The sequence below is a fragment of the Patagioenas fasciata genome, chromosome 1, assembly GCF_037038585.1.
Source record: "Patagioenas fasciata isolate bPatFas1 chromosome 1, bPatFas1.hap1, whole genome shotgun sequence".
NCBI lineage: Eukaryota > Metazoa > Chordata > Aves > Columbiformes > Columbidae > Patagioenas > Patagioenas fasciata.
In genome coordinates, this window is record NC_092520.1 from 198,745,380 (window position 1) to 199,033,737 (window position 288,358).

Here is a 288,358-nt window from a genome sequence, read left to right on the forward strand (position 1 = left end):
TCAGTATCAGGCACACTTCCACTTCCCAATATTTTTGTACAAGGACTCAATTTAGGAGCAGGGCAAGGGTGAGGACTCCTTGGAAATTAGGCACCACAGTATTACTTAAATCTCCCACATATCTTTTATACACAGCTGAGTACCTGCACACCTCCACTTCTCATTCTAAATTCAAAACGGAAGTCTTCTTAGCTAGATCTGAAGATCTGAGCACTAGTAATAGCAGCATCTGTTGGTTGTATTGTTATCCATCTTCATAAAAGATCTTTTGCCTGTCCCTGAAGGCAGTTTAACAGTGAAGCCCTCAGTGTTATTTTAGCACTGAGAATAATGTCCTCTCCCTATCTTAGTTAAGTAGCGTTCCTACACTTGTTGGATGAGGACCAACCCAGAAGAGGTAGCAGCAATATCAGACAGTCTTCTCAGTCCCCCAGAGCCAGCCAGGTATAAGGTTTGACTGAGTATTATAAAATATTTATCTAAAGACATGTGGTTGAGCTGGCATCTCTGGTCACTTGTGGGATTTCATGGCACAGCACATGTCAGGTTGCATTTCTCTGTGCAGGGCTGCTCTTCTCCCATACTGGCATCTCCCTGGCTCTGTCACTGAGCACTCACAGTCCAGATTTAAGATGTGGATGTGTTTTGTCTAAACCACACCAAGTATTATATCCTGTGTTTTTGCTGGATGCCTGGTCATTGTGCTCAATAAGCTCCAGTATGAGATCCTACTTAGATTCTCAGGTTATAATTAAGTGAGATTTCACTAAGAATTGAACTTATTTTTAGCAAGGTGAAAAAGGTCCTTTTTTCATCTTCTGAGACTCGGTTCTCTCCTTCAAGCCAGCTGGCTAAGACACCTCCACCAGGATGCTGAGTCACAAAATCTAAGATGGTAGCACCTTGTCCTTACAGAAAGGGGTGTGATGTCATCTGGGTTTTGAACCCTGAGCTGAAATGGGTCCCGTGCTGTCCTGACAAGCTGAGTCAGTGAGACAGCCACAGGGAGGCTGGTATAGCAAATACGTTCACCTGCCATCCAGCCCAAAGCCCTGATCCTGAAGGACAACACACACACAGCTCCTTCCAGCAGCTCCTGTGTGAGCTGGCTTCAACCTGCTGCTGACAGGTATTTTCGTTCTTGTAGATAAAGATAAGCTGTGGATACGGCAGAGCAATATTTGGTATAAGTCGGTTCATTGAAACTCAGCCAACTTGTGTCAGGGCTGAAATAAAACTGACAAGAATAAGTCATCCATCCCAATTATTTTATTTTTATTTCAGCAGTGCTGAAATAAATTCAAATGGAAGCAGGTCTCGACAGCACAGAAAACAGCTTCTGTGCCAGAGAGGCTTCTCCCCGGCACAGGGACAGGCTGGCAGGAGGGCAGGGGCACAGTGAGGAGCAGCACACCCACCAAGGGACCCTGCCCGGCACTGGGGGAGCAGAGGCCCTATCCCAGGCTCTGCTGACCTGCCCGGAGATTTATACCTGATGCTTTGGTCTGCTAGGCATAGAAAATAGTTGTTTTCTAGGCAAAACTAGTGTTCTCTTTTACACGTTTCCACTTGATGTAGAAAATCCAAGGTTTCATCAGCTGAAACGGAGAGGAAAATGGCAAACTGGAAGCTCATCCGACTGCCCCAGCTCAAGAGCAAACTTGCTGCAGAAAGTCTGGAGGAATTAGGCTGGATAACGTTTGGAGTCTTAGTGAAGAAGGTCACTCCTCAAAGTGCAAATAATGTAAGGAACTTGAGTGTACCCCTTACTTAATCCCAGTGAAATGCTGGTCATCTTTCCTGAGAAACTAATCAGGTTTTCAACTTAATCAGTTAACTCCATGTAGTTAATAAAAAGCTGCAGTATTGCAGATCTCAGCTCACCTGGTTTCATGCAATAACACTGCGTTTAGTTCTCAGAATAAGTCTGTAGCTTATCTAGTGCAATTGTACCAGACACTGTTTGAAGAAATTTTGAGTCACCATCCCTGGAGGTGTTTAAAAGACTTGTAGATGCGGCGTGTAGGGACATGGTTTAGTTGTGGAGTTGGTGGTGTTAGGTTAATGGTCTGACTTGATGATCTTAAAGGTCTTTTCCAATCTAAATGATTCTCTGATTCTATAGGGTGTTGTCCATGACCCCTACTCCCATGTTTCATGGTGTGCTATAGCAGCAGGCTGTAGGCAGGACCCAGCAGGCAGGGGGTGGTGGCTGCTTCAGTTCACCACTAAAGTCGGAGGGATCACGGGGCTAAACCTGGCCACCTCTAGCTTAGACTTTATGGATGCTCCTCTCTGATTTAGCACTGACAATCTCAGCATCTTGAGGAAGTTTTCAGTGAGGGCCCCAGTGACTTCCTCCGTGTTGTTGTTTGCAAGTCTCTGGTTGTTTCTGGACACATGCATGGTGTCCCTTGCTGCAGCCTGCTCAGTCAACATGAAACCACAGTGCCAATGCCTGTTTGTATCCTAGCTTGTCCCTCACAGCTTTCCAGCTTCTCCAGCCAAGTGTTGGCCTCATCAGGTCTCTGTCAAGCTTGAAGTTGTTCCTGCAAAGTTTCCTCAAGCCTTTCCCACTTTCTTCTGCTCCTCCTCACAGGCAGCTTTGGCCAGCTCTTCCCTAACAGGCAAAGAGGTACCATTTCTTTGTCTCTCCGAGCTCTTGTCTCCAAAAGTAGAGTAAACTTGAAGCAATTAGGTTTTTCTCTGTCTCAAAGCCCCTCACCACAAAGCACAGGTGAAAAGGCCTCAAAGGGTTGCTCATCATGCCACTGCGAGGGAGGAGGCTGAGCACGTATGGTGCAGTTGAAAGGGGAATTGCAGTCCCCAGACTCACTGGCAGCTGCAAAAACCCAGCACTGATGAAGCCACTTTGCTTTGCTTTACTCCGCTCTGCCTGGATGACTAGTGCAGGTGCTGGTATATCTCGTCACTGGAGCGAAGAGCAATTTCCGTGCTATAAGCCAGCTGACCTGTGCTAGGACGAAGTGACCTACACTCCAGGCATGCACATTTCTCTCATTTTGCAATAGAGGGAGTCTGAAAACCTTCCTTGAAGACCAACATCTGAAATTAGTGAGTTTGTTATTGGAAGGATATGGCAGAGGGGGAGCAGAGACCCACCCATCCAGCCCTTTGCATCCTTGAGGATGTCACATCTCTGACCCTCCCACCAGTATGTAGGCTGTTAACTGTTGACCACATCAGGCTGCTGTGTTGGGAGATGCTGAACTGTGTCTGGTCCAGCTCAGCATGCTGGAGGCTGCCACAGACGTGTCCTCTGCACAGAGCTGATGCTTGCCAAAGCTGGGGACACACCGCAGCCAAAAGCCCTTCCAGAGCTACAGCCCTTCTGGGCTTCCCTTCATTTTCTTTGTGTATTTTAAGGCAGAGACTCTGCCTGAGCCACCTCTCAGCAGGGTTTATATGGAAGCAGCATGCCCAGAACTCGGCCTGTGCCCTCTTGAGCAGCAGAGAGCCCCTTGAGAAGATTGTGCCTGTGGCTCTGCTCTTCGTTGACCACTCAACTGGCAGGGCTGCCTTGCCTTCCCTGCAGGAAACCTTTTTGCTGAAGGGAAAACCTCAGCACTTGTTTCTGAATCCCACAGAGCAAGATAAATCCACCTGTGGGAAAAAAAAAAAAAAAAGAAACAGAGTGTAGGTTTTGCAGGCAGCTTTCACAGACACCTGACATCAGCCATGCATCTCTGTCCTGCCTGCAGCGCTGCCACTACAGAAGTTTTTTGCCTTTCCCAAATCTGTCCTGGAAGAGGTTGTCTCTCTGCTGCTTGGAGATGGTGAGTACAGCCTACAAACAGCCTTGGAGTTCAGGAGCTTCGGCTGTACCTGCCTGTGTCATAGGGCTGACATCCTAAGGCACCTAACTGTGCTTCTCCTGCACTGAGCCATGGCAGGAGCAGCACCAAGCTGGGCAAATTCAACCAACAGCTTCTCAGGGACTTGGTTCATGCCCAGGACCAGTGGTCAAGGAGTGACCCATGCACCCCCTTTCATCTTCTGGTTAGAAATAAAATAGGAAAATCATCCCTCCTCTCACTCTGCCTCCTGTAGGAATGGGATAAGGAAAGCACAGATCCCTGAAGCTTATGGAAGGCAGCTAAATATCACCACAGACTGAACGTCGTATTCAGCTGTCCTCACTCTCCCTCCAGTGTTTCTTCTGCCTGACAGCACTGGTCAAACCCACAGTGCTAATGTGGGCGTACTCCCACGGGCATATTCTGCAGCAGAGTTTTTATTCTGTTGCGTGGTGGGTGTTAGCTTCATCCAGCATCATCATTCTGAAGGTGAAAGTGGAGGTTGTCTCCTCTACCAGTGTCTTGGAGATGCCCTGAGGCAGACGAAACTGTGCAGTTGAACAGGGGGAGGATTAGGGACAGTTATCTGAAGTCTGTGTCACTTCTCCCGGTGCTGAAGGGCTTATTCCCATTGCATTAGCGTGGCAGGGGCAGAATATGGCTCCATTTGAGTCTGTCTTCTCTGAGCATAGCGCTTTCCTCAGGCAGCAACACAGGCTGTGTTCCTTCTTCTGTGTTTGGACCCCAGAGATCTGAGTTCCTTTGATTCTTCTTGCAAGTTGTATTCCATACTCCGCAACTTAGGTATTTGTGGGAGCAGAATCCGACATGCTGCATCTTTCCCTAAAACTAACATGATCCTACTACACTGGGAGTTTGGGGGATTAGTAGCACTTAATTACACAGTTCTTTGAGTAGTATGAATCTTCCTCATACGCAGGTTGGAACAGTCACAAGCTAATGACAAATATTTGTTCTCTTCAATTATGTGTAGCAAGGGAGGACAACCCAGCTCCCTCCAGCTTTCCTCCTCCATCACTCTGACAGCTTCAGCACCACCTGCTCTTAGAGCAAAGCAAACACAGAAAAAAAATCCACACTGATTTTTGTACTGGGCATCACAAGCTTGTAATGTGAGAGCATGCACTTTATTTACAAGCACCAGTAAGGAACTTCGGCAAACCTGACACATCGCTGACCTTCCTGATCTTAGAATCATTTAGATTAGAAATTACCTTTAAGATCAAGTCCAGTTGTAAACCTAGCACTGCAAGTCCACCACTAAACCCTGTCCCTAAGTGCCATGTCTACATATCTTTTAAACACCTCCAGGGATGGTGACTCCATTACTTTCCTGGGCAGTCTGTTCCTACCTGACAGCCCTTTCAGTGAAGAAATTTTTCCTAATATCCAAGCTAAACCTTCCCTGGTGCAATTCAAGGCCATTTCCTCTTGTCCTATCACTTGCTGCTTGGGAGAAGAGACCAACCCCCTCCATGCTACACCCTCCTTTCAGGTAGCTGTAGACAGCGATAAGGTCTCCCCTCAGCCTCCTGTTCTCCAGGCTGAAAAGCCCCAGTTTCCTCAACCACTCCTCATCACACTTGTGCTCCAGGCCCGTCATCCACTTCGTCACCCTTCTCTGAACTCTCTCCAGCACCTCAGTGTCTTTCTTGTCCTGAGGGGCCCAATACTGAACACAGGATTCCAGGTGCAGCCTCACCAGCACTGAGTACAGGGGGACAATCACTTCTCTAGTCCTGCTGGCCACACTATTCCTGATACCAGCCAGGATGCTGTTGGCCTTTTTGGCCACCTGGGCACACTGCTGGCTCATGTTCAGCTGCTGTCAATCAACAGCTCCAGGTCCTTTTCCCCCAGGCACTTTCCAGCCACTGTTCCCTGAGCCTGTAGCGCTGCCTGGGGTTGTTGTGACCCACGTGCAGGACCTAGCACTTGACCTTGTTAAACCTCATACAACTGGGCTCAGCCCAATGATCCAGCTCGTCCAGATCCCACTGTATGGCCTTCCTACCCTCCAGCAGATCCACACTTCCACCCAACTTGATGTTGTCTGCAGTCTTACTAAGGGTGCACTTGATCCTCTCACCCAGATCACTGATAAAGAGATTAAACAGAACTGGTCCCAATACTGAGCCCCGGAGAACACTACTCGTGACCGGCCACCAACTGGATGTAACTTCGTTCACCACAACTCTTTGGACTTGGACATCCAGCCATTTTTTTACCTAGTGAAGTAACCTTTCTTCTTACCTTCCTTTGCCTTTTAGGAGGTCTGCCCCTAGCAAATCATTCAGGTGAAACAGGGAAGTAATGTGTTTTTTCTGGGCACCAAAGGATTTCTAGATGTTGTGAAGATCAGATGCATCACTGCGATTTTTCCAAAGTCAGACAGAAAGGAAGGGAGCAGGGCTGTACCTACCCACTGTCAGTTGGGAAACACTCCGTGAGCTGAAGGCAAAACCATACTTGACAGCTGTAGAATAATGACCTGGTCCATCTGTGTGGCCCACTTCTAGGTGGATATCAGCCACTTTTTTGAAGATGGATGGTTTGTTGTCAGCTACATGTCCACTCAGCACAGAAACCTTATCTGAGCAGTGCAATGGCACTTCCCCATCACTGAAGTCTTGGAGATCAGGTTGGACAGGATTTTGAGCAACCTGATCTAGTAATATATGTTCTTGTCTCTGACAGGGAGGTTGAACTACATGATCTTTGAAGGTCCTTTCCATCCAAACCATTCTGTCATTCTAAGGGAGTGAATGCAACTGTCACCAGCATCTCCATGCCACTGACCTGGCAGCTGCCAGCAGAGGATCCTCAGGGGCTTAGAAAATAGGGTTTTGACATGACACTGCATAGCTGGGACTTACCTAGCCTGGCCCCAGGCCCATTCTGGGCCTTCCCCCACAGAGGGTACCACAGCTGGCACTTCGTGTCACAGCTCCCATTTTGGGACGTGTCCACTTCAGACAGCAAATCCCCAGACTGATCAGGTCCTTTCCTGAGGCTCAGTTAATCTCGTCAGTCCAGAAAAAAACAAAACCAAAATCAAACCAAAAACAAACAAACAAACAAAACAAGCAAAAGCATACACACAAAAAGAAGCCAAAACAAAAAAGACAAACAAACAAAACCAAAAACAAACAATACAAAACAAAAAACAAATCCTCTTGGTCTTCCCTCTGGGCTGCCTTTCCTATACCTCGCTGTTATTCTTCTACTGCCCTTCCTCCAGGCACCCCATCCCTCACAAACCTCACAGCTGGAAGTCCCCAGGACACCAGAATCAACCTTGCAGGCTCCCACCCTGCTCCTTGTCTGTCAAGGACCTCTGGAGTACTCAGCCCTGCCTCCCAAGCCCTCCCAAAAATGGTTCCTGCTCCCCAGCAGCTCTTCTTGTCTTTGTCCTCCTCATCATCACCATGTGATCACCCCTCTCCTTCATCTGGGAAGACAGATTAAGCCTCTCTCTGGTTTGATCAAAGCTGAAAAGTGCTGGATCATCCTGCTACTGAATCCACTTTTCAGACTCATCAAATTTCAGCCGTAAGTGGTAAATCACATTATCTCATCTCTGATTTTATCAGCCAAAGTATCTCATAGCCATGTCCTTGGAAAAATAGAGCTTCCTATTCATGTCAGGAGAAGAAAGTGCTGATGAGTCCTCTCACATTTTAAGAAGGAAGAGACTTCCTCTGAGATGTAATGAAACTTGTACAGAAGATGATAGCTCAAAAATTTATACAGTCACATCACTCCAGGACCTGGGGCTCCAGGTACTGATCTTCACCCAAGTCTTGGCCTGCGCCACTATGCTACGTCTGAAGCAGCATCCTCATCCTGGGGATATTATTAGATGCAGGCTCATATTTTTGCATTACTAAATATTCAAGGAAAGCTAAAATTAAAGAACCGTACTCTTCAGAGCTGGGTGGACAGGCCAAGGTACTGCCAGCTCTACCTCTTGTGCTGACTGACACTTGACCTCTTCCCCACGGTCCTCTTGCTCTGCCTGGTATCGCTGGTTCGCTGCTGGCTCACAGGGCCCTTCTCTCATTCATTCCGCTTAAGTTTCCACTCTTCCTGTGTAGCACTCACATGGTGAAAAGATAGATTCAATGCATTAAATTACTGTTGTAAACACACTGCAGTGAGGAGACTTGTAGGCTGGTCTCACCCTGCAAGGGATGGTCAGGTTTCATGGTGATTACCAGCAAATGGAATAAAATGCAATTAAAGGCCCAGTCCTGGTGTTTGGGACTGAAGCACCACACTGCACTGCGGAGAGGTGGGGGCACCTCAGTAAACACCAGAACCCAGGCTTTCAGGGATCTATGGTGGCAGGAGGATGGATTGAAAAGAAACTCAGAGGCTGCCCTTTGATAGGAGTGCCAGCCTGCTGAGTGCCACCAGCCTGCTGAGGGCCACCAGCCTGCTGAGTGCCATCAGCCTGTTGAGTGCCACCAGCCTGCTGAGTGCCTGTCGAGGTTATGATTGTGGGGTGACAATCAAACCCTGGCAGATGTATTGTTAACCCCCTCTCCCCCCACTTTTCCCCTTCAGCCCCTTCCCCTCCCCCCTTCCCACTAAGGACAGGCAATTGGGAGGGAAAGAAGGACAGAGAGAAGAGAGTTGGAAAAATTAAAAATGTTTTACTAATGCTACCAACAAAAATAGAGAAAACAATACAAAATATACAAAACCAATCTTGAAAGTCCCAGCAACTGCTCCTGCAGATGAAGGGCTGCCACCTGAAGTCCTGGACTGGACTCTGCAGCCAACCAGAGCTGGATTCAGTCTGTCACTGGGCCTCAGTTTGCAGGGACGACTAGCAAAGTCCTCTCCTAATGTCGGCCATAAGGAAAAGGGACGAGATCCTCGTAATCTCTCACTTTTATATGAAGTATTCACGTGAATGGGATGTTATCCTCTGTTGGTCAGTTTCTGGTCACCTGTTTCTCGTTGCCCCTCTTGCAAGATGTACATCCATACATCCTTATCAATAACCTCGCATTCCATTGCTATGTTTACCAAAACATGTATCTGGTTTCCCAGGAAAATGCAGCTAATATGGAAGCTTTAGCTGGCAGGCAAATTCACTAAAAGAGAAACTCGTTTTTAACAAAACCAGGACAGTGCCACCAGCCCGCTGGGTGCCACCCGTGTGCTGCCGAGCCCTGTGTCTCCCAGTGCTGCCTGCCGTGCTTGGATGGCAGAGACAGCATCATGCGGTCGTGCTGAGACCCCCTGCAGTGACACCTTGCTGGCATAGTCACATCTCCATGACCCAAGTCCCCATCCCTGGGGTGTCCTGCAGCACCGTCCAGACGTGGGACTGGGCTCAACATTTACCCCCTCTGCTCTGTGGTGCTGAGAGATGACATTTTCAGGTAAAAGCCTTCCAACTGATGACTCTTCTTTCTGGACTGCTTATGAGAAAAGGAAGGAGTGACCCAAAGAGTGCCTAGGCCTTGAATTCTGGGTTGCTAGGAGAAGTTTCCCAGCATCTATAGCCGAAAGCCATCCTGATGTACTCGGGTGCCTTTTGAGTTGTTTTTGTGGAAAAAACAGCAAATACTTCAGGTAAGATTAAATCTTTACAATAAAGCACTGTCAGCAACAAGAAATCCAACACCTCCCGCACCATCAGCAGCTGGCTCAGTGATGTCCTGCCCTCCTGAGCCCCAGCGAAATTCGCCTCCTCAGTGCCAGGGGACATTGAGAAGTGAGTACCACTGTTCCCCCTTGCCAGCGCTCTCTGCCCAGGGCCTTTGAGACTACCCAAAACATGTAATCTTGTATTACTCATTTATAAGAAAATTCCAGTCATTTGTGTTCAGTCATATTAATATAAAAGTCATAGTTGGAGGCATTTTGCATGGATGAAATTCTTCTCTTCTGATGGATTTTAGGAAACCAGCAAGTGTATCACTTCGTTCTTCTTCATACAGTACTCCCGTGCTCAAAATCCTAAGACATCTGAAAGAAACTTAAAATATCTGTTGGTGCCACCACAAGAAATATTGATGTTCCTTAACCACAATTTTTATACACTTAAAAGGGTTTTGGTTTTTTTTGTGGTTTGTGGGGGTTTTGTTTGTTTGGTTGGTTGATTGGTTGGTTGGTTGGTTTCTGTGTGTGGTTTTGGGGGATTTGTTTGTTTATCTGGGGGGTTTGTTTGTTTTGTTTTGGGTCTTTGTTTTACTGGTGAATGAGCAGTTCTGTGTAATGGAACTATGCGGGGGGAGCTGAACATCTGCAACTGTGCTCCTCCAAAACAGACATGGGCTGTGAGCAGTATCATGCAAGCTTATACATGCATAGTCTGCAGTGTAAAGGGGTCCTGATCCACATCAGGGGCTCCACTGAGCTACTGCAATGCAAATAATAATAGGCACATCTGGTGTATAAGGTCAAGAAAAGATTTGTCTTTAAAAGATCAGGATTGATGCTGTTCCTGTACAGAGAATAAATGATGCATGAAAATTTTGTCCTTGGTAGCCCTAAAACTTACATTTGATTACATTTCTCCTCCTTACAAGTAACCCCTGAAAACTCATGAAAACACCATGAATATAATATAGTTGCTGTTGTGTGTATTTAGTATTTAATACCTTTGAGGTTTGGTGCTTTTCATAAGGCCAGGTTTGAAAAGACTGTGATTTAGAACAGTGTTAATAGGCAAATTATGAAGTTTTCCTATGAAAAAAGAAAAGACTCCTTCTGAAGAACATCACTGGATGCTCATCGAGAAAGCTAACACTTACTCCACCGTTATTACCATTGTCTTAAAAGGCAGAGCAACTCTATCATGATGAATTTTTCATGCATTGGGTAGGAAAGACTAATTAGAGTGTGCTTCATACCTATTGTCTGCAACTGCTTTCTAATTAACTAATTGACTACAGAGCTAATGAGACGCAAAATTAGCTTTTATATTTGAATTTGACCAGACCTATTTTAAGAACCTTGCAGACAGATTGGCCAGAAGCTTTCATTTGCTGTCACTCAGATTGGTATTTTGGAAATGCTGTTATATTATCGCCTGAGCAGCTGCTTTGCAATGGCTTTTGCCTCTACCTGGTGGCTGGAAGTCGAACTGCATGATTCCCAGTTTTCCTTTGGTGGGAGGCAGACAGTCTTTTGGGATAGGAATATACACAGAAATACAAAAAACACTCGAAGTTATCACTATCTGGGGACTAATTTATTTTCCCATTCCACAGTTGGGTAAAGAAACTATTGGAAGGGATTGACAGTGCGGATATGTGAATAAATACAATATATTCATCACAGTTAGCGTCAGCAGTCGTGACTCACGTATCTGTAAGAGTTCTTCGAAAGCATCGACAAGCAAGTGTCAACAGACAAGCAAAACCCAACAGATACAGTCAGCTCAGGGGAAATCCTTCAACAACAGCTTGTAAAGTAGCTGCTGTGGAGTAAGAGGGAGTGTCTGCATGTGAGCAAGCATTTACCAAAACCCAGGAACACACAGGCAATATTCACAGGGAAGGGGAGTCCCAGCTGGAGTCCTACACTGACATGTGCCGAGGCTGCTCTGAACAACCAGTTTCTAACAAATCAGCAGAGGAAAGTGAATAACAGACCTTCAGCGATAATGGGAAAAATCAGTCAACTGTACACAGCTGTCCAAAGTAATAACGATAAAAGTTACTTGCAAAAGGGTTTTAGAATACCCAGAAACTGGACAGTAAAATAGCAGATGAAATTTTTCAGGTAAGAGGTAGATAAGTTTAAGTGAAACTCCTTAGCAAACCCAATTCAGACTTCCATTATGCAGAGATACAAACTGGATGAGCCATTGCAAATCAAAACATGATGCTCACTTCTAGCCCCCATTTCAAAGGCAAATATAATAGGGGAAACAAACAAACAACAATCACAACACCAAAACAAACAAACAAAAAACAGTTAAAGACGAAAATACAGCCATATACCCTGAAAATAAATAACTGAGGGGGACTCTAATGGCTTCCCATGAAGTCCTGAGCAGCATGAAGAAAAGGAGCAGAAGGCCCGTCTGAGGGTGTCTGAGACCTCGAGCAGGTGGCAGATGCTATAGGGAAGGAAGAGGAGGGTTTCTCATGCAACGTGTGCTGAAGCTTCACAACTGCCACAACTGTGGGAGGATGCCAAAGTTTACATGGTTCTGAAAGCAATCAGCCAAATTTGTGGAAGAAAAGTCCATTTGGCACTATTAAAAATGAAGGCATCATTGCTGGTCAGGAAGTCTTTGGACCACAAATGGTTGCAGTCTGAAAGCACTTTTTGGGAAGCACCAATACCTGCTTGTCCTCTCCTTACACTTTGCCTGCAAGACCTGCTATTGCTCACCGTCAGAGACAGGGTAACAAGCCAGGCAGCCCTTTACTCTGCTTATTCTTGACTTTGATGTATCACCCACATCCAGTGCCTTCCACATTTGAGAAAGACCCCAAAGGCTACTAAGCATTTACTGGAGCACATATCCCACTATATTCAATTTCAAACCTCAGCAGGAGCTGTTTATCTAAAGAGTCCATTATAGGAATGGAGAAAAATAGCCAGAAAAGCCTCAAATAAATGTGAAAGAGGACTAAAATCTTGTCCATTATTAAGTCCATAGTGTACAACAAGTGCTACCCTGAGAAACTGCAACTTACTCCCATAACGTGCAGTTAAGGTGGCTATCTAGCATGCATAAGTCATGTTAATTCAGGCATACCTTAACTCTTGAGAGTTTGTCTTTGCATAGGCAGTAATGTTCATTTAATTTGGTCTGCGTGTGTATTTTTATGTGACTAATTAATATGAACCATTTATAAAATCAGCAACTATTTACATTTGTACTCAGTTTGAGATGACTTTCCTCTATGAGACCCGATGTGGCCCAAGCTGCCTGCTCTGCTCTGCAGGTGCAGGCAAAGCCCATGCAGCACATGGACACTGACCCGTTGGGGGGTCCTGTCTGCCTGCAGCCTTCAGTCAGACCATGTCTCAGGGCAGTCAGTGCTCCCACTGACCCTGAATGTGGTCCATGGTGGTCACTGGTGCTCAATGGACCTGGGAGATGCTGAGAACCTGCTGCCATGGCCACCCCACCTGCAGGCATGGTCCTCACTGCATGGCCAGCCCCTGGCAGCACCAAGAGCAAGAGGACAGTTCTGTGTGGCTTTTGGATACACTGATGGGTGCCAGATGAACTGTTGCAATGACAGTGCTAATAACAGTCATACAGTGGCAATCCAGCCCAAGCAAGTAAACTGGGTGCAGACCTGCCAGCAGACATGTCAACTATGATTATCACATCCCAGCGTTTTCCACTTAGCAAAACTGTCAATTAATAACTCAGCAATCTAAATTAACACCACCGATGAGGCCTGCCAGGGAGGTCCACCCAGCACGGTGTGTGTTTGATGTGCCAGCTGCTTCTGATTGAGTTCTGCAGTGCTGCAAGATCGTGCCCTGAAGCAGTTCCCATTGCCAGGGTTCAGATAGGGAAAACTAGAGAAAACTCTTAATTAGGAGCCACATCTTTTGCATCACCCCTCCGTCACCTCTGCACATCCACAGGAAACCTCCATGTCCGTACCCAGGGGACGAAGTGCTGGAAAGGGGAAGATACTGGGCAGCTCCTCTGACACTTTCAGGTTTCACTGTCTCAGTATCACCGAAGAACGGGCTCGCTTGGCACAGACTGACTACAAATCACTGACAACCATCCCAAGAAGCTCAGCACCAGGTAGGAACCCTACAAAGCTGTGATATTATTGCCATTTTCCAGTTTGCAGACACTTTCTTCTGCAGCATTATATCTCAATAAGTCCTAGGAGAAAATGGTCTCAGACGGGCCAGAAAAAAGGGAAAGCTAACTGGTGATCCATCCTAGAAGTCTTCTCCTTCTCCTCTGTCCTGCCTTGGTAATTCATCCAGCTCTCTCTGCTTTTCCTCATAGCGGGGATGCTCCAGCCCCTTCATCATCCTCATGGCCCTTTGTTGGATTCTCTCCAGTGTGTCGATGTCTCTCTTGTACTTGGTAGCCCATAGCTGGACCCAGCACTCCAGCTGTGGCCTCCCCAGTCCTGACCACAGGGGAAGGATCACCTCCCTCAACCTGATGGCAACACTTTGCCCAATGCAGCCCAGGACACTGGTGGCTTGCTTTGTGGTGAGGGCACATCACTCTCGGGAGTCCTGGCCCCAACCCAGGCCCTGTGCCCTTTTGGCCAAATTCTGCTTTCAGCTATTCCCATGATTTAAGAGGATTTTTTTGAATCAGGCTGATTTGGTGCCGTTAGCTAGGTCAGTATAACAGGACAGACAGATAGAGAAGCAGAGATTTCACAGTGAGCTCGTTCATGGCAGACACATTCAGTATTGTATTTTGGCTGAAAAGACTTGCACAACCTCATCAAAACAAAAATGTTGTTCACCAGAAGTAGCAAGTAAAATGAGGCATGAAAAAAATTAACTCATTTTCAGTCAAACCAGCACAAGGATGTACTCTAATAGCCACTCACTTCCTACGTAATGGATTAGCAAGGCTGACCACTTCTGTATTTTTTAAAAAATGATGTCTTAGAGGTGAACAAACCAGCTGATCAAGAGTTACAGTGTATGAGGAAAGCAAAGCATTTCCAAGAGAGCCATATGGCCATAGATCAGATGGGGATCAAGAATTAGGACAGGGAGTAGTCTAGGTTGTATTAGCTAAGACACAGGTACAGGGCAATCTGCCTTTGCCAGCCCTACTATTTGCAGATACTCTGGCATCTGCGGGGTATATGCAACAGGAAGTTGCGTGTGAAAGCAAAGGAAGAACAGGAAAATTCCCCTCTTCCAAACAAAAAGACCGAAGGCTTCCTTCACTCCCTTTCCCAAGAAGCAACCACTCGTGCCCAGCAATCTCCACCCTTGAGAAATGCAGCATCCCAGCCCAGTGTCCTGTGAATAAGCCAGTACCCTTCTCTGCCCCTGCCTGTGCTGAAAGCAGGGTTTGCTTGTTAAAAATTTCAAAATAAGCCAGTTTTGACAACCTTTTTCATCAGTGACAGTGGCAGCTGCAAGTATATTTTTAGTTCCAAGTCTCTCAGCCTCCTCATCGTTCAGAAAATATTTAATTCTTTGCCCTGTGGGTAGAAATGGAGATTAGCACTTCCTAATGTTACAGTGATGCTCCCCAGCTGAGTAGCAGAGATGATGGTGGGAGTCCCAGTGCTTTATCCATGGTCTGCAAAACCCAAGGGCACCTTTGCATTTTTCTAACCTGATAGGGTAGAAGGTGCAACTAAGTGAAGAGACAACAGCTAGGGGTGATGCTGCACACCCCAGTAGGAACGTCTAGAAATATTTCCAGAGGATTTTTTCCACCTGAAGATGCATTTTGAGACATTGAGGACAAAGAAATTATCAAGATGGTGTTTATAGCTGTAGGTCAGGTCTGCAGAAGCAGGGAGGGTGCATATGGTGCCACTTGGGCTCTGCAGAGCTCTGTGCTGTTTGTCCAGGAACTGCTGCTGTGGCAAGAGTGGTGGTGCGATTTGAAATGAAATCCACTCCATGAGAAACCATCTTGTGTGACTCTGGTTTCCCTGAGGACTGTGGGACCAGTGTTGGTATAGGGAAAAACATCTTGGCAGCAGCGGTAGGGATGGAGTACAAGCCTGACAGATTAATGACCTTCCAACTCCCCAGCCGGTATAACCAGTGATCATTTTTGTCCTTTCTCCTGACTGCAGCTTCCAAGCTAGAATATCTGAAGATAAGGGTGTTTTGGAGAATGCCAGACAGAATAAGAAATGACCCCTGGCTTTACCTGAGCAAGAAAACGGGTCCTCTTGTTCCTACCTGGCACATCCTCCCACCGGAGCCGTGGGGTGGGGCTGCCGGTGAGACTGCTGCCTGCACAGTGGCTCCAGTAGCTGCAAATGGGCTTGACCAATCTTACTTAAAAGCAGAATTTGGAATGTTTCCCAGATTGTAATTACCTATATATAAATATAATGATAATTACACTACCTAACCAAGATCTCAGAGCACAAAGTTGACAAGTGATGACAACTAAATTCATTAGGAGTGTATATGTTCTTCCTCTCTTTATGAAACAATATTGAGTGATCCCTAAAGAAATCCAGCAATCAGGGTGTGATCTGCTAATAAGTGCTGAGCCCGGTGAAGGCTGGTGGGGAGGCAGGGCAACCAGTCCCCCCTGGAAGAGCCTTGGTGCTACATAGCTAGTAGAGGAGCAGAAAAGTGAACAGTTAAAGCACTGGACTTTGAAAATATGCTTCATCCATATGAAGTGACACTTTTCACTTTATTTATACTGGGAAATAAGTCAGGGCAGGGGCTGTTCTTTGGTACAGAGGCCAAATGGTACAGCATTGCTTGCACCCAGAGAAAAGCCCCTTTGCTTTTCCTGACATACACAGGGTAACCACGTCCAGATTTCTCACTGGGCGTGGTCCCAGGGCAAAGCTCAGCCTGAGAGTGTGGCAGTGGTGCAGCACACCTGTCGTGCACCAGCACTTGGGCCTGACCCCTCTGCGGGGTCTACAGGGGGACATGGTACCTCTGCATACTCATGCAAGCACCAGAGACAGGTGTGCTGGCTTTTCAAACGTTTTCTGGTTTTTTTCACATTCAGAGGTGCCGAGCCCCAGGGATGATGACAAATCATCAGAAGTATGTGACAAAATGCATCTACAAGAAAAAAAGATTACTCTTCCTAGGCCTCTTGGATGAAAAGTGATGGTGGGTGATGCACGGTGTGCTTCCATATCAGGACTGGGAACCAAGACAATATCTTACCATCAAACTCTAGGTATGAAATAACACTAAGAAGAGGAAATAGTGATATCCATAATACCCAATTTATCTGCAATAAATACAGGGATTAAGAGAGATGCTGAACACTTACATCACCTTCTTGGTCTTTATACTGAGACAGTCACAAAGCCTCAAATCCCACTGTTATCTGAGCAACCTGTTGCTCTGACTTCATATGCCCACATTAAGTATTTCACTCAACGTTTCAGTTTTTTCAGCAGATCAACTAATCCCCTGCCTGCAAGTGTTTAATTACAGATGTGTGCTTCCTCCCCAGAGTCTGAAATACCTTGTCTTTGAATGTAATTGGACTTCTGGAAAAGGAACAGTTTAGACCAAAGTCACGGTGTCCTTGCTTTCACTCCGCCTTCATGCCCATCCAGCAGCAGCTCTTTGAATAGACCTTTACAAGCAGTTGAAAGGATTTCCCTCTCTGGTTTTCCTCTGCAAAGGTTGCTGTGTCTGAGGAGCCCACAGCAAGCTCGTGGAAAACAGGCTGCAAAGCCCCACTGCTAGGAAAGAGCTGAACAGAAAAGTGACTGAGTGTGTAGATGTTACAAAAATAGCCAGGATGGTTGAATCTGATGACACCAAATCTAATGAATGTCACAGTGCTGAGCAAGGGGGCGATATAATGGCAGATGATACTCAGTGCTGATGAGCACAAAGTGACAGAGACTGGACGAAAAAAACTAATCTTGTCTCTGTGTAAACCGTAAGAAGTTCAGAAAGTATTAGTTCACTCTGGAAAAAAAGAATGGAGACAATAAAATCACTGGAAAATGATGTTTCATTACTAAATGTGTGTCAAAAGGGAGAGCTTAAGGAATTACTAGGGGGAAAACTGTAGCAGGCTGGAGTCTAACACCAGGTTACAAACATGCAGGTGTAGACACCAAGCAGCAGTTACTAACGGTGATACAAGAACGTTATCCCCATACTCCCGTGTAGATGTAGAGCATGCTTAACCCCTGAGCATGCTGTGCAGTCCTGCAAAAAGCTGTTTCACAGCCAGAAATCTCTCTATCTGTACTTGAACCCTGCTACTCAGGCTACTCATGTGTCATCTCCTTGTTCCTCATGTTCTTGTATCTCCATCAGTAACTGCTCCTTGGTGACTACGCGTGGATGTTTGCAATGTTTTGTTAGACTCCAGCCCACCCTGGTCCCTAACCTCTTAGCCAAGCTAGATGTGCCTACCTTTTGTACTCCTTTCTTATTAATTAGTCCCCTCCTCCTCTGATTAAATAACAGAAGCTGGCAAAGTGAGGAAACCTGTCCTGCTGCACCCTTATTGTGATGGACTGGCAAAAAACTTGCAGCAAATTCACCTAAACCTTTTGGGCAAAGCCACAAGAGCTGATTTTTTAATCTGTTTGTATAATGTAGGGTGAGACCCCATGAGAGAGAAAGGGCAAGTCCTGCAAAACGATCGCTACAGGTAATTTCCAAGGGTTTGTTTTTCACTCACTACCTCTCCTGATGTATAGGAGAGATCTGAAATGAAAACTACACGGATCTATAGACCTGGGTTTTCTACTGTGCTTACTTGAACTGGAGCATTAGTTTCAGTTTTCATATACTAGTTACAGAATTTGTTACAAAGCTTGTTAGTTTATAGGACTACACTTCCAATTCATTAGTCTCTGCACCAGTTTTCCCATATTCAGCTTTTATTTGCTCTTCGCCACCACACATTTTTTTGGGGCAGGAAATTTGCTCTTCTATTGGTTTATTTGTCTATTTGCATGTTGTAACTAGTGAAGCATTTAGCTAATGTGAGGAGGGCAAAAAAGTACCCAAACTAATTTAAAGTGAGGAAATTCATAGGCAGTGTTTGAGAAGGGTGGAGCTGAGCTCCTTAGGGTGAATTATACATGGATGGTATTAAGTCTAAGGAAACAAACAAGTTCCAACACCAATCGCTGCTGTCTGCGCAGAGGATTTTAAAACAAGCAACAGTACGATTGGTTACAAGAAACCCTCTAAGAGCTCTAAATTGTTTCGTCTCTTACTACAAAAGATTAGCTACCTACAGCCAAGAAGCCTCAAACATCATTCCTGCAATAAGGATCCCAGCACTTTGGAATTCATTCTTGGCTTTAAGAATAATGAATGTTAGCAATAAAAGTCTTCTGAAACATTTCCAAACCCGTGTGGTTCCTGCAATAGGTGAAGGTTCAAGTTTCACCTTGTGGAGCTCAGACTAATTCTTCTGTTGCTAAAATAAACTCAGATGAAACGTGAAAAACAGCTACGGCTGTTGCTCATTTGGGCTTTTTTGGGTTAGAAGTGGAGCAGATTCATATGGATATTAGAAGTCCAAATGCCTGTTCACAGAGCAACTTGCTATTGTGCTTCTTTCCCGTGACAGGGGAAATTGTCTGAAATCCTGGGTTTATCTGATTTAAGTTCACTAGATTGACACAGGGACTTGGCTCCTGTTCTTGGACCATTTTGCATTCTGCACTGGGGCTAGGGAGCCAGAGCGGCGGGGGGGCAGCTGGAGGCAGCCCAGGGCCCCCACCTGCTCCTGCTGCCAGCGGGGGAACATCAGGCCAGGGCTCATCTTCCCCACTGAGGAATCCCTCTTAGCTCTCCCCTCCTTTTTTATTAGACTGTCTGGGACCACAGAAGACTGATCTCTGCTGATGCGAGGTCCCAGAAAACGTAGAGACCCAAACCTCAAGGGTAGGATGTACCAGCAACCAGCACAGGCAGCTGGAAGACTAGCAAGTTATTTGTTATTTGTGCCTTTTTTCATGTCTAATTTGTTGTTAGTTTATTTGAAATGATGTATAATAAATAACATTTCCGTCCAGCACCTACTTCTGTTCTAATGTGTGGCACAAAACTTCTAGTTTCTTTCCAAGTGCTGGAAAATTGGAAGGCTGAAGAACAAAATGTGGTTAAAGGCTGCTTTATTGCTGCCTGTTGTGGTTTCTCAGATTATCTTCTCAAAGTGTTGCTTTAGCGAGAATAGATCATTGGTGCATTTGTGAAGTAAATAAATGTAGTTATGAACACGGGTTACATGCATCAATTTGTGTTTAACACTACGTATGCAGAGATCTAGTACGAGGTGTATTTTGTGTTGCATGGACACCTAAATTCGAGGATCATTTTTCTTCTTGTGTCTAATGTCACCCGCAGCAAGAGTTTAGGGTGGGGGACACATTCCATATCCACTCTTTGCAATACACTTCACAAATTCCATGACAAAATGTTTTCCACCAGTCTTATTCTTAAAAAAAAAAAAAAAGTGAGCTATTTGTAACACAGTGTTACTGAATGTGAATATTTAAGCCTTTTCTCAATGTATGGATAGGCTGAGATGCGGAAGGCTTTGGCCGCTTCCAGAGAACCATCTCCTCTGCAGGGATGGATGCTACACCAAACCACTTCTTTCCCAGCCTTAAAAGTGTCATCAGATCTGGATGCAGACAACTGCAGCTCTGCATGGATGGAGGATTTTGTGTAATTATGCACATAATTGGTGTCATACAGATGCTTTTACAATATATTCCCTTTTCAGACTCACGGATGGTGCCTCTTATTGCAATAAAATGGGGAGGAAAAAACTTTAAACTGTATTTTCTTGCAGATCTATTTTATCTAATAAAAACTGTGGAAACATACTTGGATCTTTTAAAAAGCCATTGAAAAGGATTATTTTGTAACAAAAGCTTATTTTTCAAAATATGGGCACTAAGCATTGCAGCAAGAAAATGCGAAGTAAGAAAAGTATGGACTTCAACTACAGTTTTCATATGCAGACCCCAAGTCAATGTGATTTAAACCAGTTACAGAATGAGTTGCTTCACTTCTGCAGTATAAAACAGGTCACCATGTACACTTGAACTTGATAAAGGGGAGGTTATATTTAATTTTTTTTAACCTATTTCTTCCTCTTCCTTTTCATGAACTATGATTTTTGTCAGAGGATCAGAAGCCAACTAAGCTTCTAAATTCCATTTTAAAACAAAATAAAACAACCCAACTAATTGAGTCAGGCTGAATCAGCTACATCTTCCAAAACTGCAATTTATAAAGCTTCCCCACCCCTTGCAATAATGCAGTTCTGGGGATGATAGGAGTTGAAAGAATCGGTTGGGGGTTTTTTTGGTTGGTTGGTTTGTGGTTTTTGTTTGTTTTTCACAGGCTCCCTGTAAGTGCTGAAGAGCCTGAAGTGACAGTAACAGACTGCTCTGGAAGTTGGCTTCCAGCTCATCCAGGGCACGGCGTTTTGCGAAATCCCGGTTACAACCTGTGGCGGCTCAGCGCTCGCCCCCCAGCTCTTCGCGGTACGTGAAGCTCTCGTTGGCAAGGTCCCTGTGCGGTCAGCGCGGTGTTGTCCCGGGGGTGCGATGTGCCCAGCGGCGGGTCCCCACGGCGGGTTTTGCAGCCGGGCTGCTCCCGGCCCTTCCCGCCGCCCCCAGCAGAGGTCACTGCAGCCGCAGGGATGGAGGCTCAGCCCGGGCGCACCGCTGCAGCGCCAACGTTACTCACAGAAAAAGTAAAACGACAGAAACTCTTTAGCATAAATTCATAGAATTGACAATATAATCACCACTGTAACATTTACATGCGGGGTTTGGCTTTGCTTCTTCCCACAAACTACCTAAGTTTGCATCTCGTATATAATTATTTGCAATTGCTCCAAAGAAATCTCTAGTTCAAGGCTCCAGATCCTACCTGCTGTTCGGCATAGTTCAGAGCAAAGAGCCTGTCAGCAAAATCTACCACCGGGGTACGCGGCAGTCCCTAAGTCAGGCAGATGATGTCGATTCTGCCCTGAAAAAGTAATTTTACTTCCCCTCCCCCTTTCCTAGGGAGAATAAAAATAAATAAATTCAAATTCCGTTTAACTGAGTTTTGAACGACAGACCCGAGACGACAGGTGGCTACGTCGTGGGGAAGCGCCTGCAGCCGCAGCGCAGCCCCTTCCCGCCGCCCTTCGGAGCGCCAGTTCTGGCGGGGGTAGCGGGGCTGTCCCGGCAGTTCCCGCTCCGCCAGTCGGCCGTGCGGCCCCAGCCAGCGCAGCCCCCGCCGGGGCGGCCCGCTCAGCCGGCCGCCGGGCCGCGGGGCCAGGACCGGCCGCCGAGAGGCGCCGGGCGATGGGGTGGAAGCGCCCAGGGGCCGGACCCGGCCCGGCCCCGCCGCCGCCGCCGCCCAGGAGGGGCCGGGCGGGGCCGGCAGGAAACCCCGCCCCGGGCAGCGCCCGCCGCGCAGCCTGCGCTGCTCAGCCCGTGCGGAACGAAGCGGAGCGGAGCGGAGCGGGACGGCAGGAACGGGATAGGAAAGGACTGGACGGGACGGGGTGCGTCCGCCGGGTCGCGCAGCCACGCGGGACCGCGCTGCCCGTGGGTCAGCCCCGTCGCAGGGGGACTTCGGTATTTAATTCCTCCCCCCCCCCTTTTTTTTTTTTTTTTTTTTTTTTTTAAGGAGACGAGCAGCAGGTTTATGCTAATCGCCCTCTCGGGAGCGGCAGTGGGAGGAGGAGGAGAGGAGCCATTTTGAACTCACTTCAAAGTTTAAGGTGGAAAAGTTGGAGCTCTACAGCCCGCTGCCCGGGAACGGGGCGCTGGGCTCTGGGCCGGCAGCGCCCGGGCGGCGAGGGCGGCGGGGGGGGCCGAGCCGGCGGCTGATGGATGAGGGCGGGCGGGCAGCCCGGCGGGTGGATGGATTGTGCGGCAGCCCTCTGCCCGGCATCGCTGCCCGCTGAGCCCCGGAGATGCTGCGGCTGTCCGCCGCCGCCTGCTTGTCCTGGGCCGCGCTGCTCTGCGCCCTGGCGCCGGCGGGCGGCGGCGAGCTGCGGCCGCCCCGCGCCGCCCCGCTCCTCCACCTGCCCCCGGGGGCCGTGGGGCGCCGCGCTGCCGCCAACGAGCCGCCGGCTGTGCCGCCCGCGGGGCGCCTGAGGGCGGCGGGAGCCGCGCTTCGCCGCGCTGCGCCCGCCGGGCCCCGCGGTGCGGGTCCCTGCCCGCGGCGCGCCCGGCAGCGGGCGGCCCCTGAGCCCCGCGGAGCCGCCGCCGGCTGCGCCCCGCCGCCGGGGGAAGAGCGCGGCGGGCGGCGCGGAGCGCGGCGGGCGCGGAGCCTCAACAGCCCCCCGCAGTTCCAGCTGCCCAGCTACCAGGTCTCCATCCCCGAGAACGAGCCGGCCGGCACGGCGGTCATCGTGCTGCGCGCCCAGGACCCCGACGAGGGGGAGGCCGGCCGGCTGGCATACTCCATGGAGGCGCTCTTTGACGAGCGCTCCAACGACTACTTCTCTATCGATGCTGAGACAGGCAGCGTGGTCACCGCTCGCAGCCTTGACCGGGAGACGAAAGACACCCACGTGCTAAAGGTGACAGCCTCCGACCACGGCTCCCCACGCCGCCGCTCAGCCACCACCTATCTGACGGTGACCGTGAGTGACACCAACGACCATGAGCCGGTGTTTGAGCAGCCCGAGTACCGGGAGAGCATCCGGGAGAACCTGGAGGTGGGTTACGAGGTGCTGACCATTCGCGCCACCGACGGCGATGCCCCAGCCAATGCCAACATGCTTTACCGCCTGCTGGAGCCGGGAGCTGGTGATGGGGTTTTTGAGATCGACCCGCGTTCTGGGGTTGTGAGGACCCGAGCCCCAGTGGACCGCGAGGAGGTCTCTGAGTATCACCTGGTGGTGGAAGCCAATGACCAGGGCAAGGATCCAGGCCCACGGAGTGCCACGGCTATGGTGCACATCACTGTAGAAGACGAGAATGACAACTACCCTCAGTTCAGTGAGAAACGCTACCTGGTCCAGGTGCCAGAGGATGCCCCGGTGAACAGCCAGATAATGCAAGTGCAGGCCACAGATCGGGACCGGGGCAGCAATGCCCAGGTGCACTACAGCATTGTGAGTGGCAACCTGAAAGGCCAGTTCTATATCCACTCTTTCTCTGGTGCCATCGACCTGATCAACCCTCTGGATTATGAGACTATTCGGGAGTACACGCTCCGGATCAAAGCCCAGGATGGGGGCAGGCCACCCTTGATCAACTCCAGTGGCATGGTGTCGGTGCAGGTCGTGGACGTGAATGATAATGCCCCCATCTTTGTGAGCACTCCCTTCCAGGCCACGGTGCTGGAGAACGTTCCTCTGGGCTACTCGGTGCTGCACATCCAGGCTGTGGACGCTGACTCTGGGGAGAACGCCCGACTGGAGTACAAACTCATAGAGATGGCGCCTTCTGCTGGAGGTGCCCTGGTTGCTGGTGACTCTGGGTTCCCTTTTCAGATCAACAACAGCACAGGGTGGATTACAGTGGCTGCAGAACTGGACCGAGAGACTGTGGAGAACTATCACTTTGGAGTGGAGGCCAGGGACCATGGCGTGCCAGTCATGACCTCCTCAGCCAGCGTATCCATCACTGTCCTGGATGTGAATGACAACAACCCCACCTTCACAGAGAAGGTGTATCACCTCAGACTGAATGAGGATGCGACTGTGGGCAGCAGTGTCCTCACCCTGACAGCAGTGGACAGGGACGTTAACAGCATTGTGACTTACCAGATCACCAGTGGCAACACCAGGAACCGTTTTGCCATCACCAGTCAGAGCGGAGGGGGACTGATCACACTGGCCTTGCCCCTGGACTACAAACAGGAAAGGCAGTATGTGCTCACAGTCACTGCCTCTGACGGCACTCGCTTTGACACCGTCCAGGTCTTCATCAACATCACGGATGCCAACACACATCGCCCAGTCTTCCAAAGCTCTCACTACACAGTGAGTGTCAGTGAGGACAAGCCCATCGGCACCTCTATCGTCACTATCAGTGCCACTGATGAAGACACAGGGGAGAACGCGAGAATCACTTACATTTTGGACGATAACATCCCCCAGTTCCGCATTGACCCAGACACAGGCACCATCACCACCCTGATGGAGCTGGACTACGAGGACCAGGCCTCCTACACATTGGCCATTACAGCCCACGACAACGGCATCCCTCAGAAATCAGACACCACATACGTTGAGATCCTCATCCTGGATGCCAATGACAACGCACCCCGCTTCCTACGCGACCGCTACCAGGGCTCAGTGTTTGAGGATGTGCCGCTGTCCACCAGCGTCCTGCAGCTGTCTGCCACCGACCGCGACTCAGGGCTCAATGGCCGTCTCCTCTACACGTTCCAAGGCGGTGATGATGGAGATGGAGACTTCTATATTGAACCCACGTCTGGAGTGATACGCACACTGCGCAAGCTGGACCGCGAGAACGTGGCTGTCTACAGCCTGCGGGCCTTTGCTGTGGACAGGGGAAGCCCACCACTGAAAGCCTCTGTGGATATCCAAGTGACTGTACTGGACATCAATGACAACCCTCCTGTCTTTGAGAAGGATGAATTTGACATCTTTGTGGAGGAGAACAGCCCTGTGGGCTCTATCGTGGCTCGGATCAGTGCAGCTGACCCTGATGAAGGAACCAATGCACAGATCATGTACCAGATCGTAGAAGGGAACATCCCTGAGGTCTTCCAGCTAGACTTACTTAATGGAGACCTCACGGCCTTGATGGACCTGGATTATGAGAGCCGGACAGAGTATGTGATCGTGGTGCAGGCCACTTCTGCCCCTCTGGTGAGCCGGGCAACGGTGCACATCCGCCTCCTGGATCAGAACGATAACCCGCCTGTGCTGCAGGACTTCCAGATCCTCTTCAACAACTATGTGACCAACAAGTCTAACAGCTTCCCCTCTGGCGTGATTGGGAAGATCCCAGCTCATGATCCTGATGTATCTGACAGCCTGGCCTACACTTTTGTGCAAGGCAATGAATTAAACTTGCTCCTTTTGGACTCTGCCACTGGGGAACTCAAACTCAGTCGTGATCTGGACAACAACAGACCTCTGGAAGCCCTCATGAAAGTGTCAGTCTCAGGTAAGCAAGCGTTTGAGGCTCGTGAAGCGCTTAGTTCTGCTTGTCAGACCAGCACGGGGGCATGGGCAGAAATAACCCCCTTGCATTTTAGTTTGCAGCTTTATGTTTCCTGAGGCATCAGTTTACCTGTGAAATTTTTGGAGAGCAACCACAAAAATGTATCAATCCCACGTGCTGTGGATTGAAGTGGTGCATTTAAGTTGATAAGTAAACATGGATCACAAGGATAAATAAATACGAGTGTGCGTGGAAGGGTACATCCTCCCTCAGCTGAGGTGGTCACTTGGCTGAAGCTTTTTTGAGGTGGTTGCATAAAGGTAATAAATGATGTTAACTTGCAAAGCTGTAGGGAACATAAGTGTATCTGTAGGGCTATCTCCCCTCCCTTTTTTTTTTTGTCCTCTTTAAAAAAAAAAAAAAAAGTTGAGATTTGCTATCTCTACTTTTTTAGTACATGTTTATTGCCTTCTGCATACTGGGAGATTTGGCTGGTAGATCCTTAGACCTCAGGCCAGTTCTCCACTGGTGGGGCCTGGGTGGATGTGATGCTGGTGGAGTTGCGCTGGTTTGCATTGCTGGTGTGTGTTCCTGTGGGAAATGGTAACTCTGATAGCAACAAGTTACGGCTGCGTAACAGCTGCGTAACAGGCTAGTTGCAGTGAGGTTGTTTTTGGAGAGCTAGGGGCAGATACTGGCCAAATACAGCCCCAAAATCAGCGCTGTTTGGGGGACAGAGGAGTACTGTACTACTCACTTGTGGGAATTTGAGTGTGTCTGTGTGGAAGCTATTTGATATTGTCTAATATATTTTTTAATAGAAGCACATACATGCTCTTAGGATGTTATTCCTTTTCTGCTTGGTTTCTTGTTTATCATGGAATTAGTTTTTATGCCTCTAATTGTGGCATCAATCATGCAATGAGTAATTTCCTCTGCAGGTGCCACTCTATAAAGTTTGCTGTGGACCTGATCCCATACTTCTGTTGACTTTCAGAGGTTTAACCAGATACATTCCTCACTGCCTCTCTCTGCACCCTAAAGCTAATATTTATATTCTTTCTGAAAAAAAGTAGGTGAAAGTACATAAAATGACACTTTGGGAGATGCTTCATTTTGGATTATTGTATTAAAGAAACTCATCAAACTGTGGCATAATTCTGGCAGCATGTGCTTTACTGTAACTAGTCATGGCGTGCAGTCATGAGGGGGACTCCGGGGATCGAGTGGTGCTCTCCTTTGTGTGTGCAGGCTTGAGGTCCTTTTTACTTCAGGAAAATTATAGTGATATATTTTTAACTGAACTGATTGAATTTACTGTGGTGCATCACTTCACAAGCCACTCCTCTTTCTTCCAAAATGCTGGGGGGCAGCTAATGTGGTAAGTTAGCTCATAAATGCCGTTTCCATGTCCTGTGAGAACTTGCAGAAAAAACAGGCAGTTGGCTTGTGACCTTAAAGAAAAACATTTGGATTAAGGTGCAGGTGATTGCGTGGTCATTGTCTGTCTGAACCAGTAGCTCTTTATCTAGTAGCAGAAGATAAGAGCTCAACTTGGAGCAAGAGGCTTGGAAAAGATGTTTTGTTAGACTAGAAGAGTGTGTTTGGGTCAGAAAAAAATAGATTATGTGATCTATTCCTTTCTTAGTCTAATGATTTACAGTTTAAGTGGATGAAATCTCAAGTAGGAATGAAGATCTCTGTTTTGTTAAGTAATAGGAGCTTGGTCATTCTTGCATCCTTTTCATGTTTGGTGAAGGTGTGAACTTTGAAACTCTGTTGTGATGTTGATCAAAACTGGCTGTCTGCTGCCTGTCTTGCGATGTTTGAAAGATTAAAGCTTTTTATGGATAGGATTTTAAAATACCTTTGACAAGCACCGAACTCCATTTGACATTAATTTGGAGGAGTTTGCTGATTGGAAACTGAAAGGGCAGCGTTTGGCAATGTGTGATTTTGTCCAGGAAACTCTCACCTGCCTGCTTTCTCTGGTTTATCTGATGCAGCCTTTGAAAAAAAAAAAAAGAGAAGGTGGTCTGACAGAAGTACTTCACAGGGTTATCTCGAAGTGTTACAAAATACCTGCAAATCATCTGCTAAAATGACCTGCCAGCTAACTGAAAAACTGTCTATGGAGTAGCCATTAACCTCTCAACCCAGACAAGCACAAAGTCCTGTCCTACTCGCAGCTGCTCTTCAGGCCAGGGAAGGGTTGGAGCTATATATGAACTTGGGGAATTTGATCTATATACGAGTCGGAAGCAACACTGCTGCTATAAAAATCTTGATTCCACCTAGTGCTGTGTTGTGCTGTTGAAGCACGTGTGTGCGAGGCTGATGAGAAGCCGCGCTACTCAATCATATTACTTTGATACTTGGCTAAAACCAGCATTCTTTCATTTGAATTGGGAATTATTCCAATGAACATGGTAATTTTGGCCTGCTGCGTATAAGCAGAACTTTAGGAATCATGAAAACCAAGCAAACGGAGATAATTGATTTCATAAATCCTGAGAATGGCACGCTTGACATTTAAAAGTTACTCTAACAGTGTAAACATAATGGGAATCTACGTGGGATGGTGGGCAGCCCTGGGCAGGCTCTGGCTTGGCCCTGGCGCTGCGGGACCTGCTGGGCTGTGCCCCCGCAGCCCGTCAGGAACCCCCCCCCAGCCCAGGAAGGAGGAGGTGGGTGCTGTGGGTGTTAGCATTTTGCTTTGGGTGGGGAGCAAGCTTTTGAAGTTAATCTCTTTTGAAGTGAATCGTCCTGGGTGCCCCTCTGCCTGTGCCTGTCATGTAGAGCCCTCTGAGTGAACAAATTGGATCCCCTTTGGATGAAACTAATCCAGATGTGCTCCAGGGGTGTCCCTTAAAAAGACAGTCTCCTTTTTCTGTTGTACCTTGAGGTACAAAGAAGGGCAGAGCTTGGCCTTACCTTCCCATGCTTGCACATTGCATTGTTAGGTTTGTATTGTTTTAACAACTGGGGTGAAATCTGGACCCTGCTGAAATCCTGCCCTTGCTTTGCAAGGGGGGCAGGATTTTACACCGGGCTTCAGAAACAGGTGGCCGAGAGTTTCCAGCAGTCCATCAGTCTGTGATTTCTTCTTATTAGTTTTAAAATATGACTTAAATTGACAGGGTCTTTAAAAACGATTACTATTAGTCCACAGTGACATTCACAATAACATCAATTTATCTGGTCAAAAATGGGTTAAGCATTGCTTAAGTCACCCTGCATTCACCCGTGTTAAACATTAGACAGTGGTCCAGCGGGTGCTGGGGAGGGGGGCTGGTGCTAGCCTCAGCTTTGCGCAAACGTTGCACAAGTTTGCCCGGGTATCGCATTGCAAATGCTGCTGGCACCTGCTTGGCTGTGCTGCCACAAGTAGTCCCACTTATCAACAAGTACAGCTCGCTGGGGTACAATAGATGTGTGTGTACACACACTCCTCTGGGAACCCAGCCTAATTCACCAGTGCAGGCAAAACCCAGCCTGACTGTGTTCTACAGCTTTTGAATGGTCCAGGTAAATGTAAACTATCATGGTATAACAGACTATTTTGGGAAGGTAGTGCTCCTCGTGAAGTGCAAGATAGACACCCAAGCATTTTTGAGGGTATGCAAGCTCAAGTATCGCCTTTTACATTTCTTTGGCTTTTAATCTCCAGTGGCATTTAGTGAGGTTATTGACTATCAGGAAATACAAATTAAGATAGAGCTCATTTGTGCTGCAATAAACTTTCAGGATTCTGACTCGAGGCTCGTTAAAGGCTCTTCATTATTATTGTAATTTAAAAGTCATTATGCTAATGATCCTGGGTCTCCAGCTCTGTGCCTTCTCCATACAAATGTAACAGAAGATGCAATGCTTTGGTTTAGCCCTTCCAATGAAGGTAAGGCCACAGCTGTGCCTGAAGTGCAAGGCATTGGGAGGTTGTGTGTCTGAAGAAGATTTGGGATTAAAAGTAAGAAACTGGAGGGAATGGCATCTCTGTGAGCTCAGGGGCACCTTTGGGACGCAGAGGGCAAGCATGGGGTGACTGCTCGGGATGTGGGCCGCGCACCTTGGCATCATTGGGGTGCACCCTGGCTTTGTGCTCCCACTTTTGGGGAGCAGGGTGGAGGGGGCTGCTGTGGTCTTGTGAGTTTTTGAGGGGCCTGATCTGCAGAGCACCTGGTTCTCTTGGGGGTGATATTTCATCCTGCCTGTGAGGCTGTGGTGGGCTCACTGCGGGTTGTACAATCAGCAGATGATGGAAAAGGATGGGCAGAGGCTCCTCTCTCCCCTCTCTGGGCGGGAGCAGGTGTGTTGCTGTTCACCTGAGGTGCTGGTACATCCCACACTAAGGTGAGGGGGGGAAAGCGTCTCAAAGGCTGGGGAGTTACTTGGTGTATTCAGTGGCGCTGAAGTGAAGGCTGACCCATAATGGTTAGCAGCGGTGATTTTGAACACTTACGTTTGTTTTCCTAAAATAGCAAACCAAGAGCAGTGCCCATCAGTTTAAAGCTACGGTAGCTCCTGGATCTGCTGTGGCTACCTAAATCCTTTGTTGTGTTCATGTAGGTTCTATATTCTGTAGGTGAGATGCGTTTTAGGTGTGCGTCCCTCCAGCCTGCAGGAATGTGATTTTCCCCTCTTCAGCTCTATGTTCTGTTCCAGCTGATAAAAAGCTGTGGCTGCCTTGTTGCTTTTGTATGTGCTTCCATTTCATCCATGGGTTTTGTAGGAGTGGTGTATTTTTGTTTCAAAGGACAGGAAAACGTCTGTGCCTATGAGAGGAAAATATTTAGTGGAAGGCTGACTGACAAAATAACTTTTTGCTGAGATAAAAGCTATCTTTTGCATGGAAATAAATAAAATAGGGAGTTATCTGCAGCTCAAGCTACTGTAAATAAGCAATTTCTTTGCTAAAATGGTTATTCCCAGCAATAAAAGAAGAAATGTTTAACACAGCACACTTTAGAAAGTAAATGAGATGTTTTATCTCAAATAAAAGTTATTTTGTCAGCTTATTTTAGAAAATGCTATTGTGCAATGTAGCTATCACTAAAAATGTTTATTTCTCCCTGTTTGTTGCAGTACAGACTGTATATTCCTTGTTTTTGTTAGATAGTTTTTAACAAGATATTTCCACCTTAGTATGTCTTGGTGGCTGAAGCATACAGAGATGGCACTTCTTATCCCACAAAGTGAAACTTTTAACCATAAATACTAGAGGTCACAATTGGTTCCTGGAGAAAAAAAAAACCCAAACTCAGCAGCACTGTTTAAAAACCCGAGAGCAATGTTCATATTTGCAGCATCTTCTTATTAAGATTTCCATACAAGCCATTTGGTTGCCTTGATTGAGAGGGTATGAGAAATGGCTTATTGAGGTTGCAGGCGTTTTTGGCTGGTTTTGTAGATGCTTTGGTTGGCCTACCAATGATTTTTTTTTTTTTGCCTGACTGTTGATGTTTTTTTAAGTGATTTTCTAGGAAAGAGAGAGACTTTAGGATAACAAGGAAGAGGTAGAAGAAGAATGAGACTGAAGATATGAGCAGGAGAAAAATCCACTAGGCTTTACCTGATATTCAGGTCCCAAGGGATATAAATTAAATTTAGAGAAGTATAATGGCGGAATTGCCTGGAAATATTTTTCCCCTATTTTCAAATTATTTGCAAATGGGCAGATAGTTGTAATAACCATTTTTAATTGGATTAGTAATTGTTTTATATTTTCTGATTACCTTTTAAGCTTTGGAGGGTATTAATGACTTTGTTTCCGTGATATATTTCCCTTGTTGTGATTTGCTTCCCTCTTAGAAGCCACTGAAGTGCTCTTACTTCTGACTTGCCCTTGCAGGTTGGGAAGAATCCTCTTTTGTTCTGTTGTTCTGGTCACACGTTTCCCTGCAGTGCAGAATTGGTTTAGGCTGGGCTTGCGGAGCCTACTGCAAACTGCCAAATACAGAGTAAACATTGAATTGTTGTCAAGGGTGATGACAAAAGAACTCTTTGTTTAGAGTATAGGAGCAGTTTTCTAGGTTTGGATGATAGTAAACCTGCAGTAGAATTAGCGGTGGGGAAAGTAGCTGATGTGAAGCAGTGGGATTTTACATTTCATTATCTTCAACATCCCAAGCACTACCTGCGGAAGTGGCTGGCTGCTGATGAAGGGTATAATTTTACATTTGCTCATTGAATGGTCTGTTTTCCTTCAGCATATGTACTTAATATCTTCAAACTCCCTTTTCTTGTGGACTCTGATCTGAATGGATTTTCTCAGACATGTCATGACTGAGGAAAGTAATGCTGGTTTTAAAGGATGACATTAGGTGAAGATAAGTAGTGTGCTCACCAGTCTTGTGGTAGGGCAGTTGCTGGTGAGACCCTTAGCAGACACTTGGAGGGGAACCCATGTGTTCTCACGTTTCCACCACTCTGGTCAGAGCGTGGCCCTGCTGTCTCCCAGCATCTTCAAGGGAGAGTTGGGGAGACTCATCCCTGGTCTCCTGCCTCCTCGTTGGGGTGTGCTGCAGGTCTGCCAGACACCCCTGCAGCTGATGGGCTGTCTCTGGTGTTTTGGCTGTCTGGGTGCTCAGGATTCATGGGTTCAGGGACATGTGGTATCATGCAACACCCATGATGGTGTTTACAGTTCCGCCAGATGCGTAGCTGCTGCATACGTTGGCACAGCTGAGCTTGCTTTCATCTGGTTATTTTGGGTACAGACAGTGATGACTGCACCATAGCAGGGCCTTGCCTTGCGGTGTCACGGGGCCCCTCGATTCCCTTATGGGTCAGGTGAGACTGTGTGAACATGACCACTCTACAGTTTGGGAGCAGAAGTACTTTCTGGGCAGGAAACAACAAACATGAAGCAGAAACCTCTTCTAAACCTATGTGCTACAAACACCTTTTCAATATTTAGTAGTGTAGGCAACTTTACCTGCAACTCTCATGCATGGAAGATGAGGAGAGGATCAGATGTCAGACAAGATCCATGCTCTCCATCCCTTCTCCCTCTTTTGTAAGTCCTCAGGATTTTGAGAGCCAGTTGTTGGGGTCAGACTTGCTACCTTTGGGTGCTTGAGATAACAAACCTCAGTGTTGCCTAATTTACAGGATTTGGACAGCTGTCTCTCTTGGCTTCCTTTGGCATATACTGATTTGTATTTCCAAGAGTATCTATGGAGAATCTCTAGGAAATGTAGGAAGGTTAGAAGAGCTAAAGGTGTTCAAATCAGGTCTAATGACTCTTTTTGGCAATCTTCTATGTTGTAGTCTTTCTGTCCTGGTTTCTATGGGAATTATGATATTTCTAGGTGAAACAGTACTCCAGCTACTCTGATATCAACTTTGCCTTTTAAGAACCAAGTATGACAGTGCTGTCTTTTATGGAACGATTTGGGGTTTTTTTGTAATCTGCTTGGTTTGTTGAGACTGACCAAAAGATTGCATAGATCAGAATACAGAACAAATTGACAAGGGGCTCAGTTCTTCAAAGCCTTGTACACAGTGGTTGTCCACTTGAAAGATGGAACATCTGAGACCTGATAAAATTCAGTTTTGCCGCTTTGTGTTTTGGTGACAATTTTGTTATTTTTCCTCCCATGCAGCTCTTTTTTCCAGTGTGGAAAAACACTGAACTATTTATAGATGTGCGCAACACAAGTTTCCAAAAAGGGCAGGATGTAATCTTCATGGAAGATTTTGAAATTTGCCATTGAGCTACCTCTTGTTTGTTTGGCGAGGATATGGCTAACACCTTTTTTTGTAAGACCTGGGCTCATACACTTGGGTTGAGTTTTCCTTGCAATGTGTTGATTTTGTTGGATTGAAACACCACAATCAAAGGTACAGGTAGGGTCTTACGGTCAAATTTGTATCACCTACCATGATCTGGCCAATAAATCAGGTATCTCTTCAAAGATGGTCATGTAGGTCACAGCCATGATTGGTTGATAGGCAGGAGGGCTTCTGACTGGAGATGCCCATCTCACCCCACTGATTAAAGAGGGAACATCGGTGTCTGACTTGGGCTAATTGCCTTGTTGTTCAGTGGGATGAACCCACCCTGAATGTGTGTGCCAGCACGGAAGGGTTTGTTTTCTTTTGTAGCGATGATTGTACTTATTTCTGTTACAGCAAACTACCTGTAGTAACAGGCTCAGCAGACTAGATGGAAAGGATGGGGGAGGCTAGAATTTGCAAACAGGAAAATGTTTTGCCATGAATAATGTTAGGAGAGACTTTAAATATTGTCAAGGGTTTGAGTGAATGAAGGGGGGACATATGCCTTTATGGGGATTTCGCATTCAACAGATAAATGAAATTTTAAAATACCTCAGAAAGATGATCTTTTCCCTTGAAAAAATAAAGTGATTGGACAGAAAGGTAAGATTTGCTGGAGAGAAAGGAAAACTTTCAGACTGTGTTTCAACAAGTCCTTAATGCTGCTAAGCTGTAACTGCCTTTGTATTTATTCCAGTATTTACACTTGACAAGCACAAAAAAAGCAAATAAATGAAATGGTAAACCTGTAATAAATCCTCAGGGGACCACATAATAAACATAGACGTGTTACGCTTATCAAATACAAAGGAAAGTAATCTGTTTTCAACACCATTGCCGAATGCGTGATGGGTGCTGCATTCCGTCAGGTCTCTAGCACTTTTGGAAATGACACATCTGGTCAAAATATTTCAGCGCTTTCTGAAGGAGGGAGAGAAGGAGAGGCCATTGTTAACAACCACTGTCAACACGACATCTCCTGCGTACTTGGAGCCTGTGGGCTAGATCCAGTTTCAGGGAGAAGCAAAAGCACGTAGATCCTACCAAAAAGGGGCAAAGGCAGGGACTATACTGTCAGATTTGAGGTATGGTGGCCAGCACCTAGCAGTCTGTCTTTGCTGTTAAATCCCAAGAGGCTGTTAGGTTTGGAAGCAAATGCACTCAGGGTGGGTCTGTAGCTGCCATGCCACCAGGGCATGCACCACGGGTACAAAATGCTGCTGGATTGGTTCAGTTTGCTCCTCCCCTTCACTAACTCCTGATCAGGCTCCTTGACCCTATTCAAAACTGATGTTAGCAAGTCATTGAGTTTATTGGATTTAATTTCTGGCATAGCACTTTTGGACGTGCCAGGAACCAGCTCAGCCCCTCATTTATTTGTGTGCTTGCACTGATGTTCATGCTGGGTCTGATACTAAAGGAAGCCCATTAGCATCCAAGCTGTGATTTTTATTTTTTAAATTTATTTATTTATTTGGGTGTCTGAATTTAATTTAGATCATGTAAAAGCTGTCCCACACTAGTGCATTGCTTGTTTTGGCAGTGGGGGAGTGCCACCCTCCAGACATCACAGGCACAGCTCGGCATGGCCAGGAAGAGGCGTTTGGCACCTTTCAGAGCTTGGGTCCAGTAGAGGACTTTTATCTAACCATCAAATGTCTTAAGGCCTCATTTTTGTGTTCCTGTTCCCTGCAGCGGTATCCCATTTTAGACAGTTAAGTGTCCTATAAAGTGGGCGTACTTGGAATGCCATCCCGCTACAGCTCGGCTCTTCATTCAGCACAGCAATCAGGACACTTAGCGAGGGCAGAGATGGGCTGGGCTCCAGCCCTTGATCTCGAAGCTCTTACTGTGTTATACATTAAAGAGGAGCCAAATAAGGTACAGAAGCAGTTGTGGGACTCGTGTTTCCCATCTCTTAGGTAAGTGCCATAAGCTACAGGGCCATGCTCATGCTTGCAGGGTGCTGGAGAGGAGGTTTTGTCTCACATTCATGTTTGTGGGCACCTCTATTTCAGCTGAGGCGCGGTGTGGGCAGCCTGGCTCTGACCCTCAGCTGATGGATTTTGTTCAGACCATGGTAAAAGCTGGATCATGAACCGTTCAGGAGTAGGTCAGTTCTGGCTGTAGCCAGTGACTCAGCTCTTCCCAGATGGGAACTCAAGAGTAAAATAAAGAAGAAGCCCGGGGCTTTCCAGGGAGAACTTTCCTATTGATCAGGGCTGATTTGTTTGTCTTCTGCCTTTAACTATTTGTAAATGTATTTTGCTTTTATGTAGTGAGACACCCCCGATGGGCTAAATGTTCAGTTATGGCAGGACTCATGGGCTCAGACTTAAATTACATTGCTAAATATCCAGAGTTCAACCCATCTTCGTCTACTCTTTAATCCTCTTTCGCACTGCAGTTTGCTGTGATGATAGACTTGCTCGTAATTATCAACATGTTGCCGCTCGTTGCTTGGATCCTGTGGCTTTTCCCGCAATGTGCTCGCTGACGCTACAGCTAGCCGACGCTGTCCTGACACATACAGTGAAGGTCTCTTGGCAGCAATAACTGGGTTGAACTATCCCGTTGGTTGACTCAGTTTCTCTTCTCACGGGGTGTATTTCTGATATTTGCCTCCTTTTATTGACACAGTGTAATTTAGCAATGTGTGCTCTGCATGATGAGCTCTCCATCTGGCAGATAATTGCCTGCTAGTTTAAATCTCGTCTTAACTTCGGTTTCTGGAGATCACAAAACCTGCCGGTGCCTTCCGGTTGCTTTTGCAGGCTGTTTGCAAAAGGATTCGTTACGAGCTAAAGCGATGCAGGAAAATTTCTCTGAGTTTTTTGCAATGTTAGGTAACACAGGTTAACTTTTAGGTCCTGCTTACTGAGCTACCTGATACCATTCTGCATTGAGCTTGGCAATCTAACACTTGGGTTTGTTGACCAAGCTGCTGACAGCAGCCGCTGGTTGTTTGCTCTGCCTGTGCAAAGTGGGAGCCCTGGGTACATTTTAGGGCTTGGTGGATGCTGAGAGCTTGTTACACAAAACATGCTGGTGTTCCTCTTTCTTCTTGCTAATCTTCTTCTCCCCTCTCCCTTTGCATTTGTTGGATCTGTTTGCCGTGTGCTGTTCTACAGCGAGGAGCTGCATCTGCGGAGTTTGCCTGCTGCAAGTTTGCGCAGGGCCGTGCACAGTGGAGACCTGGCGGGGGCTGCTTTTGTAATACCTGCTGTAAACAGTTAGGATACCCAGCAGACACAGTCAGATAGCCAGAGACGGATGGCGTCGCTGGGGACCGCCCCGGGCCCAACTGATGGTGTGTCTGGGAGCCGGCAGGCTGATGTGCGGCAACATCTTTCCTCACTGCCTTCCCTCATGCTTTTGGGAAGGCAGGGCAGGTTTCTCATCCATCCTTCACCCTCTTCTGACCACCGTGCTCTGACTTGCTATTAGGTGGTGCATTGTCCCAAGGTGAGGGGCAGGGTGTGTCCCTTCCAGGGATGCCCCATGAGATGCTCCCGGTGACCTGGTGACAGCCATCACATCGCCGGTGCAGCCCTCGCACTCCCAGTGGCTGTTTTTGAGTCTGGGACCTCAGTGGTGCTGGCTGCCAGGTGCAGCTTCCAGAGGTTTTGTAGCCACCATCCTTTAACCCTCTCCTTGCACAGGGTCTCAGGGCTCATGGCCTGAGGTGGTGATGGTACCACAGATGTTTTGCAGCCTGACCTGGGCAGTAGCAGGATGGCTGTGACCAGCCTCAGGTCACGCGTCACCCTGCACACTGAGTGCTGGTGCTCGTCACCTTTGCAGTCTGTGGGAACAACAGCTGCACCCAGGAACTGAGAATCTGGCTCAGTTTGGGTACAAATGGTGACTGTATTTTTTTTCCTATCCCTTGTGACAAGTCACAGTCGCCTTTAATGGCTGGTTTCTTTGTGCCTCAGCTCCCTTCTGGCTCAGCTACGAGCAGTGTCTGGGACTTTATTCAGCTTTAAGAGGCTTTAAACTAAGAAATTCCTGTTTACTACCAACAGCATTGATGGATATGACCAATTAATGGCAATAAACTCAGGTAAGAACTGAGAGGCAAGAACATTTTTTCTATTATAGGCAGTGAACTTCTTTGTTTTCTATGAATGAGTTTTACAAACTTTTGCATTATCTGCTTTTAAAATATGTCCCTTGCCAAATGGTTGGGAATTTCTTAAGCTGAGATGACTGATTCACTCCTTGGCTCAGCCATCGTGCATCAGGCTGCGCTGAAGCTGAGAGGCTGAGATGATCAGATAAAATTCTTCACTGGTGGCAGTTGTGCATCCATCCTTTTTTTTATCTGTTTTTTCCTGGGGGAAAGTCCTCCAGGAGAGGCCGTTTCCTGCTCTGAGGTAGTGTCAGTGACTCTCCCTGGGTTTTTGCTCTGAGTCTCCTTGATCAGATTTCAGCTGTCAAAAGATCCCATTGCTCTTTTCAAGGCCTAAAGAGAAAGTGAAGTGACGACTTTGATGGCCAATTTGAAAGCTTTCTCAGACTGGAAGGTGTCCCATGGGGTAAACAACTTTACTCACACTTGGCACATCTCATACTGATGGTATAGGATGGCATTTTACTGGCTTAGTGCTGTGTAAAGTTGGGATGTTGTGCACTTTAAGGTATTTAAGTGAATTTATCTAAATGACTAATGATAAGGAAAAACTCATTAAATTTTATTCCTGCGCTGAAATTTAATTTTAAAGAAATCAGTGTGAGATTTCAGCAGTTGTGAAATTCACTGTGTTGTTCTTTGCACTGTAGAGTCTTTGTGCTTACTGCTGTAGTCATATTACACGACATTGCCTAATAGCCGGCAAGGCGTATTCTTGGCTCATTCAGCAGGTAAGGCTCCCGCAGGGTCACTGAATCGCTCCATGTACTCAGCAGAGAGCTCAGCCTGATGATTTTACAGCCACACGTCTGCGTTTGCATATCCAATGCTTTTTCCTTTTTGCAGTATTTTCCCCTTTTATGATACGGTGATTATTAAAAGCAGGGCTCTGGCTAGTTTTGTGACCAGTGTCACCCCTCCCTGCTTCCCAGTCCTGGCAGTCAGTGGCTGATTTGCTGATGGTCCATCCTGGGATGGGGTTTTCGCTCCATCCTCGTGGTGCAGTGGGAGAGGCCGATGGGCGCAGGCACCTTGCAGAGATGCTCAAGTCATGGGGCAGGGGCTCAGGCTCACGGCTGAGAGCTGGTCCTCTAGCAAATGAGATGCTGATCCATTAGTGCTTCAGGGTAATTTAATCACTTGTGGAAAGCACAATAGCTAATAATCCCACACTAAGAAACCACCACTGCTTCTGTTCCTTATTAGATAATTTATTTTCCGTTTCTGTTCTAAGGCATTTCGTAGCATTTAATTTTCTCTACAATAATTTATGAGTCACAAAATCTCTTGGAACAGGTTCATCTCCAAGTGATGGTGTTTCAGCACCTCTTGCATTTCCTTCGGTTGGATCGTGTGTTGCTGATTGTTAAGAGGCAACGCTGCCACTTCCCCGAGGAAAGCAGTATATTGTTACCTGGGTGCCATGTGCCAGGACCACACTGCCCTCTCTTTGAAGACAGGCCCTCTACCTGCTTAGGTGGTATTTAAAGTGCTTATCAAATACTAGGATGGAAAATTATTCGATTTTCTGAAATTACAGTATTTGGATGACTTATGTTTCTTGTCCAACCACTGTGTGTGTGAGTTGGTTCAGAAAAACGGAAGCAAGAGACCAGCTGAAAAATGCATTAGTGCGTGCGGCATCCACCACAGGTGTTTGTGAAGTGGGATGGGTTTATTAAAGAAAGTGAGGTATTACATGCTGTTGTACAAGGCACTGTGAATATCTCATTTCTGTAGTATTCTAATAGTTCCTAGTCAAGAAAAGTTAATTTATATCGTAAAGAGAACAAGTTGGGGAACAGAGAATTTGTTTCACTGGGGGTATAATTTATGGTAGAAGATTTCATCTTTCATATTGCAAAATGAAAGCCAAAGAGGACTATGATTGCTGCCTACCTCTCTGAAGTACTTAAGGAAAACAAAGTTAAGAGCAGGGCAGTTTAAAGGAAAAACATCTCTAAGTGAACTGACTCAATAAATTTAGGTGGGATGTTAGAAGGCAGTTGGAAACCTTTAGGGAAGCAAATTTCTGGAACAACCTCTCTGTGAAGGGATCTGAAGAAACCCAGCTACACAGCTGGGTTTAAGATGAAGCTTGATGAATTAATGAATGCTTGATAATTTATAAATAGCATTATGTATATACAACACACTTCCTTGAGAAGCTTCTTTGAATAGAAAATCGAACTTGGTAGGAAAATGATTTCCTGTTCTCTTTTTCTGCAGAAATCACACACATACTAATAAATTGTAAATGCATTAGCCTTTTGAACTGCCTGAGCTTAAGTTGCTGTGTGTTGATAACAGTATTGCTATCTTCTCCTAAACTTGGTATCAAAAGAAGATAAAGAATCCACAAGGCAGTGTGGTTCAGCAGATAGATGAATGGGGCTGGGAGTTATTCACAAATGTCACAGGCTGCAAGTTGCAGCAAATCTGAGCCAATCTTGCTTCTGGCTGTTACAGTCCTTCCCAGTTACCTGTATGACCTTGTGCTGGGCTGTTTCTATGCACCAAGTTGCTAAAAAGCCGATCTGCCATTAAAAAAAAACAAACAAACTTCCAACTTAGCATGAAGAAACAGCTCAGTCCGTCAAGTATCACAGACAGTGCAAGGGAGCATGAAAGTTGATAAAAAAAGCCAAACTACCAAAAAAAAAAAAAAAAAAAACCAAACAACCAAAAATCCCAAACCAGCCAACCAAAAAAACCAACAAAAACAACCCACAAAAACAAACAAACAAACAAAAATCTTCTGACTTGGTATTAAGGAAGAATTCAGTGCAGTGTGAGTGCCAGTGCAGAGGAGGGGGACTGTGCAGCCAGCCCTCAGATCAGCTTAGGGCTGCTGTGCATTTGCAACCAAAGCCTGAAGAAAAAGATTCACTTCTGGTTGGGTTCTTTTGAGTAGGATTTTTATTACCTTGTGCTGGAACAGTTAAGCACATGGTTAGACAGGTAGCAGGGGTGGTGTAAAAGAGGAGATGGTAATTAGGTGGGTATAGGCTCTGCTCTCGGCTTGGTGGGTTCTTTGCTGCATCTTCTTGGAGAAGATTATATATGTTTGCCCATGCTTGTGTTTTGTCCCATCTGGAAGGCAGAAATTCTCTAGAAAATCCTTTTAACACAAGAGAAGGTTGTGCTGTCCCTCCCTTAGGCCTGCGCGAGAACATTGACTCAAACTAAAGGGAGAATTTGTTCCAGTGCTCTGTGTGCAATACTTAGCACCTAACCCACGTGGGCAAGTGTGTCAGCACTCAACGCTCTGTCTGTGGGTACCAAACTCCTGGTGTTCATTTGTGTGAAGTTCTGCCACCCCTGCAGCTTGAACTGACCACAGATTTTGTGATGCAAAATACAGCTGTATTGCAAACATCAAAACCATAGGAGATTCAGTAAACACATTTAAAAGCACCTCTGTTAGAAACACACAGAGCTCAAGGAAATATTGCAATGAGTGAATGAAAAAATAAACAACTGTATAATTTTAGTTCTCCATTTCTTGTAGATTGCTGCCTTTCTAGGTTCCTTAATTAAAAAAATAACAAACTTTAGTTAATAATGGTAAGAAATTCTCTGGTAATAAGGATTTTGCATTGAGAAAGTGTATGTATTTATGAGTTCTGGCTCAGTCCTTTGAATTATCTAGGCACTACTGTAACTGATAAGTGAATGCTGATAACCCTGTTAATATTTCAAGGGCTCTTTGCAACTATAGGGGAGCAGTCAGTAACTATCACATTCCTTTGCATTGCAGGACAGGTTTTTTTATTTGCGATCTTAATGGTCTTATATACATAAAGTTTTTTTCAAGCTCTGTTCACCTTGTCTCACAGCAGCTCCTTGGCAAGCCTTTAAGATGCTTCTTACTCACAGCAGCTGGGCTCATTCCTTGCCCTGGCGTGGCTGGGATTTGGATTGCAAATTCCTTATCTGAACAAAGAGGGGGAATAGAAAAGGCTGGTCTCTGGCCTCTCTCAACTTTAGGAAACCTTACTGGCTTCAGAGGATTGTGCTCAGAACTCTGGCTACACTTAAAAGAAAAAACAAACAAACAAAAAACAAACCAAACTTGCATCTTTGCAAAGACAGGTGCAGCCCCACCAGTAGGCATGTTGCTAGAAGGAAGAGAAAGGTGGTTCCAGAGAGGCTACTGGGATTTCAGGCATCTTATCTAAAGCTACTTTGAGCTTTGTCCATGCTTGTTCCCTTTTTCTCCCTACTTTGTCTCATTGGAACGCCGGGGCTGGAAATCAGGGCTTTTAGAAAAGACAGAGGGTGGGAAGAAAACTGTATGGAGACAACCCGTGTGTGCAGGATGAGTCCATGTGTTCTCTTGCCGGCTCGTCGCTGCACCCAGAGGCCTCACAGTCTGAGAAGCAGCTTGCTGTAATTGCTTTCAGGAGACAGTATCCACTGGGTAGGATTTGGCCTGTACTGGCTTGTGTTTGGTGAGGAGCAGAGGAGATGAGTCAAACTCAACAGGGTGACTCATCAGAATCGGACTCAGGCGATGGTTTGTCTGTATAAAAACGCTCGGAGTTGGGAAATGGACTGTCATGGTCGTGAAATCATTATCTCCCTTTGGTTTGCCGCTCTTCAGAGGCATTAGAGAAGACCTGTAAAGTCTGCGTCAGCCATAGTCAGAGCAAAAGGTGCTTGTGCTTGGCTCTGATCTAATTGCCTGGAGCCCGGGGCAAGGTCACTGACGTTACTGTGAGGCAGCTGCCAAGACTAAGCCCATGTCCTTGCATCCGGGGTTCCCTTTTTGCTGTCTCCGTCTTCGAAGGTGACCAGAAAAGCTCAAACAACTAATTTGTGTGGAAAGCTGTCTGGAGGACTTTGCACAATAGGTAGGGCTGGGCTAAGCAGCCTGTAATTATTCATCGGTTTGGTTTAAAAAGTGTGGCAATTGCTTCCCTGAAGCCAGGCTTGTGCAGTGTGAGGAGAAAAGTTGCTTTCATGTCTCCTGAGTTGTGTTTTGATTTGAAACCATTCTCCCTCTTACGCTTCTCTTGGGCATCCTTATGTTAAAGATATTCACCGCACACTGAGATCTCCACCTCTCTTGTGGCATAAAGTCACAGGTCTTCATTTTAGTGGACTCAGGGGAGCCAGGTGGAGGCAGAGATCATGGCCAGATGGACACCAGGATTACCCTGCCCGCCTCTGCAGGATCAGTCAGGAATGCTTTTCTCTTGCATGAGAAACACTCCTGGAGAGATGAAGTGGAAGACAGACCGAGCTGTGAAGCCCTGGAAGAGAACCTGGTCTGATGACAGGTCTCATGGACGCAGAGCTGGTGTGCCAGGGGCTGAGCTTGGCGGGAAGGAGCCCCAGGGCTCCCTCACAACCACCCTCAGCAGGCAGGAACAGTTTCTCATAAAGTGTTTTCTTGAATATAATATGCACAAAACCAGCCTCTGGGAAAAGCTGGTGCTTGCCGGAGAAGTTTTTTGGGTGTATCCTGCCCTGTGAGTGAATGTCGTTTTCTGTGAGGTACAACACACCCTTTTTGGATGTGTTTGTTAGTCAAAAAGTACACTGACTTCCTTCTGTTTCAGAAGTGAGTCTGAAGGAGAGGCAGGTAAACAGTGAGAGAGGATCTCCTGGTGCGGCTCATTTTGGGGCTAGGAGGCCACACAGGAATGGGATTTAGCTGGGCTGCCTGATTCAGAGCCATGTGTGGGTCGTTAAGGTGCACCCTCCAATTAGCCTAAGTGGCCCTTTTATTGATGTGTGAGAGCAATGAGACCAACTGCTATACAGGTAGCAGAAAATAGTCTGGATGGTTTTAACCACTGTTTTGCATATTTAAGTAATTTAAAGTTAGAGAAGACCTGCCCTGCTAATGTTTACAGAAACTCATTAAGCAAGACAGAGATGCTTGCCTGCCCCACAGGCTAAATGGCAGAGCCTGGCTAGGCCAGCATGGCTCCCTGGGCTTGGTCCCATCCCGGTGGGCGCAGGATTCATCCCTGCAAGCCAGCCAGCATGGCAGGGCACCCCTGCACCGGCCAAAAACCGCACCAAGTCCAGCGCTGAGCTGGTGATCATATGTGGCGCCTGGTTTTATTTACTACTGGAAGCATCACCTCTCAGACCTGCTAAATTATATGAGACAAAAGGGATGTCTAAGGTAATATCCCCACTCTGGCTCTGCATACTAACAAACATTAAGGAAAGAGCATGAGAAGCAGGACAAGTACAGACTGGTCCTTCGCCTCTTGCACTGTCCCAGCAGGCAGATGTTTAAGAGCTTTTGGGGCTACAGGCTTTCTCTGGATCATGCTGTTGACTTGCAGTGGGGTGATGGGGATATTTAATCCCTCTCTGAGATTTCTGCTTTCCCTAAAGCCTGATCACAGTCCACACCTTACAGATGGATATACCTGCAGAAAGTGTTTTCTTTGTTTTTGTTGAAAGGTGTTGTCTGATTCTTTCACTGAGTGATCTCTAGTTTTTATATTGTTAAGAAATGGATTAATAGTTCTTTGGTCGACTTCTCGTCGTGATTTTATATTTCCTTGTCATGTGTCCCCTTAGCCATCTGTCTTCCGATCCTACAAGGAGCACACCTAGTCTTGTAACATACTATGAAGATGACTTTTCCAGATGTGCCTGACTTGCTCAGGAGGGTGTAAATTAAAGCATCCTGAAGTAAATGAATGGATTATGCCCAATCATTTCCAGGGAAGGGGCAAATCACAAAGAGTGATTTTCTGCATGGTTCATGAATGCTTTGAGCTTAATTTTAATTTTTTTTTTTCTGTAAAAATTTTACTGTTTACATCATTCTTTGAAACCCCTTTGCAAAACTTGCAAAACTTTGGCCGTAGAAACACCTGTCCCTGGATGGCTGGTGGTGGTGGTTGTTTACTGTCTGAAAAACAGCAGGGTGCCCCATCTTTTGTTATTCTCTTTGCTCATCCCTCTAACTGGGTTGTTTTGGATACAGCTAATACCCATTTCAATATACAAATAGTAGCTATATTGCCTCCTCACTCATGTTAGAGCAAAGCTTAGTCATATATTTCAGAGAAGAATAAAGAACCAGGTGCAGCAAATATATTTTTACATTTTTATTTGTATTTGTTGGCAGCCTTTAACCTGCAGATTGCCAACACCAACGCACACAGGAGAGCTTTGCCAAGCAGGGTTTGCTCTCTGCCCCGCACTACAGGTGATACGGGGAAGCCAGGAGCTGGGCTTGGTTTCTTGTCAAAATTAAGATGTTTGTCCCCATTTGACTTTTGATTCAGTTTGGGCCACAACTTCAGAGTCTCTGCTCACCATAGGCCCACATGTGTGGGTCACACCAGCTGAGCTGACCCTGTGCTGGCAGCTGTGCTGAGCCCACGGACCATCGCGGCTCTCTCATCCCTAGGGGCAGAGCTCCACTCAAGCTAAACATTGCCCCCCATCTTCCCGGTTTATTTATTTGTTTATATATCTGGACACTTGGTATTATAACCACGTTAATTGTGTGTGCATCTGAACCTGAAACTTTAATTGTGATATGAATTGCCTTTGAATCACTAAGGAAAATCCCTGTATTTTCCTTTTACAACAACGTTGCCTTCCTGGTTGGGATTTTGCTTTGAGGTAAGACAGGTACAGCAGCCTGTTTTCTTAGACCCCTTCCTGAGCCCTTTGTGATAGAAAGACCAGGGTTTGTCCCCAGGACCAGATTTTTTTACAAGAGCTCTTTCCACTAAAATCAGAACATGCTGAATTTCTTTACTAAGCCAAAATCAGTTCAGGAAAGAAGCACCCTTGTGGTGCTGGGGGAGAGGCTCTTGATGGGGGCCCTATCACCAGCCTCTTGGAGAACAGCCTTACCCAAAACGGGAGCTCGGAGCTTGCTGCAAGGCTAACAACATTGAATGTATATTATTTTTAGGTGTTAGGTTTAAATTTGTCTTTATTTGGTGGTTTAAAAAAAGACAAAAAATGAAAACCAGAAAATCTAAAGCAACATTGTTCAAAGGACATCAAAAGGAAAGTGTTTGCTGTTTTTCTTGTGTTTATGTTCATAGAGCATAGGGTCTTGGTCTTGGTCCCACTTTGTATCATAAATCGCTATAATAAAATTTAAAAAGCCAGCAACTCTGCTTTGTCTTGCACACAAATATGATGGAGCATTTGTTTTATTTAATTTTTTAAAGTTTTCCATATGTGTTTTTGACTCCCCTTCTACTAGGTAAGACTTAACTGAAATCTTACTGATGGTGTCTCGGTCACAGATGATTGAGCAGGGAATTATTAACCCAGCATAAGAGCTAACATGAGGATTACTAGAAAGTTCCTGCCTGTGTCAGCTTTAAGTGAACTGTGTTGCTGCAAAAGCTATGGAAAGTTCAAATTGCTTGAGATTGTGCCAAAGGAGTGCCAGTGATCTTTTGTTAGATGCTGACCACCTCAGGCAGGGCTCACAAAGAGAGCCTATTTTGTTTAAACTGAGCAGCGCTCCGGAGTTACAGCCTAGCTACCTTCTCCTGCATCACTGTCTGGGATATTAAAACCGATTATCAGTGTCTTTCCAAAAGCCTCCAGGAGGGAACCTGGAGTGATGTGACTCAGGTCTTCCCAGCTTTAATGGGAGCTTATTGCAAAGTTCCTGTAGTCTTGTGGACTACCTCCGTCTTTACCTGAATCACAAAGCTTGGTTTTGACCAAATACTGCTGACTGATCCCTCCATATAGCTGTCACCTGGGTCATCAGGGCTGAGCTGGACATCTCTGCTGACACTGAGCCCTGCCAGATTGATGTATCATTGCAATAGAGCAAGACTCTGGACAGTCCAAATGAGGTTCAGTGTCTTTTCTTGAGCAACACAAAGCTGTGATGGAGACATCTGCAAGGCCCCTTGTGTGATTGAGGTCTGGGAAACAGGTCTCCATGGTCAGCAGTTCCCTCCTCACTGTTGCTGAGAGTTGCCCTCTCCATTGCACATTCTGTACAGCCCACGTTGCTCTGGGGGATCTTGGACATTGCACCGCTGTTGTTCTTGTAGAGCAGAAAAGCCCAAACTGTCATCAGTTGCGTTGAGGAACAGGGTCTTTGGTGCATTGTGGCCAAACTTTTCTTATCAAATCAAACTGGAGCTGGGAGGCTCGACATCCCCTGTTTCTCATACTGTCATTTAAAACACCCTCCACTGTAGAAATGATGTCCCGTCTCTCCAACATCTAGTTTTGAGATCATTTCAGGAGGAGCTTGTCTAGGTTGCCAAAGCCCTGGAGACAGGTAAGATGGTGATACCAGCAAAACCAGGAGCTGTTATTTGCTGTAAGCTCCTGGAGAGGTCGAGATCACCCTCTGAAGTGGAGGAGGCTGAAACTTGTTGAACTGTAGTACCTTGTGATGGGAAACATCTAAGTGGCGCCTGCAAGAGGCTGGTTACAGGGGACTGGAAGGGTTTCTGTCGGTTCCTCAACTGCGCACATTGACCAGAGCCACACATTGCCAGCAGCCCCCATGAGTATGTGACCACAGCTTTCCCACATGTCCTGGAGGACACCAAGAGGACCAGCTGGAGAGCTGCACACCCTTGTTGCCAATGTAGCTTGGTGCTCTGTGGGTAGAGTATCCTGACACAAGTCTCCAAACGTGAACACACTCTGTTGAAATAACCTGGTTGGTGGCACTGTGCCAGCAAATTCATGACTTTGGGCTTCTCTTGCCTTTTCACGTCTTTTCTAGATTGATTGACCTGCATCTTCAGCTTAAGCTTGGGAGGTGTTGCCTTCTGGGCTGCTTTTCTTCTATCATCGTCAGTGGACCGGTGGGGCTGTGCCTGACTTTCTGCACCTGTGCCTCCGTTGACTTTGATGGATGCATGAGTTTGTCACTGTTGAGCTGCTCCCAGCTTGGCCAGCATCCGTCCTGGAGGACAAGGACCAGTTAGCCTTAGCTGAGAGACAATGTCATCTCTGTACAGAAGCTATAGATAGCCCAGGGCTAGATGAATACTCACATAACTCTGCTGCCCTCGGAGCAAGAGGCTGCATTTTGGGAAAGGAATTTGTCACTCAGCAGCATCAGCGCCAGTCCTGCCGCTCCCTGAGGTCCTCGCTAAAGGGCCTTTCTGCTCAGTCTGGGGGGCTGTGGACATACAGCCTCAACCAGGGGTCGTGTCTGTAAGGGGGCTCTGGCTGCAGGTCCTTTTACTGAGGTAATTTTGCTGACAGAGCCTATTTACTTAGGCCAAATGTATAAGCATTCATAAATGTGGTGTAGCAAGATTTGTCACATCCCTTGGCTGAACACTTCAGAGCTTAGTTTGTTTAATTTCTTAGTTTCTTTTTCTCTGATGGCAGAGACACAGGTATTACCAGTTACTAGCTAGTTTATATACTCTGAGAGATCTATAAAGATCCTTATATTACTACATTTTTCATGTTCGCTCTGTGTCTTTACGCGACCATATCCCAGTGTATCACTGAAACAATTTTTAAGGTCAAAATATTGAGACATCCATTGTTCTTCCAATATTTTAAACCATAAATAGTGATGGTAGCACGAGACAAGATCTTGTATTAGTTTGGCCTGGTCCATGGCTTTCTGAAGCAACAGATCCTAGTGAGAGTCACAGGCACAGATATGCAGGTTTATGTCAATTCTTCCAGAACCAAATGTGTTTCCCCAACCCCTTTGTTTGTTGCATTTTTCATCGTAACATCTCTTTATCTTATAACATGTGCTGCTTCTGGAGGAGAATGCTCAGTACAGTAGCTGTACTCTTAGCAAGTAGAGGCTACCCTGCAGGAGTATATTCTGCTTAGGCACATCTTACATAAAATTACCTCCTTTCTTTTAACTACTGTATATTGTATAACATTGTATTGTTATTGTATAACATTGAACCCTCTTTCTTTTTGTGTGCATACCCACACGCGTGAAGAACAGTGCTGTGGTAAAAGTGAACAATTCTTGCAACATGTTTTTACAGCCGCAGTGCAGGCGGTTGTTTGAGTGTGTGTATAGCCTTTCCGTCCCTCTGATTCAATAGCAACAGCTGCTGGGGCTTTTGTGCTGGCTACGATTGCAAACCCCTCCTCTGCCTGTTTCTTCCCGTGCTGATCCACCACCCCTGCAGCAGCCCTGGGTAGCGAAACCGTTTGTACAGGGTGAGGCTCCGAAATCCTCATCTTGCACTCCAGCATCTGCCACTGATTTACTGCGAGCTGTTCAGCTTGCCGTGTAACCTGTGTTAATTTATTTCCCTGTGAAAGTACTAACAGGTCAGAAATCAGAGTAGAAAGTGAGCTCGCTGGAGCCCGAGTGGGTGGAAAACCTCCCTGAATGGGAGAACCGGGCGGCCACATGGCTGCAAACTGTCCTGCGGGAATGCAGAGCCTGAGCGGGGCTGTGCTAATGTGGGCCAAATTGACACCGGGTCGGGACTGTGCTCTGAATAGTGAAGAGTCTCTTTTATCGTATTCCACATGAGGTAGTTCTTACAGAATAACTTCAAATCACTGCTAAAAGGGAAACCCCTTATTTGCTTATTCTATAGAGAGATGGCAATATAGTACAAGAAATTATCTGTAAATATGAGTCGTGAGAATCGTTTGCGTTTGATTTTGTTGACAGAGATGTAGCAGAGTCAAAGCAGATAAAAACTTTATTGTGGACTGAAGGAAAATGCAGATTAGAAGAAGATACCTCATATTTTCCTTATCGGTCCCTGTACAATGCATCTTTATAGGTTTGCAGACTCCTCAGATGCCAGAACCCTTGGACCCCAGAATGTCCATGTTTTACGCAAATGATGCTTATGGCAGATTGTTTGATTGTGGGTATTTTTTGTCATTTTTTGGGTTTGTGTTTGTTTTTTCCTATTTTTTCTGTATTTTTTTTTCGCTTTACAGCAGCAATCTGTTGGCCAGCAATAATGCAAAATTCCCAGTTCTTTTCGAAAGCTGAAGTTTGCCAAAACAGTAACCTCATAGATTATCTTCTTGTCAGTAAGGCTTTTAACCACAATTTTGGCAGAGCCTTGTAACATGCCCTTTCTCAGGAAAGAGTTGTCTGGGCTAGAAAAGCATTGGCATTAAAAAGAGGTTGTCATAGTGATTGAAACCTTCTCATAGACATTCCTCAGGAAAAGTAGGCTGCAAGATGCACCTTTGTAGTCCTTTTTTTAAGTAAGGGACCCTTTAAATTGAAGAGCCTATTTCATTGTCTAAATGCAGATTTCTGTCACTTGTAAAACAATAGGACCCTGGAGTGCTGTTTGTGTATCAATGCTTATTTTAATTACTTTCTACAAGAAATGACTCAATGGGAATTAAGTTCCAATTTCTTGCTATTGCGTGGCTCCAGGTTTTTTAGGTCTAAAGCAGGATCACAGCTTGGTTCCCTAGATTAATAGGAAAAGACTGAAGGAAGACACTCAAACTGAGCCTTGAATGACCAAGCAGGCTTGAAAAGCACAGCCTGGGAAATCTGTCCTTGTAGGTATTTAGTCTTTTGGCTGAAAAGACCTAAAAAAAGTCAGGACTTCACCATTATCTCCTCAGCAGGCACATCCACATATCTGACCAGTGTGTTTGGATCTGGACAGAACTTTGTGTGGATATAAGAAAAAGGGAGAATTTGGAACATAAACACTTATTTTTTACACTACATCTAGAAATATAGCATTTAATCAGTATGTTTTTATATAGCAGAAATTTCTAGGATAGGGCCTTCACTATAAGGTGAAGCAAAATATATGCTGGATAATCTGGGAGAAGTTCGGAAGGGAATTGAGTTAGCAATAAAATATGTGCAGGGACTGGGGTGAGATAGTAGAAGCCTCCTGGCGATTATATCTTTTAGTGCTTGGAGTCTCTGGATGTGCCTATTCCATACACCTACTTTCAATTCTTTCTTAACACATGCACGCGCAAGGAATATTAATTAGGTGAGAACTAAACTGGTGGCTAGCGCAGAGCCATCTGTTAGAAACCCACTTTTTTTACCTGGCTGCCCAACAAGAAAGGTCTAATCCTGAGACATCTGGAGACAGTGGCAGAATGAGAGGTGTGGATGTGAGCTGCACTGGATTTCAATGCCTACTCCTGCAAGAAAATTAACCTCAAATTCCAATCCTGTTGGGATTAAAGGAAGAGACAAAGAAAGAGACCTTTGGGAAGATCTTGTTATTTCTGGAAGTACCCAAAGCCCCGCTGGGAACGGGGCCTAATGAGAACCTATTATTGTTCTTATTGTTCTCTCTGAAGTCAAAGGGACTTCTGCAAGTGACTTGAAAGGAGCAGGACCTGGGAGCCATTTATTTTACTTTCATGACCTGCGTGAGGGTTCATCAGTTCCAACATAGTGACTTAGGGGTTTGTGGGCATGGGAAAATCCATCTGAGCGAGAAACGGGCTAGTTTTTTATATTGCATCAGGGTGTCCAGGCAATTGGGCAAAGCTGTGGTGTAGTTTAAATCTGGCTCACAGTGAGTGCATCTATTTCAGTTCAGATCTCAGCCTGGAAGGGAATACGTGCTCGACCCTGAGTTTCCCGGTTGCCCGTCATTGCGTGGGTGTCAGTTGTTGCCTGGAGTGAGTCCACAGGGTTTCATCGGGTGAGGAAAATCCACAGGAGGGTCAGTGAGCTCACGAGACCTTTGACAGCAGGAGACCGGCTTTGCCATTTTGGCACAGAGCCCTGCTCGCCCAGCATCTGCCTCCTCTTGCTCCTGGGACGCTGCAGCAGCCGCTGGATTACAGCTTTCATACAAAAGCTTTTCTTTCACGTAAGCAGCTGATTTGAAATACCTAAGAAATATTCCTGGGATAATTGAAATATGTTTGGTAATAGATTTTTAAAGCAGCACAACATGGTTGGACTTGGAAGTTACACTTGGCAACGCGGTTGCTACAGGTGAGCTGCTGTTGAAATAATGTTATGAACAACTTTTTGTCTGCCTTCTCTTCTTGAAAGCCCCAAAGTTAAGGAGGACCAAAAACTGGATCCAATTCAGAGTTTCGTGGCTGAAGTTCCTATTACACTTTATTCTCCACATGAGAAATTGCTATAAATGCTGATTCAAAGAGTCCTTTAGGAAGAATAATAAAGGCATTTGGAGAAATTTGCTTTAATATTCCCTTTATGGCAACTCCCACCAGCTACAGGTGTCTCTCCAGCTGCAGTTTCAGCTTGGCGACTTTCCTGGTCCTCCTTCCCTGGGGTTGTTTCATGCCTTTCATCCCTCATTCCCGGCCGGGCCAGCGTTAGGGACCTGGTGGGAGCGCTGGGCGCCGCCTTTGTCCCCGAGTTACTCATCAACCGGAGGGGCCATCGGGGCTCGGGGGGCACCCGGTTACTGTGGTTACCGGCGGCATCGCACTCCGCTTGTAAATGCGATCTTTGACCGCAGCCACCACTCCGGAGGAATTTTCACAGCTCCCAGAGAAGACAAAACTCCGGGAGTCAGGATGTAAAAGGTTATCTGATACAAGGCGGATGAAGTGGAGGCTTGTTCTGCAGGAAAGAGAATCCCTCTGCCTCGCAATGAGGGAAACATCGGAAGGTTTTTAAGTTTCACGCGTATTCCCGTGCAGCTATGGTCTTGTTAAATTTGTTTTCTCTAGCTCTGGTACAAGGGTTGTGCACAGCAGTGGGGGTTTGGTTGTTGGCTGTCGGCAGAGGTATTAAGGTCACTCAAAATTGTTCTTGTGCTTCTGTGTTCACAGCAAGAAAATTTTAATGAGTCTTTCATCGACAGTAGCCAGATCGTATCTGCTCCAGGGTATCACTCATCTGGCCCCAGCAGAATTAACATGTTGAATGCCCTGAACTGGGCTGAGCTTACAGAAAAGGAGCTCAAGACTTTGTCCGCGTTGTCAGAGCAACAAAACCGCAGCTGAACTACAAGTTTCTCCAGGATCTCACAATAAATGTGTTTTAGCCTGAAAGGTTGTGGTCATCTGCCTGTGGGAAGGCATTCTCAGGACATTTTTTACTTTGTTCCTATCTGCTGCAAAAAGATATGTCACTGGATAACAGAAATCAGGGCCAGAGGACCGGAGGCACAATAGTATTGCTTCATTTACCATGGTACCTTGTCTCACATTCACTGTTACATTACTTTAATGACTTTATTTTTTAGAGGAGTTTGTACCTGGACACTGCCTGTATTTGTTCTGTATTACATCCTTATTTACTTGAATTGCTTAAAACATTGAGATCCAGGCGTGGGTTTAACAGAGGAGAAGGCGTGTGGTCCTGAGCACTGCCCCAGCTGAAGGGGAAGCACAAGGGGTGTAAGAGCTGGGATTGCCCCCATTCTGGGACTCTGGCCCCTCCTCCCCAACTCAGACACCTACTCCGAGCTCTGCTTAGGATTTTGGGAGCAGTCCTTGCTTCTTATCACTCCTAGTATGTCCCTGGAGTTCAGGTCTTCACTGCCTTTATTCTTTTAATGCTTACACAGAAAATATGCTGGCACCTGTGCAGTTAATGAAAACACCCAAGGAATTACTACCTGAGTTTAAAATCTGGGTGACGTCTCCGAGCAGCTCCTCAGCTGACGGACAGCAGAGCTCCTGCCCCGGGTCAGACAAGAAGGGTGACAGTGGAGCTCTGTGGTGGCTCCTGGTCCCGGGGAGGGGTCAACAGCCTGTCCCTTTTGGATGGTGTCAGGAACAAAACCAATGGAATTAATGCACTTAAACCTGTATTTTTTTTTTTTTTTTTTTTTTTAAATCAGTTCCCTGTTTACTTCTGTGGGAATCTCCCGAACTGGGTATGATTCAGTGGGGCACAACAGTGTGGGTTTTCAAAGGTGCTCTCTGTGTGCCCATCGGGAGGAGTGCTACCGGGAGGGTGTCCCCAGGCGCTCGGGGTGGTGGGGCAGGCAGGGGCTGCTGCTGTGGGATTACAGCCCTAAACGGAGATGATAGGGTAGATACGGTTTCACTGGGACTTGTTCCGTGGCATAAAGGCTTCTTTTTAGTGCAGCCAAGAATGCCATTAGCCTTTTCTTTTCCTGAACAACCTGTCTCCTATCCATTGGCAGCGCATTTTGGTTACCTAGCATCATATAGTGTGTCTTATGTGGTTTAGCTATAAAATGCATCTCTTTACGTTCACTCACGTTACAGGGAAGTCCGTTGCCTCACTACAGCCAGCTCCCACGAACCTCAGTCACACAGGGTGTCCTGCCTGGCTCCACGGGTCTGTTCCCAGCGGGAAGGGGAGCGGGATTTGGCTGCCGGTGTGACCACAGCCTGCCCAGCACCATCTGCATTGCTTCAGGCGTTAAATGTATTGAAGAGATTCGAGTGGTCTGGGGTGTGAAGCCTTAGAGTCTGCAGAACTGCAGTGCTGTGATGACATTTTTGTGAAGTGCTGCGCTTTACAGGAAATATTTTTCTCCGTTCTTGTAATTTTTTAACATCTATACTGTTCATAAAGATAGAAATCCCCCACCGCTTCCCCTTGAATACACTGAGAAAGCAACTCCTTTCTTGTGTCATAAATATTCTAATATCATCTGTGTGTACCCTCTAGTTCCTATAATGTCACATCAGTCTGGACTAGGAGTTTGAGAGTAATCATTCATTACTTCAGTAGAAAGAGCACGCAAAGTATAAAAGTTTTATATCATCAAAATTAAAGTAGTACATATCAGGCAACATCACTCTTACGTTAGTAGCTTTGTCCGCATTAGAGAAAATCTGTCCTCTGAAAAACCTTTAATCTGTGTGTAAAAGTATCTTAAAACTGTTTATAATCTTACTGAATTACATTTGAGTGGTCCTTCTGCTGCGAGAGGTAAATACTAATTTGATTTCACTTTTTTGATGGAGCTCTTTTAGTGCCCGTGTAGATACCAAGGGCTTATAACTTGTGCCATCACACATCACCGCAGGAAGTGGACTCTCCAATGCCGACTCTCAGAATAAATTACTTCAAGAAACTGTCAGCAAATAGACTGTTGCAATTGGACTGTTGCAATTTAGAACAGTGCTAATGAGAATAAATTTGCAGGGATATTTGGCATGATTCAACGTTGATGGCCTCTGCTGTTTCTGCCTAAAATACTAGAATATGTGTAATTTGGTTGCAAGAAATGAAACAGTTTTCAGGTGTAAACAGGTCAATTCACGATAGGGCATAGGGACAGAGAAGCTTATTATAGTAATTTTCTGTGTGTCCCTCATAAATATCTCTCCAGGCACCGACACTGCAAATTCTTCTTTAGCTGAGGTGTCTTCTCTTCCTTGAGCAATTTCCTTCACTTTACTCCAACTACCTGAGTAAAAAGAGTTTTGCAAGACCAAATCAACAGTTAGACTTCCTTTCACACAGAATGCTAGATTTTATTATAACAAACCAATTTTCCCATTTTTTATTAATTTTAAGAGGACAGATTATTTTTGGTAAATGGTCTAGACCCTCTTGTTTGTCTTCTTTTCATACGGATTTTGCCTGCATGGGTATTTTGCAATGTTCTTCCTCTGTTGAGATCTATTCTTATTAGAATTATTACTTTGGTAAAAGCCGTACGCTTGCAGCGATTTGCGTACCTAAAATGCTGAGGTCGCTCATACAGTTGTACCATTATGTCTCCGTGTCTCGTGTATTTGTCTCCCTGTCGGATTAACCATTCTTGCTTCACCACCAGAACATCTGTTAATCTTTTCTGCTCTGTCTGGCAGCTTCATTAAGGATCTCAAACCCATGTAAACACCTTGGGGCTGGGGCTGTCTCCGGCTTTTCTCGTGGCCAATGCAGTGCATTTGGCCAGTGCTTAACCAGCTACAGTTCTGAGTAATAACAACACAGATACTATGTGAATATTCATAAAAAGCAGAAAATTCATTGCCTCATTTTGAAGGGTTTGGGAACCAGACTCTCCCACAAAGGTCATTGGGGCAGGGAGAACTCAGACTTCTCCGTGTCAAGCTTTTAATTTCCAGAATGTCCTTTTTACATAAAAAAGGCCAAATTATCCCGCTGGCTGTTGTTATTGCAGGATGTTCCCAGGTTCTGTTCTGCCCTGTGGTTTACTGGTGGAAAGGTATTTGAGGTCCTGGTAATTTTGTTTATTTAGGTGGGGTTTTCTTGTGTGATTGCTTGAGGGAATCAATGAGTTCTTTTGGTTTTTTTTCATTTCATTTTATACCTGCATCACAGGTGGTTGGACGGATCACAGGTGCAGTTTGCTCTTGGTACCTCACTCCAAGTGACATTTCCTATAGCAGCCATATAAACGAGTGTAGTAAATGCAATCCTTCCTTAGGGTACAATTACTTCTTAAAAGGAGCATTGATGGAGTATGCCTGCTCATCAGCAGATACATTCAGGAGAGGGTGAGCCCTTCACGGCCAGGGTAGGAAAGCAGCTGCCCTGAAATCTGAGGTCTCCTTTCACTGTTGGGGTGGACTTGTGTCTTTTTCTGGAATGCAACTTGTGTTGGACATAATTCAAATAATCTGTGATTGATTGCTGTTGTTAGTGCTGTTCTTCTCAGATATAGCTCAGGGAGGATGTGAAGAGAGGGCAACCAAGAGCCAGATCTGCCCTGTCTAGGGTGAGTCTTTTCCGTCTATATGTGACACCTGTGCTTCGGAAATGACGCAAAGAATTTTTTAGTGGATGAGTTCTGCAATGTGCAATGTCAGGCCTAGGTTCTCTGCCTTAAATACCTACTTGTTGGGGTTGTCTTTACCACTGTTGTGTTTTCTGACGTGGCTCAAACAATTAACTTCAGTTACCCAAGGCACAGGATCCAGAAGATGTGGGACTTCTATAATCCTCTCACAAGTTTTCTGAGTTCAGTAGTTTTCCTGCCTGAGCCCCATGAGCTGACCTTACAGAAAATATGGGTGCCTTATCTTGACCGTGATTTCCCTCGGGGTAGGTGACATGCAGTAGTTAACTGCAGTTAAAATAAAACAAGAACCTCCCGCCCCTGAATTCAGATCCCAGATACTCTCCTAAACATCCTTCCTGTGCCTCTGCTGACGTTTCCAGTGCTAATGCAGCTCTTGCAAACTGGGTTCCCGGTACACCCTCGTGGAACTTCTGTCTTTCCCATTGGATGTGGATGGTGATCTAGGAGGAGGATCCTTATGTGCACCCAAATAGAGAAAACAGAGGACTGTAGCTGTAGCTGACAGGAGAGTTTATTTTGTTATTTCGCTGTAGCTTTAGGTCAGTCTGCTTTCCATGGCATGCAGTTGGCCCAGTTCTAAATAGTGTACAGGCTTGCATTTCCTCTGTGTATTTTTCCCTATAAATTATCTCTGTGTATATATTTGTGAATGCATCAATACCTACATATGTTTCTCTTACAAAAAGTTTAAAATTCCATAGAGCTTTTTAAGGCAATGACATAAACTATGGTGTCATAAAAACATATGAGCATGTTGCCTTGTTCTTATATTTCGCCCAAATTACGGTGAGCAGAGAATAATTTAATAGGGCTTTAAGGATGTAATGAGTGCATTAACAGTCTTAAAAAATCAGTTCATGAATCAAATCCTGCTGACGCATAAGAACATTTGACTTGCTGAGTTGGTCTGTTGAATTTCATAGAGCCAGCACATTTATGAAATATATGAATTATTGGCCGTTCAGCAATTCCCTTTTCCTTTTTTTAATATGTCAAAATTGCTAATAGTTAAAAAATTGTTTTCATTCTAAGTATGGACATTTCATATTATAAAACCATTTTGCCAACTGCAGACTCCTACTTAGCATGCTCTTGTCCTTTCTTGGTAAAATCGGTGCTCAGGTTTCAACGAGATTTGCATTGGCACAAATCACGATCCAGCCTCAAAGGGCCACAAGTGCCTCCCGCACACAGCCTGTGCACATCCTGCTCCCTCTGAGCCGCTCCTCCCTCCTCAGCAGCCACGACACGCTCAGGATGGACCAACAGGTTCCTTAGCTGGAGGACAGTACTGGAGACAGCATTACCAGGGGGTTTTTTTGGCATGAAAGTCTCACAAGCAATCACACTTAGTGATTTTCTTAATGCCCTGACAGCCGGAGCTCTACTATTTCACAAGAATCTGTTTCCCATTTTAAGAAATCTGGTTTTCTAGAGAGGCTTCAGGAACCCCTGGTCCCCAGTGTCATTTGGTGGCTTAATTTTATAGCACAAATTGTAAGATACCGATATTTGTTTTTATTTGGATAAACCTCCTTGTTCTTTTTGCGGCTTAGCTCCTGATATTTGAATACACAGTCTTAGAAAAGAAAGCATAAACATTCAAATACTTTTGTAAATGAATTCTCTTGGGCTGCAAGCAAGAAGAGCTAATATTCTCACATTAGCATGGGAGTGCCTTAGGCCTTTCTTCTTTCTCCTTTATTGATACCATCTGAAGCATCTTTAGAGCCAGTTCTAGATTCATTAAGTCTGAATTTATATGGGAGAGACATTGCTAATTAGCCGTCACAGTCCATGTACCCCAGTCCAGCTGACACCTCTCTTAACAGAAATCTATAGGATTAGGTGATTTGCGAGGGTATCGCTACAAGTGTGCATCCCCTTACAGCAGGCACTGTTTAGCGGGGTCAGCAGACTTTACCAGGCTTGAGCATGACAGGTTGGTGGCAACCAGCAGCTTTGATGGTTGCCGGAGCATGGCCGTGGTTTACTGCAGAGCCTCCTCTCCACGTGCAGTGTGAGTTGGGTTAACCCTGGTGGTAAAGCTTCCCTGACCATTTGAAGTACTCCTGTTGTAGCTAATGGGACTTGTGCATCCTAATCCTTTAGATCACTTTGAGCATCTTAGATTAAATTAAAAAAAAAAAAGGGGGGGGGTAGGGGGGGAGAAAAAAACAGTGTTAAGCTAATGTTAAGGGCCTAACTTAAACTCTCAAAAAACAAGAGGATTTGGCATCATTATCTCTGTCTCTTGTGCCTGTATATTACTGCTACTGTGATCCCTTATAAGAAAGACTCTGACTTGCGTGAGATTGAAAGCTCAAGTGAAAAAAATAAGCCACTTTAATGAGCAAATATTTAATAACTTTCATACAAGATTTCCCAACCTGCTGCAATTTAATTTTAAAATCACGTGTTATTATGAAAAAAACATACTCTGACAGTTGTGATGTATTTTAATAGAGTCCTAGGGCCTAATTCTGCCATGTTTCCATTAAGTAAGACTTTGTTCCAGGAGCAGTCATATGGCAATTACCAGGAGGAGGTTACTGCACACCATGAGTAAGCGTGATATAATTACTAGCGTAAAAAGAAATATCGACCTTTCCAAAGTCTAATAACTGAAATTTAGCAAAACTAGATAAAGCTGCTTTCTATCTAAAAGCCAAGAGCATTCATTGAGCATTGGGAACTCCTTGTAAAAATGTGATTGAAAAGTTGGCTGCTGCTCTGGAAGAAGCGTGGTACGGGCTGGAGCCTGCACCGTTCCCAGGGATGGGAATTTTTCCTTTGACTTGGCGGAGAGCACGATAAAGATCGGTTTGCTGAGCTCCAAGGGACCAGTTAAACAACTCTGGTGTTGGTCGTATTCTCATGGTAAGCCTAGGGACTAGATGTGCAACTACTTCAACAAGTAAATGCCTCTCAGTTAACACTGATAAATTAACTAGCCTAATCCTTTAGTGTAAATAATGTTTGTTGTGTGCCATATTTCAGCATTTGGGGATCTGAAGAGATTTGTAACAGAACAGCAGAGTACGCACCCCAATGTGGAAGAGCAATAGTCTGTAAGCATGCCGTGCTTTTGGGGACCTTAACTGGGCATTAATCAGTATATGCTTTATTAGAAAAAATTCTCCTCTCAAGTCTATTTACATACAACACACTAATCGCCTTTCATCAGATTTTCCTTCGTAGGAGTGACAAGGGTCTCGGATGACAAAACTCTGTGCGTTGTGTTGTGTCATCAGATAGCTTGAAGGAGGGAGTTACATACTGTAGAGTTTGTTCCCATCAGACAGGCATAAAGATAAATCCAGTCATAGCTCATGGGTTCTTCATTGAGTGTTTTGGTAGTTTTGTTTGAAAGGTGTTTTGCTGCCCTGTAGGTTTCTCACTATTAATCTGTCAAGCTAAGATCTCTTCTGACTCTGGAGGTACATTTTGAAGTTGGAAACCAGGGGAGCAGAAGGCCTTGGTGTGTGCTCACACAGAGCTAGACTGGCTCTGGCCAGGACTGCTGCTGGTGCAGCTGTGGTGTGGCAGTTACCTTGACCTTAGGTCAGGAGAGCCACAAAAGCAAACCCGGGAGAGATGAGATGAATGAGGATTATAGGGTGGAGGTTTTGGCCTGGGAGGTAAGAGTGCTCTCTCCGAAAAAAGAAGAAATAAAGAAGTGTGGTTTGCTTCTGTAAATGGAACTCGTTTGGTGTACTGAAAAGATTTGAGCAGTAGTGTTAGCCAACAGCATTTAACAATTTATCTGCTAACAGTTAAAGAGTAGGTTTCATGGAGTGAGGAATCAGGATCTGCCTCCTCTCTTCACTGAGTCCTTTCTGGTTTGCAGACAAGATGAGTTGCCTGTCTTGACTTCTCCACTTTGACTGTATTTTAGCTAGCATTGTAGCACATGCCATGGTGAAGAAAGGGTGTATGGAAATGTTACAGCAGGACCTGAGTGCATGAAGAGCAGGAATGGCCATTAGCTGTCCCACATTAGAGTTGCAGTTGCTTCCCAAATCACACATCCTGAGGGTTGAATAATGTGTCCCTTTGTTCATTGTCCTTGTGCAACTAGGGATGTGCATAATCTACTGTCTATTTATTCATAAATACCAGCCCGTTAGTTTAGTTTAACTTCTCTGGCTTTATCTTGGAAAATAGTTACCTGCAATAGCATAAACCATAAATGCCTATAGATGCTTTGTGGTTTTGGATAGCACTTTTATTGGGCACTTACCTTGGCCTTCAGAGAAATGCAGAGAGAAAGCGTACTCGTAATTAACCATACAACATCTGCTCAGATGACTTACTGCCTGACTTGCAGATGTGGTTGGATTTGTGTACGGTGTTGGTATGTTTGCTTTGCAGTATATATGACCAAATTTGTGTGTAAGGTTGCTGGAATCCATTAGACACGAAGTCTACTGTATCTTCCGCATAGTGCAACTGTCATGCAGAAGATTCATTTCTGGTGCTGCACAAATATCACGGGTGGTTCTCATTCCCACACAAGGGAAACAGATTTCTTATTTAATTATTTTTTGCGCTATACGAAATACTGAGCGAGGACTCTGTGCCAGGCAGCGTTGAAATGTTGAAAAGTAGAAGATAATGGAAGGACAAAAATATGTTCTCCTTCACAGGAGGAATCCCTCTCTACTAAAGTAAACAGAGAAAGAATTAATCTATAGATTCCCTTTTAAAACTTCCATCTATTAAAGTAGGATTATTTGAACAACATAATACAGGATGTTATGTAAAGATTTTAATGATGTGCCATGGAGAGCTGTCAATTTTTAATAGAGATCTCTTTCATTGATTGTATTTTGCTGTTTTGATGAGTAAGTGTTTTCATGCGAAGCTGACGAGTGAAAACTATGCCAGTTTTGGCGGAGCGCGTTGCTCAGGAGGATGGATGGCCCTGAGCCTGCTCGGGGCGGCTCCTCAAGTAGGTGTCCCTGCTCCTGATGTGCTGGTAGGAGCTGCCAGGAGCGAAAGCACGGCTTGACTTCTCATCCTGATGGCAGACATGCTGCTTTGATGAATACTGCAGTAAAAACTGGGTTTATGCTGCTTTGAGTAAGAGCTTGGTCATACAAGCTTGGTCTTACTTCACCGTATTTGCCTTCTTAGACCAAGACCAGAGGTCACTGCAGAGCGTTCCTCTGAGAAGTAACTCTTATGAAGGTGGACCTGAGTTGACTCCTCTGGCATGGGCCATAGTGTCTCGCAGCTTCAGCCTTGCAGCGAGAGTCCTCAGAGGTGTGAAGGTTCCTACAATTAAAAGAGTAGATTAACAGAGAAGTGTTTAATACAGAGATTTATGGACTTTCTGTATTGCATGCGGAGATATATATACAAGTACTCAAGCGACCATAAACAACATGTGTTATACAGTTAGAGCCACGTATCAACCTCCCAGCTGTGGCACACGGGGCGATGTAAGTGTCCCCTTTGGTCACTGCTCATTGTCTTCAACTCAAAATGTTAGTCCTCTCTTTTTTCTTCTTGTGCTGCCTTTATAAACCTTTGGGCAGGAGTGCATTCTTGGCATTGTTGGGTGGTTTTGGGGAAAGCAATTCCACACATTCTTAGCTTTGGGAAGTGATCAGGCAGAAAGGCGAGAGCTAACGTCGAATGATTTATCATTGTTCCACCAGAAAAGGGACACAAGACGTTAAACAACTACTGACTCTGTAAGCCCAGAAAGTTGTTTTACACAGGGTTGTTTAAGCCCGAAATAGGAGTAGTGACTGCCTTACATACTGGAGAGGTGCACTCCAGTTTGTTTAAAACCAAGGGCATTATATACTTCCACGTTAATTTTGTTAATGCAGGAATGGGAAAAAAATGTAAAAAGGAGAGATTTGCTTTCAGGAAAAATATTAAGACCGTGAAGGCTTAATATGTCAAAATGTTGGGTACTTTGTTCAGCCCGGGAGGTCTTTGTTCTTGTGTTCCTAACAATGGTCTTCTCCAACCCAGGATTTAAGCTCATTTACGTGCTGTCTCGGTGAATGAAGAACTCTCTTTCTGTGATGCTGAGAGAAAGAAAACAGCCTGCTTTACTAAGATTCCCTTCTTATTAAATCCCAAATCAATTACTGGACATCTGATCTGATGTTCCTGAGTGATTCATAACAGAGACCTTGCATTTAAGCCTCTTTTTTATTCTACTGCATATACTGTGTAGTAGAAATTGGCTAATTTAAATACAATAGTTGTAAAGGGAGTATGTCAAGTGCTGTCTCAACTTCACTCTTTCAGAAAGCACTAGCAAATAAGATAGGCAGTGAATTGTTTTAATTTGCTTATGAATTCAGTAAGAATTATCTACAAAACCATCACACTTCTGGAATTTCTTGGACAAGTCTGCTTTCCCTTCCAAGCAGTTTTGTCCAGGCAGTAAAAAAAGGGCTTCACCTGTTTTGAAGAGCGTATGTCAGGCCCTTAGATATGTACTTCAGCTGTGTGAAAATTTTACCTAAGGAGGCATTTGATAATAAGGCTAATTAAAAGCAAACACTAGAACAGATTCGGTAAAGATATTTGTGTAAGTTGTTTCTCTGTATAAACAGGAATAAATAAGAACAAGAAAAAAATACAGAAGTAATTTTAAAGGATGAACCTTGCTGTAATGTACAGCTCTTGGATTGGGATTTTCCTCTTGCTTTAAGCAGTCACTGGACATTTCCACACAACAGTGATGCAAAATGACCCACCTTCCAATTTGCTTGACTGTCATGTCAGAAGAAGAGCTGCTTAAAAGGATGAAGACTTTATTTTGTGTCCTTCAGGCCTGAACCAGAACAGTAACCAGCATGGCTGCTACTTTCGCTCTAGAGATAACACTACTGTGAAGACTTGTCTGGTTTTAGGTACACAGTTTTCTGGGTGATAGTCTTTTGAAGTTTGTGATGGACTACTTTGTACAAACACATGCATGAACTGTTTCCAGCCCAGGGTCATGATAAAGCCTCTTTAAAAGAAATTGAGTCGTGTATTTTGTTCTGGTTCACAAAAGTGGGATTGAATAACATAGTAAAAACCTGTGCTGCTTAGTGAACTGGGAGAGAAACAACAGTGTGGGCCAGCTGGGAAGAGTCATGATACACAGAGCCTTGAGAAGGTGAGGTCCCAGGGCCCTTGGGTTTATATTCCTTAAATAAATAAAGTCCATTTTCTTTTAGACACAGGTCAGTCTACTGCTGACTTCCTTCAAACAGTAACCACAGGCAGAGTCAGGAGCTGGCAATGAAGCAGAGCAGCCCCCCAGGGTGGGAAGCGGGAGGGGAAGGAAGAGGCTGTGGAAGCTGCTGGTGTTGGACATGCTTACTTAATCCTGAAGGTTTTCCTTTCCTGACTGCCAGGAGTTCCCCCCAGCCCTCCTGGGTGGGAAATACCGGGTACCCTGGACCTGGCGAAGCATCCATCTCTGAAGGCTTGGACATTCCTGTTCACAGCTTTATTGAGAGAGGGAACAGTGGAAGGGGAGAGTGGGAGGGGAGGGATTCGTGACGGGTCTTGGGGAAATTCTGATGTTTCCCAGCAGGCGAAGGACACAGAACAACTCACTGCTTGGAAGGTATGACTGTCAGTGTATGTGTTTGTCCTCAGTCCATACATATATATGTGTCTCTGTGTGTGTCTGTCTACGTAATATCCAGTTGTATATTAGGATTTTCTATGGCAATGCAACTTCCAGCTCTGTAAAGAGAATGTTGAGTGAGAAATTTCCCATATTACTATAGAATTGCTTAGTAGCATTTGGACTAGTTGGAAAATAGTGAACAAACACATTTATTTGAGGGAAAGCAAACAAAACTCACACAAACAAACACCACCACCCCCTGCCGATAAATAGAAACAAAGCAAACCAAAACAAAAATCAAAGAAACACAGAACATTCCTATAAATGAAAAATTATCATATTTAGCATCTGTAGCTGGAAATGGTTCACCTTCAAACCTGAAAGTGAAAACTCCTCAAAATGAAGGAGCTGGGAAAAAAATAAACCCAGAAATGCACATTTGATTTTAGAAGTTTGAGCTTTAATGCTCTGAGAAAGGTGAAAGCATTTGTCTTTTTGCAGTATACATACATGTGCGCCTGTTTTCAGTTGCAGTAATACAAACCTCAGCAGAACCGCTGGGATTACTTCATGTTGGCATCTGTGAATGTGAGAATAATAATTGGCTTGTGATCTTCATGTTTTAACTCCTCCTCAGAACTCAAATCCACAGGTTAAAAGAAAAAAAAGTGTGAATTCACAAGGCAAAAAAAACCCCCGAATGTGTGAAATGGTATTGCTGAAGCTGAAATCTAAAGAAAAGTTGAGCAAAGTTGTGAAATGCAGATACTTAAGCTCAGATCTACTTCTGTTATAGCTAATGCCAAAATTCCTTTTGTTTTCACTGGGAGCTGGATTAAGACTTTTATTGATATCATGCCAGTTTGAATTCCTTCTTTTATTCTTGATCTTGATCTTGACAATCACTTTTTCCATTACAGTTCCATTAGAAATTTAAAACACGGTATGATAAAACTCAGTGAAAAAATAACTTAATGCACCTAAATTATTATGCAAATGGTACAAATTTAAACTCATTCACATCATTGCAGTTCTTTCTTTACACCAAACAATAAAATCCAAACTTTATTCTTTTCACTTGCTAATCAATTTTTAGTTCACTGTCTTTTTTTTTTTCAGGGGTTTTCTGGAGTTTCAAAATAATTGAAAATAATTGGTCAAGGGCAATTAAAACTGAAACAGATTACGCATGTTGTATTTTAATAAAACAATTAATTATTATTCAGTGACCTCTGTGGAGTTTGTCTGGCAGCGCTCAGCCCCAAACCCATGGAGCCCAGTCCAGATCCCAGAACTGGCCTGTGTATTTTGGCAGCAACTGAAATCGCTATTATTGAGTCTCCACAAGGAAGCAAAAATAAAAAGACTGAACTATCCTTTTATTTCCCCAGAAAAAGTTGTTGCAGCAGAGGTTTGAGAGCAGGGGCAGCCCCAGAGGCTGCAGGGGTCGGGGGTGCTGGGGCAGCTACTTCTCTTTGTCATTCGCTTTGGCAGTTTTTCAAAGACTGAAGTAGAGGTGCCTATTTTGGGACCACATGTAGATCTAAATAGTCGTTAGTCTATATTGATGTTGTAAACTCAGTCACAGGTGACCTCAATATTATGGCAATCTTTCATATGATGTATTTACATAATTCTGTAAATCCATAAACTTTATTTTAAAGAGTATCATCTCAGAATTTGCCCATAGAAATAAACAGGTATTAGCTGGAACTGGTGTTGGCTTTCAGTGTACAACTTCACTGTCATTCAGACTGATCATGTTTTAGTTTTGTTTATATGGTTTTGATATGAATTTGAAGATATGATACAAAGATATGGTTTGAAGAAAATTGATATACTGCATCTAAAATGTTTGCTGTGGAGAACCAAGGTGTTTTCTCCTATTTTGGTTGTGAGTCTCCCATGACATGAGTTCATTTGCCTCCAGCTTTTGCACAGGACAGCTGCAGGAGCATTGCTGTGCTGTTTCACCACTTCATGTGGCAAATATTACATATCATTAAGGGTTTGAAAAATGGCTGTATTTTTCAGGTTTGAAAGAGCTTTTGTGACTAGACCAGGCTCTTGGGCTCAGTCAATAAGCAGTACAGCTTTCATATCACACCATGTAACAGGGCCTGACACAGGCAAGGGAAGCTCTGTAAGTGCCAACTGCCAGCGAGCTGCCAGGAGCTGAATCTGTTTTGGGACATTTCCACCAGTTATCTGTAATATCAGGGTTTTCAGGTACTGTAGACAGACACTGAGTAAATAGTGATATGGTGACAGGCATCGTTCCCTCTTCTGTACATCAGGACACATTCTGTACGTTAGATGCAGTATCTGAAGTCAGTCCCAGCAGCCTGGTGCTCTATGTGAAGAACATACTGTGATTAATGAAGCAGACATGGGAAACGTTTTGCTGTCCCTATGACAGGGCAGGATTTTTAACAGGAATAACATGAAGCCGGGCAGCCTGTCACGTTCACCCAGTGCTGCTCTGTGGTTGCTGTTAGGGAGCGTAAGTGTCTTCATGCATTTTACCTTTGTGGTTGGACCAGAAAAAGAAGAATAGATGAGATAAAACCCGTTAATGGAAATATTAGTGACAGACAATACCTAGGTTTTTCCCCTTCTTTTCATACATTTTTCTTCTACATACATTTCAAGGAGAGTGAGAATTGCCAAAAGGAACGAGTTCCATGTGGGGATGATGAAACCTGCCTTCAGCAGCCCGCAGACTCCTGGGGGTGCAGCCTTTGGGGGCCACCAGACCGGGTAGGCTGGCACACATGCAAATCCCCATCTGAACTCTACAAGGAATTCTGGGGTGGGTCTTGCTGGGATGGATTTTCCAGATCATTCCCATATTCCCAGGGCATGTGTATTACTGTTTCAGCACTGGGTTGCGACTCACAGATCCAAGTTAGCTTCAGTGTTGAAACTGGTGATGCCAAGTTCTCTCTTCAGTAACCATCATATAAAGCCCAATCAAAATAGATGGACTTTGGCTGTGAGGACAGTGGTGTTTTAACTTCTTGCCAGACTTAAAATATACAAATACAAAGGAGCTGGTTTCTGTTGCCTCGTTACAAACCAACCATATCTGAAGCTTTTCTCCAACCAGATTTGAGTGGGTATTGGTGGCTCAGGTATTCCATTCATTGTGCAATGAAGTGTGGTGCAAAGCTACTCTGCTCGAGCTCTCGTGCTCCCTTGCTTTTCAACAGCTCTGTTCACATGCTCACAGGTGGGCAGGTTTGCCTGGAAATGTGTGTCAAACCGATGTGCTTTCATTCTTTAGGTGTCTTCTAACACTTCACCCAAAAGCTGCTGATAAAATTGTCCCTTCCCTGAAGGTTTAGAAAGATCTCTAAAGGCATGTGGTGATAAATCTTAGGTGTTGCGCAGTGCTGGAGTGACTTGTGCACCTGTGGCTGGAGAGGCAGCTCCTGCGTGATACCACTTTATGGCAGCAAAGAGAACTGGCCGAGCACCATCTACCCAGCCCCAAATAGTGTTACTGAGTTTCTCTAACAGATTTTCAGTATTTTTTTCTATTGTTATACACACGCATGTACAAAAACCAGTGTCTTCTGCGATATGTGTAGGTTTACATGCCATGTGAAGTGATTCCACTAAAGGATGCTGGGGGAAAGGTGTGATCCAGGCTGGTGCTGCTGCAAGGACATCTCCAGAGCCATTGCCAGGGGCTTTCTGCTTTCAAAGGAGAGGGAGGGAGGGAGATACTTTCTCTGGCCAGTGTGGAGTGTTACCTGCCCCCTCCCCCCCAAAGTATGTTGTCCCTTATGCTCTTTGTGAGGCGTCTCAGGTGGGTGAACACCAGCTTGAGTAGAACAGAACAGCTCAAGTAGTCACCAGGTGGTTGTTTGGATAGTAATATTTTTTTTTATCCTTTTCTTCACAAAAGGCTTCCTCAAGGTGTGGGTTACTTGTTAACAGCTGAAGTCAAGTAGTGATGGGCGAATTGTTTCTCTGTGTTTACACAACACAATGCAAGAAGTTGTGGTTTTGAAATACACTGTGTAAGGACTGTAAGAAAAACGTCCCCACCTTTCACATACAAAGGCTTTACTGGAAAGGCCATCTGCCATGTGTAGAGCAGAGAGGAATTAAAAATAGGGTAAAAATCCCCTGTGCCAGATGGAAATGAGAATCCTGGCCATTCTTCTCTCCCTGTGTTTGCGAACACATCTCTGGTGACTCCATGAGCTCTGCAGGGCTGAGCACGAAGGCAGGAGGGAAAAGCTTTGGGGGAACAGTCTGCTCGTCAACCATCTCCCACACATTTCTGAAACAGGTTTGAGAAGAGGCTAATGCTGTTTGGCTCCTCTTCGAGCTCCTCAGCATACATTGCTAATGGGAGACTTAGTTTCTGAAGGCTGATACTTGCTACTCCTGAAGGCTGATGCTCAGCTGTACCTCACTCCTGCCCTGAAGATACCTGTTCTTGTGCTAGTTGGTCACCAGTCTTAATGTTTTGTATGCGTTAGCTACTGCTTCCCAAGCAACCAGAGAGACACCACAAACAGGTTGCAACAAACCCTTTAAAGTGCTGAAAGGTTAGAATGCAGCAACTGGGATTTTAGGCATATTTAAAAGAGAAAATCTTGTAAACCTTTCATCCCCGAAGTTTTAATGGACATTTTTTGTGTGTGTGGCTCTTTCTAGGAAAAAAAAAAAATGTTGTAGGAGACCTAGAAGTATAAATTAAACTGTAAATTGAATTGAGAAGAACATGAGACTCCCCTCCAGCATTTTTGAAATGGTGAAGTAGGGTACTTTTATTTTCTTCAATACGGCTAGCTTTCTGTCTGCCTCTTATTCTTCAAAATGAGGCTTGGTATGAATTGGGAGGTATGTCAGATCTTAGCAAATAGGGGATCTGAGCTCTACACCAACTGCAGTTGCAGGTCTCCCCTACACCAAACAAAAACCCCAGAAAGGAGCATTTTTCTCTCCATGTCCATGCAGATCAGAGGAACACTTGGTTGCCTTCTCCTTCCTTGCCCTTAAAAATATCTGCAGTAGAAGCTTCATTTGCAGAACACAAGGCTGTTTGTGATCTCACAGGCTCCTGTTTCTGAAATAGCGCGCTGCAAAACATCACAGAGGGACCCTTTGGTGCTTTTGAAAACTGCATAGTATTTTCAATTTAACGTTTCCTGTTAAGGTTGTGTTTTAGTTCTTGAAGAAGTTGGGGGGCACAAAAAGCACAGATATTACCTCTGCAAGTCTCGTCTAGAGGGAGGTTTGAAAGGTGTGAGCCGAGGTGGTGCTCAGCAGCCCACAGCGTGCCAGAAGAGGTACGGGGGCAGTGTTTGAGTGACATGGCACGGGGCAGGTGATGGGGAGCCAAGTGGCGGCACCGCTGCGGTGTCCCCATCTCTGCCCAGGGACACTTGTACGTGGGACGTTTCAGCCAGGTTCAGTGCTGGAGTGGAAAGGAGCTGAGCAGGCTAAGCTGGGAGCATTAGAGGCAAGGAGTGAAGGGCAGTTTAGGAGCGTACTGCGCCTTGTAATAACAGTTAACTGCATACTCTAGACTGGACAAAAAATCTGCAAGCTGTTTCATTTTATTTTTTCAATCCTTTTTTATGTGCAGGTGTAAGTGGTCATATTGTGATGATCAGCAAAATAAGCTAGGGTGGCAAATGAAATCACCATTATACAGGAAAGGATGTTACATTGGCATTCCTGCCTTCAGTTGAAATATGTTAGTTGTGTCTTTTTATTGTTTAAATTGCCTAATTGCTGTGTTCTGTGAAGGTGGTATTTCACTCAATTTATTGTTCTTTAATTTGCAAGGTAAGCTTTAGTTTGGTGCCAAAAGGTCAGCTCATTAATATTTTTTAATTTTTAGTTATTTAACTTGGCCTTTAATAAGTCTTTCAGTGACCAACATTTGCAGCTTAACTCTGCTAATGCTCTGTCTCCTCTGAAATAACTCTTGAAATCCACTCAATAAGATGAGGAATAAGAAACACAGGGTGATGATCAATACAGTTGATCGGGAGTGGGGCGCCACTGGCTTGGCCACACCTAAACACTATGGTTTGCTGGGTGTGCAGCATGTTACCCCTTTCTGAAGCAGCTCCTCCAAGAGCTCAGTTTTTCTTGGCAGGGTCAGTCTCTGATGCCAGGGGAAGAACATCCCCTGGGTGCCAGCCCTGAGCAGTTGCCGACCCCTGAGCTCACCCGCATTAGACTAGTGGAGACAGATCAATGTGCTTTGCCCAGCGTGTTCTGAAATGTTACTAAAACCTTCCAAATGCTAGTCTATACAAGTTAACCGGCTGAATTTTCCCCTTCTTCAGAACCGTAGGAAGGCATGCTGTGTGTGTCTGAGCCTTACCTGAGCTCGACTGTTTGCTCTGGTTTGGAGCAATATGGGAATAACAGATTATATACATTCTTTCTCACAAACGTATTCTTTTTTCCACACTCCTCCTTGAATGAGCTTGTGCCAGAAGTCGCAGTTAGGAAGTCTCCGGAAGCCGGTAATTTGCTCACTTAGAGCTCCACAAAAGATACCAATTTTTTGTATGGTTCTTGCAGTCTAAAGGCAAATATAATTAAGAAATTGAGTCAGTTTACAAATAGGTCATGGATCATGTAATAAACTGCAATTGTTGACATTTATGGAGGGTTTTTCTCCCAAACATTGTTTATGAAAGGCAACTGGCAAATGCAATGAGACAAAAACTGCTGCAGGCTCCTTTTCTGGGCAGCTCTCAGCCTCCCCAACTCCTCCTCCCTCCTCAGCGTGTCTTTTGAAGCTCATTTTTAGTATTTTCATGTATGTACATGTGCTCTACTTCAAGTAGCACAGTAGCTGATTTTCTTGTACTGAGAGCTGTGGGATGTTAATTGCTGGGCTGGTTTTAACGGGGCTGGCTTTCACTCCAATGCTGGGAGTGGCCCTGGGGAGGCCGTGGTGCACGTCCATCATTGCAGCCATTGTCTGGGGCCTGGTGGAGCCGCACAGGGTGAGCGGCCTGGGCCGGGCAGTGTCCTACCGGGCTGCCAGACATCCTGCGGGACCAGCACCTTCACCAGGTCAGTGCGGAGGCTTCCAGCTGTCTCCAGCAGCACAGACCTTGGGACATGTGTAGGTGCACACATGGTCCTGCTCTTTGCAGCGGTGTGTCAGGAGTCACAGAAGGGTTAGGGTGCGCCTGTTCTTGAAGCGGCCAGTAAATGAGCCATCGAGGCTTTCTTATTTGAGTCTGCTGTGGGTTGCATCCTGTTCTTGTATCAGAATCATCTATTCCAGTCAGAGGCAGCTGATCTGAACTAAAAAAACTCTTGCTGGAGGCAAAATGCATATTCTGTCTTCATTATCCACACCAGACTGGTGAGAAAAAATGAAGGCGGGGGAGGCAGCAAAAAACAGATCAGGAAAAGAGTTGAAAGACTTGGGGCTGAGCTGAAGCCTTGTCTGCGTTGAGTTTTTCTCTTGTGATCTTTTGTGCTCAAAGGTATGGTTAGTTAGATTCAGGAGAAGGAAAATAAGGGTTAGCCAAGGAGCGACCTGGAGTGGAGGTTCTCCAAAGCTAGTAGTGTTGGGTTGCAAAGTTGTGGTTCAGACCCATTGGTAAGGAGGCAAGGACAGGGCCAAACACGGTGGAAGCTGCATCCTGTGGGGATCTTCGAGGAACAATAGCATCTTTCATACTTCACAGCTATAAAATGCATGAATCAACTCATCTGAGGGAGGAGTCAGGAGCAGCTGACATCAGCCACAGGAACGAGTAGCTCATTCTTTTGGGGTTAGCACATTTCCCAACCAACCCAGTCTGTGCTCCAGAGGCTGTCTTGCCGACACAAGCTGGGAACAGAGATTTCATAAACCTTTTTTCATTGTGTTGGACAACCCGCCACTCCCTCAAAGCCCAGTGGGAGACCTGGCTGGATGCTCCTGTTGCTGGAGATAACCCTGGGCAAGAGGCACTGTCTGGTCACCTTGGTGGCATCCTCACCTGGGTACCCTGCACCACACAGGGTGTCCAGGACCGTCCTACCTTGCGTGGCGTGGGAACGGCTCTGCTCTCCCTCCCGACAGCCAGCTGGGTGTCAGCGTGCAGGGCTGCGCTTTTCGGGTGGTCCATGTGAACTCCCACAGTCATGTCTGAAAGGCTGCCTTTTTTGCCTCAAAAATTTCTATAGTTGGAGTTTTAACACGGAAGGTCCCAGAGCGACTGCGTTGGGATTGAACCTATCCACAAGAAAACCCCTTGCTACAAAATTCCCTTCTCCCTGCGCTGCACACGTCAGTGTTCAGAACACCAATAAAAACCAGAGAGAAGCCGAGTTAAACTCATTTAATCTTTGTCTGTGGCCGCGGCGCTCAACCTGGTGTCAAACACTCCTATTAATAGGATTATTCGCTTGTCAGATGGAAGTTGGAGATAGTCATCCCAGATGTGCACGCCTGGTTTGAAGGCCTGATTACCGTGTTGGTGTCAGTTCTTGGCCTCTTATCAAAGGGACTCTCACGCACATTGCCTTTCAGCTGCTTGCTATCACTTCTGCAAGGTGGAGGAGTGCACTTAAACAGCATCAATCTAGTAAGCCGACATTTGTCATTTTTTGCCTTCAGGGCAGTAGTGTCGAGAAGAAGAGGCTCCCAAGCTTGTCAGGTTGGAGGTAGAATGGAAGAAGGTTTCCCATGGTAGGGGACACCAGATGAGGACAGAGCAGGAGGGTTACAGTGCGGTGTATTGCCGAGGACGAGGCGCCTGTTGGAGCCTTTTGGGTGTCTGGGATTTGGTTTAAGGTAAAAGATCGTGTCTTTGCTCTGCTGGCTGCAGGGTGTATCTGCTTGAGAAACAGCAAAATGTTGTGTTGCTCTTGGTGAGCATACTTTTAAAATACCCTTTACTGGTAAAATGTAGCTTGAAATCTGGAAGTGTTACGAGGTGACTCAAGAGGTGACCTTAGAGAGGATTCAGAAGTAAATATTCACTTTAAAAAGTCATATATTATTTCAGTTTTAGTAATAGATCAAATAGAGTAACTAGGAAGTCTGGTGTTTCTGGAATCATTTACTTGAAGCACTTAATATGTTTTTGTAACAAAGGTATCGATAAGACACAACAACTGTTCCCTACTGCTGAAATCCCCAAACATCGTTTGGTGCCTGTCACTGTGTCACCAGGCTAAATGCAGGCATACATCCTTCCGAAACCAGCCAGACTATAATAAATACAGAAGCTTAAATCCCCATTGTTCCTGGGAAGGGAAAGCTTCTCGTTTCCTGAGGCACGTTGACGAGGATCTGTTTAATTGAGCTGAACGAACCAGCGCTGGAGGGAGAGGAATTGAACCAGAGCAGTTGGCGGGTGGACCGGGTAGTTCTGGCGCTCCCAGTCTCACTGGCATATGCAGCAGCTGCCAACTCCACACGTTGTGGCCATCTCTTGGGTCCAAGTGGACTGGAAGTTACTTCTGTCATTCAAATAAAAACGCTCAAAATATATTCAACTTTTATCATGTTTCATTAAAATCAGTAACTTGTCTACATAAGAAAAGTGCAACCAGTGAAGTTTGTATTGGGTTAAATTACCTTGTGTCATGTTTGAATCCTGTGGATATTTGCATCACAAGAATTAAAGATTTTATTTTTTACATTTGGCAAATGTCTTTTAAATATGGTGGCTGCTGTGTTCTTTACTAGCACTAAACTACCTTTTTGTTGCATCACCAGCTAGTTCTTGCTTTAATTTGTAAGACCTCTCAAGTCTCTTTTCTTGTAATTAGATTCTACTATTTCTGTATCACAGAAATGTTCTATAGCTCTGCTAGCAGAAAATAAAGATATTTTTGTTACCATGTGTGAAAACACATAATGTTTTAAAATTCTCTACCTCTTTGCATGGTGTGAAAAGCCAAGCAGGTTTATATTGTGCTGTGATCCCTTCCCGATGTCCAGTTTCTGTTTCCTCCTATAGTTGCTTTGAGTTTTATCCCATTTATTCGCTACCATAATGTCTGACCTCCTTGTTCTTCTGCATTATCATGTCTTTTTGTTAGCAACCTCTAGCATTGCGTCACACACTCCTTCACCTCTGTCTCTATTCTCTCTCCATTGCAGAGCCAAGAATCATTGTTCTCTGTTTGGTGATGTTGCCTAGGTCACAAATTGCATCGTTTATTAATGTTTTTACCATAGCTCACTTCTTTCCCATACCCTCTACGTTGTGTGTGCGTACATTGATGTAGTTGCCACCAAATGCTTATCTTTTACTCTTTTAATTAGTATTTTGATTTTTGAGGGTTTCTTTAAGCCATAAAACGTGCAAACAGGGAGTTGGATTTGTGGAGTCACATATTCAGCCATTCCTCCAGGCTTGCAGAAAACCCAGATTACACAGACCCGAGCGGTATACACGTGTAGGGACAATGTTTACGTGCCATGGGGCTGTCAGCAACAGAGGCAAACACCAGCTTTCAGTGTACAGCATGTGGCTTAGTTTCTTGTAATGTTTATTGTGGCACACGATTGAGAAGTGAGAATGTATATTTAGGATGTAAGAAAAATAATTAATTTATCTTTTCTTTTATGCTATATGCTGAAGCCAGTGATGAGGCCTCTGGGCCAAGTCCCTCCCGTTTTTTTCCACTTATCTTGAAGCTCTTCTGAATTGTCAGCTGTGAACACAGGGAGGTTAGCACCCTCTTTGCTTAAGACTGTTTAATCTTAGTACTAACCTTTCATCACAGAAAGCACCCGTGAGCCATGCCAATGCGGGTCCATTTCCGTGGCGCTCCTGCATCCTTCGGCTGCTGTGCGGTGTCTCTGCTGACTGGTGGTGGGTACCAGAGCAGTCCTGGAGAGGGCTTCCCTATGGCTTTTCGAGTCTCACATTTCTCACATGATCCTATTAAGCATTGACTTGCCTGCTGCTCGTCTCATTAGTTTTCACTTTAAAATACTGACTCAGAAAATTCCCCTGTATTCCTGAGGTGAATTTCCCTCCATATGTTTATTGTATTAATCTCATCCTAGCTCCCAGAAGGCAAGGTCATATCCCATTCGTTTTGTTACAGACCACAGGTCTGGCTCTTCACCATGAAGTTACTGGTCAGAGTCACTTCATTTGTCTGTCTCCTGGCTTTGTCTCATGTTTTCTTCTTTACAGTGAGGTTGTGATTTTTGGGTACGTGTGTCCTCTGTGCACTGATCTCTGGGAGCTGCAGCTCAGTCAGTCTGAGCAGTTCCTAAGCCCACGCAGTAAATTCTCCCCAAACATATGCACTGTGACCATAAATCCTTTCCTGCAGAGATGCCTCAGCTCTGTCACTGTTACTTTCTTGTGTGTTAGCAACCTGCTGAGACCCAGAGCAAGAGGTACATAGAACAGAATCTCATCCCTTGGGGCTGAGAAAAGAGATGGTCAGAGTTTGTCGGGCTTACTCAGCGTGAGGCGTGGTGGAAGGACAAGGTCAACAGTCAGTACATTTACGTCTGTGTTTGCAGTTGAGACCCATCCTTAACCACATCAGTGTGTGAAGAAGGCATTAGTGACTGCAGCCACTTGTGCTGGCTCTCACTTGCCATCACAGGCAGTTTCCCATAGGTGTCTCAGAAGAGAGAACTTTGCAGTGAGAATAGAAGGGAGGACTTTGTGGCCACTCTGGGAGGGGGAGGCAGGGGCAGACACATGAGAGAAGATGAAATGTAGAGGAAGTCTGATTTTAGGAGACTGAGACCGACCGTGTTGGCAGAGCAGAGGGTAAGTGGCAATGTGTCATGAGTAGAGGCAGCAGAGTGACTGTAATGGTGTGGAAATCTCAGTGCACCATGTCTGCAGCAAAACGTGACCTCTCCAGCTCATGAGGATCCTATGAACCACTCCACTACTGCTTGGAGGACTAAATTGGCTTTAGCTGATGTGCCAGTTCCCCTTCCTTTCCCGTCTTCTTTGAGGGAGAACGTCTACAGTTCCCCATTCTCCTCTTTGCAAGCTCTGCATGTCTCTGTATCTGCTCCAGCAGAAGCATCTGCTCCACACAAGGGCTGACAGAACCTGAGCCCACACCGGTAGTACTGAACACAAATAATGTGTACAATACTTACCCCTGAATCATTAACTTTCACATCTGTTGTCTCTTGCTTATGCTTTTCTGCCCCACTTCTTTACTGGCTGCTGACAATTTGCATTTGAAGTACTTGGCTTCAGTATTAGTAGATGTTTTGAGACAGTTTGGGATGTCAAACTGGGCCCTCTTCACCTCTCCAAACGTGCAGCTGCCTCCTTGCCCTGCTTTGCAAATCTGGCAGCTTAGTAGAGAGGGATTAGCCTCTAGACAGGGCTTTCAGAAACAGACTTTAATTAAAGGTGCGGGATGGAGCTCAGTGATCACCTCTGATTACTGCTGCAAATGCTTTAAGAAGAGAAATTAGAGCAATGGCGTATTAAGAGGTGGGTTCTCAGGTCTTAATATCTCAAGCAGTTCATTCTTTTTAAAGTAATTTGGTCAGATTCTGCCTTCTGGTACCTGTGTGCAAATCTGGAGTAACCCCAGTACACCAAAGATGCTGCAGAGCAGAGTGGGTAGAGACTGAAAATTGAGTTCGGTGCTGCCGAGTGCCTCACTCTGCTCAGAGAGGAGAGAGGGAAGCACCGTGTTTATTTTACAGTGACAAGTGGTCATAGGGAACTCTTCTGTGTTCATGCTTGTACGACCTCGCTATCACGTTACCTCTTACTACATTATTCAATTTCTGCTGGTAGCTTGGGATTACTGTTTGGTATTTTCTAGGACAGTGTAATTATTCAAATCCCATCACTTACACAGCAGTGCATGGTGTGCACCGCGTGAGATGAGTACTTTTAAAGTAATTACAGATACATGATTACTTGATTGGCAAGTTAAAACCGTTGTGGAAAAGAGGTACTCAGAGACTGAAGGAGCCCCCTGTATTTCCACAGCCTCCAAAGCATCCTGCGCTTCCAGGCAACTCGGTAAAATGCAGCAGATGTTAAATTATGCTATATATTAAAAAATTGCAGTATCCTATCTTTTGGCCTTGAGTATTGTCTGGGTGCGAGTCATAGACCTGTCAAAAAAAAACCCCAACCAAACAAACACCATATTCTTGTCACGAGTGTGGATGTAAGGAAAAAAGTGTATTAGGTAGGTAATACTAAAATGTTTCCTCTTTTTGGGTGCTGACTTAACTTTAACCACCTGTTCCAGCACTTTTTGAAGCCTCGGGTTACTGCTGTACAAACAACATGTAGGAGATGTCTTGAGCCAACTGGGAAAGCGAGCCGAGAGAGGTCATTTTACAGAGCTTGAGCTGTTCTAAAGAGTACGTTGCCCAGCACGGGAGCCTGGTGTCACAGCACAGTTTCCTGGTCACAAGAGCGTCTTTCAAAGACAAATGTGAGAGGATTTAGCCATTGAACACAGAGCTGGCAGCAGCCCTGGGACGAGAACATGGAACTGGATTTTCGTAAGAGGAGACTGTGAAATGTCTTCTTTGCGAAACAGGACAGGTCTCTGAAAAAGAGGCAAAGACAAGGTGGTTTGGTTTTGTGCTTTTTTTTTTTTTTTTTTAGGACTGGAATATTTTATTTGGTCAACATTCTTTGAAATTTTACTGCTTTTGGTTTTTTCACTTTTAATTATGTATCCATCCTATGCATCCCTCCATTCTGAAATTTTACTGCTTTTTAAACTTGAGTTGTGCCTCCATCCTTAATTAGAAGGGTATTTTTTTTCATGAAATTGAAGTAGAAGATACGTTTGGCAACTGAGGAAGCACTTTTAAATTTTACTGTAATGAAATCAGAGTAAATTAGAGGTCATGAAGGCTTGAGTCTGGCTAAGCATATCCCACCCCACAGGCTTCATGCCTGGGAACCCTTCTCACCGCCCCCCAAAATGCACTGCTGGAGTTTGCTTCACCTTCACTGCTCATCGTAGCTCACTTGTGTGAACGATCCTGCTCGACCTCTGCCTTCTTGTAGCTACAAAACAGCAGCTTGTTTTGGCTGGGAAGGCAGAAGGAAAGAAAAAAAGAGTAAAAGCTAGTTTCTCGGGGGCAATTCTCTGTTCTTGTGGGGGTGTTGGAGGAAGATCTGTTTCCACCTCTCGTCAGCAGCCACGGGAGTCAGCTGTGACCGGGGCAGCCTGAGCTGAGGTCAAGAGCAGGGACTCTATGGGGTCATCCTTACCAGTGCAGGATTTTGAGTTATATATAAACATCAAAAAAAGACATGTGGGGTGGTAAAAATTATCTAAGTCGTTCCCAGTGAAAGGCTCACAGGAATGGATGTGTTTCTGTTAATATGTATGGGTTTCAGCTACACGATATTGGAGGATTTCTAGTAGAAATGTGTTTTCTCCAGTAGGTGCTTGCTGCAGAGCTACAGCCAGCTGTCATGCCCCTTCTGTGTGCATCTCGCTCTGTGTTTACGTGACACGAGGAATGATGTCTGCGTGATGAACTGTGGAGTTGGGCTGGGTAACAGTGGTATCACCGCTGGCCACCGTGCTGCCCCCCAGCCACCTGCCCGCGCTGCCTCTGACATGGAGCCGGACGAAGCCGTCTCCCTTCCCGTCACGCATTTATGGGAATTTTGCTGTCCTTTCCCCTAAGGTTGCCCCATGCTGAGCCACTCCTCAGGCACCCCCACAGCCCTATAAGCCTCTCCTGATCTGGGTTGCAGCTGCTTTGCTGTCCTCCCCATCCCCAGCTGTCATGTCAAGAAAGAGATTCTTTTTTCCATGCAAATACTGAACCTCTGCTTCCCTTTCCCAAGAGACATTCAAAGAAATTAATGCTTTAAGCAGCCAGCACTGTGAGATCCTGCAGCTGTGGACCACCACGGGTAGGATTTGGCCATCTTGTGAACCCACCTCAGATATCAGCAGGTTTCTTGCAGGGTGGGAAGCAGAGGGAGGTTTCTGGTCTGCCCTGCACAGGAGAGGTGCAGGTCCCCTGATGGGCCCATGGGACGTTTGCAGGGGTTGTTAACCCAGTGCAATGGGTGAAGGTGCTATAACTCGGTGCCCTGTGAGCATTTAGAAAACTCCTTCGGGAAGATGCTCAGCACTGACCAAGTGCAGTGGTATCAGCCTAAATCTAAACAGGGTAAAAGAGGTTTCTGAAAACTCGATAAATTTTAAAAAGTGCCTAAAATACACTTTTCTTCTGCGAACAGTATCAGTGGATTGAGGCCATGACATAAACCTAATTTTATCAGTGGAGAGAGAGAAAGGAGTGTCTGCACTCAAGGGCACAGTCCTCTAGTGTCCTGTCCGTACAGATGGTCCTGGAGCTCAGGTGGTGAAAAAATGTGTGCTGGACTCTGAGACAGCAAATCCTTTCTACTAATTAAACTTCAGCAATTATCTGAGCTCTTGGGAGATGACTCCGCAGTATGAAGCATCCTGCAGGAATTCAGATAAGCTCTTTGCAGAGCAAATCCTGATTTACAGACAGCCGCTTTTCTCAGTGTTTAGTACAAAGTTTTTAAAAGGATTTTTTAATAATAAATTTAGTATTTATATGCAGGGATAATATTTATCCCACATTGCATACATACAAGTGGCTGACATGGGGGTTTGATATGTTGAATGGAAAGGTGACAGGACCTCTACTGATGCTGGGTGAAACCTCACCCTTCTGACTCAGTGGTTTCTGGGGAAGCCGCGCTCTCTTGGAGTCGCACTAAAGTATGGTCTGGGAGCTCGGGCTGAAGGCTTCATGTCCAACAGTCCCATAATGCTCAGGCTCTGCTGATATTGGGTAAGGATTCCTAGAATGAGGATTTTTATGTTTTCCCTGAATGGTTTACATTTTAAGGCTCAGCATTAACAGTGACAGTTTTTGAGGATAGGCTTGGTATTTTATATTTTTCCATAAAATACAACTAAAACAATGAAAACACCTTTAAATATATTAACAGCAATCTACTGCTGCTATAACGAAGGAGAGAGATATATTCATTAGACTTTGTAGCAAGTACAAACAGCCTTGAGAAAAGTCATTATAGAATGAAACTTTTTTCTGTGGGTAGTTTAGTCCATGGGAGACAAAAAGTGCTTCTTCCATGGCATCATGAAGGTCACCGTATGTCCACCCTTTACTGGATGTATCTTCTTTTCCACCTGGAAGTTTTGCTTGGGTTGCAAGAAAGGGCTTTGCTACTGGATGTTAGGATGTCCAGCGATCTGGTAGGAGCAGTAGCTTCCATGGGATGCCTGGAAATGGTGGATAAATCGTCACCGCACTGGTAAAACTTCGTGCCGTGCATGGTGCAGGTGGCACAGGGAGTGGTGGGTACGTGCCTGCTGGGTGTTGGTGCTCTCCTGAGCTCACCAAGTACCACTTCTTGGGATTGTCTGCGGTCTCGGCAGAGCAGGAAGGAAAGAGCCATCACCCAGAGGAGAAAGACACAGTGCCCTGCCGTTGGCCAGAAGCATGGACTGCTGGGCAGAGTCCGGCCTGGCACGCTCCTGCTGCTGCCCTGCTAACGCCCTGCTGACACCAAGGATGTGCTGAGAGCACCAGTGTTTTCCTCTGTTATCCAGCATGGCAAATTCCTTTGAAGAGAATCTTTTCACTATGGGAATTGTTGGGTAGCCTCATATTAGTCCTAGAATGCAAAATACTGGCTTCACTCAGGATCTGTGTCTTACAAAGTGTCTGGCAGGAAAATCTTGTCTGTTTCTTAAAGAAGTGAATCATGTAGTCGTGACTCCATTACTGCAGCTCAGCTGAACAGAAATCATTAGATAGGTATTTGAGATTGCAGTATCGTTTCTGAGGATCAGTGTAGTTTCTGTGTTTTACCAGTGGTTCCAAGCCACCGATGTGACCCACTTCAGTCTGTCATAACTTGACCTGCCCTTTCTCTGCATTGGCTTCCCAAGATGACGTACGGCGATAGGAGTCGAGCTCCTGCGTTCTCCTGATTTTGTCTGTGGGGCTGCTTTTCTCTTCGGGAAGGTTTTGGACAGAAAAATACCCACTGCAAGTTCAGGACTATAGAAACAGGAAGCAAGTGCTTTATCCTTTTTGATTCGTGTCCAGCGTACAAGTTTTAACGGCAGGGATCCAAGAATAATCTTCTCAGTTGACCATGCGGCCAAAATCACAATGATCTCATTGCCAGTGGCAAGTGACACGTAGATGGTTAGCTGAGCAGAGTTATTTTTTGGTGTTACACTGCATTTTTAAACGATTGTCTGGGTTGCCTGTCAACAGAGAATCTGGAAAAAGTACATACAATTTTCTCTACAAATATTGCCAGTGGCTGGCGAGTCTTTCCCAAAGCTACGTCAATTTGGTGAGGGGGATTTTGCCTGGTAATTTTATATTTTTGTTCTTCTTTCTTTATTTTAATCACATGATGCAAATATTTTTTTTTAGTTTCTTATTTGCTTAAGTTTTGTTTCCTCAAGTTTCTTATTTGCCTTGTTTACTTCTTATTCTGCTTAACTCAGCAGACCTCAGTTAACAGAAAGTATCAGCAAAACTGGTCAGTTGAAAATCTAGTTAAAAAAAGAAAACCTACTCCCTTTGTAACCAAAAATGGGGGGAAACATGGTATTCTGTTGAAGAAAATACTTTAATTCTGGGGATTGCTAATGGAGTGAGGCTAATAGAAAGTCCAAATTCTTCAGACCGTGGGACATGGGTGTATTTTTTGGCAGATCCCAGCAGATTGACCTTGCTGCTCCCCATCCCAGTTCTGTGGATTTTAATCTACTACTTATTAAGAACTCTTAAACATTAATTGAACTTGAGAGGGAAAGGAAGAAAAGCAGGAGTTACAAAGGCTCTGAAATGCTTCCTTTAGGACATGCGTGTTACAGGTGGGACATCTTGTCCATGGCTTGGACAAGTGCACTCTCTGCTGGGTTAAGAACTGGCTGGAGGGCCGGGCCCAGAGAGTGCTGGTAAATGGGGCTGCATCTAGCTGGCGGCCAGTCACTAGTGGTGTCCCCCAGGGGTCAGTGTTGGGTCCAGTCCTGTTTAACATCTTTATTGATGATTTAGATGAGGGGATTGAGACCACCATCAGCAAATTTGCTGATGACACCAAGTTGGGGGGCAGTGTTGACCTGCTGGAAGGCAGGAGGGCTCTGCAAAGAGATCTGGATAGACTGGAAAAATGGGCTGATTACAATGGGATGAAGTTCAACAAGGCCAAGTGCCGGGTCCTGCACTTTGGCCACAACAACCCCCTTCAGCGCTACAGGCTGGGCACAGAGTGGCTGGAGAGCAGCCAGACAGAAAGGGACCTGGGGGTACTGATTGACAGCAAGCTCAACATGAGCCAACAGTGTGCCCAGGTGGCCAAGAAGGCCAATGGTATCCTGTCTTGTATCAAAAATAGTGTGGTCAGCAGGACAAGGGAAGTGATCCTTCCCCTGTACTCTGCATTGGTGAGGCCACACCTGGAGTATTGTGTTCAGTTCTGGGCCCCTCAGTTCAGGAGGGATATTGAGGTGCTGGAGCGGGTCCAGAGAAGAGCAACAAGACTGGTGAAGGGACTTGAGCACATGACCTATGGTGAGAGGCTGAGGGAGCTGGGGTTGTTCAGCCTGGAGAGGAGGAGGCTTAGAGGTGACCTCATTGCTCTCTATAACTACCTGAAGGGAAGTTATAGTCAGGTGGGAACTGGTCTCTTCTCCCAGGCAGTTAGCAATAGGACAAGGGGACATGGGCTTAAACTCTGCCAGGGGAAGTTTAGGCTGGATATTAGGAAGAAGTTCTTTACGGAAAGAGTGATCAGGCATTGGAATGGCCTGCCTAGGGAGGTGGTGGACTCACCGTCCCTGGAGGTTTTTAAACTGAGATTGGACATGGCTCTTAGTGCCATGATCTAGTAAATGGGCTGAAGTTGGACCAAGGGTTGGACTTGATGATCTCTGAGGTCTTTTCCAACCTAGCCAATTCTGTGATTCTGTGATCTGTGTCCCAGTCATCACTCCCATCACCAGGCTGGATGTGAACTGAAGCAGCAGGAGAGGGTTGCCCTGCTTGTGTGGGTCCCTCGTGTTCGAGCGTGTTCGAATGTCCTGGGGCAGAAGGAGCAGCTGAACCAACTTTTCCTGTGCCTGGTACATGTGGAAGCCGCCCACGCAGCCATTACTGCTTGTCCTTCCCTGGATGGAGAGCCCTGTTTCTTCCTTATATTAATTTGCCAATGGTCTTATAAAGACTGAAGCTACAGAAAACTGGAAAAAAATGCACATATGCCAAAGGACCCTCTTAGTTCCCCAGGCTGTGCTTTGGCAGAGTGGGAACACAGCAACCTGTTGAGCTATCATAGCTGAATTTTTCTGGTGTTTTTTCTGTTTCAGGGAGCTGGATAAGTTTCTGTGTTGCCCGGTATATCAGTAACACTTTCAGCTGATACGTCACTGTTTTAAAAACTTGGCTGTGAACAGAAATGACATCAGAAAAACGTGACCATCGTCTTTTTTCGTTGTTCCCTCCTTTGTTTTCCAGTCAAGATAGCAAACCTGAACTCTGTCCAGCGGGAAGCGTCCCCATGATTTCAGTGTGGGTCTCAGCAAGGAGCAGAGCGTATCTCTAGGCAAAAGGAGCATGGGAATGTGGAGACATTTAGAAAAATAAACCTGGCGGGTTTTGTTTTGCTGACACTGTTTGGAAAGGATCCATTTGAGGCTACTAATATGCAGCATGGATGCAAACACCGAGGCAGAGAAGATATTTCCTTGTCACTGCTCCCGGTTTTGAAACTCCCAGGCCCCCACCCCAACTCTTCCCACCTCCCTTGCCATCCCCGAATTAGTTTTCATCCATTCCTGCTTTGAAACTTCAGAGAGAGATTTGAGCAGAGCCCTGGCTTGCCTGGGGAAGTCCTTGCTTTAATCAGACTGAGAGAGTACAAATGTTTGCAGGGGATGTGTAGCTGTGAGGAGAATGGAGGCTTTTGTAGGACTCATCGGTTGCTCCCCGAGCAGGACGGTCGGGCCCCCCGAGCAGGGACTCTCTTTCCAAATGAGTTAGTGACATAAAAGTGTGTCTCGGGGTAAACACGCTGCTGTTATCTTACTCCGTACAAAATACGTAATTTACTTGAAGACTGTGCCCTGAACGGAGATTAATGCTGGAACATCCCGTGACTGCAGTTTAGTTTGTCTGGTGCTTTCATGGATCTTTAAGAAGTCTCTTTCAAGTCCTGTGTACAGCTGGTTACATCTGGGAAGGTAGAGATGCCTATTAATAGCCCTTTGGCTGTGGGGTGAAGGGGTGGCAGGGCTCCCTGTGCCTGGACTTCGTGTACCCTGATGCTCGCCAGCGTGTCCCCCTGCCTGGCAGTGCCTGGTCCGTGTCACCCCTGGCACCACTGTCACCGCTGCCACCACCGCCGTGCTCTGCAAGATGTGGCTGCGGGCAACACAAGCCTAATGGGAAACCAGTGCTTGTCTTCTAGCTATGGACATTTAGCTATGCATTTGATTAGAATGAAAATGTAAATGATATTAAAACTCTCTCCCTTTGAAGTTCAGAGAGGCTTAAAAATTATCGCAGTAATCAGTCAATAGTTTTCATCATATATGAAACGAGATCAAGCTTTATGGGAGGTGGCAGAGCCCCCAGCAAGTCAGTCTGTGAATCTGTCAGGGGCAGCGATCCCGAGTGGAGTTTTTCGTCTGAACAGGTCTGGTGAGTGCCGCAAGACACGCAGCCTCCATGGACATTAGCATGAAATGGAAACCCGGCTCTTCAGATGGAGTTTGAAAGTTGTGTCGCAGTGCGTGTGGAGCGGCAGCGGGGGGTCTCTGGGCTGTGCCCCCCTCCAAGGGCTGGGAGCTGGTCAGAGCTGCAGCGCTGGGGCTGGCTGAGCCCACTGCGAGCGTGACCAGGAGGAGTCTTGCTGGTCCTGGCTAACAAGGAAAACCAGCTGAGGTGCACAGAGATAGGCAGAGCTTGAGAAGGAAAATCAGTTTATATTTTAGCTATTGGTGAAATCTCCTCATCAATAAAATGGTCTGAAGGAGCTTGTTATTAGTGTGTTCATGCGATCTTCATAGAATCACAGGATGGTTTGGGCTAGAAGGGACTTTGAAGATGACTTTGTTCCAACCCCCCTGCCATGGGCAGGGACACCTTCCACTAGACCAGGTTGCTCAAAGCCCCATCCAACCTGACCTTGAACACTGCGAGGGATGGGGCATCCACAGCTTCTCTGGGCAGCCTGTTCCAGTGCCCCACCACCCTCATGGGGAAGAATTTCTTCTTTTAATCTAAATCTACCTTCTTTCAGTTTAAAGCCATTGCCCCTTGTCCTGGCACTACATGTCCTTTTAAAAAGTCCCTCTCCAGCTTTCCTGTGGGACCCCTTTAGGTACTGGAAGGCTGCTGTAAGGTCTCCCCAGAGCTTTCTCCAGGCTGAACAACCCCAGCTCTCTCAGCCTGTCTTCACAGGAGAGGTGCTCCAGCCCTCTGATCATCTTCATGGCCCTCCTCTGGACTCCCTTCAACTATCTATGTTCTTACGTTGGAGGCCACAGAGCTGGATGCAGCACTGCAGGGGGGGCAGAATCACTTCACACTTCTGAAGCAGCCCAAGATACAGCTGGCTTTCTCGGCTGCAAGCACACATTGAGGGGTCATGTTGATCTTCTCATCAACCAACACCCACCAGTCTTTCTCCTCAGGGCTGCTCTCAATCAATTCTCCTCCCAGCCTGTGTTTGTGCTTGGGATTGCCTCAGCCCATGTGCAGAACCTTGCACTTGGCCTTATTGAACTCCATGAGGTTTGCACGGACCCACCTCTCATGCCTGTCAAGGTCCCTCTGGATGATGTAACTTCTCTCCAATGTGTTGACCAGAGCACACAATTTGGTGTTGTCAGCAAATTTGCTGAGAGTGCACTGAGTTCCACTGTCCATGTCGCTGACAAAGATGTTAAACAGTGCTGGTCCCAGTGCCAACCCCTGAGGAACACCACTCACCACTGGCATTCTTCCCACAGACTGTACTTCCCTCTGAGTACCCTTCATCCTTGTGCTTTCTGCTCAGGACAGGGACTTGTTTCCACCTGGCCACCTTGTTGCTCCTGCATCCCTGCCAGCTTCGCTGCCTGCATCTCACCCCCCAGAGCAGTTGCACCCCGTGTGCACCAGGTACCTGAAGAGCAGGAGGCAATGCTGCACAGTGTGTGGGGGGAAGTCGGGTGCATTTCAGCCTTCCTGCAGTCAGAATTCAAGAGTGCTCTTTCCTGCCAGCAGATCCAACTTACTTCCCACCCTGCAGAAATACTCCCCCAGACTAGTGTTATCAACCTGATTAGCATTTCAAAATTCTCACCTTGCAGGTGCTGGTTTCTGAAAAGCTAATGGCAGTCTCGTACGATGTTGTGCAATCCAGTTGGCATCAATTTGTTCTTAATCCCCTGTTGAAGCTGCAAATCGAAATATGTGGTTTTTTTTATATTCAGTATTGTGTACAAAGGAAATAATCCTGAACAGCACAGGCTATGTTAAAGATAATGATGCTGAAATTAGTCTTTTTTATTTTTTTCTCTTTTACATGTTGGGAATTTGCAGTTGCTTTGTGCACGGTTTCTCCTCCCACAGCCTGGGGATTTTTTAGCTGTCTGATTGAGCTGGTAGTGCTGTGGCTGCTGCCAAGGGGACCGCAGAGTGGGAACTGCCGTGAGTCGCAAACCCCAAGTCCCTCTGCCCACCCTCCCCAGGTGTCCCAGATACCCCTCTCTGCCTGGATGAAGAAATGATTCATGTTGAAAAAAGAAGTGCATGAAGGTTTGACTGAACATTTTTTTAAGAGTGTCTGCAGGCAGCCTGTGAGCATTAGAGGTGGCTTTGCCTGGGAGTGTCTGGACAGACTTGCTGGGATCCTCTTCGTGCACTGGCCACAGCATCATGTCCCAGGTGCAGATGTGGGTGACGTTGCCGTAGGGCAGTGCAGTGGCAGGGCGCAGGCTGGCACAGCCACAGCCCAGGGACGTACCCGTGTCCTGGGTGGGCTGGGACAGCCCCTCGGGTGCCCTGAGCTGCTGCAGCAGCAGCGGGACGGTGCTGGAGGCAGTGGGGTTAATGCTCACAAGGGAGAGCTGGTTGCTGGTGCAGTCATACATGGGCACTCACTCTGTGCCAGCATGGACCATTGCTTGTCCTACAGCAATCTTCCAGCCTTGGACTGGTTAATCCCAGATAGCTTCTTTTCCCCCCGAAGACATGTTTTCCCCAGGACATTTCCCTCCCTTGCAGCTCAGTCAGGACTGAGCCCCCATTGCTGTTGTGCTTGCATACGCCATGTGGCTGTTTTACCTCACCCTGTGATCTAAAATCCCCCCATAACACCAGGTAACACGTCTTTCTTTTCCCCCTTCCTGTGACCCTTCTGAACCCTCTTTTCTTCAAAGAACACTGGGCAACACTGGCCAGTGTTTTCAAAACTGAGCATCTGCAGAAGGGTAGCTGCTGCTGCTCATCCTTCTTGGAAATTTAGAGATGTCAAGGTACAGATTCAGAGAGCTGATTTTAGAAAAACCGTTACAACCTTTGCAACTCGTCCTGTGTGGCCCATGTTGCATGTTTCTGCTGTCCACATGCTTGCCCTGCTCATCCCTTCACCGTTTGCTTTCTTCTCTCACCCTCTTGATGTTGAACCCTCCGCCTTTTCCTGGGCAGACTGTAGCTTTTGTCTGGGGCTGCGGGGTCGGGAGTGAAGCTCCGTGCGAGTGCCCTGGCAGGGACTCAGGGAATTACGCTCTGGGCCCAGTTTTGACCGGGATCGAAGCCCGCTGAAGTCAATGAGACTCTTCCTGTTGATGTAATGGGCTTTGGAGCAGACCTGGGCTTTGACGCTCTTCAGAGCACCGGTTCCAATGTGAACCTTTGGCGCTGTGCGAATAATAGATAATTATTTTTATATATCCTTTCCAAAGCCTGTAACTTGTGTTGGCAGTCAGTGCTCCTAAATGTGCGGAGCCGAGACTGGCAGCCTGAAATGAAAGGACAAAAGCAATAACACAAGCTTTGTGTGGCCAAGGGGAATCATTTCCATGTTCTTTCATCCAACTTAATATAAAGAAGGAATTGTCATTGGCAGCATTTCCGATTCTAAGGAAAAGGAGGCTTTGATGGGATCCATTATGCCTTTTTAAGACATGACAGAATGTTTTACCTTTCTGTTTTTCAAAAGGGAAGTTATGGAGTTTGTTTCTCCTGGCTGTTACTTTTCTGGTTTTGCAATGTTTAATATCACTTTTTCTAGCGAAACAGAAATTTGTGGTTTCATCTGTCCCTACTGTGATACAGGGACTGCTTAGGAATGCACAGGGAACATTTGGTGCTGCCCATCGCTCTGGCCTTTTGGAGGACTGAGGCCAACACCAGCCCATGTCCTTTGCCAGGATGCCCTGAAGGCAAACTGGGGTCACATACACAGTTTTGGTCCTGAAACACTTCTCCAGTGCGGCTGCTCGCTAACTGGGACGACCTTGAGGTAGGATCTCTGAAAATTCACAATTATGCCCATTTTCATTTTCATTTATGGTAAAGTTTTCTACTGTTTTGGCAAAGCATCTTACTTAGGTTCCCACCCACCGTTTTCTGTGCAATTTCCTTTCTTTCAGGATATTTTCCCTGTGCTATAAGCTCCTGAACTTTTCCATAATGTAGAAAATATTTTAAAGAGTTTGTCTTACGGATGCTCATAAACTTCCTATTTCTACTCATGGAAGTGAAGCTTTGTAGTGCCTACAGCAGTGTTTTGGAAGGGATGATATAATTACACTGGTATTTTACGCATTTTAAGTGTGTTTCCATGACGGTGGAAGCACACATGCGCTGCAGGACTTGCAGACTTTCTGAGGCAAACGGAAGCTTAGTGCAGGACCATACATCTCTGCTTTTATGGACACGTGCTGATCTTTAACTGCTGTTTGCTCAGCAGGATGCATGGTTTAGGTTCCAGCTCTGCTCAGGCAGCCAAGTATTGCCTGTGGTCTCTGTTGCTATGAGCTGGCGCTACTTACGTGCTACTGCCGTCCAAATGGTAGAGAGGACACTGAGAGTATGGCATCCTTATTGATTCAAGGCTTAGTACTGGACTAGGTGTGTATTAACTCCCATATGTAAAGATGTGACTAGAAGTGATAGGGGATGGAGTTCTGATCATTGAAAGGCATGTTACCCAGCGACAGCCGCTACCCGCAGCCATGCCTGCTTCTTATGAGCCACGAGGAGCAGGATGTCATTGGAGCCTACAGAGTGCCCTTACTGCACATTTTGCTGGCCAAGGAATTTACATGGCTGCGGTAAAATCTGGCATCTGTTGTTTTCAGATGCATTATAAAGCAGAATTAGAATAGATGTGGGCTGGGCTATCCGTGAAAGAAAGCTCTGATGTTAAAGTATTTATAGAAAATATTCAGCTTTGATATGCAGCCCTAAGACCTTTGTATATAATAAACAAACAAAAAAAAAGGTATTAATTATTTCATTTCTGCCAACTTAAAAAACAAACAAAAAGATCCTTTCTGGCCAGGTACTGCTATTGCCAAATGTGCATTTCAGTTAAACTTTGCTGTGTTTACATTTCTAGATAATGAAATTCTTTGGTTTATGAACTGCCAGAAGATAGAAAGCTGAAATTAAAGTCTCAGATTTGATTTAGTTTGTTGTAAAGGTAATAATGAGACAATAACTATTCAATACATTCTTAGTTATTAGTGTATTTTAGAGAGGTTTGAGCTATTGTCAGCCTTCCTTACTTCTCTTTTCTTTGCAAGGCGTCAGGGAATGTGGTTGCTATTAAATCCTTTCATTAGTTTGATGGAGGGTGAAGATGAGTAGTTCTGTTTTTAAGGAGCCTTTTCAGCAATGACAGTGACACAAATACAGCAGTCTGCTTTGATTTCTACCTTCTGGAGATTTCTTTTGTAGAAAGCATACAGAAAATAATATTGCCAGGATATAAATCCAGTGTGCAAGGACTGCGTTTGTAAAGAACACCTCTTCTCCTGTGTGCCTGCCCGACCATCCAGAGTCCTCTGTCCATTCACTGATGTGTTGGTCCTTAAAAGGCTTTTTTTTTTTTTAATCTCTCCACATTGTTTTTTATTAAACTTGTCTGCAACAGTTTTTGAACGAACTTGTTCTGATTTGTTTAGGATATTTATGTTCCCTTCATTACCCTGGTATCTCAGCATTTCAGCGTCTGCACCCGCTGCTCCGCAGTGTACATGTAGGTGCTGTTATCCCCGCTTCATGGAAGAGAAACTCGAGCACAGAGTGACAAAAGCCAGTGGTAGAAGGGGTTTAGGAGCCAGCCCCGCAAAAGGATGGGTCAAATCCTGTTTTCTTTGGTCCGTCCCATGTTTCCCTTTGCTCAGCCTGTCTGGGTTGCAGTGACTTGGGCTGCCGAGGTCCAGGCTGTCCCCTCAAGCCACCCTCAGCAGGATGCCTACGGGTCCCATCTGCCAGCACAGCTCATATTTTTGGAGCTTCTTCAGGAAGACTCGGGCATCCAGCTGGTTTGCAGCAGCTGAGCGGATGACGGCGGTGAGAACCACTGACAGCTCAGCCCTGTCTGTGTGTGTGGACTCATCTGTGCCAAGGGTGCTCCAGAGAGAGAAGTCTGGCCAGAATTCTTCCTCCGTAGTATCACTTGAGGGGTGTTTGACACCCCTGAATGAAGCCATCTTGCATCTGCCAAAACATGATGGGGACTTTTTACAGCTGTATCCAAAGACCTTTTAGCAGAAGAGCCCGTTTAGCAGTTAGAGAATAACAGATTGGTTGTGCGTGTGTATCGGATAGCTGTGTATGGTAGGGACATCAGACAGTGAAAGGACATAAAGTATTACCACCCTATAAAACAGCACTTCCTAATATTATTTTTGTGACATTTCTGGCATTAAATGTTTGAAAGTTTTATGGAGTATTTCACTTGGGAATCTCAAAACACATATATTATTGTGTACTTACGGCTTAATTCCCAATAAAGACAAGGACAAAATTTCCACTTTATTGTACTTGTTCCAGACCCTAAAAGCGAATGTTGTCTGTTTAAAGTAGAATAGGTACTAATTTGGTCCCATAAAGCCACAGATTGTTTCAACTTTCCATGAATTTCTGAATGAATGGATGATCGGATCCCGTGATGCTGCTCTCAGACTCGCTGGTGTATGAAAGAGATGCTTGTCCAGCAGCCTCTATAGCCGGGCTGCTCTTTTGTTGCCTATAGGACACATGCTCAGCTCCTTTTTACTCTCTTTTTATTTTAATGCTCTGCAACAGGGCTGCACAAAGCTGAACTGGCTTTTAGAACACGACTTCATTTTGCAGCTCTACGTCTGTGCCCGATTTTCTTTTGTGCTGCCTGCGGAACAAGGAGGCTGTGTGGTATCTGACACCGGCCTTTTTCCAGTGATTTATTAACTGTGTCAGAATAGCTGTTGTGAATGCTGGGAAGCTCTTGCATATTGTGACAGTTGATATTGATTATGACAGTTTGTAGACTCTAGTGCGTTGTCAGACAGTGGATCGTATTTTGTCTTCTTACTATACATACCATGGGCTATAGATCATAGTGTTTTCTTAAGAAAAGGACCCATTGTCCAACATTCTCGCTGGTATGAGGGAACTTGTGTAGCGTATTGTGCAACAAATAGCAAAATAGTTCAGGCACCCGATGGGACAGGCAGGCGAATGTCAATTGCTTTAGGAAAAAAAAACATTAAGAGTTCGTTCTGCTTCTGGGCTTTCAAGGGAATGAGCCATGCAGTTGACAGAAACGGGTAAACTAGTCTGAGGATGTTGTCTATGAAAATACGGGGCATGCTCTGTTGTTTGTTGGCCAGAAATCCACAGACCATGCAGGAGGAGTAGGTTGCAATGAGGATTTTGGCTACCCATCACTTTTAAAGGTCGCTTTGGGTCTTGATGGAGGCTGAAATTACATGTTTCTAGAGTGAGTCTGAGCCTGAGCAGAGAAAGATTTCTGCAGACTTGGGAGAAAGTGAAAGCCGGTGTATGAGCTGCTGTGAGGGGCACCTTGAATGGATCACCTGAGTAATGGCCTTCTGACTGTTTGGTTTTAGCCAGGCAGTACTAAAGTAGCACACAGGAGAAAAGACTTCTCTGTTTACCTAAAAGCTGCTTCAGTACAGAAAAAAGTCAACAGCTGAGCTTTTACAGATAACCTGATCAGGAGAAAGGAGTCAAAAGCCATTTGGTTAATTATGCTGCTCTGATTTACTATATTGCAACTATATTATTGGGAGAGAAATCTTGCAGCAACACGTCTCTTTTTAAAATAAAACAGCACTTGAGGTGTAGCAGTGACAGTCAATGGGAAAAGAGCCGTTCTGATTTTTCTGTTCTTGAAAGACCTTTATAAGAGACTGTAATAGGTCATAAACTTTCACTGTGAGATAGCAAACCTTAGGCAAATGACCTTTAGCAATCCATGCTATTAGAATTTTGATCTCACACTGGGTTTAGAGTGATTCAGTTGCAGTTTCTGCTGTGATTTTACATTGATGTGACTCAAAATCCATTTCCACATGTACTTTATGGTTTAACTGAAATAAACGTAATAGCAGGTCAGTTGTGAAACAATTATTTCTGGGATACTTTGGGACGAGACTATGGCAGTGAGCTGGGACTTAAGAGAGTTGGATTCAGTTCTTAACCCCCTGTGGGCCTGATGTTGGCCATTCAAACCATGAGATGAACTCACCTCCATTTCTGGTTGTTTATTTACACTGTGAGATCTTTGAGAAGCAACGTTTCATATCAGAAGCCAGTCTTGATCTCTCCTGGGATTTCTAGAAGCTGCTGTAATACTAACTGTATTTTCTGTAATGCGCTCTGTATTTTCTTAGTGAGTCCTTAATGTTAGCAAGGAGACAGAATTAAACTAAGTGGTTTAGTTTCAGTGATGATGCAACTTCCCATTCCATATTCACATTGAATTTGGATTAACTACAGCACTCACTGTGTCATATCTATGTTTCATTATGATAGAATCCTCTGTAGTTTGTGCATTCACAGCACTACTGTCAGCCTCAGGGTGTACTGAGATTTTACGGTGGCATCTCTCAGTCCAGTGTCAGGTATTAGTGCTATATATATGTATTTACAGGTTTTATTGCAGAACATCCACAGCAATATCAGAAATGCTTTAGGGGAAGAATAAAATGGAAGTGTTGTTAAATGTCTGCTTTTCACTATGGATGTATTTTTTCAATTTTTTTTTCTAATTTTCATAAAGTATTTTGAAGAAGTTAGATGTGAGGAATAGAGAAGTTCACGTGCTCGTGTGTGAAGACTTGTTTCCTTAGGTGACTTTTGTCTAAAGCTCTGGTTACGACTCTCTGTATGTGCATAGTTCTGGCTCATTAAGTCTGAGACCGTGTCTGGAGAAGATAATTTTGGTTTTGTGCTGTGAAAAGCGACAGCCTCCCAGCACTGCTTGTAGATTAGCAGTGACTTATATGAAGATCCATTCAGTCGCTGTCACGAGAAGCCCCTTCCCCTTGGCTCCTCCTTGGCTGTCCTGGGGCTCTCAGACTGTCCGTTTGCTCACTAGCACTTGCCAGTTGTTTGCCTGGGTTGTTCTCCAGCTGTTCTGGGCTCTTCAAGGTGTCTCTGGTCCTTTGAGTTGCAATCCTTAACAGATTTTGTTCTGTTTTCCTGAGTAAAGGCATTGGGTGGATACATTTCCCTCTCCCATCCCAGTGCCCTGAAACGCCTCGAAGGTCTGTTTTATTTCCAGAAGGCTGTGGGAGCCTCCTTGTCCATAGGTTGAAGCCTGGTCTCTGACGTTGCTGTTTTCTTTCTCTCTTCCCTTCAGATGGCATCCACAGTGTCACAGCAATCTGCACCCTGCGTGTCACCATCATCACGGATGACATGCTCACCAACAGTATCACAGTGCGGCTGGAGAACATGTCCCAGGAGAGGTTCCTTTCTCCGCTCCTGTCCCTGTTTGTGGAGGGGGTGGCGACAGTACTCTCCACCGCCAAGGATGGCATCTTCGTTTTTAACATCCAAAATGACACAGATGTCAGCTCCAATATCCTCAACGTGACCTTCTCAGCTTTGCTCCCTGGTGGCATTCGAAACAAGTTCTTCCCCTCTGAGGACCTGCAGGAGCAGATCTACCTCAACAGGACCCTGCTGACCATGATTTCCACCCAGAGGGTGCTGCCCTTCGATGACAACATCTGCTTGCGTGAGCCCTGTGAGAACTACATGAAGTGCGTCTCCGTCCTGAAGTTCGACAGCTCGGCCCCATTCATCAGCTCCAACACCGTCCTGTTCCGCCCCATCCACCCCATCAATGGGCTGCGGTGCCGATGCCCCCCAGGCTTCACGGGCGACTACTGTGAGACGGAGATTGACCTCTGCTACTCCAACCCCTGTGGGAGCAACGGGCTGTGCCGGAGCCGAGAAGGGGGCTACACTTGCGAATGCTATGAGGACTACACTGGTATGTGTTTATCTTATCTTTGACCCATGATTTATATGTTAGACCATCAGCCAGGCCAGCTCTGTGTCAAGCTGAAATTGCTGACATTCTTAGTCAAAGGGAGAAAAACTCCTGGCACTGCCTTCTGGTCCAGAGAAGGCTTGTGAGTGTCACACGTCACTTAGGGTAAGTCCTGTATCTCCATGCACTCATGGTGGTAAGAACCATCCATTGCTCCAGGCTGTGCAAGGGGGCTGACAGCTTCTGAAGCAACTCCTGTGGTGTGAATTTCTGCTAAAAACACTTTATGCAAATGTATTGCTTTTATCTGGAAGGAAAAAGGTGGGACACATTCCCTGGTTCATGGTTTTGCATGTTAACTCCTTCCTGGCCCCTTAGCAGTCCCCTTCTACCAGGGCATAGTAGGAGATGCACAGCCATCATAGGAGCTCATCAACTTTTGGTTGTCAACAAGCTCAGAGTGTGAGGATGGTTCATGGTCCCAAGAAGCTGCAGTAATACACATTTATGGGAAATACTGCAAGTCAGTTCTAGCTTATAAGTGTCCAGATCAACTCCAGAAGGACGTAGCTTCTGCCAGGCCTGTCTCCAGCAGCCTGCTGAGGAGCGTACTTTGCCTCATCATGGACTTGACAGCTAATAAAGATCAAAGTGCTGCTTCTCAAATACTCCTGAGAAGCTATGGAAAAATATTAGCTGAATGTTTTCTAGGATTATTTATGTATTTGAAATGGCACATGCGTTTAAGTGTTCTGCGCTGACGTGCTGCCGTCTGTAATTTATGCTGACAGCTCAGCAATGACTGCTGTGACCCCACAAACGAGGGGTGAAGCAGAGGGGGATGTTCCCAACACTACCTCTCGCTACCGAACTTATAAAAAATTGAAAGCATAAATTATTTAAGTCTCCATGCAGAAATATCTACATGATGTGTATGCCTACTGGGCTGGATCCAGCCCTCTAGATGGGAAGGGTTTTCCTTCACTTTCTGTGGCTTTTCACTCAGGGCTGTAATTAAAAATGTGATGATGGAAGGAGCCAGCAGTCAATGAGCAGGGACATGGCAGCAGCAAGTGAACTTGTCTTTGCCTGGAAAGAGAGACAGGAGATGCTTCCTGAGATCAGAGTGGGGTTCAGGGCAGCAGGACCTTCCTAAGGGGACAGAGATGAACTTTTTGCCTGACTGGTGCAGCCCTAATAGAGCTGTGAGCTGGTTGGGATATTTGGTCTTTGTTGAGGTGTGATTTTCCTGCCAGGCTTCTCATAGATGACTTATACAGCAAAATACATTATAAGGTCCATTATCCATTGCATGCAGCTGATGCAAAATACATGCAGCATTGGGCATCACAGCATAGATTTTATGACCAGTTAATTTCATGTAACATGTTTATGTACTATTATACTGTAAATGGGAATGGTTAGAAGTAGCAAGTTTCATTAAACAAAGATATGCATATAAATAGGGATAATTCATCCACGTCTTAATTTTTGGAATAACATGCATTCCTGTGTCAGATCTTGATGGTCTCTTGATAGAAATCTTCAAGAAAAAAAAAGCTAAATATGCTTTAAAAATTAAAGAGAAAAATCTTATATTAATAATTGACAAACATTTAATAATTAATGCTGTAGTCAGAACAGACACAGTACATATTTAGAGGAAAGGCATCGTATTCTTCATACACAAAGAAAGATTTGATCTGTAACTGTATTTTCAGTGCATAGTTGTTGAGTTAAAAATTAACTGTCCTGCTGCCAGGATATTACAGTGATCAGAAGTTAAGGAGTGAACACTGCTTATGGCCATGCCATCTTTAGGTTTCAGAGTTAACTGTGCTTCAGTGAAACACTTTATTCTTTGGAAGGACGCTTGAGGTCATGATCACAGTCAGGTTGGCCAGGGCAAAACACAAGCAACCATGATCAAGAGGGCTCTGGAATCCCTTTTCCTCTAAATTGATACCATTATTATTGAATATTTTTGTTTTATTGCTGAATAAATGCAGTAGACAATTACCATCTTCTCTGTGGTTGGTTTGTGTTATGTTAGTGCCTTTAGGCTCAACATTGCATGACAATGTATTTTCCATCAAAGCTGACACACTAACCCACATTCCATGGTCATTAGCTGGTTCGTTTTCATTTCATTTTCAGAACAAGGTGGAAAATGTTATCAACAAGTAATCTATTACCAGAAGTATTTTACAAAGATCCATTATTGAATCTTGTCCCAATCTTCTTTAAGATTTGTTGTTTTGCATATGATGTTTTGTATTTTAAACACATTCATATCTATTTTCAATTTCAGTCTATATCTGTTAATCGTAATACTGTGTTTTCTGCTGGTATATAAATATTTATTGTTTGCAACGATCCAGATTTTATATCTATTTAATATTTAAACAGCACAGATTGGTTTCAATAGCAGCAGTGTGTATTGGCTCATGGAATGCAGCAATCATAAGTCAGAATGATCAGAGAGTATGGCTGAAAGTTGGGAGATTCTGGTACTGCTGAAATGTTACCACTGCTACTCATTGTAGTAACATACCAGTATGAGGTACTTATGAATCTTTGAATTAACTGTAAAAGATGAAATATGAATGGTAGTAGTCAATGAAATGCAGCCTTCTCTGGGAGCTCTCACGTTTCCAATTCCCAATTAAGAGTCTACCTAGAAAAATAATTACAAGAAGATGCTAAGATCTATCATCTCTCTGGGGAGATACGCTGCAACTTGATGAGAAATCACTGCACAATCATAACCTTGTACTGACTCTATCTGACTGGTCACCTGTTAAAAATATAGTGTTTATTTCCTGTAGAAGATAATTATGTCCTATCTTAATCGGATGGAATTTCCCCCCATTTTTCCACCCTGCTTTGAAGCCCTCCATTTGTTTTGATGTAATTGTTAGTCATTTATACTTGATGAAAGTTTCTCTGTCTTCAGGACTCTTCTGTTACGGGCACAAAGGTAAACTGAGCTTCTACAAGATATTTCTGAAACCCGATTACTGGGTAGTTTGGGGTGATTTGGAATTAGCTTCACTTCCTGTGATGTAAGGACGTGTGTGCAGAAGGACATAAATTTTTAATCATGTTTATTCAGAATAGTGACCCCTTTAACTCCTTTTCTTTATATACAAATTAGTGTAGAGAAGTGAACAATGTACACACAGTCATGCCATTGATGGCAGGGAGCAATGTGCATGACTAAAGGGTTAAAGGATATAATTTAAGCTAAGCAAACAAGTTTAATGAACTTGAACACTGTGGAAAGCCTGTGTAGTTTTTGCAGCTGTATTTCATTTATCTTTGGGTGCTGCAGAAGCAGCTGAGATGAACTGTAATTGAGTGGTTGCCACAGCAGATTCGGAATGAGCTGTACTTCCAGCCCCATCCCAGCACCTCCTATAGAGCTGCAGCCATAAGTTACCACCATTTGGGGTGTGAACTTCCACGGTTCCTGCCCTGCCATGAGCAGGTGCCTCCTACCCTCACTGGGTCTTCCCACAGCTTGTGGTCCTTCTGCTCAGCAGCCGCCACGACCGTTCTCCCCTGCGTCTGTGCTCCCAAAAAGTAAAATGTGATTTGTACAGAACAAAAACTCTTCAAGGGGAAAAAACGGAACAACGACCAAAAAACTCCAAACAACAACAAAAACCAAAGCCAACAACAACAACAAAAAAACAACCTCAGAAATAAGAGATTCAGTGTTCCCACAGTTCTTCTTAGCACAGGGCATTCTCACTGCCTCCTTTGCTACCTGAACCCTAGCAAGGAGTAATTTCTAGGGAAAAAGATCACTGGAGAATTTCCCATATCCTCTGCATCTCTCCTTGGATTTCACTTCAGAGAGGGGAGAAATCTTGAGGGGCTGTAAATCTTATAGTAATCAAATACAGCAGTTAGAGTTCTTTTACATGTTACACTGTTTTCCTCTTCATTTATTTTTTGATACCATATTGACATGAGAAATCATGACATCTTGGTCACCATGAATTCTGACTTTTGTGTCATGAGAAGATAATTATAGCTAGTTTTGCAGCATTGTGCCAGAAGTCCCTATTCATATTGTTTAGAAAGTTCTCAGTGTTTGGCTCTTGCAAACATATAGCAGTAAAAGTAAATGTGAAATTTTGCTTCTGCCTTATCTTTACTTATATCCATTCTTCAGAGAATAATTTCCCAGCTCGGTCTGATACCAGATTCTCATTTTTCAGGCTGGAGATATCTGTTTGGGAGAATTTCAGCTTTCAAGTAGAGAAATCTGGCAGCCAGGGTAGCAGTCATGAGTGTTTCATCTTGGGTGAGAAGGTCTGAAATTCCCTTCTCAGTTACACTTCTGCAGCTCTGCTGGAGCAGAGGGATCACAGGCGTGTAACAGCCAAGATCCTGTGCAGCAAACCTTCATTTGATTCCTTCGGGTTCCTTCCTGCACCTTTAACTCCTTGCTTAGTTGATGAAAGGCCATGGCTTTGCAATGACAAGGCTGGACAAAATGATCCTCACTGGGCTGGGGGGCTTTTCCAGAACTTTCAAGTGACTGTAGTCATGTTTGTCTTTGCCACAAAACACGAAGTAAGAAATTCTGTAATTCTCAAACACGCCTATAAATGTAGGGATGTTTTCCACATTATTGGACAGCTTTGTGGTTCATCTCTCTGTGATACCTCATTCCAGTGTTATACAATGCAGTGAGGGTACTACGATGTTTTCTATCATTGCTGCCTTAACAATGTCCTTTAGTCGAGGTCCAAAGTTATGCTACTGGATTCCAGGTCCATTTTTATAAAGAGACGAGAACAGCCTAGGCAAGGTCTAATGCTGTAAAAAATAGCATATTCATTTTCAAGACTTCAAACATAATTACAGTTATGAGAGTGCTGGGTGATTTGCGCTGTTTTCAGAATTTAAATGCTGTGTATTTCTCCATTTGCAAAAAGTCGTAAGTTTTTAATGAAGTTTTTCTGCTGATCCTGGATGTGGGAAAAGTCAAGGAAGAGTGACAACTATCAACCTTTTAATAACTTTCACGGTTTCTCAGTGCCTCAGAGGGAAATACCTGGTTGCCTTTCCTTGCAGTTTCTGTATGGCAGCACTATGAGAAAGCTTCTGTAGGGTATTGCACCCTGGTAAAGGTCTGTGTGACACTGGAAGTCAAGAAATTTTTCTTGTTTTTCAGCAGTGCTGTGCCATGCCGTTGTTTTGATGTTTGTAGTGGAGCTAGGTATGCATAACTGCAATGCAGTTTCCCTTTGATTGCTGTGGACCTGTGCAGCTAACTTTTCCACTCTGGTGGAGAAATGAATGTGTGCTTACAGGATCTTTCCTTATGGTTAGTACCCCATAGTTTTACTCCCTGCACAGATATCCCAGCAGAGTCTTTTCTATCAATCTTCAACTTGCTCTGTCTCATCAGCATTAAATTTTTGGGAAGAAAGACCCCTTCTGCCTGTATTGAACAAGCAGATGTCTCCATTGGTGTGGAGCGAGCCATGTCCCTGCGGCTGGCAGCAGTTGGTTCCAGTCAGGTTCTGTGGCCCCGTCCCAGCCCCAGGGGCTCACATCACTTGGGTGACTGGCGAGGACCCTGTCAGCAGCGCAGTGGATGGTCCAGAAGCAGAGCCTAACTCCTCCAAACATTTTTCAGAGCATGACTAGTGCAAAAGCTGGAAAAGCCCATCTTTTTCTCTTTTTATGATCTTGACCACTCAGCTATGTGCTGTGATACATAGTGTCTCATAAATCTTCCTCTCAGTGCTTTGAAGTTTCCCCATATGACAGCTGCATTTACCCATACCAAAGAGCAATGAAGCCCAGATGTTGTCTCGTGAGCTGACTTAATATCTAAGCATGTAAGGAAGCCATACAACCTATTCTTTGCAATTAGCCATGGATAATAAGTCTTCCATTGGCTCTTGGGCAGTGCGTGCTGCATTTGCAGAGCACAGCAGTCAACTGTGATATTTGCATTCCTTTCTTTCCTGTTCGTGACATGTCCATTTTACGTCATGAATTCCTGAAAATAGATATTAGTTTTGGATACTCAGATTAAGAGGTATGATCTGGCAAAGTTGCTGGGTGTATATAGAGTGTCAGCGACCATGCCTTCAGATCATTGCAAGCTGCACCTGTACGAAACAGCTTTCATCTAAGGATTGCTGTGGACTCTTGTTACTAACAGTGAAGGAAGCCTGTGAGACACCCCTTTGAGCAAGAGGATACTGTCCCCATCACCAAAGCGACGGGAAGCTGTGGCACAGCATCATCATCTCTTCCAGGTCACATAAAAGCAGTCGATGGCAAACTCCAGAGCAGCTAAGGTGACATTCCTGGGCTGCCCACAGCTGGGGGAGATCCCCATGAAAGGCTTTTCTTTCCTGACAGACTCTCAGCAGAAGGCTTTGTGCCCACTCATCTGCTGTGTTTAACTCAGAGATTTATTGTGTGTGTTAAAATGGGTCCTTGCTTGTTTTTGCAGCCAGGCTCACTGTTACTGTGTGCAGGGATGGGACTTGCACGCCACAGCCTTATGGTTGAACTCAAGTGTTGCTGGGTTGGACCTGAGGCTGTGGCCCAGACAGCACGACTGCGTGACTGCTTGCCTCCACAGATAGCTGAAATAATAACAACAGAGTAAAGCTGAAGTCCATTAAACTTTTAAATGTTGTCATATTTCTGTTGAATATATTTCTGTCCATGTCACAAAACCACAGGACGTGAACACTGGACATCTGGAATTTATAGGAGATTCATAGGAGTGACTGAAGAGGTCTGCCACTTCTATAGGTGGATTTTTATCTGCAGGATATGTCCTTCAGCTAATCTTCAACCTATACTCACTTGTCAGGATGTGAAAAGCCTTTTCCAGTTGGATTACTGCGGTGTATTTGTTGACGGTTTAGTTCTCAAATGGTGTAAATGTCCTGCAGCCTTCACATCAATCTGCCGTGCCTTTTCATAAACCCCAGCAAAGAGTTTTACCACATTACGCTCATCCCGGTGTGCATAAACTAGCTACTGTTTGAAGTTTGAAAGTTTTCCCAGTCATGTATGAACCCTCCTTTGCCCCCCGCCCCGAGATGCTGCACGTGGGATGATCTTTGATTCAACCGAAGTGCTGCAAGTTGCCGGGGGTTCGGATGCCTCTTCTGGAGCCTCCTGTCTTATCCTCCTCGCCCATGGAAATACTTGCACTGATCAAAGTCCTTTGCTGTCATGTGGAAACCTAGCTACAGACTTCATGTTGTGTTTGTTCTTCTTAATTAGTTTTAGAATGGTTTGACAAGACTTCTGTTCTTATCGCAGTGGAGGTGTGACACGGCTTTGTAAAAGCAAGCAACAGATCACACACCAGTGTCATCACTTATGCCTGGCTTCAGAAGCCACCTTAGTAATTCAGCTCCAATATACTAATGAATGTAGCTCTTCCAAACAGTTCAGGGTCTAGGAAATCCTCCTTACTGATTGCACCTTATGTTCCTTTGCTTCTCCTTGAGATGGCTGTGCGGCTGGCCTGTTCTTCTCTTCATTTACCTGCTCTCCTCGTTTGTCACCTGCACAGTTTTCCACTGATGATTTTATGCTTTTTCTGCCACTGCTGATAATTTCAAGTAGCATGTAGCTAAAATTCAGTGTCCAAAGAGCCTGGGCAATGACGAGTTTGATGATGGTTCCATGCTTGCAATTACATTTTTACACCTACTTGCTGTTGATGCCATTGATGTCTGTTGGGTTACATTACAAGATGGAGAGAAGGCAGGTTCTCAGTTGTTGGCTGTGTGAAGTCAAGGAGCTTGCAGACATGAGAGGCCCATGAGCACACACTGTGGCGCGACAGCATTGCTGCTGTTGAACAGGTGCTGCCCCAGCTCTTCTACAATGTAGGTGTTTAATATCAACCCCCAATGACCAGGTATAGTTATAGAATCATAGGATGGTTTGGGTTGGAAGGGACCTTTAGAGATCATCTAGTCCAACTCCCCTGCCATTGGCTTCAGTCTGCTTCATTAAAGGGAGATTTTGTTAAAAACCTGATGTAAAAATAACACATTTGAGCCTGCAGCCAGGCCAGGCTCAGCTCATGTTTGCTGCTGGCAGCTGAGTTTACCCTGGCCTGGGTACCTGCCTCTGGCACCTCACCTGTCTGTCCCACCTCTTGGCAAGAAAACATCCTGCGAGTATGAGCTCATGGACTGGTGGTGCTTGGTGGGAGAGGTACCTGCGGAGCACCTGCGGCTTCCTCAGGGCATTCCGGTCAGTAACAGCCAGTCTAAATTTAGGATCCTCTTTGTTCTCACATGTGTGAAATCTCTCTTTTGTTGTCTTTAACCTGTTGTACATGTATTTTTTTTTAATCTTACTCCATCGATTTTCAGCAGGTTTTAGGCTCTTGACTTGTACTCCTGGTTTTATGCTGATGGAGTTCCTGTTACCACACCTAAATGGGAGTCGCAATTCTCCCAGGCTTTTTGAAAACCTTTGTTTTAATGAATTTGCTTATCTCCATTGGTATAATTTAAACAACAACAAAAAAAAAAGTGGAAGGTGGAGCATAATTACACAAAGTGGGGTTTTTTTATTATAATTTTATAGGTACATATAAAACCCCTACTCACTGATGTAGCTAAATTCCCACACACCATCACAATTATGAACATATATATGCATTGCAGAACATGGAGCTGAGAGAAACTACACACACTGAGGTTTATTTTAATTAAAATTTTTTAAATAGCAGTTTATTAAGCAATGGCCAACTTCTCTGTGACCATAGGTTACAACTGTGTTTTTATTTATTTAGCCAAGTCGAGCCTTGTGTAATGTAAGGCTTGGGGTTTTTCCTTATAGATTTTTTTTAATGTCAGATGGGTTTAGCTGAATAAAATTTTAAACTGCAAGTAAGCCACACTGATGCGTTCTAATACGTCAGAACATGCACTTGCTAAGATTCAGTACCCTTTACGTGTTTGGGGGTTTCTTTAGCCAATGGCCAGGTGTCTTGGTTGTTTTCTTTCTCACTGAAAACAAATCAGATAGGGAAGGAGAGAGGAGAGGAGAGGAGAGGAGAGGGGAGGGGAGGGGAGGGGAGGGGAGGGGAGGGGAGGGGAGGGGAGGGGAGGGGAGGGGAGAGGAGAGGAGAGGAGAGGAGAGGAGAGGAGAGGAGAGGAGAGGAGAGGAGAGGAGAGGAGAGGAGAGGAGAGGAGAGGAGAGGAGAGGAGAGGAGAGGAGAGGAGAGGAGAGGAGAGGAGAGGAGAGGAGAGGAGAGGAGAGGAGAGGAGAGGAGAGGAGAGGGAGAGGGAGAGGAGGGGAGAGGAGAGGGAGAGGAGAGGGAGAGGAGGGGAGAGGAGAAGAGAACATTGCCTTTAAGTTGTATGTGAGGAAGATAAAATCATAGTGAGATAGTATTTTTTTCCAATATGCCTCATGTTCTGGAAAGCCCCTCACAACGTTCATAGCAAATCAGAGGTGAAGCCTAATAAAAGGAATTCCAGGAAGGCTGGAATTAAATATTTTAGATCTTCAAAACAAAAAAGAAATGTAACTTCCAAGGAACAAGGTAATGGTACTCCTTTTCTGCTGCTGTAAATACAAAACTGGGAAACAAAACTGGGAAGCCCCCTTACCATTCAGTAAAACTGAATTATGCAAAAAATGTGGGTTTCTGTACATATTTATAATTCCCAAGTTAGACATTTTTATTTTCATCAGCAGATGAACAACAGGAAAGTGGCAGGAAGGACAACTGGGTGCAGAGATCAGGGTATCAGGATAATGTCCTGTTAGGGAGGAAAAAAGTATGAAGTAGTTTATTGTTTGTCTGCTCTTTGTGTTACGATGATTGAAGGTTTCGACAGTTGAGCACCAGACTGAGGCACTTGGCCTTGAACATCAAGATAATTACAGTTCTGCAATACAGTTGTGCAGGGCACAGTGGGAACCACAACTTCGCTGTTGTGGCAAATGCTCTTTTGTTCGGAACATCACGGTTCGGTGCCTGAGGCCCAGCCCTGCTCCTCCTGGCAGGGTTCGTTCTGCGCCACCCCCGAATCGCGGCTTCCACACCAGTTGTCCACCCCAATTTTCACTTTCTAAAAGTTGCAATGAAGATGTGTCACTTCAGGCTGTCTCAAATTCTCCATAGCTAAGCTTGTGAGAGGTTATTTTACTGCATTTTCCAATATAATAATTTTTTAAAATATTTTAATTGGATAGGGCCACCCAGCTTCAAGGAGTCAGCGCGCTGATATGCACATTGTAGGAAACTTTATTATGAAGATGAGTGTTATATATAAAGAATTAAACATTATTAATTGTATTCATTGTATACAGATGATACAGTGAGCTATATTAACTCTAACAAGATGTTAATCATTTGAAGTGACTTTTAAGTGAAAACATATTTTACAAAAAGGCTGAATTTTAATCTACTAAACTGTTGTAACACGAGTTAAGTACAAGCTGTGGAAGCTGGCTGCATTCATTTTTGATGAATCTTTTTAAAAATACTTTTTTTAAAGTAACTTTTGAATTTCTGCCTAGTCTGTAGATTTAAAAATATATTGATCTTGAGATGTTTTGTTCAAGATATGTGACATTACCTGGCCCTTTTCAGGAGTCATTAAAAAAAAGTCAGCTTCTCTGGTTAAGTTGCTTTTTGTTTTCAGTTTATGTTCTTGACCCATATATTAAATATTTTTGAAGCTATCAAAATGTAAGATTATAGGATTATCTTTTTACACCCTAATCCTCATCATTTGACAAGCAAAGCGCTTTTTGGGCTTTTTTTTCAAAATTTGCCTTCAAGGTATAACAATGGAAGTTTGATGAGCATCAGATTGTTTTTACCAGTTGTATTTACTCTGTCGAGCACAACCTCTGAACTCATACAATCCACGATAAGGACAGTGATACACTGCTTTTGGGTATAACTTTCTTTTCACCTAATAGTTCTCATATAAAAAGAAAATATAAAGCTACGAAATCCTAGCCTCCTAAGATGCAATTACAATTATAAATTTAAGCATGTTTTTCAGTTGCTTTATTAATATTTTATGACTTCTCTTCAGTTATTCTCACTAATTTGCCATTACGCTTCTTTCCACTGGAGCATCTGGGACCACCTAGGACGTTAAGGGGCATGATTTAGTTTGAGATCTGCCTGTTTCTAAATGCCATCATTTTTACCATAGCATTGGATTACACAGAAGATGTGAGAGTGAGATTTTCCTGTGAAAACTTCTAGTTTATGGAAAACACAAAATGCAGGCTCTTGTCTGTCTTCTTTTAATGGAGATGTGCAGAGTTAGCTGCCTGTGCAGTTAATCCCAGCGCGCTGCTAGGGACCAGGGCCGATGGTTTCTTCTGTGCTTTGCCTCTTGTTCTGAGCTGAAACATCAAATCTGTAACAGTTACATGCAGAAAGTTAAATAGGATCTTAGTGGAATAAGGGTCGGACTCTCCTAAAGAACACAGTGATGTTTGCCATTGAAAGGGAGACCCTGCTGTCCTTTTTGCCGTATTTCTGGGCCATTTTCTTTCTTCCTCTCTTTCTGAGGTCAATTATTTGCAGGTATGTTCCCTTTTTCAAGGGGTTCAAGATGTTAGCTTGCTCAAAAGTAAATACTAGAGCATTCCCTTTCCCTACCAGTTTGGGAACTGGGCATTGCAGCCTTTGGTGTCCTGCTCTATGGAAGCAGCTCAGGGAAACCAGGGTGAGAGTCAGCGGGAAGCGGGAAGGTGCCTGGAAGCACATCTGGTTTTCTGACCCCTGAGTTCCTGTTGATAAAAGATGTTATTGCACACACGGCCCTGGCACAGCCACCACGCCTGCCTTGCTTTCCACATTCACGTAAATACTTCAAATATTTGGGAAAGGCAAAAATGGCCTGTGGAACAACAGCCTTGGAAATTAACAGTGCCAGCGGTGGCATTCAGTGCCCGCTAAAAACTGCAGCTTTGCGTGATGAGATAGCCTTTTTGTCATCTGAGCAGAGGCACACCGAGTCTGTGAGTGCCCTTGTTCTTTCTGGCTTCTGCCCGTGGAAGGAGGTGAGAACCGGGCACGGCGGCTGGTTCCCAGGCCGAAGAGCCTGCAGGTGCGCAGGGATGCAGATATGGACCAGGCTGCAAAGGTTGTCCTGAAGGGAACGTGTCCTGCGGGCAGGGTTCTCTCCGTGTGCCCGTCGAGTAATGCTCCTGGAGATGAGTCAAGTGGCACAGAGAGCAGAGAAAAAAAATACACTGTCAGATGTATATATAGTAAAGGTAGAGGATGGTTGTTTCTCCTTGAAATAAGGGAAGGTTATTCCCATGTAAATGCATATAGCTGTGGAATGCAGAGGTGTGTTTTGTTCTTATATCTCCACGTTTCTCATTGGTTTTAAGGTGGGAATTTTAGAAAGAGATTTTATTCCGAGTAAGACATAATGCAAATTGCAGACACAATGTTATAATCTAATTTGGGTTTTATCTTTGACATCTACACTAATGTTTTCCCCCTACTAAATACTTCCAGGGATAAAGCGTAGGCTTTTGAAAAGCACTGCTTCATCACCGTGTCTTACCTTAAATCAATGCAAATTGCATCATGATAAATTGTCTTACATATACACCTTCCACAGAACTCAACACAAACTGGAAATTTCAGTGTGTTTCTCTTTTCTCTTTTGTAGATTTGTGCCATGTATAGTCCTGGATGAGAGACAGAACGTAAAGAGGTCTCTAAAGCTTTAACAGGTCAAATGCAGAGGGAGATGACACCTCGTGAGGGCACTGTACATTACAATTGGTTCAATAATTTACAGAGCTTAGATATAGTTGTAAAATCAGCCAAGAGTTAAGCTTAAGACATTAAGAAATTAGCTGTTCGATCTCATAGCGCAAAAAAAAACGTTGCTGGTAGGTAGCTGTGGCAGGTTGAAGGCATGGATGTTTTATTTCTCATTGTCCTCTGCTGCATCTAACACATTCCAAAAGAGTGCTTTTCCTCCGCATCTCCTCAGAAGCCTGGGGTGATTATATCCAGTGCCGTGGGAGCAGGCGGCGGGGAGAAACCGGGCACATTGCGTGCACCTCTGTTTTACTGTAGGGTCTGGCTCCTCGCTCATCAGAGTGCCACAGGAAAAAAAATCACAACACTTGTGGTAAGTGTTGGCCCCGCTTTTGGTGCTTGCACCACTCCTGGCCTTGCTGCTGGACAATGAAAGGCGAGCTTGTCTGGTGTAGGCAGAGTGGAAGCTGAATGACTGAGCATTTTTAATCCTCAACAACCAGACGAGGAAGAGAGCACAGGTATTGAGGACCTGGTCATGACTTTTCTCTGTGCTCTGTTCCTCCCAGCACTGGTGGAAGTTGAAGGAAGGTCCAGTGACCATTCAGATTGAGCATATATGATCTTGAGAATGTGCTCGTGATTTCTACAATCCACAGACTAATTCATTTCTCCAACAGATGTGCCCCAAATATCACTAATCCTCCTCAGTATTGTCTCTTTTTTCCCCAATTATTCCTTCTCATTTAAATGCAAAACCACAAAAAAAAAAAATCCCAAATCATTCATTTGTCCACCCATCCCTGCAGAGTGTCTTTTGTTCTGCTTTGTTTTGTGACCAGGGAAGGGGAGGAGAAGAGGAACATCTTTGCTCGGGCTGGTGCTGTGTGTGGGATCCTGGGCCTGGCTTTGGACTGGCCAGGGGCCGGGAGCCGTTTCTGTGGCTGCTCTGCCTGTGCAGTGCCATCGGTTTGAGAGATGGGAACCTTTCCCTGCTCTGGCCTTTGTAAAATACGGTTTAGTTTGGTTGCTCAGGAGGTGGGATGGAGTCCTGGCCTTCCCCTTGTCTGTTTGGCCAGGGCATTTTTCATCATGGTCCTCATCCTCCCAGGAGCTTGCAGGACCCAAGAGCAGCCATGGTGCAGACGCTGTCCCCAGGGACCCTGGTGGGAAGAAGAGATGAGAAGGGTCGAGTAGCATCTTCCTGTTGGGGTGCGAGTGGGAATGGGCGGTCCCTCAGAGCAGCCAGTGTTGGTCATGTTTTTCGGGCTGGAATTTGACCACCAAAAGTTCTCACGTACCTTGGGGCCAGCAGATGCCACCCACAGATTCAGAGGCAAATGAAAGAAAATAAAAAGCCTCCCATGTTCATTATTTGGAGCATCTTATGATTAAAGATCTCATGACCTTTATTTAGGCCACTCTCATGATTTTTGGAAATCTGATTTGTCAGTTATCACAGATGCCCAGAGGGAACTTTGTGGAAGAAGGCACAGGGAAGACAGAAGGATGATCCTAAAGGAGAGCGATGATACAAATAGCCAAGAGAGCACTAGGAATTCTTCATCCTCTCTTCCCACCAGCTCAGAGCTTAGTGCTTTTGCCCACAGAAAACTTAAACCAGATCCAGAGATAAAACACTGATTTCCTGAGTATCTTATTTTAGGATCATTTTCTATCACCTCAGAGAGCTACTTGGCAAGCTATTTATATATAGTGTGTGAGAGGAATATTTTTGTTGTTTTGCTTACTGTTTTAAATACAAGTTACTTTCTTGCAAGTCCATCTTGTTAAATCTGGAACAGCTGGCAACTTAAATTACAAAAGACAGCTGTGATTACGAGTCACTGGGATTTGTTCCTGAACAGTGTGAGTGTATGTCTCTGTGTTTGATGAGTGCTTGTGTGTGTTTATGTATTTATGTATTATTTTTGTTTAGCTTGTTTCTTATGATCTGCCTTTGTAGTTCAGAAAATGGCAAAAAGAGAAAAAAAGCAAAAGGGAGGAGGAAGACCCCAAAGTGAACCTTAAGCTGGTGTTTCTTTCTGTAAGAGTGTTGGGGCTGATGCTACTTTTTCTAGGTCAGTCCCAATTCTAAAAACATAGATGAGCAGGTGAAAGGAAAGACCAAAGTGTATTTTCGAATTTGAACACAGCAGAAGCATAAAGTAGGACCCTCATGAAGTGGCGACTGTCAGTGTTGGTACTGAGTCCAATGAGTGCATCTGTGCAGCCTCTCTGAAGTGGCATGAGGGGTCTGGCCATTGATTTCTAAGGGACCCAGATTTTAACTCTGCTCTTCAAATAGCACTTCTGAGTCATCTGCATGAAATGATACATGGGTATAGTTGTCCCCTAATTAATCATAGTCACTAGCACACCAGTGGCTTCCGACTTCTCTTTGATCCAGCTTCTCCTTCATTCAGAATGCCTTGGTTACTTTTTCTGGGTAACCGCTCTCTAACTTCTCTCAGAAAACCAGTAGATTTTTGCATGTTTGTTGATTTGTGTAATGTTTCATTGGTAAGTGGCATTTCCTGGGAGGTGAGGCTGACTTCTCCCAGAAGGTAGGCTCATGCACCACAGAGCCCCTGAAGTCGTGAGTTTCCCTCTATTGGCAAAATCCAACATTCATTTTTATTATTTGACTTGCACTTACATTTTAGGCAAATTTTCCTGCAGTATATCCCTTCACAGGCAGTGGAGAGAGGTGGGCTATCTACTGAAGGTGGCGATCCATTTCACCTAAGTCAGGTATGAACAGCTACACTCACACATGAGTGTACACTTAAAGCTCTATTTCCATAACAGTTAAAGCTTTCCAAGACCATTCCTTCATTCTTATTCCTGGTGCGTGGTCCTGCCTCCTTCCCTTGTGCCTGCTGTACTGTTCATCCATCAGTCCTAGGAGGGACCTAATCAGAAGATCACTAACCCTACAATAAAGAAGTGGATGGTGTTTTGCCATCTTAGCTCCACAAATCAGTCAACTGCAGGATTACATTGAGTGCCAACACATGGGAGAGGGAGGAAAGTGAAAGGAGTTTGGGGAAAGGAGGGAACTATGGTAACTCCCACTCAGCCTGAACTATGATGAAACCACCTCTAAAGTGGGTGTGTTGGATCCCAACTTCATTATCTCTTGTCCCAGTAGAGATTTTCAGGCTGATTCTGCAGCTAATTTGTTTTAACAGCCTTCTTATTACTTAGGGCACTAATTGCTTTAGTGCCATTTGTCATTTTAGGTTCGTAGCGGTTTAGTTACTAGAGGAAAAGAAGCATTGTTTTTTCCCATAATGCGCAAGATAGAAAATACTTTTTTTGATGACAGTTGTTTTTTATTAGGGCAATGGATCAATGGGAATGCTTTGAAGAATTTAGTTCCCCTATTTCTTATAGTTTCTCCTTTAAAGTGCATCATTTTATGCTGTCTCCTTAAATCACCTTCTCAAAATGCTTTCCGTTCAGGTGAAGCGACTACAGACATGGAGGACAAGATTAATATGTATCTAGAGGAAATGATAGGATGAAGGAGAGAAGAATCAGTTCAAGTCAAACAATTACAGGTGCTGAGTGAAAAATTAACATGTGCCTAGGAAAACTGGAAAAAAAGAAAAACATCAGTGCAGGTCTGCTGCTTCACGTAAATATAGATATATTTAATGTAGTATTTCAGTTGAAAACAATTGGAGAATGGTACAAATTTTTGAGGGCTGGTTCCTAAACAGGGATATTGTAGAAACACGTTGCAGTAAACTGAAGTGTAGAGTAAATCTGTATTTATGCTAATGCCATCATGTTGTTTCCAGCAAGCTTTCCAACATTATATGTTGTCTGTCATTACAAGGTCAAGCAACTCACCAACTAAACCACAGGCAGATTTCTGCAAAGCCTGGCTCATTGATGCACACCGGTGTGCTGATAGAAACCCATAATGTTGAGCTCACAAGGTATTTGCAATTGTGAGGCTAGTTTTTCGTTTTTCAAATAGTATATTTGTATTTTTTTTTCACTTTTTCAATCATCATTGATTATTTATTCATTGAACTCTTCCATTACTTTGTTTGGAATAGGTCAGAGGAGGACCAGATCTTCTAGCCAATCTTTTCCTTTGCCTGGTCTGGTTATGTTACACCTGATACTGGAGTGTCCTCACCTACATAAAATTAATAGGAGAAATTTTATGATTAACATCTTTGTAAAGTTAGTCCTAAAACTGAAAAAGAGATACATGATGGCTGAGAGGAGGAAGCAGTGTCAAAAGCATCTATCACGTTGTGATCTCAAGAGCTCTAAGACCAGGAAGCACTACATAAAGGACTGTGTAAAAACCACAGGGCCTGTAGTTTTAAGAGTCATCAATATCAATTGAGAGCAAATAAGATCAGCTACTGTCCTGTAACAGTGAACCATTTGCTGGCTAGGGCCAGAATTGTTTTGAAGCGCAGGAATCTGCTGGCAGATAACAGTCAACTGTGGCCTGTGTTATCTGACAGTGCATGCTTTAGATGTAGCAGCTGGAGGGACTAAACTTTACATCTCCTGCTTGGGTTTCATAAGGTTGTGATAACTAAGCAGTTTTTAAAGTGATTCCTAGAATGCTGGCCAGTGTGAAAAATGAAATTATAATAGCCAAGGAAATGCCGTGAGGAGCGAAGGGGAGTTTTGCGGGCTGGGTGAGGGGGTGAGCCATGCCAGCATCACCAGCATTGCAGACCCACCCCAGGCTGTGTGGTGACTGTCTGGGCTGTGCTCTTATCACCCTCCAGAGCCTCACTGCACAGCAGCTCTCCCTCCTTCTGTACTATTTTTTCCCATCAGAATGCGAGACATCCCTCCAACCCTTCAGCTTTCCCTTTTCAAATCCTCAAGTAGCTCTTCCCTTCCAGCCTGGACTCCAGCCAGCAACCAGCCTGTCCTTCAGCCAGCAACCAGCCTGTCCTTCAGCCAGCAACCAGCCTGTCCTTCACGTCCACACAGGCTTCGGTTCAGACTTTGAGGGCACTCTTCAGGCCATGCCTCGAAGCAGTGCTGTGGGGTAGAGATGTGTCCGGGGTGAGGTGGCCACCCTTGGAAGCAGCAAACCCAAGAGCCAACAAAGGTGTGTTATCTTGACAGAAGGGGTTAGTTGGGTGCCCCTGATTAAAGCCCTGCCTCGAACACTTGCTCACATAGCTACTTCATAGCGCCAAAAATGCCACATTTCTAAATAATTTCAGGCACTTTTTTTACCTCGGGGAAAAAGGATAAATAGGGGTTTATCAAGCTTCTTAGTAGACCTTTGTGCTTTGAAGCACAGTGATATCTTGGAGTTACTGTAGAGATTTCAAAACTACTATTTTCATATATTTTGGTAAATATACATAAAATATGAAAATTCAACATCAAAGAATATACATCAAATGCAGTTCTCATTTACATTACAAACTAAAGATAATTCAGAATAATTTTAGTAACTGGGACATCAGTGATGCTACAGCTGAATGAATATAGGACAAAGGATCTTAGGTAAAGTTGAACTGCGTTCTTTTAAATTACTTAAGTATCACACTGAGAAGCAGTCAAAACATAATTCAATACAAGTTTTCTGTAAGCGTTCTTTTCTCTTAAATAGTTGGATGGCTGTATAGGTATCTAAACAAGTGTCTGTACATTCTTACTGCAGAATTAATACGGAACCACCAGTGGCTTCCAGCTTAGGCTTTTATATTCCACCTCCGTATTGCCATGGCATTTCCACAGCGTGCTACAGTGCCAGGAATCTCTCCTTTTAGCTCGCTCCTTTTTCTTGCTGTGTATTCAAGCCTGAGCATTATTTGCTTTTGCCAAATATATCATTCTGTTTTCAGAAAGCCTTGAAGATTGCATTCCTCTCTGAGTTGGAGAGTTATTTCACAAAATACCCTACTATTTTTTTAAAGCAACGAGCGTTGTCTTTAACCTTTCTTCAGAAACTGTGTTTGTCCATTTTTTTGAGAGTTTTGGTACACAATATGTGTGTGTTAAGGGGGATGGGCTCTGCTTGTGCAGCGGATCATCGAGAAGTGTTTTCTGTAGTGTCCTCTTAGCGCATCTGATGTGTGTGTGCGCTTTGTTTGGCACATGAAGTGCACTGAGGGAATTTTCCCTCTTGGATGATATATATGATTTCTCACAAAAGAAACACATTGTAGAGCATTTTAAAGTACTATGGAAGGTGTATTCACATAATCTTGCCTGATACTTACAGTTAATAAATGGAAACAGGATAATATTTATCAAAAGGTTTTCACGGCATTTCAACTTAATACATTGAAGTGAAGAATATGGGAACATCAGTGCTGAATCAGAAAAGCTCTAAGCACAGGCCTGAAGCTGAACTCTCAGCTATATGGTGTGTTACTTGAGAGGTTTTGGATTGCACTCCCTCTAGGATGGCGGGAAAGATTTATTTCATAATTTGTTAACTGCAAGAGTTATTATTATAGAGAAATGTGTTCAGCTCCCCTGTGCTTTGTATCACATCCCTTTCAAATATACTGAAACACCCCAGTCTGTTTGCCAGGAGACAGACAAATGCACTGATCGGGAGGCAGCTGTATGGTGGCTCTGCTCATCGAGGGGAGCACGGAGCAGGACCGGAGGTGGGTCCTGCGGAGCTGAGCCCACCTGGATGGGGTGTGCATTTGGCTGGCAGCATGGTCACAGCACTCTTGTATTTGCTCCTGCATTTAGCTGGCATTAATCGTACCTGCCTGAAAAGCGCATGATGTTGATGTGAGAGGAGAAAGGCAGCAAAGCTGGAGAGCCATAATGGCTGGGCTGTCCACCTCACCGTGTCTCAGAGATCGCTGCCCCCAGAGCAGTGGCCAAACCAGCTGCAAAGTGTTGCAAAATACAACCTGGTGTAAAACAGAGGTGCACGTCCAGGTCTGGATGCAGCATCGCGGGCGGCTTTGGCGTGGGAACCCGCGGGAGCAGGGCTGCGGGGGCAGTGACTGGAGCAAAACTTTCTGCTTTAATTTGCCTTTGTTTGTGAGTCACTGCCCACAGCTCCTGCTGCTTTTACTTTCCTCCAGGAATGCATTTGCACGGTTTTAACTGTGCTTGAATTAATGTGATTGTATAATCTAGTAGTGAGTAATCATGCAAATATCAAACTGTTGCAAATACATGCTGGTTGTGTTGAGTAGTTTTGCTCTACATTTACTTGTCAGACACTGTTACTGGGTAAAATTCAACTATGTATGCCATCTTCAGTTTCTCTGAAGAGTTTTACATGCAGGATCTGAACATGCTTTATACCTTAGGAAGACACATGCCAAAACATAAATGTTAACTAATTAACTCACATAGAGGGTTTAGCTTCCCATACAATGATTAATTCAGCAGCTGCTTTTCTCCCAACCACAGCAGATTTTTTGAAGTGAATATCCTTTGTATGTTATATTTTACAATCGTGATTCACTCTCAGATTTTGGGCAAACACAGGAAAAATTATAGCCTACATAGAAAGGAAGACACCTCATTCTTTAGTATTGCATTTAACACACTTTAATACAGACTTCTGAGTTAATAAAGACAAAGCGTTTGAGGGGAAAACAGGTTCAGCAACCCGTACACAGAATCTGTAGTTTCTGCGGGGAGTTACTGTGCCCATCTCTGAAGAGTTCGGAAGATGGCTGTCACCTGCAGGATACATGGGAAAAGGTGGAAGCAATATGTATGTCATTGGTATCCTGCTTATTCTTTCTATAAACATTTTGCAACCATTGTCGCGAGCTCAGCCGTGCCCTGCCGCTGCCATGGGCAGCAAAGCCAAATTCCGCGCGAGGCGAAGTGCAAACACTTATCTGTTGACACAATTTCCAACCCATAGTGAAACGCCAGAACAATTTACACATATTTTGGTTGACAGAGAGTGTGTAAGTTTTTAACTGTTGGTGTTACCTCCTCCCATATAGATCTGTCTGTCACCAGCTTTATATTTATCACCAGGTCTGGCAGCAGCCAAGTAATCTGAAAACGGGGGAAACCTCGTTGGGTATTTGCAAGAGGATTGCTCAGCAAATCATATCCCACACTACCCTGAAAATTCAGACTTGAAAGACGATGCAGCACCCTTACCCCCTGCAATTACAGGCTTGTGCCTTGATGGCAGAGCGGGTCAGGTGCAGAACTTTTGAAGCAGCTTAACCTTTAGCAGAACCACTCTGAGCATCACAGCCTGCTGCTGGGGTGAAGTGTCCCTGACGTCTGCTTGTCCCCTTGCAGGAGAGTACTGCGAGGTGAACGCGCGCTCTGGCCGCTGTGCTCCGGGGGTGTGCAAGAACGGAGGAACCTGCGTGAACCTGCTGATCGGCGGCTTCAAGTGTGAGTGTCCACCAGGCGAATACGAGCGGCCGTACTGCGAGATGACCACCAGGAGCTTCCCCCCGCAGTCCTTCATCACCTTCAAGGGGCTGCGGCAGCGCTTCCACTTCACCGTCTCCCTCATGTAAGTCCCAGTGGGGAAGGGCTCTCTGGCTGGTGGCTTCTCCGCTTAAGTTTCAGGGGCTGCTTGTTAAATATTGTCACCCACCAAGTTACCTACGTGTAGAGGTCACTCTGGAGGATTGCTGACAGTGACTCCTGCAAGTTGGGCACAGTTGTGTTATTTGAAAGCATTCAATTTTCTGCCCCACCGAGGATGCTGCTGAGGTGCCACCTCCTGACCTTTCTCTGCTGCAGCTGGGGGCAATGACACAGGGAGAGGGGACAACAGGGCCTCTCTGGCCACCTCTCAGCAGCCCTTGGCTGGAGAGACGCAAGGGTGTGTGGTGGGTTTGACACTCTTACTAGTTGAGCTTTTGGCCTCCTGACTTTCAGGCTGGCTCCAGAGCCAACCTGTTCATGTTGCTCATTTGGGAGTGCTCTTGCCTTCTCCTGTTTCTCAGCCTGTGAGAGGACCTGGTCTTGTCGGGCCGTGGCTGAGCATGGGCTGCTCCTCTTCAGGTCCTTGCTCTCCGACGGTTCCCAGCCTTGTGCTTGGGACAACCCCAGCTGTCCCAGCTCCTCATCTCACTCCTCTTGGCCTTCACACCCAGGTCCCACTTCTGGTCCCATCCCAGCTACCAGGTACAACCAGCCTCATCGCCATCCCGTCTGCCTCAACATCCCCACGTTGATCAATCTTCTCCTGCAGTGGGTGTCACTTTTCCCATGGGGACACTCAGGGAGGCAAGGGGAGTGATGATGGTGGCCATTCTGAGTGGACCAGGGCTCTCCTCCCCTGGCTCACACATCCCAGGGGAAAAAACCCTCTTCTGGGGAAGACATCTTGGGCAGGCATAGGGCTTGCATGCCATGGAGGCAGAACTCTGGGTGCACACACGCCTCTTGTCCGGAGAGGGGCTGGGTTTACAGCTTTTCCCATGGTTTAGATGGTCAGGGTTGACCTTTGGTTCTCCCTCACGGCTGACTGTGAGTAAATAGCACAAAACGTGTTAGCCCAACCCCAAAGGGCAAGGCCAGGGATTTCTTGACAGGAACAACAAGAGCCACAACGACAAATATGTTTGTGCGTCTGTCCAGAGAAAGTGCTCAGGGAGGACACCACGTCCCATCCAGCACTCAGCAGTTACCTGAGGTTTTACATCTGTCAGGAGCCAGGCAGCTTATCCATTTTATCCTTCATCTGCCTTAATCCCAAGGTATGAAATTTTATAGAATCTTGACGTTTTGGTTAAATCAGAAAGCACAGACGCAGTTTGCATGCCAAGGCAGAGAAGAGGTGCGCCTGTGAAGATTGTTTTAGAAAAGCTGAGGAGCAAAAGGCTCTGTTGGACTTGTCAGACTTACAGTGAGTGCAAACAAAGGAGCAGTCTGGGCTGGCTGCCAGCATAAATTACCTGCACTGCCCTTGGCTTGTCCCCGAAGCCATGTGGTGTCATTTTTCAGGCTTTCAGGAGCAGATCTGTGACACATAGGGTGCTTCAAGTTAAAGTGACTCAAATGCTCTGTGTAGGGGTTACTGAGAAACAGCAGACTACTGTAGCGAGGTAGTGCTTCCACCATGATTTCTGCACCATCTTTAAAACCAAGATGGTATATTTAGTCTTAATCATGAGCCAAACACTTTTCAGTCTACCCAGAGTGATTATGAAACGTCTAGACCATCGTGGGGTTCATCCTACACTGTCTGGGATAACGATACATTTAGCTTTTCATACCTGAACTTCTATTTTATCTGCACTTATTATCCTTCAGTGCAGATGGAAAACATTTGTAAAATCTCAGGGTCTCTAGCTGCCCTCAGCCTCAAGTGACTCATGGCCCACTCCTGATGAAGAGCAGCATGTTTGCATTGTCCAGTCTCATAACTAAAATGTGATTTTTTTAAAATAAAGTATTTAGGTTACTGACCAGGCGTGTTTTTCTGCTCCCAACATTAGACATCTTCCTTGCTTCCTTCCAACACTTGCTACTCCTTCACTCCAAGAAGCACTATCAGTGGAGAGGTTTTCTCACTATTCAAAATTTTCTAAGAAAGTGTCTTTTGTTTCCTGTGTCCTCAGGCTAAAAATATCCCTTCTATTAAAAAACAGTATTTTTCCCCAGCTGGTGATAACCAGACAAGTTAAAGAGGAGAAGTGCTTTAACTTTTAGTATGATACAAAGGATGCTTTTGACTAGTGGCAAAGAATGGAGCTGAGCACACACGGAGTAAAGCAATATAAAAAATAGCTTAATAATGTTAATATTTTGATGGACTATAACAGATATTCTTTGGAGTTCATGTTTTATTGGAAATGTCAAAATTTTGACTTCTGTATTTTGAACCAGAATAATGCATTCTCCTTCAAAAATAATAAAAAATGTATGGAATAAAAAAATACCCATTTCCATTTAGCTTCAGTTCAGCCTCCTGGTTCTGAAAGGTCTTTATTCAGTTTGATGCACAACATACGTATGTATGACAAACAACTTTTGTCAGAAAATATTCTTTTAGTTTTGAATTTTATTTCAAATACTAGACCTTGATATTCTAAATATTGCTTCTTTCACATTCTCTGAATGTGGGTTTTGTTGCATCGCATGAGAGTCTTTGCTAGTAGACATGAGAGACACAAGAATCATTTCCTCTGTCCATGGAAGGCAGTTTTCGTTAGCTGTGTTCAGCACTTGATTCATTTGTTGGAAAAGCGGGCTAGTTTAAATCAGGCGTATTTCCTGAAGTTCAAGATGCAAAATCAAGCTACACTGCCATTTGGAAACACAAGAAATTCCCATGGTTTCTCTCTCTTTCTCTCGTTATATAATATTAATTGTTGTAAAAATGCATATGTGAAGTGCATTAATTTTTTTGCATTTTGAAGTAGATGAAAGCTGCATACAAATCCCCAAAGAGAATAGGATTCAATTTAAAATTATAAAATACACACAACTCAGAAATTTGCAAGAGAAGTTATTTGCTGACAAAATAATTAGGCATCTTTAAAAGTGGGATTGCCTCTTGTTCAACAGGAAAGGTGTGAAACATCCCATATGAGAAACACAAGAAAAATAAAACCAAAAACCACCCATTAGCACTGATTTAGTGGAATCATCTAAGTGTTTATTTTCCTTCCTCCGATTGACTGATCTGTTGATTGATGAACCCTGGTGGTCTATGTGGCATTATTAAAGTAACTCTTATCTTTCTTTTCCCCTTGACTCCCCATCAGATTCTTTTTAATCTGTTGATGACTCTCCTTGTACCCTGTAGCATTTAGACAGGAAGCAGGCAGCAAGTGTCCCCCCTTTGATGTGAAAATGCTTTCTGGTTTTCAACTGTTTGCAAAGTGTAGTAAGTGCTACTGTTTGTCAAGTGCCAGATACTCACGCTACATCATGCGTCTGCCTAATTTTACCGTTTGGGAGGGTCAGCATCTGCAGCCAATCTCTGCAGAGTGGATTTCTATAATTTCCATCTTGCTTACCTCTTTCGATTGTGAAGGAATAGATTGATCCTGCCGCTGGCTCAATTTTATAATTTTCTGTCTGCAAAAGATGCAAAGGCTTGTTTTTCTGCTAACTATAATGCTGCCTTTCTTCTGGGCGACTTGACCGTCAGTCTTTAATTCGTAAACCGTTGAGCAGGAGCTAAACCCTCATCTCTGCGTTCCAGGTTTGCAACCAGGGAGAGGAACGCTCTCCTCCTCTACAATGGGCGTTTTAACGAGAAGCACGACTTCATTGCCTTGGAGATCATCGAGGAGCAGATCCAGCTCACGTTCTCTGCAGGTGACGTGTCGCTCGAGTCGAGCATTTCTGCTCGTGGTCAGGATACCTTAACCGATTTGGAAATGCGCTTCAATACAGCTGTTTGTTGCCTTGTTAATTGAGTAAATGGCTGACATCGTACAGTGAACAACTGATGCAGGGTGTTGGAAAGTACTCCAGATTGTAGCGGTTTGTGGTGGTAATGCTCACTGTTGCAGGCAGGAGCTCGTCAGCATATCAGTTATAAACGCTGGAATTTATGACTACTATAAAAGATTGGCACTAGCCTGAAAGTTGGCCTCTGAGCCAATGTTTGCTTAAATGCGACTTCATTTTATCACACTGTGATAAACGTCGCATGTTTATATATTTTTGCAATATGTCATCAGTGAAAATAGGTGCATAAACGTTATCTGAAAAATGCATGCAAGCCAAATGAAAAGCTAGCAAACAAGTGAAAACTGCATGCGGTTCGTTAGGGATTGATAATGAGCAATGCCATCGCTAGAATCCACAGTTGAAGCACATTCCCCCGGAAAAAGCTGTATCCCAGAAGGAATTCTGGGGAGCTGAGCTGTCCACCCATTGCTACGGTGGGCTGGGAAACAAGAAACAGAGGCTTTGGCATTTGCTCGCTTTCTGCGCTGGGACAAAGCCAGCGTCCTTTGGTGCCTGTGGGAGAGAGAGGGGAAAGCAAGTGGAGCTCAGGGGAGAGGTTTCTTCCAGAAAATCAGCTCTGGCAGTGGCAAAGCTCTTGCTGATGAAAGTGTGATCATAACAAACCCTGACCATTCCAGCCTCAGCAGAAGAGTCCTTCCTGAGTTAAAAAAGCCCGAGTTCCATCCAAATACTTATGCCCAGCTGTGCTAATTTCCATGACAGGGTAGCAGGTGAAGCTGTTAACACGCAGATGTACCACATGGCTGGAGCACGTTAAAGCCACCAGGAGTCACCCCCTGGACTTCAGCAGGCTTCCTGAGGCTCTTGGAGTCCCTCTTAGTGGACCGCTCGTGTTCTTCCTTCAGCCCAGGAGCTGGTCTGTGAGTCCAGGAAGGCTTCGGTGGCTTTACTGAATCTCAGCAGGGCAGACAACCCCTCATTGTCAAAGGTTTAGGGGATGTTTTCCATCAGGACAGAAATAAATATCTGGGAAGGGCTGTTGTTGTGTAGGTCAAGTGGGGGAATGTGTAGGTCAAGTGAGACATTTGTACCTCTGTACTGGACACAAATTGGGGAAGTAATCCTGTTACTTCCCATTCTCCGTATTCAGGATAGGCATGTGGGCTCTACTCAGCTCTTTATTGTGCTGCAAAGTGAGACATTGGAAGCAGTAAAGCAGTAGAAGCAGAGGCGCAACCCATGTCAGTGTTGCACACTCGTTGCCAGTGATGGTCGTGGCCATCACACCCCATGTTAAATCCTGTGTGACCCCATCGATCTACCAGCGATGCTTAAGTGCATATCTGGGCCTTTTGGGTTGAAGATATCCGGTTTCATTGCCCCTTTATTGCCTCGAAGATGTCCAAATTATATTTTAAGGCAGGCTTTTGACTGGATTAGTGTAGTGAAATAACATGCTGCAGTTGAAGAGATTTGCGTTCTTCTGCGGGTCTGCTCCGCCTGTCTAAACTTGAATCAAATTGCTCGAAAGGCACCCTGAGGAGAAATGAGAAAAAATAAATTCTACTTGCACTTATATGCATTTAAATGCGGAGGAACTCTTTTAAAATACATGAAACTAAATTTAGATTTGCACTGTTGCACCTGAGAGCAAGTCTGGTCCTGTATATTGCAAATGGTATTTTCTTTGGAAGGAGAATGGTTTACGTTTTATAGTTTTAAGTGGTTTTTAACGAACAGTACAAGTTCTGGACATCTGATCTGATTGTTTTACCTGTCGCAACAACTTTTTCACAATAAGCAAAGCAAAAGGATTGGAGGCTGGTGATCTTCCTTTTGCAGAAGCTTGATAACTGAATAAAAAAACTGATTTTTACCACAGACTTTTTATCATGAAATGACAAAAAACATCACAGCATGATGTCGAGTGAGCTAAGCTGAAATCTGTATTGTTTAAATAACAGGAGTATATAGGGTGGGAGTTAAAGGAAAGTAGGGGACACAGGAATAATATTTGTTGCAAATAGAGAGTAGAAAGTACATTTTAAACTCAACAATACTCTGAACTTTATTAGCCTGTGGGAGAGAGTTATTTTTCCTGTGGTTTAATATGTAGAATTTTCCAGCTGTTAAAAAAAAAAAGAGAAAAAAAAAAAAGTCGAAACCCAGCAATCCCTTCTCCGTGCCAGGCCTTTTATGTACTTTCAACACAAATGTTTATTTTGCTGCTACCTTGGAAAAGATATGCCTGGCTACTGAGCTGGTTCTGCTGAGTCAGACCTAACTTAAAACCTTCAGCTTTCCAACACCATGGCAAAGACTTGCTTTCGAATTTAAATACTGAAAGGCTGTCGATAATTTCAGTAATGACTGGAAAATTTTGCTTGGATCGAGCTTAGCATCCATGGGTTTTATACGAGAGTACTTTGGGATTTCAGTTTCTCGGTTCTGAGGAGGAGTCAGCTTCCCTTCCCTGACAAAGTATCCTGGCACAATACTCCTCTTATCACTAGACCTCAAAGTGCTGCTTTTGGCGCAAATGCAGAAAAATTCATTTACATTCTTTCCTCAGTTGACTGCTTGATCAATAGCTGCATCTGCTACTGCACTCTGCAGAATCATAAAAGGAAATAACATAATTCACCGAATGTGCCAGAAGCTATTTTTGTATTTGTGCAACAAAATAATTCTATGACACTGGGGATATTTACTGTCTCGCACGACAAAAACCCAAATTCCACCATGATGAAGTAAGACAGCTGCTTCCTGTGCCAGATGAGGGTCTCCCCATGTTTCGGTTTAGTGCGTGGTGGAGTTTGCTGTGATGTTGTCTTATTTCTTCCCTTGTGTCTGCCCTTGCAGGGGAGACAACCACTACGGTGGCACCGTTCGTTCTCGGAGGGGTCAGCGATGGCCAGTGGCACTCGGTCCAGGTGCAGTACTACAATAAGGTAAGACTCGCTGTGTTGGTGATAACCCCGTTATTTGCAAAGTAAGAGAGACGTGGGTCATCTAGCTCTGTCCCAATGCATGCAGGTGACCTGAATTTCATTTCTTTAACCAGGCACGTTGCTACAGCTCTGCATAAGTGGTTCTGGTCTTGCTCACCTTGTCTGGGACAAAAATTCCCTCTGAGGGCTTTTGAGTTTTGTCTTAGGAAGGCAAAATCAGACCTAGTACGTTCTTTTCAGAAGTACTACCAGTGAAACCTTCAGGTACTTGGAACTATTTTAGTTTGCAGTTCTTTAAAACCTCACAAGTGTCAGCGTTATCTAAAACAACTGATTCAATGATTTGGATCTCTTTAAAGAGCTATGCAGTGCAGGAGCCTTCAGTGTAGTAACTACAAACCCCTAGTGTGGAATTTTCTGAAACAGAGCTAAATTCTTCCCCATAACTGTCTTTTCTTGTGTAAAATGACCAGTTTAGCTAGCACAAGCTTCCCTGGTTTGGAAAATTTGATTATTAAATGGTTGACACTTTTCACTAATCAAGGAATATCTTACTAAATAATTTTTTTGTCTGCTATATGGAAAGATACACAAGAGAAATGCAAAAAGCATTGCTGAACACAGCCCGTGGCACTCCGAGGTGAGCTCTGGGGTCCGTGTCCCACAGCTGCACCCTTGGTAGCTGGCAGGAGTAAGTTCACTTTGACTGAACTAACCAGCCATTTCATGATGAACCACAAAGCGGGCTTTTAGGGTGTATGGTGTCACTGTTTACAGATGGATGTCAGAGCTCTTCTATAATCTATAAGAAAAATTAGAGAATTCATTTAGTTACTGAGAAACACTGCTTTTAAGTCTGACATGATAGCATTATTAGAGACTGCATAAGGAAATAGAGGCACATTGTTGGCTGTTAAAAAGGAAACGAGATACTGGTGTAGGAAACTGAATGGAAGATGAAGGATTAATATGATCAGCAAGTTCTTTATTTCCCAGCACTGCATCCTTTCATCACAGTTTGTGTGGCAGTTTGAAAGAGAGGATTAAATTTTTCTTTGGACTTGTGGATAGGGTCTCCTAGGCTAGGGATATTTTAGTGAGGAAATAAAAACCTTTTTAATTAGTTATTTAATGTTAAAAAATAAAATTTTAAAACTTATAAAATAAGTTTTGTACTTAATATACTCTCTACTATCCAGAGCACAGAGAAGCAGAAGCAAAACTTAGTGTGTCGCCATGAACACATCTGTGGACACTGTGAGGCTCTTCCTTAGGAACTGCAACACGCCATGTTTCCATGGTCTGCGTATTTCTTAGTGAATCACATCAGCAGACTGAGCGGCACTTGCTGGGGCAGAGGGGGGACGCTCCAGCTTTCAGGCTCCTGGGTGGAGGAGGAGGGAGGGCAGAGCTGCAGCCGCTGGAGCCACTCGCTGAAGTGCTGCCGAGCAGATAAAGACCCCAGGCAGCCCCACAACACTCTTTAAAAGGCAAAGAGATCTGACACAGATGTTAAAAATAAACCCCTGTCTCATTTTCCAGGCTTGCTGCTGTTTAAGCAGACTGGTAGATGAACCACGTTAGCAGCTGGTGTTTTCCTGTTGTTAACGCGTGTGCCCTGTCATCATTTTCTTCTTTTGCCCCAGTTTTTTGAAGGGGAATGAGGCTGTGCCTGCTGCACGGGAGGAAACCTAGGGCAGAGAGGGAGAACAGAGAGGCTGTGCCCAGAAACACCGCTGACTTCACTGGCTTTGCCACTTGCATGATGCACAAGTGACTAAAAGCAGGGTCACTGTGTGGAGAGCAGCACTGTGCCCTTTGCTGTCCATGTTAGAGACCTGGGTCTTCACCTTCCTCTTAGAAGTATTTATTCCAGAATGGTTACATTTGGGCTGGCAGAGGGGAGCTCACAATATTGAGCAAATGGCACAGGGGGGGAAATGCCAAGCTGTGTGCATTTAGTGCACTTTCGGGACTCTCAGCATGTCTGAGGATTGCGTGTGTTGCAGCGGCTGTGCAGGAAGGAGCGGGCGCTGTGAGGCCATGACCGCCGGAGGCAGCTCTGCAGATCTGCCCGCAGGGCTGCCCGCCGCGCCCCGCAGCACGTATTTGTTTGTAAAGCAGTTCCTTGGCTACTTCATGTTTTAACAAAGCTGGAGGAAAAGTTCCTGTGAGGAGGTTGAAAAGACAGAGACAATTTAGGGATTTGAGTTGTGCCAAGATAAATGGGATGCTGTGTCTAAACTTGACACAGCTAAGACATGTTTGAATAACAGACTACCCAAAACTCATGAGTTTGCTTAAATTATGTACTCACATTATTTTGCTGATATTGCATGCTTTGACTCTTTCCAAAATCCTCCCGCACAGTGTCAGGTCCTCATCCCATCACTACTCAGCCCCTTGGCTCCGCTCAGACACAGTGCAGCCTCCGAGCAGGCACAGCTCCCCTGGGCTGTCTCCCTGCTCCCTGTCTCCAGGTTGTGTTTGATCCCCAACTCGAGCCTCTCTGTACTCCCTTCCCTCCTCTCTGCCTCCAGCTCGCTCTGACATTTTGCAGCAGTGCCCTGTCCATGGCGGCAGGGCTGCTGGGGCTGCCAGCGTCCTCCTGGGTCTCCTTGCCCCTTCTCCCATTCTGCTGCTTGCCTGGGGAGCTTCGGGTCTTTGCTCCTTTTTAGACACTTCCAGATACTGTCCATTTGAAATGTGTAACCTGTCATCCCAGATACCCATAGAGATCCATTTTATTCATTTGTCCATGTCTTGAATTAAAACGCCTTTAGAGAGGTATTTATACCTGCTCTTTCTTATACTTCACTCATGTTGAATTTCATCTCCATCTGCCTTTTGCTCCATCAGCAGGTTTTCTTTATTTAATAAATATGGTCACCTTTGCCTATCCATTCATCAGTCCATTCCTGTGTCATTTCTGTGCCTTTTTTTGCACAGCAAAATCCATGCAGACATTTTGAACTTTTCTTACTAATCACACTCCTGCAGCTGAGTGCCACCGGGCTGCTCGTCCTGCTGCTGGGGTCATGACGGCTGTGCCTGTCCTCTCTCTACTCACCACTATGTCCTCGGGCAGTAACAGGCTTCTTCAAGCTGGACCCTTTCCTCCTGCCTTGGAGATGTGAGACACGTGGTGCAGGTTGAAATAAATAGCAATTCAAAACTTCCCTGTTGTGCTCACAGCAAGTGTTTGGGGTCAGGTACTGTCTTAACTTCATCCCTCTTTCCCAGTTCCTTTTTTTCTCAAATTTCTTTAAAGTATCTTTTTAAAACCTAAGCTAGAACGTGTTCAGTTTATTTCCTTCTTTCTGCATTTCTACAGCATCTAGCCAGCGAAAAAGGATTCGGTCTTCTTTGGAGCTTTCGGATAATGCCGTAATTCACATAAGGAGTATTAGATTTCATCACAGCTGAGGTTAATTTTTCATCTTTAAGTTTTGAGGAGAAAGACTAACAGGCTTTGATACATAATCTAAATCGCTTCAGTCCAAAGCAAATTTTCCTAGATGAGTTTTCACAGCTCTGAAAGCTGTTCCTGCAATCTGAGTTGATCATGGTCAGATACGAGCGAAGATTGAGTGATTTTTGGCACCTGCAGCTCTGTGGACAATATTTGGCTGAGCATCACTGGAATTTGGACTCCAGAAGTGGTGACTTCGATGCAGGGGAGCAACTCCGGTGGGAAACTTCTGCAGCAGCAACACACAGTTTTGCAGCATCCTGGTGATGCTGCGACCATCCACAAAGTTAGTTTGGTAATAACAATAATGAAATAAGAAGTGTAGAAGTGACTCCTGTAAATTATTTTCTATACCCAGCTCAGAAGCAATGTGCTTGGTAATATTTATCTTAGTATTGTTGAAAGATGTTGTTTTATAGTTAACTGCTTATCTTGAGGGTCCCTTGCCTCTTAGGGACAGACACTGCAGCCTCACTGGCAAGAGGTGAGTCCAGAGCTGGCTTTGCACCACTGTGTTTGCAGGGAAGCATCGAGCCACTTCTCTGTCAGCTCAAGTATTTGGTACTTTCTTACAAGTCCTGGTATGTACAGGCACTGTAAAACGTTGTAGTAATGAAAGGGATTATATCAGAGGAGGAAGGGAAGCGATGTGGTTTCATTTATCGTGTAGTGATGGAAATGGATGGTTCCTCCCTTGGTAAGAGTTGACACAGTCGGTTTCAGTGGAAGTGCCTGAGGGATGTTGTACTAAAGAAGTGTTGGCTCTGTGTTGAATTTCTGGAAGGGAAAACACCAAGGAGAAGGAATTAGTATCTATAAGAGAACAGAAGTGAACTAGGAGTGTTTTATAACCACTCTCTACTTCCAGTTGTATATTAAAAGTCATGTCAGCCACCCAGTAGCAAGGTATCAGTTTACCTGTTAGCAGTGTTTCTTGCAATTATAGATGTTTGCTGACAGTGGGAGGGAAGCAAGGACACAAGCTACTTGCTGACTCTGTTAGCTCAAACACGTTACCTTCTGCAATCCTGACCTCACAGCCATTAAAATCAGTGGGAGGTATTAAATTAAAGGTGACCTGTCTGTGACCTGGCTTCTCAAGGGGTATATATTGATAAGAAATTCAGAAAGAATGGATTCTTTTTTTTTGTTACCTTGAAATAAAAGGTGGGAGAAGGGGGAACATTGCAACCTGGCAAATAAAACTGATAAAAAATAGCAGAAGCAACCTGCTGGTTTTTTCATACAATAGCTGGCGCAAGGGCCAGAAGCAACGTGAGCTCCCTCTTTGTCTGGGTAATGTTCTTCCTTCCCACATGATGAGAGTGCAGTCAGCCTCTGGTGGAGCTTGGCTTATCCTTTGGGTCTCCTGAGCCTGCCAGCATGTGTGACAGTCAGTAGGTTTAGCCATGCTGATATTTGTTTGGAAAACCACCAGGATGTTTGATGGTAACAGTGCTCAGTAGCAGTTATATGACATGAACTATCTGACATTGATTGTACATACAGGATCATGTATGATTGTAGGAAGTGCTTGGCACAGGAGATTTTAATGAGCTTAGTAGTGGATGGTGTTTTTAATTAAGTGAAAACTTCAAGCCACTCTCCAGGACTTCTGATAGAAATGCAATTTTGTGCAGAATTTGAGATAGACCCATCAAATTTATGTTAATGCTTTACCTGACTCCTTACCTCAGGGTAGAATTCATCATTTGGCACAAGATAAAAATGTTTTACGTATGGACATGTTCCTTTAATTATAGAGGGCGTTTACATGTATATTTATATACTGTGTATCTCAAATGTTACTTATACATATATGACATCAAAGTAGCTTAAGGATGTTACTGTTCTGTAGGCAGAAGCTCCTTCTGCATCTGTTTAAGGGAGCACAGGATAATTTTACCTAAATTACAGAAAACTTGAGAAGGGCAGAGAGAAAAAATGCTATCACGGGCTGAACAAAGACCTGAATGACTGACAGAATGACTCACAAAAGTGACGACTGTACGGCGGGGCAGCGTGTGTGCGTGGGATCCTTCTCCATGGTCTGGAGGTGCAGAAATGGTGGTGCCTCAGAGTGTCCCCACTCTGCTGGTGACATGAGCCTGCAGGCTCCCAGGATGAGATGCTCAGGACAAGCATTGCCCTTTTTCCTTAACTGGGCTAAGGTTTCTTCTCATATTTGATAATCGATAGTAAGCTGCCATTCTTTTACTCCTTCCTTGCGTTTCTTTAGACTGAAGAAAGCTGTGACTGTCATTTAAGATGCTGGACTGACTTGGGAGTAGCCCACCCTTCCAGGGCGGTCGCATTTAGCAGTTACCTGCTGCCTTCTGTCCCTGTGCCGTTCCTACCCGGCAGAGCCCAGACCTGTGTTTAGCCTGAAGACAGCCGCCAGAGAAAACAGGCAAATTCTTCGGTTAGAGATAAACTTGAAAGAAATAAGGGCTGCTTAGGGCTGATCTTTGGTGCATTGTGAATTCAAAGCGCAGGAGGTGCATTGCTCTAAATCAGACTCCTATATGCTTTCAAAAATCGCCTGCCTGTGGTAAGTGCTGGTTTCTCTTGAGTTAACTGGCCTTCATCTGGGGCAAGCTGGAGCTTGAGTATCACCAGAGTCTGCCCTAATGCTATGGAGGTTTAGCTCTCAGCCCACTCACACACTAGAATTTGCCAGTACCTTTCTTTCCTGGGGAGGATTTATCCCTCACCCACTGGCTGAAAGCTGCTTCCAGGTGCCAAAACACCCTCTGTTTCTGTTTTCAGACTGGGGCTGTAGTTGATTTTCCGTACTTTGGGTGCGTGCTGCAGCTCTCCCCTTGCGCCTGCTCAGCCGACGGGCGAGTGGGTGGGAGGGCAGCCTTCTCCCTCCCTCACCTGTGGGTTCCTCTGCTGAAGCTGATCCCAAAGGCTTATTTAACTGTGCCTGTACTGCTGTGCTGCAGTGCCAGCACAGCTCACCATTTTGAGTCTGCATTCACAAAACCTCCATACCGTGGATGACAGACTGACTGTGCCCAGAGGTGGTGCATGTACCTCTGGGCAAAACTTTCTTTTGCATTGCTTGCATATGCAGCTTTTGCTTTACCTATTAAACTACCTGTATCTCAACCCGTGAGTATTTTTCACTTTTACCCCTCTGATTCTCCTCTCCATCCCGCTGTGGAGGAGGTGAGCAAGCAGCTGTGTGGGGCTCAGCTGCTCACCCAGCTTAAGCCATGACACTAAGCAAGAAATAAGAAGCACTTTACATCAGGCTTGGTGTTTAGCAGCTTCAGGATAAAGACTTTCTATAATGTACAGGACCAAAGGCCCTGAGACAAAAATTGCAACATCTGTCTGGCAAACTTGGAGATACAGAGGGAAGGGTGTTGCATTTTCGGCTTGTTGGATTTTTTTCAGAGAATGGGGGTATCCCCATTTTCTAAATGAAGCAGAAAAGTAAAGCCAGTTTCTCTGCTTGAAAGACTTTTCTGAGCAGGTGCCTTCCAGGTCTCCAGTCCAATGGCACCTTCTGGTCTAGCAACAGCAGAAAGGTGCGTAAATATATGATCTTAACAGATGAACCCACTGCGCTCCCAAGGGAAATGTGAGTGGGGATGCAGCAGTCTGGGGGGCAGCTGCAGAGCTGGGGGGAGCGGGCAGTGCACAGCAGCCAGCAGGACCCACCAGCAGGTGTGGAGGGGGCAGTTGCACACTGCAGCAAAACTGCAGCACAAACTTGCCTTAGACATGCGATGTGTTCCGCTGCAGCCTGCCGTGCTCACACGGAGCGTCTGCTTCCGCTGAGCATGTGGTGAATAAGAGCTCTTGTGTTCAGTCTTGTACAGCCCCTGCATTTTGTCACTCTCTTACACGTTATGCCTGCAACTCATTAGCAGAATTATCTTTGGGATTATCTTTATGGCAAATCTCTAACATTCATCACTGCCTTTGTTTTACTAGAGCCTCTGATTAGATTCTGGGAGCCTGTGTCGTGCCAGTGCCTAGCAGCAGCCAGAGGCACAGCATTTTGAAGGATTAGGGATGTGGGTGCAAAACTTCCCTCTTGAAAACTCATGTCCGCCTCTGTTGTCCCACCCAAGAGGTGGCTAGGACCACAGTTCATCCGGCCACCAGTCACTGAGGGGGTGATGCAGCTGTACCCTAAAAGTGCAGACCTCCAGGGCTGCATGCTGGTGCTCTCGTGGGGCCCTGGAAGCCCAGTGGCCACTGACATTTTCCCACTGAGGACAGGCAGGACCTGCCCTTTAATCCAAACCCCTTGTGGTAGCACAAGCTGCATGGGCAGCTGCAGGCAGTGGGAGTCATGCTGGTCTGCATTGAAGAGGATAGTGAAGTGCTTTGTTTTGAATAGAGTGGGATGAAATACAGCAGCCTCTGATGGTCTGCGGCAGAGGTGAGCGCAGCTCCTGCTGGCTACGGCACACATGCCCCTGCGCCAGGTGCCTGTGGAGCTCACGGATAGGTTATCTTGTTTCCTCTGAAAACACAGACCCTCTCTGATGATGGCAAATTCACCTGTTATGGAAGTATAATTATTCTGTATTCAGGACTGGTAATTGATCTCTCCCCATTGCCTCTGAGACAAAAAAAAGGCAGCTATCAGCATTTTAGTGGCACTCAGATTGTGACAACTGCATCAAAAGACATGGGCAACACTGGTTACTGCTTTCTCTCCTATAAAGGGAACTAATTCTGGTTAGAAGTTCTGGGTTCGCAGCACCCCGTTCCCCCAGGACCGACAGGTGAACAGGAACATCATGTAGTAGCTCAGCGCCGGCTCCCCGGTGCCACCCCCCCACCCCTTGGGCGGGAGGATCCCGTTCCAGCACAAAAACCTTGAAAACCTTGTTTGCTCAGCCCTGGGTCTTCTCCCAGGCTGCAGCAAGGCTGCCAGCCCTGCCGGTGACTGATGAGGCAGGCACATGCCTGCAGCTGAATAGGGATTGCCAGCTCCTTGGACAAAAGCCACATAGCTGCCACCAGCTAGGCATAACTTCTAGTCATTGGACCCAAGGTGAAAGACTTTGCCCTGAAAGTATCCAGGATACCATCCAGTATCGTTTACTCCTTAATCTGAATGGTCAGGAAAAGTGGTTGGCAATTAAATTCTTAGGTAGGTATTAGGTATTACACCCTGTGCTGGGGAGCGCCTCTCGCACCGGGGCATGGTTGTCCCTGCCGAGTGCTGCGTTTTGTAACTCAGTCGGAAAAGACAGAGCACAGCAGAAGTCAAATTACTGGAAATGCAATTAGTAATAAAGGCTGGGTATGACTTATGCAAATGTCTGTTGCTCGTGACATCTGAGCAGACATAATTGCAATCTGAGGGAGAATTTCTGAAGTTAATCCTCCCGGTGGCTTCCAGACTAATTTGTTAAGGGATCGAGGGAGATTTTCTAAATAAACAATGCAGTTCTTGAAGATTATGATAATGCTGCTGTTGATCAGATGAGGGCCCTGCCAGAGTTTGGATTTTGCTGGCTCAGAGTGAGTTGCTCTGTTTACAATGTCCGTGATCAACACAGCCCTGCTCTTGCATTGCTTGGCATTGACTGGTAAAGAAAAATGCAAAACATTAATTGCGATGTTAAGCAAATATTTGGCAGAGGGGGTACTGTAAATACTGAAAAAGAAACACCAAGTGTGCAAGGGAGAAAGCGTGTTAAAATTTAGTGTTTCCTTGTAAAACAAGTCACATATTCTTACTTAAGATTTAGCCATATTTCTAATTTTATAATTTCCTTGTCACGCATTGCATTGTGAATATATAATAGTGGAAGGTACTGCAGGGTTGTAGAGGTCAGTGGTGGCGTAGTAACGAGGAGGCAGTGGACAGTGCCAACTTCCAGCAGCACTGTGCTATACTTCTCAGATCACCAATTTCTGCTGGATGCCCTTCCTTCCATGGCATTTTCATGGTATCAAAAGTTCTGCCATAGCTTAAGCACAGAAAAACTTGCAGAACACCAAAACCACAGGGCACACGACCACAGTCAAGTGGTCAGCTCTGATTTTGAGAAGGACTTATCTGTGGTTTCCTGCATAAGTGCAGAGGCTTTTCTTCACCGAGAAAGTATCTGGGGTTCCTTCAGTTCTAAGAGGAAGAAAAGCAATTAAAGTGAAAAAGTCACTTTCTTTGCTATCCACAACCAAAATTTTTAACCAACATGCAAGTTTCATTTACTTTTCAGTTTGAGGTCAGGGAGTTTTTACTGGATTACTAATATTGTTAACCACATGCAGCACAACTTTCTACACTAACATGAGTTACTGTATCAGCAGATTATTGTGCTTTTGGTGGGCAGGCTTGTACACTTGTGAAGGATGCAGTAAGTAGTGCTGGAGACACGTATCAAATGAGGGTATGAGGAATTCGTAGCTGTGAATTTCTGTTGTTTATCTGTACTGTGTATTTCTGGTGCTAGTGGGCATGGTTATTTAAAAAAAAAAAAAGGCAATTAAAATTGCAAGCAGCGAAAGGAAGGGAAATAAATTAGATTTTCCATTGCTGAATGCATGCCAGGGTTTTACATTTAAAGTTCAAAATGTTGTGCTAGTCAAACATATAAAATATGTTCCTTGTGTCTGAATGCAAAACATGTCATTTCCTACACGCTCAGAACCCCATTTGTAAAATGCCATGAGAAAAGGTAATCTCTGCAAAAATAGTTCACTTTATGAGTCATTTCCTGGCGTTCTGGCTGAAGATTCAGAGAACTCCCATACTTGCTGGGTCCAAATTCATCCTCTTCCACCCAAATCCAGAGGATCATCAGTGGAAGTCCTAGTCCACAGGAGACCATAGATTTAACATATAGAAACTGAAGCTTGACAGATTCTGATCAGCAGTAAAATACAATATTGTTAATAGTGAAGTTATATAATTTGCATGATAATCTGCCTGCAGTTCTGATGGTCTTGCTGTCCTTTGAAATCTTTAAATTAAGTCCGTATTTCCCTTCCTAAAGGAAAATTTTAGCTCAGGTGCAAGCCATGTTATTGGGGCAGCACTGACTGGGTGATGTTCTGTGGTTGTATAAGGCAAAAGGCTGATTAGATGATAACACGAGTCACATCTATCCATAAAATGTGGCACGATCCTGTGAAAACCTGTCTGGAGCTCCAGCCTGCGGTATTGCGGGTGGGAAGCCGAGAGGCAGGAGCACAGAAGTGCTGCTGCACATTTGCCCTGTCCTTACTCTTCCACAGCATCTACCGCTCCCTCAGTGAGACTTTGGTCTGGCCTGTGGCAACCATTTACATTCCTAATATCTCCTGAAAAGCACTGAAGGGCTGCCTGGCTAATATTTACCTTTTCTTGGTCCTGCTTGGATGTGGTTGCAGAGCCCTTGCAGGTGTTTGTGGGTGTAACGGGGGCAGCTGCTCAGCCCTTGCAGAACAGGCACATGTGAGCCTGGACTGTAAAAACCCCTCCCTGCAATTCCACCAATAGTTATTCATGAGGGTTTCAATTAGTAGTAATTGTTTCTGTTGAATTTTTTTTTCCTGGTAGGGGGTAGGTGCAAAGTGATTGATATCTGGGAAAAGAAATCAGGATTTGGCAGTAGAGCGACATTCCATGGTCTTGACACGAAATAACAAATAACTCGCCTCTATATCCCTGTCTCGGGAAATGAAAGTGTAAAGCAGCAAAAGTCACTTGGAGGTCACTGAGGTGCAAAGTGTGTCCTGCTCCCCAGCCCTGCGCTGCTCAGCTCCCGCAGGCAGCTTTGGGAGATCTCTGTGGCGGCTGGGGAAGAGGAGGGCAAGTCCTACCCAGCACCTGGCTCTTTCTCTTCCCCGCCTGCTTTTGGAAGTGTTCTCACAGAGTTTGTGAACACCCCCTGAAAACATTCCTGGTTGTGGCAGTAATTTTATACACAAACAGAATCAGTAACTTTTCAGAAACCATCCCCAGGGTGCTCGCTCCGTGAGTGACAGTAGGGACTGGGTTATGTCCAAATCAACCTGAGCCTCTGCTCTTCTGGAAACCTCATCTTCAGCAAGGCTGCTCAGTGCTTACTCCCCTCGCTTCTTCCAGGTTTTTAAAGGCTTAGCTTGCATGCCCAGTTACAGCACTGCCATTCCAAGGTGTGAGCTGGGTCTCAGCTGCATGGTTGCCCCCATGGCATGAGGCTCTCAGATCACCCTGGGGAACCTGGACCCAATGGTGCTCCTTGAGCCCAGTTTCTCTCAAGCCATCTAACACCTCCACACCACAAAACTCCTCAGAGGTTTAGTGGCACCTCCCAAAATGGACATTTTCAGCTTCTGCTGAAGGCCAAGGAGATGGGAGGGACTTCCATGAGAACTGGTGGAGTCTGAACGGCCCTTGGCTAACCATGAGGCCCTGAGGATGGGACTGGAAGGCTATGCAGCACAGCCTGGCAGGGCTTCTGCAGAGTCATTGAAATGGCACCTCAGGAATTCCGTGTGAGTGCTTTGAAGTGCACTGTTATCTCAATTTAATCACACACTCAATCTGCAGTAACTCACTGATATGCAGTAACTTTTTAGGTATTTTACATCCGTCTGTGGAGTGAAGGGAAGCAGCACTTTGCAATTACCTGACCATGCAGGGGTCTGTGCGCACCAGGAGACCCTTGCAAAGACCCAGCCCTGGAGGAAGTAGCCCATAGAGCCGTGTGGGGTTCCTGGATTTTATAGACCCAGTTGTGCCCCTGTCACCCACACTGGGTAGCAGTTTGCTTGGCAAGGTGTGATCAGGGATCAGTCCAAGGGGGAAGAGCTAGTTGCTGTGAATAAGTGTCATGTTGTGCTGTTTCTCGGTATTTCTTGGACTCTGACAGCAGTAACATTTGCATCCTGGATGCAAAATTAAGTTGTAAAGCCGGAAATATTTGAGAGTGGTACTTTGGCAGGTAGACACGGAGAAATGGCAAAGGGAGAAGTGTTTACTCAGCTGGGAGAGGAGGACACATGAAGGAGAACAAGGATGTTCTTCCAGCATCCTTCACGTGCTCTCCTCTTCCAGTTCTCCAAGGATTCTGGAAGAGCATCCTTCTTGGTGCAAGGGAGGGAGACAGCCAAGTAGGCAGAAAAAGGGTTCAGAGGGCAGGGAGAAGATGCACCAGCCGTGGGGGCAGATCAGAGGGGAGGAGGGGGCTGCAGCGGGTGGACGAGAGGACCCGCAACACCACAACACTGTGGTGAGTGGGGTCTCCCATGTGGAAAACTGGATGTCGTCTTGAATGGGCATGGTCTCCCAACAACCAGAACGGGTCCTTGCCGTATCACTGATTCAGCATCAAAGAGCTGAGAAGCATCTGGGAATAAAAATTTGAGGATAGAATTTCCATTTGCAAGCAGGGAAACCTCATTCTTCTCATCAGCACTACAGCAGCCCTTGCCAAAATTAGTCAAATCCAAGACTATACCCTTTGCAGGAGCTGGATGATATTTGTGAAGATTCTAGTCATGCTGTGTGGAGGGAAGGAACATGTCTGGATGCCATGTGTGTGTGAGTGTGTAGCCGTGGCTTTTCACAGCCTTGCCACGCCATTGCCGCATCGTGGGACAGGAGGATGCTCCCTGTCTCTGCCCTACCACCGAAAGACCAGCAGCAGTTCGGGCAGCACTGGTCACCTGTGCCAGGTCCCATACCTGTGCCAAAAGCCCCTGCTTTGAAAATCAAAGCTTAGCCTCTGGATGCAGCCGTGAAGGAGATAACAAATCAGGCTAGTAAAACTCGCTCGACTTTGTGGCCCAGCCTGGATCCTGCCATTGGTGTTTCAGGGAGTTTGTCTAGGAAAAGGAACTGGTCTGGTGGCTTTTTAGGATTTGCATTTTTGTCTCACCGATGGGAAACATTTTGCTTTTCCTTTTCACTGTCACAGGATCTCGTGTTCTTGGACAGGCTCGAGCCAAGTTTCCATAAAGAAATGCCATTAAAATATTCATGGAATAAAGGGGATACATACATCAAAGGAGTAAGGGGTTTATGTGAAAAGATTTGTCCTGCCTTTCCCTGGTGACTAATCAAGGTTCTCAGTTCTTCACACCACCTTATTTTAAAGGTGCTCTGGAAAGCTGTAGGGGGAAACTTGAAAAAGCAGAGATTAACATTAATGGTTTCTCTTAATGTAGCCTAATTTGGAGTTTCCTGATTGATCAGAACGGTCTGTGAGTTCATGCCACGGTGCTACGCTTTGCCAGCATTTCCTGGTCTCTCTCCCAGGGAATGCAAGTGTGGTGTTTTCCTCGTTTGTTTTTTCCTGTTTATTTATTGATTTTCTTTGTGGGGACCGGGCTCTGACCGCTTGCCAGGGAGACCCCCGCCGCTGCGGGCCCTTAATGAGCTTTTTGACCAATGAAGCAGCACAGCATCGCCTGGGAATCGGAGGGGGTTTCTCCCTTCTGCGCGTTAGCTCGCAGAGCAGGGGCCGGCGGGTTAACGAAGGAGCCGGGCGACTGGCCGGCTGCCTAATGAGCCGCAGGGAGCCGGCGAGGGGGGACCCCGGCGGCGCCCAGAGCCCCAGCAGTGGCCTCCAGCCCGATCCAGTGCCAGTTGGTCCATTTTTTCCCATTTTTACTGTAGCTGAAAGCGCTAGGAAGCAAAAAGCTCCAAAGTGTGTGGACATGAGGCATTTTTCCACCAAGCACTTTTTGGGGGTGGTGGGATCTGAACCAGTGCATTAACAGTGCTGAAGAGTGTTTTTCTTGTATTAAAAACAACTAGGAAACAGATTCTTTTTAACCTTTAACCACTCCAAACAGTCATTAAATCATTAGCTACTGATTAACAAAAACAGAAGGGTAACTTATTGTCCAGTGAAGAAACTCTTGGAAACACTGAAAGGCTGGCACTGACATCAGGATGGCTTTTCTTTTTATACATTTGCACTTATTAAAAAGCCAAACAAGCCAAGCTCTACGTATTAAGCCATGCTGCCCAAAGCATTTTGCTAAAAGACCAGCTTTCTAAAGTAGACATATTTTTAATGTGTACAGTGAGCTGAGCAAATGCAGTATTCACAATTTGCAATGTTATTATCTGTCCCCCAAGAAAACAGGTCTCCTCGTGCCGAGCATAAAGAGATGGGTTGTGTCTCATTTGCCCGGGTTGCCGGTTTGTGTTCACAAAGGCTTGGCCACGCTTACAGTCTGGTGCTCAATCAGCTCCTCAGCTCCTTCAAAAGACTCAGCGGGGTGGCTGCAGCAGGCGAAGCCTCCGGGACGAGGTTCGGGCTGGAGAGAGCAGCTTTCGTTTCGAGTTCAGGGAATTTCCATGAAGTTAGAACACTCTTTCCTGGCCACCCAAAACCATTCTCCCTCTTTCCATCTGTGCGAAAAGTCAAGTGGCAGTTTTTTATCTAAGAATGGAAGTTGAGGTGCTTCTGGTGGAGATGTTTGTGGGACCTTTGGGAAAGCCCCGTTGTCTTGCGGTTTAACTAATAAAACGGTGAGATCCAGGAATCTGAGTGTCATCAGTGTTGCTGGTTGACTGAACAAACATTTGCACTTTGTAGTGTTACTATTACATGTACAGTATCTAGTCCAGTTTAATCCAAAATAAGTCTACTAAAGATTGGACTATTTACTTAAACTTCTCCAGCAATTTTGCATCATGGTTTTTGAAAAGAGTAGTGTTTATAATGTAAAAATATAACAGCTAAGTATTTGAGACAAAGCTTCTATTGTCCATTAATCTGTCTGTCTTTTCCATTCACTGTTCATCATCAGACCATCCGTGTCTTTAATAAGTAACTGTGTGGGCTCTCACAGTTTAAATATTTACTTTAAAATAATAGAGGATCCAAATGAAACTGAGATACATGAGAATATCTGTGTCTGATGTTTTAAGTGGAATTGGAGTAGATTTGCACAGTAGATTTGCAAACTATAAACAGATGTGTTTTGATGACCTTCTCTCCTCTATCTGGTCTGCATTTAGAAAACACTAGTTCACAGATCAAGCTTCTCAGGGTTTTACATGCGTCTGGGAGAATCTACATGTGTTTCTTGCTGCTGAACTTGTGGGGAGAAGTCCAAACACTTCATTGCTCCATACTTGGGTTTCTTGAAAATCAGATTTGGCATCGGTAGTAAAATAGCTTTGTCCTGGCATTCTCTGACTGCAACCTCGGAAAGTCACTGCAGGTGGCCAAAGGGAGACACAGGCACCGTAGCGGCTCGAGAAGGTCACTCCTCCAGATCACCGCTGAGGACAGTCAATGAGTCTCACTTTTAACTCTGCCGTGGTCAGAAAGGCAGCTGCAGTTTTCAAAAGACATCCTGGGAGATTGTTGTTCCTGCAGCCCCAGTCTGTCTGTGACTCTGGGTGAGGGAAGACACCAGGGACTAGCCCAGAATTTGAGATTGTCCACCCATACATCAGAACCACTAATCTTCTTCATGAAAGCTTGAAGAGGCAAAGTTAAGTTTCATGATATTGTGTACAATTTTATGCACTAATTAATGGCATTACTTGAGGAACATGAATGTGGTTTGCCTTGTTTCACAGTTAGAGGGAAGAGTAGGTGGTTTCTACTCTCACATGTGGGTCCTGAGTCGGGGCTGCTTCTTTATCTTCTCCAGGTAACTCTGGGATTATATCAGAGAAACATAAGGGCCAGTACAATGAACACAATGTACTTTAATGTGGGATGCACAGAACATTTGAAGAATCATTATGTGATGGTGATAACACACTGAAACACTTGGGGCTGCTTTTTTTTCCTGTTTCTTTGAGTCCAGGACGAATCCACTTCTTTTGTAGTTTGTTTAAGGGATACCAAGTTCTCTCGACAGCACTGTTTAGTACCTTTTTTTGCTACTCACTTTTCTTGTTACTCACAGTATATGGTTTTTGAAGTTTGAGTTCCAACTTCTTTCTGGATGAGCACTAAGTAAAAAGGCAGCCTTTAGGGTTAGGGCAGCACAAGGTAAATTTTCAGCCCCATAAGCAGGAACTCAGTTGCATGACTTGCATTACCATTAATGGGGGTCCTGCTGGTAAATTCCTGTACACCACATTGAACATTTACTCATGAGTGCAGAATTGGCACAGCTAATGAAACTTGCCTTTCGGGTAGCATGGTGTTTCAGGAGATGGGTCTGACAGGCAGAAAGGACTGCTAAGTACCCAGATGAAAGTCTGGCTTTTAACTCCTTGAATGTATTTCCAGAAAATAATAGTGTGAATTAATGCTGGTTAGTGTTAGCTGTTCCTACTGTTAGGGATCAGTCTTGCTCCAGTAGGATTCCACAGAAGCAAAGATGAAACATAAATGTGTGTGCTACCATGCAGTGGTGGCAATTCGCTTTCTTGTGTATTTTCCAAGTACTACTTACTGTTACTTATTTTCCTTTGAGTGCAGGCCAGTCCTGTTGCTACCACCAGCTTCTGTAATCACAAACATACTATGTTCTTTTTTATCATTTTCACCCCTGTTACTTTCCCAAAGATGACCTCTCCTATGGCATAGCATCACCTGCTGATTTCCAGCCTACATTCCTCATGGGTATCTTATCCTGAGTTGTCCCTGTGCTGTGTCCATTGCAGTGATAGCATCTTCTCATTTCCAAAGCTCTTCCTTAGCCTTTACTTTGCTAGGCTAAGCACAGCGAGTGCTTTTTGTCTGTTTGATAAGGTAAGCTTTCCGTTGCCCTGGCTGCAGTTCTGTGCATCTGCTCTAGTCGGAAGTTATTTTTAATAAATGAAATCAAAATTGTCCACAATATTCTATCCTGGTCAGTGTCATAAAATTTCCTTCCTACCGATCTTCACACCAACCCATTGTTGTATTGCCTTTGTTATATTTTAATCACACTGTGGTTCATAATAGTTTTCTAGTCAATTAATATAGTTTATTTTTGGTTGTTTTTCTTCATTTATAGCTGATGATCTTTGAGCCTGCAATAGGAATTCTTGTCGTTAGACCCCAAGTTTAATGTTCACTGATTAATTCTCTTTCTAAGACTCAGGTATTCAAAGTGATTCTTTTTTTAATGCATAAGACTCTAAATATCTTTTGTGTCAACAGGAAACTATATTTAGTAGTAACCTAAATATTAAATGAATAGAATTAGTTTCATCATTCAATTCTGAAGGAGGTCCTAACTTGGGCTCCCTCTGTTTCAGTCTTTTATTTATTTCACATTGTTTCAGTTATATGGTATTCCCTGTGCTAGATGCTGAGAAGATGAGTAGTGTAGTACTTCCCACATATAAGAGAAAAAAGAGCCCATGTCACATTAAATCACTCAGAGAATCTTTCTTTGCTTTCCCAGCAGCATATTCTTCCATTTTGGGAAGAGCCTGTTCTGTCAAATGAGCATTTTGACATGATCAGAAAATCACAGTGTGCTTCAACTAAGGGTGGTTTGAACTGTCCATAGGTCTCTTTGTACACTGGAACATTCCATTTCCTCTTCACCAGCTTATGGTTCTGTGTGGTCACCAGAGCTGAAGAGATGCCAGAGGTCTGTACTGCAATGACCGGTCAACATCTAGAGAAACACTGATTTCTATGTTAAGTAAAAGTTGGCAGGGAGAAAAAAGTCACTTTGCTGCTGCAACTAGTTGACTGTGAAGGAGCAGCTGCAAACTGCTGAGTCTCATCGGGTTGCAATCTTGATTAACGTTGGGCAGATCCCCCCTGCTGCGAGAATAAATACCCTGCCTTTGTCAGGGCTCCCATGTAGGAAACAATAGGTTATTTCAGTGAAGCACAAAAACATAAATGTTCATCGAATCATTCCTCCAAAGAGAAAGAAGTAGAACTCAGAATGTAAACATTTTAATTTTGGAAAGGAAGGTCTACCTGTTGCTCGGTTAATTTTCTATGTATTTTTTAATTTACTTGGAAAGGCTGCTCACTAACATTGTCGTCATTGCATACAATAACATTTCCAGCACTGCAAACGTGCATGCTTCCTGGCAAAGTCCAGGGAGTGTCGGAAAAAATAAAATCTGCCTTAATATCACTCAAGAGAGGTCAAAACCTTATACTGTTTAACTGCCAAACTATGTGATCGCATTAGTTCTTGGTAGAGGAAGTGGAAAATACTTTCCAACTGGAATTGACACCAGGAAACATCTTTTGAAAATGTTTTAAATGTTGGGATAATTACCCTTAGAAATAAATCTATCTCTTTACACATAATGAAAGTGGCTTTAGGTATTTTAACAAATTCATGTGTGTATAAGTGAAACAGAAAGAATAGACATTTACCCCCTTACTGCTTCCTTGTTTGCTGTACAAATAAGGGGTTTCAGTACATTGTTGAGCAATACATGTTTTAAAGCGAGTGTACAGCAAACTACAGACTGATGCCCAGCCATCCTCTGTTTTCATGCAGTTACAACTATTGTTGATCAACACATCATAAAAGTATTTCTTGGCTTTCGGTGGTGCCCCGTGTCTGGTCAGATCCTGGTGACTTCCCTCCTGCGAGGTGTCCTTTTGCCCACAGAGGAACAGCAGCAGAGCCAGGGCAGTTCAGCTCATCACTTCTCTGGTACCCATAAAGTCCTCAGAGATCCTGCACCAGTGGTAGATTAGGACTCTGTAGCTCTCTACAAACACCAAGCATGGAAAACTGTTTTCTTCAAAAATCTGCTAGTTCTTCACTGAGACTGCTATGCTGCTGTTTATATGTGCACCCTTTTTTAACCGTTATGATGCACTTCTCCACTGGAGGAATCTGTTGAGTTTCTGCATGGCAGATACCATCTCCTGAAGTCACACTGGTGTACATCTCATGGGTTATTAAATTAGTGGAGATGAAAGATGTGTTTGTGGTGGAGGCACAGAAATTTGGTGTTTGGATTCCTGGTGGTCCCGTCGAAATCACTGGATTTCCTTGGTGCTTGAAGTGAGGAGAATGACAACTGCTGGTGGGGTGATGGGCAGAGCGGGCCAGTAGCAGTGGAGCTGTGAAGCTGAATGTGGCAACTCCAGTTTTGTGGCACCAGGGCACCTTGTGACTGGGTGGTCAGGAGTCTCCTACTGCCTGGGTGAAGCTGGAGGTGGGGAAAGACGGAGCATTTATTGCTGCTCTAAAACACACTTTCTTCCCATCTTCTGTGCACCACCTACGGTGTCAGTCTGCATGCCTGGACCAAAGTGGCTGCATGAGCAAGCTCAGATCCATCCATCATTTCTGATTGTCCAACTCTATGGGTCACTGATCTCTATTCTTCCATGACTTAGAAACTGGGGGTTTCTCAGCCAGCTCAGCAATGGGCAGTGCTTTTCTGTGTACTTCATCTTACAGCTGGAACAAGCAGTGGTCTTCATCTGACCTCCCTTCCAGTCATCAGACAGCATTTATAGGAACGTGGGCTCTGTTTCTGGTGGCCCTGACAGTACCCCCATCAGAGTGAACTTGATTTAAGCCTTTAGCCTCACTTGTGCTATTACGTAATTTTATAGTTTTCTGTCTTTGGGCAGAAACAATATTAAAATCGAAGTGACGTTATTCACTTGAGGTGAAGAGTTGCAAAATGAGCAGAATTTATTAGCTTGCTGTGCAGAAGTAAGAAAAAATCTGTTTGAAGTGATTTGGGCTGAAGTGGTTCAGTAGCAGGAGAGACAAAAGCCACTTCTGCCCATGCCGTGTAACCCACTGTGTGTGTGTGGACTCTCCCTGCAGTCATCCACTGGGGTTTTTTCTTGCTTAGATGTTGTCGTCAACTTAATTTCTGCTATTTTGTTTACATGTCCGGTTTTGGAGGGTAGGAAGAAGCATTCCGTTGAGCTGGCTAAACTAGCATTTAAATCCCATGTGTGTGTAGCATTGTATGACTTGTGTCATGTGTTTCTTGAAGCCCAACATTGGGCGATTAGGAATTCCTCATGGGCCTTCAGGAGAGAAGGTGGCCGTGGTGACCGTGGACGACTGTGACACAGCAGTGGCCGTGCGCTTTGGGAGCCTCATTGGAAACTACACCTGTGCTGCCCAGGGGACTCAGACCGGCTCGAAGAAGTAAGGATTCCCTGTATTTGCATTTTCCACTCATTCTCTTCTTCCAGGGGGGAGAATCAACAGTATGTGATTAACCACTAAGTAAATTAAGTTGGAGAAGCAGACATGATTTAACAAGGAAAAGTGACAAAGTTTAGTTTGGTGGATGGAATTCGTTGGAGGCTTCTGCAACGGTCAGCACACTGAGTGGAATGCACAGTTTCATGTAGATACAGATGTGTGCCCAAGTTACTTGTAAAATGCAAAACAAACAAACAGAAATGACCCAGGGGTCAGTGTGAATGGCCCCCAAAAAGCATCTAGTCAATATGAAAATGTAGAGAGAAGGGCAAATGTTAGACTTCATTAATGAAGGGGATGGCTGAAGAGCTTATTACTTCCATCATTTAACAGTCCAGTCTTAAAAGGAGGTAGAAATAAAGGAGGTACAGAAAAGGCCATTGAAAAATCATTAGGTATTAAAAAAAAAAGCTTGCCTGTGAGGAAGACCAAAAAGATTAGTACTGTTGAGTGTAAAGAGGAGATGGACCGCAGGCAACAAAGCAGAAAGACCATTGAGATGCACATACTGCTCTAAAATCCCAAGCGAAGGCGGGGGATCGTAAAAACTAGGGTTAATTCAAACTGACCAAATTATCTACTTTCCAGACACTGTGGAGTCACTCAGTGGAAGCTGCATGCACCAAACATTATTAAGACAAAGACCTTCAGAGGATTTAAAAGGGGTTTGCACTGCATATAGTTAAACCGTTATACCAAAATCTACAGCATCTCAGCCCTGTGCTGAGGAGCATAAGGCAGCCCCTGAGTGATGGGAGTCAGAAAGAAGTTGCTGTGGCTGCACATTTTCCCATAACTTTCATTTTCTTCTTATATTGGCCATGTTAGGGACAGGTCATTGGTTTCTGGATGTGTATGACAAGTCCTAAGTTAAAACAGTGTTCCTGGAAGGTACTTTGGTTACAAACTCTGGAAGTGCTGATGTAGCAGAGGGAAGTGCATGGCAATATGGGTAAACTAAACAGCTCAAATGTGCTTATGGAAGCAGTAAGATAAAGAACAAAACAAAACAAAGAAATGATGAGCATTTCTTTGTTTTTTTCAGATCTTTGGACCTAACTGGCCCTCTCCTCCTTGGCGGTGTCCCAAACCTGCCTGAAGATTTCCCGGTGCACAACAGACAGTTTATTGGCTCTATGAGGAACCTCTCTATCGACAGCAAGCCCATCGACATGGCGAGTTTCATCGCCAATAACGGCACCCTGCCAGGTACGAGTGACGGCCGCCTCCACAGTCAACACAAGGACGCTCTTTGAGTAGCTGTGTGTGTAACAGCACTCAGGGTGTCCAAGGGGACAGCACTGGGAGGAACCCCGAGAAAGGGCAGGAGACAGAGGGATATGAAACGTCCCCTATCCCTGTGTGGCACAGCTGAGCACAAAGCATTTGCCCGAGGGCACACCGCAGGGGCTGGAGGTGCTGCTGGGCATTGCGGTGCCACCGCGGCACTGGCACAGCTGCAGCCAGACCTGCTTGGCGCTCCCTGTTTGTTTGGGCAAGGTGAGGTTTGTGCCCATGCCAGGGGCACACCAAATAGCCTGTGGCTCAGAGCACGCTTATGGGACTAAGTGGCATGCAGAAAAGGACCACATTTGTTTAAACCTTCTGCATTGTTATGAGTTTCACCCAGTAATTTACCCCTAAATGAACTTTTCCTCTTTTTTTTTTTTTTAATTACCATTTAAATGTCACTTTGCTCTCAAAGCCAGTGGGATTAGTTGAGGAAAAATACAACATTTTTAATTACTTTTTCACAAATTATGTTTGTTCTGTAAATCAAATTCTGCAGTCCTCTAAATCTGAAACCTGCTTCATGAAGCAGCCTGTTGGAGTTTCTGATTTGGTTTCCAGTCCCTGGATCCCTATCAGAATTAGTTCTGGTGTACAAAATGTTCTCATCATGATAAAACCGGCTCTTACAGGCAGGAGTATCAAATCCCTTCCACCCTGCTGGAGGTCTGTGTAAGAGCTAAATTGCTCTTCTTAGGCATTGATCATGGATTAAGAAGGGACTCAGAGCATAAGCTTCAAATTGCTGTTTTGTCTTAGAGCCCTTTTTTAACAGCTGTGTCTCTATTTAGTTGAACACAAGTTTTTATTTTACAGAAATATACGTCAGGATGGTCATGAAGTGTTTTCTTTAGGATGGATTTTTTTTTCCTCATTTGGAAATGTGTTTCTGTATAGTTTAAAACAATGATGTAGAGTAGTGTTACTCCACTGTGTAACACTGCACATTGGTTTTCCCTGGTGAGTGTGTTTAGGTGACAGTAAGTTGCAAACAGTGGTACTGAGTCACAGAAACTGTCGATCTGCTTGTCTCCAGCAGCGTATGCCAGGGGAGGAGTATAAAAACAGGACAAACACGTAGTGTTGTTTCCCCAAAGTTTCCCCAGAGATTTGCAGCTCAGTGACTATATTTAATAGACTTTGATGGATTTGTCTTTATGAATTTGACCCTTGTTCAACTCACCTAAACTTTTGCCATACACATTTTGCTTCACTGGCTTCAAAGATATAGAAAAAAACCCCAAACCTATAATGGTCATGTCTTCTTTTTACATAAAAACTCAGATACAATCATTCTTCATCTTGTTAAAACCATGCAGAGTAACTGTTTTCATGAATTTCAGGCTGTGCAGCACAGAGAAACTATTGTGAAACCAACTGGTGCCAGAACGGTGGCACGTGCATCAACAAGTGGAACACGTACATCTGCGAGTGCCCCGTACGCTACGGAGGGAAAAACTGCGAGCAAGGTGGGATGCAAAGACCTTTTCATGTGTAGTCGTGTGCAGGTTTCATTACCCGTCATTAACATCTCATAGAACATACGTCAAACTGTGATGCTTTAAGAGATATGTAACAGGACATTTCAATTAAGGCTAATAGTCACCCACTAACTATTTGAAATAATTTTAGAGATCACCTATATAATAAATATGATAGCTGACATACTGTCACAAATAACAGGAGCTTTCATTGATTTACTTACATAAGCAAAGTACTTCCAGAGAACTTGGCAGTATTAAGTACTTTATGTATAGTAAAAATGCCTGATCTTAAGCCCCTTCAAATTAGTGGAAAGAATCCCGCTGACTTTATTGGGCTTTGGTTCAAACCAGGGATAAATGTGCAGTTTTAATCACCGCTTTCTTGGCAAGAGGGCACTCAATGCTGAGTATGAGCACTTTCAGTTTTATTGGGTTTAACTTTGATTGAACGCAATGTGCGCAGATGTGTAAAGCCTCATTAATAAAGGATGAGGAAGGAGCAGCAGGTGTGTTTTATAGGGCCTGAAGAACTTGCAGTTGGTTTGTTCCCAAGGAAGGAAGAAGTCTTCTGCATGAGGGATCACATGGGTCAGTGCAGCAGTGGGCTGCCCAGTGTAAGGTGGCTCCTCCATGTCTGCTTGAGGGTTGCTCATTTGGACCCTTCCTGGAGGCTTCCAAGAAGGAAAACCTGCCTGAACTAGGCATGGCTTTCCAAGAAATGGAAAGCAAAATTTTGGCCTCCAATCCGGTTGTGGTAGGTCTTCATTTCCATTATCCGTCCATGATGCTTAGCCCAGAACAGTTTGCAGTGTGATCAAGCATTTTGTTCTTTTGGTGTGTTTATTCCAAATCGGACATTGTTGATTACTCTCAGCAGGGCATGGATTCTGGAATAGCAGATCTCCCAGCTGAGGTGCACACATCGCAGTGATTTGCAAGCCACTTAAACCTCACTCTGGGCCAGATCCAGGTGGTGGCAACTGCTCTCCCCTTGCATGAGAAGCAGCCGCTTGGGAGGAGAGGACACATAGCTAAGTTTCTAGCTTGGAAATAAGGGTCTGCAGGGTGAGGGAGTGGGGAAAGGAATGATGGAGGCCTCTTCTCACGTGCCATCTCATGCAGAGCCCAGAGCTGCCATTACTGCCCCTAGCAAGGTACCCGCTTTCTATAACAGCTCCTCAAATATTTTGAGCTCTCCAGGTTTGTATGAAGATCTAATTTTTCCATGCGTCTCATGTCAAGTATCTTTGTCAGTAAAGCTCTGGTGTTTTCTTCATGATAGGCAGGTCTCAGTGGTGCAAACCCACCACATGTCTCCCAAGAGTGTGCCAGGGCCCAGCTCTGGTGTAACTTGTGCTGGGGTAAATGGGGAGTAGTGCTATTTCATGCAAAGACAATCCTTCCCTCTGTCTTTATCTTAGCTTTGAATTTTGATCAAATCTGTGTTTTACTCACCGTTTTCTTTTCCCAAACTCAAGACCAAAACATGAAGTTTGGAACTTAGAAAATCCCCTCAAAACTACCCAGTAGCCATCATTTTAAGTTCAAGTAATACAAGTGACGACAATCACAGCGTCACTGTCCTCCCAGCTCAGCACTCTGCTGTGCCCCCAGTGCTGTGCATTCCTGCATGTGTCCTTTGTCATTCAGTAACTCTGTGCTTCTGCTGATGCTTTAATTTCTTTTTTTTTTTTTTTTATAGTTTGAGGGCAGCAGGCCACTTGCTTCTTTGATTATATTTGTGGGGCAAAATGTCCCTAAGGAAAAATTGCAAGCCAAGATATTAATTAATTTTTCTGACACGTGACCAAAGATTTCAGAAGCCTGAAGCTGAAGTTAGGAGGAATCACTGATATACAATACTCCTGGCTTTCACTTATTTCACTCATTTGAGTGCTCAGATAATAGCACTAGCTATTATTAGGCAGGTGTTTTTTAAAAAGTCTTGGCTAGAATATTTGCATTCTTGTGTTAGAGTGATTGGCTGATGCATTTCTTCAATCCCTTTGGTAGTGCTGGATCTGCTTCAGGCTCACAGAGGACAAAGACATTGGCTGGTTAAAAATCCAACTTTTTTTATGACCCGCTCTTCAGAAATTCTGGTATCTGGTCTGCACTTGTGAGGATGGGGTGTTTTACCTTCACCACTCTCCTAGAACCTGCTGACTCACCTCCTGGCAGCTCCCATCTCCCTCTGATGACAAAAAGAAAGGAGATAAAATAAGGGAAAAATGAGTTTAACCTTTGTTGTAGTATAATTATTTTAAAAATTGAGATATTGCAATGCTGTGCAGAAGGTCGAGCATCTGTGCACCAAAACATAAGCTGTCACACGTCCTACACCCAAACTGCAGGTGACATCCCGGTGTTGGCAGTGTCCCCAGGCCCTCTGTCTCCACAGTGAATAGCCCTCATGTATTTCTGATGGCTTTTTAAATGTAGGAGTCTCTTACAAGTGTGCACAGATACACAGGCGGTGCTTCCAAGTGACAAACCCTGAGAAAACTATTAGCATGCATCACTGCATCACTGATGGCAGGGACTGCTGTGCTTGGGAGCCTGCACACTCGCCTCTGTGGTGACGGGGTGGTCAGGTCCCCTCTGGGTACATTGGATGTGGCCACCAGCCTCTTCATGGAGACCCGTAGTCCCAGGCATGGGGAAGGGCTGGGGCAAGGAGGGCGGTCAGAGCTGACTGATGGATGGGGATTTCTGTTTTACTGGCTGGGAAAGGTGCACCCTGGCCCCGGGGAAGGGAGGGGAGTTGGGAGCAGGTGTGGCAAGGGAATGGTATTTGCAAGCACCGAAAGTCACCACTGGTGAGAAAAGAAGGTGGCTAATTGCCAGGCCAGTCCAGTTCTCCCAGGAGCCCAGCCGAAACACTTGCAAACAGCGTTCCCAGCCTCCAACAGGTGGGAAGCCGCAAGGTTTGCATCCTGGCTCTGCTCTCCAGCGGCAGGAGGACTTAAAAGTCTCAACAACTGTCTAGAAAACCACTAGCAAAGAAATTGGAAGTTGAGGTCGTTGTGAAGGTCGGCATGGTAGAGGAGGAAGGAGAGGGCTGATTTTTGCACACGTGGAGCAGGAGGAAATGATCCTGCTCAACCCTAATGTCCTGGTTACTTTTATATTGATGTGGTGCCATGTGGGCTGATGTATTGTGCCCTGGCCCAGACAACCAGAGCTCGAGCATCAGATTAAAGTTCTAAGCAAACTGGGAACATTGAGTCTGGTGGCAAACCATTGTAAATTGCTGTCTGGGTTTCAAGAGGAGGCTAAGCTTCAGTTGTTCCACCATATTCTCCTGCTAGCATTTGTGGAGGATTGAGTGTGACTGCAAAGGGGAGATCACAGCCTGGAGCAGGAGGGAGGGGGGTTACCCTTTGGGGCTGCCTGCACCTACCCCAGGATGGGGTGGTGGGGTAACCACACCTTGGAGAAGGGCAAGTGACATCTCTGGCTTGGCTAGTGATAGTCCACTAGTCACTGCCGTCCTATTTCTCACACACAGGGAGCTGAAGAGCTTGCGCTTTCTTCCAGCTTCTGCTCTCCTCCCCCCACAGCCTTTCCCTTTATAGAGACCAGCAAGGCAGACATACCAGAATTTGGGGTTTGGGGTTTTTCATCCAAAAAATGCAACTTCACATCAACCTGGTTCCACCTTCTGCTGTGATGTCATCCCTTTACTGTTTTCTGAGGACTTGCTATTTTATAGTAACACGTATGCATTTGTACGTACGTGATCTCTTCTGCTACAAGAAAATCCAGAAGAGTCAGCAGGTATGGCAGTGTGGAGCAGAAGGGGAAGGAGACTGTGAAGCCCTGCCACCTCACTGACCATCCACATGAGGAGATGCAAGGCTGGGGTCAATCTGTAGTGGTTGTTGTACTGAGTCTCTAAGGCGTGCTTCCACTTTCAGAAGGCTGCCGTGAACTTCACCAGCACGCCCTTGAGGACATCAGACAGGGGCTGACTGCAGGTCCTGCTACAAGGTGCCACATGTGGTGGAGGTGGCATATGAGGTGTTGCAAGTAGCACAGAGCTCCTGCAGGTTAATTTGTGCTTCTAATCAGTGGAACCAACTAATCCGTGGTATTGTAGCTCTTGTTACCTGAGGTAACTACTTTAAAAGTCCAAAGGGTGAGTGTTCCCCTATTTTCCATCAGCAAAGAGCTTTCCATTGAAGGCTGTCATCAGTTTCTCCCTGTAGGAGCTCTGTTTGTGCAAGGTTAGAGAGGAGGGCAACTCTTCAGCTGTGTCCTTCAGATATTTAAGACAGGTGATTAAGGCAATTCCACACAAGCTTTCTCTCTGTGAACAGGCTGCGTAGCTGAGACAGCTGAATAATCTGGCCCTGGAGTATTTATAATTAATTAATATTTCCTGTTGCCTCCCAGCCTTTTCCTCTCTGTTTAATCTGTTAATTAGAAGCAGGGTAATCACAGGTATGTTGCAAACATCTGCAGCAAGTGTTGCCATCGTACTTCCTCCTCTGTCCACCCACTCATCAGCAGAATGGTATCAGCAGAGATCCTGAGCTCACCTTTCTAGGAACATCTCAGCTGTGTAACGCCACAGCAGTGTGGGGCTGCTGCCCGTGGGAGCAGGCACTGAGACAAGCTACCTGCCCCACAAGCACTGCTTGTGAACTTAGAGCGTTATCAGCTGCTTCACAGTAACTCCCCTAGACTGGCTCTTACTCCACAGTAGATTGAAAATAGCTCAGTGGAAGAAGGTCTGGCTACCTTGTGCCATCACCGTGGCATAGTATCATTGCTCCTCTTCTCCTCTTAACCTTAGTCCTGAAGGATATCAACTGTTTCTCTCCCGTCTTTTGATTTACAGCAATGCCCTCTCCTCAGCGTTTCAGTGGTGAAAGCATCATCATTTGGAGTGACCTTGACATTACCATCTCTGTGCCGTGGTACATTGGGCTGATGTTCAGAACCCGGAAAGTCAATGGCATGTTGATGCAAGCCAATGCTGGGTCTGCATCCAAGATCAACATTCAGGTAAAAACGTGGCTACCTTTGGTTAGAAAATAATTGAGAAATTCTCCCTCAGCAGTGGATATGGCCACATGAACTACATAGCCTCATCCCCCCAGCTAAATGTACATCAATAGATACAAATGATTTCTTCAACCTTTTACAAAGATCAAAAGACCAATGATAAAAAGTTCATTGTAAAATTCAGAGGTAGTAGTGTTCATTAACAGAGATGCAGAAGAGGTGCCTTAATTGTTTTGGGTTTGTTTTTGTCAGGAGAGTAACTTCGAGTCCAAAGTTATACAAGGAGTTACTGCAAGTGTTCCCTTCTTTACTGTTTGGGTTTTTTTCCTTTCGGGTTGTCTTAGGAAGTGTCATTATGTTGCTTCCTGCCTCCTTCCACATCAAATACAAATACATAGAAATAAAATAGACATTTTTTTTTTTCAACAGATACTGAACAGCTACGTGCAGTTTGAAGTGTACAGTGGGCTGAGCCAGGTTGCTAGTTTGAAGATGAGCCAGTTGCGAGTCAGTGATGGGGAATGGCATCATCTATTAATAGAGCTGAAGAGTGCTAAAGATGGTAAAGATATCAAGTACCTTGCTGTTATGTCCTTGGACTATGGGATGTACCAGGTAAGGCAGCATCATCACTTTGCCACTAAGCACTACAGAAGCATTTGTAGGAGAAAGCAGGATAAAACATTGTGGACAAATACTTATGCTGTGATCCATGTTCCACAGTGATTAGTGCCTAATGAAGTTATATTGATTTATTAAGCCTAATGCAAAACTGGTTTATGAAGAAGTCTGTAAAAAGCCACATTTGGATGTCTGTCTGTCTCCTCACTGCTTTTGTATTTTTTCTGTAATCTGCTGTCAGCTACTGCATGACTCCATCACTACAGATAGTAGGCTGCCTGTGTTACAAAGGATGATAGTGCTTCTTATCGATTGCCCTTTTTCTCAACAGAGCACCGTGCAGATTGGAAATCAACTACCTGGACTGAAAATGAAAAGCATCATTGTGGGAGGTGTCTCTGGAGATCAAGTCTCTGTTCAGCAGGGATTTTACGGCTGTATGCAGGTATGAAATGAAAAATGTAGAAGCCAACTTTGAACTTTTAAGAAAATACCCATGTGAAAATGTTGGGATTTATTTTTCATCTATCGCCGAACATTTCTGTTTCCTCCATCGACATATCTAAGAATCAAAATATTAAAGTCCACCCACTTTCCCAGGTGCAAATCTGGTCTTACAGGGGAACAGCGTTTGAAAAAAAATCTGACTGATGTTTCTTTTCTTCTCTGATGTAGTCTCATGGATTAGTGAAAGTAGTGAAACACATGGCACTGTATTCTGAATTGAATTGAAGACTCTAATTGAAAAACAATTGTTTTTTATCACCAGGGAGTAAGAATGGGAGAGACGTCGACAAATATAGCTACACTCAACATGAAACAGGCTATCAAGATCAACGTGAAGGAGGGCTGCGAAGTGGATAACCCCTGTGATTCCAACCCGTGTCCCCAGAACAGCTACTGCAGTGACGACTGGGACAGCTACTCCTGTGTCTGTGACCCAGGTAACCCAGTGACCATCCCATGCACTCATCCAGGAGCTGAATCACATCTTCATGCTCTCATCGAAGAAGAGCAGTGGCAGCAGCAGGAGCAACATGGTTGCAAAGTGCTCATCTTCCTATTCTTCCTCTTCCAATCAGTGTTATTATTCTCAGTCTTACTGTAGCAGCTTAGAAACAGCAGTCATGGACTAAGGATCATTTGTTCTGGGCAACGTATCAACCAGAGAGACAGTCTCTGGTCCAAAGGGCTCTTTCTGTGCTCTTCCCCTTTTCTTTTTGCCTGTTTTTTCTTTTTTTCTTTCTTTTTCCCAGCCTTTTCTGCTGTTGGATTTCAGTCTCACACCCTGCATCCTAATGGAGATACTTTGAATGTTTTCTCTGTTTTGGTGCATGTAGCCAGCTCACGCTGTCAGCACCCAGCACAGTCATCTCCCATACACACAGGGAAAGAATACAAAACTGTAACAGATGCCCTGAATATAAAACTGGGGACCAAAGGCACAAGGGTGCCTCAAGCATGTTAACAGACTGTCGAAAAGAACAGCCTTTTTTGCTGAGAGGGAAAAGAGAACTTTCTTTCTGACAGTATCTCAGGGGGAATCTACTGGTCTCGAAGATGTGTTATTACTGTATATGCTTAAAATAGATGGTCTTTTGGAGACATGCAAATCGTAAATTACAACAGTTGCTGTAATTTTATGACCTTGTCTCCCCAGGGTACTTTGGGAGAGACTGCGTTGATGTATGTAACTTGAACCCCTGTGAGCATGTCTCCACGTGTGTGCACAAACCCAGCTCATCCCATGGCTACACCTGCGAATGTGGACAAAGCTACTATGGACAGTACTGCGAGAGCAAGTAAGACATTTATTTTTGTTCTTGGTTTCTTGATCCCACCAGGTACCTCTTCTCCCAAGGCAGCAATCCTCCTGCTTCCTTTTCTGCTTTGGTTAGCTTTCCTGTTACAATATGAGTGTTCATAGTAGATGGTATTTGCCGGTTCCCTGCCCTTTGGCATTCCTGAGCTTTCTTTCCAGAGACCAGGCAAACTTCCATATACTCAGGGGCTGATTTTCTTCAACAGCAACTCAGGGACTGGACCCATTGTGCTGTGTTACACAGCACTGCATCTGACCTGTACCTTGTGGTGGGCTTGCCCTGAGGTTGTTCTGCGTCTCTCCTTCAGCTCCCCCAGCACACACATGAGCGATGCACCCAGTCAGGTGGCCTGTGGCCTGATAAGATGGCTTTGCAGTTCGGATCCAGTCCCTGGGCTGGCAAAAAAACATCTCTTCTGGACAGCCTGGGAGGCCTGTGTCCTGTTGCTGTGTGGGAAAACGTGCTGATTCCCTCGTAACCAGCTTCCTGGTCTCAGATAAGCATTCAGCAACCAGCCTCCTCTTATCCCAGAGACGGCACTTTGATTTGCTGTAATATGGGCCATTCATGGTGTGCAAATGAAGTGCATTTGTCTGCCCATTTAGGAATAGCTCATGTGATGTTTCCTTCCCTTTGAAAACCGCAAACCTCTTCCTCTGCCTTTTGTTGTGTGGGCTTGCAAATGTTGGCCGTGCTGTTGCCAAATTCATCTTTCATTCCTCTGGATTAGCAACGCAGAGATGTTGTCCCTTGTTGTTGTCTGCTGACATCACGTCAAGTGCAGCATTGTGGTTTTTCATATCATAAAGCATAGAAATACAAACCTAGCAATTACCGTAAACAGAATTCTACATGGTCTTTGAAACAGATGGGAAACAGCTTTTTTTTCCTAAAATGAGCATCAGGGAGGGGATTCCTTGTGCATTAGGGTGATCACAGACTCAGCAGCATCATCCTTGAGGCTGTCACTTGACAAAGATTTCCAGCTAACAGAGACCCGGTCACTTCCCTGGCCCCTTCCCAGAGCTCTCCTTGCCAATACCAATGTTGGGGAATCTGTGGAACAAACCTGCTCAGAAGCTCACCCAGAAGAAACAGAAACAGTGAGAACAAGGGTTATCCTTCAGCAGGGGTGGCTTTCAGGCTCCTGCACAGCTTTCGACAAGCTGTACTGCCACACTCATGTTCTGAATCATAGTCTTTGATTCACAGCCTGGATCAAAGCTGCCACCCCTCCCCCTTTCGTGTCCCCAACCACATGTGTCCTCTTCCTCTTCTTTCTCTTCCCCTGCTGTGGCAGACCAGGGCTTTTCAGACCCTGTGGTGAGCTGGCTGAGAAAGCCAGGTTGGCTGAAAGTGATGACTTTCCTTTATAGGGTGAGCTTGCAGCCAGCTTTGCACCTGAGCTGGGGTCCCCACAGGCTGGACAAGCACTGCTTCCCACAGCAGGGCTGGGACATGAACCCGTGGAGGTGGGGAGTGGGATATAAAGTGTTGGGGACCTGTACCCCAAGGCTGTCTGTGACAGTAGGCAGATCAGGGCATAGGCTCAGCACCTCCTGCAGCTGCCCGAGCTGTTGTAGCGCAGCACAACCCAGCACAGCCTGGGCCCATCAGCACTTTCCTGGCAGAGAATGGGACTGGTGGGACCGGTACCATTCCACTTGGCAGCGTGGACCCCATTGCACTCTCCCAGAGGAAAAAGCACTTCATTTGCTTGTACAGGTGTATGCTCCTTACATAGAGGAGCTAGTCATGAAAACATTTACAGAAGCATTCCCTCTAGGGTTTTATAGCACTGATATTCTTTATTTTCCTTTATTACAGTGCATATATATTTATATATATATTGAGTGATGGCTGCTGCAGCAAGATACATTGCACTCTATAAGCTGATGGAGTTGAATGCAGATTTAACCCAAAGCTCTTTTTTTCCCACCTTTTAAGAGGAAGCTTAAAGAACTGTCTTTCAATATTATTTTCTTTTATAGGATTGACCTGCCTTGTCCCAGAGGCTGGTGGGGAAATCCCATCTGTGGCCCATGTAACTGTGAGACTAGTAAAGGGTTTGATTCTGATTGCAATAAGACCAATGGAGAATGCCGCTGCAAGGTAAGCAAGGGAAACCAGTCTTAAGTCGATATTTCTTCAGTTTAAAAAGTTACTATACCACTAATAACTGCAACAAGTGAGTATCTGAGACAAAGGACACACAGTTGTGCTTCGTATCATACATGTGTGTGCAGTGTTGTTAATCTTTACCTAAAACATTTTGCTGGCACCACCCTTCACAAAATCATGCTGTGCAACTCTTATCTTATTTGCGTTTGGAAAGCCAAACCGAGAGGATGAAAGCCTGACTCTGATCTCTCTGAAGTGCAGCCCTGTTTATCGAGGGAGATCAGACCTGGGTGCAGAGGAGTGCTGGTGCTGTTTTGTGTATCATAAGTGAATAATAACCATGAAACACTCAGGCCAGCTGGGTGAAGCTCTCCGCTGTACAGTGGCCAGCAAAAGGCCTAGCAACTGGAGAGAGGTAAATAACACGAGAGGATAAATACTTTCCTAAGTGCCAACTGTTGAGTTTAGGAGGAATTTGCTACTGACAGGCAGGGACAGACAGGGGACATGGGAGGGGAGCTGCCCCCCTTCTAAAGGTTTTACAAAGGACTCCTTACAATAGGTTTTACAATAGGCTTCAATGACATCAGAGGACCTGTGCCTTTACAGACCCGGGCAGCGAATCTGGCCCGCTGCTGCTTTCCAAAATGCCAGCAGGACACACAGCAACTGTTGGTTTAAATCAAACCAGTGGGGTGCCAGCACCATGCTCTGTGTACTTGCGTAACAGCTCAGATCAAAAAGCATTTACAGATGTGATTTGAATATGTGATCATTGGTGGCTCTCCAACCTGTACGTAAAACATAAATGGATGGTGCAAGAAGTTTCATTACTGGCTTGTTCATGCTGTACAAGAGTGGAATTGCAAAGCAGAGAAAACTGCAAGTCCTCCAAGAATACATTTGTCGGGCACTGACAGCAAGTACGTGAGGAGCAACATGGGCCCTCTGCCTGCACTGCAAGTGGTGGTCCAGACTCCAGGTCTCTGTGGCACAGGGCAGCCCAGCCAGCCCCCCAGCGTTCAGCTCTGCCTCTTTATGTTGTCCTGGCTAACACAGCGTGCTCCCCATAGCTATTACATTTTCTGTTAATAGTAATATCGTTATTATCCCATGGTTTGATAATTAGCCCCTTTATCATAGAATCATAGAATCATTTTGGTTGGAAGAGACCACTAAGATCATCGAGTCACAGAATCACAGAATTGGAAGGGACCTTGGAAGATCATCCAGTCCAATCCCTCTGCTGGAGGAGGAACACCCAGATGAGGTTACACAGAAAAACGTCCAGGCGGGTTTTGAATGTCTCCAGAGAAGGAGACTCCACAGCCCCCCTGGGCAGCCTGTTCCAGTGTTCTGTTACCCTTACTGAGAAGAAGTTTCTTCTCATATTTAAGTGGAACCTCCTGTGTTTCGGTTTGTACCCATTACTCCTTGTCCTGTCATTGGTTGTCACTGAGAAGAGGCTGGCTCCATCCTTGTGACACTCACCATAACCTAACACTAGCACTAAACCATGTCCCTAAGAGCCTCATCTACACGTTTTAAACACTACCAGGGACGGTGACTCCACCACTTCCCTGAGCAGCCTGTTCCAGTGCTTTACAACCCTTTCTGTGAAGAGATGTTTCCTAATATCCAATCTGAACCTTCCCTGGCACAACTTGAGGCCATTTCTTCATGTCCTGTCACTTGCTAGGTTGATGCACGTGCTGCTAGAGCAGGATTTCAGAAACACAGCAATTTGCAATACAAGCCAAATACCTTCTGTCTTTAATTTTGTTTTTTCTAGGCAAATTACTACAGGCCTCAGAGCAGTGACACTTGCTACCCCTGCGACTGCTTCCCATCCGGCTCCCACACACGCGCCTGCGACATGGAGACGGGACAGTGTCCTTGCAAACCCGGCGTCATCGGGCGGCAGTGCAACCGCTGCGACAACCCCTTTGCTGAAGTGACCATGAAGGGTTGTGAAGGTACCTCCTGTCCAGCCAGTGCTGCTGCTCAGCTGGGCTGTGCGGGATCAGAACCGCTGGCAGGGGGGGCACAAGGGGTCGCAGAGCCATGGGCATGCAACTATGTCCTGGGGTGCATGTGAGCCCAAAGAGGTGGCTCCAGCAGGAACAATGGGAGCTGCAACAGCCTAAACTTGGACCACCTTCACCTAAATCTGTGCCAGTATGGCTCACAGGGGCTGGAGATAAATAAAAAAGCTCATATTTCTTTAATTTTCATCAAATGGAAATAGAGCTAGCTGGGCCGGGGGGGGCAGAGGGCAGAACACTAATCCTAATTTTGCTTGAAACCCAAGTTATCTGCCTGTGCAGCATGGTATTGCTGCACTGAAGAGGCAGGCGAGAGCCCTCACGCCTTCTGCCCGCAGAGGCAGCACCACACACCCCGAGCCTTTCTGTCCTGTCCTGCCTGTCCCACCTTTCCTCTTATCCACCCACCCTCCTGTGATCAGCACAAAGCTGCTGCAGCAGCCGTCTCGCCACAGTGTGTGGGTGAAATGAAGGGGAAACGTTTTCCCACAATAAAGGAGCAGGCAGAGATAGGCAGAGCCAAAATCCAGAGCCCCATAATCATCCTGGGTGCTCCTCTGCCTGTACCTGTCTGCCCGCACTGCTGGATGAGGAGCAGCTGACAGGTTACCGCTGGAAAGGCATTGCAGATGGCTTGGGAATTGCAGGAAGGTCCTTTGGGCAGGATGAAATATCTCCTTGTTGTGATTTTTATCTTGTCAGAAAAATTGCATCATTTCTTTTTCTGTTTTCAGTAATTTATAATGGCTGTCCCAAAGCTTTTGAGGCTGGTATTTGGTGGCCACAGACCAAATTTGGCCAGCCAGCTGCTGTGCCATGTCCTAAGGGATCAGTGGGTAAGTTCGCTGGGTAGAACATTAACTGTTTTATCTACATGCCTGTTTGAGGGGAAAAAAGGAGCAAAAAAACGGCGTTAATTCATTTAGTCTAGAGATTACAGCATAGCTCATGCATATCATGAGCAGAAAAGTTTAGCTAGCTGAAACTCAAGCACTGTTAAAATACATTTGGAATAGTAGCAAAAAATAAGTACAGAGGTGCAGCAGATAAACACATCTGAAGAACAGAAAATTTGTATCTGTATTTAAAAAAACAACACAATCCAGTTTTCTATTTACCCTATCAAGCAATTCTTACACATGTAACTCTTAGTTTCTAGCGACTTGCACATGTTCTTTAGCAATACAGCTCCTCTGGGCAAAGATAAAATGAGGAAAATCATTTATGTGATGCTTACTTTACTAGCATTGCAGGCTAATAAAGCTAAGAGTTACAACAGAACTTTCGTTTTTCTACTCAACATCTTTTCTCTAACCCGTAATTCAGACAGCTGAAAAATGCATTTTATGAAGCACAAGAGCTGTGTCGTTTTGTGCAGCAAACAAATGACAATCTGCTTTTCTTACATGTCCCTGAAAACCTTCATCGGATCTTTGAAAACAGAGTTTACAATCTTTTCCATAGGCTGTTCTGTGGGAAATGAGGCCTCTCCCTCATTTCTGGGCCTGATAACTCTCTGCTGTGAGCGCTCCTCAGGCTCAAGGAGTTACAAATGGTTATGTGACTTCCCCAAATATTACTGAGGGGAGGTCACTGCCTGTAGGTATGCAGAAGATTTGTGGTCAAACAAGCTCCTGTTCTGAGCATTTTAGGGGATATAATTTTATTATCATCATCATCATCATTATTATTGTTATTATTATTATTATACTATATTAATATCATTATCTATGATATACAATGATATTAATATATAATAATATATTATATATAATGATATTAATATAGTATAATAATAATAATAACAATAATAATAATATTGACGTGAAGAATATTTACATTATTAAGCACTACGAAGTTGAACTAAGATGAGTTTTCTGCACTGTGCTTGTGGTTGACGGCAGTGTCTCTTCTAGCAAATAGGCTAGCAGGCAAGGGTACATATAGGAATTGCAAGTTTTAAGGGCATTTTACAGAACATTCAAAAAAGTAAACCTTATAGTATGAATGTTCAAGCTAAGAATCTGAAGCTTAATTGTGTGTGCCTAATCATGGAAGAGAAATAATATAATTAGATACTATTCAATTAATTATAGTTCTTAGACACACACAATATGTTATGTGCAAGTTAACTAGCACAATGTAAATTTTGAATTTGATAATGTGCAATTCACTGTGAAGGATCCACAACTGAGAAAAGAATTTGACAAATAGTATAAAATAATAGGCTAAATTAAACAGTAAACTGCTCACAGACCATTGACAAGAGGCTAAAGGCAGTTATTGTACAGGTTGGCTGAAGTGTTTCCCACATGCAGCGTGCGAAGGTGCTGGCACGTTTCAACATGAAGACAGCATTTATCCAGGGGGTCTTCCTGTACAGGCTGTTGCACAGGAATCTGAGCAGGGATGTGTTTTCAGAAATATTTAGGAAGTGCACAGTCTTTCTCGTATTTGGTACCAATAAATTGCTGAATTCATTTGATAACGTCGGGACAGTGAGGCTGAGAGCAGTTGGGCAGATCTTGAAGCTTGCCTAACTTTTCTCTAAAGCCTGGGGAAAATGATTCATGAAGATGAGTAGGATTTAACTTTTCTCAGACAGGAATCCCAGTTTGGAAAGTGAAGTATGTGCGTAACTCTAAGAAACTTGAAAATGTGGGAAATCTGAAAACCTAGGATAATTGAAATCTGTGAAGACTTACCCAGCACAATTCAGAGCGTTACTTACCATTAACACTTCGTTTCCTTCAGGAAATGCAGTTCGCCATTGTAACATTGAGAAGGGCTGGCTACCTCCTGATCTTTTCAACTGCACAACCAGCACTTTTGTGGATCTAAAAATCATGGTAAGCTGTGTTTTATTGGTTTTGCCTGTATTTTGTAAATGATCATCAATCCAGACTCCAGTTTGATATCCCCGCACTGTATCTTTTGATGGAGCCCCATGTGGTTTTTTGGCTCTCAGTTAGATTTTCCATTTAATTGTCCTGTCCACCCTTTCTCAAGACAAACACCATTTTTATCAAACAACTCCTTCATACCAAAAATCCTTAAATTATGATTGTTTTTGTAACTGTACCAAAAATCCCTGAATGGTCATTTTTTTTGTAACTAGTATGAAAAAAAAAAAGTTACATCATTAGGTTTTGTCTTCCTTCTTGTCTAATTCAGAATGAGAAGTTACACCACAACGAGACCAAGTTGGACGGTGACAAAACCATACGAATCGTGAGAGTGCTGCAGAATGCCACCAAATACACACCCAGCTTGTATGGCAACGATGTGAGGACAGCATACCAGATGATGATCCGGGTCCTCCGATATGAGAGCCAGCAGCAAGGGTTTGACTTGGCAGCCACGAGGGACGTGGAGTTCAATGAAGTAAGAGATAACTACATACTGTGCTGAGCCCTTACAGTTCCCCATTAAAGTTTTATGGCAGTGGATAATTAAATTTGTCTTCGACCAAAGTGGAGTGAATATCATGTAGTTGCTTAATATGTTTCACAAATTAGACAGTCTTCTCAGTTTAGAATGGGAAGTTGATTATGCAGGCCTAACGTTTTAGATGCAGCAGATTTCGAGAAATTCAGTTTTTCCTTTCCTAAGGAGACACTGTGCTGACAGACTTGCACCTGCAGGCTGTGGAGGGAGTGAATTCCCCCATTCAGAGAGAAGAAACTTCATTTTTAGCACGTTTTGTTAAGTAAAAGCGAGAACAATAAGCAAAAAAAAAAAAAATACTTAGAAACCTCTGCTTTAATATATTATTCTCTGCACTTGGCACTGAAACCCATACAAATGATGTTTTCAAGAACTCCCTAAATATTTTTAGGATAGGTCAGGAATTTGAAAAATAATGAGTAAAGCTCTTGAGAAAAACGAGGTAACATCCCAGGCTGAGAGAGCACAAGGGGAGAAGGAATTTATTTTTTTATAATGGTCTCAGGTAGAAGCCTGAAAAATGTATAATAAATAACATTCACAGACACCAAGGAGACCTGGTACCAAGTACAGTGTGTGTCTCCTGTGTTCCTGGGGAACCATGTTGTGCTTCTCACCCTAGATAAAAGTGACCGTACTGGCAGCCTCTTTTGTCTCAGGTACAGGCTCACAACATCAGACAGTACTTAGAGAATACAGCATCTTCCCCATCTTCTTCTAAATGAAGCCTAAATATTTGCGTTTGCTATTGTAGGGCTTGATGTTATTAGTTCCTACCATCATTTGTGCAAATTTTACCTTAGTTAGGAATTAGGTTTTGACACAACAATGTAGTTCATATGTAAACCAAGATTAAAAACTTCTTAATGCCTTTCCCATTTAAACCATTTAAGACTCTCTTTTGGAGTCTTCCTCCATTCAGTCTGAGGGTCCCTTTGGATATTCTTGTAAGAAAGGGCAGAAGGGGCAGGTCCTCAGCTAGAATTTCCATTTTAACACCATTTGTAAGCAAGATAAAAATGGGACGAGAACAACATAATTCAAGTTTTCTTATAAATCTTCAGGTTTTTATGTATCAGTTAATATTCACTCTTGTCATTCTTCATCATGTTAGTTGTCCAGGAATCAACAAATTAAAAAATGAAAATCTAAATAAAAGAGAAGGCAATTTTGCTATCTTATGGCTTTCTTTTGATTTTTAACATATCACATTATTTTGATTTCTATGGGACCATTCTTCAGCCTACATACCAGAGACTCTGCTTTTCTTGTCTCTCATTTCTCTGAGACAAAGAAAATATGGTTAAGCTTTCCTTCTGCATTTTCATGCTACGTTTCCTGTCATAAAGGGGAGAGAAAGTAGGCAGTTCTCTTACAACCTCCAGCTTCAGCTTACTTTGCTCATAAAAAGTTTGGAGGGATTTTCTTTATGTAACAAAAAACCCTCAAGGTGAGTAACTGGTGTGCATATTTTCATACGGCTGCAGCAGAACATACCTGCATTAAAATATTTCATGAGATGCTCACCTGAGGCAGTAATGCCAATCATTTTCAATATTCCTCACTTGAAACCCAGCACTTTGTTTGCTTCATAATTTAGGCTTGTGCTTTGTTTCTCAGAATATTATCAAAGTGGGTAGTGCTCTACTGGACCCCAGCAACAAGGAGCACTGGGAGCAAATTCAGCGAACAGAGGGTGGCACCGCTCACCTGCTCAAGCACTATGAGGAATATTTCAACAACGTGGCCCAGAACATGAAGAAAACCTACATGAGACCTTTTGTCATCGTTGCCCCTAACATGAGTGAGTATTTCTGTTGAAAACTGCCTTTTTCACTAGAGCTTTAAAAATGTACTAGGTATAGGTACTAGTTGTCTGCTTCTGTAGTACCCACGGAGAAACAACATACTTGGATTTTCTAATCTAATCAGTGCATTCATTTCAAGTCAGTTGCCATGGGTGTCTCCTGGGAGATGCCTGGTCTGTTTTCCCTCTGGGCCGTGCCACTGCTCTGCGTGGCATTTTGTTGCAGCTGCAGTAGTATACAGATGGTAGGAAGGAGAAAGTTGGTAAGTAAAGGTAACGCCTTTTGAGACCACCTAGCTGAACGTAGTAAATTATTTTTTTGAAAGAATCACACCACGGCCACCTGAAGAATTACTGCAGTACAAGAAAAAAAACCTACTATTGATCGTATACCTGATTTTCACATGCTTTCCTATGCTGGAACCTATCCAGAAAATCATCTTCTGTAGAAATTCCTGTCCTGAAAGGTATTTTCTCAGAATCACCAATCCAAACCCTCAAACGCCCTCTAAGCCTTGCAAAACCTATCCTAAGAGCAAATTCCTTGGGGTCCAAAACTTCCAGAATGAGTCAAAACTGAGAAGGAAATGTCAGATGTACTCAGATACTTTCCCCACCTATTCCAGTAAATGCCTCCTCTCACAAGCAGAGGGCAGTTCCTGCACTTGCAGGACTGTGGCACTTCACAGATGTCCCCACGGTCAATGTGCAAGTGAAGCACAACCACAGCCTGGTTGGTCTCTTTCCCCATTTTCTCCCCTGCCCTCTCTGTTCCATTTTCTCCCCAGGCACCAACACCATGAGCAGGTCGGGGATTGGTGATGATCCTGCTCTGAGTGAGTGCTGAGGCTGAGCTGGGTGAGCTGCACAGGTCCCTCCCGAGCAGCTTTGCTCTCTGGTTTTTCTTTCAGAGGTGGTTTGGATTATTATCAGCCTGAACTTGTATTTAGCTTTTCAAGCTGCTGCTATTATTTCAGACCTGAAGCAGGGTTTATATGCCCAAAACCCTGTCTTATTTTCCCAACTACACCCATTGGTATAAGAAGCAAATTTACTTTTGCCTACAAACTTTGTCCTGAGAGTGCTTCATGTCCACGGTCACAAGGGCATAAAAAGCAAAGGCATGAGACATTCAAGCTGCAAAGTTTATAAAGCCCTGCATCAACTCCATTGGGGGAAGGATTATTGTTGAACTAAGCCAAACTGAAATACTTTGATTTCTGTTTAATAAACCAGAACATTTCCTTTTGATTCAGGACTATCAGAATGAAAATATTTTTATCCTCACACTCAGAAAAAACATACGCTCAGTATTTTTACCAAACTGAACCAAGATGAAAACAAAAACCAGAATTTCTTGCAGGTTGTAAATTGTGATTTTTTTTTTACCAGCTCTTGCTGAGTAAAAAGGCATGAGGTTGGGAGGGATGAGGCAACTCGGGCCTGAAAGAGGCCTGTTTCCCTTTGAACAGTTTTTCCAGGTGAGCATGGTGTTAATGGAGTTTCCTAATGGCTCATCTGGGAGTTATTTAGAGACTAGGAAAGGAATGGGAATTTGCAGATCTTAACTTGGATATTTCTTCATATAGAAACTTGCAGTGGATCACAGCTTTCAGTGTAGGGTTACCCCCAGGACTTCCAGCTTCTCACTTTTATTTGAACACCTAAATTGGCACTCAATGACTTCTCTGAAATTGGAGAGTTCAGGCCAACTCAGCTGCTTTTAAATATTTTGGCAGTTAGACAACAGTCAGAGCTGATGAGGTGAACTAGAGAGGAGCTGCTAGTGTAGAGGAAGGAGAACTGGAGGACTAAGGAGTAGTCCCAGGTAAAATCCAGGTTATTTTCTTTGCTCAGCTGACTCCACCATTTAACAGAAGTAGAACTGTATTTCTGAAGCAGCAGATTTAGTCTTTCCTACAAGAAGCACATCTGAAATTGGAACATGCCTCTTCTGTATTTCCAGTGCTTTCAGTAGTGTTTTTCTAGTATGATATACTGTCTTCTGAATTTCTTTAAACTGCAAAATAAATTTATAATTTGATAAATGTAACATAATGCTGGCACATAAGCTTTGGGTTGTCATTTAAGGTATTAATTGAGATAAATTAAATTTGACTTTGTATTTTGGAGTTTAGATGTCTTCGCTGCATTGTGCAGGTATTTTAACCTTTCAATCCTGTTTCATTTTTTCACAATATCATATCTGAAAGCATTGAAGTTAATTTTGTGGGATAATTTTTTTTTCCCCAGTTATTGCTGTTGACATCTTTGACAAGTCTAATTTCACGGGAGCTAGAATACCACGATTTCATGAGATTAAAGAAGATTATCCAAAAGATCTGGAGTCGTCTGTTGTCTTCCCTGATACTTTGTTCAGACCGTCAGACAGGAAAGGTAAAACCCTTCTGCTACCGTTCGGAGGGCAATTTTGACGAGCTCCCAAGGAGTGTGATTAATCCTCTTGCAGCGGAGCGGTACGAGGGTGAGAACGGGGAAACCGTCTACACAAGCGAACATTATTTAGGGCTGCAGCAGCTGCGCATACTTGTGAGGCATTTTGCCTGCCGGCAGCGGTGGGAGCGTGGGGGTCTGCGTAACTGGCTGTACCTGTCTGTCAGGTCTCACTCATGGCCCCTCCAACCCTGTCAAAGCGGGAGACGCGCTCTGTGTCCGTTCCCACCGGGATGGGGTGGGACAGGATGGCTGCCCGGAGCCTGCAGCCCCACAGCCACCTGCCTCTGGTCCTTGCAGAGATGAAGGGAGCTGGGCTGAGAGATGGAGAATCCAAACCTGGGAGCAGAACCGTGTTATCAGAACTAGACAGCAAATAAAAGGTCTTGAGCTGCGCAGGGAGAGGGATGATGAGGGAGAATACACGGGGAAGTACCTGCTTCCCGTTGTCTCTGACGTACCCGGAGATTGCTGAGAGGAACCACAAGTTACCTTGGGCAAGAGGAGAGAGGGTAACCCAAAGTGCAGTTATAATACACATGCCATGGCTGAATATCCTCCAAATGGGAAAACAGTAACACTTGTGGAAAGAACACATAACAGTGAATAAGCTAATACATCTTTATGGCTTTGTCCTCAGAAATAGGGCACCTGCTTATATGACCTGTGACTTTCCTGTAGAGAAAAAGCAAATGTGAATTTTAAGAGATGCTGCCAAAACTGAAAGCTCAATATATAAGAGAATTAGCAGGGAGAACACCCATGTGACCAGTTGTTATAACACTAGCTTTGCCATATATAAAGATAAATGCAATTTAATAACATGCCTGTTGTTTTAAGGTTCTCCTTAAATCATGCAGAGTATTTATATCTTAATGGATCTTCTAGCTTAGAGATGTCTTATTTTCCAGCTAGCTAAATGATTATGGTTTGATGGTTATTTGATTGTCAGCCATATAACTGTGAAATGAGCTAAAATTTTATTTAAAATATCAAATATAACATTAGGAGCATGCTCAATGCTGTGAGCCTAGAGTTATAACAACAGTCACATCTCTGTATCTTTGCAAAGTAAAATTGCCAGTTTAAATGGTAGCCCCAGAGTTTTTTGGAAATAATTTAATATTTGTGTTATTTCCATAGCAGTGCCTACAATGAAGCCTTCAAACCAAAAGATGTCCTCTAAGGTGAACAGTGATGTGCTAAGCCCTGAGAATGCTTTTGCAAAGAGAAAGAAGCGACACCCAGATGACTCCACACACCATACTGTTGCCATGGTCATTATATACCGATCCCTGGGACACCTCCTGCCTGAAAACTACGATCCTGACCGAAGAAGCTTGAGGTAAACTTCAAACCTGCCTGTGAGTTGTGCTGACCCTTTCTTCCACTTGCTCCGAGTATGCAGGGGAGACAGACCTGCTTTTCTACTGGCTAAATGTCACCTGTGCTGCAGTTGTCACCGCAGCTCTGTCTCTTGTCCTCCTCTGGCACACTGTGGGAAAACAACCACATCAGGAGTGCCAGCAGCTTTTGGAAACACAGTTGTGCGGAAGGCTGATGGTGCATCTACTTCACTTTCTGAGTGGAAGCAACTGGAAATCTTTTATTTGCAGAACCTACCTAATCAGTGCTTTGCATTTTAACATTTAGGTCACCGTACAATTTTTCTCCTTCTGCAGGTTGCCAAATCGTCCTATTATTAACACACCTGTAGTGAGTACAGCCGTTCACAGTGACGGGGAGATTCCTCCCAACCTGGTGGAAAAGCCCATTATCGTGGAGTACTCCATGCTGGAAACGGAGGAGAGAACAAAGCCCGTCTGTGTCTTCTGGAATCACTCCATCACGTATGTATCCTGCCTGCTTTAAGGCTGTGCCTGGCATCTGTCTCAGTAGTAAGGAAGTTCTGCCCAGGACAATAATTCTGGAGGAAAACACATTTTACTCAGTTTATTCAACTGGCAACTGATTCCTGGTGGAACAGAGCCATGTAGTCACTTCCCACCAATCTGAGAAAATGGAAGTAGTAATCATAACTCCTCAAACAAAGGATTGGCCATGTGATTTCTAACAAACACAGTGCTATCATGTCTTTCTGCAGGGTTCATTTTCACCCAGCAATAATAAATCACACTATTTCCTTGTATTTGCTCATGCTTTTGGCCCACAGATGTATATCTGGACAGGCGTAGTCCAACTCCAGTGCCTGAATTCATGGCTCATCTGAGGTCCCTAAGTCAGGACTTTCCTTGCCCCATGCCCTCTTTATAGGAGAGCATCTCCAGGAGATTATTCAGTTCTTACATGGGCCATGTCTTCTGTTAGACTCCAGTGACTATGGACAGAATACATGGCAAGCAGGCACCCACTCTTGGTGCCTCACCCAGGGCCAGAGCAAAAAATTACGCAACAAAGTCTTCATGTTGGTGAGAAGGAGGACGGAGGTTTTGCAGATGAAATTATATGAGTCGGGATTATAAATATTTGAATCTCAGATTTTTGAATCAAAAGTCAACCCAAAGGTGGTTGCACTGTTAAGAAGGAACATACCTTCCATTAGCTATTGTGGATTTGCTTTCATTTGTTTTAGTGAAAAATTTAAGGGAGAGGAAATACTCTCTTTGGGACGTTAGACTTCTTCCAGTTGTTTGGAAGCAATCCTAATATATAAGCAGAAGCAAAGAGTATTTGACTCTCTAGGAGGGAAGTGTGAGGGAAAAGATTAAATATTCTGAAAATGGCTCGTTTAGGTCTTTTGTATTCAGTAAAGATACAGACATGTTTTTCTTGAAAATGTGAAAAATCATAAGAACTGTATATTCTCGCAAGTGTTTTGTGGGCTTTATGGCATTGTGGAGACAGCACAGTCCTATTGGAGGTATTTCAAGAGTGTGGATAAAAGGAAAGAAAATGTGTTGAGACGTAACTGCATGCTTTATATGTTATGATTTCACAATATTGTAACTTATATAATGAAATTTTCAACCATAAAACCAAGTGTATAATGAGAGGGTCGTATTGTCTGCCCAGGGTAAGGAGTAGCTGTTACTCGTTTCCTAATGATCCAAAAGCTCTAATATACCTATGGAAAAGTGCATTAAAAGGCAATATCCAGTGCTGGAAATAAAAGAGCAAACTAACCCAGGAAGTGCTTGCCTCCTAGTCAAAAGCTTCAGGAGATTATATCGCTGAAAGGATTGAAGAGGCAAGAGAAATCTGTTATGTTTGCAATAATAAACTCCTCTATTTGCCTGCATGTGAAGTGGTGTAATTGCTGCTATGTACAGATGATTCTGCCAACTATGAGGGAATGGCAAATCCTTTGCAATAAATTTTTAAACATCGTATGGGCTTGAATAACTCATTAGCTCTAAAGTGATTCATCTATTAGCTATTTGCTGGCAAATTCAATGGCATTGTTGTCTGTGTTATGTCTTCATACAGCCACAGTTAAAAAGCAGCTCTTAAACTGCATGTAATGAAAGAATTTTTTAGAAGTGAGTACTTTTCAAGAGAAAGTGATATTAAAACTGTTTAACAAATATTTTATTGCTGAATGAAAAAGATGTCCTGTCATCTCTAATTAAAAACTTTCAGTAACTACAAGACTATTTTTATTACTCATTAACTTCAGAATAGAATAATTAATAATACTCATACAAAATAATTCCTGAAGTCACTGGACTTAACCAAGGCTGCGCAGGGAAGAATTTTTAAGGGAGCAGTACCTCCTCGATGTTAATGCAAGAGACATCCTGATATGAAATATTATTTACTGGTTTTAACCTTTTCCTGTGTACTTTTCAGAGGAAAAGTCTAACAAAATCACATTCCTGCTGAAACGTATTTCACATAAGTAGTGTCTAGATCTTGGGAAACAGAGATACCTCGAAAACATGTATCTATCTCTCTGCATTTTTGGTATTTTTTTACCTTTGTTACAGCCAGTTTGCTCTGTGCAATCACTTCCCTCTGCTGCTTGTGTGGTTACTGACCCAAAAGCAATTTTTAAAATTATTTTTGAACTCAAAATAGATTGTTAGGAAACCACACAATTTGGCTGTCAAATCCAGGTGTCATACCAGAAACTGCTTCCACTGAAGGCTTTTAAAATTGATTATATTCTTTCAGGCAGGTGGCTGCTATAAATATTTCTGTCCTCTCTGGTTATGGAGCAAGAACTGCAATAGCAGCAGGAGGTGAGGGGAGGTCAGAGGACAGCTCTCAGAAATGCCTTTTTTCCCCACAGGATTGGCGGGACAGGTGCCTGGTCCTCCAGAGGATGTGAGCTGTTTTCCAGAAACCACAGCCACGTCGCTTGCCAGTGCAACCACATAACCAGCTTTGCTGTCCTGATGGACATTTCGAAACGAGAGGTGGGTGATGTCAGGCTCGTGGTTTTTGAGGGCTTTGGTTTTCAAGGACTTTGATTCAGAGCTTGAGCTTTGAAGGTGACTCAGAGCGTTGTCAGCAGATGGATCCCATGCTGCAGCATGTCAGGACCACGTTGCCCCTTGCCTGACAGCGCCTGCTGTTGGGTCTGCTCAGAGCAGCTTCATACCTGGCCAGTGCATGGCGTAGCTGGCAATGCAGAACTGCGCCAGGCTGTGCTGCAGAACAGGGAGCAAGACAGGGATTACAAACACATGGTAATTATGGCATCACTTGCTACTGGGTCCATCTAAAATTACACTAGCAGGGACAAAGACATCAACACCATAGGTCTCTCTGAGTGCTAGCCATACACACTCAACATGTTGAGTGATTTAAGAGGTGGCATCATCCACTCCTTGTTGGTCCTAAAGCAAATCTCCATGTTGGCTCGGTAGTGATGAAAACATTGACATTCTAGGTAGTATATGGAAAGGAAAGGGGAAAGGGGAAAAGAAAACTCGTGATGGTCCTGTCACTCTGTCTTTTACAGAATGGAGAGGTGCTTCCTCTGAAGATCGTCACTTACACAACCGTATCCATCTCGCTGGTGGCTTTGCTGATCACCTTCATACTGCTGGTCCTGATCCGCACGCTACGTTCCAACTTGCACAGTATCCACAAAAACCTGGTGGCTGCCCTTTTCTTCTCTGAGCTCGTCTTCCTTATTGGAATCAACCAGACTGAAAACCCGGTAAGAGTTACTCTGTGCTTGTTGCTAGCATTGTCAGGGTGTTCCTGCTACGACTTTTATGACTACAACTGCTCGCATCTGTTTCACTTTCTTTTCTTCTACTTGGCCTAAAGTAGAAAACTTGAAAAATGTCAGACTTTTAATCGTAGAATCATTTTGATTGGAAAAGACCTTTAAGATCATTGAGTCCAACCATTAACCTAGCACTGTCAAGTCCACCTCTAAACCATGTTCCTAAGAACCTAATCTACATGTCTTTTAAGCACCTCCAGGAATGGTATATATATTCTTGTGCATTTTACTTGATTAATAACAATGCCAGGAGGTAGGACTGTATCTTATTTTCAGAGAATATATGACAGCAGCCCTACTGAAGGCCTGTCCCAGGAACTGAACCCTGAATACTGATTTCTTCCTCCTTTTCCATCAGAATGTTTTCTGTCTTGCTTTGTTTGTTCAGTAGGAGGCTCTCCAGTTTCTCCTGCAGCAGGTGCCTCACAAGCCCAAACGGCTCCTGGTGTTGACTGGTAGGTTGTCGACTACATGTTGCTGTGCAAGTGCTAATACGCATGTTGCACAACCACCATGGCCGTTCTGGAGAAGCCTCTTGCCAGGCATGGGACAGCTTGCTACTTCCAAGAATCAGTAGGAATCCTGTCGCTTTGCTTTGTGCCTTCCAGGCACAGCGATTGTTGGCTTCAGCCCGTCATAACTGTTGCCAAAGCTTAGTGCAGGCACCTCCAGCCTTGTGCATGTGAAGAATTGCAAGCTACAAATGCACTGAATATGAGATAAACACCACACATGAAGTGTGTATGTTCTGTACCTAGGACCTTATTGCTATCTTAACTATATAGCATTATGTGTAGTATTGCTGCTAATTCTTAGTAGCTCCCATCTCAAAAGTCATGGTTACCATGCAGTCAGGTAGGAGACAAGCACGCAAGGGTTCCAGCACTGCCAAGCTTCACAGTCACCTTTACCAGTCAGTAGACAGGTAGGTGATGACATGCGATAAAAAGTATCTCTTTATCAGATATTAATAATATTCAAAATGTTAGTGTGGGGATTATCTGGACACTCTGAAGAAAATTTATAGTCTGTAAATTTTTTACTGTACACGTTTCAATCTAAATTTTCAGAGGGAAGTAAAATCTTGAGATTAAAACACACACAACAGAATTATCTATGTTGATTTCACATTGTCCAAGCGGAAGAAATTGAAGAAAATGCCCACTTTCAATGGGTGTCGCCACCGTTATTGTAATTGTACCGTTGTGCCTGATCATGTAGCCTCACTGTTACATATATAAAACGTAAGCTTAAAGAGTCACACTGGATTCCCAAATCCGTTTGAGCTATAACACGCATTTTAGAAAGTATCTGACCTTGACTAGAGATTTGGTGTGATGGCAGAGTCCCTTGCCTCTGTTAGTGTAAGGTGTCGTAGTGCCTCATCCCAGTTAAACATGCTGTCACATTTTGTCTAATTTTAACTTCCAGTACCTGGGTGCAGTCAAGACCTTTTCTTAATAAATTTGAGAGACCTCTCTTATAAAAATTGTGTTCGCAAGAAGCCTCTCTTCAATAGTATTTCTTTTGGACAACTAAATAAAATCAAGCTGCTTAAATTCTTCAGTTTCCAAGATTCAGGTTACTCTGATCTCTTTTTTCTGGGCTTTCTTTCCCCACTTTACCTTTTGGAAAATTATGAATGCTAAACTGGACAAAGTTCTCCAGCTGGTAGTGTTGCTTCTTGTCCCATATTCGATATTGCTGTGAACCAGGAACTCCAGTTATCTGCTGCTATGGTGAGGTCTTCTGCAGTGACCTGAATGCTGGGATAATGGTCTCACATCATGTGTGACCCATATTGTCTTTGTTTCATAATGTATGAGTTTGCATATCAAAATAACTTTGTCTGAATGAATCCACCTTGCCAATTGATCCACAACACGCCGTGTAACTTGACCTTTCCCATGCCTGCCTGAGCACACCGCTCATTTTTCACTGCAATTCACTAGCAGGGAGTTTATATTCTCTTAGTTCTCCAACATGAATACTGAGGAGCAGGGGGCCAAGCCCACATCCCTGCAGGATCTTGCTAAAAATTATGCAGTAAATGATGGCTCCTCATTTCCAGATTTGTTTTATAACATCATGAAGCACCAAGAAAAGTTTATAAGAGTAGTAAAACAGTTCATTAGAGCAGTACCACAAACACTAATGGTTATTCTTGGTGAGATGATTGTTCTCTTTTGCTCCTTCCCTTTTTCATGCTTTGGGGCTCATGGTGTGATCGTGCCCAAGCCTTTAACTCACTAACAAGTATCTTTAAGTTATAGGATATATTTCATACGGCAGAATGCCGCTCCTTACAGCACATGCAGTCGATTTGAGAAGTTAGGAGGGCTGTAAGCCCTGTCTGCTTGAGACAATTATTCATCTGTCTGTATGGAATGAGTTGTCTAACGAGTCATGCACTGATGAACATAAAGAAGGAAAGAATGCTTGAGCACAAATAATGCTGCACTGCTTGGCACCCAGCCTGGCTTTTATGGGTTTCTGTAAATTAACAGTCACATTTCTGGGCGAGGTTTTAATCTTTCCCTGGACTGTTGATAGAAAGTGATTTATTTTCTTTTTTCTTTACCTGAAAAACGTAATGTTCAGGGCAGCAGTCTACTCATATGCATGTGCCAGTAGGAACAAAAAAAGCCTTGCTTGCATAGAGGGAAAAAAGGTCTTTTATTTGGTGAGCTACATTTTCAATAACACTTGGTGTTCTAATAAAGCCGATGCAGTAAGTGAATCCAGAAAGTTGGCCGTCTTTGTATGATCCCTTCACTCGGCAAAGTTAAGCAGGAAAACTTAGGTTTCTGAGCATTATATCATGAAAAAACACTAAAAAGTCATACCGAAATCTGAAAGCAGGGTCAGTGCTGTGCATGAACAGAAGGATCCAAAGCACAATGTAAAAACATTTTAAAACAAAAATTGAATGGTTACACAAAGTGCTCTTAATTCAAGCTTATCATCAGATCCTTGGCAAAATCCTTTGCTTCTGAAAGGAGAAGGTTAGTTGCAAGATTTCAATTCATGTGTCAGATGCCTGTGGTCATTCTGCTTTCACCCGTTAAGTCGGGAGGGAAGGCTGGTTAGCAGATATTACAGAAATGCAAGTCTTTGAAGGTCAGAGGTGTCAAGGTGGCCATTTGGTCACAAAGGTGACTTCAGCTACTAGTTTGTCCACTGTAGCAGTTACCCCTACTCACACCAAGGACCCAGTCTCTTTGGTTTCAGCAGATCCTACATTTTTTCTTCTATCTGCCTGGCAGAGCTGAATGCTCCCCTTTGTGCTACTGAAGTAGGATAAAACCCAGATCCAAACCTGGGACTGGAAGCTCTAGATCCTCTTGTTCCCAGCTGAAGATATGAACTACCTGGCCAATGCTAACCTGCTTTCTGTTTGTCCTCATGACTTGTGTGCCAGGCTGCAGGCAACACAGCCGCAAGAGGAAGGTAAAACTGAACATTTCTGGATGCAGGGTATCCTAAAGCCTGGCAATTAGGGTGGTTTTCTGCAGTGGACAAAAAGGAGGTTAACCCCGCTGCTCAAGCCCGGTAGAGCCTAGAAGCCACTCTCCCACTTTGTGGTCAAATATTCTGATCTTGACATTAGGTAAAAAGTTGATCTGCAGAGGAGGTGGTGATCTGCTTGTGGCTGCATCATTTTAATCGGGTGATAATGGCCGGGCATCCTCCATGACTTTTGAAGTATAGTTGTCTGCAGGATTCCTCTGTGAAGGGCAGAACTGCAAGGACAAAAGAGATGGCCACTGCATTACCCCATGGATGCATCCATGCTTTTGCTTTGCAATTGTTTTTTGAAAAGAGTCCCACAAAAGGAGCTGTAGGTGGAACAGACCTTTTCAGACCTATGACACAGTCAATGGGGACAAAATGGCCTGCTGACCTGATGCTAGATCATAGATCCCATCAAATTCTGCCTGTTTGTGAGACAAATGTTTAATATGACTGATCAGGAAATTCCTCAAAGAAATGCTGGATTTCTTTGGTTAAGGTCTATAAATAATCTGTTGCTCATGTTCATCCTGTTCCCTTTTCTTGGGCTGAAGCTTCATGGATTTCCATTCCCAGAAGTGAAATTTTTCAGAGCAAGAGGACTTTCTCAGAGACTGGTCCTAAACTGAAGACCTAAGATCTGTCTCACACCTCTCCTCAGCCTTTCCCAAACACAGGGGGTTTCTTTGTGCTTATTTGTTGACTAGTATTGGGCACAAAACAATGTCTACTTCAAGGTAAAACAAAACTCTACCAAAATAGCACTCCGTCTGGGAGAGAGAGAGAGATCTTGCTCCCTGGAAGGAGCAAAGTAGCAGAAAAACCCCATAGGATGGCCCTTGATGTGGAAATGGGAGACACTGAGTCAGTGCAAGGCTGAGGGTGACCATTCTCAGGGGCAATTTGTCTTTGCAGTGGGACCAGTTTAGCTGATGCAGTTAAACGTGCTGTGGCGCTGGGCAGGCGAGACTCGTACAGGAGACAGGGCAGAGGGTCTGCAGCCTCCTGAGGGGCATCCCCACCTCCTGCTCTGTGCCAGGAGAAAGAGCCAGGGGCTTTGCCAGCCCTGCCACTCCTGTGAGCAGGTGGAATTCAGTCAGAATAGCCAAAAGTCTCACCTGTGCAGCCAATATGCACAGAGAAGTTAGCCACAGAACGTGGAAGGCAAGGGCAGTGACCAAGAGCATGTTGGGCTGATCGGGTAAAGCTGAACCAGAGCAGGCCATATAATGTTTAAAAAAAAAAAAAAGCTTTCACAATATTAACAGCTTTTCTGAAACTGTGAAAACTTCATTAATGGCAGTATATTTGTTCTGCCAAAACTTCTTTATTACACTTGCCTTTAGCTGCACGGGGGAGCTGGTGACTCATGAGATTGTGATTCAGAAGAGCAACTCTAATTTCCCTGCCCTTTCCCTTCTGCAGTTTGTGTGTACCGTGATTGCCATCCTCCTGCATTATTTCTACATGAGCACCTTCGCATGGATGTTCGTGGAGCAGCTCCACATCTACCGGATGCTGACTGAAGTGAGGAACATCAACTTCGGGCACATGCGGTTCTACTATGTTGTTGGATGGGGCATTCCTGCCATCATAACAGGTACCCTCAACCACCCCAAAACAGCTTCTTTTCCCTTCCTTGCCATTGTCACTAGCCAAATTCAGGAAAGATGCCCCATCCAAGACAGCTGTGGGTGCTCTCAACTACTGCTGTCACTTCAGTGTTTTCATGAAAGAGGGCAACACCAAATCAAGCCTAGCAGAAGTCGTCCTGAATTTGGCAGCTCTGCACACCAAATATCTCTTGACCCAGGTGAAGTGATACTGAGGGCTTTACAATAACAAAAACATCATTGCTCCCAGATTAAAACAGGGCTTGCTAACACTGCTTGAGGATAACTTCTATTTTTATTTAAACAACTTGCTGGTAGACTGCAGATATTTTCCTTCCGCATGCTGGTACCTCAGATGCGCACACGTGGTGTCTCAGGGTGGTGGCTGCAGCGGTTTCAGCAGCGATGCTGCCCACAAGACGTTGCTACCTGTCACTGGATGTTCCTGCTGCCTACCCTCAACCAGCAGCTTATGCTCCCTGAAGGGGATGTCAGAAGTTCTGTTTTATTTGGCATAAAAACGAGCTGGGAATACTCAAGCAGCCTTTTACTTAATTTCAGATGCAAAGGCAATAACGTCCAGTTGGGGAAAAGTAATGAAAAGCTGGAGGCAGTAATCTTTTAAACTGTTCCAGGGTGATCCGCAGGAGCACGTCCATCTCCACCCTCACCGTACCTATTTTTGCAATCAGACATTGCCAGGGCTACCCCGAGCACATGGTGCTGTGTTAATTCAGGCAGACAGCTCCTTGGGAAGCGCCGCTTCGCAGAACAGTTGGAGCGGGGTTTTTTGGTTCAGCTATTTCATCGTGTATCTGTTGCCATATGGGAAATCAGATCATAGGCAGACAGTTAACTTTTATCCAATTACTTTTATTTTTACAGATGGCAACATACTGTTGGCCATGGCAGCGGTTTAGGTGTCTCTCAAATCAAACAGCTGTCACTCATATACACTTGGAAAAATACTGTGGAACAAGTTAGAATTCTAAAAATATGTGGGTTTTTTTCCTATGTAACTTAAGAAGGTGTAATACAGAAACATAACATTGGTTAGTACAGGTTAGCTTTCATTCTGGAGAGCTGGTGAGTTTTTTTGATATCACCTTGTACATAAATAATTTCTGCTTCTATCAGTTTATCCAGAACACAGTAGAAGGTACAGCCCAGGAGGCTCTGCCGCTCTGGACATATCTCTGTCATTTTAAATATAAATAATCCTTGAACTTTTACATTTTCCTACTGAGATATTGTTCTCTGTGCTATGGATCTATTTTTCACTTTTGAAACTATGAGTTACAGTTCCAGGTCATCTCCTCTAATGGAAACTCTGAATCTACTCAATTTGCAGTTAATTTAAGTGAAAAGTCAGATCCCTATTACTGAGCAAGTCAGAGGATTTTGTCAAACAAAGGATCAAAAAACTAAGCCTTTAGCTTGCTTTTCCAGTTTAGAAATCATCTGAAGAGAAAATTATTTCATCATAAGTAGCACAATACGGGATTCCTTGCCCCTGGAAAACTTTGTTACTGTACATATTTTAAATAAGCTTATTTTATTAATTTTAAATTTTAATATCTAAATAGTAAAAAGGTTCGAACTTCGTAACATGCATCTTAAATGCAATTTCTTTAAAATTGCTTTATGAGAGAAGGATTATGTACATTTCTTAATGGTGGAAAAGTCAGGATATGGGAAGGGATTTTATTCTTGGACATCCAAAGGACTTTTTTGTTTTATTTGAAAGATAAATATCTAGCTCATTTCATCTTTATCGTAGCTATCCTGAAAAAAATAATGAACCTATAGTAGCAGTGGCTTTACTCTTGTTTATTTATTGTTTGTATTTTCCATGCTCAAACTGACATTCATTTCAAGCTGGCACAGAGTGGTCCTAAGCCATCTGTGATGGGATGAAGCTACTTGCAGAAGGGAACCTTGACCTTTAGAGTGGGTTAGCAAAACTTAGCAAAACACTGACATAGGGAACACTCCAGCAGGGAAGAACCGCATTTCATCACAGCACAGGAAGACAAATTGCCATGAATAAAAGTAGAACGGAATCTGGGAGAAGGCTTACTGCTGTCGAAAGGGTGCAGATCTGGAATATTCCTCCGTGGGGAGTGATAGTGGAATATTTTGCATTTGCTTTAAGCTTGCTCATTTTAAAATGTAGTTTAATCCACCTAGAAGAGCAATTAGATGACTTGCTTGCCTCAGGAGCACAGGGCTGAATGTGGCACCCAGCAAGACCCTTCCAGTTTGCGTGTCTTTGTGACAACATGCTAACGGGCTGACATGTGTGTACAGTAACTGCTTTACCATGGAGACTGCAGTGTCAAAACAGGTTCCTACATTGCCCTACAACAAATTTCGCCCAGAAAATGGCACTTTCCAAATCTGCTGTTTGCTGTGAGTACTAAGCAAGGTGATGAGTCAGGAGAGAGGTGAGGCTGAACCGCCATCACCTGAGTCACACACGGACACTGAGCCCACAGGAGCTCAGGAGGTTCAAAACGTGTCCCCCCAGCAGCATATTCCACGACAGCATGTCCCCACGACGTGCTCTTGACACACTCCTCGGATGGGTGCTGGTTCCCACAGGACACCCGGCTCAGCCACAGGACCGGCTCCAGTTTCTGCCACCATCAGTGAGCCATCCTGCAGCCCACACACTTAGTTTGCTCAGGACAACCACACTGCAGCTTAATCGATGTCCCAAAATGATCCTCTGTATCACATTGCATTGGTTTAATTCTGCCTTTGGGTAAAGTGTTATTTCATATGCTGTTGACTCCAGTAAAATTTGAACTGCCTACCTGAAGACTGCAATTCCCCCCATTTGTTTAATGGAGAACTTGAGGTAGGATTTTGAGCGTGAAAAAATGTTGCTGACTGCCAGTTGCTCTTAGAGCCAGATGTTTTGTCAAAATATAGTTCGACTCCCACTAATGGGGAAATCAAGTTCTGGGAAACAGGCTGTGTCTATAGAATTACATCTGTATAAAATACTTTATGGCCCCTTAATCATTTATGGCTAATTCTTTGTGGATGGCAAATGCAGAAGTGGGTGGTGGAAGGGCCAATGGGAGCAGGGAGGGAGACCAGTCCTATCTCATTCCACACTTCAGAGAAAACAGATCCAATATCCACTGCTTTGCCAAATAGCCAGTTTAATTTTCATAGACCATAGGCTTGTACCAGATGTGAATATTGGCTGTGGGCCAGCTTTAAGCAGTGAGAGTGAAACGCAGCTACCTCTCCCTTTTTCAGTGTCTTTTTATCAAAGCACATGGGCTTCAATTAAAAAAATAAAGAAAGCTTTTATTAATGCACATGAATTCTTGTGGAGAACGGCACTGCCATCAGCCATGGCCGCCTGGCTGAGTCAGGACATACGCTCGACGCAATAGGTGCCCCCGGTGCCCAGACAACCTGCTGCAGCCATTTACCATATGTCATTGGCCATAGGCCTCGCAGGGATCGATTTCTGTGTCTTGAAGAAGGAAGAGCTCTGCAGAGCTCTGCAGGTCAAAGGCAGCAATCCCAGGCCCTTGCTACCCTTGCCATATGGGCAAGGTGCAAGTCACCAAATCAGACGGCTCTGTAAATCAGCAGGTGGAGGTTGGACTCAGAGACTCTCTGAATAGTCCAGGCTTTGAAAAATAAAACAATAAAAGGTGTGTTCTTAACTCCATTGCCTTGGAGGCATTAGCAAACTCCATTTCAAACAGTGCTGAAAGCAAGGTGAGGTACCTGGGATGGCAGCTCAGAGTGAATCCCACCTGAGCTCAAGCAGTTAACTCCCATGAGTTCCCAGGTTCCTTTGTCTCTGGTGTGATTTTAGTGACAGCAAGCTCACGGCACTTAAGAATGTACTTTTTTTGTAGTATAGACATCTCCTCAGTTATGATTCATGTCATTCTGCTGCATAGGCTTATTGAAATTCCTCAACATGTCACTCACCCTCAAGGCTTCATCACACTGTGTGAGTATGACTATAAAACTGTGCTGAAACAGAATTAATTTGGGACTTACATTTATTGTCATTTTTATGCGGCTGAACTTTGTTCTGGTAGGCAAAACTTGTGGTATCATTTGATATAGAGTGACCAGTGTAATGGTTTTGATTTACAGAAGTTTTATTTCAATTTTTGCCTTGATTTTTGTACTTCCAGACTGTCCTGTTGAACACAGTTTGCCACTATAATTTTGTTTGTCAGTGATTTTAAAATGCTCCTGTTTACGCAGAGGATCTCAGCCACACCTTTCTGATGTACCTTCTCTCTATTTTGTGACCCAGGGCTTGCTGTAGGTCTGGATCCACAAGGCTATGGGAACCCTGATTTCTGCTGGTTGTCTGTTCATGACACCCTTATCTGGAGTTTCGCTGGACCCATTGTAATTGTTGTAGTTGTAAGTATGGTGGAGTTGGCCTCCTGAGCTGTCTCTTCCTTACTGCTATGTTTTCTTTTATGTTTTGTCAACCAGTAGTCGTAATGTGAAGCAACTGTATTCTTTACATTTGAAACTGATGTACTCGAGCTTTCTTCTTTTGCTTAAACAAGTAGGACAGGAACTGAACTCCTGGAAATCGGAGGGCTGCTTGCCAGTGCAAAGATTGCTTGTGGGGCAATGGCTGCATAGCCAGAATCATATTTATTTTTTCCTCTTTGCTTTGTTGCATGTTTCAAGGGTTGGTTGGTGGGCTTATAAAACAAATCAAAACAAGCCATAACAAGTCCCTTCATCCAGAAGTCCTAAAGGAATATTAAATAATTCAGATTCCAGGAATTTAAAAGAATTGGCTGGTGTTTAATTTCTCATTTAAAACATCCCTCAGTAACAGAGCACCAGAAGATACATATACACAGTGTGACTGTGTTTTGAATACCAAACCTGGTCTCCTCATCTCAAAAAGTGTGAAGTAGACCTGGAAGTGGCGTAGATTGGGGTCATGGGTCATCAGAGACATGGGACAGCCCCTGCTGGAGGAGCAACTAAGTGGACTAGGAGCCTTCAGCCTGGAGAAGAGAAAGCTACAGAGAAGGGGATAGAGAGGAGCTTGTAATAGCTGGAGAGTACAACCGTGGAGCCAACCGTTCACTGTCTTTTCCAACAGAATTAGTAGTAACAAGTGGCAGATTCAGAGCGAAGAGGACAAGCCACATTGTCACTTCACAGGGAGTTTAGTTAGAAACTCACAGAAACGGGACAGTGGCGGTGGTAAAGCTCTGCATGGATTCAGAAAGTAACTGCATGAATTCCCAGCATCGATATTCACGAGTGACTAATGCAAATGCACCACCCCTCTAGTACATCCCAGCTCTGAAAATCAGAGGCTGGAGGATTGTTCAGAGGAATTATCGCTATATGTGTGCTCTGGTATTGTGTTCTGCTTTGACCCAGCTGAAGCAAAATGCTGTGCTGAGTGGGCTCTGGGCTGGACAAGGACAGCCATTCTTGAGGGTTTATGTTTCACTCAAACCTCTTTGCATAGGGCCGACTTAGTGGGTTTCAGATCAAGCTGCAGGATGTTCTTGACTATGTTGGCTTGAAACAAGGTGAATCTTGGAACCCTGAGATGTGTGAATTGAAGAAAAATTATTCTTGTCACCACAAACCATTTTAAGATAAAAATTGCATTGTCATTGAAAACTGGGCCCTAACGACTTCATAGAAGGAATCCATGCTGTTGCTTCAATTCCCCTTTCAGATAAATACCGTCATCTTTATCCTGGCAATGAAAGCATCATGCAGACGAAGGCAACGTTCATTTGAAAAAACTGGAGTTGCGTAAGTTGAGGTTCAAACACCCATAGAAAAACTTCTGGCTAGGAATGATAAAGAGACAGAATTGCCTAAAAGCAGGTATTGGGGTGGGAAATAAATAAAATATTTGGAGAAGACAGTCAGCGTTGGTGGAAGCAATTGGAGCTGCTTCACCAAGACCTGCTCCCGAGGTTCCCTTGGAGGCTTTGTAAAACCTCCACCATGGTGCTCTGCACCACCACCAAGTGTAGGCAGGAGAGGGGAGGGGACAAGGCAAGGTCTGCTGTCTGGATAGGATCAGTGCAGTCCTTCAGATCTTTCATCACACTCCCCGCTACCCCGTCACTTCACCTCCACCCATGGCATGCCCAGCTAGATATAATTCTGGGTCTCCCCATGCTCACCTATGGCTCAGAAAGGTCTCTCCTCACTAATGCCTGGGTGACCAGCCATGTCGTGGCAGAGACACATTGAGGGTTCATTCTCCCCCCATCCTGCTTCCCATGGGACAAGGAAAAAGCCTTGCAAGCTGAAACCTGCCGCCTTCCCAAGCTGCTGTGGCGACCTGTTCCCATTAACGTTTGTTTTGCCCAAAGCTCAGAATTTACCTGTGAACTGAAATGTGATTAGCTAGTGGCAAGACAGCTTTTTTTTTTTTTCCCCAAATAAGTATCTCTATGATATTCCAAAAGGCTTTTTCTAGCTATTTATTCAGCCCTAGCTGTTGGGTAGTTTTTTCAAGTTTCTTTTTTAAATCTCCCCGAACAAATGGAGTATAATTGCTACTTAATGGCAGCTATTTTACTCATCATACAAAACTTCTGCCACTAGAATTGTGACCATCGTTTGAAAGTGTCTGTAGAAATAATGTCTTTAAGCAAACAAATATTCCCCTGAGTGCTCTCAATCCAAAACCTTGAGCTGTAATGTTGAGGAGGAATGTGAGAGTGAACTTGACAAACAGAAGCGAGACAGATGTGGCCATTTAGTGCCCTGATCTCTTCCTCAGCGTCAACAGGGCTGAACAGCCTGGGCTTGGTGAAGAGCCTGTTTTTTCTAAGAAAACCTTAGAAATGAACTTGAAAACACCCTTTTTTTACTTGAATATCCCGAGTCATTGAGTAGTGCAGTGAGGGAGCTGGGAGCTGGTGAACACTGAACGTTTTCCCAAAGGGCCTTTCCAGTTGTGAATCCTCAGGCAGGTGGCACAGCCCGTGCAGAGGCGCTGGGCTCTTCCCGCGTGTCCCGTTGTGCTGCAGCTGCTCCTGTGTTTGTTTTACAGCTCTGTGCTGCGCACGGCGTTCCTGCTCCTGCTGCTCGTCAGCGCCACGTGGCTGCTGGGGCTGATGGCCGTGAACAGCGACGTCATGACCTTCCACTATCTCTTTGCCATTTTCAGCTGCCTGCAGGTAAGTGGGATGGCGTCTCATCCGTGGCAGACCCTGGGGAGCACACTGCTGCACCCAGACCTCCAAAAACCTGCTGAACACGAGCTAACTTCTGAAGAACAGACATGTCAAGTATACTTTTTTGCTCTCTTTTCTCAAAAAGAGGGTTCTTTTTACCAAAACCATAAGTTCGCATAATTGCATCTCTCACTTTTAGTCATTATAAAGAAAAGTGCTGTACTGTTGTAATCTGTGACAGATAAATAACAGTAGGCAATTACACCTGTATCTTTCTAGAGACAAAAATCTTTGTTACTGTCTTCCTCATGTGCATTGTTCATAGTCATTCTGTTGCTACTGCAAACAAGAGATCATTTTATTTCACCCAGAGTGGATGGTTCCAACTTCAGGGCTTTTACAAATTAAGTTACTATTTAAGGAAATGGGCCAAATAATGATTTTCAAATACAACTGGCCGTTTTAGAGATTTACTGGGTTGCCTGTCCTAAGGGGTACACTTGTTGATTAAAGATACACAGCATAGTTATTTGTAGAAGACCTGGTACAGAAGTAGTTATGAAGCTTCCTGGTGGTCACAACTGGAATGTGACCAAGGATGGCAGTAATGTCTTGGCGAGTTCCTGCAGTATTGGAATAGCTACTGCTAGCAGGCCACTCTTGTCAGCTGCAGCACTACAGCCACAAATTGCAACTGAAGAGGAAAAGAAGTCTGGTGAGTCTCCTCTGGAAGTGGCTGGCCGTGCCCTGGAAGCACATCAGATAGGCCAGCCTGGAGCAAGGTTATTTTGCCACTGCAACAGATATGCTCTGAAACAAATAGACATGCTCAGGCTGTAAAACCAGGCTTCCACAAATCTAAAATAAAATTAAATTAAGTATAAACCTGATGAGAGGAAGGAAAGTCAGCAGCTGCAATTCTCCAAAGTTGCCCAGAGAGGCACAGTGGTATGTGGTGTTTCATGTCATTGCCTTCTTTGAACTTGTATTTTTACAGAAACATTTATGTGCATTTTATTAATGTGCATTTTATTAATGAATAATCCCAAAGTGCTAATGCCAGCTAAGATTGCTTTTGATTTAATGTTTAGAAAGTGAGCTTGAGGTTTAAAGTTTCTCTAGAAGTCAATTGCTTTGGCTGAAATAACGAAATGCACGCATCTTGTGATGTTGGTACAGCTGCAACTTCATGAGTGATTGGCTTCTATGTACTATATCTCCGACCAAAATTGATAACAATTTGGCAGCTGCATGAATTCCCTCAGAGCAAATGCATCTGAAGGCACACACATGTGTGCCCCCTGCCCCCAGCAAAAGCTGTTAACACGTGTTCCTGGCAGCCAACAACTGCCCAGCCCTGGGGATTTCACACCAGGAGATATTGCTGAGCCCAGAAACGTATGGGGCGAAAGTTGGGACCTCTCTGCCCGCAGTGTCACTCCACATTTCACACGGCTTTCTAAAGTTCTCTAAGCAACAGCATAAAGGACACCAACCACAGAATTTCCCCATTTCCAGAGGTTTTCACTAAAGGCTATGATATTTTTTATGTGCTGCTGTTGATTTTGTCTCATCATTGGTGTAAAAGTTCTAAAATCTTAATGCAAGTACAGCCCTGGAACCCCCTGCAGTGTCTTCCAGTGGGACATTGGGGTCCCCATTAAATACTTTGAGAAGAACGTTTCCTCCCAGACCACGAGGGAGGGTGGCAGTTACCACAGGCTCTGCTCTGTAAATCCTGGAGGGACACCTTGTTGTGTATGTTTTCCCAGGCCCTTTATGCACACTTGAACATGGAAGTAAATTATGAAGAAGTCCTAGGAGATCGATCAATGCCATTTCAGTCAAAGACAGAAAATAGTTATTGCTATTGAAATCATGGACTGTGAACTGGAATTCAGAGGTTATTTCAGAAAGGCTGTTCTCTAATATCTGTTTGCATTTGCAGTTTGGTAGTAATGAATAATTAGATTTATTCTTCCCCTCTAAAATGATCCAGGGGCTGTTCATTTTCTTCTTCCACTGTGTGTTTAACAAAGAAGTCAGGAAGCACTTGAAGAACACTTTAACTGGAAAGAAACCTCTTCCAGATGATTCCACTGCAACAAGAGCTACATTGCTAACTGTAAGGAAAAAACCTTGGGAAAAAACATCCTCTTGCTGGTAGATGTTACCTAAATACACTTATAGGTGGCTTGTCCATAGTTAAGCAAATTGTCTGATTAATTTCAGTGACTCATACAAAGATTACTGATGGTTTCTCTCAAAAATTTTGATTACTCTTTTAATTAAAACTTTGAGAGGAAATGATTTTTTTCCTTGGCATCAAAAACCACTTGGTTCCTTCAAAACTTTTGATGCACTTGTGGGTAACGAGGGTTTCTGGTAGGATCATTCACTATTGCTCTGTGGTTTTTTTTTTCCTTCAGCGATCTCTGAACTGTAACAACACATATATAGAAGAACCAAATATGTATCGCACAACTCTTGGGGAATCCACCGTCTCCCTAGAAAGCACCGTCAGGTCAGCCAAGAGCCACAATAGCTACCTTGCTTATATTCTCAGGTAATCAGGTGGCAGGTGCATGGCTTTCAGGTGCTTGCCTTTCCTTTTTCATTGCTTTTGTGGAAAACAGAAATGTTTTGGTTCAAATGCTTCCTGTTTGATGTCTTAACAGTTCTGGTTTATGTGGCTGTAATTTTCTTCCATGCATTTCTTTTGCATGCGTCTTCTGTGAGGAGTTCTGACAGTGCGGTGGTTAACATAACTACTAGGTTAACTATATGGGCTGTGCTGCTTGCCTGGTAAAATTCAGTTGTCTCTCAAGGAGTGGGATTTAGCTTATTAACTTCAGGCTGTTTCGGAGTATGATTCATGTGACCAAAGGCAGACAGCAGCATCAGGATAAGCTATATCTGGCTATAAAAGTGACTGTGTTGACAACCAAGCACAGGCTGGCTGGCGTCCGCTGCAGCTGTCTGTGTTTGACCAAAAGAAGCACATCTGCATGTCTGCCTTGTTGTTAACAACAGTAAAGTGACCAAAAAAGTTGTCCCCTGTTTTTATTCTCTAAGGGATGAGGCTGCTCATAAGTTCAGTGGATCCTCAAGTCAAGCAAGGGCTGGTCAGACTGAAGCAGATTCCTCCATTTTTCATAGGAATCCATCAAAATCCAATGGTAAGAATTATTTCTAAATGCTTTGACCCAGTTATGGACCTTTTTCTGCTCAGCACTTTTTTCAAAGGCTTCTATAATAGGAAGAATAGTTAGTCTTACTTGGTGTGTCTGATTCTCGTTATGCTCTTGGCATAACGAGCTATGCAATGGTTGCTTTACTAAGGAATCCTGGAATGGAAGTATCATGTATCTGCTTCTTGTGATCATTCAGTTTTAATCTGACAGCTGTCACAGCTGTTGACACTTTCTGGCATCCCCTCTCTTTCTCAGAAATTATGTGCTGTTGCTCTTGATTTTTAATTGGAGATCTTTTAACGTTTGAGACCTTGAGGCAATATCCTCTGTTGCTGTTATGTGTTTTGTACAAGAAAACGAGAAGTGTCTCTTGCTGACTTCTTTTTGTTTCGGGTCTTGAGGTTAAATTTTGTTGCCTTGTAGCAATTTTTAAGAGTGCATTTGCAGATTCTTGACATTTCTAGGTACCTTGGTTTGTGTGTTGTGTTGACTGAGATCCTGTGGAGTTACTGTTCTACATATTGAATAGGGTAAAAAGCCTCCCCACTCTGTTCTGCACCTCCCATGTACATAAAAGGTCCTGCCCGCTAGCTGAGCCAAGCAGTTGTGCTTTCCATAATGACTGAGATGGATGCCATAGTCCTTGTGAATTAATCCTATGTACGCTTACAGATGTAAAAAGCTCATCCCTGGTATGGCCTGCACCAGACACCAGCCTTTTCTTCGTGCGTTCATCAGGTAGATTTGTCCAGCTCCTGTCCGCACTCTCATCAGTTTGTTTCCTCTTTCTGCATTTGCAGAGCATGATTCAGACTCTGACAGCGAACTGTCCCTCGATGAACACAGCAGCTCTTACGCCTCCTCCCATTCATCGGACAGTGAGGAAGAGGGGCTTGAGCCAGAGAAAACGTGGAACACGTCCACTTCCAAAAATAATGAACGTGGCCCGCTCCACAGCACACCCAAAGGTACTCCTGGTGCAAGAGGAGAGCAGTGGGCTTATTCCCTTCTTTAAAATAGCTTTAGAGTAGACGGGACAAATTTTTCAGATTACCACATGGCTGAGAAAGCATCCCTACTGCTGTGCCTTGCTTTTGCAGAGCTCCTTGTTGTTTCCAGCTCAGAGACCTTTCTTCCTCTGAGGGGTTTGTTCACAGGGGTGCAAGCACTGAGTGCAAGCAAAAGGCTGCTTGAGCAAACCTGCAACTTTGGGCAATCAAGCAGAGGGCAGTCAGTGGGCTTTGCAGACTGGTCCCCTCAGCTGAACAGACAGCAAAGTCTCATGTGAAGGAAGAGGAGGAAGGAGCTGGTTATTTTGAGGGCAGAAGGAAGAAGTACCTACCGTTCCTCGTGCAATATGGGCATGTGGATTTAGTGGGGTTGGGGTTGGGGAGGTGACAGACCTAAAGAGTTGGCGATCACTGGCCATTGACATCAGTACTGTGTGGCAGGATGCAGGCATTTCTAGGTGCAGTTCATCTTGTCCTAAAGATAAGTCAGCCTAGACTGACAGACATCCAAGCTGTGTGTTAGTGCTCCGCACAGACACAGCACGAGGTGCCTCAGGTGCCCTTGCCCCTCAAAAACTGGCATCCCCAGGGAGCCAGTGTGATCTCTGGCCCTGGAGAGCTGAGAGAGCAGGTTTGACTCACACCTCTCAGTAAAGGAGGCAGCAACCTTGCTCTGAGAAGAGTTTGGACATCCTGCCATCCTACCAAGTATGTTTTTTGGCTGTTGCTGCAATCCAGCAAGGATCATCTGAAGTGTCGCTCTGGTTTGACACACAACTCCTCCCCAGCCACAGGGAACAGAACTGACTGGGCAGTGGTTGAGAAAACCTGTCAAAAGTGGTTTCCGAGCTAGTGTTCTTTTGCATTGCAGTTGATACCCTTCCCAATCATGTGAAACCCTATTGGCCCACAGAGTGCGTAACAGCCAGCGACAGCGAGGACCCTGTTGGGAAACAGAAACTCAAAGTCGAGACCAAGGTCAACGTAGAGCTTCACAGGGAAAACCAGGTGAACCACAGCAACGAAGCACCGCAGGACAAGGAGAATGAAGGGCAGCAAAAGGAGAACAGACCTCTGTCCCACCAAAATAACCAGCAGCCGGAGCAGAGGAAAGGTAGCGCAGCCAACCGGGCCTCATAGCCAGACTGGGAGACCGGGGAGTTAATGAATCTTAATTAGTTCATATGATACCTTTATTGGGGAAGAACACTTCCCAAATGGTTCCAACCTGTGTAACCAGATACACCATGGGAAGCTAGTAGGTAGTTGCTGAAGTCTAAGCTTTTGGTTTTGAAATAAAGTGACAAACTAGAAATCTGATTAAGAAATATAAAGTGTCACTTCTTGGATGTGTTCAGCTTGAAATTCAGTGATACTTTTCAAAATTCTCATTATGCTCTCTTTTCCATAACAGGCATCTTAAAAAATAAAGTCACCTACCCTCCCCCGCTGGTGGATAAGAATATGAAGAATCGGCTGCGAGAAAAGCTGTCAGATTACAATCAGACCACGATCTCATCTAGGACTGCTTCCCTGGGGACAAATGATGGGGTCCACTCTCCCTCGGACTCAGGGGTGACAATAAAAAATGCTCGGAGGGAGCAGTCTCAAGACCAGCTCAACGGCATGGCCATGAACCTCCACGTGGGAACAGGACATGCTGACACCTCAGACTCAGAGTAAGTGCCACATTGGGATGGCCTGGCAGACCTGTCTGGCTCTGGCCTCTCCCTTCGCTTTCCAGCCCTAAACTCCCACATGAGCAAGGATTTCACCTGGTGACTGGACCAGAGTCCTTCACCAGTGACTCTCGTGGTGGCTTGTCCATACCATGTCCCCAAGCCATGGTGTTTCACTGATGAGAGGGCCAACAGAGGTATCACAGGCAAGGTGCTGCGATAGACACCAGTCACTAGTCACCCTGGCATGCTCTGAATTTTAGGGCCTTTCAACTAGTGGGGTACAGTTAATTATAATGTGACCGGTACCAGGCACCCAAGGAAGAGGATAAGTGCAGGGCAAACGTGGAGCAGCACCTCTTGGTGCACGTCCAGTAAGACCAGCAAGAGCTATTGTGGGTATCGGGCAGCCAGTGTGGAGGAGGGCAGGTGGAACAAGACCCGAGTGGAGAGGACCCCTGAGGAAGCCCAGTGTTTTGCGGGGAAGGGAACTAGGCAGGGGGGAGCATAGGCTGAGTGTCCAGCTGGGCAGAGGGAAACCATTGCTGGGGCAGGAGATCCAAAGGCTGCAGAAAGTGTCACATCAAGCTACTGATGGTCAATTACCAGATGCATGATTCCCACCCACTGCATGGCAATTGGTGTGTGTGTATTTGCCATTGTAAACTAAATCAAATATTAACAAAAGACAGAACAAGCTCTCAGCCAAAGGATATTCTCAGAAATCTTATTACTCATAATTCTTTTAATTAAAATGAGGACAACAGCCATATGTAAAGCCTGCACAAACATTTTACACACATAGTTTTCCTTTTATTAACACAAAAAACAATTTCATTCTTTCTCCAAACTGAGAGAAAATTTCTCATCCAGCTCTAACTCTGACATTGTCCCACCATGCTTTAAACACCCGTGTTGTCTCTGGGTGCACAGACCATTGCCAGCTCAATGTAAAAATACAATTTTGAGTTGCTGGGAACTGGCTGTTGAAATGTATCCTCATTAGCCAGGAAAGAAAGATGTCTTTAACAAGTGGTATCTACTTGCTGCTACCAGGTAGTAACAGGCATTACTAGAGAATAATTGACCAACTTGTTGAGCTAAGCAACTGTTTGATCTCTGTACCTTTTTCATACTGTAAAACTCTGCTGTTGGACAGCAGATTGCATGAATCTGTCTGAAATACCAGGTTTCTAACAACTTGTAAGATTTGGGTGTGAACCTTGCACCTTCACCTAAGGATTAGCCAAACACAGGCCCTCCACGGAGCTTCCTCTGAAGAGTGCGTCTCTCGTGGATGACCTGGAAATGTTTCTTCCAACTGGTTTTGCTCTCCAGGGCAGCATCCCCCCTGCAAGTGTTATATCGGCAAGGCATGATCACTTCACACAGCATGAGCCTTTATTGAGAAGGAGTAGGTGTTTTTGGGTGGTGTGGTTTGCTTGTTCCTGTTTAACCCTAAGCTGCACGATTACTTCTTCTCACTAACAGAGGCAGTAACGAAACTTCAATTTGAACCATCAGGAAACTGTGACCGCTGCTGCGTGGTTCTGGACTCCTCGCCACGGGGTCGCCGCCCGCCCGCCTCGGACGTCATCGAGCGGCTGCGTAGCGAGGACAAGGTGGGCGCTGATCCCCGCACGGCTTCGCGCTGCGCAGGCTCCTGACCGCCCGCGGTGAGACACGGTGCCCGGCAGCGCCCGCCGTCAGGCTGCTCCGGGGTACGCGGCACAGATCCGTGCCGAAACGCATGGAAACGGCCACAGGGATGCACTGTGAGGGACGGATACCTGCTCACGGTGCGGACAGTGCTGCAGGGGCCGCTTACCTACTGGGGAGAACCGAGAAAAACACGTTGTTGTTATATAGACCTACAGTAAGTCAATCCATCAGCCTTAAGACAAGCGCCAGGAGACGCCTCTTGTGGAGTTTTGTCCGGCTACAGTGTGAACCCGTCGGCTTGCTGGGCTCTAGGGAGGAGTATCCCAACAAGTGTCCTTTTGTTTCTACGCCAGCATCTCAATCCGTCCCCCTATGGACACATTGTCTTAAGAAAAAAATAAATCCTTTTATATATATATATAAAAAGTGTAGATACTTTTATATATTTTGTATGGTGTTGCTAAAGAAAAAGTTCCTTTGTATATTTTACATTTATACTGATCTTCTTAATTTGATAATAGGAAATCAATTAAAAGAGGTTTTGCTATTTTTTATATGAACATTGCACAATTTTACTTGAATTTGGCATTTGATAAAGTAACTGAGGTTTGCATGAAAGCCACCTTAAGATGCAATGCAGTTTTCAAAGTAATACAGTAAAGATTACATCCAAATCCAGTACTATAATTTATAAGTTTTGTTGACAGGTTTTGGAACACTTTAAGGACACGGTATGTTTTTTTCATAACGTCTTATAAACCCACAAAAGATGTTTGTTTATTTTTTTCATTTCTTGGTGTTTTGGCTTCTTCTCTCAAGTGCTTTGAAATGTTCAGCAACTGAGCTTCAGGACTAAAAAAAGTCATATCCTCATCTAAGATTTCAACGCAGTCCTTTTCTGGAAGATGGCAAATCAATATTTCCCTTACCAAGAACAAGGAAACAAGTGGTGTCATTGTATGGTAGGTTTTGACTTTGATCTGGCTCTGCAACAAACCAGTGCTCTGTGTGTCCCAAGGAGAGGGTCCTCCTCCCTCCTCCCGTGGGACAAGTTCTGCCCCAGGCGCAGTTTTTTATTTTACTGTTAATTTCTTTCCCACTGGAGTCAGTACCTTGCTCATCAGAGCAGAAATACAGGTCGTCAGGGATGTCCAGGTTTCACTGCCCAGCTCTTTGGCAAAGCCTGGGCCTTCTTGATGTTTCAGAAAGCACATAGAAAGCCTAAGGTTTCATGTTTCCCAGGAAATACGCTGGTTTCACAAGAACAGGAAAGTTAAGTGTGGCCTGTCCACCATCTTCACCTTCCTGCAGTGTTTACAAGAAAAGGAAAAATAAGATGTGAAAAAGTTTGCATCCAACAGCGTGGGGCAGAGCTCTGCTGGTGGTGTCCCATGCGGGGCACCAAGGGCAGCAGTGGCACGGCCATGACCACCGCTGTCAGGAGCTCCTCGCTCGCCAGAGCTGCCCTTTGGGGAAATACTGGCTTCCATTTGTGTAACTGCATGAAAGAGGGAAAAAAATTAAACCAGAAAACCGGGCTAAATAAAATGCAGGAGTTGAGAAAAAATGAAATAACAGATACTGTAATCTTGGTTTCATTATATTCCTGTGCATTTTCAAATATATCGGGGAGGCCTTTGGCAGGGGAGAGGCAGGAAGGATGCTGTTCCCTTAAAAATTACGCCATGTACTGTGTGACGTTTTCCGACTGAAAAAGGTTTTGAATGTTTTGAGGGTCTGGCACTTGGCTGTGTGCTCAGGCACTGTGTATAACCCACGCTAGTTGTTTCTACATCTGTGTATGTATATTTTGTCCCAGCGAGATGTAGGTAGTTTTTGTTTTGATCAGAATTGTTGCAACAAATGAGGGTCAGTTGTATTAATGACAAAAAATTAAAACTTATTTTTATGACTTTTTAAAAGCTTTATGGCAGATTAGACACTGGAGTTTGTTTTTTTAACAAATGTATATTTATTAATGTGCAGAACACTGGAATTGCAGCGCAGATGAAAGGAGAATTTACAATAAATTAAGAAAATTTTTTTGAATATGTATTCTTCCTTTGGTGGTTGATTTTAAAATAATACAGTACAGGTGCTGAGGGGCCAAATGGCATTTCCAGGGGTTTAGAAAATAGCGGGGGGGACACGTGGGTGCCCATCACTCTGGCGAGGATGTGAAGCATCACCCACCAGCACTGCTGCCTGCAGGGAGCTGCCAGACGGGGCTGTGTGGGGTGTGCTCCGCGTGAACACACACACACACACACACACACACACACACACACACACACACACACACACACACACACAGACACACACAGACACACACACACAGACACACACACACACACAGAGACACACAGACACACAGACACACAGACACACACACAGACACACAGACACACAGAGACACACAGAGACACACAGACACACAGACACACAGACACACAGACACAGACACAGACAGACACAGACACAGACACACACACACACACACACACAGACACACAGACACACACACAGACACAGAGACACACAGAGACACACAGAGACACAGAGACACAGACACAGACACACAGACACAGACACACACAGACACACACAGACACACAGACACACACAGACACACAGACACACACACAGACACAGACACACAGACACACAGACACACAGACACACAGACACAGACACACAGACACAGACACACAGACACACAGAGACACAGACACACACACACACACACAGACACACACACACACACACACACAATCCCCCTTCCAGCCCAGTGCTCCTTGCTGGCACAGGCACCTCCGTGTGCCTTTGGTCCAACCTGTGACATTTCTCACACCTGGGAATCAATCCGTGGAGTAACAACACCCTCTGCTAACACAGAGCGAAGCAGACAGCCAGGAAAGCACTGAGTTTGGAAAAGGAGGTTGGAGAGGCAGCCAGCCCAGCCCATGAAAGATGGCAATGAAAGGACCTTTTTGGACTTCCTTGGCTATGAACTTGGGTTTCTCAAGCCAGCCGAGGCCAGGCTGTGGTCTTGCTCGCTCTGTACTTTTCAGGCTGTAGTGCAAGACTTTGTTCATGCATCCCATGAGGCACAGCAGAGACCTGCACGTGTCTATCGGTCAGCTTTCTGAAAATGAAAGCATCTCTTAGTATCATCTGGACAGCTTTTCCAGAAATGTTTCTAAACATTAGGCAATAAGTTGGTGTGGGATGAGGCATAAATAAGCCTCGGGTTTTCACATAAGCAGGATCATTATGGGACAGACCAGCCCATGATCTTGTCTCCAGTAACAGCCAGCAGCAGATGTGTTGGAAAAGAGGATTATCAGCCACATGTTCCATGGTGAGGCGGCCCCCATGGGGTCCAGACCCCCACACACTGCTGCTCGGGGCTCCCCAGCGGGAGAGCTTGGTTTTGTCCCCATCAGCCCATTTTTTTCTTCCAATAATGTGTCCTGTTTTGTTTTGGAACCACGGAAACTCCTGGTACCCAGTGGCTTGCCTGATGCGCTCACAAGCAGCAAGAAAATGTCCTTGCTCCTCTTCAGCTTCATTCCTGTCTCTGGCGATGGACGCCTCTGCTGCCCGCCCCACAGGACACAGTGAACTATCGCTGCTCAGCCACCTCCTGCAGGGCAAAGAGGAAGACGGGCTCCATCCCAGAGCGCCTGAGTTGTCTCCTTCCAACTGAATGGCTCGGATCTCTGTAACTCCCTTGTGCAGAAATACCTTTTAACCTTGCCATTCTTCAACCCCTTTACCAGGTCTGATGTAACCTTTCTGGAGATGGCAGAGAGAGAAGACACTAAGCAACCCACAAAATAGAAATGGTAGGCCTACCAACAACGCAAACAAAACAATTACTTAAAAAAAAAAATCTCCATTTCCTTCCCTTTACCTGTCCTAATATTTACAATATTTGGCCTAAGCAAATTTTGAGGAAAAAGACTCCAGAAGAAGTGGACCAGTGGCAGCGTTATGGCACAATCAGGCTGCAGTAACCTAAGCGATCACGTAGCCCAGCCTCTCCAACAGCTAAGGGATCAAATATCCTTGCAGATTTGTCTAACATGCTCTTAAAAATCCCCAGCAGACCGAGTGAGATGTTAATCATCATCCACACAACATCACCTGCAGATCCAGGGCCAGTCTGGGATGCATTTGGGCTCCATAGCCTCTTCTGCAGAGCTTCTGCTCTGCCTTTGTTCTCCTTAATGCTCCTGTTTGCATGTGTGCAGCTCACTTTTCCTCCCAGCAATTTGCACTAGACTCATTTTCCATTTTAGTCTCTTGATTTTTTGATCCATTCTCCGGTTTCTCATATACATTTTGGATTTTAGTTCTGTCCGTGAGGATGCCTGGAGTCCTTTGGCAGCATTGAAGCCTTTACAAGCTACCGTCTATTTCATCATTCAAACCATGAATGAAAATGTCAAATAAAATTAAGCCCAAGAGGACTCTTGTAAAACTTCCCTTCCTTCCAAGCAAGTTTTGTACCCACCTTGTATCAATTAATGTCAGACTGTACTAATGTATTTTGCATATGAGAACAGTGTGAGACAGTATCAAACCATTTACTGAAGATGTGTCCCACCTGCTGCTGGTTTATCCACCATGCCAGGCACCCTATTAAAGAACAAAATTAGATTAGCCTGACATGTGTGTTGCAAAGAGATATGTTCACTCACTGTTGTCTTCTAAATACTTAAACGCACTTGCAAGTGCCCCCAGGAACCCCCTGGATCTCTGTGCTGGGCTGGTGTCTCCCCTTGTGTCAGGTCAGACATCAGCTGCCACCATCCCTCTGCTCAAAGACTGATGCCTCTCTGAACTGGTGCTGTGTGTCCCCAGCCCCTGCGCTGGCTGAGGAGACAGCACAGCAATGGAGTGGGGCCCAGCCACCCCTTGTGGAGAGAGAGGACTGTTGGTGATCAGAGCCCTGTCTTCTCAGAGAGTTACTGTGTGTCCCAGGGCCACCCTGAGCTGAAACATGGGCTTTCCATCAGCCTAAGGCTTCAGGAGTCCATCCTGACCTTCACAAAGCCATAATTTTACATCAGATCCCCTTGTGAAACAGAAACGAAGTGAAAGCTCCAGCTTTCCAGGTGTTGCCACCCTCTTTCATTACAATAGTTGCAATGCACCCAGTCGGGTTGTTTCCAGCATTAGCTTCTTACGGGCTTGGTTTCTTTTTTTTTTTTCTTGCAGATATAACAGCTTGCAAAAAGGCCAACCCCTTTGTCTATTGTGTCATTTTGATCAGTTGACAACAGCTCTTTGGAAGTCCAACTTGAACAATCTTGTTCACGTGTTAAGCCTCTGTCACAATTTCCAAGTGAAGAGCACAGGGTTTTGTTATGTGTTCATATGCTCAAGGAAATAACGAGCAAGTGGAGTCCTGTGCGTGTATGAACAGGGCAACTGGCACAGTGAGTCCCTGGGTACGACAGTTTTAGATGCAGTGAAAGCATTCATAAAGCACAAGTGACTCCAGCACCAGCTCTGCTGGGTGAGAAGCAGGGGAAGGAACAGGTTTGAAGGAACCTCGACGCCCCACAAAAAGGTGCTTCTCAGCTGCTGTTCCCTTGGCATGGGCACATGAGGGACATGACTGGTGGGGCAAGGGGAGGCTTTAGAAAAGCACTGGTGGGGAGACCCCATGCTGGTGCTTGCCCCTGCAGCCATATGGCCCCCCCCAGAGCCCTGTGAAGCTAAATGGCTGTGGCAGGAGTGAGAGGGTGACACAAATGCCGCGGTGAGACCAGCTCCACATGCAATGCACCAGGTCGCCCTCAGCTGGGCAGGACATGAGCAAGAGGAGCAGGTCCCAGCCGGGCTCCCGCGGGGATGGCAGCGTCAGGGACCCTGCACCACTGCGGCTCCAGCACCAAGATGGTGGGCACTGCTGGAAAATCACTCGGCTGCAGCAAAACTCACAGCACCAGCGGGTGCTCGCCCAAGCCCAGTGGAGGGTTTGCAGCGGAGAGTCGAACAGGCGAGTTCCACCACGGTACGGTTATTAAAACAAACAAAACGCCAAAAAACCCACATGTTCATGGCACATGGCAAGCCACCCATAATAAAACAGCTGTGCTGGAGTGAGCATCGTGAAGATGCAACGAGATGAAAGTGCTCTTCAATCAAAACAGCTGCGATCCTAGTGCATGCTCATCAGCTTTTTTTTTTTTAATAAAAAAAAAGAACCTACAGCAGTAATTTCATCAGTTATAAAAGCAGATCCCGAAATGCCAGCATGTTTTAAGAGGGGAAAGAATACCTGGGTTTAAAGGAAATAAATATGCCTTTCACCTGGATCTGTTCCAAATGGTCCCTTCAGGTTGGGAACACCCCACTGAATCCAGTGCAAAACAGCAGCAGCTGCGGTTGGGAGCCAACCAAGTGAACAAGTTTCCAGGTGAAGCAGTAAATCACACCTTGACTTGGAGAAAAATCAGTACATTTTATTACATGTTTCAATTTTCTGGATAAAACAAATGAGAAAGCCTGGTTAACTCCTTCGCTTCCAGTTGCACAGGGAACAGGTTTTGGGGATGGAAAAGGTCAGGGAAAAGCTCTGCTGGTTTAGGGGTTAGAGTTTGCTCTGCTGGCACAAAATGACCAAACGAATGAGAGAGAGTGGGCAGCTAGGAGGGACCGAGCTGCCATGACGCCAAAGCACACCTGACACATGGCTTTCTCCACTGGGTTCTCCAACAGAAAACACTTTCCTGGGTGATTTCATCTACCTTATGCCAAGCGCATGATAAAAGCAGCTTGTATATTTTCTTTCTTATTTGCTTGAGTGATGTTGCAGCTGACAGGGTGGCCATCTGCCCCATGCATGGTCCCTGTGGGCAGCACCCTGAGCAGAGCCAGTGCCACCGCAGCCAAGGTGACCCCAACGAAGGTCCTGCCGATGCCGGTTCCTCTTGCTGGAGCAGACCCGCGGCAAAGTACTCCTGTTTCTCACAGCGTGTTTCTATTGCCTCCAGGGTGACGCAGATACGTGTCATGCATAGCCTGGGGTTTGCTGCAAGCTCCGTCCCTGTTAAGCCTGTCTCTCGCTAACCGGAGCAGAGCCTTGGCTCCACAGGGCTGAGTGTCTATGGCAGGTGCTCAATGCTGCAGCATTAGCTACAGGGATGAGTTATGGCTGATGCCCACTGCAGTGCAGGGGGTGGACAGCTGTGCAAGCAGCACATGGACAGAGTTGCCTGCTCTGATTTCCAGGATCAGCCTTTTGTGCTCAGTGGGTATCCACATGTTCCTCCTGATCCATCAGCGATGCTTTGCCTCTGGATTCAGACAGGAGGCAACTTGCATGGATTCACCTTAAAAGTCACCACTCTCAAATCCTCTCAGTAGTGAAGTCTCCTGCTTTCTCTGTTGTATCGCAGTGCAGAGCAGACACACCAAAGAGCTTCTGCTCTGTGAAATGGCCATGTGGCTTAAATGAGGTGCAACACCTGGCTACAAATCAATCCACGGAGATTTTTCTTGTGCTATCTGCATCACCCTAAAAGCTCGGTGTAAAACTAGCTCAGTGTAAAAATTGTATACCATAAAACATCTAGTTTAATATTTAAAACCCAAGTAGGCTATTCTGATTCATTTCAATAGGTACTACAATGGAATATAAGTTCAATAAGCTACAAAAGAAAACAAGTTCTAATAGTTCATGAAGTGATCTTCAATTTAAAAGCCATGCTTGAAATCTTTCAGACTTGTAATGAATTGCTCACACAGTTTTACTACATGGCAAAAATCTGCTAACATAATTCCTCTGCCATGGAGCTGGTTGGTGTGACACAATGTGTGGAGTCATTTATGCACTCCCAGAGAGGAGTGATAGATAAAAATGAGTGAGCAGTAGGAAAACTACCTTTAATCCAGCACCAATCTTAGCTCAACCACTTGCCTCATATCTAGTTATCATCTCAGTTTTGTATACCAGCCCTTTCTATGTTTATAATCCATCCTTCTTTGATGTTTATAATTTTATATGAAGTCATATCAGCCGGGCTGAGTTTGCTTTGCCATCAAGCAGGAGCCGCAGCAGGGCTGGGGACGCAGCCTTTGAGATGTACACGTTCCTCAGGAGACCTGTGATGCTACTCATCTGCTTTTTTTTAAAATGTAAATTTCCCTGAAGTCCTTCAAGTAAGAGAAGAAATGTTGCCTTGCTGGTTCTAATTCCTCAGCCTCTCCTGCACTGCAATGAGCAGTGGGCACAGCCCGGGGTTCTCCTGCTATGGTGGTGTTGGTCAGCCCTGGAAAAAACAGCAGATTGGGAGGCACAGAGGGCATCTCTACAGCACCTGCCCCTGGGGAGAGGAGCCCATGGGGCATCTTCCCTGCTCCAGAGGATGTGGGTGAACCTCTGACCAAACTTCACTAAGCTCACAAGAGGTGTAGATGCACAGAGGGATGAAACACCTGGCTCCCAACAAACCAATGCTACATCTCTTCGAGTCTGTTCTTTCCCACCTCACAGTTTTCTCAGAGGGAAAGGAGGAAAAGAAGAGTTTGCCTTTTGTTGAAGAGTCCCAGAAGTTGGGCAGGACAACCCGGGTGGCCCATGTCATTGCCCGTGGCCAGAACTGCTGTGTAAATCTACCAGAGACACTGCAGAGTATGTCCAGCTCACTGCAGCCCCAGAGACACAAACCCCGGAGCCCTGTGGGAGCGAACACACCAGAGGAATTCCCATCGCCGGAGAAGTCCAGGGGGGGACAGTTGGGTCACTGTTCTCCTGATGAAACTTCTTGCTGGAAGTAGGTCTCCTGCGGCTTTTCCCCACAGGAACCAATGTGCTGCCATTACACGGCTGGTGTTTTCCCAGTAGCTTCCTCAAAACCTGGTGCTTGTGAATGGGAATGGGGCCACTGAATTATAAATTCTGGAGTGGGGCAACGCCCTGGGAAAATTTCATTTTTTCCTGGTAGGATCTGATTAAGAGGAATGTCTCCATGTATTTTGCTGTTTCTAGGACCGTAAAAAGTTCAGAGTGAGTTTGAAGCTCTTTTGTATTGAAGAAATTACTCTACATGCTGTAAAACTGCATAGAATGAGGAGCCCGTTACCATTTTCCATTTGCAGTTTTCTCTGGCTGATGCCATACATTTAGTAAAATGCAAAACAATTTAGAAAAAAAAAATCGTAGAGACTGAACCAACCAAACGCAGCAGTTAGTGTTCATCAGACCACCCGCACACCCAGATGAGTGTGAGAATCTGGCGCCAGTTCTCAAGAAAGAAAGAAATAATCTCCTTTTTACCTCAAGCTGCTCAAGAAGTAGATGAAGTTTAAGAATGACCATGACAGCAAATGACCAACATGGCACAGTGCAGGGGACAGAGACCAGGCAGGACCTGAGGTCTGAACAGCAGCGCTTGCCGGGCTGCCGGGGCTGGGGCAGGTGGGTTCCCAAAAGCTGCTGCTTCTCACCTGGCTCCTTCGTGTCCTGAAGTGACAGTGCCGCTTTGTGTGTGTGTGCTTTACCTAGAGACAGGTAACTCCAAGGAAGGAAAAAGCATTTCACTTGTGCCTAAAAGACAGATTTATGATTTCAGACATGATTTTTATATTAAAATTCTTGTATGTGTAACAACTATTACAGAACAACTTTAAGACATCTCTTGATAGATATTAACATAAATAGCGCCAACCAGTCCAGTCAAATTGTACCAAACTGGGTTTAGTTTTGAACCTGTTCAGTGCTGACAGCCAAGAGCTGGGACGTGATGGGCAGCTGACCTTTAGAGCAAACCCACCCAGTGGCGATTCTTCTAATCTATTGGCTGAGCAAAACCTACAAATATATATATAAAATAAAAGAACTTCACGATTACGGATATGTTAATGACTCTTCTTTCAGCCATCAGCTCCAACCCAGGAGTCGTGCGGGGCGGGGAGGGACGCCCGTGATGTCCTGGTGCCCCCTGGTGCTGGCGCTGGGAACAGCACGGCGCTTCGCCGTGTCATCAGAGTGGGGCGACTATCACATTTACGATGGATAATTTCATTGTGTTGAATTAATTAAAGCATGTAAATATACATAAATGCAGAGGAAGTGTTATTACATTGTGCACAGTTGCAACTGTGTTCCTCATCAGTGGGACATCCTCTCTACCGTCACCATCATCTCCAAACTCTGTGTGCTACCATGATTTCCGTAACAACTATGTTTTCCCAGGCCAGCAGGACAGTACCTATATCCTCTCACTCGTACTGTGAAGTTAATTTCTTGCATGGAAAACAAATATTTCTTGTTTTCTGCACGGTTTGGGGGTTATTTGGCCTTAGGAATAGTCAGGGTTGTCAGTTTTTCATTGCTTGAAGAAAATGAAACAATCCGGATTTCTTTAAAGAAACCAGCATCTAAGGCATTCAGATAAATTTGCAGTGTCGACCTGATTTTCTCTGGTTCATCCTCATCTTTACTGACAGATCTTTTGGCTCCAGCCTCCCCAGCTCACACACAGTTTTCACTGCAGCCTCACTCCACAACAGCTTTTCACATTTTTCCCCTTTCCTATGAACAGCCACTTGCCTTCAGGAACTTCTTCCCAGCTTCCAGCTCATCAGACCTCTGGGGAAGCTGAAGAAATACTCATATCAGGACCAGCAGGCAGGAGATGGAAGGGCTTCATCTCTGGTGGCTGCTCCCACTGAAACTGCCTTACAGCTGTGGTGACACCACCTTTTGTTTGTTTTGGACAGTACCGTAAATGTGACTGATAAGGGAACCGCGTGCTTATAGAGATCAACCAGGAGACTCACTTTACTGTGCACCATCCATATTGTGTGCTCCAATCTTCTAAAGCAGGTCCACTGTGAAGAAGGCATCAGTGCAGAACAGATGGCACTGATGTTCCCACGGCCTGACTCGAAGGCTGTTTGGTGACACCGAGATCCCTCCACAGTTTGTTCTGTGGAACCCAACATCTTCCAAGGGATAGCAGAGAACCTGAATGGACCTTCTTCTATTGAAGTCTCCAAGCTGAAAGGGCGTTCTTTTTTTCAGACAGAGCTTCGAAAATTCTGGTTTGGGGATAAAGGTGGAAGGGGAAGTCGTGTCCCTAACTCTGAAACTTCACAACCCTGAAATCAAGGCAGCAGAGGCCACGCTGTGAATCTTCACTCCAGTCCCATCCCATTGCCTGTGGGGGTGAGTCAGACAGGCAGTTGTACACAATCATCTCCAAGCTCCCGAGGAGGACTCAGCCTCATCCACAGGGGCTAAGTGGCAATACATATACCTACAGGATTAAATGTTGCATCCAAAAAATTGTTATTTTTTGCTTACAAACATACTGAAATGATAGATCTATTCTAACAAACAAACAGACAAACAAAAACACTACACCAAATCAACACATCAACTTTGTTCCCAGTGGTTTGCAGGTACAGAGGGAAAGCATGTGAACACTTGATTTTGAAGCAGGAGGGTGAAAGCTTCCTTCAGTCCTACCAGCTGATGCGAACACTAAGAGGGGATGTTCCCAGCGTCGTACCAGCGATCCAGCAGCAAAGCCAGCAAAGCCTGACTGGTGACAACGCACTGGGAGAATTAGTCCTCGGAATGGGATTTGAAAAAATTGAGCCCACCTGATAGAGACAAAAAAAAAAAAAAAAGACTAAGGAACAGTTAGAAAAGTCCTTTTCTCTTCAAAGGGAAATGCATTCAGGCCGCAGGGAGTCATGTCCCCCTGCTTGGCTGAGCCATCCCCTGCAATCGGGCACTTACCCTGCTGGGAGCCAGCAACGCTTCACCCAGTGTAAAGCAGAGCTCAAACCATCCAGCAGCTCCACCTGCCACCGAAGCAATGCTTGCACCCAGACAAACACAAATAACTACTAAGTCTATACAGCTGGATGAACATTTTATGGTGAAAAAATATCAAATTTATCAAAATTATTGTGGGAATCTTCATTGTTCTGAAATTATTTGCAAAGCCTATTCAAATTTATGAAGTAGTTTTTTGCTTATAACACCTTTTCAGAGCAGGTTCATAAAACTGTTTAAGAGCAGTTGAGTTTAAAACCAGGACAATGGGAAGAATCACAGAATCACAGAATGTCAGGGATTGGAAGGGACCTCAAAAGCTCATCCAGTCCAATCCCCCTGCCGGAGCAGGAACACCCAGATGAGGTTACACAGGAAGGTGTCCAGGCGGGTTTGAATGTTTGCAGAGAAGGAGACTCCACACCCCCCTGGGCAGCCTGTTCCAGGGCTCTGGCACCCTCACTGAGAAGAAGTTTCTTCTCAAATTTAAGTGGAACCTCCTGTGTTCCAGTTTGAACCCATTACCCCTTGTCCTATCATTGGCTGTCACTGAGAAGAGCCTGGCTCCATCCTCCTGACAACTCACCCTTCATGTATCTTTAAACATTAATGAGGTCACCCCTCAGTCTCCTCTTCTCCAAGCTAAAGAGACCCAGCTCCCTCAGCCTTTCCTCACACAGGAGATGCTCCACTCCATCATCTTTGTTGCCCTGTGCTGAACTCTCTCCAGCAGTTCCCTTTCCTTCTGGTACTGAAGAGATTGCATGGATCTTGGTTCCCAAGACCAGAGCTCCGAGCAGAGTTTGGTACTCCAGTGTCCCCATGCTGGTGTGATTTCAGTGGATTTGGGCAGGCCCAGAAGCAGACATTTTTAGGCAGTTCTGAGAACTTACCTTGTGGACGCTTTAATAAGTCGGGTGGCTACATGATATCGAAATTTTGGAGTTTGGATGCAAAAGTATGTATGTTTCAACATAAATTGAGGCACACAGGAAAGAAAGCACTGCCTGGTAGAAACACAACATTTCTGTTGTATGACTAAAGGGAGGTAAGGACTAGTACAACAGAAACGTTAATAGTTGGGAACGCACAAGAGGAGTTGATGTCTGTGAGCAGTTGCAGAGGTTGATCGCACTTGGATCACGAAGACTCAGTGGGACAGCTCACACAGAGCAAGCGCTGCCCTGGGTGGGGACAGGCTGTCCAGGAAGGGTGGGCTGGGAAGGGGAGGTGCGGAAGTCATCCTGGAGGCGAGGGAGTGGCAGGAAAGGATGGAGTTCTGCCCTGCTCCTCATGGAGGACTTAAACCACTCTGGTACCTGCTGGAGGGACAACACTGAAAGGCACAAGCAGTCCAGGAGGTCTCTGGAGTGTTGAGATGTAGAGGAGCCGATGTGGGACTGGAGCATCTCTCATACAAGAAGCTGAGACAGCTGGGCTTGTTCAGCTGTGAGAAGGAAAGGCTTGTGGAGATCTCAGGGTTATGGAGTCTCCCAACTTTGGAATATTCAGAATCGAACATGGTTCTGAGAAACCTTCTCCAGCTGCCCCTTGCTTTGAGCTGCAGAGTTGGACTAGTTGATCCCCAGAGGTCCTTGCCAACCTCTGCGCTTCTGTGAATATTAAAAGCGGATTTTGAAGAGACAGAAATGGCTATGTCCTTTGTGCCCTCATAGTTAAACCAACCTCTACTAGTACAGTATCAAATAACAAACATACCTGAGAGTGTTGTGAGATTAAGTCATCGTAAAAAACACATTAGCATAACACAAAACACTTATGAGGATTTTAATTGGGACATTTACTGGAAAACTCGGATGAAGAAAACATGGAGCATTAACTCCTTAGTAATTAATTGCACATTTTGCAAAGACATAAGCTTCAGGAAAGATAAGGAAAACATCGTGAAAAACACATAAAAGTTACAACCAGGACCAATAACACAACTAACCTAACACAAATCAGGAGCTGACGTGAAGCACAAATTGTCTTTAGAGTTGACCTGCACATGGATAACCACTCTGAAGACAGACTTCTAAACTGAATTGATTTTGGCACTGGTGAAAAAGTATGGCTTTCTTCCTCTCTCAAACAGATCTACTGTAATGTCAAATAAAATTGTAGTATTTTTTCCATGGGTCAAGGTTTTTAACATGCGGCTCCCTGAGCTGTGTTTAACTTTGCCAGACTAGCAGGTACACACTTTGTCTTCTCCCCCTTCTACTTCCACACTTTGGAGAGAAAAATATTACACCTTTTTTTCTTTCTTGTAAGAAAAGCAGAAGTAGCTGTTAGTACATTGTAAGACAGCAGAAGAGGACAGAAGGCTACACAGAATCCAAGTTTCCAGATCTGCTGAAAAGATCTGTTCATGCTACAGCGTTCTTATCACCCAAACCAGACCTCAAAACTCTAAACCCACCTGAAAAGTCCTGCTCCTGCACAGCTGGACTTCAGTGACAGTTACCTTCTATTACTGTGCTGAAAGACACCGCTTCATCTTTGTTGAATTGCTGTAAAAAACTTTTATTATAAGCTTAGGTTGTCCTCGACACACACTCAATCCTTGTAACTGTGGATACTTTGGACAGAGGTATTCGGTTCTTCCTAATACCACTCCATTTTGACACATGCCATGATCCAAGACCAAATTATTACTGGGTCTATATTAACTGTATAATAAAGACATATGAATTTGCATTTTGCTGAAGCATGACAATGTATCCTCTTCTCCAGGACACAAAACGAACAGCCTCTGCCCTCAGTAGTTAACAAAAAGTGAGTCAGTTATGTGAAAAATTTAACAATCAACATTGTTTTTAAGCCCCTAGATCTGTAATTCTGAATTACATAAACATCTGAAAGCATAGGTTAATACATCTTAGGAATCTAAAGCATTTCTTATAAAACTACATCAAATGAAAAATAAATATCTGTTGCTTGGAGTTCATCCAAAATGCTGAACTTTAATATTGGTTCATTCCTTATCCCATGTTCAAAGCACATACATTTACTGTAAAACAACGTATGTACTTTACCTAGAGACAGGTAACTTCAAGTAAGAGAAAAGTATTTCACTTATGCATAAAAGATAGATTCATGATTTCAGACATTATTTTTATATTAAAATTCTTGTATGTGTAACCACTATTACAGAGCAACTTTAAGACATCCCTTGATACATATTAACATAAATAGCACCAACCAGTCCAGTCAAATTGTACCAAACTGGCTTCAGTTTTAAATCTGTTCAGTGCTGACAGTCAAGAGCTGGGACGTGATGGGCAACTGATCTTTAGAATATGCAGGTCAACAGAAAAACGTTTATTATTGTTTTTATTATTCTCAGGCAGCAAATTATCCAAAGTCCTTCAATAAAGAAGCCCATGTGTTATGTTACAGGTTTCATCTTGTCAATCTCTTCCTTCTTTGGACCCTCCTCTCGGTTTTTACCCTGTTGCATGGTGTACACCGACGGGCCCATCCTCAGGATCTTCCCACTGCCCAGGCACTCACCACCCTTGTAGAACACTGCAAACTAGGAGATAAACACAGGCAGAGTTTGTTTGTTACAACCAGCTCTCAGAATAATCTGCCTCCTGATGTGTTCCATGGGCCCCCCAAGTTTTGGAGAGGAAGAGAGAGGACAGAATGTGGGCTGGGAGAGGGCAACCAGAAAAAGTTTGAGAAGCACTGGTTTACGATGTAATGCAGCACCCTCACATTCGCTGTGTTAAAGGGCATCACTACACAGGACTGCTCCAGAACAATGAAAGTCACTGGACACAGATCCTCACTAAACAAATCTTAACACTGAAATCATATTAAGTAGCCAATTATCAAACTAATGCCTTTAAAAATCTGTTTCTTGAAGACAACAACATCTTACGTTTCTGCATATGCAAACGTTTATCAGAGAATTTTCATATAGTTCTAAAACTTGTCAGTTTCTCAGACAATATGTGTAACAGCAGCCTATTTAAACCCAGGAACAATCTCCTTCAAAATAGCTGATGAAAAGTCAAAATAGAGCTAACTGCTCTCACACACAACTAAATTAAGCATTTTGCTCCAGCTAATAAAAACACTACTGTTTTATTAGCCAGATAAGCCAAAACACAAAAAAGGAAAGAAATCCACTTCTAATAACTTACCTGCCCAGGTGTGATGGCTCTTGCTGGCTTCACCAGTGTCACCCACACACTCCCATCCTGGTTCAGAGTCAGCACACAGGGCACTAGAGCAAAAAACGGCCAAACACCTGCCAGTTAATCTTTACAGTTCACATCCAAAAAGAAAAAACTCCACTAGTTTAACCAGATGTAAGTCAAAATACTACTCCACAGAATTGTTTTATAAAGACACTACAGAGGCAGAAAGGTAAGTCAGAACATTTCAACCATTTCTGCAAAACTACACTGAACACACCAGCACAGTTCCACAAACTGAGTAAAACAAAAAAGAAAACAAGATTTGATTACCCAGTGGCATCTGGTGCCGAAATCTGAGGTGACATTCCATCATTTTATCTCTAACGAGCTCCGCAGGAGGTTCCTCTGCTATCCAGTGCACTCGGTTTGTCCGCAACAGGTCTCTGTACAGAGCAGGGTGATCTGTTGTTGGTGCCTTAAAATATTAATTTTATTTAACGCTGATGCTTTTGCCAGAGAGCGTATAACTTGTGAAGTAAAGCATGCAATATAGAAGAAGCATCCAGCCATACCAAAATGAAGGCCAAATGAGTAAGAAAGCAAGCGCTTATTCGCACTTACTCAGCTTCCAGGTGGAAGCCTTTAATGAAAACAAAAAAAAGGCTAAAGCAAGCCTGAATTATTTGTCAACCTTCTACATCTCAGAGTCATGTCACTTCTTATATTCTTTTTTCTCCAATCGTATTTCTGCCTTCTTCAGACTGAGTTGAGCTGTCCACCACTCTCCCTATCCTACCTCAACAAGATGCTACCTCCCTCTCCTCCAGTTTCCCAACTCAACACCTCCCCAACAAAGGTGCTGCACAAACACAACCTTACTGTAGGGTATAAAAAAAATTCTTAGTCATCCCACTCATTTCTTCTCAGTTCTCTTTTAATTATGATTTTTTCCCCTCAGGCACATCAGCAAGTAGCAGAACACCTCATTATAATTGCATCAGTATCAAATAAGAATAATAACTGCATGGACAGCAATAAACATTAACAGTGACAGCAAGTTGCAGAACTCTCATGGGATTAGTCATTAAGACACCAGTGATTTGCAGGATTACATATATATATATGTATGTATATATACACACTATATACTATATGCACATATTACCCATATGTATATATACACATATATATATATATATATATTTCTCAAGTTTTAAAAAAGATAAAACCGTATTACTGGCTACTACTTCTTTTACTAGAAAAATAAAGTAGCAATACATAGTAAACCAAGATCATACATATTTTATATACTGTGTCATAATAACTACAATGAAAACCTCATGTTTTAGAGCAGAAAACGGTGGCTCAGTAGATTGGCTGATTCTTTTCAGTATTTCCCTTTGTTTGGAAAAGTTCCATGCCAAGATCTAAACCAATTTCCTACTCAAGAAAAGCTAGTTTGGACAAAATGTTTCAAATCTGCTGATGCTGCACTAGTTGATTCTTGTTTTCTCCAAGAGGAAAGCCAAGAATCCTGCCCAGGTTAGAATGACATTCCATACAGCAGGAGTCACAAAATGCTTGCATGAGTCATTTTCAACAGCAGTGTTAATTAACTCACCACAAAGACATCTCCAGTGCTGACATCTTTATCTACAACGAACCAAGCGTCCTTCAGGCCTGCCAGTCTAGCCCTCTGGCCTATTGTGTAGAGGAACCAACCTAAAGAAAGAGGAAGTAGTAATGCTGCTAGTAAACATTCGTAGTTTACTTTCCGAAAAATATGTTAAAATCATTTCCCCAAAACTTGACCACCAAACAAAGAATAACAAACCAAGTAACCTTAGAGAATTTTGTCAATTACAGACCAAACTAACAACGACTGGAAAGTTTTCATTGTTACTGAAGCATGTGATTTCAAACTTATCTGTCTCAACTGCAGTATTCTTAGGGTTTATAAAAGACAAACATTTCTTTATTTCAGCTTTAATTTGTGTTTTTGTTACCACTCAGTCTCACCAATTTCCCGTACTTGTATGTACTAGCAGAACATCCTACTTCCATACATTATGTGGGAAAGGAACTCAGTTCTGGCAGCTAGAACTGAGGAGAGCAAAGGACACACACAAGGGCAGGAAAGGGTAAGCTGCCCATGTTTGGTGAGGTCCTACTGTGCATCACTGAAGTACCTGGTGTATTTTTTCTGCTAAGTTTAGGTACTAAAGAATCGGGACCTGAAGCACAGTTATTTTGAAACAATTAAATGAACAATGGTGTCTCACTATTAAATTAACAACCACTTAGTATCAACAGAGGAAGTTTAGTAATTATCATTTACTTCATTGCAATACAGAACAAATAATCCAGAATCAGTTCAAGGCTCACTACTGTATAAAGCAAGCTCTCCACAATTATTAGTGTTATCAACCTGGGAAAAAAACATAGACTGCTTTGGAATTTCACAAAATTTGTCCCTCCAAATATAAGCAGTACTGTTCCATTTATCTAAAAGCAGTTATTAAGGTGGGTTAGCCAATTACCTTGGTGTGTTCCCATCACCTTCTTATCTTCAATGGAAACAAAGTTACCTGGTTGAGGTTCTAAATACTACCAAATAGGAAGAGATTGTTTAAGTCACAAGATGGCCCAAAAAAACTTCACAGTTTATTTCAGGTTCTGTCACTACGTTCTCTTGAAATTGGAAAACAGCTTTTCAAGAAGCAAACTCTGCCCAAGCAGTTGACTACCTCTTCCCTAGTGCTGCTTTAGGGAGAAAAGTAGGAAGGGCAGTCCCTACAAGCACTATTGCTGCGCTTCACTCCCTGCATCCTCGTCCATGCCAGGGGACGGCAGGACTCAGACATCCGGCCCTCTCACATCCCAACTTGTCAGCCTGGCAGGCACAGGAGGGCAAGTTCTCTTGCTCCTGTTGCTGCAGAAAGCAACCGCTCGCTGGTGGAGCGGCGAGACGCTGCCCACAGCCTGCTGGCGTTGGCTTCTGGGAGGCTTGGGACTGCACAGGGAGATCGGACACTGATACATCGTGTGGGCCACAAGCTGCTGGAGGTTCTTCTGTAGTGTTACACATGACTATTGGAAACCAGAACAGAACATAAAGATTAGAATAGATTTAATGTTGCTCACCTCAAGAAGGAAATTTTCAAAGTTTCTTTCACCAATGAAACAGACTCCCATACTCTGAAAAGGAAATGTGGTATTGAATCCACAAAAGCAGAGGAAAAATATCTGAAATAATGCCTATTAATAATGTTCAAGATGGATTTTTTTCCTCTATGTGTCATGAACTATGCATCACGAACTATGCTAGGCATCTCATAAAATAAACAAAACCACAGCATCTGCTCCAACATAGGTAAACTAATTCTATATAGCACCAGTGAGAGCCCTAAGCACAGACGAGAATAGGAAATAGAACACATGCTCAGCAGACACATTAACCTTGGTGACTACATTGTATGTAAATTAAAAACAGAAGTCTCTTTCAGATTAAAGTACAAAACTAACACAAGTGATACAGTGAAGACTTATCTCTTCATAAAAACATTAATGGAAAAATAAGTTTTCCTTTCAGCTATTGCCTACATTCTTCAACCATTTAAACAACCATTTACGGTAGATGAATACAAACATTAAAAGCTACCAAGATGCCATCAGCAATACAATTGCTGCCTGCATAGTTTTTAGGATCAAATAATGAAGTGTTATTTCTCAGCCGGGGAAACAGAACTTTTAACAAACACATACCGAAAAACAATTATAGTGAAGAAGCCTTTAAAAGCTATGGAAAATAAAGCTCAAAGGCTTCTCACCTGCTGTAATAGAGAACACCTTCCTTAAGGCTCACAGCATCCTATCACAATCCCCTTCACCTTAGTTCTTCCGAGATACAATAGTAGACAAATTATCTGCAAGCTAAATACACAAGAAACGACAAGCTCATAAAAGTACTTTTAAGCAGGCAGACAGCTATAAAATTGCTTCCCAATCTGTTCTATTATGGTGCTCAGAAACAGTCAGGTTGTCACAGATTAAAGTTCAAATGTTCAGGAAAGTCTATTTTAGAAAGAACTACAAGTCAAAAGAGTTTAAGTGTTACCATGCCTCTTTTTTCTTTAGCACATGATGAAGACCGTGTTCTGCTGCTATCTTCTTCACGAAGCTTTTTGTTAAATCCCCTAAAGGGAAAATGGTTTTCCTCAAAGCCTCCTGTGAGATCTGACTGAGAAAGAAGGTCTGGTCCTTAAAGAGGTCAGCCCCTTGCAGGAGTTTCACAGCTGCAAAGTGAGGAACACATGAAGCACCTCAACATAACCCCTTTAAATAGTTCAAGTTCCTTTAGAGTTGCGTTCAACAATCTACATTTGAGTTTTATTCTTTCCATACACATGTTAAAGACAGCGTTTTGCCGGTTTTTCAAAATGTAATGGAAAGTGTTTGGGTATTTTCTCACCACTAAAAAGATCAAGAAATATTCCGATTTTGTACAAAGGAGATTCTTACGTCTTCCATTGCCTTATCTATTACACTACTGTACGTGTCACTGGCAAAAGCACCAACAACAGAAATATGAAAATAACTTTCACATTTAATGTGAAAGACAGAATAGCCACTCAAATGTATGAGTATACTATTTTAAAAAAAACAGTTTTGCCCTGAAAACACACTGCTCAAATCAACAATCTGAGCAATCAGCAGAGTTACTCCCAATACTCGAGTTTGACCTTTTTCTATAAAATAGATGAAACGTCCCAACTGCCCAGATGCAATAAAATTGGTGTCATTTTTCATTCATGTTCTGTCCACTCTCTTTAAGAGTTAATACCTCTGATGTCTGGTACAAACTCTACTGATGTGTTTCTCGACTCAAACAAACACTAACTACTGGCCTGTAGTAGTTCGGTCACAACCAATAACACAAAATCTCAGCAACAGGGCAGAAAGCCTGCTTAGAACATCACAAAATACAACAGCTGTGAATCACAGCCTGTCACAAGCACAGACCATTGGTCCAGCTGGCGCCATTTCAACTTTCCAGAAAGAAAATTAAAACAAAGGAACAAATAAACCCCTTTAAGTCCAGAACAAACAAATGAAAGCAGGGAAGCTGTAACACCAAAACATCACTGGGGCAGCTTTGCATAGTTTGCAGGTTTCCTTCCCTTTGGATAGAGCACATTTCTCATTTTACATCAGAGCTCCATCTGAGTTACTTTACCGCATCTTTGCGACTGCATAGCTATGTGGGAAATCTCTGAAACGCTGTCCGAGCTGTGACAGCGCTATGCAGACACACCCAAACCAGCAAGAATCAGGCTAGTCCAGGTACCAATAACAACTGAATCCCTGTGGTGCAGAGACCGACCTCTGACTACGCACTGCCACAGGCAAACTACTAAAGAGCAAAACCTACACTGCCGCCACTGGTACCTTTGCTGACCTGAGAATCGTAGCCTTAAAAATGTCTGCACATCCTGCACTTGTACTTTTCAACTGCAGTATAGGCAGAACCTTGATGTGCCTGGGAAAACCAGGCTTCTAAAGGAGAACAGAGAAATAAGGTAGAATAGCAGAACTAATGTATGAAAACCTGGGTTTTTTTACAGTAAAACAGAGTCAAACTACAGTATAAAATATGGTATTAATTTTAATGTTTCTAGGCCTTCATTCTTAGATTGCACTAAAGTATACCCCCATGATGAGCTCTATCAAAACTATATAATGAATAGCCAGAGAACATATTCCCTAAAACAGAAGAAACATATAAGGAAAATTTTATGTAAGTTCTGCAAATACTTGATCAAGATTTCTTGAAATACATTTCCAGGGTATAGAAGACAGACCTGTCTCCTTAATCCACATTACAGCTCCTCCAGAATGTTGATTACTCCTGAAATGCTTATTCTTACCCCTGCACCTCCTTACCCTTTGAACTCTCCAAACAGAAAATGTAATACCTGACTAGTCAGGGTAATTTTCAGTAGTGTAAAACCCGTTTTGCTAATCACCCTTCTAGAAAGGCTGGGGTTTAAGTGGCAATCATTGTGTGAGGAAACAAAATGCCCTGATTCTGTGACACCGAATATACTTTACATTTCTTTTTCATATCTAGGATGAAATAAGAATTGAAGCAGTCACTTACTATTTCTAACTTCAAAACGGTTTCTGAAAAGCCTTTGTGGTCGTTTTATATGTTTCTGTTGAAACACTTCCTCATCCTCTAGCGAGGTCCTAGCATAATGCCCAGTAGCAATTGCATCTGCTCCTGTCAAGAGAAAGACAAAACCAAACCACAAAGTCACATGCTTGAAATTCGCCATTTAAAACAGCATTATAAAAAACTAAGAAAAAAAAGCAGAAACCAATGAAGGAAGAAAACCTACGGAAAACTCTTATACCGACAATAACCATGCTCTTGCTACCTAAATAAGCTATTCGTCGCATACCAGAACTTGTGCTTTTGTACTTCAGAGACCACCTAGGAATGTAAACATCTTAATGCTCAGGTCAACGTAAGTCTCTGAATTAAATCTGCTCCTACATATCAACAACCTGATCTAGTGGAAGATGTCCCTGCCCACAGCACCAGGGTTGGAACTAGACAGACTGTCACAAGTCCTTTCCAACCTGAACCGCTCTATGATTCTGTATGTAATAACAAAGTTAAAACCAAATACTTTGTAAATATTGAGATACTACTACAGAGATACGTGGAATTAGGCATGCACAGGAACTCCTGTTTTTCTTCAACTTTTTAAGAGTTTGTATCCTTTAAGCATTTCCACAGTGCACACTCTGTACTGACACACTTCAAAAATGCCTTACCTAGGTTATCCATAGCATAGTGAAGGAAATAGTTGAATTTTATGTACTTGTTACACACAATATCAGGATTAGGAGTCCTTCCTAATTCATACTCTTTCAGGAGGTCACTGTAAAATAAAAAATAAAGACACAAACGTATATAAACATTATTAACATTGCATAATATATCCAGGACTGGAGGGTGTCATATTAAGTATTTTATTAAGAAATAAAATACTTATAAGATTTTAACTTGTAAAAAACTATGCTCGGAAGATTTTCTCCACAGTGCACTGAGGACATAGTCAAACAAACACTTGCAATATTGTAACTGTGTTTTATTAATATTACCTCAGGGGATACACGGTTACCCACCAAACACATCCTACTTATCTCTCAGGAAACACTTTCAGAATTAAACAACCTTGTTTAATTTTTCAAAGTGCCGGTGCAGCGGAGCACATAGAAGGAGTTACTGTGGCTCAGATGAAAGGACAATAACTTAATCTGCAATGCCATCACTCTCTCTTAGCACTGATAATACTGAAATAAATTGCCTTTGCCCATTTTTTGTCCATCCTCACTTTTCAGAGTAACAGAGTTCTACAGTAGTATCACCTATTTTAAATGTGTTTCTACCTGAATACTTCATTCCAGTATTCTTTCACGTAGGAAACCTGGTGAAAAGGAATATCAAGCTTCTGACAAACCCGGTAAGCATCTTCACAATCTCTGTCAATGGAGCAAGCTCCTTGCTCATCCAGAGGGTCCCAGTTCTTCATAAAGACACCCATCACCTGGTAGCCTACAAAAAGGCAACAATCACAGAATGTTAGGGATTGGAAGGGACCTCAAAAGATCATCCAGTCCAATCCCCCTGCTGGAGCAGGAACACCCAGATGAGGTTACACAGGAAGGTGTCCAAGTGGGTTTTGAATGTCTGCAGAGAAGGAGACTCCACAACCTCCCTGGGCAGCCTGTTCCAGTGCTCTGTCACCCTCACTGTGGAGAAGTTTCTTCTCAAATTTAAATGGAATTTCCTGTGTTCCAGTTTATACCCACTGCCCCTTATCATTGGTTGTCACTGAGAAGAGCCTGGCTCCAACCTTGTGACACTGACCCTTTTTTTATTTATTAACATTAACGAGGTCACCCCTCAGTCTAAAGAGACCCTGCTCCCTCAGCCTTTCCTCATAAGGGAGATGCTCCACTCCCTTCATCATCTTTGTTGCTCTGTGCTGGACTCTCTCCAGTAGTTCCCTGTCCTTCTTGAACTGAGGGGCCCAGAACTGGACACAATACTCCAGGTGTGGTCTCACCAGGGCAGAGTAGAGGGGAAGGAGAACCTCTCTCGACCTATGACTTGTAACAACAACATATTAAGTGAAATTTCTACAGTCTCAACTCTAAAATTGTGTTTTTCAAGACTCATATGGGTAACTGCTTATTTCAGAAGATGTGAGTAGCCCCATACTAAGCAAACATCCTGTGGAGTTTTGCAGTATTGCTAACAGAATCATAGAAACACAGTTTGGGCTGGAAAGGACCTTCAAAGGTCCTCTAGTCCAAACCCCCTGCAATGAGCAGGGACATCTTCAACCAGATCAGGTTGCTCAGAGACCTGTCCAGCCTGGCTGTGAATGTCTCCAGGGATGGGGCATCTACCACCTCCCTGGGCAACCTGCGTCAGTGTTTCACCACCCTCATTGTAAAAAACTTCTTCCTTGTATCTAGCCTGAATCTCCTCCCTTCTAGTTTAAAACCATTATCCCTTGTCCTGCTGCAACAGACTCTGCTAAAAAGTCTGTCCCCATGTTTCTTAATTGCACTTTTAAGTACTGAAGGGCTGCTCAGCCTCTTCTCCAGGCTGAATAACCCCAACTCTCTCTGCGTGTCCTCACAGCAGAGCTGTTCCAGCTCTCTGATCATCTTGGTGTCCCTCCACCAGCTCCATGTCTGTCCTGTACGGAAGGCTCCAGAGCTGGACACAGGACTCCTGGTGGGGTCTCACCAGAGCGGGGCAGAGGGGCTGAATCACCTCCCTGACCTGCTGGTCACGCAGCCCAGGACGCTATTGTCCTTGTGGGCTACAGGCGCACATCGCCGGCTCATGTCCAGCCTTTCAGCCACACAAACCCGAGATGTTCGGGCAGCCACACGCGATGTCACGTCACTGCTCCGAGTCTCCCCTATGCCCTCGGTCACCGCTCACTCCCGCCGCCCCCGAGGCGCCCGGCCCGGGCTGGGGCTGCTCCACCGGCCGCAGGAGGCGCATGCGCGGGGAACGGTCGGGCAGGAGGCCCGAGAGTGAACCGTGAGGTGACGCGCGGTCCCCGCTACGCCGGCAGAGAGCAGCGCCCGGCCCCGCCGCCCTCACCCACCTCTGCGGCGCAGCAGGAGCGCGGCCACAGCGCTGTCCACGCCGCCCGACACGGCGCAGGCCACACGGCGCCCGGCCGCCAGCATCGCCCCAGCCAGCAGCGGCCGCGGCGCCGCCGCTTCCGGCCGCTCACCCCGCACTTCCGGCGGCCGCGGCCCGTGGGAAACGCGGCGCCACTCGGGGGTTCCGGCGCTGGGCAGGAACTGGGGCGCGTTAATTAACGCAGGAGCACAAGCGGCGGGAACACCTACAGTTAACACCTGCTCGCTCGTAACGGCGCGTACCCTGCTTCCCCGAAAGTAAGATAGGGTCTTATATTAATTCCATGAACAACAATCTACATTTTTTCTTGAACAAAAACTCAACATTTATTCACACTTAGTCACGTCTCCATTCTGGAACATGACCGTGACTCCGATCTGGGTGTGAGAGCACAGCAGTTGCCAGCCCTTATTGTTCTGGGTCTCCTGACTGAAATTCTTTTGGGGGTGTCTACTTTTCTTGGTGAAGGGTCTGGGCACTACTTAAATTGACTTTTGAAATGAGCTGTAACTAGGGCTTGTTTTCGGAGTAGGGCTTATATTTCAAGAATCCTCAAAAATCCTGAAAAATCATGATAGGGCTTATTTTCACAGTAAGTCTTATTTTAGGGAAGACATGGTACCAATGAGGACTTGCTGTGTTTTCCCCCTTCGCTGCTGAATTGGGTGCCACAAAGCTGGCCCACACCTCACCCCGCAGGACAGGCCTCAGGGTGTTGGCCACAGGAAAGACCAGACATGGTTAAAAGAACCAGAAAGGTGGAAAAATTTGAAGAGCTTCCTGTTCCACAACCCTATCCCCTTCTTCAGGCCAACCGGAACCCTCAGACAAAACTCCAAGCAAGAGCCTTGCAAATGCCCATGAACAACAGGACTCAGCGAGTTGAATAGGACAAAGACCCAGAAGAAAACATCATGGTCTCCATTTGTATTAGGTGTTAATGAAGTGAAGCAATCAAAGGTTTGTCTACCTGGCTCCAGCTGCTTCTGAAGGACAGCACAGGCCTCCCTGCACGAACCCTGCTGCAGGCACCTCTGGGTGTTTGAGCAGCAGAGTTGCACTGTGAAGCTCGTGGTTGCAGACACATGGAGCTGCCACCTCAGTGCCTGAGCTCCAGTGAGTGGTCAGGCTAGTCAGTGCAGGAGCTGAATCCCAGAAGTATTCAGTGGGTCAGGCATCCGCTTCAGCACCGCATGCTTGGGTGTCTCACCTGGCAGATGACTCCAGCTTGTTCACAAGGTGTCATGGTCATGCTCAAAACCAGGGTTCAGATCTGCTGCCTGCAAAAGCCTGTGTTCACATGTGCAGTTCTCAATGGGCACAGAATACTTGGCTCTCCTGCAAGTCCCTGAAGCAGAAGGCATAAACCAATTTACCTATTTTTTAAAAGAAATCACAAATACATCACTCATTTTTTTTTTTTTCTTAGAAATCCATTTCAATTTAGAAATATGTAACCAAACTCAGTGTTCTCCCCATTTAGGGGTGAGTTGAAGACCTGGTTTGAGTATTGCTTTTAATTGCACAGAACTGGTTCAAAGTTTTAATACATGCTTCAGTTGAAGCAGTCCTCTTGCTTTTCACAGGACAGCAGAAACAAGCAAAGAAAGCACACAAATTCCACTTTTGCGGCTCATATTTGGCAGGAGCAGGTAGCATGGTTGTTTTATCTTGACTCAGTTTTTGCAATCTGGCCAAAGGCCTTCATTGAGAACATGATCTGACACTGCAGTAGCCACAGAAAATGCAGCTGTGCTCAGCAGGCAAGCACCTTCAGATAATACCAAGGCAGAAGCCTCATTCAGCAAAGTGTTTGACGAACTCATCTCAACACTTCATTCTACTTCATCACTTAAAGTATCCAACTTCTACTACTTTTTGAATTAATAACAGCTGAAAATCCATTTCCGTCTCTTGATAAACTTGCACTAATATATTAAGCTAGTACATACACACAAGAGGTCTCTCATCTCTAAGATAGGCCTTGTTGCTTCAACATTTAGGGCTTACTACTGTGTGCATTTTCATTCATCTCCGTGTATTTAAAAATCTCCAAATAATATCCAAGTGAGGCAATTCAGGTAATAAAGCATTTTCCTATTCTTTGAGAATGGAAAGGTGCAAGTTAACTTTCAAATGTTGAAAGAAAACCATGTTGCAGTAACAAGCTGTTGCTTTTTCCTTTGAATAACACAAATTCAGCTGTTAGTATATTCCACAAGCATTCAACAGCAAAATATTTGTTTACAAACTTGCTACACTTTTGTATGAGAAAACACACTGATGTCCACTAGTTTTACCTACCTTAACATTTGTTCATGAAACACTAGAATACTCTCAAGGCCAGTAATAAAAGATTGCTAATTTTTTTACAACAGTTTGTTAAACAACTCTTTTATTTTAAATTAAAACTTCATTGCACGCAAGGGATAAGGAACCAAAGAGAATTGCCAGGAGATGAAGACAGACGGGCTCCAAAGCCTTAGAACAACACAGTTTAAATACCATGAAGAGAACCATTAAATCAGACTTAGGACTATGTCAAGACTACTAGAATTCTATTAATACAGTTAATGCAGTTCATCAGATGATCTACAGCCTTCTTCAAAAAGACTTGTATGAGCGAAGAGTAACAGCTAAAGACTTGAAATATCACAGATGCCAATAATTCTTCTTTTCAATTCATGTTCAGAACTTGAGCAGAGGGGAATCCAGATTTTCTTTGTTTACATCAGGACTCAAAGTGATAAGAGGTGAACTCAAATCAATTAGCTGGAAAAAAAAAAGTACAACAGCTGACCACAGTAGCTAAATAACTACTAGCAGTGATAATTTCCATTAACAGAGTCTTTTCATGTACTTTTTTTTTTTTTTAGGATTCCCATTACTATCCAGAAGACGGATACAAGAATCACACTCAAGCTTTTAGGTTCAGGTTTTTAAACATTTAGCTCCTTTGACAAGCACAAGCTTGTCACAAGGTGTTTACTGCCTGTATTCACCTTAAAAGCCTAAGATGACCTTTTCAAGTTTCACTGCTGTGCATATTCAAGTGACACTGTCATCCAGGCAGGGCAGAGCACTTCTGAACTCCCCTGACCCCAGAAGTCAGACTTCTGTGATCCTCTTTTAAAAGACTTTGAAGGACCCAATATTAATCCCAACTACATCCAATGCCAAAGGCTGCATCCTCATTGTTACCACCATTCATCTGACAATATCTAAAGGCATCTACCTTCAAGCCACTAGTGCACAAAATCACTTGTCCAGAAATTCTTGTTAGAGTAGACTCCAATGCACATCTTTCAACTAAGGGAGGGGATTAGGACTTAAACAGGAAAGACAGCCTTTCTTTTTTGCTGAAAATGATCTGCTGCTGGCACCAAGAACCGCAAATTTACAAGAAAAAGGAGTCAATGTGCCTACTCTACTGATGCCAGCACTCCCTGCTTCAGACCGTTTCATTCTGTAAGAAACACTTTAAGCATCAAGGTCTTTTTCCATCTTTCTCCTTTTCATATTTGCAGATTCAGCTCTAGTTCAGATCACATTGTTTGATTTTAAATATTATACTCTCTTAAGAGCATCTTAACATGTAGGAATATATTGAACATATTGAGCTAATAGTAAAAAATTCTTACAGTATTGTGGAGCCTCTCTGCAGGCAAGTGTATGCAGCCAGTTGGCATTTTTCTGCTAGTATATTTGTACCAGAAAACTTAAAGATAACTTACCTTTACCTGCTCTGAGAATGCAGGCTTTAGAGGAATAATCTTATTCACTTCAGGGGTATTGGAAAGGTCAATCAGAGGTCTGCTGTCATATTCCAAAGTGTGTGGGAAAGATTCTTCTATTCCAATATCTACCAGCAAGGCCTTTTAAAAAAAAAAAAATTCAGGTTTTCCCCTCTATTCTCCATGCTTCCTTCATAAACATGTAGGGAGCCAATTTAGCTTATACAGCTGTAATAATCACAGAACAGGCTTAATTTACAGGTTGGGTATTTTTTTTATGCAGGGTTGCCTGCACACAGTGTGAAAACCTCAGCTCTCGCTCAGCCAATGGCTAGCATCACAAATGGGGAAAACACAGTGAGAAAAAGCAAAATAGCTCCTTGGAGCACAAAACAATTTTTCACTTAAAACCAGAGTTAAGCCAAATTAAAAACTATCTTAATACTTAGATAACTTGACTACAATTATTGTTCAATGTTGTTTAGCCATATGAAGTGTTCTGTAGAGCTCCAAACTTATGTTTTTGTCCAGTTGAACTACTCTCTACATATGCTAACCAATTCTGTAACAGATGCTTTGTGTCATCGAGTAACCTAACAGAAATAATACTGATGCAATAACATCAAGCAATTAATCTACAGATTATTGCATACCAGAATATTTGTAAATCAGTAGCCACTTTGACAGGTTAATATTTCAGAACTACCAGTTCAGTCCTTTCTCAACATGACACCAGTCAATTTTTCAGAGCAGGGAAAAGCATTCACTGGAGTAAGTACATGAGATTTAACTAAGTTTACTGCTACATGGGCTTTGGGATTTAATCCTCACTCACCATATGCAGATTTTCTCTACTGTTAATCCTCACTCACTATATGCAGATTTTCTCTACTGTTAGGTGATTGAATTTAGCTACAGCAGTGTTTTTTTTTTCTTTTACTTGGTTTTTAAGGCCTTTATGGCTGCAATAGGAACTGCCTTGTGACATTGACTTTCTAATCAAAAACCACAAGGATTTCACAGTACTTCCAGAAATGGAAATTTAATATGAAATCTTCAAGTATGTGTCTGTTCAGCTTTGAGATGGGAACAAACTTAGTGGAAACACTGAACAGATGTTCAGTGCTAAAAACAGACAGTAGAGGGTGCACACATTTAAAGTTAATCCACTTCAAGTTAATGTGTACTGAAGTGGTTTTCCTACCCATCCCTCATCTTGAAATAATTTATTTTCAAGAAGTTTACTTGGTAGTTCTATAGAAAAATGTATTGTCATTTTTTACCTCAGTTTGTTTCTCTTCAGCCAGCTGATTTTGTACTTCAGCCTCTTTTATTTTGTTTTCTGCTACTTCTGCAGCAGCTTTTTCTGGTGAGAAGTCAAGTGCAAGAGGTAGCACAGGTGGAGATGTATCATCTTCTGATGAAGACACCTGTGTCTTAGTCTCTTTTGTCTGTTTAGAACTAGGGAAAAGAGCATTGGCAATAGAACTCTTAAGTCAGCATGAACTACTAAAGCCAGAAAAGCCAATGTCCTAACCAAATTTTCTCCTAGCCTAAGCAATATAACATATAGGAAGAGTGTTCTAGCCATGAATCATTCGTGCTTTAATACTGTTCATCTCCACCAACCATGAAGTAAGCCTACATACGTATTTATGGCACTGGTGAGGAGATGTTGGGCTGATATGAAGAAAGTAACATTATTTTCACAGAAACTAAGCATGATTAACAACAGTGTAGGATTCACCCATTCTGCAAGCAATTATTTCAAATGGAATACAGGTAAGCCTGCTCAGAAACTAAAGTTCAGTCAGCTAAATCCTCAGCTTTTGACTGATGCTTTAACAAAGTGTAATTTTACGGAAGCACTGGCAACAGTATAAAACAAAGTTAAGAGTAATCTGTATTCTAACCAGCTCCTTTCCTTCGTCAGGAAACAGCAAAATAACACCAGCACCAAATCAATTTTCAGTCAAAGCATCAGATACAAGTCTTAAGTTGTCCACTAGCTCAAGAAATTCAAGTAACTCCCTATCAGAGATTATAATTATTAAATGTCAGATATTGACTCATCTCAGTAAGGCCTATAGCATTTTACTAGTTACAAGATGTAAGTATTTATTAGGCTTATAGAGCATCTGTGCTCAAATGTTTCATTTAGTATTTAGCAGAGGTCCTTGAAATCTTAAAGTCATCAATAAAATTCATTTAGAGGCAGTTTGCCTACAGTACTCTTTTCATACATGGAGGTTTGTCTTACCCAGCTGTAAGAATCTTTTTGTTAGAAAAACTGGAACTTTGGCCAGCAGGTGCAGCACATGGAGAAAATGCCATTCTTGGTGCACTTTTAGGAGTCACTGCTGGACATCCTGGGATACGGCGAACAGGTGTAGGTAAGCCAGAACGTTTCAGACTGGCAGGAGTCATGGCGACAGACTTCTCAGGAAAACAAGGGTTCCAAAAGGTCCCATCTCCTGAGGCTTTCACAGGAGTGCTGACTGCCATGGCACTAAAAAAGAAATATGCATTAGCCAAAAGCTTTTAGAAACAATTTTATTCAAACTATTCTGCCAAACAATAGAAATCAGTCTCCCTTTGGTCAGTAAGGGAATGGTAATCATCATAAAGTTGATAACCACAGCATAGTAAGGGCTTCATAAGAATTCTTTTAGGAATTCCTCTAGTCTGCTTCACACTGTGAAGAAAACCTTCAAGTTGGTGGTGGGGAGAGGGGTATTTGGTTTAGTTTTAGGTTTTTGTATTTTTTTAATTATTTTAAAATCAGTTCAAATAGGCGTTACCATAGCTAACCTGCAGGGTCTCAAAGGACTAGACAATTAAAGAAAAAACTCTTAAATCCTGTTGCAACACCCAACCATGTTGCATTCTAAAAAGCATGTCCCAGTTTGTTCAGTTTTCTGTTAAGCCCTACCTTCCAGGTGTGCCACAAAATGCTAGTCCATGAGATGGTATTACTTTTGGTGCCAGTTTGCTTGTTGGTGTACCTAAGTAGAGAAGTTTTGTTAATTGCTATCCACATTCTTTTTTTTTAATAAAAGATACTTTTCAGTTAAAATACTGATTCCTTCCCAGAGGTGGACAGAAGTGTAATGTAACAAATAACAAGCATTCAAGGTAAATGTTTGCTTTTAGTAGCCAAGCTAGAAGACAGGTTGCACAAAGTACGTGCTTACCTCCAGTCTTCACCGGAACCTTAGTCAGACTTGCGGGAACAGACAAAAGTCGAGCCCTTGGCTTTGGACACAGGCTTCCTCTTGTTGCACTTCCATCTTTACTCTGCTGACATAGGTTCTGTAGACCGGGAACAGAGCTCAGCTTCTGAACTCCACTGCTTACAGCCTCAGATGGTATCACAGAAGCTGAAGATTTAGCCAAGCTTACAGCACTGGGTGTTTTGGGAGTACTAGACCTCACTTGCTTCCTGCATTTCTCAGTATTGGCAGCCTGCAGAGATGATACGCTGGTGGGTCTGACAAAGCCCAGCCTGTTTGTACTAGAAGAAAGCCTAGAGCCACTCACAGTGGCTTTTGAAGACACACTTGACTTTCCTGAAATAGAAAGTTATACTTCTGAATCATTGCTTATTGCTAAGTTTTTGACTAAGCAGAATAATTACACTCACACAGGAAAGAAAAACAGCAATTTACAGCATTTATGTTCAAACAACTCAAGTTTAAGGAGAGCACAAACAACTACTGAAAACTTACTCCCTGAATTCTCCAGCTATTTTGTCTGTTTTAGAAAATCTCCTCACCAAATTCCTGAATTACTGCAATCAAGCCAAAGAATATTCTTCAAGAAATGCCAAAACAGTTTGCAGATTCAAGTTACATTTTCAACATATTCTCCCAGCACAGTTGTTTCTGTTCCCTTAATCAGGCATTCAAGAAGGTAATAGTTCAAGTTATGCTTATTAACACCACAGGCTGAACTGCCTCACAGATGCTTTTCTCAGTTTTCTGTACAGTTCTTACTTTTAGTCTGTAGGTTACTTTCATTAATAGAAAGAATCTTGACTAGACACTTCTATCATATAAAGTATTTCTTATTAAACTAACTTTTACCAATATATTTTCTATCCAGAAACAAGGTACAAAATAAAAATTTGCAGTAACTTGGTATCTTGATAGATCTACAAGAACTGTGGTGCTTAAATCTGTCAGTATTTTTACAAGATGATTTTCCTGATCCATTGAGGCTTACCAGAAGGGTTGAATTTATGTCCTCATTATAGTATGAGCCTCTTGTATTAGGTTCTCCCCACAGTTGTGTGGTTTTTTTTCCAATCTGCTTGAGAAAACTTCATCCTTTTATTAGGCTTACAAAAACTCAGAACTTTGAACTAGGACTTTCACCTTCCTTTTGCATTTCAGGTGTTTTGGTATTGTTTTTTATCCAAACCCACAGTCTAAGACCCACTTAGCTACTTCAAAATTGATCTGTGGCACAAATCTGTAGTGATTACCATTTTTTCCTATGGGAGAAATGGGTAAACTTGAATTCAGACTTGAGTTCATGCTGGAAACTGATGAAGTCCTTCTTGTGAGACCACTGGCAACACCAGGAAGTTTCAGATGTGTTATCTTCTTCAAGCCAGGCTGAATCAGAGAATATAGTTTATTCAAAAGCAAAAAAAACCCAAGCTACTTAACACATTTTGCCATGCTTTTCTTGGTATTATGTTTGTATTTGTGAATTTTAGATAGGTTCCTTCCTCAGAGTACAGTTTTAAAAGTGAATTTTCTAAGAAACAGTTCATTATATCTGGGTTATTATACAGAACTGGAACAACAAATCTAGGAGGTGGACCAATACTTTTATTGCTGCCACAAAGTTGAGTATGGACTTAAAGGAATTAAAGACTAAAAGGAGTAACCCCAGGCACCAGTGTGTGCTGGGCACCAAGCAGCTGAAAAGCACCTTACAGACAAGGCCCCTGGGAGTGCTGGTGGACAAGCTGACCAGGAGCTGGTGATGTGCCCTTGCAGCAAATAATGCTAATGGTGCCCTGGGCTGCCCAGGGAGGAATGTTGCCAGCAGGTCAAGGAAGGTGATCCTGCCCCTCTGCTCACCACTGGGGGGGCCACAGCTGAAGATCTGTGTCCAGTTCCAGGCCCCCCAGTAGGAGGACAATTTGGTAAGTGTCCAGCAAAGAGCCATGAAGATGCTAACAGCCTTGAACATCTCCCATCTGAGGAAAGGTTTAGAGAGTTGGGACTGTTCAGCCTGGATAAGAGAAGGCTCAAGGTGGATCTCATGAATATATAAAAATATTTGACAGGACAGAGTCCAGTGCTGCCTAGTGACAGGACCAGAGGCAATGGGCACAAACTGAAACACAAGAGGTTCTACCTCTGAACATCAGGAAACACTTTTACTGCGAGGGTCATTGAGCACTGGCACAGGTTGCCCAGAGGTTGTTGAGTCTCCGTCTTTAGAAATACTCACAAGCCATCTGGCCATGGGCCTAGGCAACTGACTCTAGGTAAACCTGCTTGAGCAGGGGCTTGGACCAGATGACCTCAAGAGGTCACTTCCAACATCAACACTGTGATTCAGTGAAGCAGCACACAGCATGGAAGTAGGTGTCTAAAGCTCCAAAACAACTCCTGACAGCTATAGGTATTCTACCTTCATACAAGTTATGGCAACCTTTTCATATGGTATAGTTAACCCCATATATAACAAAACTTTGTTTCTTATAGAAAATTGCTGATCACTTAACTGCAACTAGTGCTTTAAAAAACCCACAAAGGTAATGCTTGTTAATCCAACACATTCATAGCTGCTCTTAGATATGTTCATTGTGTTACAGGCTTAGAACACACATTCAAGAATGGCAACTGCAGAACAGAGACTACTCTTCCTTAAAGCCATTATACAAAACAGTATAACTTTAAATTAGAAAGTAAAGTACATTCAGTTTTTTCTTTGTATTGAAAAAAAAAATCACAAAAATATTTTCATATTAAGAACTCTTGCCATTACCTTACTTGGTGCAGGAAGAGTTTTTTTATCTTGCACTGAGGAACCGCTACTGGACGAAGACTCAAAGACATCTGAAGCAGCACTAGATTTATCAGAAACTGGATCTTCAGATGATCCCATGCTGTTCGAGTCTCTTTGTGTAGAAATACTAGCATGTTTTCCTGATCCAGGCTGCAAATTTCAACATAGCATTTTAAAAGCTACTAGTGTTTCTAGAAATGACTGTAAAGCTTTTTACACAAATTTGGGTTTTTTTTAAGAAACCAAGACAACAATAAATGAAGAAGCCTTTGAATGCAGTCAAATCCTCAGTCTTTAGATTAATGCAGTTTAAAGTTAGTCTAATGAGTGTATTTGCTAAGTACTAGAATGTGTTTGAACCCAGATGTTAGACACCAAACTGAGGACAGCTCTGCAACAACAACTCGTCAGCACAAATTTCCTACAATCATGTTCACCTACATACTGTAACAGCTATTCCATAGAAGGTCTCCATTTAACATCCTTCTGCTTTACACTAGCTTTCCAAAAGACAAGACACTACAATAGTAGACTGCACCATGCAAACTGTCTGTTTAGACAGCAGAGTACAATTCGACTAGTTAAAGCATTAAGACCGTGCCTTTTCTTATAGCACCCAAAATCAACAAGAGACCCATAACAAAGGAATCAAAGGGTCCCTGATTTTCTATAGGTGGTGGTTTCCAAGGAGCCAATAACACATTTCCAGTAAAATCTGCAATACCTGCTGGAGCCTAAGCCATAAGGTGTAAAGCAATCAAATCCAGAACTTGTATCTAGAAACTGGGATTTGTGCACACAAGGTCACTGTTGCCTTGCTATCCTAGAACACATTTTCAGTTGGTCAAATAGCCACATCCTAAATATAATACCATGAATCAGTGCTTCTTGTGATTGAGACACATTGTGAACAGAACTAGTGCTAAAAGATTTTACTGTCCTAACAAAACAATTGTGGGCTTCCCCCCACCCCGCCATCTCTACTGACAAGGGTTAAGAGTAAACAAAGCCATTTTTGCACATTAAATCACTAATAACACTGAAGTAATTTTACCAGCAAGAAAACAGTGTTTAAACAGCAGCCAGAAATTTTGGTATTCAAAACACCAGAATACAATGGAGAAGAAAATTGCCTCCAGATGCTCCACATTGTCATAATAGATCAACTAGTTGGCTACTATACCACAGTATCTGCCTTAACTTTATTTTTCACATATAATAACATTTCCTTCCTAAGGATCTTATGAGGTAGGGAAACATCAGAAGATTAAAGTCCAGTTTTAAAAATAAAAGCTTGTAGAAATATTGTTGGCTAGAAACTGTCTTTACCTTTTCAGTAGTAAACAAATTACTTTTTCCAAGAGCAGATGAAGGTTTTGCCATTGGGAGTTTGCCAAGTGCCTTCATATTTATTTTCTTAGTTTTCTGTTCTTGTGTCAGATGTGAACTGGCAATTTTCATAGGAGATACACAAATTTTAACAGGGCTTCTGTTTGGAGAAGTATGAAGAGCATGTGTTTTATCATCTGACAAAAGTTTATCTGATTCCTTCTGAAAACAAGGTGGCAGCTGACATGCTGGGCTATCCTGCACACAGTATGTCTCCCTTTTAACAGCCCTGGGACTTCTCTCTATATTTTGGTTTCTCAATATTTTCAGTTTTGACTTCGGGTCCTCCACAAATTTTTCTATAATCTTGTTTTCCTGTTCTTCTGATTGGCTTATTTTAGTCTGTTCATTCTTGCTTACAGTCTGTATTTGCAGTGCTAACGAATGAGCTTCTTTGCTAATTTCCACAAAGTTCTCTCCTATAAGTGGGCTCCACATCAGTTTATCATCAGAAGAAAGCAGTCTCTTTTTTTCAGCACGTTTTTTTGCTTCGATATGGACAGCAATACATTTTTCTTTATGCCCCAGAGGTCCAAAAAAAACTTCATCTTCATTTCCACTACAAAGAAAAATAAGTCAGCCCAGCATCTTATGTTTCTCCTCTTTAAAGGTATATGTACCTGTAGACCCTTCACTTACCTTGCTGGAGAGAGTGAAAGATCAAAATCAAACTTTTCATCAATTAGAAGAGGAATGTCTGAAACTATAACAATAAGGATTTTATCACAATGAGGATTTGCAATAAAAAATGATTGCATTATGCTTTGGCAATTTGGTGAAACTGTCAGATAGCAAATAAAGTTTTAGTTACCAAGTTTAAATAATTAATAATGACATGGTTTAGGTCAAATAAATTGAAGGTACAGCTGTGAATACAATCATAATTGTGATAGATGCCCAAATATCACAAAATATCTCAGAGCTAATTTCTATAACAATGTAGGATCCAGCTGTCAGAACGGGTATCAGCAACCTCCAGTCAAGAGAAGTGAGAATATATAATCTAGAGCTACATGACAATGCAGTTGTCCTATCAGTCAATTCTTTTCCAGTTGAGACCACCACAAGACAGTAACTGGAGCCAGTAAGAAAGATTACTTTTCCTGTTAGCTAGCATATACACTAAATATTAATTGAATCCACAGCAGTCTGATAAGGGGAAGGGAGGAGCCCAGGCTAGATATGTAGAAGAGAAGCTGATGACATCATGTCACTACTACACATGCTCTAGCACCAGTGCTCCACAGGCTCTTGAGGGCTTCTGTAAGTCTGAGACTGCAACAGCAACCCATGCAAAGAAACAAGTACACAGAACAAGAAATAAAGCAGATGCTGGATGTCTGATCTGAACTGTCTTAATAAGGGATACACCAGGTAGAGAACATCCATCCCAACATGTTCTACACCTACCATTCCTCGTACAGATACTTGTTTTTTCTTCAGTCACATGACTTGAGTCATCTGCTGATATTTCTTTTCTTTCCTCCATAGTGTCTGGAAAATACAGAATTAACTATACAGTTGGTTTAAAAAACAAAGAAACAAAAAAACACCCCAAAACAAACACACCACTGCAAAACAATAAGGTCTCAAAATCTTATTATATTGTCAAATTAGCAAGGAGGCAAACATTCCCTCTGAAGGCTCTTATATGTTATGTTTAGGGATACCGAGACAAACACGGTTTGTGTGCTATCACACAACTCACCATCCTCTCTTGAAATGTGCTATCAAATTACCTGAGACTATGTATATGTGAGGTGTTGCAACCTCTGTAAAAAGCCTTCAAATTCAGCAGCAATATCTAGGATTTTTTAAGGTCTTTAACACAAATTCTGTCCAGCAACTAAGCTCCTTATACGACTACAGCTACAATGGGCAGCACAGCTGGACAGTTACAGAACGCTGCAACCCCACAGACTAAAACCTGCTTTTTACAGCACTAATCCAAGATTGACATAACCGAGAGTCAGCACATCTGTGCTGTGCTTCAGACAGCGCCTTTCACGTGTGGACAGAAACCCATGACATGCGATCTTCCACAGTGCGCAGAGGTTGATTCGTCCTTACCCTAACACAAGCTGCTCAGGCCTTGCCGAGAGGTCGATCAGTCAAAAGACCCCCAGAAAGGAGTGAGCCCGTGCGGTGCGGCCGGACCGAAGGGGTTAACGCGGGGCACGGACCTACCAGGGCCGGTCCCTCACGGGGCAGCTCAGTACAGCCCACGGAAGCGGAGGGAACCTTCCCCCCTTCCACACACACACACACACACACTCACCCCCCGGGGCAGAGGTTGCCCGGCAGACACGGAGCCGCTCACCAGCCACAAGGAACGCCGCAAGGAGCCGCCCGCCCCTCCTCGCTTCAGGCGAGCTCGCGTAGGCCCCCACAGCGGCAAAGGCAACGACCCCTCTATAGCCGGAGCCCTCAGTCACCACACCGCGACGCCGGGAGAGCGACTGCGGTCGCCAAGGTTCCGAGCCGGGGCCGCCCCTGCCACCCCGCTCACCTCTGCGAGGCCGAGAAGCACCGAGCAGCGCGGCGCTACCGCCGGGGCGTTTGAAATGTAGCAACCCGCTCACGTGACGCGCGCCCTCATTGGCAGGTTCGAACGATACGCGTCCCGCCCGAGGTAGTCTGGGGCTTGTAGTGGGACGGGGCTCCCAACGGCCGCCCCGCCCCGCTCCGCCCCGCCCCGCCCCGCCCCGCCCCTCTCCCCGGGGCCGGTGTTCAACAGATGAAACACGTGTAGTTATTCACGGGCTGGGAGAACTGCAGATGGGCCTCTGGACCATCACAGCGCCCAGGGCCAGCAGAAGCTGCCCAGAAGGCTGCAGCCGGTGCCTATGGGTGGCTGCTGGCACCCATGCCTGGGGCCATGGCCTCTCCTGCTCTACTCAGCCTCTTGTGCTTTTTGCTCCTCAAGTGCAGGTTCCAACCTTGCTGTTTCATCCCCGCGGCTTGTCGCTGCAGAGTCAGGTTTGCCTGGCTGACCCCAGCAGCTGTGGTGGTGTCAGGAAGAGAAGGCAAGGCCTTCTGCAGTGCCTGGGCATTACTGAGGGACTTGGCTTGAGCGCCCTGCTGGGGTGCAGGGCCTCAGGGTGGCTCTTTGCACAGCTGACATGCTGGCTGCAGTGGGTGCACAAGGACTCCTTTTGTTTCCTACACACCTTGGCTGGATCTGATTGTCCTGGGAACTTAAGTTTGCCAAAAGGGATATATGTACCTGTTGCTAAACTGACATAAGGAATGGTGAGATTCCGGAGTGTCAGTTCCAGTTAATGCCAGTTGATACGGGCTGACTGATAGAACAGTTTTAAAAGCAGACCCATATCAGTAAGAAACACCAGGAAAACACCACTCTTTCACATTTCTTCTGACGTTTAATGCTGTGCAGTGCTTAGGGTTTTCTCCTAATACACGTGTGGCCTCAGAAATTGCAGTCGAGTGATGTATTGTGTTCTGAGTACTTTGGGCTGACTAAGTAAATCACTGGACTGGAATTCAGCAGCTGAATAAGAATGGTTAATCATCACCCGCAGATTATCATATAGACAAAATATTTTGTAACCCTTTCTCTACTTGGCCGTTTATATTTTGGTATCTTTCAGGGAGCCATGCAAGCAACATGTATGGATCTTGAGTATGTAGCAAGTATCCCAGAATGCACAGTAAATGTCTGGGACTAATAAGTTACTAGGCTGAGTATGAAGATGCTCACCTCCCACCTTCCCTCCCACCCCATCCCCCCAGGAGTCCCTCTTGGCTGGCAGTGCTCAGTTAGGTAGGGAAGTGTCAGGTTTTGCGGCTTGTAAAGCGGGCCAATCCTCATTATTACAGAGTTGATATCTTGCAGCTTTTCATCTCAGGATTTTATACCTGTTCTCTTTTGTGTTTTTCTCATGAGTCCTTGAATGAGTATTACTGATGTAACAATTTCATTTCTATGATTGCACCTACTGTCTTTGCTTGCATAGCTTTCACCTTTAGAATGTCTCACTAACAGAACTGGGCCACGCGCATTATAAAAGATAATTTTCCACAAATAAAATTATGATAGAAGAATGAAAGTCAGTGAGGTATCTAGAATTTATTATATGACCAATAATCAACAATCTCACACTTCTGAGATGAGGCTTGCACATAGCTCCCTTTGCTTAGTTCAGTCAGAAAGTGGAAGCACCAGTAAGAAACAGAAAACCAAGATGAAACTAATGGGAAAAGGGGCAAACGGGCAGTAAGTGCTACAGATCTTAGGACTGAAATAGAAAAATTGTATAAATAAAAGTAAAAAGACACAGGAAAAAAATCACTGTACAACTTTAATTGTGGTACCTACCATTTGGTATGTGTTATTTAAGGAACGAGTCATCCAACTCCTCTGGCAGAATCCAAAAGTTGGAACTGCCTATGTTTTCATGATCAGGCCTGAAAGAACTAGAAGTAATTCAAGTCAGTAATTCTTTACAGAATCTTTTCTTCCTCCAAATCACTGTAATATTTCTATTTGTCTATTAATAATATTAAAGAATGATATGAAGCCCTCTGTAGCTCCAGTGGTTCCAGTGACATGGTTTTACTCAGCCATTAGAAGGAAACAGCGCATGCATTACTATTGAAGTGCACACTGACGTACTTACTATTCTTATAACAAGTTTACTTAGAAGAAATGGAGACTCAGTTTCCATTAAACAGTCACAGTCTTGATGAAATGAAAATAGCTTTTTTTACAAATGTTAACTATGGCAAAGAGTTTTAAGACTGATACGAGCGTGAGTAAACAAGCTCAGTTTTCATTTTCTGGACTGTGTTATCACAAGACATTTGGAAATTGCTAATTGTTTTACTAAAACTAAAGGAACCAATTTGATTTATATAAAAACATGAATGCTATGTGAAGGCAAAAGCCTTTAGGAATGCACCAGAACTACAAGTTCAGATTTGTTTATTTGTGCCAATAAAGTAACAGTTAAATAAGGAAGATTTTTTTTTTTTTTTTTGCCAGTTTAAACATGATGCAAGATGGTGTTCACACTTTGTTTTGGGAAAGAAGGGCTTTAGCCCATTTTTCTGAACTATGAATTTAAATGTGTATATTCATGAGCCCTACAAATAGTTACTGGAGCATGGGATTTATTATACTAAAGCCACCATTAACCCAGCTCATCGTGCAATGCACAACCTTTGGGAGAACTTCTGCATTGGCGCGGCCTCTTGTTAATTATGGCTCCAGGGAGTCAGCGGAAGAACAGGATGTGACCTTGTTACTAACCCTAAATGCTCAAATGTTTTCTTTTGTGCTTATTGAATACGATCATGTTATAAAAGTCTACAGATTCTTAAAGAAGGCACCTACTTTTTCATAAAAATATTTGAATATTAGAGCACATCTAAGTGACAGTGGCTCGAAATTTCATTCCAGGCAAGTTAAACCAAATTACAGTCATAGGAAGGAACTAAGTTCTACCCCAAAATAGCCTGTGATCTAATAGAAAGTAGTTCATCCTTACAGTTCATCCTGCATTTTTCATCACCAGCACCCTCCATCTGTGCATTACTTGTGTTGCTATGAATTTGGCAACATTTTAGCAGCGAGCTACTGTTTATAAGAAGGGATCCCAGCAGCTAAAAGCAGCCAGTCGTTGGGATTACTCATTACTTGCTTTGTGAGCTGCTCCAGGGAATTTCTTCAAGAACTATGTCAAAATTAGCTTTAGAAAACCAGTAATTTGAGAACTTTGACACAGATCAAGCACTTCCAGATAAGCACTGGTTAAGTCGGTGGGCTTGGAAGAAAGATTATTTTTGTTTGGACTGAGTGAAGATTTTCTTCTTTTGTGCAAAGAAACAAGAGGATAAAAAAGGACAACGTTTTCCTCTCTGCAAGAAGGAATCTGATTCATTGGGATCTCAATCACCAAAACACCATGAATGCTTGCAGGAGGTAAGTAGCACAGACTGCATTCCCCTCAGGTAGGAATGAGAAATTGAACAACTGACAGGGAAAAATAATCCTCTCATGGTCCTCACATTATGCCGGCAGATGATAACGAACTGTGTTATTTGATTTGCAGCTACACAAGACAGACGGTAGCCCTTGTCCTGTATTTCTAATTCTACAACTACTTTCTGTAAAATCTCAGCTGCAGAACTTCTGTTTTATTGATGAATTCCCTTTGGCAGATTGCACTTCCTAGTCTTTCATTTTTAACAAATCAGTTCTGACAGCTCTCTTCCAAGTGTGCATACATATATAATTTGTGTTTAAAAGTTCTTTACTCGTAAGCTGTATCTGCAGTAACGGTTTTGGTAGCTCCTACTCTTCAGTGATAATAATGGCAGGAACGTCTATGAACCAGAGCTGTAATACATCTCATACTTCTCAGACCCATTCTTAAGCTACATGAAAATCACAAGCTGATTGATCTCGTGTTGGCATTCCAGTTCCAATCGAATTTTGGACATTCAACATTTTTCTTTATAAAAAAAAGCAAAAAAAAAAAAAAAAAAGCTGTCCCACCAGGGCAATTTTCAGTGGCGAGAACAGTAACTGGAAGTCAGTTACCACAGGCTAGCACTTCTACTTTCCAACCATTTGAGAAAGGTGGCAGAGCAATGTAAAATGTTAGTGCAGAGAATTCTGCAGATACGCTTTGTGTAGTTAGTATCTTTGCCTAATGAATACCTTGACACAGACTGCCGAGGGAAGTCCCCTCTGAAAAGCAGAGACAGAAACACATTATCAGAGCACATGCCGTGCTTATTCCCATGGATTAAAGCTTTGGAAACCAGTATTTGTTTTTAAACCCTGCAACTTTCATAATATTGCAAAATGAAAGGGTATGTTTTTTCTCATACAACTGAACAGTAAGAGCACTGTGTGTCCTCTAACAAGCCCATCCCCAGTCTCTCTGCTTGTCAGTGGGAGAGAAATACCAAATGGCTGGTTAATGTTTTACACTTCCAATTATGGAAATTACTTTATTAGCCACATAGCTCTTTTCCAAATCTAGTCAATGATACAATGCACACTCTGAACTTCATTATAAACACTATTGAACTATTAATAAAAAAGAATAATTTTTAATCTTAATATTGTTTTTTGTTATGGCAGGATACATTCTCTCCGTGCTCACAGACAGAAAACTAATGGGAACAGAAGTGAGACCTGGCACAGCACCTCTAACTTCAAGCACCGGCATGGAGATGATCTTGCTACAGTCCAGACCCTTTACACAGTGATTGTTATGATCCTTCTAATGGCAATTTGGGGAGCCTGGTCAAGAAGGGATTCATCCTTGTAGCAGCAGTATGTTTTCTTTATCAAATACTTAACGGAATATTTGTGTCAATTACCCATACCCAGGAGGTATGAAAAAAATGGTCTTGGCATATCTTGGTTTACTTGAAACTGCTTAAACTGTTGCTACTTGTGGAACTGGATCTGTGAAGCAATTTAATAGGCAATGTACAGAACATGACTTTGTGAATAACATATACCTGTTCACACTGTAAACGTTTATATTATCCTTTGCATGTATATGAAACTTATTTTAAACACAATATGCTAGCAAGAAGAAGAGTTCAACTAATGTTTTTATTGGTCAATATTTTATATATCCACTCCAGCTTTCCATTTTTGAACTTAAGTTGTCCAGTCTCTACCTCTGCTAAGATTACCTGTCCCAATCCATGGTAAAGCATACACTATAAACAGGCAAGTAATCTACCATGCCACAATAACATTTTAAAACAAACAAACAAACAAAAAAACCCAAACAAAAAACAACATAACCAGCTATCTTGCAGGCAAAAGAAGATCTCTGAACAAGTTAAATTCTCATCTCAGTTGCTGTAAAGTTTATATGAAGGATGGAGCTTGCTTCTGCATATTTTTAATTTATGGTAATACCTTTGTAAACTCAGGAATAAACCTATGAAATTATCTATACTGTAAGCATCCTTTGTTGCAGAACCAACTGGCTCAGTTTTTCATCTCATACCGATATATTTAATTAATCTTCAACCACTGCGTGCTTTTCCATAATTCATAAATACCTCATGGCAGTACCAACCTCTACATACACCAGCCCATCTTTGATGGGGGATACTCTGTACTCTCTCACTTTTTCAGGGAAATAACTCCACCCAGAAAAACTGCAAGCTTTCTAGAAATACAGACAGCTGTAATTTCTGTCAAACTCTCTGTCAATATTTGCCAACTCCTGATGAGCTCAGGTCAATGGACTGGCAGGACTGAGGGGCAGTGGCTGTTGGGAACAATAGTCCAAGCCTTTGGAGCTTAAATTCAGCTTAAACCCCAAATTTCAGCATTGCTTAAACTAACAAACAGTATCCTAATAAACAAGAACTGCAAGACATTTTGAATGCATAGGAACAGCCAGATACACATTTGTAATTACGTAGTACCTGCAGACAACACAATTCTTACAAGTATTGTGTACCCCATTCTGATATCCATCCATAAGCAGGAGGGGTGTGTAAACTGAAATGTTTCTGAAAAGAAAAATGGAGATCCAAATAAGGTATTAAAAACGCTTCATCTTCCTCTCTTTCACCTTGTGATAGAGGAGATGAGGTAGGAAAGTTCAGAGGAGACAGCAGCAGAACACGAAATGTTTTGAAAGCCTATCTTTTTTTAAACTTTTACCTTGGTGGAAACCACTGGTGGTTGATTTAACAGTTATAGATCCAAATGTACTAATTTTTTAATGTGTTCAGAAAGACAAGTGTAACTTTGCAGGGTCAAAATCTACACTACTGTTTTTTGTAAATAATTTAGTTTAGTTTGGTAATGCAACTAGTACTAGAGGAAAACTGTGGTCTTGCAGGGCAATGGTGTAGTCTCTCACTGCCAACAGACCCAAATCATCTGCCGGACTGAATGATACTATGGAGGCTACAGCTCCGAAAAACTATTTCGCGTAAATTCACCCATGAAAACGGCTCATTCGGGTCACGCAGTAAGTCACAATTTCATAATTTAACTCAAGTCAACAGTAACAAAATATTTACTGTTTCTACACCAATGAAATAGATGGACAAGCATTAGAAACTGGGAACCCAAGTTTGGAACATGTATCAATTATTATACAGTGATCTTCTTATTAATATTTCTTTTATATTAAACAGACTAGACTGATGTTTTACACATGTTCAAAAAAGGCTGTGGTCTAAGCATACCTGTGTGCTGTTATTTTAAGCTGCCAAAAACAATGTCAGCAGTTCAGCCAGGAAATCTGATGATATACTCCATGTACCAACTGGACTGTCAGAAAAGGAAAACAAGTCTTTATTTTCCATGGTCATTCTCACGTGCTGACATTATACACATTTTATTTTAAAAGACCGAAGCGCTTCCAAGCTCCATTTTTTACTACTGCCTCACATTTCCCTTTAGGTAGGATGATACATTCTGTAAAACCCTCTTTAAATTAAGAAATCAGAACATCCATTTATCCTGTGTCATTTCATTTGATAGACCTTGTAATTCCCTTGGTACTTGCTGGGCTTGCAGGCCAGCAACCAATTATATCCTGGGCTGCATCAGAAGAAGCATGACCAGCAGGTCAGGGAGGTGATTCTGCCCCTCTGCTCTGCCCTGGTGAGATCCACCCGCAGTGCTGTGTTCAGCTCTGGGGCCTCCAACGTAAGAGAGACATGGAGCTGTTGGAGCAAGAGCAGAGGAGGGACACGAAGATGACCAGAGGGATGGAACAGCTCTCCTATGAAGACAGGCCAAGAGACCTGGGGCTGTTCAGCCTGGCGAAGGCTCTGGGGAGACCTTATAGCAGCCACCCAGTGCCTAAAGGGGGCCTACAGGAAAGCTGGAGAGGGACTTTCTACAAGGGCATGTAGTGATAGGATAGAAATTTTTACAGTGAGGGTGGTGCAACGCTGGTCCTGATTGCTCAGAGAGGTGGTAGGTATATCCCTGGAGACATCCAAAGCCAGGCTGGACAGAGCTCTGAGCAACCTGATCCAGTTGAAGATGGCCCTGCTCATTGCAGGGGGGTTGAACTAGATGACCTTCGAAGGCCCAAACCATTCTGTAATCTATGATACTTGCCAAGTATTTTACCATTGATTTGGTTGGTAAGAAAAGGATGGTATTTGTACTAGTGTGTTTTAACTGAGGGAAGAATTAATCAAAATCAAAATGCAAAACAGAAGCCAGGGATTTCCATATTAAATACAGACACACAGACAATACTAGGTCTATACATCAGTTTGCTGGTCTGTTTACTGTAGTGGATAACATTTCAACTCTTAACTCAGACCTGCCTCTTCCCCAAAATGTATTTTGTTTTCCTAAACACTATGTGGAAGAATCTGGGGTGTACTCTCCCAGTCTTGTAAATACCTCAAAGAACATTAGAAAAACAAAACAAAAAACCACAAAAACAAAAATTCAGACAGCTATACAGTTTTATACATGTCCCAGAAAAACAATGCAGTGTAATAATAACAAACTGTATGGACTTCTACCTAATTAGGACAATGATTAAATTACCTGGTGACTACTGGAAATCAACATTATTCTTAGTTTCCTTCAATGACCTTTCCTAACACTGGTTCAACAAAATGAGTTCAATGACCCTTTCAGACTGCTATGTAAGTTATATCAACAATTTAAGTGAGCAAATCCATGATGCAAATTTCTCTGTGAATTTTCTACCAGAAACCAGCCCCTAGGAAGTCAGCATCACCGTGTATAATCCAGTATTACAAAGGAAAAGCACCTTTCATTTTAACACCAACACTGAAGTACTGCAGCAACACACCAGTACCTCAGCAGCACGCTGTATCTGATGACATAGGAGTGTCAGGTGCTAACACCACTTTAGCACCATTCCTGCTGACGTCATTTACTGTTGTGCACATCTCCAATGCTTCTGCTCCACAGTGCCCCTCCTGCCTCTTCCTTTCCCCAAAGGCTGGGCAGCAACTCTACCCCATTAGCAGGGTGGTGCTGCTCAGAGCTTACAGAAACTTTCCTTTTTCCATCGGCAATGCTTTGTGCCGGACACACCTTTTCTGCCAGTATTATTGTTAAAATGGTATAAACCTTTAGGGGTGCCAAAACACAACAAATCAGGGTAGGGTTAATAAAAATTATCTACAATGTTTGAATCCTGTCTGGGACTAGCAAAACATTTGATGAAAGAGAAAAGTACAGACTTCCAAGCCTTTTGTTTATGATCAACTTAGGATACTGTCAAAAGTGATTTTTCTTCTTGTTAAGAAAGAACAAATGGACAGAAATGCCAATAGTAAATTATACTTTGCACAACAGAATCGGTCTCTGTGCTTAGAACATGGCTCAGATTACCCCCATATCCAAATCTGCTCATTTATGGTCAAAGCCCAGCTGTCATCAAAATACTCTGTACTACACCCCTTTCTCTGATATGCAGGATGAATTGCAATGAAGTGTCTTTACATCTTAAAACCCCCTCTTTTTCCTTTAAAAAAAATTTATTTCCAGATTTTCATAAAACATCTTTTGTTGACATTCTGCAAACAATACTGTCCAATAAGGTGCTCATTTTTTCTTCCTGTGGAGTAATTTTGTACATCTGCAGGAAAAAAAAAAAAAAAGAAGAAAAACATAAAAGCCTTATAAGGAAGAAAAAACCTGGTCATGTATCTTCCAAAACCAAAATATTTCCTCCTCTCTCCCACTTCTTACATTAGAAATTCCTGTCTTGTCTGGCCTGCAAGACAAAATTGGGACTGAGGAACCAAGCAAATTCTGAAATTTTAAGAGACACAGGAAAACTAAGAAACGGAATGAAAATAGTACTGCACGTTATATATTATGATTTGTCCAACTATATTCATAGGTTCCCATTGTCACTTTGATGGACATGATCAAGATGATTTGAGCTACTGTAATTTAATCAAGTGGAACACATACACTTCAAGATACCAACCTAGCATATGGTAATCTGTTAAGAGCCCACATGCCCTAACACAGCTCCTAGCAGTTCCTCAACACATTTTTATTTTAGCCGCCCATGCTGGGACTATTTATGTGCTTAAGATGATTAAACTGTTCAGGATTGGAAATTTATTTTTAATTACATGGATATTTGCCTGAGAAAACAGGAAGCAAAAATGACTGAGTGGTAGGGAGCAATCTGGAGTTTATTTTTACGTTCCAACTTTCTGACAATGTTAAGAATTTGATGACTTAAAATTTGTGATGTCAGGGTGTGAAAACTAGAACTTTTTTCCAGAGTAAAAATGTTATAAGAAAAAACCAATCAAGTTGCACTTAGAAGAAGTTTCCGGTCATGCTAAAGAAATACAAACCCTAAGTTAATTATGTCCATTGCTACTTAATCAGACAACCAAAAGAAAAAATCTTTTCTCTATGCCAGTCACCTCTTTTAGCTACATACCTTTTTAACCTTGGCAGTGTCTGTAAGTTGGGGGAGTTCATCTAAAGAAACCTGTTGGCCTTCTACTTGAGATGCTACATCTTCCAGGTTTACAGGTTTTTCCCTGTCCACAACCAGAACAATGAGTACTGCTGTGTCACTGTCTGAAATGCCAAACTTTTTAAATGCATCTGAAATCTAATAAAAGAATAAATATATCAAAATACTGAATCATTTTCTCACTACATATAAGCAACCTTTTTAGTTACTGATTAAAATGAACCAAAAATATAAATTGACACACGTTTTACATTAATAGAATTCTGATAACAGCATATCGGTATTATCAAAATAACAGTAACTTCTATTAGTAGACAGATAAACAGTTAAATGAATGCCTGTATTTCGTTTTGCTGCATGGACCTTAGCAAGCTTAGAGAAGCAAAAAAAAAAAAAAGAGATTTGTTCAGTAAATCTTACGTTGTTGTTTGGTGAAAGGCTGAAAATAATTTCTGCATAGAGGGATTTGGTCTTCATTTTGCCTGTCTTGTGTAGATGAACTGCTTTGTTGGCTGCCACAAGAATTTGAAAAGGATCTACAATCTGTAAAATACAACAAAGAAATTCAACAGAAATTTCACATACTATTTTGAACTCTGAAAAAAACCTGACTTAATTTTGATAGCCTAAGTCTGCAACCATAGAAGTGAGTAGTACCGTGTTCTGCAAGTTATTTTAGCAATTCTTGCTCTCCAAAGTCAATGTGATTATTTACTGCGTGGGGTAATACTTGACATAAAGATTACACTCTTCTGGAATATTTTGAAAAAGGAATCACATTAATAAATCTTCTGTCAGTAAACTGCCAGACTAGATTAGTTGTTTTGTTTTTTCCCCTAACTGCTACTTTGCTAAATTCTAACAAAAAAAGATTCAGAAACTAGTTACAGGTTTAAATGAGAACAAAGGCTCCAAACAGTGGTGATTTTTGGTAACATGAAACAGTTAGTACAACGTTTTGGAGATGTAAATAGGTTTAAACGGCTCCACCAAATAGGATGTGAAGTGAATCAAGTCAACTTTGTTTTGACCAGTGCTGCCAAGGCTCTTTCTTCGCACAGATGCCACTTCGATGAAAGCAAAGGTGGGACATTCGTGCAGGGACAGCTGAGAAGGTGTACAGGGATGACAGACACAGGTCGTTCCTCAGACGTCCCACACAGAAGGGTTTCCACGCTGCCTCCAGGGCTGTGACCCGGCACCAGCCCTCACTCACTCACTCACTCACTCACTCACTCACTCACTCACTCACTCACCATCGCAGGGTTGATTAACGCTCCCTCAATGGCCCCTTCCATGGCTTTTTTCCGCAGCGCGGCGGCGTTCCTCACGCGGTTGAAGAGCAGCACGGTGACGCTGCGCTCGGGGAACAGCTCCAGCCGGTGCGTTACCTGCATCGCGCAGCGCTGGCGCCGGGCGGCCCGGGGGAGCGATCACACTCGGCCGCGCTTGACTCCTGTCCAACACAACTTTAACAACACGCAACCTTTCACGTTCGGTTTTCAGCGCCTCTCAGAGGGAAACCCCACGCGTGCGGGCTCCCCGGCCGGGACAGGCCGCGCGTCCCGCCCGCCGCTCTCCTCACCCCTCCCGCCCGCAGCGGCCGCGTTCACAGGAGCCGCCCGCCTCCCCGGCACCGCGCTGCCCACCGGCCCGCACCGCCGCCCACCGCCCCTCACCGCCGCCCTCCAAGCGCCTCCACTGCAGCCCCGCGCCGCCAGGCCCCTCCTCCCCGCTCAGCGCTCCCGGAAGGACGGCCCCTTCTCGGCCAGCGCGGCGGCGGCATGGAGCGGGCTGAGGCCTACGGCGTCTCGGCCGCCATGAGCGGCGCGTTCCTGCTGTCGTGCCTGCTCTTCGCGGCCGTGAACCGGCAGCAGCGCAGGCCTTACATGGACGAGGCGTTCCACGTCCCGCAGGCGCAGGCCTATTGCCACGGCCGCTTCCTGCAGGTGCTGCGCGCGGCCGCCTGGGGCTGCTCGCCAGGCAGGGCCATGGTTTCTATGAACACACCGCGGGCGCTTTGAAAGGAGCATCATTTGTGGTCTCTACTGTCCACGACGCTGGTTTCTGCTTTCCGTGACCTGGTGGTGCGCAGGGCAAGATTCAAAGGGCTGAAACATGTCTCTGATAATGCCCAAAACTCACTGAAAGGCCAAACTGACAACATGGGGTGTGGGTGGGAATGGTACCACAACCCGTTGCTTGCCTGGTCCGTAACGCTCCGTGTCTCCCCCCTCTCCAGTGGGACCCCATGATCACCACGCTGCCCGGGCTGTACCTGGTGTCGGTGGGAGCAGTGAAGCCCGCGGCCTGGCTGCTCGGCTGGACCGGGAGCGTGGTGTGCTCCGTGGGAATGCTCCGCTTCGTCAACCTCCTCTTCAGTGCTGGGAACTTATATTTGCTGTATTTACTTCTCTCCAAGATCCATCAGAAGAATCAGGTACGGTCAACGCAGAATAATTCTGTGCACTCATACAAGCAGATTTGTTGGCTGTGTGTATATTCACTGCATATGTGAACTGTTCTCAGGTTTATATAGCTGCAAGTACTACTACCAGTTTGGCCGAGGAGGCAAATTCCTTTCCTCTAAAATTTTTAGTATCTTTTTTTCTCAGGATGCAGTCCTCTTCTTTTTTTTTTTTTTTTTCTCTTGTGCTGAAATGAAAGTTCAAATTAGTATGCCTATAGACTTACTATGCAAAGATCTGAATGCTCATCTAGTTGGAAATGCTTGAGACTTCACAAAACTTCACCAGTGAATCCCGAGTTGAAATCCTGTGAGCTGTGTTTAAAATGTTTTCTTTAGGAAGATATCAGGTTTAATGTCAATAATGTCAGTATGTAGAACTGGAGAATAATTCAAGTTGGAAGGATTTGGAGGATGGTTCAGGTTGGAAGGGACCTTAGGAAGGCCACCCTCCAGCTCCGAGCAGGTCGGGTCTGAGATCAGCGCAGATTGCTCAGAGTTGGCAGCTGGAAAACTCTCCAAGGGTGGAGAGCGGCTGCACAACCTCTCTGGGTAACCTGCTCCATGCCTGAGTTGCCTCACCGTGAAAAAGGGGTTTTTTTACATCCAGTCTGAACTTCTCAGTTCAGTTTATGCCTGCTGTCTCTTGTCCTCCCACTGTGCACCACTTTGAGCAGCCTGGCTCCCTTCACCTGTTGATATTCTGGCAGGTGTTGGGAGGCTGCTGTTCAGTCCCCCCAAGCCATCTCTTTTCCAGGGTGAACAAGGCCAGCTCCCTCAGCCTCTACTCTCAGAGCAGGTGCTTCAGCCCTCAGCTGACTTGGTGGTCCCTCTGCCATTGCTCCAGTTTACTAGTGCCTTTTTTGTACCACAGAACACAAAATTTGTCATGGTATTCTAGACGCAGCCTAGCAAATAGAATAAAGAGGAATAATCTCTTCCTTTGTTCTGCTGCTCTGCTCCTATTAATGCCGCTCAGGAGGCTGTTCCTTAGTGACAGGGCATGCTGCCTGCTCACATTCACCTTGCTGTCTGTCAAGGAACCCAGAGTCCCTTTCCAGAGAGCAGCAGCTCCTTAGCTGCTCCATGCCCAGCCCATAGCATTGTGGGGATTTCTTTCCAGGTGCAGGCATTTGCATTTATCCTTGTTGAATTTCATAGTATTTCTGTTGCCCCATTCTTCCATGCTGTCTGGGTCACTCTGGATGTGAACTATTCTTTAGCATATTGCCTGGTCCCTCCAGTTTAGTGTCATCTGTGCACTTGATAACAGTGTAATCTCACTGCCTTCAAGTCATTAATAAAGATGTTAAACAGGACAGCTCCCAGTGTAGATCCCTGTGATACATCCCCTTTGGATGGAGCTTGACCAGTTAACCATCCAGCCAGTTTTTACTTGTCTTAGCTGTCTACCTATCCAGACCATAACCATTCCACTTAGATACAATAATATTGTATGTTTAAAGTGGTGAAGCATCTACCAGTGCAGCAGATAAATTGTTCCAGTGGTGAATGGCCTATTCAAAATCTTTTACCTTAGTGAAGTTCTTTAGTTTCACTTTTAACTGTAAGAATATTTTTTCCTGTTCCACGATAACTGAAGGATTCCTTTTACTATAAAGAACATTTATTCTGATGTATTTTCATACAGGAGACTCTTCATGATTAAGCATATGATAAGACTATACAGAATTGGGTCAAATTCAATAAATTTTTTCCACTTTCAGAACATTTTATTTTATGCTTGGAGGTGGAAATATGAACGTAAAATCCGAGAAGATTTCATGACATTAGACTAAGCATTAGAAAACGTAGTTGTATTGTTGGCACTTCTTTGAACTTGGCATTTTCTCTGTTCCTCTTCTCTGTAGGGTGGTGACTGGCTCTTTCACCCACCCTACATCATTCAGAAACATCACACAACATTTTTCAGTGTTGTGAATTGCATTGCATCATGTAGTGAGTGGGATAATTAGAAGGAGTTTTTAACAGCAGGGTCTCCTGCCTTCTTTAAAGTTTCTTTTCTAACGAATCATAATGAAGATAAGCAATAAAAACTGCACCAAAGATTAGAAACTTGGAACTGGTTGCTCTGTGGACTGGGTTCAAAAGAGGCAATAGTAGAAGTACAACATGTGTTCTGCTGTCTCACAAATAAACAATCTGGTGATGAGATTGTAGGGGCATAAAACTTTTTTTTGCCCAGTTGTGCAGTTCTTTTATCCTAGATATGTAGCACTTATACTCCCACAATGATTTTAATGCGACAAATACGTGAACAACTGACATATGAAAGAAATTGGTGTATTTCTGTTGCCATATTTTTGACTTACCTGCAATGATGTTCTTTACTTTCATTTGTACTTTAACATTGTGTAATCTGACACTCTGTATTAACGTAACAGAAGGTTAACAAAAATACAGCATGGGTGCTTGTGCGGTAATGGAATCAAAGAGCATAAGATCTGTTATACTGTGATAACTGCATTCTCAAGAATGACTTGTTTATTTTATTTTTATTTTTTTATTATTTTTATTTTTATTTTTATTGGACATTGCTAACCACTTTTTTCTGTTTCTTCTCTAGGCCGTGTCTGGTTTCCAGAGAATCTTGTCTACATTAACTCTTGCAATGTTTCCCACCCTTTATTTTTTTACATTCCTTTATTATACGGACCCAGGATCAGTGTTTTTTACTCTCTTTGCCTATTTAATGTGTCTTTATGGTAACCATAAAACTTCAGCTCTCCTTGGATTTTGTGGCTTCCTGTTTCGTCAGACAAATATCGTGTGGACAGTTTTTTGTGCTGGAAATGTTGTTGCAGAGAAGCTAAATGAAGCCTGGAAGACAGAACTACATAAAAAGAAAGATGAAAAGATTTGTTCCAGGAAAGGATCATTTTCAGATTTAATTAGAATATTGCAGTTTCTTATTCAGTATCTCATATCACCTAAAAACTTAGTTACACTTATTGCTTTAACTTGGCCATACATTGTATTAGTAACCATCTTCTTTGGTTTTGTTTTCGTCAACGGTGGAATAGTTGTTGGTGACAGAAGTAGCCACGAAGCCTGTTTGCACTTTCCTCAGCTGTTCTATTTTCTGTCCTTTACTGTCTTTTTTTCATTCCCTCATTTACTGACCCCTGCTAAAATCAGGAGATTCCTTCTGTCGTTACGCAAGCACCCTGTGCAGTACAGCTTAGTAGCTGTCATCTCTTTATTCCTGATCTGGAGATTTACCTACGTTCATAAGTATTTACTAGCAGATAACAGACATTATACATTCTATGTCTGGAGAAAAATCTTCCAAAGACACGAACTTGTAAAATATGTATTAGTTCCAGTCTATATATTTGCTGGCTGGAGTTTTGCCGATACACTAAAATCAAAATCTATATTCTGGATCTTAATGTATTTTGTATGTCTATTAGCTGTCACAGTTCCTCAGAAATTGCTAGAATTTCGTTACTTTATTTTGCCATTCTTAATATATAGGCTCAATATTCCATTTCCATCTGTGTATAGACAACTTTTGGAGTTGGCTTTTTATATTGTTGTGAATGCCGTAACTTTTAACCTTTTTCTAAACAAAACGTTTCAATGGCCAAATAGTGATGAAATCCAGAGGTTTATGTGGTGACCTTTTTGTTTTTTTATACTTTCCTACCCTTAGGAAAACCTATTTCTGTTTCAGAACTGTGGACTCTGGAATGAAGGAATATGTTTTGCATTATGTGAGGACTTTTTTGCCTGGTTGCAATTGGGGAAGTAAGCTGTTTGCTTATATTCTTGCAACGGACTGTGAGATCTGATACGATGTAATGTGAAGATGTTGCACATATTGAATTTATGAGCTCCTGGAATTAAAAAATTCAACATGAGGACACCTTTCTGTAATTAATGTGACATAAGGGAGATGTTTACAGGCAGTTTTCTTTATAATAAAATATTATATTACACGCCCTTGAAAGTATGACAGTTTATGTTTCAGAGGTTTTTCTTCAAAAACAGAATGTTTAACTTTTTGTTACCTCTGGGTGCATTTTTACTCCTTGGATCAGGCCACTTCCATCTAGGTTTGCTAGTGGTCAAGGTATGAACCACTACTAAAGTGGAATGTTTTCAAAACCTCCTATGTTGCACTGAATTTTCATGTTTGTTTGTTTTTTTTTTTTTAATTGATAAATGCTTACATTGTTTTTTCAAAGACAATGTAGGCTCTTAAATCATTCTGAAAAATTATATTTCAAACTGATATTTAGAAAATACAATGGAGGCTATGTGCATGTACCTTCTATGGGGGAATAAATGTTAATGTACAGGAAAAGGTGAATTGCAGTTGATAATGTGACCTGTTAGAAGGGGAGTAATTGAGGTATATCAGACTGAAACGTGTTGTTACACAGTGGAATGCAGTCTCACAAATACCCTTTTAAATAATCGGGCTTTCATGTCCTGAGGGTCTGTGTTCACAGGTTTGTATTGAAGTAGGATATGAGTGCACTCCCAGTTGAACTGGGTTTTTCTAAGATCCTTGATGTGTTATCTTAAGGAAATACTAATGGCATTACTGAATTGTTATTTTAAATGTTTTTCGTATATATACAAATCTAATGGAAGTAGGGAGTATATATTTTTACAAAGGTAAAATACAATGTGTATATATATTTTTTTTTCTAAAAAGCATGTAGTGTATTATCATCAGGATAGAAGAAGGCCGTAATGGTTATTATGAGTAAATTACTTTAATTAGGCTCAAAAATAGTTGAACGCTTAAAGTTAACTATTAAGCAGTTTTATAAATATAACTAAATTATGTGGTGGTGGGGCATCCAAAACCTTATGTGCTGTGTAGTATCCTTAGGTTCTTTCTTGTTCTATGATGAAAATACTGGAGCCCAATCTATGCAAACATATCATATTATTGCACTCCAGTCACTCTGAAATGGAATTGTTTCTCAAAAGGTCAGTACGGTGGAGTTATTTACATTAGTACTGTTATTTTTTTTTCTTTTACAGTATGTAGATCAATGTTCTACCTCTGATTCCTTCCCTGTGCTAACACTGAGGAGTGTGGTTGATGCAGATTCTCCTCTCTAGTGTCTTTTCAACCCTGTTTCTTCTAAGGAAAAAATAAAGCCACTCTTCAATGAGTAGGTTTATTGGTATTGAATTTAAGACCTTTGCCAGGTCACTGTTTGCTGCTTGGCCTGTTGCCAGGAGGGTACATTGTTGATAATGTGTTTACCATAGGGAAAGCCATTTTCTCATCCTCTAATTGCTTTATCAAGTTGAAGGGACAGGAGAAATCCAAAATGGGTTGCTTTTCAAGAATCCAATGTGGTTCTTGCAGAGTCCAGGATATTGTCTTTTGTTGTGATTTTATTATTACAGAGTTGGGGGAGTTGCATGCCTTGTGCTTCCAGTTTTGTGTTTGTGCACCAGGCCAGTAAAACCGTAAACAAGACAAAGACCATATGCATGTTTTAGGACAACCTATTTTGCATCCTGAAATACTAGTACTGACTTGAGTTGGAATGGTAACATGGTGATGGGTTCTGGCTAGAATTCTACATTACCTTCTAGATTTTTTTTCTTTTTTTTCTGGTTTTATGTAGGGGAGAAAGTGTTCATTTGCTTGGCAAGATACAAAAGTTCCTGTGCTTATATAGTCCACAGCTGTACTGTTCTGTCCAGCATGTCCATTGATACAGGTATTGGAATGTCTTAGATTATCAGCACTGTTAAGAGACAGTGTTTATGTTTTCTACTTAATGCAGATAGCAGCCATGTTTCAATTGAAAAGAACCGAGTTTAAATATATACAATTATAATGCATTTCTTTTGTAAAGAAAAGTGAATGCAAAAAGTCCCCCAAAATTTAGAGCACAATACTGTTCTAAAGAGCTCCACATCCCAAAACGCTAGAAAAATTACATGGAGAGAGATGTCTGTGAATTGTTGAGGTTTTTTAACCGATAGTATAAGATGGCAAAATATTTTATCATGGGATTTATCAGTCTACTTATATGTTTTAATTTAAGAGTACAATTATTCTCTATGTATTTTGCTTATTAAAAGTGGGCTGAGTTGATACAAGTTTAAATTAAAGAGGTAAGTCCATGAATTACTAAAACATTACATGATAATTTATTTTTAGAATAGAACTGTTTTCACTTTTGTGGATGAACCACAGGGACTTTACATTGTTAGCCTGATTCAGTCTCAGAAATCAAGGTGGTTTTCATGATATCATAATTAGGCATAAATAAAGGTCTTCAAATTCTATCAACATCCCTTAGAAATTTGTCAAATTTCTAGCAATAGCGTTTTTTGAATCTAGGTATAAAAATAGTTAAACATACTTTATAATCTTGGAGCAAGTATCTTTTGGAAAATCTATTTTAGTATTTTGCTCCTGAGATATTTCTGTTGTGGTTGGTTGTAATTCATCAGTTATTCATCCTAAAGACATGCAGAAAGGGCAGCGTTTATCATGGTTTATATTGCCAAGATCCTCTAGTTTCAGTAGAACCAAAATTGCTTACTTCAGGTTAATGCCTCAGCAGGTGTCATTTGGCAATGAAATTACTTAGAACAGCATTAAAATGATAATGTATTGTATATGTTATTAATTAGCCATCCATTTAGGAAAAAAATAGTGCTAATTTGTTGAAATGTCCAAGATGAAAACAAAACCAGCACAGCTAACATTTTTATAATTGCTATTTAAAATTAAAGACTCAGGTTTAGTTTTTCTCTGCCAGAAAGATGATGGTTTTTCAATAACTGTGAGAATAATAAAACCAGAGCTGAAGAACCACAGCATGGCTGAATTATTTTGAGGTAGAAAAACAAAAAAAGACAAACAAATGAACATTTTTTTCTTTCTTTTAGTTAAAAATAGATTGCAATTTGGGAAGATAGGAAGTTTGTTTGGTGGTTGTATATGTGAACTGTATTTTCTGTTATTTGTGAGCATTCTGTATTTCATCCTTTTTGAATTCTCTGACAACACGTGTTCACATTCAAAATTAGCATGAATTTTACACCATAAGCCATATGTGCATGCTGACTTTTTTTTTTTTATCTGTTACTTTTGTTGTGAGCAGATAAATCGGATGGATTACTTCTGTTAAAACATCGTAGGAAAAAATATTCTGTAGTCTCGGGACAGGATTATTGTGCTTATTTTTCACAAGGTGGCAGACTTGTGCCATCTTGTTGAGGTGACCAACTGCTTAATGTAATGCCGCTTGGAATCATAATGCCAGGGGTTTAGCGAGACTGTTTCTGAGAATTAGAAAATTTCAAGGTCTCTCATGGCTTATTGCTTGTTTTAGTAACTGGCTTAGCTAAAATATCCTTGTATGTAATTTTAAATATATATCATATGTCAAGTTTTAGAAGAAGAGCAAGTGTTGCTCATCTTTAAGGTGTCTTATTTTGACATTTTTGATACTTGTGGTATTTTCATGTCTGGTCTGAGAGAATGAAATGAAACTTGAAAGCTTGCTGTTGAATTTATGTCATTCTTTAGACAGCGTAGTTGCTTAGAAAGTTAGCAGATTTCCTTCTGCAGTTTTTTTATTAGATTTCACAGCATTCTTATTTTCTTCATGTGTTCAGCCTATTCATTGCTGGTTAAAAAGAAAAATTGGAAGACAAATTGAGGAAAGTAATTATACTTTTGAGACTGGCACGCAATGGTTTTCTGAAATACTCACTTCTTAGTTGGATGATGCACGTGTAAAATATAAATGCTCAAATGTCTGTTAGCCCTATAGTAGTTGACATGCTGCATTTTAAATGTCATCTAGTTTAATAAAAAAATGTAAAGCCAAAATCTGTGAGAATGGCTGCTTCCAGTTGTCTCAAATTCTTTGTCCATATTCACTGTGCTATTCCTCCTGTAATGCTCTGCTTTCTTTCATATCTCTTGTTAGATAGCATATGCTTTTTATTTTAGATTCAGTGACACTTGTATGTTTGCTGAGGCGTCTTTTATAGAAAAACATTCTTCTTAAAAGTATGCTTTAGATGAATGCAGATAATTGGTCTTACGAACAAACAGCGTTTTGCAGACAAAAAGAATCTCTCCATCAGACAGAAATGCTAACCTCGCTAGTGATGTGTAGCTAAAATGCCCTTAATTTGTGAGTTTTTGTGCTTAATCTCAGAAAGTGCTCAGGACCTCACACTGTTCCTTCAGCTGCAGGGGTGGTTGGGATCTGAGGAGCGGGAAACAAGAGGAACAAGACTTGTACAGCCAGTGGTCACCGCGGTGCTGCTGGAGGAGGAGTGTGCAGGTGCTTTGGGGTGTTGGAGCAGGGCTGTGTGCAGCAGTGTGCTGTGTCCTGCCGAAGTGTGTGCTGATAGGGGACAGGCATTTGTCGTACATAGAGTTAGAGAATCATAGAATAGTTTTAGTTGGAAAAGACCTTTAAGATCATTGAGACCAACGATAAACCTAACAATGCCAAGTCCACCTCTAATCCAGGTCCCTAAGAACCTCATCTATGTGTCTTTTAAACAACTCCAGGGATGGTGACTCCACCATTTCCCCGGGCAGCCTGTTCCAATGCCTGGCAACCTTTTCAGTTAAGAATTTTTTCCTAATATCCAATCTAAACCTCCCCTGGTGCAACTTGAGGCCATTTCCTCTTGTCCTGTTGCTTGTTACCTGGGAAAAGAGACCAACACCCTCCTCACTACGACCTCCTTTCAGGCAGTTGTAGACAGTGATAAGGTCAGTCTGGCTGGAAGGAGAAGCTGCTTGTTGGTAGAGCTGGTCTGATCACGGTGAGAATGATCTTGCTGAAACTTGGCGGCTAGCTGTTTTATTGAAAGATGTTTCGGTACTTAGCTGCTGATCTGTAAATAAAAACTATTCTTTCTGTATTGAAGAAGTGTTGTGAACTTCCTGGAGTTGCAAGTGTGTGTCAGTAATAGGAAAGGGCTTGCTCTCATTTTCAGATTATTAGTTGCCCAGATACTCTACTGTTTTTATAAAGTAAAAATTGTTGCATCTTAAATAAATAAAAAAAAAAAAAACAAACCATTTTTAAAACAGTGTCTTCCCATGTGCTTTATATCTTAGTTTTAAGTAGACGTAAATTATTATCCTAGGCATTTGATTCAAATTGGTATGAATTTGTATTAATAGTGACAGCATACACCTAAGATGTAATTGCAAAAGTTTGTGTCTTTAGCTACCTTCAGGTCTTCTCTAACGAGATTAGACTTCCACATTTTCACATCAACCTTCTAAAAGTATTGCCATTGAAATTATGTTGTGAATATACAATGCAAAAGGAACGGTTATGGTGATTATCGCTGAAGAGAGTCTCTAATTTTAGGGCACTGCTTCAGACCTGCAAATTTAATACACGTAAATCACGCTGCATTTTCCTGCGTTCCCATCAAATCTCAAACAAAGCATTGCCTGGGTGAATTGAAATGTAAATGACAAGCTTGGAAAGAACAAAGTGAACTCAGTCAGGAATATCACCGATTTCAGAGATAGCGCTTCACCCTCTGGGTCAGTGCTGAGCAAATGCCACAACACTGTTAGCGAGTGGGAGTAAGCACATCGTAACTACAGCTCCACCAAAGAGCAGTGTGGGTGTTTTACACCTGATGTTTTCTTTGTTTCATGTAGATTTACTTCCTCACTGCTCTGTACACTCCTGTGCTGCCATAGCACTATGGACTTTTCATTACTGAGAGGATGATTTTATGTTTTTAGTCCATTGAGATAGTTGTGAAGATGGGAATTTATCTGCCAGACATCTTGTCAAAACTACTTTCTCGTGTGATCTATTTTCTAGAGCGCAGTCTGGTTGGGCAGAGCACTCAGGTCAGCTGGGGAAGCGTCACATTTGAGATTTAGACCAGAATGACCCATGTTTGAGTCGCTTTTCCTGAGCTAAATTTGCAAAGTGTCAGCCCAATGCAACGTGTTAACTTGCTTCAAAGTCTTAAGAAGCTTTGTGGAATAACCTTCCCTGCCCTGGTCCAGTCAGCCAGGAAAGAGCCAGGAACATGTCAAAGAAATGGAATTTATTTGCTGACTATAGTAAAGAGTTGTATGTGTCCTTGCTAGAAACGTTCCAGTGCGTATTTGCTTCAATAACAGTGAGTTTTGTTCAGTTAATTATTACTAAGATAGAATTTTCTGCATTCTTTTCTGAAACAGGTAAGAATGATAGTTTACCTAAAATCAAAAAGAAATTAAGTGCTTGCATTTCTCATAGGAATGAAGAAGAAAATATATTTGGGATTTTGGAGCCTTCTGTTGTCTGAGAGAAGCTTTAAGTTTGCCTTCCAGATAAATACTAGCGATTTCCCTCTGCCTTCCTTTACTGCCTATAAAATATACACTGCTTAAATTTTGGAGGGGGTAGAGGGGGAGGCTGCGTTACAATGGCCTGGTCCAGCTGTTTGCCTCACAGGAGGCCATGAAACTGTATCTGGGAACTTGCACTGAGGAGGGAATTGGTTTCCACATTATGTAAGTGCATCCTGTAGAGTTTAATATTTTGTAGCTGAAATGGAGCACAACTTCTGAAAATACACACTTTTTAAAAGCCATCAAGTAGTGATGAATTTGCCACATCCTTTGACAAGCTTTTTCAGAGATTAATTACTTTTAGGAAACTTTTTTTCTTTAGTTATTAGCTTTCTGCTATGTCTGTGCAAAGACCTCTCTCCCCATTTTCCTTTTCTATCAGTGAGTGAACACCATTTATATTGGTCTCTGCAGATCACAACCCAACAAGGTCTTAACCTACTGACCTACAGAGATGAGAGAACTATTGCATTCCAGATTGCTTTTCTCTGGCTCTTTTTTCAACACATAAGGAAGCATGATCACCGGAATTGAACACCGCACAACACTTTAGAGCTCTTCATTTTTTTTTTGTAGGGAAGTATCATCTATCTAGACCTGTGTACCTTTCTCCTTTCAGCCAAAACAGACTCTGTGGCACCTTGTATGGATACGCTTAGTTTGAAGAGCACACTGGCTACCTTGTAGGTAAAGCATCACTTTTTTTGACTTCTAAAGTCATGCTAATGGAAAAAATAAGTTCAGAATAAATACATTGACAGTTTCCATAGCAACAGCTTTCATGTTTGTCAGTGGGGAGTGGCCAGAGTTGATAGGAATACATCAGTTGATAGGAATAACCAGGGAGAGTCAGGGCATGCAAAGTTTCAGCCTGACTGAGCAGTTTATGATTTGGCCGTTTCCCCTGGAGCTCCTTGAAGTTAAACGCTTAGGCAGTAAATTTAGTTGATTGACTACAGTCTTGGTTTGTGAAGTCAGGGCTAACTTGAGTAGCTTGCTGTTGTATTGAGAGGTTGGCTATGTTTGCCTTGAGACGTGATTTCTGTGTGGAGTTTGAGCACAAGAATTTTCCTTTTCTTTCTGTTTTGAGACGGAGGTATTCAGACTGGGAATGGGGTGACCATGGAAGGAGGCCCTCTCTCCTTTTCCTCACGTTGACTAAACCAAATTGTAGTTGCCCTGATGCGGCTCTAACTGCTCTCTAATCCGTGGAATCAGTCCACTTGAGGGCTGGAGGGCTTTAGGCTTTGCTTTAATAAGCTGTCAGATCACCTAACTTTGCAGGAAACCTTTGATTTCTAAACCCAAATGAACTCCACCGCCACCAAAATGGTTGGGCACGTTCCTCTTACACATTCAAATCCTAGCTTTATAATTAAAACTTCTTTGTGAATAAAGAGGCTTTCTGGAAAATAAATGTCACTCCTACTAGCAATTAAGGCTTCTATAAACCTTAGCATACAATTATGGCAAAGATCAGTTAATGTATGTTGTTTGTGACTGAATCTGAGTCAAAGATGTTAAACACCTGCAAAGATTGTACCTTGCTATTTAAGTCACACATAACAGCGTATGTGATGCTCTTGAATTTTCTTGCCCATCATTTTGTCAGAAAATAAGCAAACAAACAAGAAAAACCTTTAAAGTCAGTTATAACATCTTGATAGTCTGCAGTTACTTGGCGAAAAAGCAGCATGTCAAAATCAGCTATATTCAACACCTCTCTTTTACTGAAGAACTTTAAAATATTTCTGGTAGTTTTTGCTGTGATGGATCTCATGATAAATGTTCTTCAGCTCTTTTTGTGTTTTGTTTCACAGTGCAAGATCCTCTTTCCTGGACATGGCTTTCTTGGCTCATAGACGAAAAATTGAATTGGGGGTCTTCTTTAGAAAGTTAAAGAAGTGTATACATTTACAGGAGTACTGAGTACTATAATGCTTGGACCAAATGGACCTTATTCTCTGCAGTCAAAATGCAGAAACAGTAAGTGTTGACAGAATGCATTTAATACTTTATTTTCATTAAATCTAACATCAAGTAGGCAAGATAATTTGGTATTGGATTTAACCTTTCATGTTACTCTGCGAGTGTATAGATATTGACAATTTCTTTGGTGCTTTGAATATATACTTCCAAGGTAGAGCTGAAGGAGGTAATTACAATCTCGCTCTCTTATCCATTGCCTATACACTAAGTTAATTGAAATTGCAGTGAGTACAACTTCATGAGATAGATCTATTTTCATTTCAATGCTGCATTCTCCAAGGAAACTATCTAGAGGATCTAAATCAACAGGAACTACCCACTAAAGCAATAGTAATGCCCTCTTGAAACACTTCAGCTGCATGCTGTCAGTTTTACAACCTGAAACAATAGGCAGAAAGACCTTAAAGTTTTTTGGATTTGGTATATTGAGTAGAATGCATAAAGATTAAAAAAAACCAAAACTCACAGCAATGACTATTTTTTTGCAAAGCTACGATTTTATTTTACAACAATAAAACAACACAAGGAAATACAAAGCTGAAAAGATGTTTTTTGGTAACAGATTTTCTGTTGCCAACATATAAGGTAGAAGGCAGCTGTGCACCAAATCTGAAAAGGTATGATCTACTTGTGCAGGTGCTCATCTGCATTTTTATGGTCTTAAATACCTTTATAAATCTGATCTTTTTCTTTGAACCTCTGTTAGGACTTCTGTATTTTGATAACAAATAAGAGAACAAAGTGACGGTTATACCTGGTGAGTCCTGTGGAGGTGAAGAAAGATGAAAGCAATGCTGTGTGTGCCTGCAGGGAGCTTGGGCCAGGAATAAATTCCATGGTGATGGCAACCCTGCTTCACCCTGGCCCCTCAGCCTCCAGGTTCATCCCTCTCTAGGCTGGATGAGCCCGTCCCTCCCACCTTAGACCATTCCTCCTCTTGCTTGGCCATTCTTCATTGGTGCCACCCTCTCTTCTCCACGTAAGCACATGCCACAGACCATCTGCAGTTGTCACTGCCTCTGTCCCGGCCACCCCCGCAAAATGCGACTGTTCCTTTGCCTCATTCTTGCTACTGAAGAACAAAACTCAGCCCTCATTCAGGCAAGGATTTCACTAAATCTAAATGTAGGCTGTACTTATCATGAGCTTGGGGGAATGTCAGCAAGAAGACTTGCCTGGGAAGTGTGTGATAATCCTACCCTGGCTGAAAGAAGCAAAATTTGCAGAGTGGAAGTTGCGCTTGTCTTGATTTTCACAGCCATAGTAGGGCCTCTCCAGATGATTGACCCTTTTTAGCTAGGATAGGTTAATAGCAATTTTGCCTTGTCCTGAGGTAATGGTTACCAAGTGACTGAGCTCAGCAAACTGTATTGTTCCACCCTCAAGAGGCGTTACAGCCCTAAAATTACCCATCTGTGGTTATCCCAGCCTGGCTTCCTGGGCTCAGATGTTGCAGTGTCAGCATCTACTCAGCCTGGAAGTGAGTGGCAGCCAAGTGTGCCTTTTTGATGGTTAAGAACTTATGAACTATTTGACTCCTACTGGAGCTAATGGAAATTGTGTCACTCAGTCACCTAGGGAAGATGTTTTCAAAGGCACAAATGCAGACTCGCCGATTATTAGCACTTCAGTGTTACGATTCAGGCTCCAGAAGTCGTGAGATTTAAAATCCAATGTGGGAGTACTTCTGTCATGCTTCCTTGACTTTTTACACTCAGAGGTACATTAAGTGTGGTTCTGTTAGAAGTTAAATGGGTGTGGAAAACTGAAGTATCTCAGTTGACCACATAATGCTCTTGCTCTGTTCTGTTCTCTTTGTCATATAGTTTCCCACGGAAGGTAGTGTACGAGGGCAAAAAATCATGGACTCCACACAATCCAATATGAATTCAAGCAAAGCCATTTATTGCAGAAAGCAGCCTCTTTATATATGCAGTTGTTTCCCGATCACGCGTCCACGGTCCAAGCATGCATTAGCTGATTGGATATTGTCCATGGTCACGGGCCGTCCACGCGCCCGAGTCTCACTGCTGAGAGGTCCGTTGATTTACACCACGTTGGGGTCTTGTTATTTCGGAATTGCTTCTCTCCCACGACAGGTCCTGTTCCCAGCCTTGAAATTCCTGGCTGGTTCAGTAACAAATCTCCATCTAACAGCAACCCCTCCACAACTCAGCCTCAAGAAAATCCCTCAAATCTCCCACAGTAGTGGAAACAGGATTAGATAATGCACACAAGTATGTATATTTCTTTACTAAACAAGTGGCTGCAGAATGAAATTCACTTTTCACTGTTCTCCGCATACATGTGTCCCTGTAAAAGATTGAAACCCTTACACTGGTTTCCTCTGGTGAGGCAGGTTCTTTGGTGGCCCATTATGGCTCGATGTCCTTCAAAATGTGTGAGTGCAGCTGGTGTTAATGCTCAAGGGACATTTGTGGATTACTTTTTTTCATTTCCAGTTGTTTTCTTCTTTTTCTATTTAGTCTTTGATATGTGTCCAACTAACCCCTTTGTCTTTCCTCTTACTGGGTAAGGATATTTTTCTGATTTTGTGCGCATTACCTTTGTTTTCCCCCTACATTTTATGGTTAAAAAAAGTGCCTTTGTCTAAAGAGAAGCTAAGAGTTAATTACGTAGAGCTGTCCACCTTTCATCGATTTTTTACTTTATTTAATTTGTAAGACTTAAAAATTACTTTTGATAAATAGACTTCCAATACACATAACGCAACAAAGAATTGTAACCACTGTTTTTTGAAGGAAATGTGTTGAGTACTCTCCTTCCTTTGTAATTTTTTTAAAAACTCCAGGTCCTCACAGAAGGAAAAACATTAAGATAAAGATTAATATTTTATCATTAATGATAAAAGAGACTTTGATTTGAAATAGATTTGTAAAAATTAACCTTTACATTTTGGCTCCATTCACAAAGAACAGATTGGTATTATTCCTCTCTTGGACAGCAAAAGTCAATATCCTCTAATTCATGCTGCCCCTATTAAGCCTTCCCTTTATTGTCCAATTTAAAGAAATCATTTGCAAGTAAAACATAAATAAAAATAACTTTCCTAGACAATAAAGAAGCCAAAGTGGGTAAACAAAGAGGAGAAGCCAGGGTACTAATTATTTATCAACATCAATCTTTAAGTTTCAGTATTTTTAGTATAATGGTAGGTTGCTTCTTCTGAAGATGCCCTTCAGAGGAGTGAGCGGTGGTGCCATGACTGTGCTCCGGAAATCAAGGCATCCGTTGCAATGCTTTCTGCATTTGCTGAAGAACTGAGCTCCCATCAGCTGAGGCCAGACTTTGGCTTTTCTGGCCTTACAGTTCACTCCCCCCTCACTCTGATTTGGCTGAGATTACCATTTGGCATTTTTATAGTAGCTATTTCTTGTGATCAGATCATTGTAGCTAAGCACTGGTCAGTAGCACGATCTGCTACAGAAACTGGGGCAAAACCGGTGCTGGAAAGTAAGTCACTGGCAGAAGGGTCGTTTGTGGCCCTGGGGCTCCTGTCAGGGCTCCAGGGCAGCAAACCAGTGGAAAGGTTCAGGCGAGCATTTGGACACATTTATAGGTGAATGAAGCTACTGAAAAGGAGCAACCTCTGTTAGGAATTCCAGATTTATGAGAAGGAAAGCTGTCATGGATTTTTTTTTTCAAAAGAAAAATCCTTATTCTGGATTGTTTTCCTACTTTCTGAAATAACACCGCTAGAAAGTACTCTAGTAAACAAGCAATTTCAAGAATTAAATCTATGTTTACTAACATGGTTCACCTGTTGTGGTGGTTGTAGACAGTAAATAATGATTTGACTATTAGAAGTTAGAGTACTTCTCAAAGTAACAAATAAGAGCCCAGGGTATCCAGATTTGTTAAAAGAATAGCTATAATTAGGGTTAAAAAAAACAAATTAAAATGCCTAATGAACATCACTAAGAGGAAAGCTTGTTTGGATTTGGACATGTTGAAATGATAGCAAAAATGAGCAATGGAAATCCGTACTGACATTGTAATGAAGTGAAATATAAAATGTGCCTATATAAATATCTATGTCACTGAAAGTCCTTGCAACTGGAGACAATGCATATCTATAATAAGGCAAAACATGGGTGAAAAGGTATGTCATAGGTAGCAAAGTTCCTCTTTCCACCTGTGATGATGCTAAAGACCGTTGGAGCATCACAGAAATGGGCAACATCTTCATTATCCTGCAGCCGAAGGAGGAGCAGAAGATCCAGGCTTCAAACCACACCAAGCCTGCCAGACTGCAGGAACTGTGTAGCAGCGATTAAAAAGACCAGGGGAATAAGTCGGTAACTAGAAATCATCAGACCCTGAATATTTACCAGAAAAGGAGACCTACTTAGAGACAGACTGATGATTGCTAATATCTATGTGTGGAAGTGGGAGATATAAAAGGAGAAGAAAAGGCAGTGCTGTGGTTTGACCAGATGTTCTTGGAGCTGCTGGTGGCAGCCTGGGAGGAGAAGCCCATCCTGCTCTCCTCTAATATGTGTCACTCAACCTTTCCCTGTTAAAAACTCCTTGTGATTTTAAGTTCTGGCACAGATTTCTCATAATGATCACCAAAAAATGCTGCAGTAGCTCCTAAACTGCTGCTCTCGGGATGTGCTGGCTGCCTGCTGATAAAAGCACATTGCTACTCCATAGGGGTACAAGAGTTACCTGTTACCACCACACACCTCACAAGTCAAGCTGTAGATGAGAAATTCAAATGTTTTTGGAAAGGACTGATGTTGATGCTGGAGCCCAGATTAAGAAGGCTACAGAGCACGTCTAAATTTTACTAGGAACGTCATCTTTCCCCTGTTGAAAGTCTTGCTTACATGGATTAGAGAATTTGGAAAAATTAGATTAGATTTTGAAGGGCTTTACAACCCACTTGGAAAAACAGCTGTAAAACAGCTGGAAACCTCTATACATTGCACAGATCAACCCTCCCAGTGCATGGGCAGCGAGTCAGGAGCCCCCCAGGCACACTGGGTTCACAGCTCTGCACCGTGAGGTACAAACACGTGTTTCTGCTTGGAAAGGCAGCGTGGAGATGTGGCAATCACTGTGGCAAGGTGATGGGGAGAGGCGGCCATGGCTCGGGTGTGCTGACGGGTGGGAATGAGGAATTTCGGTGCAGGGCAGTAACAGGAGCAGCATTCCTTGGTAACATGGCAGTGATACGACCCTCGCTGAGAAACTTAATGTGTGAGTGATGATTTTGTTTATCCCAGCATACTGGTGAAAAATAAGTTGCTGCTTCAGTTGTTGTTTTATAGCTGTACAGGGATAACATAAATCAGATGTTCAGTCAAAGCGAATACAAGAAGCTCACGAAACTGTACAATGCAGTGTGAGCAAATATAAAGTTTCTCTTTTCCGTGATTATCTGGGGCAATTTTCTTTCAGGGAAACTTAAAATAATTGCTGACAATTTAAAATGTGAGAGCAGGTAGGTGACCTACTGATGAAAACCACTGCTCTGAGAGCTCCTGATTCAAACAACGACATTTTTCGTTCTTCATCTCATATGTTGCTGTACAACATGGATAATAAAGAAAAAGCTGAGACCGTAGGGCTGACTCTGTCATTTCAGTTTTTCAGTTCATTGCAAATGGGGCTGTGTTGCTCTTAAATACCCAGCATTTCTTTAGTATATTCCTATTAGAAACTTACCACATTTTTATAGCATTTCTCTAACACAAAGCAGTCCTGCCTCAAAATGTAATCATTTTCTGTCTGAAAGAAAATAAAATGCTGGTATGCTTGGAATTAGGTATTGCCTAAACAGAACATCTTGCAAGATGGTCCTTTATAAAGCTGTTGCTTGTTTCTTCTTTTTGTTTTTTCTTTTCTTGAAGAGTATGAGGTTTTCATTACAAGTGGCACATGTTGTAATAAGTCATATCTGCTCTACAGCTACCTGTGCTAACCGTAAACATGACCCAAGGCGCATGAGTAAGCTTGTCAAATAAAGCCTGTCTGCAGGAGGACAGAAGATGCTTATTGCATTTCGGCAAGTGTCAGGGGTGGTCCCTGCTGCCACTGCCACTGCTCCTCCAAAGGCATGCTAATTAAACAAGATGCAAAGAAAATAGGTCTGTCATGTTCTTGCGGTCAGAATCCAGGGACAGATAACAGCTGATGAATTAACTGGTTTCCAAAAGCTTTGTTTTTGTTAAAATAAATTGTTTGGTAGATATCAAGTTCCTTGAAATTAATCTTAAAGGCTAATTTAACTTTCTTCTCTCTCCTTGTGATTAGTTTCTCCTTTGATACGTCAGACATATCAAGAGATCAGAACCTGTTGTGAGTATATCTGTCTCTCACAAATAATTGTGACTATGCAGCCTAGGGAGAAAATGCTTTCTGATGCCGTAGAATTTAAAACAAAAGTTTTAGCATAGTCTTACTGAAACTTTGATTAGAGTCACTATAATAGTTGAAGGCACACACATTTCTCATAGCTGAAATCACTCAGATTTTGATCCATCTGACCAGAGACAAATTATTATAACTGAAGCTAATGATGACACACTTTAGCAATCAACAAAGTCCTAGAGTTTCACTGTTAATGTTATGAGCATCCATCAAAATCAATTTGCTGAAGGCGTGCCTGTAAGGATTCACAGGATATTGCTGTATCTGGCTCAAACCATATCTAATTCTGATTTATCTATTTTATCACAAGTTCTGTGTGACCCTTAATCTAGTACCAATCATAGTGCAAGAGAAACTCTGTTCTATATTTTTTAAAAAGTTGTATTTTTGTTTTTATTTTTCTTTCAAAACTCTAACTTCTCTTTACTATACTGTATACCAAAACTTTGTTGAAGTATTCTTTTTCTGAAGACAACCCCTTGACCAAAATAATAAAGAATTTCTCTATAGTATCAGGATCCCAAAGGCAGACTTGGGTAACTCTAGAAGTTGTATTCCTAATATAAAATAACAAAGACTTGCAAGAAATAATAATTCACGTAGAAACGCTGTCTAGTAATGAGGAGCCTATATATACACACATTAAATAAACCTGACTGGGTTAGAAGATTGTAAAGTTGTCAATGACTCTGATACGTCTACAAATTGATTCACTATTTTAGTAACAAAGCGTGTAATTTACTTTGGGGGAAGAGAGAGAAATAGTCTTTGTGGGGGAGATTAAAATTATAGTGAGTAGCACTTTGGATCTTCTATTTTAATCATCCACAGAACACTGAAAAAAGTACCCTGTATTGTATTGTGTCATCATCTCTACAACACTTAAAAGCCACATTCCCAGAGCTATTTTTAAAAGCATGAAGTGGAGGAAAATAGAATCAAATTTGAGGAGGAGAATGCTTGAGTAAGGTGGGGAGCTGTATCAGAGAGACACAATTTCATATTTCCATTTCCTATCTTTGCAATAAAGTTGGGGAGGCATTTGCTTTTCCTTTTAGTATTCCTGCTAACAAGCGTTTACCTGCTGAGCATCTCATTTCCCCCTCAGGGTGCAGGAGGTGCCACCCATGGTGCCAGGGCTGCTGCCCCAGGGAGTCTCCTGTGAGGGCCTGACTGGGATGGGAGGAGGCACCGTCCTCTTGGGACATGGGGACAATTTGCAAAAAGGCTGCACCAGGGCTGAAAGTTCATCCTGGCCTTCCTCCCAGTGCTTTGAGGACCATGTTGCCTTTGCCCCTTGGGGACAGGGGAGTGGTGCAGAGCTGTCCTGGAGCAGGATTGTGGGTGAAAGAAGGAGAGCAGAGACATCAGAGAGCAGAGGTGTCTTTTTAGGTTCCCTCCCTTTGCCAACATGCCCATTGTCTGTAGGTCTTGCCAAAGTGAGCTTTAAATAGCATCAGACAGCTTATGCAGACTAAGCAAATAAGTCTGTGTTGATGTTGGTGCTTGAGCAGCTTTGTTTTTAAAGGCTGCTTCATGTTCTGTGCCGGCTGCGATGGGAATACTGCAGCCACGACATTGGGCACTGGCTTGAAAATAAGATGACAGACAGTAAACTGACAGGAGAAGTAGGTCGGGAAGAACATCTACTTGCATAGATATCCTTTGTTTTGGGAAAAAGAGTCAATACCCTGTGTGAGTCTACAGTGCAGTTAGGGGGGTTTCACAGGCTCTATCTTTTGGGCCCCAAACTGGGTAAGAATACAGAAAACTGGTCTTGGTGGGCTCTGCTGTGGTCACTGGGGACAGGCCAGTCCCTCAGGGGCGTTCAGAACACTCATGTCCTGGCTTACTGTGAAGTGGGATTTTACTCTAAGAGGTGGATGGAAAAGAGGAGAGATATCCTGAAGGGCAACCTGCATTTAGGAATGACGATCTTTCTCCTGCAAACCCAGAAAACCATATCTGCTTTAGCCAGGGACCTAGTTACCCCTGTTTCAGTGAACTACAGCAAATTCTGTATTATTGAAAGTGTGTTCAAATATACATAGGTTATTTCTAAGACGGTCTGTCTGGGTCACCCGTGAACATCTTGCTGCTTTCATTCTGGTGGTGGTAGGTGTCGTCTGATTTTGGTGCTCAGCTGAATGCCCTGGCTGAGATACGTACTGCAAGGCTGGCTAAAAGCCACTCCTCCTGCTCTTGGTTTGCTTCTAATGGAGCCTGTGGTTGCAAATCTAAACAAAACACTCTGAAAACAGCTTTTATTTGATCTGCAGTGAAGCTCATCTCTTCCAGTTAAGAGTCAAAAGTTACATGACAATCTGTAACACATAAACAAATTAAAAGGTGGCATCGGATTTCTGAGTAATATGGGGAAAGGAAGGATGAATATACCAAGAGACCATTTGTTGTTGTTATTCTAGTGAAGATCTGCCATTAAGAAGACCAGGGAAACAAACTTATCCTGCTGATGTTGGTACTTGGTGGTGTTTATGTGCGTGAAGCAGCAGCGGGATTGTAGAGCCATCCGCTTACAAATCACAATTTTTAGCATGGGTTTAATCACTCAAGTCAAGACTGCTGTAACAGAGACGAATCATTTACAGCTTTGTGTTTGACAGAAACGTGTGCTCCTGCCATTCCCTCATATTCTTGCTCTGCTTGCTCAGCAACTTCCTAAGAGCTTGTTCTACTACAAATATTTTAAAGCAGATCACTTAGTATTTGACTTAGTGACTTGGAGCGGGTGTTTTGTTCTAAAAGGAAGTAATTTGTCACTGGCAGCTCTCAGGTTTACCAGATCCTTCTAAAACTCAGTTTCTGAGCTGACTCCAGTATTCCGGCATTGCAGATCTCTCAGAGCACGCTGAGATGCTGCCCCCTCCCTTCCGGGTGCAGTGCTGATGTTTCACCCTGTTCACTCAACACTTTCAAAACCTGGCTGTGCTACCTTTTGCGTGTTTCCTTGAATAGCTGCACATGATGCATACTCCTACAAATATTTGGCTGCCTACGGGTGTACAAGAGAACAAGGTCACCCCAGTTACTGTGTTCTGGTTGCTAAGGTGAATTTTCTCCCAAAGAGCCATGGGTGCTTGGGCTGCTTAGGGCTCTCAGTGACAACCTGAGTAACTCCTGGCTGCCAAAGTTTTCACATCTCACACTCTACTACTGACAAGGTTTTCTGGATTTTATTTGTGCAAGTACTTTTTGGACAAGTCAGTGGATACCTAAGACTAAAAGCATGTTTCTGTGGAAGAAAAGTGTTCCTTTAAGCATGTTTGTACAGAATGCGAAGATATCATAGGCCTTACAGTAAGTGCCTTGTGTTAAAACAAATTCAAAAAACTTTCTGTGGGGTCTGTCCCAGAAATCATAAAATTATTTTTGGATTTAGTTCTGGGACATGCAGCAAGGTGGAATAATTGATTTGATCTGCTGGCCTGAAAGATCAACCGTTGGCCTCATATTGATACACTTGCGTGGACTGACAATCAGCATTTTGATAGTTCTTTCCTTGTATTGCCTTTGCTCCTCACCTTTTAATGCCTTTAATTTCTTTCCCCTCTGATTAACTCTGAAAGCAAGCTTTTGTAACAAAAAGTAGTGACCAGATGACCAGGAAAACGTGCATTAGCACTAAGATGGAGTCATCTAGTCCAAGGGCATTCTAGCTTGGCTGCCTCTAAAACCTGATTTAAATCTCTTGAGATTAGTAGTACCAGAGTTTAGTCACACATTTATCTGTAACGCCTCCATTTAAATTATTTTATGTTAGCATTAGCATTATACAGCTCTTCTACTGGAGCTATCACACCTTGTAATATGTGGAATTTCTCTGCAATTTAGTGAAAAACAAGGTTGAAGTTTCAACAATTGTCATTTTGTGAGAAAATAAAATATTTTGTCAAAAACTTTGTCCGTTAGCTCAGTCTGTGACGAGACACTTCAAAGCTCCCTTTTGTGTTTCTCTTGACATTAATTGCTGGTGAGAACAATGTGATTTGTGCCAAAACTTATGGTGTGATGGCTCTGATTCACCACAGACGATCTGGCTGGTTGGATGAGCAGTGACACTGGCCTGGGGGGAAAACATGCCTGTGCTTTCACAGCCTCAAACCAAAATGGCATTCAGTCGAACAACTCATTAAAAAAAAATGAATGCAAAGAAAAATTGCAGGTGAAATGAAGCATAAAGCAAAAAGTAAGATGTCTCTATTTCTGGGCTCACCCAGTTTAGCAAGTGTTATTCATTTGTGACAGAAGCCATGTAGAAGATGAGGAGGTGAAAAGACCAGAAAATATATACTGTATGTGTCTAATGTTTGCACCATTCAGTGTTGTTCCGCTACAACAGACATGGTAATAGGCAATTTATTTGTGTCCTTCATAGCTCTGCTCCCAGCAGAATAAATGGCAACCTTTAAGTAATCAGAATATTTCTACTGTAGGTCCTTGGTAAGGATATCAGAGGAGTTCAGTGTTTTAATGGGCATTTGAGCTTTTGAGTGCAGAAGAATTTTAGACATTTTTAAACTAAAAATTGTTTTCTTATGCCTCAGACCATTAGGCTCCTTTTTTTTTTTTTTTTTAATAATTTCTTAGATTAATTTATTTCGCATTGGACAAAACGTGAGAAATGTCACCAGGAAAAAATATCTGATAATGAAATCAGTGGTTTCATTACATCAAGAATCCCCTACTTTCTTTTCTGCTTATTAATGCTTTTCTTTTCTAAGCTTCATCTTCTTCCAGAGTCATCCTCAATGTCTTGAAAAACTGTCTTGTAGCAGAAGAACCCATGTGCCTGGGCTCTCTGGTCTCTCCCCAAAGACTACAGGAGCAACTGGTGGCTTTTAAGTGTTGTTGTTTCTCCAGGTAGGAAGCAGGTTAAGATTAGTAACTCTTACGCAGCTCTGGAAAAGCAACAGATGAAAAATCTTACTTAAACAGACTAGCAAGCAAAGAAAAAGAAAATGACAACTTACAGGGATGGATAAAGCCTGGCAAAGCCTTTTTCTGTGAGCAGAAACTCAGATGTTACAAAGGACCCTCTGGTTTGAACTGTCAGAGTAATGGATCAAACAGTCCAGCCAGAAGGAAGAAAGAGAACAGCAGGACACACGGAAGAGCAGATTTAGGCAGGAACAGAATTGTGAAGATGCATCAGTGAAATGTAGTAACTTAAAAAGGGATCGCCTAGTGAAGGAAAATAGAGGCAGTCAGGTAGCATCACTGCAAAATCCTCCATAATCCTCTGTGCTTCCCATGCCCTGAAAGTAAGGGTGAGCACTGCTTATTATGTGGTAAAGGCAGAAGATCATGGGTTTTATCCTGTTTTTATAATCTTGTGGTGACAGGCAGGGACTTCGAGTATGTGTCACAATCCTGAGGACACTTATATCCCCACGCATCCCGCCAGGGCCTCCCCACACCCAGCTCATGGCCCAGGGCCCCATTTCAGCCCAGCCTGGGACCACCAGCCCCGTCCCAGCAGTGATGCCGGGGGGTGCTGGTCTCCAGCCTGGGACCACCAGCCCCATCCCAGCAATGATGGTGGAAGTTGCTGGTCTCCAATCCGGGACCGCCAGCCCCATCCCAGCAGTGATGCTGGAAGGTGCTGGTCTCCAGCCCAGCCACAGCCCTGCCTGGCAGGACAATGAGACCTTCTCCTGCCTCACTGGATGAATTGCACAGCTCCCCCAGCCTTTGAGGGGACCAGGACATAGCAGCTCCTGTGTGTTGTAGCAGGTGATCAATTTAGCTCAAAACTGTTGAGTTTTTTTGAGCATCTTGTTTCCATCATGCACCCTCATTTTTTTTTGAAGATGTTTTCTTGAAACAGACATAGCCTCTAGCATTTATTAAATATGTATTTTCCAGTTAATGTCCAGTCCATAACATTGCAGATACTCTCAAAGATGATCCAATATATATATTAGTTATCTTCTTGGTATGACATGGGAGAGGAGTTTTGCAATCTCTCTTGTAATATACCCAAAAGGGGTAAGTTTTTCACTGCTGATTGAAACACTCCCTGAATGCCAGAAATGCACTCATCAGCATTTCAAGTGATGTATTTATCTGAAGTAGTTTCTTTCTGATAATTTCATTTGATGAATAGAAAATGCAGCTTTCAAATTGCTGTAAATCAAGACAAGAATTTTCAGAGAACGTTTATAAAAGCGAGATTGGGTCAGACATACTAGCCTTGGTTGCTAGCGGATGTTTTATTTTCTTGTGATGTTGCCACCTTACGGCAGCCCATTCAAAACCAACATCAACTTATTACAGTCCACCGCTCAGCAAAAGATACAGCTGTGTTGCTTGTGTGAAAAATATGGCCACATAATTCAGCTGGCTTCAGCACACAGGGACCTACATCAAGATTGCATGAAGGCAAGACTGTCTCAAAGCTTTTACCACTAAATTGTCAGCAAGAGGGTTCTGGTTTGTATGTTTTTTTTTGCCACTGGGAGCCAATTATTTGAACAAAGCTCAGTCTCTCTCTCCCTCCCCATACTCTCAATGTTTTGCTTTGTCTCCCCCCCACATTGCTTCTGCTCTGCTACATCTCAAAAAAAAACAACTTCCAGCATTCTCCACAGACTTTATTATCCTAAAAGGAGGGAAAATAAACAATTTATCTTATATATTTGATATGTGAAAATAAATCTGTGAACTTATTTGAAGTTTCCACCAAAAAGAAAATGTTTAGGCTGGATAATGAGCAATTGAAGACAGTAATCTTACAATATTAAGCTAGAAATCTGGATTTACAGCCCAGCTTTCTGTAAACACAATTACTGAGATATGCAGGTTGATTTTATTAACTTCCAAAAACCCCAAGGCAGATGAAAACATAAAGTGCCATAAATTATTCTAGGATTCTTTTTTCATTTAAAATGACATAAAAACCCAAGGAGGACCCAGCAACTGCTGATAAACTAGTCTGAACTTTGAAAATTTTACAATACATTTCAAGTTGCCAGGAAAGACAAACATTGCCCTTCCCACATACCCTGCTGTGTCTTCATGTGTTGAAAACCAAAGGAAAAGGTTTCCTAAATTTTCCTTGAATAGAAAGACCTCCAAAAGCAGCATTTTAGAGAAAGCAGAGCAGGCCACTGACCTGATGCTTTTTCTTTTGAAATCTTTCTCCAGCCTAGCCCTGTGCAAAAATTATGCCATTTGTTTTCACCACCAACTCGGCCGTGGACAGGACACCATATACAGAGTCTGTCTGTCTGCAGTGGGACATGTTTGTGCTGTGGTTTTACGTGCAGCATTTCAATGCTGCCTTACCACCGGATGTGAGAGCGCAAAATCACAGAATGGTTGGGGTCAGAAGGGACCTCTGGAGATCATCCAGTCCAACCCACTTGCTAAAGCAGGGTCACCAGAGCAGATCACACAGGAATGTGTCCAGGTGGGTTTGAATGTCTGCAGAGAAGGAGACTCCACAGCCTCTCTGGGCAGCCTGTTCCAGGGCTCTGGCACCCTCAAAATAAAGAAGCTACACCTTTCTTCCGCAGAGAGGCTGAGAGAGCTGGGTCTGTTCATCCTGGAGAAGAGAAGGCTGAGAGGGGATCTTATTTATGTTTATAAATATCTCAAGGGTGGGTGTCAAGAGGATGGGACCAGACTCCTTTCAGTGGTGCCCAACGACAGGATGAGGGACAACAGGCACAGACTGAAGCACAGGAGGTTCCATCTGAACATAAGGAGAAACTTCTTTACTTTGAGGGTGCCAAAGCCCTGGAACAGGCTGCCCAGAGAGGTTGTGGAGTCTCCTTCTCTGGAGACATTCAAACCCACTTGGATACACTTGTGTGATCTGCTCTGGTGAACCTGCTTTAGCAGGTGGGTTGGACTGGATGATCTCCAGAGGTCCCTTCCAACCCCAGCCATTCTGTGATTCTGTGATTCTGTGATTCTGTGATTCTGTGATTCTGTGATTCTGTGGTGTCTGCTGTCCCATCAGCCTTTCCAGCCCTTTTCCACAAACATGCAGCATAGCATCATCTGAACGGTCCTTTTGCACTTCAGGATGTAACTCCTTCCAAAAATGTAACTATTTCCTGCTGGAGAGCAGGGCCAAGGCTGGACAATCCCGTTGGTACCGTTAGTGCCTCTGGGTAGCAAAGGATGCCAGCACCATGAGCTGCCTAGGCACATCACCAGCTCCTGTCCCACCTACCCTCATGGACCAGACACCGGTGGCTGCGCCAAATCAGGGATGCCAGAAGGGCACATTTAGTCAGAGAAGCATCTGGTAATTCACTAGAAACATTCAAACACACGAAAAAGCATTGTTTACCGCGGCAAAGCCTTCTGTGGGTCTGCGTGCTTGCTCTGCACCGGCAGTTCCTTCGTGAGCCTGGAAATAATTTGTGGGGTGATTTTTGGTAATGTCCCATTGTTTTATTATGCCAAAATTAAATGGGATAACAGATGCAGTAATTAAAAATGAAAAAGTGACAGTTATTTTTGGCTCAAATAGTTACTATTAACTGACATGGTAGATGGGTTTTTGAAGCCAAAAATATATGCAATCGCAGGCAGAATAGCTGTTACTTCCCTGCTGGTTATGAAAGGCTTATGAATCATGACCTACGCCCAGCCAATTGCATACCTGTATCTCAGATGCAATTTAAATTACATCTCATTTACATGAAGAGATTAGGCTAAGGAAGTATCTGTGGGTTTTTTCAGGCTTTGTCTGACATCAAAAATCAGATGACTGTGTATTCTGATTTCCAGAAGAACATATGAGACTAATTAATAAACCAAAATAAACAAGAAGTGTACACCATGCTGACCTGTAAAAAGACCATGTTGAATGGTTCTATATAGTTGAAGGCAAATGAAATCTGTATGAACATGCCATTTGCTTACTTTTTTTCTAAAGTGTGCACTCATTTTGAAGTCTTAGTTACTGTTCAAAAAATTGCATTAGAGAAACAAACTATGAAGAACAGGTGAATACTAACAAAAGACCACAGAAAACAAGAAATTATAATGCCTAGCACTCCTCATATTAAAAAAAAAAAAAGTCACAGTCAGGGTGGTGTCTTCCTAGTATTTAGTCCTGTGACTCATTTCTCATATGGTGTATCAGGATGTGATGACAGTCCTTCTTTGGTAAGATGCTTGGAGAAAAGGTTTTCAGAGATGAGCATGCTGTTGGTGCTCAACATGTAGTAAGTAATGAGATTTGTTGTTTCTTTCAGTGCATAGAACAGCTTTGTCTATTCTTTGTGTATGATCTAACAGAACTTGGAAGACATTCAGACATTTTTATAGATCATGTGCTTGACAGTTGGGTATCCTACAAATCTGCTTTATCAGTGCTTACTTAGATACTTACCTACCCATAATAACAACAACGTTGTGTATGTCTGCATAGATATATATAAAATATTTGTAATTCTGTACCGCTCTGTACATGCATGCATATATAGTGAATTATTTTACAACTTTTAAAGGAATTACAAACTTAAAAACTATCAAAACACAACGTTTTCTACTGTAGAAGTTAAATATGTTGGACTTTAAACACAATTATTTAAAATTCATATATTTTATAACTGTAAGACCAGATCTATGCCATTTAAGTGCCTGAACTTAGATGGAGAATGTCTTCCTTTGGAGGCTAGCAAAGGCTTAGGTACTTACTTGCTAAGGACTAATTCACCTGAGAGTGAATTTTGGTGGCAAACAAAATATGCTCAGAATCATCCTGTCTTTGACGCCAACTGATTGACATCAAGAGACGAGCACTGAATTTCTGTCAGCCGTGTTCCTTCACCTGCCGGCCTGTTCCCTGGCTCTGCTTTGGGCCACTCTGCCAGTTTTTTCCTGGACAGCCTGGACATGGTTACTGGATAATTCCCTGCAGAAACAGCGTCCTGGTGGCAAAGCGAACAAGACTGCAGGAGGTTTGACTCCTGCTACCCTCCTCTCCTCTCCAGTGCTACCTGTGTGGCATTTGCAACCTCAAATGTCCTCCATGTCTCATGGCACCCCGGAGCATGCAATGCATATCGACGGTGCTGGGATATAACAACATGAGCATGGCAAGCAGCAGCACAACCTTAACCTTCTTTCAGAGCCTTTGAATTGAAAAATCCACAAACACAAAAGAATAATGATGGTTTAGGTCCACAGGTGCATGACCCCGGGTCCAGCAGAGACTTGGGGCTTGGAGTGGCATGAAGCTGGTGTGGCCCCAGAAGGATCTGACCTGAGGGAAATGAATTGAGATACTCTGCATCACCTGGCTTCTGAGCCAGGAATGAGTCCCGCTTTCATTTAGCAATACAGACATGCTCTTGCAGCTTCTGAAGCTTGAATGAGGTGCAATGAATTCCGAATTGTGTCTCTAAATGTTATTGACAACCCTTTCTTTTCCCAGGCCCAGACATTGCCAGCCAGGCTGAACCCACTCAGAAGAATCCGCATGCTGAGACTAATTGTCACTCATGTCATTTAACTCCCCTAAAATCAAGTTAAGTTTGTCCGGGTCAGCCCCAGTACTGATGAGGTCCAAATATAGCTACTGGTTGGTAAAACAGGTAGGCAATAACCAGTAACTTTAACTTCCAGCTTAATTCTTCCTTGAAAGGAAGGATAAACTCCAGTATGTGGTGCTATTCCTGCACCCAGACAAATATGAGTCTTAAAACATCTTGTAGGACATAATAGCCCTTGAACTTATTTTTCTTTCCTTAAACCACCTTAAAAATGTTGTGAAAAATGTGTGGTGAAAACCACTTCAGAATTTATAGCTGCAATGTCAGAGTTAATTTGTATTCCCATAAGATCAGTACTGAGAATGTACTTGTTTTGCTTGTTAATATTGTGTGGGAGAAACCTGTCTCTTCTTATCCACCCATCATTTCCAGAGCTTTGTATTAACATATATCAGTAGTAACTGCACTAAATTTGATCTCATTTAAAATGAGAACAAGAAAGTTCAGTTCTGCTTCTTACAGACTCCTAAATATAGCCATAGAAAGAAAAATGAAAAAAAAATAAAACCCAACAAACTGTTAAGGCATATCCCACTACTAAGGATATTCCTTATAGATAGGGACTCGTCCAAGGCCTGTATATCTCTGATCTCATTTTCACTGACTGTGCGTAAAGGAGTCCTCACTGCAAGCCCTGTGTAACTTCTTAGCTTTTAAAAAGGTAACCATGATATTAATTTAACCCCTTTGTCTATACTGCCAGTTAATGTATTTTGGCAAGCATCACTTATAGCCGGAATTCTCCCGTAGTTAGCTGCAAATGACCCTTCTTCATCCTAATATGTCTTGCCTGTATGCACAGCAAAGCATAGGCTATCTTCCAACTTTAATCAATATTATGATCAGCACTAAAATCAAATTAGAGCCTATTTGCTTGGCATTTCAAATGCTGAAGTAGTGCACTTTCCCAGCTCCAGCAAAACACCAGGGAACTGCAGTAGGTGGCTGGGAAGATCAGACCGTGCAGCTCCTCCCCAGAGCTGTTGGGGTCACTTCATCGCGCACCCGAGCGCGGTGTCCGATGCCCGTTTTGCTGGCAGAGGACCAGGTGATGCAGGTGAAATCTTTCCCGGAACCGACATGTAGAGAGCTGCAGTGCTACCAGTTTCTCCTTGGGGAGAGACGCAGGTGAGCGACAAAAGTTTACTGCAGCACGTTTGCAGCCTCAGCTGGGGGAGGTCTGCCGCCCTTGATCCCTGGATGTCCTCTGTTCTCACGGTTGTGCTGAGGTGGAGATGCTGCTTCTGCTCCTGCAGTGGCTGCTTCTCCAGCCCACACTTTGGCGTGAGCTGCTTGACTTCATTTTAAATATTTATTGGACATTTGGTTTAATGCCCATTACTCGGGAAGTGTTTTATATGATGGGCGTAAAAGCAAAGGACAAGTTTTTCCAAGAGGCTGGCCTACAAAAAAGGAACCTCTGACTGTTCATTGCTGGTAACACACATCTCCGACTGTACATCAGGCGTTCCCCTCTGAGTGACATTTCTGCGGTGTTTTTCTTTAAGGGCGGTTTATGCTTCAGAACCTCCAGACCAGCTCTGCTAGATTAACCTTGAAAAGTAGACAGTAAATGAAAATTTAGACTCAACAGACATTTAAAAAAATTATATCTGGACTGAACTTTTGTGACACAAGAACAAGTATTCGATACCTCCTTCAGGTCTAATTGGAGAAGCCCACTGAGAAAGTTTGATATATCAATCATTTCCATCTCTACAAGAACACTCACATAAATTCTATGCTCTACAAAATCAGGGGAGAGAGCATATTTGTTACCATTAGTCACACACATGGCGTTCTGCAATATTATCTAGAGAAGTTGGAATGATTCTTTGTGCTAGAGCATTAACTTCCAGCTCAAAATGCAGATCACGCACCATGGACTTTATTTATGGTGTTTATCCCTGCTTCCTTACACACAGCAGGACTGGATGGACAAAATGTTAAAAAGAAGTACCAGAAATCTCTGGAAGTCTTAGGAAAGCAGCTAGGGTCTTTTATCTGGAAATCCTCTTCTGCCTGTGTTTCCAGCATTTGAATGTAATTTTTTTGAGGGTGTCTGAAGTCCCATTTCCATGTCGAAATGTCTGAAGCAGGTGACTATAACTATACTGATAGAATGCACTAAACAAGTACCAAAGTGTCTGCAGAAAAAGGGGGTAGACATGCATTTCAGTGTCATGCAGTGAAGGACTGTCTGGCACCTGACATTTTTATCTCAGCTGTCTGTCCCACACTCTATGTCTCACCTTCAACACCCACCTTACAGAAGAAAAAAATGTTATTCTGAACAATTTAAACGAAAGAGCCAGAGCTTGATTTTCTGCTGTTTCGTATGCCTTGCAATGATTTATGGCTCTCTAGAAGGAGGGTAAGGTTGCTCTGAAATGTGACTTGCCTGGAGAAGAAACAGTTCTCACCAATTTAGTTTCTCTGGTGTAAGAGGTAAATCACCACACGATCTGCAAGACAAGCTGTTGTAGAAGATGTCCTTACTTTCTGCTGTTCTATTTTAAATCCTTTTCATAGTTTACTTTCCAGCCAGTGCCACTGAGAAGGGCAGAAGGGGAGGTGGCTCGTAGGCTTCTCCATGCTCTGCTGGCTCAGGGCTGGGTAGCAGCTCTTGAGTTAAATCAGGGGCAGAACAGGTGGAGAAGGTGGGTGTCACAGGAGGCTGAATGACAACCGTGTGCCACAGGGCATCCCCAGCTCCTGATGGGCACACGGCACTTTGCCAGGCACTCAAAGGTACATGTTTCAGGTGTTTGTGCCCCGTGAGAACACAAATTATAATGATGTGTTTTGAAGACGTCTTTGTCTCTAGATATTGCCTGCATATCTTCTCCTATAATTATAGATTTGTAATTAGGTACTTAATGATGACACCCCCTCTGACGATAAATATATTTTTACATAATAGCACTTAAGCATTACATATTTGCTAATCAAAAAGAGATTCTTACTGCAAGTAAAAAAATTACAAAATAATTATACCACACCTTTAATTATACCATAAATAATCTGGATCATTTCCCAAGAAAGCATATTAGAGCTCTGTTAAGGCACTTACGTTGGGTACCTGCAATGATTCGCATCTCATGCTTACCATGCTAGTGTAAGAAGTCCAAAATGTTAAGTTTTCATTACTACTCCCTCTGAAGTAACTGCAGTGCACTTAAAATAGATGTACAATTCATGAAAATGAATCATTAAAAGGGATTGATTTGAATTGTGCCTGCCAGATGTTGTCACAAACATTGCTGAAATACTTAAACACTTCTTCCAGCAAGCGAAGGCAGGGTGCTTGGCAGCATAATAATCCCATAGCCAGAGAAGTAATGCTTTTCATGCTAATATAATGCAAGAAAGACTTAGTAAGAAACTTTGCGAAGCTCTGCTGCATAGTTACGATGATGATCTTTCGTCATTTGCTGGACAGCTCTTGGGCAAGGCTACAGCATCCCACCTGTAGTGGTCCCACACCTCAGCCCTGGAAACGTGGGAAGGTGCAGGCGGAAGGATGCAGACATCCTGCTCGCAAGCTGCTTTGCTAGCAGCTCATGCTGGTCCATCTGAGCTCCCCAGGGCTCCATATGCTGCCCTCCCCGTTCCCTGGCTGAACTGGTGTGCAGGGCTTGTCTACCTCTCTGACGCAGAAGGTTTTTGATGGGGTTAATTTTTAGCCACACAAACCTCAGAGCAGAGGAGGAGGAAAGAGGTGCCTGGGAAGAGGAGTGGGATTTTGGGCAAGAGCAGTCAAGCACTGGGTTGATTGAGGTTGGCCAGTGTCCTGAAAACAAGATTTTGAAACATCTGTCCTGCTGAAGAGCCGGGTCAGCTCCAGAAATCCTTTGGAAAGTATTGTCTTTGAAGGTTTGCAATGGCTAGTTTGCATCATCTTGGGTGCAGACATTTTTGTCAAGAGGACTTGATCTCCGGGGTCTCTGAGACATAGTTGTGAGTTAGATGATTGAACTCCACCTTGCGTGAGTTTGGTTTGGTGTGTGAATACTGCAGGTCCACACCAGTCTCTTCTTCATGCCACACATGGCAGACGCCCAGTCATCTTCCTGTGATCCAGGGAAAGCAAACTGATGGGTAATTCCACTCACATGACACAAAAAGTCTTTATTTCACTTGTCCATTAATATTTCCCTGAATAAAACAAGTGTATGTACAGGTGAATCTTTACTGGCAGGAAAACATCTTGGTTTGAGGCTCATTTTAACTTCTGAAGGAAAAGGGCCTTATCAGTTTCTTCAGCATAGTATGCAGCCTCTCAGCTTATCTAGGATTTGAACAAGATCCACGCTAAGTGCTGATGACTTCAAAGCACACAGCACCTAAACATACCTTGACAGATGATTTTTTTTTCTGTATGTAACTGAAAAGACTATATCCTGGCAGAGGAGTTTAGCAGTTGTTGTGGCTGGCTAATGAGCTTAGTTTTCTTTCTGTACTGCTGAACTTACACAGAAGTGTCTGCCTGAAGGAGGCATGTTGACTGAATCTTGCTTCAGCTCTGAGCACCGAGGAGGTGACTCACTCCAGCCCCATATGTGGAGGTTTCCTTGCCTGCTGGGGGGTCGGGCTGTTTGCTGCTCTCAGTTCAGCTGTCAGCACCTGGTGATCTACAGCAGGCTGGCTGGACAGCCAGGGAAACAGTGAGTGGTTGGTTTACCTGAAACATTTTTCCCTGCATCATCCATACGTGACAGGGAGTAGACCTCCAAATTGAGCATCTGTCTTATGACAGGTATCCTTCATGGCTGAATCTCACCATGTTCATATAACTTCAGAGATGCAACTGTTCTTGTTATGAGATCAGCCATTCCTTCTGCCTCTTGGTTAGTTAGCTCTCCGGTGACTAGGAACCACTCCTCATTTGGCATTTTCTATTTCTGCATATTCAGAGTCTGGACAGCCAGTTCTGCAGTATTTTACACTATAAGTTTTATCATCTTTGTTTCTGGTGCACAAATAGTAGCAGCATGAGGAGTGAGTAGGTTCTGGAGCCACGGCCTTTCTATAGCACATCATCTCTGAGCAGCGCTGTCAGTGCTTCACAAATCCATTGCAGTTTGGTTTTCCTTCTGATGAAAGGTCTGTTCTGTTTCCTGGGTTATGAATCCCTGCAGAGGCTCAGGAACTCACTAAAGCTTTCTTCCTTCTCCAAATTATTGCTGCTGTGCTCTTTTTATATAACACCACTGAAAAAAGATTTTTTTTCTGTATGAACACATAATGTTGTTTCTAGTTCCTCTGGAACTGTGGCCCATCACCCTCCTCCATGGTTTCATCAAAACCCATCGGTGTGACATCGCTTTTGGAAAGCTCTGTGGTATCTGGCCTGGCAGGAGCTGTGTGAACTTCCCAAATGAGATGGGGCATTGGGCTCATTGTACGTGTACGTGGCCAGTTGCCACGGCTGGTGGTGGGGTGTGTCTCTGGGTAAACCCAAGTCCCCTGGGTGAGCTCACATCTGATGAGGCAGATAAGACTTGTCACCAGTAAATAGCATTTTGTTCTTCTCTTCTTAGCTGTGGCACGTCTCGCCTGAAGCCCCTTCTGAAGGTGAGATGGAGAAACTATGGCAGTCTGAGAGCATTTTTAGAGGAATAAGAGAACAGAAGACTGCAAAACGACTTTTTCATCCCACTGCTGAGCAGACATTAACCTCATTTGAAAATGCAAGTGCTGCATGTGTTGTGTATGTTAATACAGTTTTGCCTTATAACTGAGAGCCCTTCTTTCCTGTAAAGCTGGCAATGGGGATGTCTGTTGAAGGATTGGTTGGTGTCTTGAGCCTAAGAAACTGGTCTATTTATATTAAAAGACTGAAAAGTTTGTCTCATTATCAGAGCTCTGTAACTGAGTTCCCCAGAGAAAAAATGAATCAGAGAATACTTGTATTTTCCTGAGCATGACAAATAACAAAGCTTTCAGGAGACAGCTTTTTTTTTTTCTTTTTCAGGAAAGAGACCGTATTTTTAATAATTTTAGACAACAAAGAGCATGAAAGTATTAGAGATTTCAAAGTCACTCCTGAAGGAATAACAAGCTCTTCAGAGGACTGGAATGCTAGGCAAGATCTCAGGGTGTATTTCGTTTGCGAAAAGAACAGTGTTGCTTGCTGTTACCAGTGTAATGCAGAGCCCTTAAACATTTTTTCCTGTGTCCTATGTATCAAATTTTGCTCTTTGATTCAAAGTTCTCACTAATCACTATGAATTAGTAATAGCAGAATTTCCTTTCCACATGAAGGTGAACTTAAGGTTCTTTAAATTTGATTAGAGAACTGACATCCCTGGTTTAAAATTGCCCCATAATTTGCTTCTGATGTTGTGCACCCAGTGAAAGCCCCACCTCCACATCACAGAACCAGAGGATGGTTTGGGGTGAAAGGGACCTTAAAGATCATCTTGTTCCAAGTCCCCTGCCATGGGCAGGGACACCTTCCACTAGACCAGCGGCTTGTCCAACCTGACCTTGAACACTGCCAGGGATGGGGCATCCACAGCTTCTCTGGGCTGCCTGTTCCAGTGCCTCACCACCCTCATGATGAAGAATTTCTTCCTTGCATCTTATCTAAATCTGCCCTCTTTCAAGCCATTCCCCCTTTTCCTATCGCTACATGCCCTTGTAAAAGTCCCTCTCCAGCTTTCTTGTAGGTCCCCTTTAGGTACTGGAATCCCTGCTCTCTTACCAAATACTTGCTGAAGAAGTAACGTGTCCCTAGCAAGAGCCATAGCACAGGTGTGGCTCTGTTGGTGTTCAGCCAATAGCACCAAGCAGAGCAAACCCCACCTTGGGAAGGTGAAAGAGACCCACCGGCTGGCCTGGTGGATACCACATGTTAGTTAAGTGTGTAAACGGTTCAGAGCAGGAACTGTTGTTTCATGACTTGTGCTAAGCCTAGAATATAATTAACACTTAACAAGTAGCAGTAATGATAACAATCATACTGCTGCACTAATAACTTTATGCTTCTCTTTACACTGAGTTGCACCATAGACCTTACCCTGGTTTTAAACCACAAACTCTGATCATTACAACATACAGAGTGGAATTATATCCTCCTACATAGTCTATGCTGCAAACGGAGTGACTGCCTGAGGTGCCTCAGGAACCGCATTGTGCAAAGCACAAATGCCTTTAATCACCACTGTGCTGCTCCCACAGGGTCTTGTTCAGACTACTTAAAATAACTTGCCCAAATTATGAATCTTTGCATGAGAAACATTGTGTGTTTCAAAACACAATGAGGCACGTTCTGCAGAAACATTCATTGGTAAGCAGGGGTGGGATGCAGGCGCGAGCCTCCACGCAAGAGGCAATTCAGCCGAGAACTCGCATTGTCTTTAAACACCACAATTAAACTAAAACATTGTCCCTGTAAATAAAAAAGATTTGCTATGTGGCCACTGCCGTGGGAAGCTTTTTGATGAAATATTTAGGAGAGTGCTTTCTGAATGTGGCTAATTTTCAGAAAGCATATTAAAGTTTTATAGGGGCACTAATTTAATCGCAGATGATGAATTGTTTTATTTTAATGTTGGGCTTTAAAATGGCTGGATGAATGGGGGGTGGCTCAGTGAGTCTGTGCATGCCGAGGGCCACCTGAGTCACAGCTTTCCGAGAGCTGTGTCCCTCTGGCTGAGCACACGGTGTCACCCTTAACGGGCTCTGAGCCCCCAGGGCTGAAACCAACACAGGGAAACCTGTCAATTATGAGAGGACTTCACAACCCGTGGCACAGCCTTTGGTTAAACCCTCATTAACCACCTCACCTGCCTCTGGCCCAGTCACTCCAGACACAGACAGATCATGTTGAGGGGGAAAAAAAAAGGAAGGACAGAAAGTGTGTTTCTGTGAGGCACCAGCTGTCCCTTTTGTATTGCCAGGTTGTCCTCATGCCCACCAAACCACCTCGGCTGTGGTGGGAACTGTGGTAGTGGATGTTTGCAGGGTCAGTCTGATGTGCAGGAGCAGCACAGCCAATGCTGACATCCCACACTGCTCCTACGCTTTTGTCGTTGTGCTGCAAAAGATCTGCTTCTCTAGCCTGCTCTAAAAGTTCATTGAAGTAGAAAAAAATGGCAGAAGAGAGAGTGATGTAGGGTGAGGTGTGTAGCGAGCCTTTTAGAAGATGGTACAGTGAATGCAATTTCTTCTGATCAGATGAAGCCTACATGGAAAATTCAAGTGTGCCATATTTCGCCATCCAACAAATGATGACAGCTTCGTCATGATCCGAAGTGAGTGGCTGGGCCTCAACACAGGCCCATCCCTCAAAACCCAAGCCCCAGGGCCACCTGCACTGCACAGCTACATGGCGGCATGTACCCAAAGGCAGCGCAACCCCGTCCTCCCCTTTCCTCTCATCCCCTTCCCAAGGTGGAGCATGGTTTTGGCAGCAGAAGTGTTAACTGCGGGATGCAAATGGGAGTCAGCATCTGGCCTCCCTTCCACCCCACCTCGCTGAGGGTCAGCCACCACGGCGTGGGGGGAAAAGCGGGGTCGGTCCCTGAGGGCTGTGCAGTGGAGCATCCTGCAAGCACCGGGGACATCCTGCTCAGACCACCAGTGTCAGCCACTGGGTCTGGTTACTTTGGGAAAGGGTACGAGACACCAGTATGGGGCTAGAAAGGGAAGGGGAAAATGCACTGCGTTAGCTTTGGAGTCACGGATTTGCTGAGCGGATGAGTGGTGGTGGCCCTTTTGCACGCAGTGAGTTTTCAGTTCTGCCTCAGTTGTGGTGGGAACACAAATATTTTGCTGTTGTGTCAGCGCCAAATCAGTCACAGCATACGGCAGCTGGGCTGGTGTATTTTGACTGAAGAGACAGCACTTGATGTCAGCATAAAGCAACTCATTATCAACCCATTCACCCAAATGCACATTTAGGATCTTCAGAAATTATTACCATGATATTAAGATAGATGTTTAAAGCTTTGCAAGTAATTAATATACACAGATAATATACAACCCAGACTTGGTCTTAGGTACTGGGATAGTTTCTAATGTAATTAAGCTAAAAGCACAGTGACAAGGACATATTACTTCACCAGATGGCACAGTTTGTTAAAACAAACCAACGCATTTCTAAAAGAGCGTCCTAATCTCCACTTGAAATGAATTTTAATTTAAAATGGAGGGACATTTGCATAAAAAGAGTTCAGAGAATAAGTATTTCAGAAGCTCACTATCAGACAAGGGCAGTTCTGGTTTAAGGCAATAGATGGTGGGAAAAGGTAAACTGATGAAAATCAACCTCAACACTGGAATTTCAAGTGTAAAAATTGTTGTTGTGAGGGAATCAGATCATTATGGAAAGCTTTCCTCTGGCAGGTGACAGCCAGTACAGTCTGCATTCGAGTCGTCATCAAAACTTGGGTACAGAGTTGTGTAAATAACGATTAATCTAATGGGAAACCAGACATTTAGTTTTGGAAGACTAATCCTTTAAGGGTTTTTTTCAAACCCTAGGTCATCTGTGAAGTGGAAATGCCATTCTGTAATGAAATTCAGAATACGCCAGAACAAAAACACTGGAAAGAAACAAAACCTTAATTTTTAAAGTTTTTAGTCCAACTAGACCAATTGCCATCTGAAAAGAAGGATTATTATGTCTTGATAAATTCACTAAGGTTCCTGGATCTCTGGACATCATGTAGGTAGGTGACAAATTCAAAGATGGATGTAGGCAGAGGCAGAGAAGATGATAGAGACAATGTGTTTTCTTCCCAAAAGGGAGCAGAAGAGGGTCATGATTCTGTTGGCCAACAACATGACAGACATGGGAGAAGGTCTGGTTTCCACCCTCGCTGGGGCTTGCTGGTGTGTTACTTCTGTTTAGCTCTGATCTTTTGGTTTACAATGTGTGCGAAGCTTATCTCTGCCCCCGCCTCCCTCTGTTGTCATACAAAATGTGAGAAACTCTCTTGTCCCATCTTTTTTTTATTTATTTTGGTCTGCTCTCCTCCCTCACTCCACTCTTCTGCCACCCAGCAGGAAAAAAAAGCCACCAGAAAATAAAGAACCAGAAATGAGAGATAAGGTAATAAGTGTATCTAGGAGCTCAAAATTATTTCACAGAGCTGCTTTTCGCTCCTATCAAATACACTATGTACAAGTTTTAAGTCAATACTTTTTGCCAGCACTGTTTAGGTAGAGAGCTGTCTGCTGTCCCTTACAGCTGGATGCCAGGTAAATAAATAACTCACTGGCTTAAGCAAATTAAGTAAACAGTGCTTGTGGACAGGTGTTTTTGTTCAGCGTGTGGTATATAAATGCTTATTAATGCTGTTAACTTTGAAAAATGTTGATGTGAAGGAAGAGATTACAGCAAACATATAGATTAAAACAGAAACATTGTGCATAGAAGAAAATAGTAAACAACTAGATGAGTTTGCTGAAGCCAAATGCTCACATTTAATAAATGAAATGCTTCATTAATCCTTCCTGACAGAAGTAATGCTTGGAATGAAGAACAGATACAAGAGAAAACATTTAGCTAAGTCACGTCCCGTGGTCCTTCCCCTTAACCCCGGGGAGGATCTGCAGCCCTCTCCAGGGCAGGGACGGTGTGAGGGAGGCAACTCCCTCCCTGCTGCTCTGCTCCTGCTGCTTAAATGTTTGAGGCTGGTAACAGCTACAGGAGCTATCAGCTGTGTGGGTTGCTTCCATCGATGGCCTCCTTAGAGATGTCCTAGTCCCTGTGTGCTGTGTACCAGCTGTGGTCCAGCTGCCAAATATGTGGCGTGCAAGAGTTGTCCCCATGCTGTGTCCTACACAGACAGTGAGACGCTCATTTACGTCTGAGCATTTTTGGTTTGGGGCTACCCAAAAACAAAGCACATGGTGATGGGAAATCCCCTTACTTTGTGTGGGGCATTTCTGAAGGAGCACTTGGAGCTCTGTGATTAGCTGCATGCCTCAGCTTTACCTTAAAAAAATACATTTCTGTTTCTTGGGGTTTGGAAGGAAAACTTGGGATTAGGTCTTCAGTCTCCCAAGTGAGCTGCTTAGGTCTTGAGACATAGGTTGCTAACACAATCTCCGTCATCTTCTCTGAGATCTAAGCAGGATGAAGGTGGCAGACAGTATTTTTAAAGAAATCCATCCACACATAGTGCCTTTGTCTGATGCTACATCTCATGGCATGAGCCTCAGCTGCAGCACTTCTCTCATATTTGCTGTCCACGTCCAGCTCTGTCCAGCTCTGTTGCTTGGGAGCAACACCCTCCCCTTTCATTAGCAAACAGCTTAACACAGCAGCGACCTGGCCTCAGTAACTCAGGCCTCTTGGCCTGTCTATAGGGTGCAAAATCCCTGATGTGAAGCCTGAAGCAATCCCTGTACACCGTCAGGCACAGAACACTATGGCATGGCTTGCCACCATCATTCCTGAAATACCTTTCCATGGAACTCCTCATCAGCTTCCCAGTCTTTGCACCTTGGGCTGCTTCATGAGGAGGCCCACCAGATGAGCTAGAGGACCAGGATGAAGACCACGGACAGTGACCCTGTTCAACAGAGGCAGTCCATGGCAGCAATGAAAGAATTCATTTGTGGGGCAAACTGTAGACAGGGTTTGCCTAGGAATAAGGGCTGTCACAGACCTCAGTAAGGTGATCTATGAAGTCTTCTTTACCAACAGGTGATGTCCTGGAGTCAAGGTCCCACCATCTGAACAGGGATGAAATCCTACTGCAGATTCTCCCTGAGATGAGAGACACTCATCTCTCTCTTCTGCCTGCTCCTCATCATAGCACCTTGTCTTCAAGACCCTTGTCCCTCTGTCAAGTTAGATTGAAAGTGAACAGATGGTCTGGTAGTGTCTGTGGTGGGGAAATGACATGCAGAGGCCCTGTGTTAAGAAAATCGAGCTTAAAATAAACAGGCTCAAAGCCAAAATATTTTTTTGCACACACTTCTTCCCCAGGGTAGAGGAAGAAAGTGCGGAGATGTGACAGGTGCCAGTCACTTTGCTTCATGTATTTCAGGAAGGAGATCAGATGCTGCAATGAAAAGAACAGAGAAAGAACTTGAACTAAATACTGATGTCCTTCCTGGAGGAAGGGTGATGGAGCACCATAAGGAGAGAGCTGGGATGAGAAGAGGGCAAAAACGTTTCCTTTTCTCAATATGGAAAGCACGGGGTGTTTCCATATTGAAGATGTAATGAATGGCTCTCCTGAACAAGCAAGCTTTAGCATGAAAAATGGGTAAAAAACTAGGACCAAAGAAGTGCTGGGAGGTTGACTGAAAAATGGATGAGAGTGAGTTGTTCCAAGGAACCAGCACAACTGCAGAGCACAGGAAAACTAAAAAACAAAACAAAACAAAAGGTAGAGAAAGAAAGAGGCTTTAAGAGATAGCTGTAATCCAGGTGGTATATCCTGGGGAGAAGCCGGGGAGAAGGTGATAAGAGCCATGGCCATCCTGTGAACATTGGAGACCAAACCACCATCCCATCCTACCAAGGAGCCAGTTGAGCTCCTGCCCATACTATGGGTTGTGCTATAGTATCCTGAAGCAAATAGGGAGATGTGAGTAAAATGCTTTTATTTTCAGCTGAAAGGAGCTTCGATAGATTGTCCGACTTCTACACATTTCTGTACAGGGGAGTGAAGAGTAATACAGATCCCTTCGGAAGTCTTCACGCCAAAAGTTGGTCTTGCAGCACATGAGAGCTCACACCATATGGCAGCTGGGGTGTTACCCTGAGCTTGCAGTTTTCCGGTGCACAGTGAAGTGAACCACAAGGTGGTCAGCACTGCAGCAACTGAGTTGCGTGAACAGAAGTCCCTCTGAGTCTGGCAGCTACATTTTTAGTTTGTGCTGCAACATGCAAAGAGAATTTACTTTGCCCTCTGATGTTTATCTTAATTTTTTATGTGTTCACAGCTCATAGGAGAAAATGACAAATTGAGAAAATATTTGTTTTCACAAAAGCCAAGAGGCTGTTACAGCAGACAGCCAGACAAACACAGCATAAGTGCCAAAGCCTCAGCTTTTCTACACTCTGTGCCATGTACGTGTTCAGTTTTACCTGCCTAAAGGGTAATAAGAAATTCAGTCAATATGCTGCCTTAATCACTGCAGTTTCTCTGCACTAGAACTGCCCGTTACATCCCATTTTAGGGGTTTGGAATGCCACCCAAAAGGTAGGCTGAAATCACCAACCATATTTCACTGAGCCCTGCCAACCAAATTTAAACAAATTGAAAAATCACCTGCCCACTATATTTCGGGGCATACATCAGAAAATCACTCTGGAATAGCTGCTTATGTTCACTGGAGGAAGATTTATTTCTAATCTCAGAGCTTGAGTTGCTGAGGTAAATAGAAGCACCTGTAAACCATTACCTGCCGTGCCCCACTACCCCCGTATGAAAAGACAGCACAGGCATTGCCTGAAGTGGAGTTGGTCTAGTAAATGATCAGGAAAATGGAATGTTTCCTCTCAACAAGCAGCAAATGAAGAGGAGCTGCTGCATCCGAAATGATGCTGCCTTGTTTACCTGGAAGGTCCCAGCTTTTGATGAAAGGCCCATGACTCTGGAATTTGCTTTCACTGCTCCTATGGTGTAACATGAGTCACTTTGCTTCTCACTTCATATTGCAAGAGGGTGTTTTGGGGGTTTTGGTTTTCCTTTTTTTTGAAAGGAGACCTACTGTGCAAATTATTTGGAAGGGTCTGCACTGATGAATAGCCAGAAGAGAGAAGGACCCTCTGTATTACTGCAGACAATTGTCTCCTAATTATAGTTTTTAATATAAATATTTTTTAAATTTTTGTATTTAATAATTTATTTTGGTGCCATGAGATTAGACGTTTCATGGAAATTCAGAAAAAGTGGACCTTAAAAATGTCTGTTTGTAATACTAAGTTATTTAGGTCCATGGTATTGTTACCAGCTTTCCTCACTGAGGTCTCCATCTATGGACAGTGCTAAGGCTCCTTGGTCCTTGGCATCCTAGCTCTACTAGACAAACACAACACAGCGTATCTTGCCTGAAGGCATTTCTTTAGTTCCACTGTGACTTTGCCTTGGTCTTCTTAGGAAACAAAACCATCTGAGCATGTCCTCTTTCTTTCTCTCTCCTCTGTTCTCACAATAACTCCTCAGCCCATGGACTGATTTAAGGCCCAAGAGACAGAGGGCTAGAAGCCTGAAAGGTCAGTCTTCCCTATAGATTCTGTGAGAGTTGGTGGGGACTTAAAGGATGGTGAAAGCCTTCTAGTACTCCCACCTAGAAAAAACACAGAAAAATCTCATATTACCCATTGCTCGGCAGCTCCTAGCCAACCAAGAAGTATGTGTGATACCACAGCACCCACTTCATTTCAGACAAACCACAGCACATGTTGTATCTCACCAAGTGGGAGTGCCATGGAGGACAAGGGGAGGAGTGAAGGTTATTGAAGGAAGGAGGTGTTTAGAGGACAAAGGATTTGAATTTGCAGGAAAATACGTTCTAGTTCTTCAGCTGCTCACAAATCTACTTTTCGGGATTTTTAAAATTTGGTCTCTCTTCCTTCTCTGAGTCCCACAGGCAGCAGTTATCCCAGAATCATAGAATAGTTTGGTTTGGAAGGGACCTTCAAAGGTCACCTATTCCAATGCCCCTGCAATGAGCAGGGACATCTTCAACTAATCAGGTTGCTCAGAGCCCCGTCCAGCCTGGCCTTGAGCGTCTCCAGGGATGAGATATCTACCACCTCTCTGGGCAACCTAGGCCACTGTTTCACCACCCGCATTGTAAAAAATTGGTCCCTGGAAGGTGTGATTACAAGAAGAAAGCACTTCAGTACCTATAGAGAATGTAGAATTGAAAAAACACCACTCAGAGTCTCACCCTGAGCAAGAGGAAATGTAGAAGTACTCTGCACATCCACATTGGCTACTGGAAGAAGGGCGCAGGTGTGTGATGCTGCTCTGGGACTCCGTAAGCAGAAAGAAAAGAATAAACCTTGTGGGGAAGGCCAGCAGTGCACGGGAACTGCGTGGTTATCCACGGGGAATGGTCTGCACATTTGGCACCGTGTGTCCTGCCATTTCACAGGAAGCTCCTTCTGAGGGACTGCCAGGGTGCTGGATTTGAAATCTGTTGTTGGCATATCCTGGTACCTCAGTGCTGCCATTGGTATCTCTCCATCACTCAATGGCGCTTCTGCTCTCCCCTGTGCCGCTCGATTCCATTAGCAGCCTGTCAGGCATTTGTTGCCACATGCCTTTTTTTTCCTTCTGGCTTATATATAAGCCCTGTTGACCTTGATATTGGTGTGACACACAAACAAGTTACATAAAGACTCCCCAGGTGCATTTTTGCAGGTCACAGGTGCCCTATAATTCGTAGTCCAATACTGGAAGAGGGTGGCTGGGGTCAGGATTGGGTCAGATCTCCTTTGAGAGGATTAGATCTTATGATGCTGTGGTACCTATGCTGCATTTTGATTTAGTCCTTTCTGCTCTCTTCCTAAACAGGAAACCATATATTTCTTGCTTGAAGACCCAAGGTGTTCTCAGCATGTGGGAAATGGGCACAAGCCTCTTCCATCATGTTGTGCCACCAGGTGATAAGGGGGAAATTCAGGCATTGTAGTTACTCAACTCTGTTCACCTCTGATTCCATCGTCAACATTAAACACTGCTGCTTAATTATGGTATGCAGTGAAATAGCCTGTGTACTGCGTGAATTATTTAAAAAACCTTAAGATGTTTTCCACAATAAACTTGCATGTCGGTGTCACAGCAAAGCCCAGTCTGAGCATCCTGAAGACTAGGCTGATCCTATCCCTCTTCATGCTGTTCAGACTGTGTGACTAAACACAGGAAACATAAAAATCAAGAAGCATTTCAGGGTGGGCTCAGGAAATGTTGATGCTTTTAGCAGCTCAGCTGGATCCGTAGCCTCAGTAAACTGCCTCTGATCTCCCGAAGATTCTGAACCACAGACCAAATGAACCATCGAAACGAGACTCCTTATTGAGATGTGTTTATTTACTCAGGCATCTCTATGCATCATTAGAACAAAAAGCGTGCATATAATTCATTCCCAGGTGCATTTCAGACACGCGGTCCTGTCGAAACCATATCAGCAATGGGTGGGGTGAACACCCCCACATCCCTCAAGCAGGAGCAGGTCTGATCCCTAACAATGGGAAGCTGTTATGTGAGTTTCACAGATCTGTGAGAACAAGTTGATGGCAGTCATTTCTCAACAGTTTTTTCCCAAACCAGAGGTGTTTTAATTATTTGAGTGCCAAGCAATCAAATGCTGTACCTCAGACACAGCTATGCCAGGAGATAATTAGAAACACAGAGGAGCAAATATACCACAGAAATGATCATTGTGGTGTAATCCAAAGGATAACTTTAGTGTTTCTTTGCTGGATGACTCACAGAAGGAAGCAGGGGCTGGAGCTGCTGAAAAAGGAGCCTGCTCCATGGGAACATGAATGAAGGTCAAGGATCAACTGTGTAAAACCAACTTTTTGTTTGATGTTAGTAATCTTAAGGAAATGGATGGAGTGAGAGCAAATGTCAGCTCCAGTAATGACTATGTAACTCTGGGACTGTATAGAAAAGCAGCAGCCCAGCTCACATGCTGCTGGTGGAAATAATGGGGAGAGGAGAGCTGAGAATTCAAGCCTTGCTTTAATGTTTTCTTCTGAATTTCTCCATGCAGTCTGATTTGTCAAAGGGACAGGCAGATCCATTTGATATTTAACTCTCCCTGCCTATATAGCACACATATAGTATGTATGCATTTTTGAGTATTCTTTTTCATCTCTGCAACTTAAAAATACTTCCTAAAGCTGTACAAGAAACATAATCTCAGTGACTGATACTGTCACTTATTACATTTTTTAAAAGTATAAGTATCTAATAGTTTTTGTGTTATGTCCAACTGATATGTTGTAACATCTATCATAAACACGTTATAATAATATACATATTATGTAAGAATATGTGTTAAATTGTTACATTTTACACATATCTCTCAGACCCACCTTACACATATTTTTTCAGTGGTTATTTTTACAGTATCTTCTTTCAATAACAGATTGTCTAAGCCTTATTCCTTCTGTCTCTTGCCAGAATATCAGCAAGTTTAATTTTGTTTCTGCCCCAAATTGTGACACAGCTGGCAGTGTGCAAACAGCCAACAGCCTGCTCTACATTTGTGACTGTCCTCCTTCCCTCCAGAAGAGGAGTGCCAGCTCTGTACATTCAGAGGCCAGGTCACATCCTGGCCAAAAATCAGAGTATTAGGGAAGAAGGAGGTGTGATATCATTCTGCTTTCAGTTATTTTGGATCTGGTGGAATTTATTTTTAAATGGAGGCTTGTTGGCTTTTCAAGGTATGATCCAGCTCTGCTCTGCATTGATGAAGAGAATATCACTTCCACAGACAGCCTGCTCCAGTGTTTTGCTGTCCTTCTGTTGGAAAGACTTCCTGGCACCAACCCAAAATGTCCCTTCCTCAGGGCAGATCCGTGGCTGCTTGTCACATCCACAGTGAATGTGAAGGTCCTGGTTGGAAAGTCTCCAAGCCAAAGATTACTTGGGGCTGGAGTGTTTTTTCATGTGTTTTCCCTATTTCCTTGCTTCCCCAGACATCCACTTGGGTGCTGTCAGAGACGTGACCCTGTGAGGCAAGTTTTTGGTACAATGCAGTACAGATATTTTTAGGACACAAAATCCAGTTTATTGCATTCTTCTTCACAACAGCCTTTTCTGTCCTCGAGGAATGTTACTAATGCTTCTCTCCTCCCTGCTACACAACTCCAATTTTTTCAATTTTCCTTCACAGGACAGGACCTCAGGCCTCTTATCTCCATCCTCTGAACT

General features: G+C 43.8%; 5 protein-coding genes and 1 long non-coding RNA gene across 17 annotated transcripts; 3 read left to right on the forward strand and 3 right to left on the reverse strand.

Moving 5' to 3' along the window:
• Nucleotides 1-21,883: 21,883 nt before the first annotated feature.
• CELSR1 (cadherin EGF LAG seven-pass G-type receptor 1) lies at nt 21,884-191,969 on the forward strand. Its single transcript, XM_065840132.2, has 35 exons — nt 21,884-25,588; nt 93,560-94,198; nt 115,233-115,455; nt 119,107-119,222; nt 122,184-122,272; nt 142,549-142,706; nt 143,812-143,975; nt 145,400-145,525; nt 150,387-150,553; nt 150,983-151,168; nt 151,506-151,619; nt 151,944-152,118; nt 152,835-152,976; nt 154,989-155,109; nt 156,911-157,094; nt 157,898-157,999; nt 159,918-160,012; nt 160,338-160,547; nt 162,231-162,414; nt 164,671-164,814; nt 166,015-166,216; nt 166,554-166,721; nt 169,124-169,250; nt 169,799-169,999; nt 175,010-175,184; nt 179,501-179,613; nt 180,914-180,993; nt 182,252-182,378; nt 184,375-184,500; nt 184,805-184,941; nt 185,451-185,554; nt 186,370-186,537; nt 187,451-187,693; nt 187,994-188,258; nt 189,750-191,969. Exons 1-35 carry the CDS (start codon nt 22,411-22,413, stop codon nt 189,772-189,774), a joined length of 8,778 nt encoding a protein of 2,925 aa, XP_065696204.2. The 5' UTR covers nt 21,884-22,410; the 3' UTR covers nt 189,775-191,969.
• An 11,521-nt stretch (nt 191,970-203,490) lies between these two features.
• On the reverse strand, nt 203,491-215,219 carry TRMU (tRNA mitochondrial 2-thiouridylase). Of its 2 annotated transcripts, XM_065858478.2 has the most exons (11): nt 215,081-215,211; nt 213,339-213,504; nt 212,721-212,827; nt 212,038-212,160; nt 210,000-210,172; nt 209,022-209,075; nt 208,418-208,484; nt 207,499-207,599; nt 206,208-206,352; nt 205,881-205,963; nt 203,491-205,264 (listed from the first exon to the last, which is right to left on the reverse strand). In XM_065858478.2, the coding sequence occupies exons 1-11, from the start codon at nt 215,163-215,165 to the stop codon at nt 205,118-205,120; spliced, it is 1,251 nt and encodes a 416-aa protein (XP_065714550.1). In that variant the 5' UTR covers nt 215,166-215,211; the 3' UTR covers nt 203,491-205,117. The 2 variants fall into 2 exon arrangements, with proteins under 2 accessions (XP_065714550.1, XP_065714557.1); XM_065858485.2 differs by lacking the exon at nt 213,339-213,504 and having other exon boundaries at nt 215,081-215,219.
• A 2,280-nt stretch (nt 215,220-217,499) lies between these two features.
• On the reverse strand, nt 217,500-228,889 carry GTSE1 (G2 and S-phase expressed 1). 5 transcript variants are annotated; one of them, XM_065829470.2, is made up of 12 exons: nt 228,784-228,889; nt 227,685-227,768; nt 226,914-226,977; nt 226,215-226,833; nt 224,865-225,035; nt 223,342-223,474; nt 222,050-222,424; nt 221,788-221,860; nt 221,116-221,364; nt 220,139-220,316; nt 218,856-218,996; nt 217,500-217,893 (listed from the first exon to the last, which is right to left on the reverse strand). In XM_065829470.2, the coding sequence occupies exons 2-12, from the start codon at nt 227,761-227,763 to the stop codon at nt 217,810-217,812; spliced, it is 2,166 nt and encodes a 721-aa protein (XP_065685542.2). In that variant the 5' UTR covers nt 227,764-227,768; nt 228,784-228,889; the 3' UTR covers nt 217,500-217,809. The 5 variants fall into 5 exon arrangements, with proteins under 5 accessions (XP_065685542.2, XP_065685544.2, XP_065685541.2 ...); XM_065829472.2 differs by having other exon boundaries at nt 228,595-228,873; XM_065829469.2 differs by having other exon boundaries at nt 228,553-228,873.
• Nucleotides 228,890-231,835: 2,946 nt separating this feature from the next.
• On the forward strand, nt 231,836-234,225 carry LOC139826934 (uncharacterized). The gene is made up of 2 exons (XR_011737065.1): nt 231,836-232,218; nt 233,389-234,225. It is a non-coding gene; the product is annotated as an uncharacterized lncRNA (long non-coding RNA).
• On the reverse strand, nt 233,853-240,666 carry TPRKB (TP53RK binding protein). Of its 6 annotated transcripts, XM_065839844.2 has the most exons (6): nt 240,421-240,552; nt 239,998-240,210; nt 239,162-239,284; nt 238,703-238,879; nt 235,479-235,563; nt 233,853-234,791 (listed from the first exon to the last, which is right to left on the reverse strand). In XM_065839844.2, exons 2-5 carry the CDS (start codon nt 240,136-240,138, stop codon nt 235,522-235,524), a joined length of 483 nt encoding a protein of 160 aa, XP_065695916.2. In that variant the 5' UTR covers nt 240,139-240,210; nt 240,421-240,552; the 3' UTR covers nt 233,853-234,791; nt 235,479-235,521. The 6 variants fall into 6 exon arrangements, with proteins under 6 accessions (XP_065695916.2, XP_071659515.1, XP_065695898.2 ...); XM_071803414.1 differs by having other exon boundaries at nt 233,853-235,563; XM_065839826.2 differs by lacking the exons at nt 233,853-234,791; nt 235,479-235,563; nt 240,421-240,552 and adding exons at nt 236,706-237,874; nt 240,631-240,666.
• On the forward strand, nt 240,526-245,187 carry ALG10 (ALG10 alpha-1,2-glucosyltransferase). Of its 2 annotated transcripts, none has more exons than XM_065839796.2 (3): nt 240,526-240,690; nt 240,984-241,181; nt 243,796-245,187. In XM_065839796.2, the coding sequence occupies exons 1-3, from the start codon at nt 240,526-240,528 to the stop codon at nt 244,849-244,851; spliced, it is 1,419 nt and encodes a 472-aa protein (XP_065695868.2). In that variant the 3' UTR covers nt 244,852-245,187. The 2 variants fall into 2 exon arrangements, with proteins under 2 accessions (XP_065695868.2, XP_065695877.1); XM_065839805.2 differs by lacking the exon at nt 240,526-240,690 and adding an exon at nt 240,738-240,828.
• Nucleotides 245,188-288,358: the final 43,171 nt, after the last annotated feature.

Coding starts and splice junctions, on each gene's coding strand:
- CELSR1 (XM_065840132.2), top strand. CDS start 22,411: ATGCTGCGGCTGTCCGCCGCCGCCTGCTTGTCCTGGGCCGCGCTGCTC. Junction 150,554..150,982: donor CATCCAAGATCAACATTCAG/GTAAAAACGTGG, acceptor TTTTTTCAACAG/ATACTGAACAGCTACGTGCA. Junction 170,000..175,009: donor TCAACCAGACTGAAAACCCG/GTAAGAGTTACT, acceptor TCCCTTCTGCAG/TTTGTGTGTACCGTGATTGC.
- TRMU (XM_065858478.2), bottom strand. CDS start 215,165: ATGCTGGCGGCCGGGCGCCGTGTGGCCTGCGCCGTGTCGGGCGGCGTG. Junction 210,173..212,037: donor CCGTTTTGAAGTTAGAAATA/GTAAGTGACTGC, acceptor CTCACTTTGCAG/CTGTGAAACTCCTGCAAGGG. Junction 207,600..208,417: donor GGTGATGGGAACACACCAAG/GTAATTGGCTAA, acceptor CTCTTTCTTTAG/GTTGGTTCCTCTACACAATA.
- GTSE1 (XM_065829470.2), bottom strand. CDS start 227,763: ATGGAGGAAAGAAAAGAAATATCAGCAGATGACTCAAGTCATGTGACT. Junction 225,036..226,214: donor ATTTGTTTACTACTGAAAAG/GTAAAGACAGTT, acceptor TGAAATTTGCAG/CCTGGATCAGGAAAACATGC. Junction 221,861..222,049: donor GGTTCCGGTGAAGACTGGAG/GTAAGCACGTAC, acceptor TTCTCTACTTAG/GTACACCAACAAGCAAACTG.
- TPRKB (XM_065839826.2), bottom strand. CDS start 240,138: ATGCAGGTAACGCACCGGCTGGAGCTGTTCCCCGAGCGCAGCGTCACC. Junction 239,285..239,997: donor CGTTAATCAACCCTGCGATG/GTGAGTGAGTGA, acceptor TGTATTTTACAG/ATTGTAGATCCTTTTCAAAT. Junction 238,880..239,161: donor GCCTTTCACCAAACAACAAC/GTAAGATTTACT, acceptor TTCTTTTATTAG/ATTTCAGATGCATTTAAAAA.
- ALG10 (XM_065839796.2), top strand. CDS start 240,526: ATGGAGCGGGCTGAGGCCTACGGCGTCTCGGCCGCCATGAGCGGCGCG. Junction 240,691..240,983: donor GCCACGGCCGCTTCCTGCAG/GTGCTGCGCGCG, acceptor CCCCCTCTCCAG/TGGGACCCCATGATCACCAC. Junction 241,182..243,795: donor AGATCCATCAGAAGAATCAG/GTACGGTCAACG, acceptor TTTCTTCTCTAG/GCCGTGTCTGGTTTCCAGAG.